Genomic DNA, 231568 nt, shown 5'->3' on the forward strand with positions numbered 1-231568 from the left:
AAAGGTGAAAAACATCAAGTATTGGGCTCACTTCTGTTCACTTCTCTTCTCCCTGTGATGACTCCTTAAGTTCTGGCTGCCTGAGCAATTGCAAACTCTAATGTTTGCTTTCCTAGCCCTACAGGATTGCCAAAACTTTCTGCTGGCTTCCCTGCCTCTCAGCAAGGGCCTTTTAGCAAGCATCTCAGCCTCTAGTCACAACCAAAGGTCAACAAAGCACCCAAAAGGAAAAGTGGTAGATATGTTGTCCTGCCCTCGATGATCCCTGTATTCTAAGCCCTTTCCCCTCAAGTCCTGGCTGCTTTCACAGCTTTATAATTCCTTCAAACAGATGCTTGGGGGGGGGGGTGGTTTTTATTTAGTTTTGTGTGGGTTTTCTATTTGTTTCTGTGGGTCCGTTGGTTTGATAAAAGCTGCTCCATCAAACACAGTGAAATCTCATTTTTATTTCAGCCTGGAATCCAGGTTCCAAACAACATGCAAAGCCCCCACTCTTCCTTCCAGTTTTATCTCCCAGCTTCTCCCTAAATGTGAAACATTCTGCTCTCCCTCTCAGCACTTGATGTTGCTGTGTTCCTTACCAGAAATTCTATCACTTGCCAATCCCACCTGTCAAAGTCTCGGTCATGTTCTGAGACTCATCAGAAATGTCACTTCCTCTGTGAATCCTGTCCTTATCCTACTGGCCGAAGGTTATCTTTTCCTTCTCTGGCCATCCATCCTGCCTTGTCTGTGGGACATTGAGCTCCTGCCCGAGAGTACAAGTTCCTTGAGGGAAGGACTGGGACTCATTCATTCACCTGCAGTCAGTGCTAAGCAGGAGACTTGGCCCATTCACCTAGGCTCAATAGCTACATTATCCCATTTAGGTCTCTGAATTGAGTTGAAGTTCGGTATCACTATAGTAGTCAAGAATTTTGTATCTAAGTGGCAGAAACACAAATCAAACTTGCTTTAAAATATATTTTTATATGTATATATATTATATAATTTATATTATATTGTATTACATTACATTATTTTACAACAAATGTGTGCTGAGAAGGCAGAAACCATGGCCTCCTGTTGAGGTGAGAGCCCAGAAAGAAATATATTGTCAAAGCAAGTTCATGAATTACTCCTGGGGACCCAACTACTCTCTAATGAAATGAAAAGAAAGAGTTTTTCAGCCAACCTACTGCTCACTTTCTTTTTTGTTTAATGTTTATTTATTTTTGAGAGACAGAGACAGAACACAAGCAGGGGAGGGGCAGAGAGAGAGGGAGACAGAGAATCCAAGGCAGGCTCCAGGCTCCCAGCTGTCAGCACAGAGCCCGACGCGGGACTCAAACTCACAAACTGTGAGATCATGACCTGAGCCAAAGTCGGATGCTTAACCGACTGAGCCACCCAGGTGCCCCGCCCCCCCCCCCCCCCCCCACTGCTCGCTTTCTAGGACTGGTATCCCATAGAATCCCACCCAGTGAAAACCCAACTGTAAACTGCCTGTAAAGCTTCTAGTACCTTCTATGATCCTAATTCCAGCCACAATGCTACTACAACCAGCTCTGTGCAACAGCCACTTCTTCTAGAAAGCTGCTGAATCTTATTACTCTATCTGGACTGAATCGCCATCGACAGATAAAGAATCTTGGCTGTCTGCCCTCCCCACCAAGGATTAGCTGTGGTTTGAGGAGGAGGTTGCAACTTCCTCCCCAGGGAGCTGTGGCTCCAGGGTCCTTTGGTCATTTTCTGTGTCTGCTCCTGGGGTGGGGGCTGGTAGCAGCCCTCACCTTTAGCCCTTCTTGCCAAGAATATGTTCCACATGACTACGACCAGGGCAGCAGATTTGTGTCAAAGCAATTTGCTTCTTTTACCAAGGAGAATGCTATTTTTAAGAGGAATAAATGGTAATGTCCACGTGCATAACCTTTGACTCAGTATCCCCGTCTCTAAGAATTTATCTTGAGGAAATTATAGTAGACATGGGCAAAGATGCACATGGAAGGACGTTCACTGAAGCATCATCCTTAATAGCAAAACAAAAAAAGCCTAAATTTTCATCAGGCGCTAAAAGACTACAAAATGGTGGTCTCAGTCGAGCAGTGGAAACCTTTGCAGCCACTAAAAGTCACATGCTGAAATATTTGCTGACTTGAGAAAACGTTTAAAGTAGGGTAAGAGAAAAGGGGCCAAAAAGTAATAAAGTCCAGTTTGCTTTTTGAAAGATTAATCTTTATGTATAAAACGCACATCAAGCAGGTCTGAAAAGACACACACCAAAACATCACTGGTGGTTATTGCTGGGAAGCATAACAGTGGTTGATTTGAGGGATTTGTATACAAAGAACCATCATTTCATTTCCTTCTTAGGAGACAGGGAAAATTTCTACACCCATCCAAGCAGCCAATGCCTCGTTCACATCAACACTGGACCACAAACACATCTGTTTTAAAGAATCTGCTTCTGTTAACTGGGCTCCTAAGGACAATTGTATTTTTTTAAAGCATTAATATTAGCCTTGAACTTGGTTTTATTGGCAGCAAAAGAAAAAAAAAATGTAGAGCTATAATGTTGGAAAGGGACCAACTTCCAAGACCAGAAGCAGGCTTTGAGGCCAAGAGTCCCAGCTTGGACATAAAAGCCAGAGGCAGGCCTCCCATCGGGCTAGTGTCTGAGACAGCTTGTCTTCAGCTGCTAGAGTGACAGGTGATGGCCCTACTGTTTTCCAAACTCTGAAACATGTAGGTCCGTTGTCTCTAGGACATTTCCAAAGGATAAAATATGTGACATGGGCTCCAAAGGTCCCTTCCAAGCCACAGTCGGCTCAGAGATGATGTAAACCCAATAGAAGTTCGGCCAGAAATCCAGAAGAAGTGAGGAGGGACCCGGAGTATCTAGACAGCCTTGTGCAGGAACCTGCAGGTGATGAAAGGCACCAGGCGGGAATTTTCTCCTCATTTAAATATGTGATTTTGACTCTCCCTGGATCCCTTTATTTGTTTTTCTTGCTTCTCGCTACGTCTTAAATTTCAGCATTATTTTAAGCAAAGTTGTTGTATGTTAATTTACTTTACCAAACACACACAGAGCTGTCTCAAGAGCTGGCATGATAGATGGTAACTGCACTGGCTATTGGCCCCAAAGGCGGTAATTTGTGTTTTGAAATTCCTTAATTATATATGTACACAGCAACTCTAATGGCCCCCATAGAGGCCCTGGGCCCGGCCAAAGTCCCTAAACACTATCGCAGGAACTGGAATAAAAACTTACAAAGGAAGAGCTTTAAATCAGTAATGGGGATAAATCGCATAAAAGAAAATCTGTAACGTAGTGTACAAGGCATTGTAACCACCACATCTATAATTACAAAGAAGAGTAAATCACTAAAAGAATTAAGTGTCCTTGATACGGTAAAGAAGAATTAACTTTTAACTCGGAGCTTCCCTCCTGATGTTGGATGACCGCCCCCCCTCCCCGCGCCAACCAGCTAACCCTTGGGAAATGTAAGGATGACAGCGGAAATCAAGTTTCAGAAGGGAGGAGCGTGCTAGTCGCTTCCATGGGGGTTCCTATCTCATTTTTTTACACAGCCAGACAAATAAATGAGCCGCTGAAAAGATCATGCGTATGAGAGTGTCTCTGTGTAAATACCCAAATGTTAAAAATAAAAAAGCAATTCCATTTTACGATGTACACAACGTGCATACAGTGTAGCACGTATGTCTCTTCACAACGCACAAAGCATTTTCACATGGAGCTATTGGTGTGGGCTCACCACAGCCCCGTGGGCCCAGCTGGGCAGACAGCATTGCGCCATTTGACAGAAGAGGAAACCAAGGCTGGATGTGTCGGTGCCTGGCATAGGGCCCCATGGTCAGGACGGATGGAGCCAGGGCCAGAAATCCAGAACCCCCTAGCTCTTCCCGACTGTGTAAGGGCCTTCAATGCAAAAAGCAGGAAAGACGTCATCTGTGCCACTGGCGCCTGGCGTAGGCAGGATGGCTGGCGGGGAAGCCGCCAAGGGCTTCAAAATTCAAGAGTTCAAAAACACCAGCCAGCCCCCATGGAGATCTCCCAGTGAGAAGAAGCAAGCCCCCACTCCTGCTACTGGTCCCGATTCTCCTCCAGGGAAGTGGGGACAGGTCCCAGTCTTGCCATCGTCCCCTAGGATACCAGAGGTGACACAGTTGACACTTCTCTAAACAACAGGTTGCCCTTCCTGGCAGGAGAGTCACTCACAAAATTGCTGCCCTACTAAACCCACAGATTGCTGTAATGATGATATGAGAAAATTCGCACCTAGCATGAAGGCCAGGAGGAAGTGTTGGTTCCATCGGAAGAGAGATGGCAGGTCCTGAATCAAGCACATGGAGGTGCTCGTGAACTGCAAAGTCTTCACACAGATGAGGGGCTGTTGTTATTATTTCGTCAACAAATAGCACTGAGGACACATCGCTTGCTCTGCACGGTGCTAGACCCTCTAGGGGATGCAAAGGATCAGGTGAGGTTCACTCCCCATCCTTGGGGAGCAAAGCTTCATGCAGGTAAACAAAAATGTCCTTAGCAAGAGCAAGCTGTTTGTCAGGGATGCGGGAACTGATCATGAGAAAGAGCTTTAGAGATGAGTGCAGGCTCGGGGATGAGGCAGTCCATCAGAGATCCTCCGAGCCCTCTTGACTCAAAGGCGGGCCAGCAACCAGCAACCTCTTCGTCTCCTGGGAGCTTGTCAGTGGGACTCTCGGGCCCAGCCTGGGACTCTCGGGCCCAGCCCCAGACGGAGGACCTGGGCTTCGAGAATGTGTTTTACAATATCTAAAGTGACTACAGCCAGATGCTACTTCACACCCGTTAGGACTGCTATTATGGAGGAAGGAGACGGAGAAGAGACCATTGGGACTGCTATTATGGACGAAGGAGAAGAGGAAGGGGAGAGGGAGGAAGATGAGGAGGAGGTGAAGGAAGAGGGAAAAGAAGAAGAGGAGGAGGAGAAGGAAGAAAACAAGTGTTGGCGAGGATGTGGAGAAATTGGAGCCCTCATGCACCAGCGGTGGGAATGCAACATGGCGCACCCGCGGTGGAAAACAGCATGGCGGTTCTGCAAAAGACAAACAGAGAATTATCACGTGATCCAGCAATTCCACTTCTGAGTGTATTCCCAAAAGAACTGAAAACAAGGTCTCAAACAGGGATTTGCACATCCACGTCCTTAGCAGCAGTATCCACAATGACCAAAAGGCGGAAACAACCCAAACGTCCGTTGACAGGTGAACAACGAACAAAATGTGACATCCACATGCGGTGGGATATTATTCAGCCTTAAAAAGGAATGAAGTTCCGGCACAGGCTGGAACACAGATGAACCCTGAGAACATTATGTGGAGTGAAATGAGGCCGTCACAGAAGGATGGATATTGTATGATTCCGCTTATACGAAGGGCCCTAGAATAGTCAGATTCAGAGAGACAGTAGGATGGTTCTGGCCAGGGGCGAGCTGTGGGGGGCACAGAGGGTTGTTGTTCAACAGATCCAGCGTTTCAGTGTTGCAAGAGGAGAGGAGTTCTGGAGATGGATGGCAGTGCTGGTGGTGGTGTCGCCACAATGTGAATGTCCTTAAGGCCATCAAAGCATACATTGGAAAGTGGTAAATTTTAGTTATGTATATTTTACCACCACCAACAGAAAGACACGAGCGCTATATAAACAAATACCTAGAAAGCTCCCCTGTGCCGCCAGTAAGGAGCTTGGGAGTTGCCACTCCACCCTCACAATGGGCCAAAACCTGAGCAAACTGAACAACCAACAACTCTTCTGAGATCTGTGAAGAGAAGTGAGGTCCCAGAGCAGCCCACTGCCCCCAAAGCTGGAGAGACAGACGGGGCGGATCCGGAAAATCCCAGCTGATGCAGCAGAAATCTCCACAAACCCTAGGGCCTTGGGAGGGAACCAGGAACTGTAACTGACAACCTGCTGGAGGCTCAGTGGGGACAAGTCCCAGAGTGGCCAGGTCGTAGGGAAGGTCCCACACTTCCATGGGTCTTACCTCCAGAAGCTCTATCAGGTTCTTGCAGTAAATAGCAGAGAAAAATCCCCTTGTGTTTCTGGTAGGAGGGGGAAATAGAGTTTTTTGAAATATGCCAGACCCCTCATAATAAGGCCTGCCTTTGGGAGAAACTAGTTAACCAGCACCTGCCCTGCTGGGGTTTTATCAGAGACTAACTGACCTACGGGAAGGGAAATACTCCACTCCAGTCCACTCGAGCCATCCTGTCCCACCTAAGCAGGGAGGAGAAAACAAGCAGAGAAACATTTGTGAAGTTCTCAGCCCCGAAGCACAGGCTCACTAAAAGCCCTCCCCCTCCCCCTTACACCACATTACCAAAGGCCTGTTTACAGCAACTCCTTTTACCCAGCCCATCACATCCTAATATCAGCTAAAAAATTATAAGGCATACTAAAAGACAAAAAACAGTTTGAGAGACAGAGCAAGCATTAAAACCAGACACGGCAGGGATTATCAGACCAGGAATTTAAAACAACTATGATTAATATGCCAAGGGCCCTAATGGATAAAGAAAACGGTATGCAAGAGCTGGTGGGTGATCTAAGCAGAGACGGAAATCCTAAAATGGACCGAAAGAAAGAAAGAAAGAAAGAAAGAAAGAAAGAAGAAGAAAGAAAAGGAAAGAAAAGAAAAAAAAAAAGAAAAAAAAGAAAAGAAAAGAAAAAAAAGGAAGGAAGAGATCAAAAACGCTGTGAGAGAAATGAAGAGTGCCTTTGATGGACTTAATGGATTTAACATGGCTGAGGAAAGAATCCCTGATCTCAAGGATGTGACAGTAGAAACTCCCAAAACTGAAAATCAAAGAGAAAAAGACTGAAAAAACACCAGAATGATCCAGAACTTGTAGGACAACTACAAAGGTGTAACACATGCACAATGGGAATACCAAAAGGACAAGAGAGAGAGAAAGAGCGAGAAAGGAAGAGAAGGGATACTAGAAACAGTAGTCACTGAGAACTTCCCCCAAGTTAACAACAGACACCAAACCACAGATGCAGGAAGCTCAGAGAACGCGGAGCAGGAAACATGCCAAAGAAACTATACCTAGGCATATCATTTTCAAATTCCAGAACATTCAGGATAGAGGAAAGATCCTGAAAGAAACTAGAAGAAAGAAAACCTTACCTATGGAGGAGAAAAGATGAGAATTTCAGTCAACGTCTCCTCAGAACCTTGCAAGCAAGAAGAGAATGGAGTGAAATATTTAAGTGTTGAGAGAGAAAAAACCTAGAATTCTGTACCCTGTAAAATTATCTTTCAAAAGTGGAGGAGAAATAAAACTTTCTCAGACAAACAAAAATTGAGGGAATTTGTTAACAGGAGACCTGCCTTGCAAGAAACGTTAAAAGAAGTTTTTTATGGGCACCTGGGTGGCTGAGTTGAGCATCCAACTCTTGATTTCTGCTCAGGTCATGATCCCAGGGTTGTGGGATCAAGCCCCAGTCAGGCTCCACACTGATTGTGGAGCCTGGTTAAGAGTCTCTCTCTTTCTCTCTGCCCCTCTCCCCAGCTCACACATGCTCTCTCTTTAAAATAAAATAAATAGATAAATAAAATAAAAAAGTTTGTGCAAAGGAAAATAATATCAGAAACTCAGAACTACATTAAGAAAGGAAGAGCATCAAAGAAGGAATAAGTGAAAGTATAATTAAAACATATTTTTTCTAAGTATAATTATTTTTGAGAGAGAGCAAGAGAGAAGCAGTGAGGGAGGGGCAAAGAGAGAGGGAGAGAGAGAGTCCCAAGCAGGCTCCACACTGTCATTGCAAAGCCCAATGTGAGGCTTGAACTCACAAACCATGAGATCATAACCTGAGCTGAGGTTGGATGCCTAACCAACTAAGCCACCCAGGTGCCCCTAACACATATTTTTTTTTATTCTTGATTGACCTAACAAATAGAAGTTTGTTGAAAATAATAATTGCAACAACGTATTCAATTATATATCCTTAATTATGTATCTAATATACCTATTAGCATATAACTTCTATACACTAACCAAAAGAAAGCTGAAGTAGCTATAGTAATTTCAGACAGAGAAGACTTCAAAGCAAGGAAAGTTATCAGGGATAACAAGGGCATTACATAACGAGAAAGGAGTCAAATCTCCAAGACATAACAATCCTTAACTTATATGCTCCTAAAAACAGAGCATCAAAATATGTGAGGCAAAAACAGGTAAGACTGCAAGAATAAATAGATTGATCCACAATTATAGGCAACATCCCTCTATCATAAATGGATAAATCCCTCAGGCAGAAACTTAGTAAAGACATAGTTGAACTCAGCAATGCCATCAACAATAAACGTCTGTTGACTATTCATTCAACAACAGCAGAATACATATTCTTCTCAAGCTTACATGGATCATTCACCAGGATAGATTGCATTCTGGGCCATGAAACACACCTTAACAAATTCAGATGTACAGAAATCATATAATATCTTTTCCCAGACCGCAATTGGATCAAACTAGAAATCAATAACAGAAAGATAATCCCAAAATATGTGGAGATTTAAAAACATACTTTGAGCACCAGGATAGCTCAGTTGGTTAAGCGTCCGACTTTGGCTAAGGACTTTGGCTAAGGACTCACAGTTCGTGAGTTTGAGCCCTGCGTTGGGCTCTGTGCTGACAGCTTGGAGCCTGGAGGCTGCTTCAGATTCTGTGTCTCCCTCTCTCTCTGGCCCTCCCCTGTTTGTGTTCTGTCTCTCTCTCAAAAATAAATAAATATATTTAAAAATTTTTTTAATTAAAAATTAAAAAAAAACCATACTTGTAAATAACACATGGGTCAAAAAAGAAATTTCAAGAGAAATTAAAAATATTTTTAACTAGGGTGCCTGGGTGGCTCAGTTGGTTAAGCATCTGACTCTTGATCTCAGCTCAGGTCATGATCTCACCATTTGTGGGATCGATTCCCACATTGAGCTCTGCACTGACAGGGTGGCACCTGCTTGGGATTCTCTCTCTCCCTCTCTCTGCCCCTCCCCCACTCACCCTCTCTCTTTCTCTCTTTCAAAATAAAGTAATACACATTAAAAAATATTTTTAACCAGAGAGAAATGAAAACACAACTAATCAAGATTTGTAGGATGCAGGGAAAGCAGTGCTTTGAGGGAAATTTATAGCATTGAATGCACATACTTAGACAAAAAGAAAGCTCTACAATCAGTTATCTAAGCTTCTGCCATAGGAAACTAGAAAAAAAGCAAATTAATCCCAAAATAAGTAGACGAAATAATAAAAATTAGAGCAGACATCAATGAAATTGAAAACAGGATATCAATAGAAAATATCCATGAGAACAAAAGCTGATTCTTTAAAAAGACCAATATAATTGATAAGCCTTTAGCCAAGCTAACCAAGAAAAAAAAAAAAAGACTAAGAACACAAATTACTAATATCAGAAATGAAAGAAGGGACATCACTACAAATTCCATGGACATTAAAAGGATAATAAAGAAATACTATAAACAATTCTGTGCCCACAAATTTGATAACCTAGATGAAATGGACCAATTTCTTGAAAGACCCAGTCTGCCAAAACTCACACGAGAAGAAATAAATAATCTGAATAGACCTGTATCTATTAAAGATAGTGAATCAATAATTAATAACTTTCAGAAACAGAAAGTACTAGGCATAGATGGGGTCAGTGGTGAATTCTATCAAACATTTAAGAAAGAAATTACACCCATACTCTACAGTCTCTTTCATAAGTTAGAAGTAGAGGGAATACTTTGTAGCTCATTCTGGGAGTCCAACATCACCCTAATACCAAATCAAAGACATATCAAAAAAAGAAAACTCCTCACCAATATCTCCCATGAATTTAAAAGCAAAAAAGTCCTCAAAATATATATTAGCAAATTAAATCCAATAACATAATAAAAAGATTTTTACACCACAACCAAGTGGTATTTGTAAGGCTGATCCAAAAACCAATCACTATAATCCATTACCTCAGCAGGTTAAAGAAGAAAAATCATGAGATCATGGTAGATGCAGAAATAAACATCTATTGACAAAACCCAATATCCATTCATGGTAAAAACTCTCAGTAAACTAGGAATAGAAGGGAACTTCTTCAACTTGACAAAAATATCTACAGGGCACCTGGGTGACTCAGTCAGTTGAGTGCCCAACTCTTGATTTTGGCACAGGTTGTGATCCCAGGGTTGTGGATTTGAGATTCCCTCTCCTCTCACCCACTTGCTCTCTCTCAAAAAAAAAAAAAAAAAAAAAAAAAAAAAAAAGTATATCTACAAAATACCTACAGCTAACACCATAATCAATGGTGAGGAACTTGGAGCTTTTCTACCAAGATTAGGAACATGGCAAGGATGTCCCTCTCACCACTCCTTTCCAATATCATTCTCAAAGTCCTAGATAATGCAGTAAAATGATAAAAGGAATAGAAGGTATACTTATTAGGGAGGAAGAAATAAAACTTTTGCAGATGACATGACTGCCTATGAAGAAAATCTGAAAAAAGATCAACAACAACAATAAAAAATCCTGAAACTAATAAACAATGATAGCAAGGCTACTGATACAAGATACAAAAGTCAACTGCTTTCCTATATACTAGCAATGAACAAGTGGAATTTGAAATTAAAAGCACAATACTATTTACATTAGCACCCCCAAAATGAAATACTGAGGTGTATACCTAACAAAATGTGTATAAGATCTATATGAGGAAAACCATAATACTTTGATGAATGAAATCAAAGAACTAAATAAATGGAAAGATATTCCATGTTCATGGGTAGGAAGACTAAGTCCTGACAAGATTTCAATTCTTCCCAACTTGATGTAGTGGTTCAGTGCAATCCCAAACAAAACCCCAAACAAAACCCCAAAATATGGAAAGGCCAAAGACCCAGAAGAGCAAACACCATACAGAGGAGGAAAAACAAAGTCAGGACTGACAATAACCTGACTTCAAGATTTAATATAAGACTACAATAACCCAAACAGTGTGGGATTGGTGAAATAATAGGAAAATAGATCAATGGAACTGAGTAGGAGAGAAAGAGACTCACATAAATATAGTCAACCGACCTTTAAGAAAGAAGCAAAGTTAATAAAATGGAGAAAAGGCCATCTTTTCAACAAATGGTGCTCGAACAATTGGACATCCTCATGGAAAAAAAAAATGAGTATAGACACCATTCTTACACTCTTCACAAAAACTGACTCAAAATGGATCGCTGACCTAAATGTGAGGTGCAAAACTATAAAACTCCTAGAAAATGACAGGAGAAAATCTAGATGACTTTCACCAACCCGTGGGTTTGGTGGTGCTTACTAGATATGACACCAAAGGCATAAAAGAACGAGGTGATAAGCAGAAGTTGATCAAAAGTAAAAATTTCTGCTCTGTGAAAGACACTGTTAAGAGGATGAACAGGGGCGCCTGGGGGGCTCAGTCGGTTAGGCGTCCGACTTCAGCTCAGGTCACGATCTCACAGTTCGTGGTTTCGAGCCCCGCGTCGGGCTCTGTGCTGACAGCTCAGAGCCTGGAGCTTGCTTCCGATTCTGTGTCTCCCTCTCTCTCTGCCCCCTGCCCTGCTCACACTCTGTCTCTGTCTTTCCAAAAGTGAATAAACGTTAAAAAAAAAAAAAAAAAACTTAAAAAAAAAAAAAGAGGATGAACAGACAAGCCACAGACTGGAAGAAAAGATTTGCAAAAGACACGTGTGGTAAAGGAGTGTTATCCAAGATATACAGAGAAACTTACAACTAAACAAGAAAACAGACAACCCAATTAAAAGATGGATCAAATCCTTAACACACACTTTACCAAAGAAGATATACAGTAGCAAAAAAGCATATGAAAAGATGCTCCACATCATATGTCATCAGGGAAATACAAATTAAAGCAATGAGACACCACCACACTCCTATCATAATGGACAAAATCCAAAACACTGACACCAAATGCTGGCGAGGATGTAGAGAAACTCGGATTCATTGCTGGTGGGCATGTAAAATGGTCCAGGCACTTTGGAAGCCAGTCTGGTGGTTTCTTACATAACTAAGCACACTTACCACATGATCCAGCAGTCAAGCTCCTTGATATTGACCCAAAGGAGATGAAAACTATGTCTACACCAAAGCCTGCACATGGATGTTTATAGCAGCTGTCTTCATAAAATGGGGATAAGAAAGTGCCCACCTGAAGGGGGCTATTGAAGAACCCACTGGGGTAATGCAGAATAGTGTCCCCAAATTCGTGGTTACTGCTGTCCACTGCACCCCACCCTGGCCCAGGAGGAAGCTGGTGCTAACCAACCCATACAGGCCCCGTAGGGCAGTTATCAGCTGAAGCTGAAGCCTGGGGACGAGAAGTGTGACAGGGGGCACGGAGAAGCCCAGATGACCAGACCAGGGCCAGCCGAGGTCAGGCGTCAGAGAAGAGGGACCAATGAGGAGGGTCTGGGGGGAGGCGGGGCCAAGGCAGACTCTGAGGGAGGCCCGCCAGCCACTGAGACCCTGCCGGTGCCCAGCGTCTGAAGGGTGCCGCTCGGACCTCCCCCCCAGAGCCCCTACCCTCAGGTTGGCAAAGCCAACCTGGGTTATGGTGGAGAAGGCAGTGGACCTGGCCTTAAGGACCGGGGTCTGCAGGCGGCTCTGGCTCGAGCCATCTTTGAGGCTGGAAACGTCAAGGCCAATGCCAAGGTCGCACTCGAGTCAGTGCCTGTTCCAAGATCTACTCCGGGCTGACTCCAGGACGGACACCTTCCCCCAGATTGCTCCACAGGCCAACCAGCTCTCTCGTGTGAGCTACCCGCTTGGGCTGTGGGGCTCGGGCCCACTCCCCTCAGTCTCCCTCAGACACAGCCCCAAGCCCACCGCTCCTGGTGCACAGAATACCCCCACCAAAGACTTGATAAACAGAGGCAGGATGACCTACGCCCGAACACAAGAATTCGGAGACAAGACGGAACGGGACCCAGCCGGCCACAGAAGTCGTCCAGTCCCCAGGCTCCATAAGCGCCCCAGGGGGCTCTTCTCCTTCCCACCAAAGCACCCAGGGGCCTGGCTCCTATCTGCCCCGAACCCCAAGACCCAGTGCCCCAGAAGACAGAAGGTGCCGATCAAAATCGCTATCACAGCACATTTAGTCTAATTGTGAGTCTTCGCAGAGAAGAGGGGGGCTGAGGAGGGCGCCAACGTGAACGGTAAATCATTTCTGCGGAAAGGGGAGAAGCTTCCCTTGGAAATTAAGGGACGGCTGTTGACAGGCCGGACCATCAGAACGCCAGCTGCCTAATGAAGCAATAAAGGCCTTTGTTCTCTCCACTTCTCGCTGCCCTGCTCTTACATGTACAATTATTACAAAAATCAAAGAGAGGAATGTTGCCTTGAGATATGATTTCCATATTGGTATGGATTTTATTATACAAGCCGTACAATACGCTCCATTATCATTTTGATTATATGCGCCTTTCATTTGCAGTATTGGACCATTATCTGTGGTACATTCATTACATTATAAGAAACTGGAACTCTGTCCTTAAGATGAATTGTAAAAAAGGATTTCTATTTTTGCAGATTGATATTTCAGGGGAGAACATTAAGCAGCAACCATTATTTGTAAAGTTTGGGGTTTTTTTTTTAACGTAAACTCTTAAAAGAAGGAAATAACCCTGATATTTCTAACAGACAGAAAAGCCCCAGGCTAGATGCAATAAATGATTGCAATTTAGAATGTGTGTACTATTAGGGACTCCTGATTAAATTGTAAGTTCCTTGAGAGAAAGGAAGTCAAACAGATGACGTTGGGGGTTCAGCCTGGTGCCCGGGTGAGAGCAGCTCTCAGACTTGGAGGACAGAAAGATTGTACCTTCAGCTCAGGCCCCCAGACCGGGGAGGTTAGGTTCCCAGAGAATGAGGGAAGTTTCAGGGTGGGGCGGGGCGACAGTTATCCCTGAGTCTGGGTGGGATGCTTAAGGTCACCAAGTTCATTTCTCCTGATGGAGACCCTCAGAAGAGGGGTCATCTGGCTGTGATGCAGGAGAGATGGCTGAGGTCTCTCGGAGGAGCCCACAGCCTGACACGCCTCCCAAGGTGCCCAGGGCATCGGCCAGAGAGGTACCAGCAGGGACACTGGGGAAGGGAAGGGCTAGGGAGGAAAAGAGGAAAAGAATCTTGTAAGGTTGGTGGCCACCCTACTCGTCCCCCCACATCCCACCAATCAGAAGTGACACAGAGTCCAGCCTGGTGTTTCTTTCTGCAGGGTCCCAAGGGGGGGCTGCAATCCAGGCAGACTCAAGCCCAGACTGGGTGCTGCTGAAGTCGAGGAGCTCTGTGTCCTTGGGCAAAATCCTTTACCTCTCTGACTCAGTTTCCCCATTGATAAAAAGCAGCTAATATCTAAGTTGGTCAAGGGTTTGCTAGGATGATCCAGTAAAGCTATCGGTAGAAAAGCCCCTTGGGGAGGAGAACGCTCTTTACTTCATTAATAATAATAATAATAATAATAATAATAATAATATAATGTATACACGATTACAAATACAATTGCTCTGTCCAACTCAGCCCATCTAAATTGCAAGCACCATCCATCGTTCAGGGCCCAGCAGGAATGCCACCTCCACCATGGGGCCCTCCCTGATCTCCCAGCCAGAAGCGACTCCCACGCGTAGCACTTTTCTTTCTCTTAAATCACTCTTCACTTCTGCCCTTGCATTAGAGCAGAATTTTCAAACTTCAGGTCACTGGGCATTAGTAGTGGGTCATGAAATCAATTTTGAGGCTAGCAACCAGCCCTTCCTCTTTTTCAACAGAATAGCCTAGAATAGAAAATAGAGCGCGTCACACAAAGTCCAAGTGACTGTCGCGTCATGAGGTTTTTTTCCCAGACGGTACTGCCTGTGCTGGGAATCCCTTGTGATACGGGTTTCTTCTGATGGGCGCGGTTCAAAAGTTTGAAGGCCGCCCCATCAGAGTCTGAGCTCCCCCGGGGGCAAAGCTCCCTCCTCGTGAGTTTTCCATCCATCGGGTGGCGCAGAACCGGCCCCTGACTCGGGGCATGAATGCCACCCATGTTCGTTGAATGACTCTTCGTTATTATAGTTTCTATATCACTGTGTCATCTACCAATTGGGCCCGGGAGGGGTCAGGGAGAGTGTTCAATTACTGTCGCAGCTGATGGGAAGGTCCGGCGTTTTATGATCTGTTCCTGCGGAGGCAATTAGAACTCTTTAGAAACAGTTTTTCCACGTGCACCAGGAATCGCCCAAATACTCCCGCCTCATTAGCTGCTAGCCAGAGAGGATTAAACACCCCCCCTCTTCTGTGGCTCACTGAAGCCCCGCTCGGGCCGCTCCAGCTCCGCCCCGGTGGATGGGGCCGAGTCGGATCTTTAGAAGATCCTTTTATACACTGTTATATTGATTTTTAAAACATTTTTCCTCAACACAATGAAAAGCTCAGCCAGGGGTCTTCCTTCAACTTTGAGTTGAAATCCATACCTTAACCCCTTCCTGCCCAGAACCCACCCTGCCCTAGAGTGACTGGGGGGGGGGGGCGGTGCGGGCTACAGCAGGACCAGACGTTCCCCGTGTGGTTCTCCAACCCCATTTAGGATAAATATATTGATTTTTGAATAAACATCTTCATTTCCCCGTTCTCTCCAGCCTCCTAAGTGCTCGACATGGAGCCTCATGGGGTGAGTCACACGTTGATCTTTACCTTATTTAAAAAAAGACGACAACAACAACGAGTGTTATTCTTAGAGCTCGTAGCTCTTTATTTATGTGAACCTATGTCTCAAGTACAAGTTCATCAATTACTTTAATTCCCAGTGAATGTGGGGCTGGGTTTCGAGTGGTGCTGGGAGGTTAATGCACCCTTTTAGCTTGCTTTCAATCTTGATGGGGGTTGGAAGTAAAGGTTCCCAACCATCGTCTGCTTTAGCCCGTTGCCAAGGGGAGGGCCCAAGCCGGCATGGCCCCCCTCTTCGTCAGGGAGGGCAGGCCGGCCTCAGGGGTGGTCAGGGAGAAGGCAGCCCTAGAGGCCCGCACCCTCTACATTGAGGGGTGCACACCATCTGCCCGGTTACTAGCCCTCTCCTGCTCTCCAGAGCCTACCTGACAACCTTCCCTGCCCCACCTGCACCTCCGTCCCCTAGGCTGAGACCCCCACCCCGTGCCAGGCTGCGGTGGGGCTGGAAGGCACGGTCCCTGCCTCAAGGGAGAGGGGATGGTCATGGAACCCCTGAGAGTAAGACCAGTGTTCAGGTCGAGGTAAATGCAGGGCTCCAATGTGGAGGTTCAGGGAGTCTCCTGGAGATGGTGACCCTGAGCTGCGGGTTGAAGGAGAGAAGAGGACGGCAGGGGGATGCATCAGAGGCCTTTTAGACACGAGCAGTGGGATGATGGGTTCAGACGGCAGGGCGCCATGTCTGAGGAGTCAGGGCTGGGGCAGTGCGATGCTCAGTAGACCAGCTGCCTCTCAGAAGAGATGGTCGGACCCTGGACCTGGGCTTCTCTGCTGGGAGGAGGTCCCCACAAGAGACTGAGCAGAGGGAGCCAGGAGAAGGATCCGGGGCAGAGGCATGAGGGGCCAACTCTAAAGGGCCAGCCTGGGAGGGGAGCCCGGGAAGGAAGGGGTAGCCAGGGAGACGGGCAGCCTGGGGGAGGGAGGGCAGAAGCCCAGGAGAAGGAACTCTGTAGAAGGCTGCACGCCTGAAACAGCACAGACGGGTCAAGGGAAGAGTCCCCTTGGGTGCAGCAGTGACGACGCAAGAGAGAACGTCATGGTCAAATCTCTCTCCCTTTCGGTAGGTTGTCTCTTCACTCCGTCGATTTCCTTCTCTGTGCAAAAGCTTTTTAGTTTAACGTAGTTACAGTTGTTGATTTTTGCTTCGGTTGCCCTTGCCTGAGGACACATCCATAAATACCTTGCTAAGACCCCTGTGCCAAAACTTACTGCCCATGTTTTCTTTCAGGAGCTTTATGGTTCCTGGTTTAGGTTTTTTATCCATTTTGGTTTTTAATCCTTTAGTCATTTAGGTTTTTTATCCATTTTGGTTTTATTTGTGTATCGGCTGAAAGAAAGTGGTCCAGTTTCATTCTTTTGCGTGTGGCTGTTCAGTTTTCCCAGCGCCATTCGTCGAAGAGACTTTTTCCCCATCGTATATCCTTGCCTCCTTTGTTGTAGATTAATTGACCACATAAACATGGGTTTATTTTAGGCTGTCTCTTCTGTCCCGTTGGTCTGTGTGTCTGTTTTTGTGCCAGCATCATACTGTTTTCATTACTACAGCTTTGTGGTATAGTTTGAAATCTGGGATTGTGATGCCCCCCGTTTTGTTCTTCTTTCTCAGGATTGCTTTGGCTCTTTGGAATCTCTTGTGGTTCCACACAAATGTTAGCATTATTTGTTCTCGTTGGGTGAAAAGGCTGTTGGTAAGTTGACAGGGATTGCCCTGAATCCATAGATCGCTTTCGGTAGTGTGGACATCTTAACAGTATTAATTCTTCCAGTCCATAAGCCATGGTACATTAACATCCAAAATCTACAAAGAACTCATACAGCTCAACAACAAAAAAAAGCAAACCATCCAATTTAAAATGGGCAGAGGACCAGAAGAGACATTCTTTCAAAGAAGACATACAGATGGCCAATAGACGCATGAAAAGATGCTCAACGTCATGAATCATCGGGGAAATGCAAATCAGAACCACAACGAGATATCACCTCACACCTGTCAGCATAGCGAGAATCAAAACGACAAAAAATATCAAGGGTGGTGAGGACGTGGAGAAAAGGGAACCCTCGTGCACTGTCGGTGGGCCTGCAAACTAGCACAGCCGCCGTGGAAAACAGTGTGGAGACTCCTCCAAAACTTAAAAATAGAACTACCATACGAGCCAGCACTTCCACGGCTGTGCATTTACCCTAAAGAAAATGAAAACACTGATTCAAGAAGATCCGTGCACGCCTTATATTTACCACAGGGTCTCAAGATGTGGAAGTGACCTAAGTGAGTGTTGACAGATAGATGAGTGGATAGAGACGCGGCGTATCTACGCAATGGAATATCACTCAGCCCCCAAGGAAGAGTGAAATCTTGCCAACACGGGTGGACCTAGAGGTATCGTGCTAAGTGCCGTAAGTCAGAGAGAGAGGGACAAATGGCGCATAATTTGACCTTCATGCGGAATTAGAAAAACAAAACAGATGAGCAAGTGGACACAAACTCATAAGTACGGAGAACAAACCAGTGGCTGCCGGAAGGGAGGTGGGGGGGGGGGTAAAAGAGCTGACGAGGAGTAAGAGGTGCACACTTCCAGAGGTGAAATCAACAAGTCACGGGGTGCAAAGCACAGCGTTACAGGAATACGGTCAACCACCCTGCAGTAACCTTGCATGGTGATGGATGGTGACTACCCTTTCATAGGGAGCGTTTCATAATGTATATAAGTGTCAAATCACCATGACCTACACCTGAAACTTATACAGTGCTGTATGTCAACCATACTCTAACTTCAAAAAAAAAATTAATTTCAAAAGGGAAGAGGCAATCGCGACCTTCGCCCGAGTTATTTGACCAAAACAAGGAGAGCGAAGGCCGTGTTGTTGTGCAAGAGGGAAGATGGAAGCAATTCACACCGTTTCTAAGGGCGGGGGGGGGGGGCGGTCATCCCACCAGCATCGAGGAAGCTGACCCTCAGACCGCCAGTCAGCGAACCACCACCCAAAGAAACTTGACCTATGGTTTGCCCGAAAGATTCGCTGCTGCTGCGGTCCCCTGGCCGGCCTGGGTCATCCTCGGCCTCAGAACTCCGCCTTCTTGCTTTCGTTCATTTGTTCGCTTAACAGATATTTGGTAGTTTCCGTCCATGTGCCGGACAGCAGGGGATGGGACAGAGACAATCATGCCTGAACAGAACCCACGGGCTATGGGGGCTGCCGCTGGGGACTAAGGCCAAGTCGACAGGACCATGGAGAGAGCCCAATGCGGTGACGGGGAGGCAGGCGATGGGATAACAGGGGGCACCCACCCCCAACCCAAGGGGCCCGGAGGAAGCTCCCAGAAGGCCAGGTGTGTGAGCGGAGACGAGGAGATTGCATGCTGGTCAGGGAGGGGACGGCCTGGGGGAGGACTCAGGCCTGAGAAACAGGAGCGTTTTGACATCCTGGGAGAGTCGGATAGAGAGGACAGCTGCGATGAGACCGGAGAGGGGAGCAAGGCCTGGACCCGCTAAGGCTTTGGATTTTGTCCTTAGAACATACAGACCCAGGGGTCAGCAAACTTGTTCTATGAAGGACCAGAGGGTAACCCTTTTAGGCTTTATGGGCCAAGAGGCAACATCACGGCTATCATACAAGAGAAGAAACAAATTTCCCCAAAACGGTTCATTGATGAATGTTTGGTATATCTTTGTGGCACAGGTCTACTAAGAAGAATGGGATTCTTTTGGGGAGGACAGCGCTTTGCTTAATTGCGGTTCAAAGCCGGTGTTCCCTATCATGTCGATTGCATATGTTCATCTGTAAAAACATTCTCAGCTCACACAAGAACAGGCAGTGGGCCCAGGGTTACAGCACGGACAGTGGAAGATGTGAGAAAGTCCTAGACCCTCTAAGGGAGAAGAAGCCTGCAATCCTAGGACAGCCAGAGTCAGCCCGAGGAGGTGTCCAGGAAGGCTTCTCGGAGGAGGCAAGATTCAAGCCGAGGTTCAAGATCAGTGAGGGCAGTGCAAGGTGCAGTCGGGGGCGTGGGGCAGAAGGGACAGTCTGCATCCAGGTGCAGAGTAAGTCGGGGGTTGCAGTCGGAGAGCCAGGGTGTCATGAAGAAGGGACTGGTTCTACAGAGTTCACAGAGCAGGACAGGGACCCAGGGTCCCCTTGAAGGCTGAAAAGCCTACCACCGTATTGTAAGCGGGGAAAAGGTCTGCTCAGACAGGCATCTTGGAAAGATCTCTGGGGCTCCAGGATTGAGAAGGAACCTGAGGGGGCCGGGCCGGGGTGCAGGAAAGGCCGTGCCCCACTCCAGGTGAGTGGCGAGAGCCTTGATGACGGCAGGGACCTCAGGGCCACAGAGGAGGTACGTGCACCCGAGGAAGAGGACGGCAGTCTCCAGTCTCTGGAGGAGGGACTGGGGCTCAGGAGACACCAGCTCAGGGGGGCCCGGGAGACACCCGGCCATGCAGGGTTGAACCTCAGAGGAGAGAACTGGACAAGAGACACGCGGCTGGGGGCCTTCAGCAGAGGGAAACCAGCGACCCCCCAGGAAAGGCACAGGGACCGAGGAAGCAGAGCTGGCCCTAGAGAACAGGAGAAATCAGGGAAGCGAGGTCCGGGAAAGAGAAGTTTGCCTGAGGAAGGAGCGGCAGCAGGGGGCCCAGGCCCCACAAACAAAGGAGGTGTCCATGGTGCCCAGCTCCCCGAAGCCCGTGCCAGAGGGTGGCCAGGGCTGTGTCCAGTCGGGGAGAGGACACAGAATCACAACAGGGGGCAGACAGCTATTTCCAGAAGCTTGCCTTTGAAAGGGGATTAAGATCCTGTTGGATGTGGAAGGGCGGGTGTGAACAGTGATGATAAGCCAGGAAAGAAGGAAGAAACACCGTGAAATGTGTACCACACTAGGACGTTAGACCCTCATCTTATACCAGAGGATGCCAGGGTGACCCACACCCTCAGCACGAGAAGATTGGTGTCTCCTCGCAAAGTAGTACGTCCGCCTTCCCCCCCCCCCCCCAACCTTTTCCTTGTTTGAGACGGAGTAAATCTTAACACATACAATGCTCTTCTTTTCGCTTTGGCCGCCAGGAAGCTCAGCGCTAAGTCCGTGGGCCAAAGTAACGGCTATATGGAAGAATGAGCCTTGCACATCAAATCTCTCCCCCTTAAACTGATCACGCCCTTCGCCTGTATTCTCTGTGGTCCCCAATTCCGTTGTGTATTTTTGATCTTGTGACCGCGTTCCATCGCTTTCTCCCAGCAGGCTAATGTGCCCGTGAGCGATTTTGTTCCCAACAGCACCCTTCCCCGGAAAACCCCGGGGGCTGGGGAGTGTGCCGAGACCCGAGCTTTGCAGGCCACTGCAAGGTGCACCGGGGACGGAGCTGTGTAATCCCCGCTGGCGTCCCCACGACCCTCCCGCTGTCCGAGCAGAGCTGCTGTGTCACCACCGCTTACACGTTGCTGAGCAAAAAGAGGGGGAAAGGCAGCGCGATTTCTAACTAATCTTCAATAAGTCAGATATAGGGTGTTTTTTTTTCCCCCACCTCTGGGAAGATTGTCAAGTGAAACAATGTGGCTTTGAGCTTCTGACAGATGCTAATGAATTGTTGTTTACATTTTTGATTTACTGCCTAAACAAAGATAAGACATGCTCTTGAAAACACATTGAATGCACAATCCAAACACATCCATTAAATCTGTCACAATAAACATGACAGCTTTCTTCTAACCTAACAACTGGCATGCCTCATTTGCATATTAATGAGAAAACTGGGCTCAGCCTGCACAAATTACTTATATCTCATGAAGGGGCTGCTCCTGATGACAGCAAAGCACTTGGGGTGTAAATACACCAAGTTAATACCTTTGCCGTTTTGATGCCTTTTCCAGCTCTACGCTTGGGCAGGCCTGCAGGCCCGGCTTGGTTACCTCTGCCGGCCCTCCGGTCCGGGGACCCGCGATGAGCGTCAGTGTGAACTCAGAAAGAGCTGGATCCACTTATAATTCTCTCAGCGCTCCACGGATACTTACTGAGCAACTACTATGGGCCGGTCAGTACGGTGAAACCTTGGTTTGCGAGCACAATTCATTCCGGAAACATGCTTGTGATCCAAAGCACCCGTATGTGCAAGCGCGTTTCAAGAACCATCGGCTCACTAGCGATCATGTGACGTTCAGCGTCGCGTCCTACTCGTGTTGCAAGACCTCGCTCGTTCGTCAAGTTAAAACGTATTAGAAATGTTTGCTTGTCTTGTGGACACTCGCAGAACGAGTCCCTCGCAGCCCAAGGTTTTGCTGTGTACTAGATATTTATTGAGCCTCGACTAGGTATGAGGAACTTTCACGTACATCAACACATTCACACCTCCGCTGGAAGCCTTCAAACAGGGTTGGCCAAAGCAAAGGTGTACGTGCCCCCCACTGCCCTTCCTCACCTGCAGCAGCCATGACTAATCAACACCAGACCCCTCCCGTGGACCCTGCGATAAAACTCACAGTCCTTCCAGCGCAAGAATCCAGGAGGCTGCCGCCATCCACAGCGGTCTACACAGGCAATGAAACCCTCTGGGACCAGCCTTAGATTAGCTACAATTGCTGCCTTTAGAGAAGTGAGGAGCGACTAACTCAGAGAGGTCCGGGGCCTGCCCAGGTCAACCAGTTGGTAAGAAAAGTCGAGATTCAAGCCTGGATCCTCTTGCTACCAGCCAGGTCCTCCCTTCCCTGATGTTTCTTGGCTCCCGGGAGCACCTCAGACTCCCGCTGTCCACACGGCTCCACCTGGCCCACGCTCTCGGGTAGAAATTCCGTTGGTAATGACTTATCGGCTACAAGGTAACTCAAATTTAAGCGGCCGGGAAAGGAAGTCCTTCTAGGAAGGGGAGTCCAGGTGCCAACATGACGCCCCAGGGACTTCTCCAGCGTCACCACTGCTGAAAATCTGCGGGGAGGTCTGCCCTCCATGCACACCTCAGACAAGACATCAGAATCGACGAACGACAAGATGGCAGGTTACAAGGTGGAGAGGACCAAAGGCATTTCATAAGAAAAGGGATTCTCTGGGACTGCTGCCCCTGGGCATTTTAGTCCAGATTATTCTATCCATCTCATTTCACCAAGGGAAAAAAAAATTGTATTCCAATTAAACTAAGATGCAAGTGGAAACATATCGGGTTCTGTTTCTCTTCCCCTTCATTAATTCTCCTTAGCCGCCGTTTCTTGAGGTTTGTGTGCTAGATGCCGGGCCGGGTGTAACACGTTCTAGTAGGAGGATCCCAAGACGGACCCCAGTGTCGCCGGCCTCCTGGTTTTCACACTTATTTAAAAAAAAAGTTTATTTGTTTTTGAGAGACAGAGCACAGAAAGGGGAGGGTCAGGGGGGCACAGAGGATCTGAAGCGGGGTCCACATTGACAGTGCAGAGCCCGACGCGGGGCTCGAACTCACGAACCGCGAGATCATGACCTGGGCCGAAGTCGGACGCTCGACCGACTGAGACGCCCAGGCGCCCCCCGGTTTTCACACTTTTTTAAAAAATTTTTTCAATGTTTATTTATTTTTGAGAGAGAGAGAGCATGAGTTGGGGAGGGTCAGAGAGAGGGAGACACAGAATCAGAAGCAGGCTCCGGGCTCTGGGCTGTCAGCGCAGAGCCCAACGCGGGGCTCGAACTCACAAACCAAGAGATCATGACCTGAGCCGAAGTCGGACGCTCAACCGATGGAGCCACCCAGGCACCCCCGGTTTTCACACTCTTATGTAATAATCCCCTCCCCTTGAGCATAGGCTAGGCTCGAAAGCTTGCTTCTAACAAATAGGATATGGCAGGGGAGATGAAACGTCACGTCCGATATTAGGTCTTAAAGACTGTGGCTTCCATGTTGGGTTCTCTCTCTCTCTCTCTCACTCTCAGTTGCTCGCTCTGGGGCAACCATGTCATGAGACAGCCCAGTGGAGAAGTCTACATCGTGGGGAACTCCCTCCAGGCAGCCTGGAGCCAACAACCAGCCAGGAATTGAGCCCTCGTTCCATCAGCTCCTACCAACGGCCATGGAGCGAGCCGACGTTGCAGCTGGGCCGTGCGTCCCCCTCGGGTGAGTCCTCAGATGAAATCACAGCCCTGGCAACAGCTCGGCTCAGCCACACCTGGGTCCCTGACTCACAGAAACAGTGAGATCATAAATGTTTGTTGTGCTCAGTTGCCAAATCGGGGGGTCGTTTATTCGGCAGTAATAACTAACTAATACATGTTAGGTGGAACCACATGAAATTGTGGCTTAGTGAGTTCAAAAAATAGTTAAATACCAACAGTTTTCTATAGGTCAAACTAAATGCTTTATTCTACCCATTGCATGTATCATCTTGCAAACTGCAAACGTGCTATTGAAACTCCAAAAAATGTGGAAATGGGCCCTGAGGGGCTAAGTGATTTCCCAGAAGTTACGGTCTGCCTGCGTTGGAGTCAGGACGCAAACCCACGACATCAAGGCCCATCCTCCTAAGTGCGGCGTGCCCCGTGTGCCAGGAATCGTGGTCGGCACCAGGGGACAAATGAAGGGGCCACCGCCATTGCCATCAAGGAGACAGAAGGGCTGCCCAACAGGCTTTAAACAAAGAGAAAGCCGGAACCACTGGGGCAGAGTTGATCTGGGGATCCCCACAACACCCCCACGGCAAAAGGGTAGGCATGAAACACACAGACGCCTGAATGCAATTATCTTGAAGCGATCAGACCTCTGGTATTTCTTCAAGGAGGCTGATCCTGCCTCAATCCCTCCGGTCTATCAGTCACTCTCTCACAATTATTTGCCTTTTCTAATCAGCAGGCAGGCTTCTGAAGCCCGTTCTTGAACACATTTATCATCTCCAATACTATGTGCAGGGAATCAATTTTATTTTCCCTCGCTGAGCCTACCAGCATCTCGTTTATAATTAGAGAAGTACGCGTGAGGAAAAGGATTTGTTGTTGCTAAATTAGGTCAAATGTGCTCTTCCTCGGAGTGTCTGGCATGTTTGCGATGTGCCCTGCGTTGCTGGCTGTGGGCGGGCTCAGGCTGCATCACCTTCCTTCCCTAAATCAATAGCCGTCATTATTTTTCCCATCGAAGTCACTTCCGGAATTGTCTCCACGGCCCCCAGCCTGTCTGAGGGATCCACCGATGGAGGGAGATTGTTCCCAGTCCACTAGGGCTAGATCTGACATTGATCTGGCCAAATCCTAGTAGAAACTCTGCTACTGGGGACAGTGCCACTTGTGATGCCCCACCTGTGTCCAAGTGGTCACTTCCTTGGGGACCACGAGGGCTCTTCTAATCACAGTTGGGAAGCAGAGAGGAAGTTTCATCGCCTTGAACCCTTGGTGGCATGAGAACTGTGCTTTGCCTTGAGAGGAACTTTCAAGAACTGGTCTGTTGGGGGGAGGGGTTGGCCCACAATGTGACCCAATCTGGGATCTCACTGCCCTCTTTCTCACCCTCTTACTTCCCCATACAGAGTAGACAGCTGGGCTCGGGAACCACACCTCTCATGGGCTCTTTATCTGGGGAGTTTGCCAGAAAGAGAAAATGGGAAACACGTCCTCAGACATCACAAGAGAGGATGATCCAGCAGTAGCACCCCCCCCCCCACAACCCCGTTTTCACATTAAAGGCATACCTGACAGCTTGCCCCACGGAGAAACCTCATAAAAATTAAGATATTCTAGATATTCTTAGGAAAATGATATATTGAAGAACGACTCCCCGAGCTGATAATGGTAGTGCATTTGAAAAATAGACCAGAGCACCGTGTTTAAAAGCCTAAAGTCATAAAAGGCATTATGAATGGATGGATTGGGAACCTCTACAAGCAGACTTCATTGATGTCACCGTAAACGATGAAATGCTGTCACTCTTTTTTATATATGACAAGAGGATATGCCGCCGCATCCAGATCTCATTGTAGAAACTGTCACACTCACTGAAATGGCATCACATAAGCTATTTATGACGATATGCGGGAAAATACGAGGTTAAGAGATCTTTATCTGCCGTCTATGGAAATGTGCTTCCACACTGAGGCGGGTACAGGAAATAACCTTCAGGATTAACCCACGCCATTGGGAGAACGGAAAAGGGAGATTAACCATCGGAGACACAGCTGCATCCAAATTACGTTTCGGGGCGTCCGGGTGGCTCACTCGGTTGAGCGTCCGACTCGATCTTAGCTCAGGTCTTGATCCCAGGGGCATGGGATCGAACCCCACCTCAGGCCCTGTGCTGACAGCACGGAGCCTGCTTGGAAGTCTCCCTCTCCCTCTCTCTCTCTCGGCCCCTCCCCCCCCTCAAAATAAATAAATAAACTTTAAAAAATAGATCATGTCTCTGCTCACTCTGATGCCTGGGCCTCGTGGACACAAACGTTCTTCTGGCGTTCTCTCTGCGCCAGCCTCTTGAAATTCCACAGCAGTGTCGGCATGACAGGCTCACAACAAAAAGTTCATCCTCCCCCTTACAGAAAGTGGAGAGGCTTCTGGAAACAGCTACCCAGTTGGGAGCCACATCTCCTGGCCACCCTCACCGCAGGCATGGCCACAGGACTGGCTGCCACCAGTGAGACTGGCTGCCACCAGTGAGACATGAGTGGAGGTGCGTGGGAGTCACTTCCAGGTCACAGTGTTCTAGAAGCAGCTGTGTTTCTCCCCCAGTCTCTCTGCCCTTTCGATGCCTGGAGGCAGAGGACTCCAGGCTCTAAAAGACAGTCAAGTCACAACATCAAGGAACTCTGAGCCCTGGATCAGGAGAAATGGAGAAATGGAGAAATGGCCCCATGGAGAAATGGCCCCAGCCAACCTTGGACCACCCACATCACACTTTACATAAATGGGAAATGAACTTGTATTTCGCTGCGAAGCCAAATGAAATGTAGAGGTCTGTTTGTGACGGCAGCTAGCGTTATCCTTACGAATACAATTTAGTAACAGTCTTATTCATCCATTCAATGCCTGGGGAGAGCTCTGGTGTAGCAGCCGCCAATCGGCATGGAGTTCAGACCTGCTTCTGCCAGTGACCGGTTTGGTAACATGAGGTACCTGGGGAAAATCGCTTACTTTCTCTCAGCCACCGTATAGTTTTTTTGTAAAGTGAAGATTTAAAAAACTCCTGACCCTTGGGGCGCCTGGGTGGCTCAGTGGGTTGAGCGTCCGACTTCAGCTCAGGTCGCGATCTCACGGCTCATGAGTTTGAACCCCGTATCAGGCTTGTTACTGTCAGAGCAGAACCCGCTTCAGATCCTCTGTCCCCCCTCTCTCTCTGTCCTTCCCCTGCTTGCACTCCCTCTCTCGTCCATCAACAGGCACATGGATAAATGAAACACGGTATCTTTTCATACAGTGGAATATTGTGCAGCCATAAAAAGGGAGGAAATTCTGAACCATACTACATCGCGAATAAACCTTGAGGACATCCGTGCTGAGTGAGATAAACCAGGTACAGGGGGACAAGAACTGTATGATTCCACTTCTACGAGGCCCCCCGAGGAGTCAGATTCATAGAGACAGAGAGCGGAATGGTGTTTGCCAGAGGCTGGGGACCGGAAACGCGGAGTTACTATTTAGGGAGTACGGAGCTTTTGTTTGGGGGGACAAAGAGAGTTCTGGAAATGGATGGTAGTGGTGGTTGACACAACAATGTGAATGTATTTAATGCCATTGAACTACCCGTGCTCAAAGAGGTTCCGAAATGTTACATTTTATGTGTATTTTAGCACAATTGTTTTTTACCTTGAACTTACGGGATGAATGGGAATACGAAATCAAAGACTATATGTAAAGTGCTTGCCATAAAGTGTGTGGCATAATTAATGCTCTTGATGGTGGTAATTATTGTATGCATTAAGTGCCTGCTGCCTGCCTGGCACTGTGCTAAATTCTGGGGCTACAACAGTGAAGGAGGCCAGTAAACAGAGCGATGAAAGAGACAAATACTGGTGAAGGACAGGAAGCACAGAGTAAGGTCCCCAACTCAGCCTGCCTGTCTGGGAAGTCTTCCTGCTGAAGCCTCCTCATGCATTGGCCTGGGAGCATTCGGGGGGGACAGCAAGAGGCTTGCCGAAGGGGCCCCAGTTTGGTTTCAGATGTGCACCTGGCACCCGTGGAGGCAGAGGCGCCCCAAGCATCCTTCTCCAGTTGTCGCCAGCCCCGGCCCAGCACCGAGGACACAGAGGGCTCTCTGAAGCGTTTATCTCAGTTCTCAGGTCCGAGGTATTCCTCAAAAGCAAGATTTCTATTTTGCAAGTTCTAGCCTTGGAAAGCCAGATAGGCAAAGACGCACGGCATCCATTGCAAACAACCTTCCTAATTCAGAACTCAGAATCCCCTGGGAGGAGAGGGAAGTGCCACTGGAAGGCCTGTCCCCCCCCCCCCCCCCCCGTCTGCCAGGCCCTCGTTGGCTCGCAGGGTGGGAGCAGCGATTAAAATTCCGTAGGAAAATGCTCCAATGGAAAGCTGGAGGGCACCCAGCCGGGTCTGGGTTGGACCGGGACCGAGAGGCAGGGAAGGCAGGCTCCCCTGGGGTCTGTGCCTGTCTGGCACCCTCACGTCGCCAGTGACCCCTGAGGATGCACCTGCCCGCGTCCCCAGGGCTCCTTGCGGGGGGGGAGGGGGGGGTAGGGACGCAGCAGTCCTACCGGGCCCAGGCCGAGAGGATGCAGAGGACCTCCTGCCACAGGGGGCTCTGTCCTCGCGGGAATGCGAGCCGCCCCCCACCCGCCCCCAGCTCACCCGAGACTCAGAGATGCTTCCACGGTGCGTTACCTGAGCCCGGGAGCTCTCCCGCTTGCCCACAGCTGCTTAGATCGTGTTTGCGTAACTTCCCAATCCTGTGTCTCCACCGCTGGGAACCAGCTCAGGGCGCATGGAGCTAGAAAGCATCGCAATGACTGTTAAATATTCTCATTTGTGGGCCAACCAGTCACCCGGCTCTTCCTGGGATTGAGCGGTTTCAGTGCTAAAGCCAGGCCAGCGCCGGGCAAACTGGGCCCGCGGGTCACCCTGGATGACGCCCACCTGCCGGGGCTTCTGGAAACCGGGGGAGTCTCTGGCCCCTCCCGCCATCCCTCAGGCTGCTGAGGGCACTCAATCCGCTGCCCCCGTCTGAGCCCCCTCCCTCCCAGGGACCCTCGAGGCCCAAGGCCTCTGCAAAACCAGAGCTTCCCGAGTGCCGGCTGGGGTGCTGGGGGACCTTTGCAGGTGGGATCATCCCTCAGCAGGACCGTTCAAATCCACAGCGGTGGGTGCTGCTTACTGACATTTGGGGGCACGCGCCACTGGCCTCTGCACAACCAGTGAGTGGTTTGGTTTTTTGTTTGTTTGTTCTTTTCCCTGGTGGTGCACTATTTGCAATTTGATAGCAAAACAGAAAAGGTTGTGGGCAGAAGCTTCTAGAAAAGAGGGTGCTTTCTGCCTTCGTGTCCTACCATCCCCCATTAGGTCCTGTTGGTTGTGCTGTAAGGGAAACCGTTCGTTTCGCGTTCTCTTCGGGGTTCTTAAAGAAGCCCCCCTAACCACAGCCCCAGTAACAACTGGCTGGGCCTCCATCCGCTGACCAGGGAGCCCGCCTCTCGGGACCGGGAGACAACCGGTTTCGAGGGCAGATGGAGTCGGCAAGGGACAGGAAATGAGTGTGGGTTCCCTGCTGGAAAGCTTCCTTCGCAGGCGAATAGAGCTACATTCCCCCACTTTCAACGATCTCTTTCCCTTGCTTTCTCTTTCTGTCAATACGCTATTATCTTCAGTGACTCCTGCCCTCCCGAGAAAAATGAGGCAGGAAATAGACAATATAATGGGAAATATGGCAAATGCACATTTCCTGTCAACAATATGCCTTACTAATAGATCGTCAGATGAGTATTTTATTAGAACAACGATTGTGACAGCTACAATATTTCCAGAGACACACTAGGGCGGGCCCGAGTCAAAGGAACGTGGAGGGGCTTTGCCAAGAAACAGCGTGGGCCGGGGGCTTCGCTGTGTATCTGGGAGCCAGAAACCTACCCCATTCAGTCTTAGATCTGGCTCTGATCGCTGTGTGGCCGTGAGCGTGGACGCAGGCACTCTGTCTCCTCCCTTTCTCCCTCTCCGGTCTGAGGTCGATGACCCTCCTGAGGCCTGACGTTGCAGGGGTGGGGGCGCTCGGGCAGGTGACCCTGGAGATGCTGAGGGGTCCAGAGGCAGCCGGGAGGGGTTGTCTCCTGCAGCCCAGCTGTTCTTTCTGGCTCTGACTGCTGGTCGCAGGGTGGCTGAGCTCCGCCTCAACCAGACAGGTCCCCTGCCACGGTCCCGCTGAGCCGGGGCTCCACGCCCAGAGCCATCTCAGCCTGCCCGCAGCCCACGCAGAGGGATCCCAGCCAGGAGCACAGATGTCTTCCAGTGTGGTGGGAGGGGGACATAAAGGGCAAAGACTCTATGAAAATGCCTCTGTTTGTGTGTGCTTCCTTTTCCATCCTTGGAGCACCCCGAGCGCCTAAGAAAAGCAGCTGGCCTTGTCCCCGTCCGACGAAGGAGACCGTAGAGGCACGATGTTGAGAGACCCACTCAGTCACAGAGCTCAATTTCGGGAACTGGGCCCTTGTGGAAGTACTTACCGCGGTTCAAAATATCACTCGTGTGGTTTCTCATGAATGCCCCACCCCCGTCACCCCTCGCGGGACCGTGCATTCCGTGAGGACAGGAGCCGGCTGTGTTTGTCACTTTTCCCAGCGCCGATGGCAGCACCTGGCACCTACTAAGTGCTCAATAAACATTTATTGAATGAATGAATGAATGAATGAATGAATGAACGAACGAACAAATGACCGAATCTATGAATCATCTAATTGAGCAACTACCCTGCTGTGGTTGCAGCTGAGAGCAGAGAGTCTCCTATCATCTCACTCACAGAAGGGACAGAAAGCTACCATGGGTCCCCAACCTTAACACTCGGTGCCATTTCCTTCCACCTCCCCAGAGGCAGAGCAGGCCTCTTTCTCCAGCTCGGGGGAGGATCATATACCCAGAAGTCAGTGATCTCTGTGTTTTCTTGCCTCTGGAATTAATGAGCTGGAAGGTCCTTTTCCCAGGGAGAGGTGGAAGACGGTGGGACAGAGCAGGGGCTCCCTTTCTGTAGGATTTCGAAGAATGGGCAAAGGAAAACGACCGTGCCCAGGATTCAGAACCGCGAATTGAAACGAAGACTTCGTCTCATGAGTCCAGAGCCAAGAGGAGAGCAAAGGGCAGAGAACTATTCGAGTCCGTGGGGATCTTAATTTTCCTAATAGCAAATTTATTTAAAAGGCTTCATCATAAAGTGAGGATTGCCTATGCATGTTCAATTTCAAACTTCATCAGATTCTGAGGCGATAAAGCCGTCTCCATCAGGTTAGCAGAAATATAAAAATGAAAGAGGGAAGGGGAGGGGGGAGACGGTTTGAGGGTTTAAAAAAAAAAGGCAGAAGTTTAATCTCCAGAGTGGTGTCTATAAATAGACCCCCAAAATCAGTGAGAAATAAAAATCGATAGTTAAGCAAAAACAAGAGTAAGTTCCTCAAGAACAAAAAGGTTGTGTGCCGCAATCAACTACTCAATTTATGGAACCATTTCCACGAGTAAATGGAATGACGAGAATTGAGTTCCTGCCAAGGGCTCCTTGCCCCTTACTGGCCACTCGTAAGGCAGCTCCTGTCCCATGCCCCCCCCCCAACCCACCCCTGTCTGCATCCTTCTCAGACATGGGGAGCCAAAGCCCTTAGGGCTGGTTTCAAAGAAAGCCAATCCAATGTCTTCAACTAGTTAACGAGGTCCTACGACATCCAAAGATGGACGAGGCATGTAGGGCCCCCAAAAGTGAGCTTAAAAAAAAAAGATAGTATATGTCCTTTAGGGGTTTACACTGATAAAAAAAAATGGACACAAGTACCCCCAAAACTGTAAATCATGACAGGAGAATCTCCCCATGAGAGATATACAAAGCTCTGTGCTTTCTTTTGACGTGAAAGCAGTGTAATCTTAATCATGAAGGCGATACACCTCCAAAGCCAGACAAACAGAGACCATAAAGAAGAAATTTTTAAATAATCTGTAAACTACCAACTAGAAATAACCACTGTGCACCTTTTAGCCTAGTTCCTTCCGGGCTTTGTGCCTATGTAAAAATATTTATGTTTTTTAAGTTGCCCGCGTTGTTCAGATATTACGCCCCAAGCCGGTTCCCATGCCGTTGGACGCTCTCTGCAAACGCGGTTGGTATGTGCTTGCGTGTTTCATCGCGGGAACGTGCTGTGATATATTGAGCCATGACACTGTTAACGAACACGATTCGAGATTCCAGACTGTTTCCGTTCAGGGAACACACGAGTAACACTGCGGCACATCTTCTTACGCAGGAGTCTCTGACGGCATTTCCGATGTTTTCCATAAAATAGACTCTTGCAAGTGGACTTACCGGGTTTGCCGAGAGAATTCTAAAATCTCCTGATGCATGTGCCGAACTGGATTCCTGAGTGATTGTATCACTTTAGACTGTACAGGCAAGAGATGGTCTGCTTGCTGCCCGCTGGCCGAGTTTGGGTGCCATCGCGATCTTAGAATCCTGTACCGTGAAAGTTTTAAAGTAGGAGAGGTTCTGCACGATTGGTTTGATCAGGAGTTTTCCTGGAGAAAGTAGGGTTTGAAGTAGGAGGGTACTGTGGTGGAGACGCGTGGTGTGGAAACGGCGACGTGGCTGGGAGACCCTCTGAGCAAAGGGTCAAGGGCGGCAATGATGCTCACGTTCAGAGAATGATGGGTGTCCTGTGGGGTGTGTGACAAAGGGGTACGAGATGGACAGGACAAACAAGAAGGGCCTTTAAAAAGGGCCGTGGTGGGGCGCCTGGGTGGCTCAGTTGAGCACCCAACTCTTGATTTCGGCTCAGGTCATGATCCCAGGATCGTGGGATCAAGCCCCTCGTCAGGCTCCACATTAAGCATAGAGCCTGCTTGGGATGCTCTCTCCCTCTCTCTCTCTCTCTCTCTCTCCTGCCCCTCTACCCGACTCGTGCGTTCTCTCTCTCTCTCTCTCTCTTAGATTAAAAAAAAAATTTTTTTAATATTCTTTTAAAAAAAAACCGGCCGTTGTAAGTGGGCAACTCTTTGTGGCTCACTCACAAATAATGGGGAGGCACGGAAGCTTGGCAGGGGCCACGCTGTGAGCGGTGCTTCATCCAGGAAGCTTCGTCCGGCCCGATGCGCTGGAAGGACCGGAGCGGAGGGGAGCCGACTGCATGGAGATCAGTCCTGAGCAGCTGAGTGGTCCAGGGAGGAGGCGATGACAACCTCGTCTTTGGGGACGGATAGAGACCAGGAGATTCAGTGTTCATGCGTGCGGACGTAGTGGTAGGTGGATGTGTGTGTGTGTTCTCTCTGTCACAAAGCTGTTAGCTCCCCAGGGTCAGGGACTGGGTCTCGCTCTGTTTTATAGAGTTCCTAGCACCGTGCACACAGGATGCGTTCGATACACCCTCACCGAATCGAACATGATGGCTCCATCTGGTTTCAATCACTCAAGAAACACACAAGAACCACCAGATGAGCAGACATGTACCTGGACCTCTGAGGACACAGACACGCCTCTGCCCCCAAGGAGCCTCCGGGGTGACACCTTGAGGCCGGTCAATCTGCTTCTGGCTCCTTCCACCGTGGGCTCCACAGGCACAGGCAAGAGCAGAGAATTGGGGGAGTGATTTGGCTGGCCGGCCCCTTGTAATGGTGACTGCGGTCATCAACCATCAGTACATTCTTTCTCTGGGTGAAAGCCATGGTCAGAGAGAGGCTATGACTCATGTGGAGGCTTTAGAGGAGAGGGGTGTTCGATATTTGTCGGCCAAAGGGGGCCACCAACTGTCCTAAACTTGCAGGCGACATGCGAAGGGCCCTGAATTGTGGGGGTGATGGCAGAAAATGGAGGGCGGCTGGCACAGAGGAGCAGGAGAAGGTCGGGGGAGGGCTCGAGCTACAAAGAAGCCAAGGAAAGAAGGGCAAGCAGTTCTCCGGTGGAGTCAGGTGCAGGGTGGACGTGGGGAGAATGTGCTGGAGACGCAGAGACTGGACTGGAGACAGGATAGCAGGTACATGAGGCATGAACCTGCACGGGGCAATACCGACGTCAACCTGGGGCTGAGGTCAGAGGTTCCTAGGGAAGCCAAGGGGACCCCAAGCACATCCCTCACTTGAATTGCTGGAGAAAATCACCGACCTTTGACCCCATGCTGCCAGCTGGGCCCTGCCCACGGAGGAGTCACACGGACTGCAGCTGTGACCCCCCTGCCTGGGCCGCACGTCTTCCAGAGGCTCTTGAGAGCTTAACACGAAAGCAGAGAGGTGGGAGCTCCTTCCTCCCCTGCTCTGGCTGGGTCCAAAGCAGTGACCTATTTCCGAATCCACCCCACCGGACCCTTTTCAAATCGCATCGTGGTCTCCCGTCGACACCACCTGTCTAGTCGACAAGTTGATCGTGTGCGTTATCTCGGCGAGGCCAGCATTGCTGGATCATTTCCCAGATTAGGAGACCAGGGCTCGGAGCGGAAGCAACTCGCCCACAGTCCCCCGAGGAGTAGGACAGGACCCGCACCCAGGCCCTCGGACCCCAGCCCCCCTGCTCTCTCCGTGCATCGCCCAGCCTGCTGGAACCCAGCCGAGACCTGGTGTCTGAAGGCGAAAGCTGCCTCAGCTCCAGTCTTCCCACGAGGGGACCTTGTGAGAGGTCGGAGGAGCAGCCCTGCTCCCGGGGGACCGGACTGGGACGGTGGGGGGTGGTGGCAAGAAGTCTTTGAAGAGAGAAAGGAAAACACGCTGAAGCCACGTTGTGAAGCTGATGGAAAACGAAGAACACGTCATCGACATGTGATCGAATTGACTTGGCGTCTCCAAATCCGAACACAGCAGCTCCCTCTGTCTTCCCCCGGGGGAGGGGGGGCCCGAGCATCTTCCTCGCTCCTTCCTGCCCCACCCGCACCTAATCCACCCTGGCCGTGACTCGTCCCTCCCCGTGAACGCCTGCCTGTGTGCTTCCCTCACCCCAGCCGGGTGCACATCCTCCTCATCTTCCCAGTCGCTACCACGAGCTCCCAGGCCAGGGGGCCTCTAATTCTAATGGGGGCCAGAATCACATAGCTCCCGCAAAAAGTTCAGACCTCTTTATGTCCACTAACTTGGCGGTAAATCGGGTATATATACCTCATATATATATAATATATATTATATATTTTTATATATACTATGTTTTATATTTTTTACATTTATATAAATATACATTTTATATTTATATGTATATATTTTATATATATTTTATACATATATTTATATACATTTATATGTTATAAATACATATACATATATATACAAATATGTGTATATATACACATATATAAATATATGTATAAAATATATACTATATATAAATATAAAATGTATATTTATATAAATGTAATATATATTTATATAAATGTAAAATATATATATTTATATAAATGTAAAATACATATATTTATATAAATGTAAAATATATATTTATATAAATGTAAAATATGTATTTATATAAATGTAATATATGTATTTATATAAATGTAAAATATATATTTATAAATGTAAAATACATATATTTATATAAATGTAATATATATATTTATATAAATGTACACAACTATACCTATTCTATACATAACGTGCACACCAATACATTATATTTATATAAATGTAAAATATATATTTATATAAATGTGAAAGATATATATTTATATAAATGTGAAAGATATATATTTATATAAATGTAAAATGTATATTATATACAAATATAAAAAATATATATTACATATAAATATAAATATATAAATATATAATACAAATATATATAAATAGATATAAATAGATATAAATATTAAATATATATTTATATAAATATAAATGTGAAATATATATTTATATAAATATAAATATAAAAGATATTGATATAAATATAAAATATATTCATATAAATATATATTTAATTTCTATTAAATTAATATTTATTAGATTATAAATATAATAATATTTATTTTTAATGTTGACCTCCCCTAGGCTTGAAGGAGAGAGGAGTAAGGGCCTCGGGCACCCACAGGGAGTGGTTCTATGCAAGAAACTTCTGGAGAGCAGCTTCGGTCTCTAGTGGGGTGGGAAGGGAGGGTGTGCAACCAGCATGCAGGGAGCTAAACTCCTTCCCCCCCTCTTCTCCCATGTCACCTCTGGGCAGTGCGTCCAATTGACTCAGGTTGACCAGAAGCCAGAGGGCTAGGGAGCCCATGGATGTGGACCAAACATACCAGTGCCCCAGGGCACAGAAGACAGCACGGGGGTGGGGCGATGGTGGGGGGCGGATCTGGAGAACCAGCTGGAAGTGCAGCACAATCCCACAGCCAGCGAGTGGCAGACAGAACCGGATTGGGACCCATATCCTTCATCACTGCCCTGCTCTGTCCTGGTGACTCCAGGAGAACTCAGTGCCTGGGATTCCGTAGGGTCTCCGTGCCCATCTGTCATCTGATTGAATGAATGAATGAATGAATGAATGAATTGCTAAGTGGAATGCATATGGGTATTGGAATCAGACCAGAGGATGAAGGTTCACCACTTAGGACTGTGTGACCTCACGTCTCTGTGCCTCAGTTTCCTCGTCTGTGATTTACGGGTAATCATGCCACCTGCCTTACAGCACTGATGTGAGATGCACGAAAGGTAGGGCATACAAAATACCAGGCACGAAGCACCAACAAATGCTGACAATCGTTATTATTGGCGATATAACACGTAATTGAATGCGGGTATTGTGTTTGGGTGATCTAGACTTAGCCTGGCCATTTGGTCTACTCATCTGATATTTGACAGAGGGGAGGTGGGGAGAGAGGTGGAGAGGGGCAGGCAGAAGGCTTCTCCCCATTGTCAAGGGCTGGCCGACCACCGTGTTTTGTTCTCTGTATGAAGAGCCCCCCCCAACTTCATTAGTCATAAGCACAGCATCAAGCAATAAGTTAATTTCTAACTGTGGCACTTGATAAATTTTCCATTTACCTCATTAGTTTTTACAGCCTGCAATATTGGTGAGAACACTTCCAATTAACCATATGGGAAGCTTCAGTATGGAATCACAACAATTTTTTTAAATGTGTTATTTAACCAAATAAGAATCACAGCCCCCAGAAATAAAGATGCTCGGTACCCGCACTGGAGTCCCAGGGAAGAGGTGTTTCCAGAAGGCCTGTCAGACGGGGAGTTGAGGGGCTCACCTGGAGGGGAGAGGTCTGAGCCGGCTGCTCCCCCCCCCACCCCATTCCCTAAGGGCCTTTGGGAAGGAACCAGCGAGGGAGCCCAGAAGCCTGGCATTGAGGCCAGATCGCGAAACTGGGTAGCGGGGGACCCCATTGCAAAACCTAACCTATAGCTGTAGACTTCCCTCCTTGGTTCAGTTAGTGAGCGGATCTCAACTCCTCATCTGACTTGATGATCACGGCAGTCTGTGCTACGAGAAGCGCCCTCCTCCTTTCATAGCTGGGGACACCAAGACCCAAAGAGATTCCAGGACTGCCAAGATCCCGCAGAAGTACACGGTCGAGCCCGGGCTCGGTCCAGGCCTCCCGAAGCTGACTCTCTCGCTGCATCAAGGAACCTAGGACAGGTGCAGGCTGGGGGACCTGCCTCACTCCTCCTGCTTTCCCAGGGGTCATGACTCTACTGCCTGCAAATTCTCTGGTATCCGCGCCCCAGGGCCCAGACGGAGTTTGTGGCAAAGGCTGGGCCATTGGGCAGCTCAGTCCCCGGGTGCCATGCGCGAGTGGTCCAAGCTGTGAGCGCAGGACCCAGGAGTCTTCGTGCTGGACTGAGAAGGAGACATCTGGAATCGCGTCCTTGGGCTAAACTGGAGAGATCAGCCTGGAGGCCACGGCAGCTCATTCTTGACCGTGAACAAGATTGCAGTCATATTTGACGTCCCTGAGGACAACCGCACCCCTGCCTGTTCCAGTTTCACCGGATGAGCCGGTAAGTCCCCCTTCTCCCCGTCGCACAGGCCACCTTGAGCAGGGTCTCTCTCTGCCGCCCGCAGCCAGCTAAGAGAGGACCTGGTCTCAGTTTCCTCGCCTCTGAGCGGACCTGGGGGGACTAAATCTTGTTTTCAAATCATGCTCCGCGGGGTACCGGGAAGTAGTCGGGGCCGTGGTACAGGATGAAGAAGGGGCCCTTGGGGCTCCCAACCCCACTTTGGGTTCACCAGCAAACTTGCGTGTGATGGTGAGTCTCGACAAAGCGGTGACGAGCAGTGAAAGCCACTGGTCCCCGGGGACCCATGCAGCCAATACCCCGGGAAAAACCTGGGGCTTAGCCTCAGGACACCCTCTATCAGTGGTTGGGGGCCACCACACTCTCTCCCCCTGCCTTTTGAGCTCTGCCCTGAGCTACTCAGAGCAAGTTTTCTTTTCGAGAACGTGGGGCGGGTGGCCCTGCCCACTCAAGACCAGAGTTCCGCTGTGACTGGCTCCCAGTCTCACTTTCTCTCCTCTGCCCAAGCTGCGGTCGCCTTCCCCGGCAAGCGAGCAACAGATTCGGCTTTCTGACCCCTGTCGTGGTCTTCCGCGGGTGGAGCGGCTGGTGCGACTCGAAGCTGAAAGGCAAGGCTTCTGGCTCCGATTCAGCTGCAACGCGGAGGCTGCTTTAGCCGCAACGACTGGATCTGCTCAAATCCAAGTGGCTTGAAGAATTCGGACCTCCCGTACCCCCAGTCCGAGAAATCCAGTAGGAGGTGAGGTGCAGACTGGTCCATGACGCAGAAGGCACAGAGCCTTTCCATCTTTCTGGCCTCACATCCTCGACGTGGTGATAGGGTCACTGCTGTCTGATCTGGGACCCGTTCCCTGGTCTGCTTGCGTTTCAGGGAACTGTAATTCCCAGGATGCTGGGGCGGTGTGGCCAACGGAGGACCCTGACGGAGGAGGATTGGAGGGCAGGTGGAGGGGTGAAGTCCGGGCATTTCTCTTCCAGCACATCCCTGGCAGTGACTGAATCTCTGTTGTGTTCAAGCCCCGCCCCAGATAACTCCTCCCTATCCCCCAGCTCCTTCCAGGACACTTTTGCCATAATTCTAGGTCCCGAGTCCAACTCCTGGGCTCTCATAACACCCCTTTCTCCTCTCTCCTTCCAGTCCTAGGAGTATCCTGCAATTGCTAACCTCTGGGGTAGGGATGGGGCAGGGGGTGGGGGAGCGCCTCATCACTGCCTTTGGCCTGTCAGCTGTTCCATCCACCTATATAAGCAATTCCTGCATTAATTTCCCCGGTTTTAAATACATAGAGTAGCTCATGTTCCCTGGCTACACCCCAGATAACACAACGGTCATCCTCAAGCTTTGCTTTCGTGATTACAAAGCAGCTGCTGCAGCTCCAGCCATCACATCCTTACCACAGCCACAGCAAAAGAAGAAAGATAATTTCTCCTGTTTGCTTCTTCTTTGCCAGGCAGGTAAACCATTCCCACAACTGGACAGAACTGAGTCAATGCCCATGCTCTCGCTGGAAGCGTGGTTGGGAAACTGAGTAATCTGGCATTTTTAACCCCTATAATGTGAGATGGGCTCTTCAAGCAAGAGACAGGGAGCTGGGCAATGGCTGCTGAGTGAGCAACCAACCATGTCTGCCACACCTACCTGGAGTGTGACTGTGGTCAAATCACTTCCTCTCTCTGGACCTCCATTTCCTCATCTGGAAAATGGGGGAGTTTGGTGAGATCAGTCGTCTCCATATTCTTCAAAGCCCTTGTGTTTCAAGGAGGTGCCCTAGGGCCCCTGTGGGGGACAGAGAATTGGGGTCTGAGCAGGTGGGACCCCAACCCCGCTTCAACAACAAAAAAACAACAGCCTCGATTGATCTTTGTGAAAATGAAAAAAAAAAAAAAATCTACTGGGTTCGCTGATTTCGAATGTCCCTTGCAGCTCTCTCAAGGACCAGGATTCAAAGTTATAGATCAATTTATAAAAACGAGAAAATAACCAGAATGATGTTCTTGCTAAGGATGATCCATTAGCTTGGGGGGGTCATTCATCATAAACTTTGGAGGTTGATTAAGCTCCTTGGCCTTTTGCCAACTATTAACCAGTCTGCACAAAACTGCAGACTTTGCCACAGAGCCGAAGACATCCTCCCTGAAATATTCTTATTTTTATGTAAAAAACCTTTTTTTTTTTACATTTATTTATTTTTGAGACACAGAGCACAAGTGGGGAGGGGCAGAGAGAGAGGGAGGGAGACACAGAATCCGAAGCAGCCTCCAGGCTCCGAGCCATCAGCACAGAGCCCGACGCGGGGCTCGAACCCCCGAACTGTGAGATCATGACCTGAGCTGAAGTCGGACGCTCAACCGACTGAGCCATCCAGGTGCCCCGCCCCTGAGATATTCTTGACTCCCTCTGTTCTCTTCCATTATGAGGAGGCAAACCCCTTCCATATATACAATTATTTTAAACTATTTATCTTGCACAGAGGAATTGATCTTTTCAGGTCCTTCTCACCAGCCTCGACACTGACGAATCGCCTCGGAGATGGTCTCAGAAAGGAAGTCGTGCCCCAAATAGATGGCTCTTCTCATCTTAATTTTCCCCTGGAGGGCCTTCTCCACCTGGAACCTTCCTCCTTGCCCCTTGTGGATTTAACTCCGTGCGCGCCAGGCCAGCGACAGCACTTAACGTTGCTTCTGTTGCCAGAGGCCTCTTGCGGATCAGAGGTTCAAAGGTACAGGCAGGGAAGACAGTGAAACCCTCAAAAACCTCCCTGCTCGTCTCAAGGCTTCATCCTCCACTGAGAACGACCAGCACTATCTGACAGCTATCTTCAAGGACTAGTTATTGAACTATTTCTCTGTAACCTGCATGATCAGAAAACAGTTCTTACCCCCTAAGTCTGTGCACCCTTTCACATTCTCTCTCTTACGTAGGTCTGTGGGCTCCCTGAGACTGTTCTAGTCCGTTAGCACCCACTTTACAGATGAAGAAACTGAGGCCCAAAGAGGCTGAATGGTTAAATGTCTCCCCCGAGGTCACACAGGTAACAAGTGGCAAGGTCAACACTTGAATTCAATGCTGAGTCAAATGGCTACACCAGGACAGACCCTAACACAGGGTCTGACACACGGGAGATGCTCAGTATATCCCGCCCTCTCTTCCTCCTCTCTTCTCCTCTCCCCATGGCTCCGGGTTGCCTCTGTGGATTCAACAGAGATGTAACAGGCAGGGCGGGGGCGGGGGGCAGCCTTCTTGCCGATCTCCCAGAATTTGCTGGCCTGAGCTGCACGCCAGCTTTTTGTGTGAAACAGAAATACAGTCTGTCTTAGTCCGCTCAGGCTGCTATAACGAAGTACCATAGACTGGGTGGCTTATGAACAACAGACATCTATTTCACTCTGTTCTGGAGGCTGGAAGTCCAAGATCAAGGTGCCAACGTGCTCAGGTTCAGGGAGGAGCCCTCAAGGGCGCAGACTGAGGACTTCTCGTCGTGTCCTCCCACGGCGGGAAGCCAAAAACCAGTGAAAATAAGCTCTGTTCGTTGGAGGGCGCTAATCCCATTCATGAGCCTTCCACCGTCACCATCCGATCACCTCCCAAAGGCCCCACCTCCTAACACCATCACATGGGTGGGGAGGGTTGGTTATTGTTCAACGCATGAATTTGGGGCAACACAACATGTAGCCCATAACACAGTCTCGTCATGAAATATTCAAACAACACAGATAAAATAATCCAAAGAATCACAATAACACGAATAAGGCAGCTCAAGTCCCCTCGAGGAACTTGCCTCTGATTCCAGGCTCCTCCCCAAAATAACCACTGGCATTTGCGTAGGGTGGGTCCTTCCAGATCTACTTCTGTGCCTTTATGAATCTATGCATATAAAAATATCGTGTAAAGAAATATGGAGTTGAGGTTTTTTAATCTGCTGGGATTTTATTATTTAAGTGGTATCATCCCATACACATCCCTCTGCAATTTGGTTTACAGAATGTTCCCAATCAGTATGTACATATTGGCCTCATTTGTCTTCTTCCTGTAGCTGGTAGTCATATAGTTAGTATGGATGTGCTGTGGTTTGTATAACTAGTCCCTTATTGATGGACATAAGGGGTTTTTCCAGCATCTCACTATTAATAACAGGGCCGCAACGGGCATCCTTGCCGTGGCTCCTTGCACATGAATGAGTATTTCTCTGGAGGAAAAAAGCGAGTATCACGGTAGGAAAAAATAAACCATAAACTAGGTGAAAAGAGAAGCCGATTGGGAGCGAGCATTTGCAACATATACGACACGATATTAGTAAGCCCATTATGTGAAGGAGAGCTTCCATTTAATAATGAAAAGACAAACGACCCAATAGAAAAGTGGGCGGAAAGTGCAAACATTCATAAAAGGCAATTCACAGAAGAAACACAAATGACCAATATTGCGTAAGGAAAGTGACTATACCTCACTAGTAGTCAGGAGATGTGCAAGTTAAAGCAAGAATGAGGTATCTTCCTTAACCCACCAGATGGGCCCAAGTCGGGTTGCTGTTGTTTTTAGAGACAGAGCATGAGCAGGGGAGGGGGGGAGGGGGAGGGAGAGGGAGAGAGAGTCTTAATTAAGCAGGCTCCGCCCTCCGCGCGGAGCCCAACGAGGGACTTGATCCCACAACCCTCGGATCATGACCGGCACTGGGATCAAGAGTCAGACGCTCAGCCAGCTGAGCCGCCCAGGCGCCTCGAGATTGGCGTGTTTAGCTGAGAAACTCCGGTCCTTGGCATGAGTTTGGGGAGATGGGTCCGTCACACTGTCAGAGTGCAAATTGGTGCTGCCCTTTCGGGGAGCGGTTGCAAAGCATCTTTTGCACTTTCGAATGCGCCGACCCCTCAGCCCAGCAATGCCACTTCCTGAGTGCCGGGTGCTGGCTTGTCCTGGTCACGAGAAAGCCTGCCGTCCAGGTCAACAGTGGGGCCACAGGGGCCTGGGACGGAGTTGGCAGGAGCTGCACGCTGGGTGGAACGGGCCAGGGGGACCATGATTCGAGGGCTCCCGTACCATCCGGGGCCACAGAGAGCCGAGCGGCGTTTTGCTACCCCGTGCTCGGTCCCAGGCCCTTGGCCAACTGCGCGTGGCTCCCCGTGGCGGCAGTGGTACGATGGGTGGATGGATGGATGGACGGATGGGAGGACTTGGGCCCACAAGACACGGGCTTCAGCTGGCTTTGCCACCAGGTCTCCTCCCTCGGCCTTCAGATCCTCCCCTGGCCAAGTCTCCGGAGGACGGCAGCCCAGCCCGGGGCCCGTGCAACAGAGTCTCACAAACCCAACCTTGGAAAAGCCATTTAGGGGCTTGGTTTATGAACTTGAAATAATTCAGCAGCAGTGACTCTGGGAGCAGAGGTAAGAGACAGACGGCCTCGCTATTTGTAAATGCCACAGGCCTTTCCAGTAGGACGGGCGAAGATAAAAGCCAGCTTCGGCCCTAAAGTCCATTTATTGGAGTGGAATGACAACCCATAAAGTCGAACATGAATAAACAGCCCGAAGCTTCGCAGGCTAGAGCTCTGCAGCGACGACGACCTCGGGGTGCAGAATGGAAAGACGCGGGACACAAGGAAAGTTCTTTCCTGGGTCCTGCTCCTTCCGATGTTTCCACGGCCCCCTCCCCGCCCACACACTCCCTTCCTCGGCCTTGATCGGGAAGCCGGAAATCCGGGCTTCGGATGTATCCTCACTGCCAATATTAGGTTCTCGGTGAAAATAGAGTGATCCGAAATGCCCCGGCAAATACTTCCTATTTTTAATAACACGGTATCAATTTGCAAACGGAGTAATGATCTCTGTTACTTTTCAGGAAATTATGTTTAATATACTTTACTAGAGCCGGGGAAGAACAATTTAATTGAAAGAGCTGCTTTTGAACCATATTTAACCTCAGATGTACTAAATGGAGTGTCTCAGAGATAACTTATGGTTTTTAATTTAACGTAAACTATTCAGTGCACGAGCGCTGTGTTTTTGCCACTCTAATAATGACCGGTTTGGGTGTACAAACTAGTGTTCCCGTCCTCTCTTTCCTCCCACAGACATTCTGGTGGACGTGAAACCGGGAGGTTTCCCCGCGTAGAATCCGAAATAAAGGGCCCACAGGCCAGGCAGCCTGCGCTGGCTGGGGACAGCGGCGCCCCCACTGCGACACCCCTCACGGCTGCAGAGAATCCCCTGGTTTTTGACAAGTGCCCACATTTCACTGCCCAGGCTGATCCGGGGCCTGGCTGGCTCCCTCGCCGCTCTGATTAATGGATTCCAGCCACCGTACCAGCACGTTAAATGAAGTTTCGTGCTCGCCAAGATTAATTGCCCAACGAAAAATATTGAAACTTTATTATTCACATAATTCATCCGAGGGGATGATCCCAGGAAAATGTAGTATGCCGTTGAAGTTCATCATTTGACAGTCATCGAAGGGAAGGAAGACAGAAGCACGTGGTGACATGTCACGGCCCTCGTGCCTATGTTGCTGGGGCCACTGGGGAGCCACGTGAACTGGCTCCAGTGTGTTTAAGGAAGCTGCTTGTGGGGCGCCTGGGTGGCTCCGTCGGTTAAGCATCCGACTTCGGCTCAGGTCGTGATCTCCCCGTTCGTGGGTTCGAGCCCCGCGTCAGGCCCTCTGTTGTCAGCACGCGGCCTGCTTTAAATCCCGTCCCCCTCTCTCTCTGCCCCCAGAGCTGGCTCTTGCCCTCAAAAATAAATAAAGATTAAAAAAATTGAAAGAAAGAAGAGAGGAAGAAAGAAAGAAATCTGCCTATTCAGACCATCACATGGTCGGTCAACGCTTGCTTCTTGGGTCCTTCCTTTTCCCAGCACGGGCTCTGGTGGCCAGCCTGCTGCCCTGTTTCATTTTATTCGTGTCGCTTCTCTCGTGCATCTGTGTCTGCTTGTCAGAGTGGGTCTCTGTGGTCTTCTGGCCAACTGGGCATCTATTGGGCAAGACGGCTCTGTGCTTGGGGGGGGGACTCCTTGGAGAGACGCTGTGAGCAGCTGTCAGCCAGTGGGACTGCGTCCTTCTGGCCACAGTGGTTTGTTTGGAAAGGACGCATGACCTCATCGGGGCCGAGGCCGGGCCTTGAATCTTTTCCCTGGAAGCTGGGCCGGAGGCTGAGCCTCTTCCTCTCCATGGTGAAAGTAGAGCTCGCGGGAGGCTAGAACCGCCAGCACAAGGGGGACGCAACCCAGCAGTGGGGGACCTGAGACATGGGAACGGGCCGAGCCCTGGCGACCTCATCTGGGCCTGAAGCTAGTTCTGCTTCTCAACGGTGGGCTTTGTAGTTTCGTGAGCCACATCGTCTGTTTTCGCTCGAGCCAGATTGAGTGAAGTCTTCTCTCAGGGACCTTGAGTCCTGAGCCAAATGACAACAGAGCAAAACAATGCCCTCAGTCAGAGGGCATTCATTCCAGTGGCTTCATGACGAGGTACGGGTTAGCAACTGTCCCCTACACACCCCACACTGCCCTGTTAGTGTCTGTGTCCGTTCCCAGACCTCCCTTCAGTAACGTAGGCTGCCTTGGGGTGCCTGGGTGGCTGTGTCGGTTGGGTGTCTGACTTCGGCTCAGGTCACGATCTCACGGGTGGGCTTGTGAGTTCAAGCCTGGCATCCGGGCTCCGTGCTGTCAGTGCAGAGCCTCTGTCCGCTCTCTCTCTCTCTCTCTGTCTCTCTTCTGCTCACACTCTCTCTCTGTCTCAAAAATAAATATAACGTTGAAACATAATAGTGATCATTTATGCTACCTGATGGCCTATCAAAAAAGTCGTTTTCCGCTTAAGTTAGGTGGGTACCAGCTTCTGTTGTTGCAACGAGAGGTGCCTGACGTGACACAGAGGTGGTCAAGGGGGGACAGTCCCCTGGCTCCAGGCCTCTTTCGTCCCAGCCTGCAGGTGCCCCGGGGCCTCCGTCACCTGGCCCATCGCAGACCAGCGTCTGCATGCGTCGCCGTGGACAGAGCTCAAAGCCAGCCAGCTGAGTGAAAAAAAAAATCACATTGCAGGATGATGTCATTGAGGAGCGTATCAAAAACACGCATGACACTGTAAATTGTTTACAGATGCACACGTGTAGTAAAGTCACTACAACCGAATGGGCAAGATGCACACCAAATTCATGTCGGGGGGAAAGCTCGGAGTCGGGGGTGGGGGGGTGGGCGGGATGCTTGGAAGATGCTTCTCTGCATTTTTGGTCTAATAAATCATCAAATCAAATGAGAGCCCTCCTAGTATTCAGGTGCAGGGAGTGGTTGGCTGAGATACAGGCTGGGACCCGGGGGGGGGGGGGCACCTGGTGGGATGCAGAGAGGGACCCTGGCCCCCGGCAGCTCACAGCGGAAGGACTGACGGTCAGGACAGGGCGAACCAGGAGGCAGAGAGCGTGTGCGTGTCACCCAGGACAGAGAAACTGGGGGAGCTGGGAGAAGAGATGACCGCTCGTCACCAGAAGGCAGACATGGCAAGGGACAGGAGCTAGGATGAGACTCTAGGACAGCATGGTGGTGGTCACCATGGACCAAGGACATCCCGTGTCTGGACATGCAGATCAGTTTGCAGGAGGAAACACAGAGGTGCCTGGGAGGATACACATTATTCTCTTGTGTTGTAACCTTGCGCATTTTAAAAATAAAAAAAAGTGAAATAAGACTTAAAGTGAATAAGACTGAAAAAAGACAGAAGACCACCCATAATTTCATCACGCAGATATAACTAACCACTTTGAACATCTTTAATGAGGCTCTTCCTGTCTTGGCTACAAAAAGTAGATATTCTGGGGCACCTGGCTGGCTCAGCTGATGGAGAGCGTGACTCTTGATCTCAGGGTTGTAGGTTCGAGCCCCCACACTGGGTGTAGAGATTACTCAAAAATGAAATCTTAAAAAATATATATATAAAGATATTCTCCTTGAGTCAGGTCGCAGCATAAACAAAGAGCGTTTTACATAAAGCTGGTGGGTTATCATTTGTGCAAGTGGTTTTTCCTTTGGAAACAGGTTTGTGTCCATGAAGGACCCAAAAGATATCAGAGCAGACCCTTGGTTGTGTTTCCTGTGGATAGGCACTGCTTTATTTTTTTTTAATTTTTTTTAATGTTTATTTTTGACACACACACACACAGAGTGTGAGCGGGGAGGGTCAGAGAGAGAGGGAGACACAGAATCCGAAGCGGCTCCAGGCTCTGAGCTGTCGGCACAGAGCCCGACGCGGGGCTCGAACCCACGAACCGCGAGATCACGACCTGAGCCGAAGCCAAAACCTTATCTGACTGAACCACCCAGGCACCCCCGGCACTGCTTTATACATGCTAATTCATTCAGTCCTCACAACCCCGTGAAGTGGGTTGCTAGTGTGAATTCCCATTTTACAGGTAAGGAAACCGAGGCCCAGAGAGCTTAAATGGCCCGTCGAAGGTCACACGGCTGATGTCTGTATCTGGGTTTCTAAACTGCTAAGTCTGGCTCCAGAGGACTTTCCCGTGATCACCCCTAGCATCGCCTCTCAGGGAAGCTGACGTCTGCGGAAAACCCACTTCCCGGAGGCCGGTCAGCGCTTGCTGGCCTGCTGTAGAGGTGAGGCTCGGAGAGGCGTGTGGGCTGGGCCAGGCCCGGACGACTTCAGACCCCAACCTTTCCCTCCGCCTGACCAAGGGGCCCTCCCGCTGTCCGCCCAATTCAGCGGGCTCTTTACTGTCACTTGAGGAATTTCCCACGCTGAGCCCGGCAGCCGGAGAACCCTTTCTTCCTTTGCACACGTCTCCTTGGCTGCAGTCTACACAGGGGGTGGCACGGCCCCCTTCGTTCCAGCCCTCCTTCCGCCGGCGAGTTCATCTGAGCACAACTTTGTGCATCCAACCAATGACTAATAAATTTAATAATTAAAGAATAATTAATTACACCTGAAACTTCTCACTTGGGGGTACAATTAGCCTCTGGCACCTTTAGAATGAGTTGCTAGTGACTAATTGTGCCCTCAAGGAGGCATTTGTAAGTACAATTAATTGTGTGCAAAATTGAGCCCGCAAATACTTCCCAAGTATTTATGTTCCCAACATAAAAATTATTCCCACAAAAAGGGTTTGTTCAAAATCCAGGCCCTTTTATTTATTTTATTTATTTATTTTTTTTATTTTTTGAGGGCCGTGGTGGGTTCCGCGGCAGAATCCAGATGTGCCGGGGTCTCCGTGGGAGGCCGTGCCTCCCCCTGCACGAGGGTCACCTGAGCTGCAGGCTTTGCTGCTGGGGGAACCCCCAGGCCGCCACACGGCAGCGGGCAGCATTGGCTAGTGACTCGGGCAGTTAACTATTTAGCACAAACCCGTGGAAATGGCAGAGCAGGAAGGAGAAAGCAGGAGTTAAGGGGCAAGCCTCCCTCCTTTGTCTCTTTCCAGCTGGTCCGTCGAAGCCCGCCCAGATTGGAGGACCGGCCACCGGTCTTCCTGGGCTTGCCGTCGCCTTCTGAGATGGCCTCTGTGGGGCAGCCCTCGGACGTGGGGGGTGGCGTTGGGTGTTGCGTGCCACCGCCTTACTCAGAGCTCAGGTGAGGCCTCCAGAGATGCCGTCCTGGTCCCTCGGGTGTTCCTCAAGGAGCAGACGAACTCGAAGACTCCCCATCGTCGTTCCCAAACCTCACACCGTCCCCTACCTCTCCCCTGACCCCAGAATGGCCTTTTGGCTGATCTCTGTTCCCATCCTATGGTTTCTCGTTATACGCTGCCCCTCTGCCTCCTATGCCCTCCCATTTACACACAGATACGCATACGTGTGTACGTGCACACGACATGCCCACACGCATATATAAACGCACGTTTGTACACATATGTACGTGCAAAGTCACCTATACACACATGCACATATACACAGACACAAACCCGTACGTGCTCTGCTCAGACACATACACTCACACATATAGGCACATATACCCCCCTACATCCACATACACCCACATTCACACACACATACGCATATGAAGACGCACACGCATGTTCGGACACACTCACGCACACATATTGCCACGCGTCCTCATGTTAACCATGATATTAGACCCTGCTCTCATGCCGTGTTGGCCACACTGCCTTTCCTGACCACCACCGCCCCCCTTCCTCCCTGAGTCGAGCTTGCTCCTCCTCTGCACGACACAGCTCTCAGGCCTTCCCTTCCTGTGACCAGCCCTGACTCCCCTCTGGCCTGGAAGCCCCTCAGGACAAGGCCGGTGACAGTCCCCGAGCCCCATCACAAAGCCCGACGTGGCACGCGTTCCGTACTCGGATGGCACACGAATGAATGAATAACAAGATGAACAAGGAAGGTCCTTGCCCTTGTGTGAGAGTGCATCTGGAACCCCCTTTGGAACACAGCCGGGGAGGACAAAGAGGCAGGGGGCGCTGCCTGAAGTTGGCCCAAGAGTGACAGAGTGACAGGAAAGACCAGTCAGAGGGCCTCTGGTTAACCCCTCCCGTCTGGGAAGGAGGTTCGCGGGCCTGCCTCTCGTGCCCCCAGCAAAGCGGAAGGCAGTGCCTTCGCCCCTGTGGAGCACTCATCCCAACTGGAGAGCTTCCTTCAAGCAACCAGACTCCCTTGAGCTCCCACCGCGCTGGGTGCCGAAGGGGCTACCGAGGTGACTGCCACAGAGTCCACGGTCTCAGCAGGGAGATAAGCAGGAAGAACCACAGGAGGTGTGCGTGGAGGAGGAGAGAGCCCCAGACAGGGGGCAGGCATGCGGGGCTGGGGGAAGGAAGAGATGACAGATGGGGCCGTGAGGAGCTGCACCGTGGATGGCCTTGAACGAGGAGTTTGCACTGGGCTTGGTAGCACTGGGGAGCCCCGGAAGACTCCAGAGGAGGAGACCCTTCAGTGCCAGCAGAGGGATTTGGACCGACCTCGATAGGAAGGGGCAGCAGACGCGTGACCTTCTCTCTGTGTTCTTATTCCTCCTTGTCACCCAGTGAGACACTATCAACCCTTCCAAATTCCACTCGGATGTCACGGCTCTTCAGAGGTGGGAGAGTTACCCCTCTGGGACTGTCTCTGAGCCTTTGGGTTACTGAAAGTGGCTCTCCCGTGTCTTCTCCTCCAGGCACTGACTCCTTGGGAGGGAGGAACCTCATCTTCGCTTTCTGTTCTCCGGGCCGGCCAGTGTTTGGTGAGACAGAGGTGGAAATTTCTGGTACCAAAGGTGGAAAAGAGAACACTCGAAGGAGGTAGCGTTCTCCTCCCTCCTAGCGACCACGCAGCATGGGAGGGACAGCCGACAAGAACAGCTTTACAAAGCCGAATGCTTCACCCTGGTTACTTTCGTAGTATTATTTCTGGAAGGCAGACCCCCTTTGAGGGCACGAGCATTTTGTCTCTGGTTAAAGAGATTTGCATTTCGTCATTAGATTTTCTTCTTGACGATCCATCAGGAGGTTGCTCCATTGCCTTCTGGTGCTAGTGTGGGGTCCCGTAGGCGACCAGTCGTCTAGAAGCCCCTGGAAACTAACCGCAGAGCAGAACCATCTGCCAGGGTTTTTGTGGTTGTTGCCGTTTCAGGCCGCTGGGAACTTTAATGAATCCTGGGTATGGGTTCGAACACAGAATGGGGCCAGCCTGCTTGCAAAAGCTTGACACTCCGTGACATCCTGCCACTCGCCAAACTCATGGGACACACCTGAGAGATGACAGACCCTGGACGGGGTGCTCCAGACCCAAAGATGGGTAAGACAGAATCTAATCCCCAGAGCCCCCAGGCTCGAGGTGGGGATCCCAAAGCAGTGGCAACAGAGCTATGGTGACAGTGGAAAGCCCCAGGCCCGCAACACCTGCCTCCGGCCAAGGGGGCGGGCAAACCTCCCAGCGGAGGTGTTCTCTGACGGAGTCCCGTCCGATGTGCAGAAGCTCAACAGAGGGAAAACGGGGGAGACCGGAGGCGAAGAGGGTGAGAAGTTAAGGGGAGGGAAGAGAGGGAGAGAGAGGGAAACGGCATTCCACATGCACAGACTGCCCTGGGAGGAGAAGCCGAGATCGGAGGCGTGGGACCTGGGCACGGGCCCACAGTGCTGGGCCCACTCAGCTGTTTCTCAGGCTCACAGCGGGCTCATCCGTTCATTCACGGGCTCTCCCTTCCCTCCTTCGACAGGCATTTGGTCAGCATGGACCTCAGGCCGGACTGCAGGGAAGCCACCTTGGAGCCCAGGGGGCCGGCCGCAGGCTGTGTGCCCAGTCACCGCCTCATGAGCCTCGCTGGGCTTTCCAGGCAGGGGCTGATCAGCCACCCACAGGATTCAGGCACCGACGACCCTAGAGTCCGTTCCACTTGCAGACGTCAGGATGGGAACCGGCCACCTCTGCTGAACACCTGTGCCTGGCTCTCTGCCACACTGTTTCCCGTTCCCGGCGCATCCCGTCCCCATGACAACCCCGTGGGTCGTGCGCGGTGATTCGCACAGAGCAGAGAGAGCAGGGCTCCGGGAGGAAGACGGCCCAGGGCCGGTGCTGGCTTGGGAACAAGGTCCTCCCATAGACGCCCGCGTACTGCATCAGGCAAGACACGGTGGGGTGTGTGTGTGTGTGTGCACGCGAGACAGTGTTTCCTCCTGCGCACGTCCCCTGCAGAAGAAGTAGGGTCAGAAAGTTCACAAAGCAAACCCAACCTTCCAGCCCTTGAAGGCACATGCTGGGAAGCCGTCACCGGAGCTCCCCAGCCCCCCTACGTCCCTCCCACTGCAGCCCCACGCTCCCCTCCCGGGGCAGCTCGGTCCCCTGAGGCAATGTAGACAGGTCTCACTTGGGGGGGGGGGGGTCGCCCCTGCCCCCAAATGCCAGTGACCGCAGGTGACCCGAGGCCCTCCCCCACCCGGCCCTGTACTTGGCCGCTACAGAGCTGTCAGCTGGGGTGCCCCCAATGTCCTTCTCTTCTCACAGGCGGAGCAAAGGACGTCGCGGGTGCTTCCCTGTCGCGGGCGCCCACCGTTTGTATGTGACACGCCCCCGGCCCGGGTGCACGACGCAGATCTGTGTGTCTCCCGATCTGACCCTCAACATCTCAGTTTCCAGTCTGTGTTGGAAGTCCTGTGTGATTACGGGGCTTCCTGCCTCTTGTGAGCCTGGCTTTCTGGGCAGAGTTCATCATCAGACTGTGAGACTCGCACTCTGTTAACTACAAGAACCGTGATTCTTAGACTGAGTTAATTAGACTATCTCTACGCAGGGTCCCCCCCCCCCCCAGATATTTCGCATCACAGTACCTAAACCCCCATCTGAATTCAGAGACGTGACCGTAGGTTTTGTAAATGTGTAATTATATTTCTGGAAAGCCACGGCCCTCCAGGGTCCCTTCTCTAACCCCCTCTCAACCTACTATTCAGGAGTAAGCCTGCTTCCGTGGTCGGTAAGCCACTGCGATTCTTTTCCCATTCTTTCAGAGGAAACTGTCTACATCTCTCAACTCACCGGTTAAGATGTCTGGCACTATTCTTTGCTAGAAACGTCTCAGTAAAAAATAGTAGAACATCGCAAATGGTTTTCACTGGGCATGAGAGGGATTGTCACACTCCGACAATGGAGTGGAGGTTATTAGGATAAGACATTTAGAAGGTCTTTGAATAATGGGAGGCAAAGCCTCAAAAATGCCCAAACTTGGATTCATGAAGCATAACTTGCTCCATACAGCGGTACGGTATGCAGCCCAGAAGATTTATATAGTTCTCTGTTAAATTGTGAGGAAGATGTCCATGATACGTTACGGGAAAATAAGTTAGAGGTGAACACGTATAGTTATACTATATATTCTATTATGTACGCACATAACGAAAGATCTAGAAGGAATGTCAACGGGAATTCTCTGCAATGGATTTGCCTGATAATTCCCACTTCCTCATATCTTTCTTTCTCTTTTACCTGAATCATTTACATTGAGTGGGTATTCATCATTAGGAAATGCCATTTCATCTTGAAAAAATATATATACATATATATATATATACACGCATGCGTGTATATATATATATGTATATATATGTGTAGACATGCGTGTATATATATATGTATATATATGTGTATATATATACACGCATGTGTATATATGTATATGTATACACACACACACACACACACACACAAGCAACACAAAATAGAATTTGACAAAACACACACACAAAAACACAGTGGAAATTGTGCATGCCTTCGACCTAGTGGCTTCACTTGTGGAATCAGTCCCAAGGGAATAATCTGATGCAAACAAAGCTTAATGGCACAAAAATATTAATTGCGGCCGCATTAATGTTAATAAAATTGCCAACAACTTCAATGGCAACCAAAGGGATAATTTATGGCACAGTCACATCATGGGGTCTTATATACCATTTTGGAGGTTTTTGAGGAGTTTGTGCTAACATGAAAAATAAACTTATGTCATAACAACAAATGAGAGGCAAGATAAATGTGCCCTAAGAATGGAGAACCACTTAGAAAATACAATATTAACTTGATGGAAGTAAATTAAACACCTCGACAAGTTGAAAACAGACCCCTCCCTGTCTCCAGTTTCCTTCAAGACGAGCCCAGCGTGTTTTGTCAGAGCCGAAATTGTACCAAGCCTGAAATTCCTGCGATGTCCTTCTGGGCTCACAACTGTTGGTTCCCTTACAGGGAAAGCCGGTGGCGACTCTGTGCAGCGAGCAGGCTTCTCCTTCAAGTATGTTGACTCTACGTTTGTTCGCGAGCATGAAATGCTTCTGCGCGCTTGGGCGGCTCTCCAAAACCCCAACACCTCCTTTGTCGAAAGAGAAACGTCGCCCTGCGTTCTTTGCTGCTCCGTGAAGTCTGGATTCTGAAAATGGGCAGCTGCACCCATGGGAGGAGGGAGCTCCCACTCGGTGCCCTCTTCCATCTAAGGCACGCAGCCCATTCGCGTGGGGGACCAGGTCCTCTCTCCGGGGCTCCCCCTGCCCCGAGCAGGCAGCTCACTAGCAGGCCTGGGTTTGTGGGGGACACACCAGCAGCCTGGAACGCACAGAGCCGGCAGTGCTAGTCACGGGGGCCTCTAGGCCTGCACCCTCAGCAGGTGCCTTTCACACTGACCCTCTTCTAAGCCGTGACTCTGAAAAGACATCTGGTGGGTTTGGAATGGAAGAGAAGTTAGTGGTCACTGCACTTGGCTTCGGCTTCATTCGGTCTTAATCGTTAAAGGGATGTGTACATACTTTCATACAGAAAAGCGTCGGGGCGCCTGGGTGGCTCAGTCGTGATCTCACGGTCCGTGGGTTCGAGCCCCGCGTCAGGCTCGGTGCTCACAGCTCAGAGCCTGGAGCCTGCTTTAGATCCTCTGTCTCCCTCTCTCTCTCTGCCCCTCCCCTGCTTGCACTCTCACTCTCCCTCTCTCAAAAAATAAACAAACAGGGGCGCCTGGGTGGCTCAGTCGGTTGGGCATCCGACTTCAGCTCAGGTCACGATCTCGCGGTCCGTGGGTTCGAGCCTCGTGTCGGGCCCTGGGCTGACGGCTCAGAGCCTGGAGCCTGCTTCAGATTCTGTGTCTCCCTCTCTCTCTGCCCCTCCCCCGTTCATGCTCTGTCTCTCTCTGTCTCAAAAATAAATAAACGTTAAAAAAAAATTTTTAAATAAATAAATAAATAAACATTAAAAAAAATTTTTTTTAAAGATAAGTGTAAAAATGACATAAAGGAGTCAGTGGAAGTAGAGTCTCCCCAGCATCACCTCCCAGAATGTGGCATAATCCTTTTGGAAATCCATTCTCCTTCTTCTTCTCCTTCTCCTTCTTAAAAATTGCTTATTTCTGGCACAACTGGGTGGCTCAGTTGGTTGAGCATCTGACTTCGGTTCAGGTCATGGTCTCGCAGTTTGTGAGGTCGAGCCCCACATCAGGCTCACCACTGTCAGCGCAGAACCCGCTTTGGATCCTCTGTATCCTCCCTCTCTCCCCCTCCCCCTCTTGTGCTCTCTCAAAAATAAATACAGATTTTTTTAAAAATTGCTTATTTCTGATCACAAAAATGGTGCACATTCATCTCGGGGAATAGAGACAAACACAACACTGTGACACAGAACATGTGCAGAAGACCTGAGAGCTTCTCAGGATACATTTCCAGACGTGGAGGTTCTTGGACAAAGGGTACAAACATTTGTGAGACTTTAAAACTTTTATTTCACTTAAAAAAATTATTTTTAATGTCTAGAGAGAGAGAGAGAGAGCGCCAGCAGGGGAGGGGCAGAGAGAGACGGAGACACAGAACCTGAAGTAGGATCCAGGCTCTAAGCTGTCGGCACAGAGCCCCATTCGAGGCTCCAACCCACAAACTGCGAGATCATGACTCAAGCCAAAGTCAGACGCTTAACCGACTGAGCCACTCAGGTGCCCCAAAACTTTTATTTTACTTTTAATGGTGCTTACAAACACCTACCGTTTAATTTAAATTAACCATTTGTAAGAGTACAGCTCAGCAATGTTAAGTGTATTTACATTGTTGTGCAACAGATCTCCAATACTTTTCAAGCTGGCGAAACCGAAAACCCTGTGCCCGTGAGACTGATTCGCCCTCCTCCCAGCCCTTGGCAACCCCTTTCTAACCTTAGTGTTGTTATGATTTTGACTATCTTATTTATCTCATTGGAGTGAGATCATACAGTATTTGTCCTCTTGTGTCTGCCTTATTTCCCTTCGCACGATGTCCTCAAGGTCCATCCGTGTTGTAGCATGGGTCGCGATTTCCTTCCGTTTTCAGGCTGGATAATATCCCATTGCACGGATGGACAACATTTTGTTTATCCATTCATCCATCAGTGGACAACTGGGTTGTTTCCACCCTTTGGCTATTGCGATAATGCTGCAATAAATACAAAAATACAAGGATGTAAATATCTCTTCAAGACCTTGCTTTCAATTCCAGAAGTGAAATTACTTGATCGTATGGTAGGCCTCTATTTAATTTTTCAGGGAACCTCCATACTGTTCGCCACAGAGGCCACAGACACCATTTTGCATCCCCACCAACAGTGCACAAGGATTCCAGATTCTCCGCATCCTCCACAACGCTTGTTTCTGTTCTGCCAAGAGTGGTCATCCTGATGGATGTGCGGCGATCACTCACTGTGGTTTGATTTGTATCTCGTTTTTTTTTTTTCTTTAATGTTTATTTTTGAGAGAGATAGAGAGACAGAGTGCAAGCTGGGGAGGAGCAGAGAGCGAGGGAGATACAGAATCCGAAGCGGGCTCCAGGCTCTGAGCTGTCAGCACTGAGCCTGACGTGGGGCTCGAACCCCCGGAACCACGAGATCGTGACCTGAGCCGCGCCGGATGCCTGACCGACTGAGCCATCCAGGCGCTCCTGATTTGTATTTCTTAATGTTTGCTGATGTTGAGCATCTTTCCATATGCTTGTTGGCCATTTTTTTTTTTTTTTTTTAGTCTTTTAGTACAAATTGCCAAAACTTCTTCCAGAAATGTTGTACCAGTTGAAACGCTCACCCAGGAAAGTGAGGGCATCTCTCCTTGCTTCCAGCCAACATCGTCTGGAACACTCCCCAAACAACGTAGCTGAAATATTAAGCAAGACATTTGCACTTGCCTTGTAAGGGTAGCAGCTCAATGCTATCTCGGAAGGTAACATTTCTGTGCGGCGGGGGGGGCAGCGCTGACCTGGATTTTCTTCTCCTACCAGGAATATGGAATATCCCAGCCTCTATTTTCTTGGGCTTTCAGTATCCCTTTCCTGTTCTAAACAGTTGCCCGGCTCCTGAGTTTTATCATTAAGATTTAAATTGCAATTAGATTTGGGGCATTTTGCGCATTCACATCAAAGATCTCTCCAGAAAGAAGCCCTCGGGTTTGAGTGACAGGCCCAAGAAAACCCTGCCTTGTTATTCGAGGTCCTCCACACGGCGGGCCCCATTGTCTCACTGCTCCGTTCGGCCAGCTCCTCCATAATACGGGAAAAATCAAAGCCTTAAGTAATAGGAGGTTATTTGCAAATGGTATTCTTTTTTTTTTTTTTTTTAAATAGAGCAGTTCCTTGTTAATAAATGAAATTTATTGAAAACTCTTTTGAGAATCCTCTCGAGTAGGCAGAGGCTGGACAGTCTGTTCCCAGCCACCAGTGGTGACAAGATAAAAGCCAGAAAATGGCTCTCTGTCGGCTACTAACATTCCTCCCAAGAAGCCCTCTTTTTAAAAGTAGGGTTTTGCACATTTCCCAAGTGTATCTTCATGTGAACTTTAAAGTTATGGCCACTTTTCAGTCTGGCCATTCACTGGGAGTTCTACCCACATTCACAGGAGCTAAGTGAATGCAGTTCCTTCCACAATGCAGCCAAGTGCCAGGCTTTCCCTGATGGGTAATTCCAGAAACAGGAGGGTTGGAGGGGGTAAGGTTCCTCCCCCCCCCCAAGAATTCCTGAAATCATTCAGTGATTTGGTAACATGCAACGGCTCTAAGGAAGGGCCACCCACCATGTTTCGTGTTCTCAGCAAACCTATCATGTATTCATTCTTTTTTTTTTTTAATTATATTTACTTGTTTTAGAGAGAGAAAGAAACAGAGCATGAGGGGGGTGTAGAGAGAGACAGCATCCGAAGCAGGTTCCAGGCTCTGAGCTGTTAGCACACAGCCCGAAGCAGGGCTCGAACTCGCGAACTGCGAGATCCTGACTGACCTGAGCTCAAGTCGACTCCCGACCAACTGAGCCACCCAGGTGCCCCTCATGTATTCACTTCTATCCCAATTCCTTATTAGAGAGTATGTGAACCCTATTATAGAAATTGATACAAAAAAGAAACAGTGTACAAGGAAGTTGGGTGTTAGCCAGGGTCCCAACAGGACAGAAAGACACAACTCCAAAAAGCATAATTTGAAGGAGGGTTTGATCATAAGAATGTAGGTCCAGGAAAGCCCTAGAGACAGTGCAGCGACCGGGGACTCGTCACAGCAGAGCCGTCACCACCTCTAGGTCCAAAGGGCAATGTAAGGAAGAAGCTACTAGAACCCAGAAAGGGAGGCGTGTGGAGGGTCACCAGGAAGGCTGAGAGAAAGGGTATGCTGGTACTTGCTACAGCGGCGGACGAGCCTTGAAAACATTGTGCAAAGCGAAAGAAGCCAGACAAAAGGCCATGTGGTGCCTGAGTCTACCTGTAGGAAACGTCCAGAACGGGCAAATCCACAGACACAGAAGGTGGATTTGTGGCTGCAGGGGCTGGGGTAGGGGCTATGAGGGACCGCTAACGGGCTCCAGGTTTCTTCTTGGGGTGACGAATGAATGTGTCCCAGGACTAGATAGGGGTGATTGTTGCAATACACTGTAAAACCTCTGAAATGGCGTATGTTACAACGTTGCAACTGATGATATGTGAACTGTATCTTTTAATAAATTTTAGAAAAGAACAGGGAGTATGACCTTTGCTAGAGAGACGGAGTCAGCCCAAGGCAACCTCACGACGCACCGAGGTAGGAGGAAGGAGGGGAGTCCAGGGGAATAAATACACTGGCCTCGCTTTCCTCCCTCCCTCGGGTTGGCTGTGGCTCCCCGTGGGTCAAACCCGACCGGAAGCCAGTGGGCGGGTGAACGCGGGTGCAATGCACATGGGTCAGCCTCTCAAGGCAGAGACCAGGGTAGAAAGGGACGCGGAGTGGATCGGGGGGGAAAGTGGAAGACATGTGGCACACCAGAATAAAAGGAAAATGAGAATGCGTAAATGAGTTGGAGCTAGAGGTAATGAGAGTGGATAAAACGCGTCCTGTGAGCTTCTCTCCGACTGCTGGAATCCGTTCAGATTTGGGGTATGAGCTTCCTAGCAACTAGCACAGAGAGGGGGAATCTACCAGAAAGGAAGTGTGTGGTGTCCATGGGGTAAAAGGGGTCTCCGGAGAAAGGCATGGCGCTGAAGGACGGACACACCGGCATGCTCTCGGTTTTAACACGTGGCAGTCACACGCGGGACAGACGCGAAAAGGAAAGCGGGCGAAGGATTTGCCTCTACTCTCTGCCAGCTCAAGACGCACACAGACTTCTCTCCCTACCCTCACCCGGCCGGCTGCCGCTCCCTTGAAGGGGTCTCCAAACACCGCACGCACAGAGGCGCCGGTGCAGGAAGGTGGTCCCGCACGCTTGCGAAGGACTTGGTCCTGGGATCAGACTGCTGGAGTCGAGACCCCGGCTCTAACTGCTAATTCTCTCTGACCTATGGAAATGGACTTAGTCACTCTGCGCCTCAGTTTCCCAGACTGCAAATGAGAATACTTAACACGCACACCTCATGAGGACGTGGTGAAGATTAATGACATAATACGCGGCAAGGACTCCGTGCTGCTCCTGGCACACAGTAAGTGCTTAATAAATGTCTATGTGGCCTCTGACACCAGAGTCGTCGAGCCCTGAACAATCATCTTACTTCATGTGCTCATTTTCACAGGGGAGGAGAAGGAGGCCCAGAGAGGGGCCTGATCTACCCCAAACCACATGGTTAGAAGAAAGGCAGAGGGAAGGAGAAGAATCCGGCTTCGGATCTCACTGAGCCACGGGGACTCTCAGCTGTGGCCCCAGTGTCTGTGTTTCGCCTGAGGACAATTCTCTGCATAGGGCGCATTGGAACAGACACGGGGAAAGCAAAGAATCTCACAGCCCAGTTCATGCTGTGCATACAGTAAGCGTTCAATAAGTGCTCGAGGCATGACTTGGTGAGTTTTCATCACCAGTGAGGGCACATGAAGAGCTCTCCAAGGCAGGGTCTGGTGCCCAGTTCTTTCCTGCTCTGACACAGGAGCCTGGCAGAAATAAGGTGCTGAGGAAGGAGCTTCTATGTATCGATCATCCACCTGCCGCTATGTATAAATAGCTACGTGGGAAAAGCCCGGGTGGGATTATGGCCTCTATCGGAAGTCAAACTCTTGGCCCACCTACAAAAGGCCGCGTCAAGGCCCGCTGTCATCCCCCCAGGAAATCTGCCTTCCACGCAGTGACATGAAAGTGAAAATGCCATTTAAGGTGACAAGTGACATGGTACCAGAAGAACAGATTATCCTTTGGCCTGAGCTTGCTTTGCTCTACCAGTTTATCCGAGGAAAAGCAAGCCCTGGACCCACACGTTTCGCATCTATTGCGTATCCATTCTGCTCTCCCCCCGTAACGGGCAACGTTGCGTCTTCTCAACCAATACGTCAAGTCCTGACCCCTGCCGCCTCTGAATGCAATCTTATGTGGGAATAAGTGTCTTTGCGGATATAACCAAGTTAAGACGAGGCCATCCTGGGGCGTTTGGGTGGCTCAGTCGGTTGAGCATCTGGCTTCGGCTCAGGTCACGATCTCGTGGTCTGTGAGTTCGAGCCCCGCGTCGGGCTCTGTGCTGACGGCTCGGAGCCTGGAGCCCGCTTCAGATTCTGTCTCTCTCTCTCTCTCTCTCTGCCCCTCCCCTGCTCACACTCTGTCTCACTCTCATAAATAAATAAATAAACATTAAAAAATTAAAAAAAAAAAAAAAGATGAGGTCATCCTGGATCAGGGTGGGCCCTCCCCCAAGGGCTGGCAGTGTCCTTATAAGAAGAGAAAGCAGAGGTACCGTTACAGACACAGGGAGACAGAGGCAGAGATTGGGGCAACACCGAGAATGGTCAGCAATGACCAGAAGCTGGAAGAGATAAGGAAGGAGCCTCCTCTCGAGCCTTCAGAGACAGCCTGGCCGTGCCAACACCTGGATTTCAGTCCTGGCCTCCAGGACTCAGAGAACAAATTCCGGGGGCTTTAAGCCCCCTCATTTGGGGTCCATCCCTGTCAATCTTACCTTTCCTGCCGATTTCTGCTGAAGGAGAAATCGGGTAGGTATGATAGGAACTATACCAACAGCCATCTACCGCTCGCTGAGCTCCTATTATATGCCAGGCTCCGAACCAGACGTGTCCAGAATTGATCTCATTGAGCCCTGTCAATAATCTTATGAGCCAAGCCTTCCCTTCTCTACGGACACGTAGTCCTGGAACTCTCACCACCCAAACTGTCTCAGCATGGGCTTCCCCAGAAGCAGGACCTCAGATGAGGTCTTGGGGGAAGGGGATTTATTTGGGAAGTGATCCCAGAAGCAGGAGTGAGGGCAGAGGGAGGGGGAACGGGTAGCCGGGGCTCGATCGTCCTGGAAATTCTGCAACGTATCCAGAACCCGTTGCAGAACTGTATGCCCAAAGAGCAGGGGCCCAGAGCATGTATTCATTGGCTCTTGTCCCCCTGATGGCAACTGCTTGTGGGAATCCCTCTTCACACACACACACACACACACACACACACGATCTCCCTTGAACTTCAAGGCTGTATCTAAGTGCAGGTGAATGTGATTCTTTCACACTGGAGAAGGCTCGAGGCAGAAGGCAGTCTGTGTGCAAGGCATGTGCTGTCAGTAGGGGGGAAGCCCGAGCTTGCACCTCACTATTCACCCCATCTACTGTTAAAATCAAAGGCGGATCGAATAGATTTGTGGGGAGGAAATTGGTCTGGCTGCGTGAACTGCAGGATGCGGGGCAAAATGGAAACAAAGGGTACCTTGATTAAAATTATTAGCAATTTCAAGATGGCAGCCGCAGAGCATCAAACCAGCACGGAGTCCTTCTAACTGCTCCAACTGCGACCAGGAAGCCGGCCTGTGGTGGGGACCCCGTGGCATCTGCTCTAAGTGCCTACTAGGCACCAGGCACCCTGTGAATACTTTACACATGCAGTAATAAATAGTAGTTACTTGTATCCTGCCTTATATCGATCACATCAAATATTCCTCTTCATTGGGAATAAATTTATTTAGTTATTTTCAATCTTTATTTATTTTTGAGAGAGAGAGAGAGAGAGTAGGAGAGGAACAGAGAAAGAAGGGACACAGAATCCGAAGCAGGCTCCAGGCTCCGAGCTGTCAGCACAGAGCCCGACGTGGGGCTCGAACCCACGAACCGTGAGATCACCACCTGAGCTGAAGTTGGATGCTTAACCGACTGAGCCACCAGGTGCCCCAGTGAGAATAAAATTTATTTATTTATTTGTTTTTTAATGTGAAATTTATTGTCAGATTGGTTTCCATACAACACCCAGCGCTCATCCCAACAGGTGCCCTCCTCAATGCCCATCACCCACCCTCCCCTCCCTCCCACCCCCCATCAACCCTCAGTTTATACTCAGTTTTTAAGAGTCTCTTATGGTTTGCCTCCTCCCCTCTCTGCAACTTTTTTTTCCCCCTTCCCCTCCCCCATGGTCTTCTGTTAAGTTTCTCAGGATCCACATAAGAATGAAAACATGTCTTTCTCTGTATGACTTATTTCATTTAGCATAACACTCTCCAGTTCCGTCCACATTGCTGCAAATCGCCAGATTTCATTCTTTCTCATTGCCAAGTAGTATTCCATATAAACCACAATTTCTTTATCCATTCATCAGTTGATGGACCTTTAGGCTCTTTCCATAATTTGGCTGTTGTTGCAAGTGCTGCTGTAAACATTGGGGTATGAGTGCCCCTATGCATCAGCACTCAGTGGGAATAAATTTAGATAAATGCATTTTACTTCCTAGCTGAGGACTCCCTAAATCCACACGAGGTATACCACTTACTGGCTGAGATCTACCTTGCGCCAAACCTGACAATTTTCAATGGTGTTTAGCCAAACCCTGAGTGCTGCATGACCACGTTGTTATGATTTTCCTGATTATCATCTATGACGTCAGAACATCACAAATTTCTTGTTAGGCTGATATTTACCACAAACACAGGTGACTCAGTAGAACTCTGCCCAAATGCCGCAGATATGGTAAATAATTTTTTCCTGTCATCAAAACACAGATTTGTCAGATTATTGGCCTTACATGTTTACAGCTTTATGCACAGTAATTTCTCCAGGCCCCAGAGAGCTCAGACCGTCCCTGAACCAGGCCCCCAGATATTGAAGTTACTGGCTTTAATCTGGGCAGACTCTCCAGGTCCAAAGAGGAGTAGGAAGATGGCCCCATGGCTCAGAAAACCTGCACAACCTCACGACAAGCAGATGGAGAGTGTAACCCTCAACCAGATCCTGGATCAAACACACACACACACACGAAAACAAAAACAAAAAACAAAAAACAAACCAAAAAACCTACAAAAGACATTTTGAGACAACTGAGGCAAATTTGAAAATTTCCCTGGGAATTAGGGCTTCTCAAACTATGTGGTGAAGAACCAGGGTTTTTGTCTTGTTTTGTTTTTCAGTGTGACTCAGACCGATGCTTTCAGAACATATAACAAAAGTGAATTTCTTAAAAAATAAAATTAAAGAAATATAAAATGTTAGCTCAGATTTTTTTGTTGTTGTTGTTGTTTTTGTTTTGTTTTGTTTTACACCCAACTGAACAGAACTGAAATCGCCCGGTCAAATCGCTATGCGCGTTTCTAAGAGTCTGCTCTCAATTATGTTATTAGGTTTGCTGCAGACTGGATACAAAAGGTCTGTGGGTTGGCCCCAGTGTGCTGACCACACACTGAACAACACTGAGAGCCCCGGTATTAAAAAGGTGTTTTTGGGGCTCCTGGGTGGCTCAGTCGGTTCAGCGTCCGACTTCGGCTCAGGTCATGATCTCACGGTTCGTGGGTTCAAGCCCCACGTCGGGCTCTGTGCTGACAATTCCGAGCCTGGAGCCCGCTTCCGATTCTGTGTCTCCCTCTCTCTCTGCTCCTCCCCTGCTCATGCTCTGTCTCTCTCTGTCTCTCCGTAATAAATAAACGTTAAAAAAAAATTTTTTTTTAAGGTGGTGTTAATTTCGATTGGATTTCAAAGTAGAAGATCTTTCTCCTTAGGACTTAGGTGCTGAAGTATTCACCTGAAGTATTCAGGGATGAACTATCCGATGTCTTTAACTGACTCTCACATGGTTCAAGAAAAAAAAAAGTGTCTATGAATACAGAGAGGAAACGGAGTCAAACAAATGTAACAAAATGTGAACAAATGATTCCGCTACGTAGTGGGCGGTGGGTGTTCGTTGTAGTATGAAATCAACTGTTCTGTAGATGTGAACGACCTGGAAATAAAAAGTTGGAGCGGGGGAGAGAAGCCAGCCAACCGCTGCCTCATTTCTCCCCTGGCACAAATTAAACGTGAGGGCAAGTCTCCAGACAGACATGGGCCGGGGGGGACACTCGCCTGTCCATCCCAGTGAGCACTGGGCAGGCCGCACGGCAGAGCAAAGGAGAGCCCGGGAGGCCCCCAGCCCTGCAGTTTCAACCGGGGCCCCCCAGCCCCCGGCTTGTCTCCAGCGAAGGAGGGGCAGAGAGAGAGAGAGGGAGACACAGAATCCGAAGCAGGCTCCAGGCTCTGAGCTGTCAGCACAGAGGCCAAAACGGGCCTCGAACCCACGAACCGGGAGATCACGACCTGAGCTGAAGACGGATGCTTAAGGGACTGAGCCACCCAGCCTCCCCCGAAATGATTTTTTTTTTAAGTACAGAGTTTCCCGGGGGGCCGACAGACTCTCACTTAAGCCAGTTCCATCATTCAGAGCATTTTGAGGGGTGATTGAACTGCGGCTATATCGAGAGCTTTAGACCCTAAAACCAGCCCTAGTTGGAGCTGAATAATTTCCTTTGATGCTGGAGCTCCTTTCCCTAGTGTGCAGAAATTCAAGAAGGCTGGCCATCCCCAGGCCCCGGCCCTCCTTGGCCATTCCCAGCAGTGGCCCCACCATGGGCCCAGCTCTACGGGCTGAGTCAACATCAGTGGCTGAGTGACTCTGGTGTTAGTCACGACAGCTCACACATCTGAAGGTCTGGGTGTCACGGGCCTGCCCTGCCGTTGGAAAATGAACATTCCAAGGGGATGGCTCAACGCTGCATGTGTGACGTCACAAGGCCCGGGACTTTTTAGACTCATGTTGGCTTCAGCTCGACGCCACTAAAAGAGAATTCGAAGTTTTCCGGCCTGGTGTTCCACGGCCCAGGAGCTGGGCCTGTTGATCCAGTATGTAAATTAGTTTCCCAAAGTGCTTGAAATGCAGTGAACTCTGAGGGTTTAAGAACCGTCCTGCACATTAGGTCTGCCTCTTGTTAGCTGAGGGACCTCAGGCCAGGTGCTGCATCAGGACTGGCCACATAATTTGGGGGCCCAGCGCAAAAGGAAGATGCAAAGCCCCTTGTCCCCAATTATGAAGAATTTCAAGATGGCAACAGGCAGAGCATTAAACCAAGCACGGGGCCCTTCGGTGTGGGGGGCTTGGGTGACTGCACGGGTCACAGCGCTCACAGCCCATAGATTCGGCCCCGTACCTGCTTCTCCGGGAGCCTCACCCTCGTCATAGATGGCTGTGGGGTCTAACCCCTACGTCGAATTACAGTTAGGATTTAATGAGATGATACTTGGGTCAACCAGTTTCCCTGTGATCCTCTGCGCTTGCACATAGCCACCAGCTCAGGTGAGTCTCGTACCCAGGGCCCAGCCCAGGCCAGGCGTGGAGCAGACCCTCCTTCGATGTTTGTTGAGTAGAAGTAGCTCAATATGTTTGTTTATTTCCTCCGTATGTTACACTACAGATCCACTCCTTTCGGTGGATCTGCGAGCTTGTTTTTGTTTTCCTAGGACTAGAGACACTGTTTTTTTCAAATAATTCAGGCAGTGTGTGTGTGTGTGTGTGTGTGTGTGTGTGATTTAATTAAAAAATGAAAGTGATGGGCTTAAACCCAAATACCAATTAAATCTTGAAACTGAGAGCTTCACCCACTCTGATCTGTACCCCTCGCCCATAGGGCATGAGCATAGAGTTTTAATGCACAGTTGAAAAGGGCCACAGCATCTGTAAAGCAATATGTACTCACTGATTAGATTAATTATGAATCACAAAGTGATTATATTATAGCCACAACGAACACAGCTATGTTACAAAACAGTGTGGCCAAATTCCCACCTCCATTCAGGACAGCAACTGAGAGCTTCAGATAATTGTGGTTCTGAAGTGAGCTGAACCCTGAGTAACGGAGCTAGGTGAGTGACAATACAGTGAAGTCCAATCCCCAGCCACTCTCTCCGCACAGACCCTTGAAATACTCAAGTGCACACAACTAGTCCATTTTATTGAACAAAACAGTTACAATAAAAGGACCCACTATTATCTAGGGCCACTATCTTTTTTTTCTACAACCGTTGGTTCCTGGAAATGGAACAGGAGAGAGATAGGAACTGAGAAATAAGGACGTCAGTTGAAGGTCTGTGATTATGGCAGAGGGAAGGCTCTCGCAGCCGGCCCGTCCCAGGGGCCTTTTACAGGCCCCCGGTTCCGGTTCCGAGAGACATCAAAGCCGCTCCTAGGGAGGCACAAAGCAGGGAAGGAATTAGGCCTTCCTGTTTAAAGGCTGCTACACGGGAGAAAATAAGTGACTTACAAACTCAACTCCTGACATCGGGGCTATGGATTTCATTTCTTTGAAAAAACCTTGTTATCCCGAAATAATTTGTAAATTCACAGGTCGGTTGTTAGAGCTCCCGTATACCCACCCCCTCCCAATTCACCGTTTTTTAACATTTTGCCACATTTGCTTCACGTGCATATTCTCTTTTCTGAACTATTTGCAAACATCATTTCTCTTTGCCCCTTTACCCTTTAAAGGTAGAATTTTAAATTATAAAAATAATATTGACAAAATAAAAATATAAAACCTTTCACGATAACCCCAAATCTTACTTAATACTAATAGGCCCAGTTAAAATTTGCTTTATTCTCTTGGCAGTCTGCATATATGACTTTAGTAAAACTCAGATGTCTTGAAATACACTCACTGAGTGATTCATCCATCCATCCATCCATCCATCCATCCAAGAAATACTTAACTAAGCACTTCCTATGGTCCAGACCCGTATAAAGCAGATCAAACCATCACATGACTTCATGATTATGAAATGTGGTAACTGCCATTGAGGGCAATTCTTGATCTTTCTATGACATCCCACCCCTAAAAGAAAGTCCCTTTCCCTAAACCAAGGATGTTGATACGGTTGGGGTGTTTATGGTATTTATTAATAACTCCCCCCCCCAACTTCCAAAAAAGTATTTTAGGTGGTTATAGTAAAAACATATATACAACCCTACAGTTAATCAGCAAGTCAAAATAAAAATCAGAAACTCCTTCCAACTGTCTCCCAGTCCAGTTTTCTCAAGGGCGGGAAGTGACCCTTGTGTTATCTGCATATCATCACCAAGCAAGAAGATTTTATTCTGCTTTATTTTCCGTAGTCTGTATTATCAGAACGATTAGTGTTTCATTTTCCAGATATAAAATTAAATGAAAATATTTAAAGATGCCCTTTCAAACAACACCCCTCTCCCACAGCAAGTTCAGAATGACTTTTCAAGGAGGAAGGAAGACGCTGTTTCCTGAAACACGACAATAGTCTCCTTGGCATCCTTGAGCATTACATTTGACTTTGAGCTTCCTATGAGCCAAGGCAACAAGGAATCATGATGATTTGCACTGTTGTAATTACCCTTTAAAAACAAACCATTAGTTCTTCAAGAGAGATGCACTTTATTTTCTTTACAGGAGTGGTGGAGCAGAGACGACAGCAACTCCAATGGGTTAAGGGAGAATCGGGGCTCGTTCTTGCTGCCTGCCTTCGGGGCCGGGGCGGGGGTGTGGGCAGGGTGGCCGAAGGAAGTGACTGGAGACTGATGGCCTGTGGCAGGATTGGAACCCACGGCTTCACGGAGGACACAGAAAGCACCTGAAAGTTAAGAGGTCCTCTGTATCCATGGGGAAAGAGCACCCAGAAAGGAAGAGAGACTCTCCAAACAGGGGAGATATCACTTTGATAAGGAGTTTGAACTTTATGCATCGAAAGAGAGCCGTGACCCCAGAGAGCTGGTTAACCCCGAAGAAAACAGAATCAAACCCGAAGACATCAAGGCACCCTTCCCTGTCCATACCAACTGGGGAGGGAGGGTCCCAGGCAAACGCCTTGAGTTCCCCAGAATAAAGAAAAGCCTCTTCTCTACTCACCAGCAAAGTGTGTCCATTTCAAACTCCTCCCACTCTTGAAGCTTGATTAACAAGGTCACCAGAACAAATGAAGCTTTCGGAGCAACTGGGTTTTCCTATTTACCTCAGACCAGCAGGAAAAAGTGATTCCGGCTCCTCTACGAGGAAAAAAAAAAAGTGTCAGATGTATGTAACCTTTTTGAACTCTTAAATTATGAAAGTACTATGTGGAAGCCTTTTTCTCAGTAACCAAGAGTTCATTTTCTACTTTCTAGATCACAGCTTTTTGTTGTTGTTCCGAAACGGATTCTCAGGGGCCTTAAAATCCATCCATCTTTGACTGTTTATTTCATAACTAATGTCTGACAACACATTTAATTGTGGGGCTCCCCCCCCAAGATTAGATTGCAGTCATGTTATTAAACAAAGAAGAAACTTTCGAATAAGATGCTAAAGGCATGTTTCAGAAGTAACGTCGCCTTTTCTGAATCCATGCTAATGAATATGCATGTACGTAAACAGAAGCCCTTCTTGAAATGGGGGAGGGGAAAGGTCAAAATAAGGCAGACGGGGGTCCAAGCCTACCTCCTCACTCACCAGCAGTATGACCTCAGGGAAGTCAATAAGTCTTTGAACCTCAGTTTCCTTCATCTGTAAAATGGGAATATGACTAGTATCTCTCCAAAGGGGCTGCTCTGAGGATTAATGATGCTTATCAACGGCTTAGCCCAGTGCCAGGCACTCTAGTGAGTCATGGAGAAACTTTCGTTGCTGTGATTGTTATTTTTATGACACTTTTTTGTGTCTGTCAACATCCATGTTGGGACACCAGAAGTTGAACCTGATGATTAAATAGGATCAGATGGGGGGCGCCTGGGTGGCTCAGTCGGTTGGGAGTCCGACTTTGGCTCAGGTCACCATCTCACGGTCCGTGAGTTCGAGCCCTGCTCTGGGCTGATGGCTCGGAGCCTGGAGCCTGCTTCCGATTCTGTGTCTCCCTCTCTCTCTGCCCCTCCCCCGTTCATGCTCTGTCTCTCTCTGTCTCAAAAATAAATAAACGTTAAAAAAAATTTAAAAAAATAAAATAAAATAAAAAATAAATAGGATCAGATGGGAAGAAATCACGGAGCGTATTGAAAAATTAGCATTTCAGGACGATGTTCTATAATGGTAACACAGAGTGATACCAATTGGTAAAAGGCATTTATTCCGTACATTTACTGGAATGTATTAAAACATACGTTCTCTGTATCTTAATGTTCTTTTTGTGTTGAAAAACACCGTTACATACAGTAATAAAAATAAACTGAGAGGTTTGTAAGACAAAAGCCAGTTTGCAACATTTAAAAAATATTGTGGTAAAATGTACATAACATAAAATTTACCATCTTATCCATTTTTCAAGTGTATTGTCCAGTGGCATTAAACACATTCACAGTGTTTCCTAACCCACCGGCGTCACCCATTTCCAGAACTTTTTCAGCACTTCGACCAGAAACTCTGTGTCCATTATACAATAGTTCCCTCCCCTGAGCCCTTCTAATTTCTATTCTATGGTGTCTGTGAGTTCGCCTATTCTAGATAGCTCATGTAAGTGGGATAATACAGTATTTATCCTTTGGGGTCCGGTTTATTTCACTTAGCATAATGTCATCAAGGTTCGTCCACATTACAGCAGGTGGTCAGAACTTCATTCCTTTTTAAGGCTGAATAATATTCCATGTCATGTATATAACCATGTATTTTTTTTATCCATTCATTCTTGGGGGGACATTCGGGTTATTCCCACCTTTTGGCTATTGTGAATAATTCAATGAACACTGGTGTACAAAAAATTTGGGGGGACCTTGCTTTTCATTCTTTTGTGTTTACACCTAGACCTGGAAAGTGATGGCTCAAATAGTAATTCGACACTACTTTTTGAGAAACTACCAAACTGTTTTCCACAGTGGCTGCACCAATTTGCATTCCCACTAGCAGTGCACGAGTTTTCTAATTTCTCCACATCTTTACTGACACTTGTTGTTATTTTTTATAACAGCCCTCCCAACAGACACGAAGTGGTATATACTGTGGTTTTGATTTGCATTTCCCTGATGATTAGTGACGCTGAGCATCTTTTCACGTGCTCATAGGTCATTTGCATGTCTTCCTTTCGAGAAATGGCAATTTCAGTTTTTGCCCATTTTTGAACTGGGCTGAGTTTTGGGGTTGTTTACGGAAGATTAAATCACAGTTGGAGTTTGAGGGGCACCTGGGTGGCTCAGTGGGTTGGAGCCACCGACTCTTGATTTCTGCTCAGGTCACGATCCCAGAATCGTGGGATTGAGCCCCCACGAGGGTCAGTTGAGTGTGGAGCCTGCTTTAAGATTCCTCCTCGCCGCCTCCCAACCCCACTCGCGGGCACACCCTCCCTCGCTCAAATTAAAAGAAACAGTCGGAGTTTGAGATAACTCACGTGTCGGGGGTAAATGGGTTTAATATTTTTAAATACAGGGTGTCAAATTGAAGTGAAAAATAATTTTTGGCTCTGATGCCTTCTTTTTATTTTATTTTATTTTTAATTTTTTTATCTTTATTTTTGAGAGAGGAAGAGAGTGCAAGTAGAGGAACAGAGAGAGAGAGAGAGACACAGAATCCGAAGCAGGCTCCAGGCTCTGAGCTGTCAGCACAGAGCCTGACGCGGGACTTGAACTCACGAACCCCGAGTTCATGACCTGAGCTGAAGTCAGACGCTTAACCGACTGAGCCACCCAGGCGCCCCTGATGCCTTCTTTTTAAACATTCTCAAAACAAGGAGAGTGAGGTCAAATTCCTAAATTAGGTCGAACTCCTGTTAAGACAATAAAGTTGAACAAGTGATACGAAAAACCAGCTTTTTGTGGTTTCTGGGTGAGAACAGAGGGCCACTCAGAACCAAGGATCATCTGTGAAATAAGCTAGCTGAAAATCTTTAGTTATGGTTCTTTACAGTTTATGCCTAAGAAACAAAATCACCTCCCGGCGGCCCAGGAGCCTGGCGGAGGGCTGGTCGGATGGTCAAGAACTCCGCTAGGCCCCATGACCTTGAGGCGAAGCCGCTGAGCCTCTAGAGGAAGGCCCCTACCGACCATGTTTGTGACGACCTGGGGTCGCCAGAAGATGGAGACAACCGGGAGTGCACGTCTGGGAGGTTTTTTTTTTTTTTTTTTTTTTTTTTTTTTTGCCTGAACTGCGGACTCAGGAGCCACGGTGGCTGGTCTGGGCGAGGCCTATTCGGGCCGTGTAATAAACGCGCATCGGACATCTTCGTTACCGAGCCAGCGGGTGTGAAAGGCCGGTTCCCCATCTGGGAGGTCTTTCACCGAGTTTTAAGACCTTATTGTTTGATGATGAAACAATCATCGAGAGTCAAGGCCCCCCCCCCCCCCGCACGGCCGGTGGCACAAGCCACATCTGGGTGCACTTTAGCAAACCAGCCGTGGGCACCCACCCCCTGCTGCGGGCCGAAGCAGGGGTTTTAAAAATGTGAATAGATGGACAGGCCTCGGGCAGCTCTCTCGGGGACGCGGAAAAGGTTTCTGCGGCGCCGTGGCCTGCTCCCGGCCTCCGGGCTTTACCTCGAGTTTCCTTCGCTTCGTGGGGTGTGGCGCTCTCCCGGGACGCCAGGGGCCAAACCGAAATGGCCTCGCCTGCGGCCTGCAAAGGCCCGACCTCACACCCCTCTCCTCCTGCCTTTCCTGCTCAACATCTCAATCCAGTTCGTAACATCTCAATATAGTTTTAAAACATCGACCCCGGGGCTCAATTCAGCCTCCACGGGGAGCTTCTTGGACGGCGCGCGGCGGCCTCCGGGAGGGAAGAGTCTGAGGGGCTCTGGGGCGCAGGGGGACGATCCGTTCCAACCCGAAGCCGCCGACCCCCTTCGCAAACCGGGTTCCAATCCCGCGGGTCACGGGCCTTGAATTTAATCTAGGTGCGGCCGGCGCGCGGCCTGATCCCCGGGTTCGGTGTCCAGAGTCTAACCTCGCGGCGTCGGGGCGTCTCGTGCGCCTCCTCCCCCCCCCCCCCCCAGGCCGCAGAGCGTCTCCGTCCTGCGAGGCCGGGAGCTCCCACCCAAAGCGAGGCTTTAAAAATAGCCCAGGCAAGATCCAGGCAACAGGAAGGAACATTTTTTTTTTTTTAATGTGTAAAAAATGTTTTGCTTCATGTAGGGAACACAACCGCTGCAAGTTCCAGCACACAGGGCCCCTCCCGCGCACCCACTGCCTCTCCGGCGAGGCGCGGGCACGGTCTCCCGGATCCGGATTTGGGGAGCGCAAGTGCCCCCTGTGGCCGGCCCGCGCCTGACCCCGCGGGCCTGAGGAGGCAGAAGCAGCCGGCGCGGGGCCCAGGAGGAAGTTGGAGCCGCGGGGCCGGGAAGGGGGCAGGTCGGCGCCGCGGGCCAGGCGGGGACCCGATGGGGCCAGGGCCACCCCGGGGCGCTGCGCCCAGGCCGGCCTGGGCTCGCGTCCCCCCACGTGGCCGGCCGCCCGGGGCCCCACGTGGAAGGGGCGGAGGAGGAAGGAGAGCAGAGGGGAGGGCCGGGCTCCCGGCCGCCGCGGCGGGACCCCCGCCCCCGCCGCCGAGGCCCCAGGGCTTCGCCAGGGCCTCCCGGGCGGGGCCGGGCCGGGGAGTGCCCGCCGCGCCCGGCCCCCTCGCCCTCCCGCCGCGCCTGTGTGCACTTTCGCGGAGCCACTAATCCCCCGAGAGAGCCGATTTGTAGTGAGGAGTATCTGTAGGGGGCGAGGCCGGCCCATGTGGGGTTGTGTCATTGGTTTGCAAAGAGAGACCCCGCCTTTGCCCAAAAAAAAAAAAAAAAAAAAAAAGAAAAAAAAAAAAAAAAGGAGCGAGGAGTGAGCGAGCGGCGACCCTCACCTCGCCTCCCGCCTCGCTCCTGCGCAGCCGGCGGGCACCGGGAGACGCGGCCGGCGCCGCTTCTTTCCCTTTCCCTTTCTCTCCGTTTTCCTCCTCCTTCCCGGGAGGAGAAAACAAATAAAGAAGAGCAAATAGCCGGGAGGCGCTCGGCATCCAGGACGCTCCCTCCCCCGATCCAAGTTGGAATTAGCATCCTCTTGGGGGTGAGCGCGGCGCGGGGCGAGCGCGGGCCGGGGACCCCCAGCGCAGCCCCCTCCCGGCGAGCGGGCGCGGGGCTGGGACTGGGGTGGGGAGCATCGGGAGCCGGGTGGGCGGAGGAAGGGGGTGGGGTGGGTGGGGAAGTAGGAAGAGGCTCGGCGGCGAGGGGAGGAGGAGGAAGGGAAGGGGAGGGGTAGGGTGGGGAGGGGAGGGGAGAGACAGGGAAGGGAGGGGAGGGAAGGGCGGGAGGGGGAGGGGCGGGGAGCTGGAGAGATTAAGTTTTTGTGTGTGTGTCCCTGTGTGCGTGTGTCATTTTAAGGTGGCCCGGGAGCGGCCCAGAGAAGCCGGCGGCGGCCCGAGGAGCGAGGGACCGAGCCGGGAGCCATGCCGCGCTGAGGGGGGGGCCGCACAGCCGCCGCCACCGCCACCGCCGCCGGGTGGGGTGGGAGGGGCGGGAGCCGCCGCCACCGCCGCCGCCGCCGCCTCCCGGGTGGGCGCCCTTCGCCGTGGACGCCGGCGGCCCGGGACGAGGTAAGCGGGGCCCCGGGGGAGGGCCGGGACCGCTGCCGCCCCCGCCTCACCTGCGGCCGCGGGCTGGGGGCGCCGCGCCCGCGCCTCACTGCGCCACTGGGGGGTGGGGGGGAGGAGGAGGAGGAGGGCGAAGGACACGGAGCCGGCATCCGAGGACATCTTTGGTCTGCGCCCCCGTGTCCCCGCTCGGCGCCCGGGGGTGGGAGCCGGCCTGGAGGTCCCTGCCTGCCGCCCCCCGCCGCCGATCGCGCCCGCCGGCTGCCGTTTGCGCCAGGATTTTTGTTGTTGTGATGAGAGTTGATGAATGCGAAGTAGGCGGTCACCTTCCTTCCCATCAGGATTGGAAAAAAAAAAAAAAAGAAAAAAGAAATCCCGAGCGCGGCGGCGTCCGGAGGGCAGCGGCGGCGGCGGCGGCGGCGTCTCGGCGACGGTTTCCTAGGCGCCCCCGGCTCCTGCTCCCCGAGGCCGGTGGGTGCGCGCGCGGGGGCCGCCCGCGACCCAGGCCGAGCGCGCGGCGCGCCGCGGGGACAATACGGCCGGATCCCCCGGGACCGGGAGTCCGAGCGCGCGGGGCCTTACGCTTTGCGGGGCGGGGGCGGGCGGTAGAGCGGGGGTCCGCGGGGAAACCGGGGCGCGCGCGGCTCGGGGCCCCCAGGGGAGCGGCCCCTGCTGGCCGGGGATCCCGCGCGGCGCCCCGGGAGCGCAAGTGAAAGAAGGGAAAGGAGGCGAAGTGGAACCCTTTTGTTTTGCCGGCCCCGCATTGTTGGCTCCTCCGGGCAGCCGGGCCACATCTGCCGCCGCCGCCGCCGCCGCCACTGCCGCGCCGGGCTCGGCCCGCCAAAGTCGCAGCGGGGCGGGGGCTCGGGGCTGGCCGGGCGGCGGGCGCGGGCGGGGGCCGAGCGGGCCGGGCATTTCCTCTGCCCGTCCGCGCTCCCGCGGGCACCACTTCCTCCTCGCCCGCCGCCGCCGCCGCCTGCTGCGAGCCCGGTCCGCCCGCCTCCCCCTCCCGGGCTGCACTTTTCGGGTGGGGCGAACCAAAAGGAAAAAGTTTCGCAGGAGGGGCTGGCGAGGGCGCGCCCCGGGCGGCGGGGACCGGGTGCTGCGCAGCGACTGCCGGGCCGCCGCGGTCGCCTCTTCCTCCTCGTCCTCGGCGGCGCAGGACTGACCCGCGCGGCCGAGGGGAAGCGCCTTTCTTTCTCTCCCTCCCGCTCTGCCCAGCGCTCCGGGGCAAGTTGGGCAGAGGCGCGCAGGAGCCGGGGCGCGCCTGGGCCTTTCTCCAGCGGGAGGCCGGGTGGCGTAGCTGGTTGCCCGCAGCCCACGCAGCGTCCTGGTGCTCGGAGGCCGCGGGCCCCGGAGCTCGGCTCGGTCACCGCCGGCCGCGGCGAGACGCACACGCGCGCACACACACCCTCCGGTGGCTCGGCCGCGGCGGATGGTCACGGACACGGAGTGTGCGTGTGCGCGCGAGTGTGTGGGGTGCCCCCCTCTCCCGACCCCGAGTACTTTTTCCGGAGGCAGCCCCAAGCGGCAGTTGGCTCCAGGGGTCCCCATGTTTAGTGTTTTGCAGGGGAAAGGAGGAATTTTTCGTAGAAATCCCCGCTCGCTCTGCGTCCTTGGGGTGGAGGCTGCTGGCAGTGGCCTACGTCGTCAGGCCGGGCTCACTTGCCCTCTCCAGGGTAAACAGATCTTTCTGGATTTTTTCCCACCTTTTTTCTTTAAAGATTGGAGATCAGGTTAAGTTCTTAGAGAGTCAGATGTGAGTGGCTTGAAGGGTAGACAAGAGAATTGTATTCTATAAATATGCATTGGGAATTTAAAATGCTAAGTGCCTTATTTGCAATTCTGTTGGATATTCTAGAGACTGGTATATTTTTATCTGACATGGATAATTTGGAGGGGACGTATATTTTGGTTAGTTTACAAAGTGATTCTGCCTCCCGACTTTGGCGAAATAGATTAGACTCTTACTACTCTTTCAAAGAAGATTCTCTACTAAGTGCTTGGGTTCAAAGACAAGTTTAAAAATTACCTCGTGTTCAGTCCCTAAGACTGCTGTTCTTTCTGCCTCTAGGGCTCCCAGAGTAGAACTAGTTAGTTTTCGTGTACTTCGGAGAATTCCTCTGTTTCGAAAAAATTTTTTTAAATATATCCTTTACATTTTGAAGTAATGGTACTTTAAAGGATCTCGTGTCTATAATCTGATTTCAGAGTACTTCTTACAGCAATTATAAAGTGATATTCAAAATGCTAATTAAACACTTTAAGTCAGAGCGGCTTTAATATTGAAACATTTTTTTCTTTCTTTTTCTTTTTTTTTTTTTTTTGTAACGGGGGACTATGTCCTAGAGTTGAAACACCAAAAATGCTTTTGTCTGCCATCAGATTCCTGAACTGCTGTGACACTCTCCTGTAAAAACAACAACAACAACAACAACAACAACAACAAAAAGCAAACAACAACAACAAAAAACCCTGGTGCCCTTTTTATTGCCCCCAAAAGAAAAGTTAATGAGGTGGTAGGTTTCAGGCAAAAAAGCAGGCCCTCTTTCTTGCAAAATATGCTTACAGTTGCCATTGAAGTTGTATGTTAGCCGTGAATGCACTTGCCTTTAATGAAGCCAGTTTAATCGTTCACACTTGATCAAGTATAACAGGACCAAACAAAGGAAATAAGCCAGCATATTTCTGTAGAGCGTTGAGGGGTTTAGTGTAAGTGTTGATGTCGGGTCACCCCCTCCCCCCACTCTGCCCCCAGTACGAGGGAGTGAGGGTTGAAGGCAAAGGGAATTTATGGCACTGATTGGTTTTCTGTGCCCCCGGGGTAGGGGACCCCAGTTTGTCCCTGTAGAAAGCAGTTATTAGAGGGAATTTTAAAATCTTGGCCTTGGAGCTTGTTTTGAACCTGACAAGGTGCTTTTTTGTTTAATCCCGTTTCCTGTTTGGGAAGATACAGCTAAGGGGGAGTACATCATCTCCCTGATTTCTAAGTGTACCTTAATAAGGCTGAGTGGAGGGTGGGTGGCTGTGTAGTTGAGCTCCAAGCCCTGTGTTATTTACGACTTCACTTGGGATCTTTTGAAATTGGCCCTTGAATGGGTGTTTTCCTGGGGGAGGGGCAGGGTGAATTACCTTTTCTCAACCGTGATTTTTAAAAATACCTCTTTGTCCCTAAAATGTATTTCTTTGCTAGGCACAAGTTGCAACTTATGTCTGGGACTTAGTCATCAACTCAAGGAAGAAATATTTGCCAAGTGTCTTCTTCAGGTTGGGAAAGTAAAAAAGTCCGGCTGCTTAAAAACACTGTGCTCGTTGTAAAAATACACCAGTGACATACTTTGTGAGATATTTTGGCCTTTTAAGACTCAGGGCACACCTGTTCCTGTCCCTGCAGAGTTTGCTTTCCTTGGCATTGTTAATCTGGTCGTGTACACAAGATGAAACAGGAAAACTTGGCTATCTGTATAATTATTAACCAGCCAATCAGTTGCCCTTTCAGGGAATAATCAATAACTTTACTCTTGACTTTTCAAACTCTGAAAAGAAACTGTATTTTTAAGTCTGAAAAGTGTTTTGAAGAGAGATGAAACCAACAGCCACCACCACAACAAACAAGCAAAACTACAAAATCAACCTGCAACTCTTTCAGTGTCCTGAGTAGCCAGCTACAAGGTCAATAAATGATGAGTAAAGAAAATAGGTACCGAACAAGCAGTGCTCTGGGTTGGAAAAGGATATTGTTGCCAACTGTTTAAATACTAAAGCAAAGGGAGCTCCGCATGGCTCACACCATTTGAAATCCTTGAGACTCACTGATTAAAAACAAAAAGAGCCTTCCCCTCGGGAACAGCCCCTCCTTGAGATCCAGCCCCCGAATGCCATTTGCTCACAGTCCTTTTCCGTCGCGAATCACCCCCCTTTGCATTTAATGCTTTTCCCTAAATGGAAAAAAGTTAAAGAGTTTATAGCAACGGTGGAATGGCCACCCCAGTTGTCATTTTTTTACCACTGTCATTTCAGTATAGTAGGACTGTCGTCATAACGTATGTGAGTGCCGCCTGGGTCCCTCTGCATAATCTTTGTGTCAGTGACAGGCAGTGGGCTAAGTGTCCCAAGTCCCTGGTACAGGCCACAAATGATAGATACAGGTATATATATTCATAAAATACACGATCAGAAAAGGAAATGTGTCTGTAGGGCAGGGCACGACCCAGGCACTGTTTCCACTGTCTGGCTGATCGTTCCATTACAGAGGCTGGAACCCATTTCTGTAGTAATTAAAACGTGGGAGTGCAGTTTGACCCTTGGAAGAGCGGTACGAGTGTTTAGTGACACCTTATAGTGAAATATGGGGGGGCCTTACTCCTTCAAGATCTTCCTGTGACGCTGAGGCATGCTCCTGTGGACTATGATGACTTCTAGTAGGCACATCGAAATGCTGGAATGGATACGCTCCGAGGCTGTGCTGCCTGGGCAGATATCAGTTTTCTCCCTTACAGCTGGTGAGCATGTCCTAATTCACACCGCTGAAGTTAAAGCCACAGCACCCCGGGAAAGGACGGAGGGTGCAAGCAAGGCTTCTCCCCACGTACAATCTTTGGAAGTTAATTTTTTTTTTCAAGTCTGTGTTTGATGGAATATATATCAAAGACGAATGAAAGGGTTGTGTGTGTGTGTGTGTGTGTGTGTGTGTGTGTGTGTGTGTATGTGTGTGTGTGTTTTAAATCCTATCTCTGGATTTGGAAAATTATACTTAATAATTGCTAAAACCTTCAGAGCCATGTTCAAGGTGTTCAGTGGTTTCTTTTGATCATGATTTAATGGATGGTATCCAGAAGCCATCAATGTGACTCGAATGATACTCACAAATTAATGTTTGGGCAGAATCTGTAGTTTGCTTTTAGCTATCATTATTGATGTTTAAAGCCTGAGTTTATGGCTGCACTTGGGCATTCAGGACTTCCCCAGTGAAAAGAAGGACTTTGCACATTGTGCAAAAAAAAGGGGGGGGGGATTCACAAATGAATACAGAATGTACAATAGGGAGAGAGCTAGGCCATTGTTCGTGTGGAATGTTGACCATGGAAGCCAAGGGGCACTTTGGGCCTTCATTCTTCCAACTGCCCGAGAATACAGAAACTTCAGGAGCGGCCAGCAGGATGGGAACCAGAGAGGCACAGTCATCTGTCTTTGCCTGGCATGGAAATCTGGGCCGCTGGTTTACTCCCTTTGCGGAGTTTTCTTAGAAGATGGTCTTTTCTGGACTGCTGGGGAACTTTGTGCTCTCTTCTCCGTGATCTTTGTGTGTGTGTGTCAAGATTGTAAAAGCAGATAGAAGCGTTCTTCAAAGCAGAGTGTGGAAAAACAAACTTTTTCTCCCTTGAGCGCAATTTTTGAGGAATCCTTTTCACCCCTTAACCAGAAATTGAGACATTGTAAGTGGCAGGAAGCTGTTGTGTTTATTTTTTTATTACTCCTCGCGCTGAAGTCGTTTTTACGCTATTTGCAGTGTTTGGAAAGTACAGCTAAAGTGAGTGAGTGTTGGGTCTGTGTGTTTGCCTGTACAGCTGCTGCCATTTCTGAGAACGCCCCTCTGTATTGTATCTTCCCTCCCCATTCACAAAGGTCTCTTGCTTCCATGTGGGAGCTGGGGTTGCAGAAGGGAGCCAAATCTGTAGTTGAAATGGCAGGCATTATCCTGTGCCCTTTCTCTGTGTCCCCTCCCGCACGGGGAATCCGTGTAGACATTGACCACCGCTGGGGGCTGATGCCTGTTCTGATTTTATCAAGGTATATATACTTGGTTAGAACTTAGGGGCCAGCTGACCTTCCCATGTGTATCTTAGCCTGTCCCTCCTTGAGTGAATGCTTGACAGATGATCTACCTGAACTTGTTTCGGTAACTGAATTTAACAGATGGTTGCCTCAAGTTGGCTTCATGTTCACCAAAATTCTGATACAACGGTTGGGTCCTTATTCATGGGGCAAGTGATGGCTTTTGACTTTATGGAGAACTGTGACTTCTATCCTAGATAGTAACAGAGCCATTATTTCTCCCGGTGGTGTTGAGAGGACGTTAATCCTCACTAGCTGCTGTTGTCTGAACTTGGTGGTCAGGTCTTTGGTGGTGGTTTTCTGGAGGTCCAGAGAAGTCTGGGGGTGGGGAGTGGAGGTGGGGGAGGGCAGTGCTCTTCATCCTTGTAGTTCTTAAAATCTTCCCCGTTTGTAAAATGCAAAAACAAACAAACAAAAAACCCAAACACACACACACACACACACCCTTCGTGTTGTTGCTTTAACTCCCTTCAAAAGCGATCTATTGACCAGCAGAAATGTGCTTTTTGCAGTAACACAAATCCTTACTTATGACTTGAAAGACAACTGTTACTGGCCTGAAGATTGATTGGAGATGGTGGCAGTATTTCTGTCCCTCATCCCAGCTTACGTTGTGGCAGGGTCTTGGAAGGGACTTTTTAGAAGATGTGGAACATAGATGGCGGGCCAGTGGATCTTCCTGCAGCGTGGGGGCTAGCCAAGGGGTTGTAAACTCGCTGCTGTGCTCCAGCCGTGCCTGAAGTCTGGCCTCCAGCAATCTGTCCGAGCCCAGGACAAACAAAAACTTCATTATGGAGTCAAGGAATCCCAGGAAGTTTCTTTGGAAGGAACCCTAGACCAAGACCACAGAGGTCAACTCCTCTGGCCTAGTGGGATTTCCCCCCACCAAGTACGGCAATTTAAAAATCCTACCTAATTGTTAAGGCCTAGCAAACAGCCAGTTGATTGGTGTCAATGACCCAAATCAACCTGGAAGTGGTAGTATTGTACCTGCCCCAGGATTGGGGGGGTGGGGGGGAGGGAGGAAGAGCCCGTGAAGTTCCTTGGCTGCAGGGGGCGTGAGGCCAGGAAAGGGTTTGTGCACCTTTCCTGTTGAATGAACTCTGCCTGGGACTTTATTCTTTTGCTGATGGATGGCTTTAGTGGGGGAGGCCTAGAAGCACAGACACAGTTCAATCACAGTCAGTGTGCGTTCAGGTGGGCCTTGGGGAGGGGGTAGGGGTAGTGCCCACATGCTCATTTGGATGGTGGGGAGCCCAGTGAGCCAGCAGGGAGGGTTTTGGGGGGGGGGGGTGGGTTCTTAACACCCTGGCCTGGAATGGTTGAGGGGACTGGGAGTGTTCTGCACGGTGGGGGTGCGGGTGGGGGGTGGGGAGGACAGCCTCCCTTGTTCACATGGGCTTGCTTTGCTGGGAGGGTTGGAGTCCTGGTGATGCTAGGGAAGCCTTGCCGCAGAAGCTGCCAGGCCCGGCGGGCTGCATGGGCCGAGCTTGGCTGACCACTGCGTGCAGTTTTGGGGATAGGTGGGGCAAAGCTTTCCAAGCACCGGAGACCACGAGGGCAGCCTTCACCTGGGGGGTACTTGCCCTAATGAACTGGGTGGGCTTGGGGAGGGATGCTGCATTTTCTTCCCGGTGGGGGTGACAAGTATTTGTCAAGTTTTCTTCTGTGCCTTCTCCAGACGTGGAACTGTGGTCTGCACCGCTGGTCGATTGCGCCATCCGCCCATCAGGGACTGGATGGAGCGGGAGGCCCAGCGTGGATGCCAAGTGGGAAGGACGTGTCTATCCAGGAGCACTCAGGGACGTACCTTCTCTTTCTCAGCGCTTTCTGGTTATGGGCCAGAAGTCACGCCAGGAGGGCAATGAATAAAGAGTGCGTTTTGCTGCACAGATATCAATATGCACATATAAGTGCCTACAAGTAGAATCTCAGAATGTTTTTGATCTTAAAAACATTTCACAGTCATTAATCTTCACGACGCTCCTGCGGGCCAGGTAAACAGAACCATTCCTATTTTTACGCGACGAAGGAACAGTGACTCGCCTCCCCCAACTCGTAAAGAGGCTGGCGTCGGTCTCTCGCCGTAGCGCGCGGGTTTGGGGGCCCCGGGAACCCCGACGATTCGTCCAGACTGACCGCCGGGCGACTTCCGGTCTCCTGCTTGACCTTCGGAGGCCGGGAGGGCGAAGTGGGGCCCCGGCCAAGGCCGGCCGCCGAACCTGGCCGCGCTCTACCTGGAGGGGGCGGGGCCTGGCGGCGCCTCCCCGCGGGCGCGCGGACGGCCGGGGTGCCCTGCCCTCCCGGCGTCTGCGGGTCCGGGGTGCCAGGACCTCCAGACCTGGGGCCCGCGGGCCTGCGGACTCCCGGCGGGGGGCACCTGAGGCTCCGCCCCCCCGCCGGCCCGCGTCGGTCCCTCCCCTCCCCCTCGGGGGGGGGGGGCTCGCATACCTGTCCTCTCCCCGCCCCCCCACCTTGACGCCGCCGGAAGCACCCCTCCCCAGGCGCTGGTCTTTTCACTTGTAAATGGTAGCCGTTTCCCGCTTGGGGGAAGTGATCCAGAGGTGCTAGAAATGGCCCCTGCCCCCCCCCCCCCCCCCCCGGTGCCCACTTCCTCCTTCCTCCCCCCAGCTCCCCGGCCATTGTGCGGGGCTCGACCCCGGGCGGCGGGGGTCCGGCACACCCGCCGGGTTGGCCGCGCCCCTCCAGGTCCCGGGGCTGGACGGGGAGAGAGCCACGAGACCCCGCGGGACCCGGAGGGGGGCCCCGAACCCGCGCCCGAGGCCCGGAGCTGAACCAGAAACCTCGCTGGACCCCGTGCCGGAGCCACCCCACCCCCCAGTGATCGCGGATGGAGCAGACGGTAAACGGCCGCATCCTCACGACGTGGCCGGCTTGGCCTCCCGTCCCCAGGGCGGTGCGGGGGCCGCCGCTTCCCTCGCCCCCGTCCACAGCCTGGGTGTTCTCGGGCTAGCGACGGCGCGGTCGTGGGTGCGCCTGGAAGCTGCGAGGGCTCCCCGGGCCTTCCTCACCGTCCACCTCCAGAACCGGCGACCTCGCGCCGATTCACTCTCCGCGGCTCTTCCCCAGCGCGGGCGGCCTGGCGGGCCGGCGAGCGTAGAGTCGTGACCATCGGGGGCTTTGCCGCGTTGCGCCCGTCTTCTCCTTGGCGGAGGAATTTCTGTGTGTTTTTCTCTCGCTGTCGTTGCGGGCTTAATTTGATACTCCGATCCACCCAGGCCTTTTAGGTAGTACTCGTGTTTTGGTTAAGGTAACAGAATAACTACCATTTTTTGAGCAATTACTTAGTATCTTTGCCAGCCCCTCCCTTGGTCCATGTTGCACTTCATTTTCACGGCGAGGTGGGGTGCTGGCGGGGCGAGGTCGGGTGGTGGCGGGTCCAGGAAGCGCTGGGGTGATTTGCCCACCCCCCTCCACCCCAAGTAGCAGAGCTGGGATTTGAACCAGTCCGTCGGCAGTGGGGTTCGAGCCGGATTCCCTGGCAGAGGAGGAACCCTGCCTACCGTTTGAGCCTCACGGGTCACCCTGAGAGCAGAGGGGAGGTGAAAATTCCAGGCTTACCCCAAAAATGTGGCATGTCCTCCCCGGGATTCAAATGGCTTCTCAGAAACCATCCTCTTTCTCCAGGGTTGACTTCCAGATCACATGGGGCTATGGAAAATCTGGCTTGTTTTCATTTCCGTCTTTGATCACTGATCTTTTGTTAGGATCTCACGATCTAATGCCAAGGAGGAATTTCTAGATGGTTTCCTGGACCAGGCCTGTTTTAAATTCCCTACACTCTTCTGGGTTAATGAACAGCATGGCTCCTGTTGAGAAGCCTCAGGCAGGCCCCAGCAGACAGGGGCTCCCGTTGGATGCGTGGGGAGAGGTCCGTCCCTCTGGATCACAGACTCTCTGCCCAGGCGGAGGACAGACCTCCGGAAGGACCTCAAGAGCCAGGCACACAGTTCTGCTCTAGCCACGTTCTTTCAGTTACCCTCATACCCTCTTCGAGGTAGCGGTGATGGTGGTCGCTGTCTTACCAGTGAAGAAACAGAGGGTCGGGAAGGTTAAGTAACTAAGGCAACCGGAAGTTTAGTTAGTTCCCAGTCCATCTAGAGCTAGCTGGTCTTTCTGATGGATTGAGACTTTCAGGTTTTGATTGGGATTTGGGTACAGGTGGGGATGGCTTTGCCACGCTAGCCAAATTAGACCCCTTCTGTGCTCTTGACCTCATTTTCCCCTTTGCTTCCATCTGAGTGTCTGATGTAACCACCCTCTCCCCCTCCAACACACACACACACACACACACACACACAGGGATTATGTGGGTAGCTTTCACAGTGCTCAGGGTTTGTGTGTGTGTGTGTGTGTGTGTGTGTGTGTGTGTGTGTGTGTGTGGTAACATTGGATTTGGTGGCCAGGTATCACTTTATCAGACTCAAATTTCCAAGTTTGTGGTCTAGGGTAGTGATCTTAGGTTTTTTTTTCTTTTTAAGACTGGCCCCTCTTCTTCCTGGTGTGTGCCCCTTTCTAAGGGAGGGGCTGGAGGTGGGTGGGATGCCCCCTTCCCTCACTCTGGCTACTGCTCTCTTCACCACGATTCATTATGCACTCCTTACAATAGGAGTTGATTCCTATGTTCGACACGGGGGAATCTGGGAAAAGAGACCGGGAATGTGGGGAGGATTTCACCTAATTGGAATGGGCTGTTTGCACCATTCCTGTAAAAACCGGCCAGAAACTTGATTCTGCTGGGTAAACCTCCTTTGGGTTGCTGCCCTGCGTTTGTGTTGGCCTTAGAAAGGAATTTGAATTCATCCTCCTGAACAAAAGGAGCAGCTTTCTTTTCAGAGAGTCGATCAGAGAATTGAAAGGGAAAGGCACAAGGCTGGGTGTGTCCCGAGATCTGGAGAGGAGCCTGCTTGGGTGATTAACTCACCTGAAAGGCACCCAGAGCAGGTGACGCGAGAGCCCTGACCTTGGCTTCCTTTAGGGAAAGGTCCCCACGAGGTGGAGATTTTCCTGAAAAACAGGCTTTCCTTTACTTACAAGATTCCCTTCCTGCCCTGCAGTGCTGCTGTTCCTTTCGTGAACACGTGTGTGCTTGGGAGTTCCCTGATGTCTTTGCTGGTGCCCCAAGGCCGCAGTGGGGCGTGCGGGTGGTCGGGGGGCTCGGCGTACATACACCCCCTCTCATTCGGCCTTTGGATGGCTGAGGGACGGGGGAAGGGGAGAGGGGTGAGCCCCGGTGTGCTGGCCCAGCTCCAGCCTAGGTAATGGTGTGTATTCTCTCTCTTTGAAGTCCCCTGTGCGGTTTGCAAACTGCAGATCTCCATCGTGCTGCCCTGCCTGCAGAAGCCTGGTGTGTGGTAGGCTCCTGTGGGGCAGGAGAAGAGAGAAGCTTCCTCCCGGCCCACGCTGCCCGGAGAGTGGAAGGGGCTGGGTGTTAAGGCATCTGTGCGCAGACACGCGGGGACGTCCCTCGGATCTGTCAGCCTTTGCTTGCAAGGTTTTTGATGGGAGCCGGGGGTCGCAGGTGGCCTCAGAACCGGCCTTTGGATCTGTGGTGTAGAAGCTCTGTGTCCCCTGTCCTGTTCTGCCAGGGATCCCTCGCTCTGCATAAAGGCCCCTGAGCAGGACACGAGGAGGGCGATCTGATGAGTGCCCCCCGCCTGCCCGTATTGGTGCCCTGGTGAGCACACCCCGAGTGTCTGAGACCCGATTTTTCTCTGCCTTGGCCTCTCCGCAGACTTCTGTTTATTGTTCTGTTCCTCCAAGATGCTCGTTGCTCCTCAGTCAGGGCTGCGGATTTTTATTTTTTTTAAACACACATCCTTTCTTCTCATTTCTCCACTAAGCCTGGGATTAAGAATGTGGCTTCAACTGACAAAAGCCAGGAGATTTCAGAGTTAAAGTTGGAATTCTATCTGTAATGATGTCTTCCTGAGTATTTAAGGAGGACTTTGAACCGTGGGTAATTTTTTTTTCCCTTCCTAAACTGGCCAGATGTGCTCCAAGGAGTGGGCAGAGAAAGCAGTTCCACAGGATGTGAGTTTTCTTTGTGATAATTGTGAGCTTTGCCTTATTTGAGGCCCCTGTGTCCCGGGGGCACGGAGGGAGAGGCTTGTGACTGGCCGTTGTTTGGGTCATGTTCTTAGTGTGTGTGTCGCACAGGCCTGAGATCTTCGAGGTCCCCCGCAACCCCTACCCCAGCTCAGCAAAACCACTTGAAACGCACTTTGCAAGTATAACTCTAGTTCTTGAAAATGTTTCTCCCCAAGGGAGATTAAAAAGTTGGGTTTTGTTTTGGTTTTTGTAATTCCTTTCATCATGTGGGGCCGGGGGTGTGCAGGCGGGCGGGGGAGGGGGGCGGGGGGTGGGCGGGCGGTGACTAGCCTTGTCTGGGTTAGTGGGGAAAGGGGTGGGGCCAGTGCAGGGACCACTTTTTGGCCCTTCCCCATGGCTGGGAGTTTTACATCCTGGTGATTATTGGGCGAGGCTCCAGGGTCAGATCCAAAAGCTTTGCCCTGGGCCATCCCAGCAGCCCACTTTGGAGCACTGGGTGACCTGTGTTCTCTGTGTGTTGACTTTGGCGAGGGAGAGGAGAGGTCCCCCGGAGAGACTGTGAATGTCTTCCTTCCCAGACTGACGAGGGGCCCAAGGAAGGCCGCCCTTGGCCTCACAGACCTTGCAAGAGGCAACCAGATAGATTCCTGCTCACAGATGGAGAAGAGGCATCGGACTGGACAGACTGTTCGAGAAAAGTGTGGCAAAGGAAGTTGGAAAAGTTGCTGGGCTGCATTTGGGATTTACTGAGGCCTTGGAGAGGGCTTCCTTTTCTGAATCTAAAATTCGGGTAAGAATTACAAAGTGCTTAGAACAGGCCTGACACATTGTAGGCATTTCTACAAAATAAGACAGATCAGCCACTTTGGCTCCCAGCGGGCATGTCCGCATTGGAACAGGTTTCCTTGTGCGTCCCTCACATCCATCTGGGTGGAGATCAGAGAATCTTGACCTCGGCAGTGGAAAGAGGGGTTCCCCTCGGGTGTTGGGGGACAGGAAGAGAAGGCTCCCTGGGCCTTGATCGCTTTGGGCATGCAGGGCGAGGGATGGGGCCCGTTCGTCCCACGTGGTGAGCCGAGTCCTAAGGGAATGGGCCCGGTGTGAACGGGAGGTTTTTTACCCTTTGCACGAAAAGGACGGATGGATGTTAGGGAGGCTGGTGACGGGACCAGGTGAGATTGGAGTGAATAGTGTTCGAGGGTGGGAGATGCGAATCCTGGTGCCGTCGGGAAATCTAGGGAGTACGCGGTGCACAGAGCAGGGGAGGGTGGGTGGCGGCTGGTCAGGTTAGGGAGCAGCCCGTCTGTGGGTTCCTGGGGCCAAAGGGATGACCCCAAAACCATTCAGATTGTCTTTAGACCTGAGTGTTATTCTGGATGCATTCACTCTGGGAAATGCCCCGGGAAACACTTGCTTTCTACGTGAGAGCTGATTTCTGTTACCAGAGAAGGAGAAAAGAGTAGTGGTTGGGTGCTGCCTACCTCTGCCTGAGGACGGGCCACACGGGGGCCACCGGCTCCAGCCGCCCTGGACGGGTGGGGCCCGCTGGAGAGGCCGCCCAGTGTTTCAGTTCATCACCACTGAACGCTCTGCACCCTCTCTGCTGAGTTAACAGCGCCGCGCCAGTGACTTGCCTGGCCACATTCCCGGGGGAGTCTGTGTAGAAGAAGTTACTAGCACTACACCTGCCCCTTCCCCGCAGGCATTTCTCTTCGCATGCTCCCATCTGAGCTCCAGGTCCTGAGCCGGCAGTAGAAGGGCTGGGGTCTCTCCCCGAGAATGGCTTGTTGGGTTTGCCTTTCCGGCACGTGGTGGACACTTGGTCAGTAGCCGCCCTGGGGACGGGCCCAGGTCCAGCCGGGTGGCCAGTTGGCTGCGTGTGTTCCCAGCCATCCCCCTGGAATAAGGACGGTTCTTGCTCGTCTCCGCCCAGGGCATTCATTCATTCACTCACTGGGGACTGACTGGGTGCCCGCTAGAGCCAGGCACGCTGTGGGTGTGGACATGTCCTCCCTAGGCGGGGTTGCCGCTCTGAGCTTCATGCTGGGCCACGGGCTCGACGGGGAGGGTCCCGTGAGTGTGAAGTGACGAGGGGGGGGGCCTGAGACGCTGTTGGGGACGACGTCCTTCCGGGGTCTGTCGAAGACACGGTTTGTTGCCTTCAGGGTGGGCTGGTTGTTTTACAGACTAGCAGTTTCTTTGGGTTCAATTCACGCTATTAAAAAAATCGCACTTGGAAAAAGCAAGATGATCCTTGATGGGGCACCTGGGTGGCTCAGTAGGTTAAGCATCTGACTTCAGCTCGAGGCATGATCTCAAGATTTGTGGGTTCGAGCCCCATGTTGGGCGCTGAGCGGACAGCTTGGAGCCTAGAGCCTGCTTCAGATTCTCTCTCTCTCTCTCTCTCTCTCTCTCTCTTTCTTTATCTCAAAAATAAATAAGTAAACATTAAAAAAGAGAGCAAGCAAGATGATCCTTGAAAATGCCCTTGGGAGGCATCTGCTGCTGGAATGTGAGGGCATCTCAGGGGTCAGGGACCAAAATGGCATATTTCCACATTTGCAGATCCTAGGGAGCGTGAACAGTAAATAGAGGCTGATGCACGTGAGAAGCGGTCAGTGGGAACAGTGCGGTCCCTGGGGTTGTGTGGTGTTAAAGGACGAGGAACTACTTTCCCTTCTGCCTCTGCCCCTTTCAAGCTACCCACCAGGTGTTTTCCCACATCCCTCTGGAACGGAACTTTGGAATTGGTGGATTTCCAGGAACCCGGAGAGGTCCTCCGTGCCCCGCACCCCTCGGCCCACCCCTCCCCCAGGCCCCGCCCCGCCAGCGGAGCCCGGGTAGGGCATTCCGAGCGTGTATGTCGCAGTAAGAAGCTGGCTGTGGGCTTGGTGGTTTTCACATGGGTGATTCTCGCGGTCCCCGGGGAGGGACTGTGCCCAGGTGGTTTGAGGGGGTGGCCTCTGGAGCAGGGCGGCTCTGGGGCACCCCTGGCCGGGAGTCAGTCTCCCGGAGCTCCACCCGGCATCCGGTTGGAGAAGCTCCAGGCGGGGCCAGAACATCTGTATTTTTAGCAAACTCCTCCAGGTGGTTCTTAACGCGGCCAGCCCAGAACCTGCCAACTGCACACAAACTGTCTTTCTTGAAAAACACACCACTCCCCAGCACACATCCCTACATTTGAATCCAGTTATTGAACATTTGGCACGACAAATGATGGAAAGATTTTAAATATCTTGAATAACCCCCTCCCCCTCGATCTGAATGAATAGATTTGAAAACGGAAATATGGATTTCTGCCCGACCTAGTCTCTCTCTCTCTCTCTCTCTGTCTCTCTCTCTCTTTTTTTTTAATGGTTTCGGAGGGATTCCCCACCCCCTAGAACAACGCTAGGCTTTCCTAGGGACACGAGGGAAATTTCGCACGGACCTGTGAACAGTGGAGCTGCTTCCGTATTCCGATGCACTTGACATGGAACTTTCTCTTTGGACCAGTCAGCAGGGTTCCCTGAGGGGGGCCGGGCCATGTCACAACATCCTGGCAACGGGAGAAATTGTTTTTGCAAATTAAATTTTTGTACACTGTCCGCCACTTAGGGAAGCCCCCTTTGGAAATCCGTGCCCCCGCGTCAGGGGCGGGTTCGGTGGAGTTGGTGATTTTCACACTGGCCTGTGCGAGCACGAACGAGGAGGTCGGCACCAGGCACATCCACCTTGTGCCGGTGAACAGACCATCCCCCGGGGGCTCCTGTGTGTGCCTCCAACATCCCCCTCATGGTGTTGCCACACACAGATTTGGGGACGACACCTTCTGTTTTGGAAACGCAAGGAAACCCATTCTGTGGCAAAGCCTTTTTATCTTGATCGGTGAATTTATTAATTGGCGGGGCTTCACGGAGGCCGATAGCTTCTGTGTCCGTCCGGCCTGGCAGCTTACCTTTATCCTGTTTATAAGAAACACTGTGTCACTAAAAAGTGACAACCCAGAAAGGAGGTCGTGAGGAGGCGTGACACTTCTCGCTTGTGGATGTGGAATCGGCAGAGGGGCCTCAGAGGGGCCACGTGGATGGGCTCGCAGTTCACAAGTTGGGGGGGGGGGGACCAGGTCTGGCCTGCCTCTGGATCGACACCTGTAGAGTGGCTGTGTATTCAGACAACCCAATTCTAAGGCTGAGGGTGTGTGTACGCATTTGAAGGCAGGGAGGGGGCGCGGGGAAGTTCACCCCGGTTGAAGAGTCTGGAGCCTTTGGTATCCTGTTGGAAGGTGAACCTCAGAGGGCGTGCGTGGTGTCCTTGGAGGAGTGATTGAAGGGGCCTCCTTTTATTTCTTGATCTGAGGTGGTTCACTGCGGTCTCGGGCAGAAAGGATTTGCCCTTTCTGCTCTGGGTAACTGCTTTCTGGGGGCAGTTTGGGATACCTTTTGAGTTGCATGCAGAGACATCGACTAGGAGAAAAAATTCCAGCCTTTCTCTTAACCGTTACCGGCCCAGTGGCCCACTTCTAGCTGTCCGGAGCTACATGGTAAGAGGAATTCTGATTCTGCTTAAATACAGGAAGCGAAAGCCTTTGGGTCCTAGCAGCTTCTTTTTGGGGGCTGCTTTTGGACTTGGGTTAGCCAAGAAATGACTTTATGATTTATGGTGTTTATGAAGACGAGCGTACCTATCTGTTTGCGTGTAGACATCTTAATAGAGATTAAATACAAAATAAAGGAGAATGTGTGAACGAAGATATTCCCATAAGCAATATCGTAGCGTTAGGCAGTGTAATTATGTTTTGTACACTTCCCAATTAAGCGGTTATGCATTACTGGAAAAACCACCTTTAAGAGATTTAGGAAAGCTTTCTAATTCTGTAGATCACATAAAAATAGATGTGTCATATATTACGCATAGGGTTTGAAATTTTTATGTTCTGTGATAAAGTAACTCCGTTTGGATTGACTTGTGGAAATTGATGCGGTGACGTTGAGATGAATTTGCTTTTTTCTGACAATTGTCTGTTCAACGAGAATCTGCTTCCTCAGCAACTAGAGCTCCTACTATGTGCCAGCCTCCAAGCCAGAGCAAGGAGGGTTTATCTTGAAGTTCAGCAAAGCCGTGGTGTCTGTGCGAGAGCCGGAGCAGGCGCCGGGTGGTTCCCGAGACCAAGGGTGGAGGGTGGGTCATTCCCAGGCTGAGGGGCCGGGGACGCCGACCTGCTGGAAGAACCCAGAAGACGTTGGCGGCGCTCTCCTGTGACCGAAGGCGGCACAACCTCATAACCTCCAGATGTGCGCTTCTGTTCCCAGGACACCCGCCTGCTCCCCTCCCCGGGAGCTCCTTGGAAAGCCACCCACCTCGTGGTGCCTGACTATCTTCGCAGTGACATGGTAGGTGCACAGGGTATCTGTGAGGATTAAGTGACTCAATATATGGCAAGCCTTGACCTATGCCTCGAGGAAGATCTTCAATGCGGGCATTATTATTACTGTTCTTTGTTGTTGTTGTAGAGGGAATGAGGGATGGGAGTGGGAAGGACTCTGGGTCTGAAGAGGCAAAGAGAGGGCCAGAGGGGTGCGGGGTAGCCCTGAGTTCAGATCCCCACTGCCGGACGCGGCATTTTAAGGCATGGGCTGTGGTGCGTCGGGGGACTGGACCCGCTGTGGCCTCCGTGGGCAGCGTGGGCTCGGGGGGCTGTTAGGGGAGTGCGTGGTGCCTAGACTGCCAGGACCAGGTGCCCGACGAGTGGTGGGGTGGGAAGGGCAGGGGGATAAGTCCAGTACACGGGCCACGTGGCAGGTCAGTCACTGGGGTCTGCTCAAGTACATGGGCCGCATGGTGGGTCAGTCATCCTTGTCACCCACTTACACCAGAGCTGGAGTGTCTGTTTCACTCTGAGCTCCGGGACATGTGCCTGCTGTGTCCCTCCACGGAGAAGCCCAGGTGCCGAGATAGGGCCGAATGGTATTTTGCCTGCGGTCGTAGGGTTTGGGCACCGCTGGGGTCTCAGCGCCTACTGCTGGGGACTTGTTTAGCTGGGTATGGCCTCAGGGGGCGTCACAGGGCTGCCGGCTTGCCCCTTGCACACAGGTCCCACGCTCCCCCAGGATGGCAGCGACAGCCTTTGGCAAGGGGAGGCCCAGCCCCACTGGCCATCTCCCTGCAGGGAGTGCGGAAGGGCCGCTGGGAGCTTGTCTGCTCCTGGCTTGAGTGTGGGGTTCAGTGAAGGGTCTGTGAGGAGTCTAAGTGGGATGGGAGGAGATGAGGACAGGAGCCATCAAGGAACCGTACTTGAGGGCAGCCTCATTTTTCATTTCCTGGCCACTGAACTGCTGAAGGTGACAAGGGTGTTTTCCCTGACCAGACTGTGAGAAGCGCAGCTGAATTTCAGGGACACCGGCCAGTGTGTGCGGTGGGGTCCTTCCTGCCGGTGTCAGTGATGGGGACGGGTGGCCTCCCGGGGGGAGCCGGAGACCGCTCTGGCTGCCGTGGAGCTGAGTTCACCCCACAGGGAGAGTCATGTTTTTATTATTTGTTTTGCCCTTTCGTGGGGGGACTCATTAACATTTTTACATAGGTGTCATTTACACACAGGAAAGCCCGCCCTTTCCACCTGCTGTTCCGCAGGTTTTGACAAAAGATTGTGTGAATAGCACCTGGGCTGAGGAAAGTTGACCTGTCCTGTCCTGTCCGCCCACCACTGATGCAGTTGCCCCTTTTTGTTGGTAGAAAGGCCAGCCTAGGACATTGGGGGTTTCACGTGGCCCAGGAGGACACTCCAGTCCCAGCAGATAGACGTGCTTGAGTGACACCGCCCGTGCCGTCCCCGGGATGTCTGTGACTTCAGGCATCGGGCCCAGGTCGGGCGAGCTGGAGCGAAGGTCAGTCTCTGTACTTGGCATCTTGTCCGCTCCACGGAACCCGGGGTCCCTGAAGGGCCCCTGTTCTCCTCCCCAGAGGGGGCGGTGCCAGGCTCCCATGTGCGGGCCTGGGGGCTTCTCAGGCCCTTGTCCCCAGGCTTCCCGAGGACACGCACACAACCCTGCCCACCGTCTCCACCCCGTGTCCTGCCTGCCCCTCCTGGCAGGTGCCCGGGGACGGGTGCTTCTCTGCCCACTCCGGCTGCTGGCTCCGGGTCCAGAGGGATTGGGAAGAGTGACCACCCCGTCACTGGCTGTTTCCTCCTTTCTCCTCCTTAGGGGAAGTAGCTGTGGAGCAAGCAGGCAGCGTACCTACTGTGTGCTGTGGCCGGTCCGTGTTCTGTGAGTCCCGGTGGCACGGGGCCGTGGGGTGACACTCAGGTCCCCATTGGCCAGCCACCTTGCTGTGGTCAACAGGGGTTGGTTTGGGGAAAGCCTGGAGGGACCAGAGGGCTTTTCTGTGGGAAGGTCAGCAGCTGCTGGAGCCAGCGGTGGGCCACCCAGTCAGCGTCCCTCTGTGCCAGATAGGGTCAGGGTCTCTCTGAGGATGGGTATTTAATGAGGCGGGACAGGACGTGCAGGAGAGCATTCCCTGTCACGCCGCACGGGGGCCGAAATCCACCGGCTTTCTCCGTAGTATTTAATAATTCTCCTATTTCCGTTCAGTTGGGGGGAGTTTTATGAAACGAGTCTGGGAATTTTGTAAATTGCTAGCTGGGGAACGCTGCATTTATTGATTTTCCGGTTGCTGCTGGAAACGTCTTCAGTGTTGGATCTTTGCTTCCCCACTCGGGCCCCAGCACTTAGGGCGGGTGAAAGCGTTCATCCTGCCGAGCGGCTTGTGTCTGTTAGGAAACCCTTTGATGCCTGTGAGCTCAGACTAAACCTGACCTTGGTCCTGGCCTGAAACTCATGTCTGAGTATGCTTGGCCTCTTGGGGGTGAGTGACGGAGACTGGGACACGCTCGCGTGTAGGACTTCGGGGGCCTTCCACTTGGGCAAGGAGCCTGGAGCCTGGGGTTAGCAGCAGAACGGTTGGCATCCCATGTCCCCGAAGGCTTCAGGACAAGGGCCGTTTGAGCTGGAGTCCTGGACCCTGGGCAGAAAAGTTGTATGTGGGTAGCCGTCAGTCCCGCTCGGGCGGTTCGGATTTTGGAGGAGTCCCCACCACCGCCAGAGGGAAGGCCCGAATTCTCCCGGCCTGACCTGCTGCCACGACAGCCTCATGACGCCAGTTCCCTGTGTGACCCTTCCAGGGGGAAGAAACTTGCTCAGAGGCTGGGGCTTCTTAACGGGAAGAGTTGTATGCATACACGTAAGAGAGAAAAGCGTTTTATGTCCGGAAGGGTGTGCCATCCACAGCCATAAAAGCTGCCCGTGGATGTTCACGGGGCTGTGTGGTGCACACTGGGAGCGCAGTAGGACCGCGGTTGCTAGCAGCCCACGGCCTGCTCGTGTCCTGCGCTCAGGGTGCCTTTCCAGTCCCCCCACCCGCCCGGCGGGCTCCGCCTGTCTCCGCAGGGCAAGTTCTAGGTGGGGAGCCGCTCCCGTGGGTGGATCCTCAAATTCTAGCTGACTTGGAGGGAAGTGAACGGGGGGGAGCCGGCCACTCTGCTGAGCCCGAGGGGTGAGCAGCTTGCTGTTGTCTGCCCAGGCCCGGCTGGAAAGTAAGGAGAACGCTCTTGAGGCGCGCACATCGTCAGATAGTCTGTTTCAAAGGGAGCCAGTTAAGAAAGGCCTTTGCCTTCGTTCGAGAATACTAGAAACGCGTCTCGTTTGGTAGGTAAATAATAATATCGCTGCTCTTTCATCGAGTACCAGGCATGTGTCAAGGGGGAGAATATAAAAATAAATGCGTTCGGTGCATCTGTAATAATAACCACTAAGTGTCTCTCCCGGGCTCAGGACAGCTCAGTAGCTTGCAGGGAGGGACACGGCTCTTTGGTGACAGCTGCTCACGGGAACCTCTGTGGGACTTGGGGCAAGAGCCCACTCCTTCGCAGAGCTAACCAACCAGGTGGGTCTGTCGGCCTGCACAGGTGCCTTTGGGGTTCCTGAGCTGTGCATCTCGCACCCAAGTATCACGGTCTTGCCGTCAAGGTTCGAGGCTCTGCAGGCCGACAGGCATTTCAAGAGCCTGGTGCTTTCTGAAGACCTGCGTCTTCATTTACACTTGGGTGGTGGTTCGCCCGTCTGATTTTTTTTATTTTCAACCTTTTGGCCTGGAGAAATTTTCCCTCTGGTTATGGTAATTTTCCTTTCCTGATATGTAAATTGATTACAGTCCCTCTTTCAAGTCTTGCACATTTGATTATCCGCGAGCCTCCTTCTGCCTCTTATTTAAACTTATTTTTAGCACAGTCCTTGAAACCTCAGTGTGAGACTGTCCCTCTTCTGCTGTTTTCTGAGCTGCCAAAGGTCGTTTTAATCAACCCCATCCAGCAGTTGCCTTGCAAGCCAAGCTAACGTGGGAACGGGCCTCCTGGGTGAGGCCTGGTCCGCTCTGAGAGCGAGCTTTCTTCCCCTTGGTCTGGACGGGGATGAGTGAACTTGGCCAGCAGCTCCGTCAGCACTGGGGTTCTAAGGGCGTGAGGCAAACACAGGCGTGGTCGTGGACATCAGCCTAGGCCAGGTGGGAGGACCCGGGCCAGCCTGTCCTCCACGAGAGCACGACCTGGTTTTTTCATAAGGTGTCTGTCTGCCTGTCCGGGGCTTTGCGGACGGTGTGCTCCAGATCAGACTAATGCCGAGTCCCTGGCTCCGTTTGTGAAGCCAGCCTGGGTTGGGTAAATCAGGGAGGGCAGTGTGGCCGCGTTTGGGGGGTGCAGAGGTGTCCCTCTGCCCGGTCCCCTGAAGCCCTCTCTGCCATCAGATTCTTCTCACGAGCCAATTAGTCCGCAGCCTGGTGGCTCCTGGGTATTTTCTGAGCCTTACTTCGATAAGAACAAAACCGTTTTTTGGTGCTTGATTGGATTTGTTTGCTAGAAGATTAGTACAAAAGCAGGAAGGAAAAAGAATGTGTGGTGGGGGTGATTGCTAGGGACTGGCAGAAGGTTATTTACGGATTTCTGCTGACAATCCATGTTTAAAGGACTTCCCTGTGAGATTTATGAAGCCTTTCCAATTTATTGTCTTTCCAAGTAAGGTAAGCAAATAAATAGGTAATTCTCTTTTATTATAAACCTAGCCAACGTTAGATTAAAAATAAGAGGAAACAGGGCTCCATTTTTTCCAGCCCAGTGTGTTTCTGGAATTTGGAAAGCATCTTGGAAAGGCTTTTTGTTTTGTTTTTGGCTCGGGCACACTGTGCATTTAAAAGATAAAGTCTGACCCTAGATACTGTGTGCGCGGTTCACCATCCTTGAAGAGAAGCGGCTGTTGCCCGGAGGGGGCAGGGGATACGGAGCTGGTGGGGACGAGGGGGGCTGGCTGTTGAGGGCCAGCCCACCATAGTCAGCAAGGGTTCCCGAGGCCCTGCTCTGGGTTTGGTCAGTGCAGATGCACCCAGAAAGGGGACCCCGTCTCCGTAGGCCCTTGTCAGACACAGGGCCCATTCTGATCGAACTGAGCTTTGCCTCCTAGACCTTTCTTCAATCATTTTGATCTCCCTGTCCCCCTTCTCTGAAATTGTTGGGGCTTTCGATGCTTTGGTGAAATGTGATTTGGGCAGCATTGTTTGTGAAGACCCAGAGGGAGAATTTAGATTTTTAGGTGAGCAGGAGCAGGAGACCTTGTAAAAAATAAACATCCCATATCCTGGTGGTGACGTCAGTGCTGAAGATTTGGGTGGGCAAAATTTGGTGACCTGGCCCCTTCTAATGCGGCCCCCGCCCCCTTGCCTGCCCAGAGCCCATTTGAAATGCTCTGGGCTCTTTCAAGGTCCCGGGCAGCACCACTGGTGAGACGGATGTCCTGTTACGATTTGGGAAGAATGTGTTGTATGTTTCTGTCCCTAGATGTTCTCGGTGCAGTGAAGCTATTTTCGAGGGATTAATGGTCCGCATTTTGGATGGTATCTTGTAACACGCTGTGGGGTCTGAGTTCCTCAGCCCCTGGCCTGTTGGTAGGTGCACAGCGTGTGAGTTCAGGAAATTAGTTCTCGGTAGGGGGTGGTTTCGCCAGTAAATCACACCTGAGTAGGGAGGCTCGGAAGGTGCCGAGAACATAATTCCCTAGAGAATGGGATCCATGGAGTTCATTTTCCTTCTTGCCTCTTCCTTCTCTGGGCGTGCCAGGGGGGTGTGGACCTTTCCCCATCTCAGGCAGGGCTAGTGGGCTGGAAGGGGCAAGGGTGGGCAGCACAGCAGTGTGGCCGATGCCCTGGGGGGTCTGGGACTGGCGGCCTGAACAAGCCTGGCCTGATCCTGCCTGCAAGGAGCAGACCCCACAACCGGAGGAGGGTGAGCGGCCAGCTGAGCCAGGCAGGGGGACGGGCATGGTAGTCCCCGCACTGGGAACTGGGCTCCCATCCACGGGAGGTCAGGGAAGGCCTCTGGGAGGCGGTGGGCTGGGATTTGCAGGTTGTGGTGGGGAGTGGGCTGCCCGAGTTCCCTCCGTCCAGCCTGGCCTCCCTGGAGGCTGCCCCACCCTCCACCCAGCTCCCTCCAGCCCCGTCTTTCTCATCCCTGTCTGGACCTGACGTCACCTGAGAGCTTTGGAAAAAGGTCCAAGCCCAGCCTCACCCTCAGAGGTTCTGGGGTGGGACCTGCCTTGGGTTAATTTTGAAAGCTCCCAGATGATTCTAATAGGCAGCCAGGTAGAGGGCCGCTGCCCGGCCCAGCAGCCCTCAGCTGAGGCCATTTTTTCTGCCTGTGGGCCAGAAGGCAGGGACGCCCGGAGAATCGAGCAAGTCCTGTCCCCTCCCCCACCCCCCAGATGGGGGACAGGGGGCAGATAGACCTCACCGGGAGCACAACTCTTCAAACACGTGTCCGACGGGACAGGTGCCCCAGTCCTGTGGGGCCAGATACCAGGTGACCCAGAGCCACTGACCACGGACTGTCCTAAGCAGGCGTCACGGGCCAGTTTCCCATCCGCAGGTGAGCGTCTTTGGGGCTGTGCCGTTTGCTCTGCAAGGCTCTCCTGGAGTGAAAGTGGGGTCAGCTTATTTAGCAGGACAGGTGCCTGTGAGCACGTGGGAGAGGGGTCCCATGTGCCTCGGGGCCCCTCCTGCTTATAAGTAAGGAAAGCTGTGGTTCCTGGCCCTTGAGCAGTAACTCCGGGAGTGCCGGACTCTTCCTGCCTCGGTCAGTGGTCAGTGGGAGGGAAAGCGGGCTGTTGCCTAGGAAACAGAGCTGGAGGGTGGGCTCCGGCCTGTGGACTTCTTGGGGGCTTCATGCCTGGGGGTGGGTGGGAGCCCCAGAAATGGCACCGGTCAAGGGGATGGCGTGGGGAGGGTCCTATGCGCACAGTGGGAAAAGAATGCAGCTCTCAACAGTGTTCACAGGAGTCTGAGCCTCCGTGTGGGATTCCTTGTCCGGCAAATTCGGGGTGGGGTGGGGTGGGGTGGGGGTGGGGAGAGTGTTCTGTTGGTTCTCTAGGACAGGAGGGAGAGGGGGAGCGAGGGGTGGGGTGGGTGCTGCAAGGTGAACAAAGGAAACCCTAGGACGTCTTGTTTACAGGTCACTGGACTTGGGTGAAGGCCCTGGGGTGGGGGTGGGGGAGCTGAGTGGTGCCGGTGCCCCCCATGGAGGAGGAAGTGAACGCCTGGTAACAATGCGATACCCGGACCAAGGAGAGGCTCTCCTGGCTGCGGGCGCCCCAGGCGACCTAACTGCTGTGTGTCTTCATTATGAAAGGGAAAGCGTTTGAGGTTTCTAAAAATCACAAATAAGATCCTGGGCCCCTGAGTGGGGTTGGGATGAAACCTTGGGGGTTAGTGGTGGGGCAGGTGTAGCGGACCAGCAGGCCAGGCTGAGAGGCCTCAGCTGGGGTGGGGGACATGTGGGCTGTGCCTGACTCGGCTTCCAGGTTGGGGAGAATACCGGGGGGGAAAGCCCGGAGGTTCAGATGGGACGAACCCACTCGTTGGGGCTGTTGGCTCATTCCCTTCCTTGAGCACCTGTGGACGCATAGGTGGCACCTGAGGATGTTGGGTGCTTCCCCTCCATCGGTTGGGACCTCCTTGCTGGGCGGAGCTGGGCGTCTGGGGCTGCCGTGGCAGGTGGCACAGGTTTCTAGGCGAGTCTTGTCCCCTTTCCCTTGGGAGCTTGGCCAGCTCCCCCCTATTGAGTCTCCGGTAGATGATGGGCCTTTAGGATCATGGGGTCTCACAGATTCCCCAGTCCCTGCCTGCGGTTCCTGGATGGGCCTTGAGCTCAGAGCTCAGAGCTGGGACCGTGTCATGACCCCCCGCCCAGCTGGGTGAAGGGGGCTTGGGGTGGCAGGAAGCAGAGGGTCCTGAATTCTCCATGGCGGTGGCGGGGAGGGGGGGTCTCTCTTGAAGCCTGATCCCATTTCACCTTATTCTTCCTGCCCCGGCCTTTGCCCAGCGGGTCACCAGGGGTCTTCCGCCGGGTGCTCGGGAGTTGGAGTCGACTGGGATCTCTGCTCCCTCGGCTGTGGACTCGGGCAGGGCATGAGGCTCAGAGCCTCCCGGCTTCACGAGTTGGAAGTGATAACAGTTACTTGATGGAGAGGCTGCTGGGCCAGAGTAGGTGTTGGATTTAAGAGTTCCAGCTGCGTGGGTCTGGCCACGGGGGTAACCGTGATCCTTGGACGCACAGCAAGTGGAAAATAACGTGCTTGTGGCTTTTGAATGCTTGTATCTGTTCCTGCTGATGGCATGCTTTTAAAAATCTGATCTCGTTTCTTGCTTAACATCATACCAGTGAAGTCTTAAATATTTTTATGTACCTTCCTTTTGGGATCCAAACTTCATTGCCCATGCAAAAAAAAAAAAAAAAAAAAAAAAGGCAAAACAACACTCCTGATCTTGGGGCCACGGCCAGGAAGGATCTGCCAGACACCCAGAATTCAGTTACTCATGTGTCGATTCCCACATGTTAGGCTCTAGGAGGAATGTGGTAAAGGGGCTGCACTTCCTTGTCCCCATAGAGCTCGGAGACGGGTGTACTTGTTTTTAAGAAAGCTATTAGACTTGGGGCGCCTGGGTGGCTCGGTCGGTTAAGCGTCAGACTTCGGCCCGGGTCATGATCTTGCGGTCTGTGAGTTTGAGCCCTGCGTCGGGCTCTGTGCTGCCAGCTCGGAGCCTGGAACCTGCTTCGGATTCCGTGTCTCCCTCTGTCTTTGTCCCTCCTTCACTCACACTCTGTTTCTCTCTGTCTCTCAAAAATAATACATCCTAAGAAAAAAACATGTTCTAATGACAGCCTGTCAAGGACAACCTCTGTGTTCAGATGGAAAAGATGGTGGGGGGAGGCGGGGGGGACGGGGGGTCTGATGAAGATTGCCCAGATGCCTCCCGGAAGAGATGACCCCCACCTGCATTCCTCCAGGGTTGTCCGTGTGTTTCCCTGTCTCACTGCTCACTGCCCTTCTTCAGTTGAACAAAGTACCAGTAAAAGTCACTGCGGAGATTTAACCTGGGTACCACTTTCAGAGGGACAGCAAGATTGAGACACAGATTGGGAGGCTGGTGGGCAAGGGAGCAGGAGGACTCTGGGCCTGTCTTGGCCTGGGTCCTATCGGCCTCCCCAGACACTTGGTGCACTTGATGGTGAGGGCCCTACTGAGATGGGTAAAGAGGCAGGAGCCTGCCCTGGGCAAGAATTTGACCAGAAAACGGCGTGTCGTCTTTTGTGACGGCTGACTTCCCTGCTGTGTGTATATTCGCACGTGCCAGACCACCTGGTAACAGCTTGTGCCCGCAGTTTGAGCAGGACCCAGGGGTCCAGACTGCCTCTCCTTCACTCACCGTCCAGGGAGCTTCATACGGGCAGCACGCCCGGGGCCAAGTTCAGACCCACCAGCCATAAGCGGACCCTTTGAACGGAGTCCTCCGTTTTGATTTTTCTCCTGTGGCATATCTGTCCCTTGCTGGAAAGAGTTCGCGTTCTGGGGCTGTCATTCAAAGCATCGTTTTGTACCATACCATTAGAATTTTCAGAGTGTTTGCTGATTTGCGTTTATTGAAACTAAATTCATTAGGATGATGTGAAAATAGCGCGCAACTGTTTACCAAATCGGATTCTTGTTTTTGATATTTCCGTACATCATCTGTTCTCACTTGAATGTTGTGGAATTTGTTGGTAAAGTGTTATGCAGATGAAAATCCATATTTTAGTGGAGGGTTTTTTAATTCAAATGAGTTCAGAAGAATATTCTATCCAAGGTGCTTGATTTGCCATTCGAAGCAGAGTCTGTATGGATGTTGGAGCCTGGCTTGCTCTGTGAGACTTTTCAGATGTGCTGGGATCTTGACACAGGTGCAGGCGCTCAGTCAGGCTGCTTGGAAACCCCCTCCCCAGCTGGGTCCCCTCTGGCAGGTCACCCAACCCAAGACCGAGGGTGGGACCCCCTGTCTGTGAGCTGGTGGTTCCTGTGTTTCTTACTGGGTTGTTGAGAGACTTCAAACAGAAACACCCTTATTTCGTTGGTTTTCACCGTTTTACGATCTCCAGGACTGAGTTGTCCCCAAATTGATCCTATGCCATAATTTAATTGACCACATTCTTTTTCTCTTTCCTAGTGGCTTATAAAATAACTCTGGGTGTAAGATTTGATGGTTTCTTAGACATGATGGACGTTAAAGTTTGCAAATATGCTCTCCAGTTTTAGGGCTGGTCCTTTTCCATTAAAAGGAGCTTTTCACTTTTTAAGTTGATCAGTGGAAGTCCCCTTGTGAGCAGACTTCCGCTGCAATGTCGCAGTTGTGTGGCAACAGGAAAATTAATAGATGGATTTCTAGATTTGGCATCTCTTGTGGGTTTGGTCCCGTGGTCAGGTAACCTTGGATTCTTGTGCTCAGAGCACACAGAGGCCTGCGTTGCTTCCAAAATGAGTCTTTCCTGAAACGGAGCTGGCAGGTGCGTGCGGTGGAGATGACCAGGTGTCCCACGCTCCCCTTCGCTGGTGGGGACTTCTGGCCGGAGTGGCTGACCCCGCCACCACGCGGGCATCTACCGGAAGCCCCAGGAGCGTTCTTGCCGATGGAACACTGGTCAGAAGAGATGTCCCTTCCTGGCAGAAGTAGTCAGGAAACCAGTGTGCTTTACTTTTTTTTTTTTTTTCCCCCACCTTGAGGGTCCAGCAGAAGATACTAGCCTCCCGGGTCCCTAAATCGCCCCGTGAAGAGTTGTCCATCATCAGGAACCCTGATCTTCTTGTGATACAGAAATAAGCTTGTATCGTGTTGCGCTGATACTCCATTTTGGATATGTTTGTTTGAAGCAGTGTTACTCTAACTAGTACACTAGCTTGGGTAATTGATTGACTTTGGTCAATCCAAGCCAACCCTGCCTCCCCCCTGCCTCCGGGAGAAGGTGGCCCCTTCTCCCAATTGCCAGTCTCCGCCTCCTGGTTTTTTTTGTTGTTTTTTTTTTTAAATATTTTTTTTCAACGTTTATTTTTATTTTTGGGACAGAGAGAGACAGAGCATGAACGGGGGAGGGGCAGAGAGAGAGGGAGACACAGAATCGGAAACAGGCTCCAGGCTCCGAGCCATCAGCCCAGAGCCTGACGCGGGGCTCGAACTCCCGGACCGCGAGATCGTGACCTGGCTGAAGTCGGACGCTTAACCGACTGCGCCACCCAGGCGCCCCTCCGCCTCCTGGTTTTCACTCCGACGTCCACTGATGCGTTTCGTCCTGGAGATCCCATCTCCCTCCCCCATCTTGTTTGCTCTTGGGGTAGAGGGTCGCTCCTCTTGGGCTGTGAGCTCCCTGAGGGTGGGCGTCCTTGCAAGGCTTTCCTGCCTCACGCCTGCCAAATGCTGTCCACCCCAATGCTTTGGGTGCAGCCAAGGTGGGTCCTGTAAGTTGATGGTCCATCTTCGGAGAAGTTCAGAATCAAGTCTCGGGTTATAAACCCGTAGCAGTGACCTGGTATGGGGTTGCGGCCGTGAAAAGGTGCCACTCTGGTATCCTCTGCTTCTGGTAATGGAATTGACTGGTGGCCCCAGCTGCTGCCTTTTGCATCTGGAGTTTAGCATGACACTCACAGCCTCGGCTCCCGCGGGCCGCCCCCAGCCGGCTACTGAGCACAGTGGAGATGCCAGGCCGTTCCTGGAAGACTCGGGTCTCCTTGTAGCAGCCAGCCCACCACGCCTGAACATTCCCCTCCGGACTCCTTCTTTCCCTGTCTCCTGCCCAAGGACGACCCGCCTCTCCCTCCGACTCCCTTCCCGTGTTCCCCACGAAGTCTCCTGCACGGCTCCTCTCCTCGTGTCTGGCACTGTGTGTTTGGAGAACCCAAACTCTAAACACGCATGGAACCTCGTAAAGTCAGAGGGATGGTACCCAGGAATTTCTTCCAGTTTGGGCAGTGAGCCATACCTCCTCTCCCGGCACAGGTGGCCCGCCTCCGACGTGCGAGGCCTGTGCTCGGCGATTTCCAGGAGCTGCCCGTGTCCGAGCGTGAGGGCTCCGTCAGGGTCGTGGCTCTGTTACACCTGCCATGCTGTTCCTGCCTCTCAGTGTGCTTGTATCGCAGTTTGCCCACCGTCTGGGCGAAGCATCAGGAATCAGAGTGGAGGGGGTGGCCTTTCAGAGGGTTCAACTTGCGTATGTCTTCTATACTTATTACTTTAAAAGCCTCTTGAGTGATACAAGGGCGGCCTGCGTGTGACCTGCGCTGGGGACACACCTTGAGACCGAGAAGTCCTGACCTCTACGGGCTACGATCCTTGACCATGACCGCTGTTCTGAAGTCCAGTGGTGTTTCACGATATGTTTCCAGATGGGCCCCCTGGCAGTAGTTTTGCTCTTGGGGAGCTATTTGTGGCCCGGAGGCTGTACCACCCCTGAGGAGGCTTGGAGAGGGAGGGTCCGAAACCCTGCTTGGCTGCTCTCGGGGTTGTCACCTGCCTCCGAGCACAGGAACCCGCGGAGTGCAGATGAGTCCCCTTGACGCTTTATTCAGACAGCGGTTCTTTTCCTGTGTGTGGGGGAAGGGGGCCTCCTGTCGTATCAGGACACAGTCCTAAACCTGTCCAGGCCTCCTTGGCTTCCTAAGTCTGCTCATGGCAAGAGTGGCTGTTAATTACTTGGATGCACGCCGTTCCCACACTTTGATTTTGAGTGGATAGTTTACCTGGGCCGCCGGGGTTTCTGCTCATGGTGGGGAAATGGCACCTGCCTCACGGGGGGCTCCTGCGGCCCTCCTTCCAGAGACAGGACTTGTGTGGATTGATAGGAGGACAGGCTCCCCACGCGGATGCCAGCCACCCCCCGCCTGACTGCTCACGCCCTCTCCTGCCCTCTGCCCGTCTTCCTACTTGGCCGCGTTTCTTGGCTCCCTTCATGAATCCCGCTCACCTTTACCCCTGAGCCCCTTAGCACGCGTGGTACCTGACATTGAGTCGTTTGTGGTTCCTCTTTGTTTTGCTTTCCTTTGAAGTAAAGCTTAGGGGGGGGGGGTGTTCAGGGAGTGGGGACACGCGGTGAAATGAAAGGCGTAGATCCTAAGAGCGCCAGTCACTTCGTTTTGCCAAAGGCGCACACCTGTGTACCCCAGCCCCTCTCAAGAGCTAGTTCATCCCATTGCCCCAGAAATTTCCCTCCTGGCCCTTTCCGGGAAGTCCCCGCTCCTGTCTCTGTGATTGCCACCAGCAACCCCAACCGTGCCCCCCCCCCCCACGATTACTTTTGCTTGCTGTTGATGAAAATACTATGTAATGTACATAGATACTTTTATGTTGCGCATTCACGTGTTACATATTATATACCACGTGTACCTTTTTGCCAAAGCCTTTTCTAATTCAACATGATGTTTTTGAGATACCTGAGTGTTTTAGCCTGGGTGGATCACCTGTTCCTTCCCCATGGCTGTATAGGATTCTATTCTAGGAGTCGGCTACCGCAGTTACCTGTTGATGGGCACTTGGGCTGTTTCCAGCTTTTGGCTGTCCTGAATAAAGCTGCTGTTTTTGCACGTGTCTTTTTTTTTTTTTTTTAACGTTTGTTTTGAGAGAGAGTGTGCATATGCACAAGTAGGGGAGGGAGGGAGAGAGAGAGAGAGAGAGAGAGAGAGAGAGGGAATCCCAAGCAGGCTCCATGCTGTTAGCATAGAGCAGACGTGGGGCTTTATCCCACATACTGTGAGATCATGACCTGAGCCGAAATCAAGAGTCGGATGCTTAACTGCCTGAGCCCCCCGGGCGCCCCTGGAGCTGTGTTTTAAACCGTGTAACAGAAGGCTGGCTTTCTGCTTGAGGGCTGGTGCAGTGGGTCAGAGGAGGGGTGGGGGGGGAGGCATGTCCTTTCCCTTTGCCCCTCTGCTAACAAGACCCGTGCAGATGGTTTTCTCTGCTGTCGGTGGGGCTGCGGAGCTCACTCACCCGGAGAGAGTAGCCTTGCCCTCTTTCTTCAGAGGGGGCCTGCCTCTCTTGGCTTTCCCTGGATGGTGAGAATGATCGCACCTCTCCCTTGCCCTGTGGTCCCCCCTCCCCACCAAATACCGAGTTTGTCAACGAAGCCTGCCCATCAAGGTCTTTAGTTCCTGGTTCTGAACATCTGTGCCGATCTGTTTGCCTTCGTGACTGCCGAGAGTTGATTTTGGGGGCCCACTGATAACAACTAGAAATGCCCGTGCTACTCTGTGATTCTCTTTTTTTTTTTTTTTCCCCCCGGTGTGAAGATGCTGGCTAAGTGGGTGTTCTGGACCCTCCAGAATCCCGGCAGTCTGGGTATGCTGGCTTCACTGGTCTTGGGGAAGCTTCTCCAAGTTTCTCTAGGGCCAGTGCTTTTGAAGACCTGGTTTACGGCGCGACCAATGTGTCCTTGAGTAGGTTTCATTCACTTCTCTATATCATCTTTCCAGAAAATACTTTTTTTGAGGAATCCAAAAAAAAAAAAAAAAAAAAGCTTCTGTAAGAGGAGATGAGATGGGGGAAGGGCCAGAGTTGATTTCAAAAAAAAAAAAAAATGCAAATACAGCAACCATAAATTTCAGGACTGGGAACAACTCTCTCTGAGTTTTGGGGAGACCGCGTGCGTCCTTGAGCTGATGATAAAGAGAAAGGCTCCGTTACAGGGAAGTGGCGTACCGAGGATAGAGAGTTCTGCCATCACCCGAGGTCTGGTAACAAATGTCAGGCTGCTGCTTGTGCCTGGGTCTGCCAGAAAAAGTCAGAAGCATCGTGTTGAGTGACAGTTTAGAGGAAGCCATTCTGTGAGGAGCTCTTCGAAGGGTATCCTTTGATTAGGGATGGAATTTAAAATACTTCAGGGATTAGGCTAGTTGATATTGACCAGTGGAATTGGACTGGGTCATTCTCCCTTCGGGGGGAAAAAAAAAAAAGGTATTAATTCTGCTGGGCTTTTAATAGGTGTTTTAGAGTTGATGATTTGGAGTTTTGCTTCCTGCCCAGGAATCGGTGTACAGGGATAATAACGTAGGGATCACCTGCCAGTCCCTCAGATGTAGAGGCGGGCAAAGGTAGAGGCTGACCTGGTCGGTTCCGGTAATACAAACATGAAGTCAGGGCAGAGTCTGGGTTTGATGTGGTTGGAAGCAGGAGCTTCCAAGTGGTGGGGTGACGATGTGGGTGAGTGGAGTTTGAGAGGCAGGCGGGACGTGCCCGTGGGGAGGAAGTGTCTAGAAGGCAGCTGTCAGGCGTACCTGGAGCTCCTGGTGGGGACTGGCAGGAAGAAACGGACTTGGGAGCACCTGAATGGGAGTTCTGAGGCCGAGTGCTGATCTCTCCTCCTTCCATGCCTGCTTCTCCAGCACTTGGCATTCTATTCCTGTTCCTTGTTGGACCTGCCTTGAAGACCAGGTTACGTTTCCTTTATCTCCAAATCTGCCTCTCTTAATAGTTGGTCCGGTATCAGAATCCTGGAATGGGGGTGTGTATATTTCGTGGAGGGGGGTTGTCCACCAGCTAAGAAGATAGATGGCGGCCGAGAAAGGGCTGTTGGTTTTGACCATCAGGAGTCTACACAGGCTCTTTTGGGTGCATGTGTTAAGATCTATGGAAACAAGTACATGTGCGTACGTATATAGATATGCAATATTGGCGGTGGGGGAGGTGATAGGAAGCAAAGCTTGACAGCAAGGCTCATGAAGCAGTGTTGGAGCCCCAGAGAGTGACTGGGGGGAACCTGGCTTATTCCGTCTGTGGGCAAGGCGTGGGAGATGGGAGGACGAGTGGTGATAACTAGAAGGTTCCCCTCTTAGGAGGAGGCTAGGGGTGTAGGAACCACGCAGAAGGGCCAGTGTGGCCAAACGGGAACAGAAGCCTCATTTTACTGAATGAAGAGCCTGGCTTCACTGTGCATTTCAGTTCGCCCATGTTTCCCGGCTTCCGGGTTGGTGCCACGGGTCAGGTGGTGGGGTCTGGCCTCAGGGGTAGGGTTTCCTGGTCCTTTTCATCTGTGCGGTGGGGCCCAGAGTTTGCTGCCCAATGAAGGGAATTACTGGAGTCCAAAGAAAAGAAGCGATCCCCTTTGCGATAACTCTTCCTTTTCCACACTCTTGATTTCTTTCAAGCCCTTGAGAATTGGCTTAAAGTTTCATGGTCGCCTATTTTACATTATTATTTTTGTTTTAACGTTCGTTTGTTATTGAGAGACAGAGCGTGAGCAGGGGAGGGGCAGGGAGAGGGGGAGACACAGAATCTGAAGCAGGCTCCGGGCTCTGAGCTGTCAGCACAGAGCCCAACGCGTGGCTCGAACTCACAAACTGCGAGATCATGACCTGAGCCGAAATCGGACGCTTAGCCAACTGAGCCACCCACGCGCCGCCATGATCGCCTATTTTAAATGGAATTAGAACTTGAGTTAGAGGGTCTCGGTGTCTGTGGGTGGCATTCCTCTCCTGTACCTGGGAGGAGAGGCTTTCCAAGGGGCGAGGTGACTTCCCTAAAGTCGCATGGTTGGGCAGAAAGGTACACCCAGGAAGGATTCCAAACTACAGCCCACGTTTGGGCTTTGGTTGTCCATTGTGTCCTGCTCACTCTGGTCCTCTCCCAGGCTGCCCACTGCATTGCGTTCTGTTTGGAAGGCTCCCCTGGCCTCTCATTTACCCTTCTCCCCATCCCACCCCATCCCTCACCTGCTCCAGAGCCGCTATCCTTTCCCAGGAAGAACCAGCAAGGAGGTACCTCTTGTGGTGTTGGCCGGGGCTGTCTTCTGTCTGGTGTTTCAAACCCTCTGCCTTGATGCTTCAGATGTTCTAAGGATCCTCCTCCAGCGATGGCTGTGGGGGAGCTGACTTCCTCATGCCTCCTCCTATTTGGGCGAGATACCAAGAGATCAACAGTGATAGCTCTCAATTTCTGCCCCTACCGTAGTCTTAGAACATTCTCCGAGAGCTCCCGGTTTCCTTTGTTGTCTTCCCTGCTAGCTGTGAGATCACTGGGTCAGTCCCTAGCGCCAGGGTTCAACACTTAGGGGGCCTTTGCGTCCCCTCTGGGCACTTGGTTTGTAGCGTGCTTGTTACCCACGCTTAACTGACTTGAAGTCATTGGATCCGTTTTCTTTCGGAGCACTTGCTATTTGCCAGGTACTGGGGAGGCAGGGGCGAACCAGGCTTCGTTTGTTGATGTACCAGCGGGAATGCTGCTCACGTGTACGTCTTACAAAAATGACACTTGCTACCTTCTCGTGAAAACGACGGAGACCCGGAGCACGCTTGTTCGCTTCAGAGTGCCACAGGATGTTGACGATGTTTATGTTCCTTAAGTCGAGGAGAGGAGGGCTGGAGTAGAAGACTTATCTGTATCACTAACGTTTCAGAAGAAAGATCTATCTGTGCTCTATGTTTAAATATAGCACGGTGTTTGCCACTGAGTTGGAGAATAAGCAATTGAATATGTAGGTCATTGACTTAGGAGAATGAGTTCGGAGTTTTCTTTGCATCTGATTAACACGGTCTTGACAATTGGGCCGTTGATGCTTTGCCAAAATTGGGTTATGCGGAGTTCAGCAAGATATCTGGGAGGGAAACCGTAAGGAATCCTAGGAAGGTACCTTTGCCCCCTTAAGGGGTGTGACTTGGTGCTGGGCCCTGTGGCTTGCCACCTGCTACCGGGGCCCTAGCCACGCCGGAAGAGCGTGGGGACCGGACGGGACAGGACAGGCGCTGCGCTCCTCTGAGCGGGTCCTTGAGAAGCAGGGGTGCGGAGGCTACCCCTCACCCGGGTAAATGCCAGCGGTGTGTTCTAATACATGCTCGATTCAGAGCGCACTGCCTTGGAATTGCATATTTAAAAGGAAGCTGCCATCCCCTTTTGAAGGTATGTGACATTTAAAAGATCTGTAGCAGAAGGTAGGTTTGACAGCTTCGAATTCTATTTGAAAGAGTTTTTCTTTCAAGAACGAAAATGATTGCTTCTATTTTAAATGTCATCGCAAAGACATAAACATGTTTAATCAAATTATATATTTAATTTATGTAGAATGTGATTTTTTTATTTCCATAAAAGAGTCGCTGGTTATTTCTTCAGCGGCTCCGAAGCCGGGCAGTGTTGGAGATCTGAGAAAACGTTCAGCTTTCTGAGTAAGGGGCTATTTGAGGGTGGAGAGAAGCTGAAAAAGTAGGGTTATTATTGGAAGACTTTTCTCCTGTACGCTGTATCTCCCCAAAATGGCACATTTCGGGGAGAGGGAGACGTGTTTGTGACTGTCTCCGGGAGACATTAAGGAGAAACTCCTGTCGAATGAAATCGAAAACCGTGTAACCCTGAAGACCATAAAAGCCGAAACGGCAGAGATGCTCCTGCAATTTTCTTCCTTGGGTTGAGTCAGCAGGGAGTTAGCAGCGAGGATGAGGGGGGTTGCCAGCTCCCCTCAACAGGGAGGCAACCGGGGATCTCGGAGGACGGACGGACAGCCACAGAAGACCTTTAGGTTGATACAGCGTGATTAGGTTTTGTCACGGAAAGCTGCTGTGCAGTTTCCAGGGCCACCCGCAAGGTCCCCAGCCTGCTGGAAAAGCAGGAATGTAGCTGTGGGTCCGTGCAAGGCAGGTGGGCCGCCTGACCCTGGTGATCTGCCAGGACACTTCGGCTCCAGAACGTTCTTTGAGCGAGCTGGGTGTTGGAAGGTGGCCAGGCCAGCGTACAACCGCGCTGTCAGCCGGGGACAGTCTTGGCCTGTTCCAGCCCGCTGCCTGTAGTTATGGTCTAGCCAGGCTGGGTCAGGGGAGCCTGGATGTCTTTCCCCGCCAGTGTGCCCACTCTCCCCAGCACAGACCAGCCCCGGGAGCTGCTTTTCTGTCTCTCGTCCTTTCCGGGACTGCTCTGCCAGGGAAGGCGCCCTCTTATCACCTGTGACCTGGGGAGCCCTGGGCGTCCAGCAGCAGCTGGGAGAGAGAAACCAGTCAGTCGTGCCCATTCCCGGGAAAGAACTTACATAGCAAGCATCTTTGTTGACTGCCGTGGAGAAGGTCAGGGTTCAGGAGCTCAGAGCTCTGGCTCTTGAGAGGCAGGCTGGGCTCCTGGGGGCCCCCCCCCCCCCCCCGCCACCCCGGCAGCCAGGGGAAGCGGATCCCAGCTCAGTGTGTCAATCTTGGCAGTGGGGTCGGCTCCACGTGGCTCCTTCTTGTAAACACCCCAATCCACAAAAATAAAGGAATGGCCCTATCTGTGGCCAACAGGAGCCCAACTAAACAAACCAAAAACAAAAACAAAAAAAAAAAAAAAAACAGGGCCAACCTAACTAAACTTATTTTGAAGTAGCCCTAGAATCACATGCGGTTGTAATAATACCCTTATCTGGTCTCCCCCAGTGGTCCTAGCTTGCAAAACGATAGTAACAATACTACAACCAGGAGATGGGTATTGATGTGCTCCCCAGACATCCTTGAGCTCTCCCCAGCGTCGATGTGGCTTTAGGTGTGTGTCTGCTTCTGTGTCGCAGTGTCCCCTGTGTCGTCCATTCCAGCATGTGCCACCCTGGTCAAGATCCAGAGCAGTTCCAGCGCCCGAGGAGCTCACGTGTCCCCCGCCTACAGCCACACCCTCTTCCGGTGGCCAAGACCATTCGCGGTCCACGTCCGTGGTCGTCTGCAGGGCTGCCCGGCCCCCAAGACCTAGCTTGTTCAGAGAATGTTCTAGAGTTGGAGCGTCCGGTCCCCATCCCCAAGAACCACTAATCTGTTTTCCCATCCCTGTAATTTTGTCCTGTAGAGGATGTGATGAACGTGGAGTCAGAGAACACATGGCCTTTTGGGGACTGACGTTTTTCGCAGCACCATCCCCTTGGAGGTGCGTTCAAGTTCTTGTGTGTGTCGATGAGGAATATTCCGTCCCAAAGATCTCTGCCCCAGGCTTAGACCAGCAGCGGGTGAGAAGAAACTCCCCACGAGAACCTGGGTGCTGAAAGCCGACCCCCTCCTCCCCCACCCCTCCTGCTTTGATGTCAGGAGGAACCGGGCACCGCCGGCCTCCCCTCCCCTCCCCTCTGCCGGCCCCACGTCTCCGTGACCCTCCGCCGGGTGATGTGTGGTGGGCTGTGCCACGCTGGCCCAGCTGGTTTGGGGAACCCACCAGAAGAGCAGCCTTCTCCTCGGGGGTTTGACTGTCTGTGTCGTGTGGTTTTGCGTCGCGCCCGTTGGCTGCGGTGTGTGAAGAAACGAAACTTGGGACCCTGCCTTTGGATGTCTCGTTCAGTAGCGGTCCTGCAGCCACAGAAGCACATGGGGCTCAGGCCTGATGCGCGAAGGAGGCAGAAAGGCAGGTGGCAGCACGGCCTCTCCAGGAGCGAGCACTGGCACCTGGGTGGCTCTGGCCGGCTTTCGCGGCCACCGTCAAGTGACGGGTGCTGGGAATCTGACTTCGGGGCGACCCGTTCGAGCCGTCGTTCCTTCGGGAAGCACACTGCACGGGTATGTGTGTGTCACACACCCGTCTTTCGAGGGGGGACGGCACTTAGGGGTCCCTGCCCCTGCCGCCGTCCGTGCTGAAAGGGTGTCTCTACTTCTGAAATCGATAACGCGGCTGAGTGGTTAGGTTGGCCTGGAAGTTAGTTCCGGCGTCCCGGTGTTATTTACCTGACCCGTACGAATCGATAGGTAATAATCCCACGCTCTTCGGGGGCTCCTCTGTTCCCTCTCCTAGATAAGACCGTCGGTGCTTGGGATGGGGGTCACGCAGCCGGGGGCAGGGCGCACGGGCTGGTCTGGCGTTGGGCTTTTCTCTCCTTGTCCTGGATTCTTCTGGGTAAGAGGGTCTGACGTCTGTATCCGGGATGGTGCACCTGGGTGGTCTGAGCCGGGGTCGGCTGTGCAGAGGCCGTCGGGCCGCTCGGGGACAGCTGGCACCGCTGAGTGTTGTGACGGCGTGCTGGGGTCGGGGAGGAGGAAGCCGAGCCGAGGTAGGTTTTGCCTTCGTCTCCGAGAGGCTGGGTGATCTGGGTCCTCGGTTTCTCTCCGAGCACGTCTCCTCTGGCTCTGTGATTAATTTCTTCTTAAAAAATAAAAGCCTGTTGCCACCAGAGGAAATACGTAACGTAAATTAATGCTCGGTGAGACCTTTGGGTGCCTCCCTCATTCATGTTTGTGTTTGCAGAGGTTCCCCGCGTGCTGTTCTCTGTAACATGCCCAGCCTTGTAAATTTTTTAAAAAGTAAAGTCGTTCCTCTGTTGCAGGTACCACAGCTGCTCCATTTGATGGCAGTGATGTGCTTCATTTTACACTCAAGGCTTCCCTGAACCTTGAGGTTGGGGTTTGAATACATTTCGTTTGAAATAAGACAGAAAACTAATTTCCCTTCAGGCTTCTCCCCCCCCCCCCCTTCTAGGACTCTGGATTCTTGGATGTACCTAGTCATGTCAGGAAAGACGGCATTTGTTAGATGAGCGTGCTGTTTGAGTGCGAACGGTGGTCCCTGCACCGAGCCCTGAGCACCTTAGTACCTGTGCTGTCACCTGAGTCCCACACATCCTGGGCTCACTGCAGGAAGGCATTCTGAGGCCCAGTAACTTTCCCAGGACCACACACAGTCTCCTTCCAAGGCCCTTAACCGTCGGTTGGGCTCTGAGTCCTGCGAGACAAAAATCGGACCACGTCCCTGCTGGCACGGAGCTGACCAGCTAAATCAGTCACGAAACAGGCCCAGCGCCAGTTGCCTTCTCCAGAGTACGAAGGGGTAGGGGTGAGGACACGGTGTGGGAGAGACCAGGAGTCTGAGGGGCTGTGAACCGTCCACACGGATTTCCCCCCAGCATCCCTGCCCCTCTCGGTCTCCCGCATGGAGCCTGCTGGTCCGTAGTGTTGACGTCGCGAGCTGATGAGGTCTTTCTGTAAGCAGTTTCCTAGGGGCTGAGGACTCCACTCTCTAACTGGCCAGTGCTTCTCTGTACTCATTCTCCTGCAGTCTGATCTGCAGCCAAGAACTTGGCGGAGCCCGCTGAGAAGTCTGCCCTGCTCTCCCCACTAGCGCTGCGGCTCACCGTTAGTCTCTAGCGGCTCGGGGGTGCGTGGCAGACAAGCTCCCCACCGGGGCCCGGGGATCCGCACCGTGTGTGGGTGCCTCCGCTCCCCTCCCCGGATCCTCCCCAGTTGCTTGGCCCCTGGAATTCAGGCTTTGCATCGGCGTCCCCAAGAGGGACACGCTGTTACAGGTTGAACTTGCCTGAGGAGTAGGGCGGATACCTTACTTCAAAACCCACCTAGGTAGTTGCAGCCACGACGTGGGGACCCCCGTTCTGCATTCCTAGCTTCAACCCCCCCCCCCATTCCTGACCTAAGACCCCACAGCCTCTTCACTGCACATTTTCCGGACTGTAGGAAATCTGCTCTTTGTAGGAAATGGAGAGTATAGAAAAGTCTGAAGACAGTTAAACGGTTTTTGTGATCTGAAAGACTTACATTTAAACCATCACCTTTGGGGCGCCTGGGTGGCGCAGTCGGTTAAGCGTCCGACTTCAGCCAGGTCACGATCTCGCGGTCCGTGAGTTCGAGCCCCGCGTCGGGCTCTGGGCTGATGGCTCGGAGCCTGGAGCCTGTTTCCGATTCTGTGTCTCCCTCTCTCTCTGCCCCTCCCCCGTTCATGCTCTGTCTCTCTCTGTCCCCAAAAAAATAAATAAACGTTGAAAAAAAAAATTTTAAACCATCACCTTTAATCTTCGCGTAGAGAAATAGCACTTTGGGTGTGTTTTCTGTACACTAAGTATCTACAAAAAAATGAAAATAACCCTCTAAAGAATACCTGAAAGTTCACTTAAGATTGGATTATTCTAGGGGCGCCTAGACTGGGTTGCTCAGTCAGTTAAGCATCTGACTCTTGATTTCTGGCTCAGGGCATGATCTCCCGGTTCGTGGGTTCGAGCCCCGTGTCGGGCTCTCCACTGAGTATGCGGGGCCTGCCTGCTTGGGATTCTGTCTCTCTCCCTCTCTCTCTTCGTGCATGGTCATTCTCTGTCTATAAATAAACAACTTCAGAGACTTTTGTGGGGGGGGGGGAAGGATAAGATCATTCTACGCGTTTTATATTTCTTTTCCCACTAACCTAGAAGTATTTCTCCTATGTTAAATATTTTTTAAGTTTTTAAAACTCCATAATCCAGGCACCTAATGCATGATGTGTAGGTACAGCTTGTATAGGTGTCCATCTGCTGTGTATCAGGAGAGACCGTCATCCAGCTATTGGGGTGGGGGGCGTTATCTTAGATGATTTGCTGTCTTTATGGAAATGCTCTCCTCCGACCGGTCCCTAGGGGTAGAAAGGGGTGAAGGCAGAAACCTAACTTTTGGGGAGAGGATCTCTCGTACTGTCTCCGCAGCTCGCCAGGGTAGTCTGTGGTTTGTCTCTGTGACCCTTCCGCGTCCTGCTCTCTCCTCAGTGGATCTTATTTTAAAGGCTGTCGGGGCGCCTGGGTGGCTCAGTCGGTTGAGCATCCGACTTCGGCTCAGGTCACGATCTCGCGGTCCGTGGGTTCGAGCCCCGCGTCAGGCTCCGTGCTGGCCGCTCAGAGCCTGGAGCCTGTTTCCGATCCTGTGTCTCCCTCTGTCTCTGCCCCTCCCCCAGTCTCACTTTGTCTCACTCTGTCTCTCAAAAATAACTATGAAAAAATTTTTTTTATTTTAAAGGCTGTCGTGCACCAGGAGCCGCCTCTGCTTTCTGCCCGCCCCTTCTGTCGCATGGTGGGGGGGGGGGGCGATGGGGGACCCCCCCGTGGGAAAGGAGCTTAGATAACCACCTCTTCCTCTTTGGGGCCCACCCCTCTAAGAAAACCCAGGCAGGCCTGCTTCCCAGATGCCCTGCCGGGTTAGCGGTTCTGCCAGCTGGGCTTTGACCCCAGGGAGCACATCTCTCCTTGCACTCCTGGCAGGTTCCAGAGCCTCTTACACAGGGGTGTGTGCCTCGGCCCGTAGCTTCCCTATTCAGTCGCTATTTGGAACTGTGCAAAGCCACCTACCTGCACACGCCCCGGATGGGTGATGTGGGTTTCTCCCTGTCCCTCCGTTGCTGGAGACGGGGTTCTGGTACGTTGAGCAGAGGCCTCCCTGGCAAGGATTCCTCCTCCCCCTGTGGTCTTTCCAGAGTTAACAAGGCAACTTCCTGGCCTGTGTGACTTTTCCTACAGGCTTCTACGAGCTGAGGGGTCAGACCGCTCAGGCCCAGCTGCCTTTCACTCCCTGGCCAGCTGGGCAGTTGGGGTGTGGGAACGCAGCTTGAATTCGCCCAATGACGTCACTGTGTGTGTGGGTTGCTGCTTATGGATCTACTCCCCCGCCCCCCCCACCCCGAAACCTTGGCCTGCACCAGGCCTGGTCAGCAGCACCCATTTTTACAGTCGTTTGCAAGCATTCCCCCCTCCCCCCGATCTGCCACTTAGGACGGAGCCCTTCCCCGGCACGTTGAAGCCCAGTTCATGCTCCAAGGCTGAACTGCTTCTGGTCACCTACTTCTGTCTCAAATCTGCGGGCTCCGTAGGCTCCGGCAGTAAAAAACCTGAAAACGGAGCAGAGAAAGGGACAAATTAATTGACTACATCTGAGACAACACGGAGAAAATATCCTATTTTGTTTTCCTTAAAAAAAATGGCAGCGTTCCAAGACTTCCCTACAGTTTTCCACTGGCTGCCCTTAGATTTAAAGACAAGAGTTCCAGAATCTTGGCTGTTGGGCCTTTACTTTCTGAAAACTTAAAACCAGCTGAACGCATTTAATATTACAAAATTTCCATAAACATTCTCCACAAAGACTGTGTATGTGAAGTTTTTGCCTGGCGGGCATTTTTCTTATTGAAGCTGAAACTCTGGGGCATCGGGGGATTATAATGAAGTGTTGATTTGACCTTAAGTGTTTCGATGCCAACGTGGGCTGTATAGGGACCTGGAAAGAATTAGCTTTCAGGGTTTGTTTTTTTTATTTTTTTATTTTTCTTCCTTTTTTTCCCCCCCTGAATAAAGGCTAATTGTTTCCAGGCTAATTAATATGGTTTATTTATTATTAGGCAATAGTAAGTGGAATTGAATCCTGGGGAAGAATAACCTGGCCACGCTGAGGTGATGGCAACTCAGATCACACCGTGTTAATTCGGTCTCGTCCGACGTGCAGGGAACAGTTTGCTCTTCGGCAGACGTTGTCCTTTCCTTGCCTTTTCCCACGTAACCGCTAAACCAGAATTCTGCCCTGCTTCGTGCCGGATGGGCTGGGCCTTTCTGGGGTGAGTTAACGACCGAAGGCTGGTCAGGCGCATAAACACGCACGTGGAGGGGTTGGGGCGCTATGCTGGGCTCCCCTGGCTTCGTGGACTACAGTGGCGGCCTTGACATTCTGGTTACAGGGCAGATCCCGCTGTGACCCAGCACGCTCAGAGGCGGGAGGCGGGAGACTGCAGACTGCAGCCCCCCACTGGGCACGTAGGGCGCCCGGTGCCACCCAGTCTGCTGGGGAGGCCCCGATGCCATCTCCTTAGTCTTGTTGGTGGCTTTTGCCCCACACATCCTCAAAGTGACCCTGGCGAGCGAGGGCCGACCGGAGGTGGAAGGTTAGGGAGAGACCAGCACAGGCGGCCAGGGTGTGAACCAGGGGCTGGTAAGTAGGACTGGGGGTGGAGACAGGAAACCAGGCACTCTTCCCCCGTCCTGTTGTGGGTGTGTGTCCGTCCGCCTGGCCAGAAGGGCATGTTACACAGGCCAGTTTTACAAGGAGGGCACTTGGTTTTTCTGTGGACGTCTAGGTTCCATGTCTGCCCGAGGCTTTTCCCTGTGTGTCGCCCTTGACCTTGACACGGTTAAGAGGATCCTCGGTGGATGTGTGGGAAAGCCCCTGGAGCCCCCTTTCAGTGCCCTCACATCCCGATTGTGGCCCGGTCACTAAGGCTTACTGTCCTCTCAGACTGCAGCCCCCAAAACAGTGGTGGGGCTAGGTCTGCTGCAGGAGGGGAGAAGAGCTTGAAACCGGTCTTGCGTGGACGGGGTGGACCGATGGGCCTTCACGTCCCCTCTGGGGATAACCATCCAAGGCCCTTGAGAGGTGGGGTGAGCCTTCTCTGGAGCTATGGCTTGAGTTTTGTTTGTGTGGGTCCCTCTTGCAGCAGCCCAGTGGGCCCATCTCTCCTGCGGGGCGGGCCGTCCTGCCCTGAGGCCCAGATGGGCAGCTGGACGCCACGAGGGTGGGGCCTTGCAGCTGTGGGACGTGGGCAGTTCGTGGAGTGCCAACCTGTCCTGTTTGCGCGGCTCAGTTGTAAATGTCCTAGCAGCGGGCGCCCTGTTGACCAGTCAGGGGCATCTGTGCCAAGAGAGCATTTAGGAGAGAGAAGGCTGAGGTTCTGGATGGTTCTTCAGCCAGTCTTTTTGTTTATTTTCTGAACACAGCCTTGCCACACGACTCTCACCCAGCTAGGCGACGGGCTGGATGGGAGGCATGTTGGTCTCAGTGACCCAGTTGGGAGTTCAGGTTTTATTTCTTTTGAGAGAGAGATCGAAGGGCAGAGAGAGACCATCCCAAGCAGGCTCCACGCTGTCAGCGCAGAGCCCAACACGGGGCTCGAACTCCCGAACCGTGAGATCATGACCTGAGCTGAAGTCAAGGTCGGACACTTAACCGCCTGGGCCTCCCAGGTGCCCCGAGGTGGGTTTGGTTTTTAGAAGGTGCTAATGATGACAGTCTGGTCCTGAGGTCTTGTGTCAGGATGGATGACGACTAGCCTTTTCTGAGTACTTGTGTGCGGCCCCGGGCCGGGCTTCCAGATCTCTTCGAAAGGGCCCTCTCGCCTGTGAAGCAGGTGCAGTCTCCGTCTTGGGGCAGAGTCCCAGGTCCTCTTCACCCATGGAGCCTGGGAGTGTGTGTGTGTGTGTGTGTGTGTGTGTGTGTGTGTGTGTGTGTGTGTGTCTGTGTGTGTGTGTGTGTGTCCAGCTAGCTCTCCGTGCCCTTCTCAGTGGCCCTCTATTGGGTAATTTCATGACTGCCTGAGGTATGATTATTGCAGACGACTCTTGGGTTTTCTAAGTAGTAGATGCTGATGGGGTCCCCTGGATCCGAGATGAGGCTGTGGATGCCAGGAGCAGGTTCCAGATGAGGCTGGTGCTCTCGGGGCACCTGGGCCACCTGCTCTGTCCACATCTGCCGCCTTGAGGGTCTTGGGCTGATTTATTACAAGGGCAAAGCTGAGCTGCCCTTCAGCTCCCTGGCCGCCTGGAGACGATGAGTAGGAGGGGCCCCACTGGAGAGCAGCAGGTAGAGCCGCCCCCACCACCTATGGCAGGACAGTGGGACAGGCATTTTCAAGCCTAGATGACCCAAACATGAGTAGCCGGAGCACAGAGAATCCAGGTGGGGTTCGGGCCAGGCCTCCGGTGATAACAAGAGCTGACCATCAGAACCTTAGATGCTAGAAGCAGCATTAGAAGGAATTCACACAGAGCAGGTGCAAGTCATTGGGTGTTTTGTCCCAGAGGGGATGCCTGCAGCAGGTGGGATGGTGGGGAGAACCCAGGCTGAGCGCCCGGGTACCCTCGCCTCACTGCAGCTTGGATGGTAGAGGGCCTTTGGTGCCCTGCAGGGCACGGGAGCTGTAAGGAAAGACGGCCGGAGTTCAGGTGAGAGCAGGATGGATCCTCCCCGAATGATCCAGAAGGCTGCCATCAGGCCTTCTTAGAGCTTGCTCCGGCTCTTCACAGATTTTCCAAGGTGCTCATCTCATCCCATTTCAGAAGAGTAGTCTCACTAACTAGATCCCTGACAGTAATTTTCCTAGCCTGACTTCAGGTAAGAAACTAAAAATCCAGGAGGAGAGGGATCCTTGTGGGCCATGTGCCCTGAATTGTCTGTTTCCTGTACATAGAACGCCCCAGGACACGGCCCGGCTGAGACTCCTCCAGGCTCTGCATGCTGCCGTTCTCCCCGGTCTTGTTACCCTCGGATGTGGGCGGAACACGTTTGCCAAGTGATGTTAAATAGGCTCACCCAGGTTGATGGTGCAAGCCAAAAATGGGAGCCCTTCTCCCTGGCCGGACGCGGGAGCTGACTGGTGTTCGTCCGCCGCGGCCGAGTCACCTGGTGGACTATCCCCCACTTGGGCTTCTGAGGTTGCTCGTGGAGGAGTCGTGGTGGTTTTAATCAGCCGAGTCATTTCTGTGCCTTGTTGTGTACTCCTGGAAGTTCTTACAAAAATCCCGGTGGGTGGGGCGCCCGGGTGGCTCAGTCGGTTAAGCGTCTTGTGATCCGGCGGTTTGTGGGTTCGAGCCCCGCGTCCCGCTCTGTGCCGACAGCTCGGAGCCCGGAGCCTGCTTCGGATTCTGTGTCTCCCTCTCTCTCTGCCCCTCCCCTGTGCTCACTCATGCTGTCTCAAAATAAGTAAAATAAACATTTAAAAAAAAAAGAAATCCTGGCGGGTCTGCAGGGTACTTTCTCTTGCACATTGGGCTGTGGTAACAAGGGTTTGTGGGTCGGTAGCTCCAGTTTTTTTAAAAGTACTTCTTTCCACCTTCAAGTAAGAGTGCGCGCTGACTTTAAAGATTTTGACCGTCTTCCAAGCCTTTTAACTTTCTTAATCTGCTGAATAAGCGGTCCCGGTTGGCTTGGGCAGTCTGCAGGCACTCCCGAATTTGTCACCTCCTCTGTGAAGCCTTCCAGCCAGGCAGAGTTGTCTGCTCCTTGTTTCATTAATTTTACTCTGAAGTGTCTCAAAGTAAGAATCTGTACCCACCGGTAAGATTAGGTAACTGTGAACGTGTTAGTGTGTTTCTCTTCAGAACTTTGTTTAAAAACAAGAAGTAACTGTACAGACAGTGCTCGATTTCACTTCACCAATAACGTTTCCTTCCCTCCCTGCTTTCCAAAAGGGACCTTTTCCAGGGCACCTGGGTGGCTCAGTCATTTAAGCATCTGACTCCGGCTCAGGTCATGATCTCACGGTTCGTGGGTTCGAGCCCCGCGTCGGGCTCTGTGCTGACCGCTCAGAGCCTGGAACCTGCTTCCGATTCTGTGTCTCCCTCTCTCTCTGCCCCTCCCCCACTCACGTTCTGTCTGTCTCTCAAAAATAAACATTAAAAAATTAAACAAAGGGACCATTTTCTGTTATACAGCTGGTCCGTGAATAACATAGGGTTAGGGGCATTGGACCCCGTCCCCACCCCCCCATGCTGTCGAAAATCTGCATAGAAGTTTTGACTCTCCCCAAATTTAACTACCAATAACCTATGATTGGCTAGAAGCCATAAATAACAATATAAACAGTCCATTGACACACATAGTCTGTTATATAGGCTGTATTGTTAAAATCGTAAGCGAAAATACCCTTCTAGGACCGTATTCTATTTTCTTGAAAAAATCCGCATGTTACGTTGACCCGCACAGTTCGCACTGATGTCATTCAAGGGTCAGCTGTAGATACAATTTCCTTATAGTTTTGGACATGCCTTGTTTACACATTTATGTGTCTGTAAACGTTTGAGGATATGTGGTTGTGCAGAGCGTTGGAAATGGAACGAAAGGGGAAGCCAGTGACCTACAAGGACAAACAATACTAGACCAAGGATGTAAGTTCTGTTCTGCAGTTAGTTACACATGTGATTTTCTGCTGTGTTCCAGACCTAGTGAGATCCAGAGAGGAATCAAATGTAATCAAGGCATTTAACATTCAGGAGACTCAGAGGGGTGATTGGGTGGCCCAGTCAGTTAAGCTTGATGTCATCTCAGGTCATGATCTCATGGTTCATGAGGTCAAGCCCCATGTCAGGCTCTGAGCTGAGTGTGGAGCCTGCTTGGGATTCTTTGTCTCCCCCTCCCTCCCTTCCCTCCCCCTCCCCCTTCGTCTCCCCCCCCCCCCCCCGCCCCTTCATCGTTACAGAAGGCGTTACAGAAGACCTCTAGGAGATGGGTTTTGAAGGGTGAACAGGAGTTTGCTAAGCAAGCCTCCTGAAAATCAAGATGGTTCCTCAATAGGGTAAATGCTTAGTTACTAAACATGAAACTTACTTGTGTCTTGGGTGTTCGCCACCACTGAATAGCCTGGCGGTCTCTGTCCCCTCCCTGTCACCCCTCCTTGGGTTGGAAAGTTTGTGGCCTAAGGTGGTGTGGAGGCACAGCTGGGAGTGAATTATTTCTTGACCTCACATGTGATAACCGTGACTGTAGAGGCCACCCTTTTTCTGAATACTCCGGCAGGGCCACACCTGCCCTTGGCCTCCGTTCTAGTTGGTGGTGTGGGAGCCGGCTGGTGCCCGCGCACTCAGATGCCCTGATTCCTTACATTGACGGGAGAACACACAAGTATGGGGTCCTTTTGAGGGGGGAGCGGATGGACCTGGGAGGTGCAGTGGTTCCTGTCTCTGACTTGCTGCATAATTAGGCAGGTTACGTCCCAGAATTGGATCCCAAGAGATGACCCCATTGTTTTAAAGGAGGAGACCGTGGATAAAGAAACTCCAGCTTCCTAAGATTCAAATGATTTGAAAAGTAGAGTGCGGTGGGAAGCTTGGTTTCTGTCATTTCATGCACTTCTTGAAATATTAATCAACCATTTGAATCCTGGTTGATTAGAATCTGGGCCCCCGGAAGGAATGGTCAGGTTTGACCGCGACAGTTCGCTTCCGGGATGCATACCTCCGCTGTCTCACAGGACGTGAGAAAAGACTGCCGTGAAACGTGGACGGTCCGGTTTGCATAACACCTGCAGTGTTGCAATCCTGTCTGTTCTTCGTGGGAAAGCCACCGAAAAGACACCTGGACCCGCTTGCCCGGGTGCCTTTGCCTTTTCAGGCAGCTAGAGGAGCCCCTTCCCACCTGCCCCTCTTACAACTCGGTGCGAATAGGAAGAGGTTCAGATAATGTGATGGCACCATAGATCTCCTCTTCATTCCTTGTATAGTAAAATAAATGTGAGTGCTGTTTAATGCATCACCTCATTTCATATTGCATTTGCCAAGAAAGTGCAATTTTATTGAACATTAGGATTGAATTCTTAACTGAGTAATCAATTTCAGCAGTAAGTTAAAATGCCTTCTATTAATGGTCAACTGCAACCGTTAATCAGAGTTACCGTGGATTAACAGTTGTCAGCATTTATGCTAATAGCACGTATAAACCATGGGCTTATGAATTGCACTTCATACTTCCATATTTCTCAAACAGTTGGTAATACTTTTTGCTTGAAGGTATTGATTGTTTTGTCCCTTTGCTTGCTACTTGAAGATGTAAAGGGATGTAAATGATATTTTCATGGTGATGACACAATATCACCTTCTGGTCTTGTGCGCTTGGCTTTGTGTCAGAATAGATGGAAAGGGTTCATTTGTTCTGGTGCTCTGCTGTTTAATTTGATCTGGTGTGTGACTAAAGCAAGACAAATAGTATTTTTAATGAAACCATTTAATAACCTCTGGTAGCTTAGAATCGAAGGCACGGGGAAAATGCAATTAAGCAATGGCTAGATGTAAACAACAACAGAAAAAAATCACTGCTTCGGTTCCACTGACCCAATTCATTGTGCTTTCAGAGTTTCGTCGCCTTAAATGGTTTTGAGCCAATGAAGCTGGATTCCCTTAAAAAGACGGACGGCCCATCGTGTGAACGGTAGTTTGTGGACAGATTTATATTGGTGAGTTATTGTAAAATATCTCCAGGTAAAAGTTCAGGTTTTCTAAGACCCCTCTGGAATGCGTTTTCAATTAGTTGATGACTATGGATCGCCAGCAGGCTCTGGATGTTTCACTGGGATGTCTAATAGCAGGATCATATTGATTGTCTTTCAATTAATTGCATCTGGTATTTTCATTTATCAGAAGCAAAATACATGTAATTAACTCTGAGGCAATATAGTTCAACGTAAAGTGATTGTTGCTGCTGCTGCTGCTACAGAGATAAGTCAACGGAAATTACACTACTAGGAAACTCAAGGCAGAATGGAAGTCGTGTTACGACTTCTCGACGTATTAATTGCAAAGAATAAAAATGAATTAGGGAAATCGTCTCATGCTGTCCCAGGAGGCTTGAGTAAAAAGGTAGATAGACGTCTAGAGAAAAGAAAGCAGCTTGCTGATGAAGGCACATCTCTAATGAGCTTAGATTCTTAGCGTTACCAACCTCGAGGATGTCTTGAACACCTAACGATTTTTTCTGGTGGACTTGATTGGGGATGTGGGTGTGCACAGAGGAGAGCGTTCAATTTTGCCTGCACTCATTTGGACTGTGGCTGAGAAAGTATCGATTGATGTCTTTCAGTCCTTACCCGTGGCGAGGTTTGGAGGTCCAGAGTCTAGTTGCCACATGCCGTTAGCCATTTTTCACAAAACCTGCATCTTACTCAAAGTCTCAAAATGGCAACTTCTCAGAAGTGATTGATTTTTATCCTGCTGGAAAAAAAAATGTTTTCTCCTCGAGCTAACAGCGTCGTTTAAAAGCAAGAAAAAGTGTGAGAGCAGATCTTCCGCGTGTCCTGTCACACCTCTGGGCACGTTCCCCAACGTGTTGGATCACACAGAGCCTCCGGTTCGGGAAAGGGCAGGTTCCGCCCTGCAGGCTTGGGCCCCGCTTTCTTCGGAGCCGGGGCCCGTGAGAGGCTTGCGGTGAAGTCGCCTGAACCCAGCAGGCCGCGTGGGTTGTGGCCCGGGGAGGGGTCTCACTGAGTGTCCCCGCGAGGTGGCAGGATCAGGTGGAGATCCTGATGTCACCACCTGGGCCTGCCAGGCGCCCGCCCCCCCCCCCCTCCCCCCCCGGCCAGCACTAGTCTCTTCCAGGCATTTGGAGGTTTTATTCGTGCATCAGTAATGGGGCAGTGATGGTCCCCCACCTGCCCTGCCTTCTAAGATGAAACTTGATCAAGAAACCCAGAAACCTCTCCCAGGCGTGACCCAGAGGGCTGGCCCGACCACAGGCCACAGCAGAGTGTGCAGACAGAGGAGACCCCTATCCTTGGAGTAGTTCTAAGACTCTTAGCCCTTGGGAGGACGAGAGACTAGAAATGTTGAACATTCGTTGGGGGGACGGCATTGAGCGTTGCCTATCAAGGCCAACATTTCTTTCTCTTCTGGCTTTCTCCCACTCTTCTAACAGAAACCTTTAGCTTAAGACCCCATGTGCTGGAGTCTAATCCAGGATTCTCAGGCAGAGATACTGTTGTTACAGAATCTTTGTGGGCCTGGGGTTGGTGGGATGTCGGTTTCCGTGTTGGGTGTTGAGGCCAAAGAGGTTTTCAGTGGCGTCACCACTGTGACGGCGATGGAGATTCATTGGACTCCCACGGGCGTCCAGTTCTGTGGCCAACTATTTTATAGACCTTGGAGAGTTGGAAAACTATGTCCTCTAAAGATAAGCCTATGGGAATTCATAGTATAGGGATGAAATGGACTTTTTATGTATCTATATATAGATCTATAGATGTGTAGACATAGATATGTAGATAGAGTGTATATATAGAGAGAGAAGATAGAGATCTATATAGATCGCAAACATGGTTGAGTAACCACATTTTCATTTGGCTCAACCTGATCATTGAACCACCGCGGGCTGCTGTTTATCGGTGGTCTCGATCCAGAGAGCTGAACGTTAACGTTGCATAAATGCATCTGTACCGGAATGAAATTGCAACACGGTCCCTATAACAATGTTTTCCCAAGAACTGAGCATGCTCAGATGCTGGCCGGATAGGCCGGTTCCCCCTGCTGTGTTTGGGGCATGCTTTTGGGTGACCCCTCGGAGGAGCTTGAGATGTGCGGTACCGCGTGGGAGCTGACCGTAGTCAGAGCATCGTTACTGTGCCAGGAGGGTGCCTCTCTGCCTCCAGTCGGCCCGGAGTCCCCAGCACTGGGCATCCCGCCATGGGGCTTTACCTTTGCCCCGACCACCCTCACAGATACAGAGGGGACCCCTACACGTCCTTAGAAGCGTGTGTTCGCTTCTGGACCTCTCCTCTGTGGCTCATCACTGTGACCAGTAAGTTGTAGCTCACTTTTTGGTGGCTGCCCATTCAGCCCCACCTGCAGTAGATGCACGGCGACAGAAGAGGGACCACGTGTTGATTTCACCGCGGTAACTCACCTGCTGAGGTCTCTGGTCTACACAGAGCTTGTTTAATGTGGGCAGAGGAGAAGGAAGTAGATGAAAAGCACAAAACTCAGGAAAACCACAGCCTCCAAGTGGCAAACCCGAGAGGCTCTGGAACCGTTTGTACGTCATTTTTGACCTTCGTGTTTTTGAGTATGTCCCCATTTAAAAGCATTCTGTGCCTGTTATTCTAGACTTCGTTAATTTGGTTTGTGGCCTCGTAAAAATAAACTGCAAATGACACATTTAAGTTTTCTCCCCGCAAAGAGGCTCATTTTCTCATTACGAATGAATAACGACATGTGACGTTTCCATCTTGCACTTCTGTTGTAGGTTTTTTGCTCTTCCTTCTGTATGTTGTTACTTGTTACAATGAAAACCCAGCATGCCTTTTGCTGGTTTGCTGATTCCCCACCCCCCCCTCCCCCACCGCGACCAGAGTTGCATTCTCCATCCGTGGGTCATTGTTGTCTTTGCACCGTTTTGTTATTGAGCGTCAGTGTTTGCGTCAGCACCCAGGTACCTTGTAATTGCCACAAAAGTGGCAGTGGGGGGAATAAAAGCACTTTTTGTTACATGCCTACACATAAGTGCAAATGCAAATCAAAGCTCTTCGCCTTCGTTCTGTACAGTGATGGGGGGCGGGTAGCAGTGGCTGTGGTTTGGCAAAGACACGGCAGCGTATCTAGCTGCTTGCGCACAGAGAGCTTGTGCATGGTGTTATTTTGACGGATCGGATAATGATGTGAATGCTGGACCTACTTCGCGCGCGCGCCCACACACACACATCACCGACGGCCGCAAGCTGAGATCCCCAGGGCGCTGGCGATGTTTGTGCCTGGTGGGTGTGGAGGGCCTCACCCGGTCTGCTGTGGGCACCAGGCTGTGCTGGCCATCTGCAGTGCGGCTTTAGTGGACCAGCAGGGCTCTGTGAAGCCCTCTGCCTGGTTGTTGGAGCCTCTGCCCTGTTTCTGCCAAGACAGATTTCGTTCCGCAAAAAGCAGAAGGGAAAGTATTGCCCTACTCCAGGAACGAATAGCTTACACCGTGGGGTCCGCTGGTCGTGGCACCGCGGCCCCCCAGGGTCCTCCGGAGCTCTTGGCCTGCACTAGGGACGAGCCATCCTGCTCCAGGTGTTCGGCCAGAGGCGAGGCTGCCAACATCGGAAACCACAAACCAGAGAAAGATATGCAGGGCCTTCTATCTGTGGGGGAACTCTCGAGATGAGAAACAGCCAGGAGGCTGAGCTGGGGGCCGGGGTGGGGCGGGGATGCTCCTGGAGCTTCAGCCATCTCTGCGGAAATGGGAGGAGGACCCCAGCTGGGCTCTGGGTTCTTCAGCCTTGTTGGGATTCTACTCCTGAGCCGCACATCCAAGCTCACATGGTAGCCGTTCTCTGGGAGGGGGTTGATTCAGCCCTTGTTCTTTCCTCCTGAGACCCTCAAAACCCTAGCCCGGCTCCTGGGCAGAACCACAGAGGTCATCCGTGCAGCCCCCTGGTTTCCGTTCTTGGGAGTTTATCCCTGTCCACGCTGCACGGGTCCAGCCTCCAGCTCCGCTGGTTCTAATCCCAGCCAGTTAACCAGCCAGGGAGGTGCGGAACCGGTCTTAATTTTCGCTCTGTCGTCCGTCTGTCCGGAATAAGCACGCCCGCCTGTATCTTCCTGGGGTTCCCAGCCGGGGTGGGTCTCTGCCTACTTGTGCTTCTGCTGGAGGGCCCAGCTTGGGAGGGGGTGGCTGCCCGTGGCCCTCTCCCCTGGTGGGGCAGGAGCTGTGACATTATGGAGCACGCCGTCCTTGTGTTCCGCTGGGAGACGTGGACATGCGGGCCACCTCCCTTTTCAAGATCCCCATTTTATCAGTGAGGAACTTGACGGTCCGATCTCTGTGCCAGCACCTGGGGCCTGTGAGAGAGAAGAGCTGGAGACACCGACCAGGGAGCCCCAGACTCCGGTTTCCCCTCGCCCCCGGCAGAAACCCTGCAGTGTCGTGACTTGCTTTACCGGCATCGCGGGACCCCTTGGTGGCTAGTGATGCCTCCTGGGGCCCGTGGCTGTTCTCAAGTGTAGGATGAGTCTGTCCCTACCCCAGGCACTTGGGTATGTGTGAAGGGGGGAGCGTGGGCCACTGCTTGTCCCCGCGGGTGCGGCTGTGGTGCAGGACTCGTGCACAGAGAAAGCCCCTTTCCTTCCTCTGGTCTCCCCAGTGGACAGCGGAACAGCACCCCAAGTTCCCGGCAACCAGAGGTGATTGTCAGCTGACCGAGGCTTGACACATGGGTGTTAGACGTGTTCGAAGGAGAGCAGGGAGGAGGAGGAGGTGACCTGCCAGGGTCAGGGCCCCACTGGTTGAAGGATACGATATTTTAAGTTAACGACAAGTTTCGTAATGGGGATTGTGGATGTGGTTGTGTGAGTGGGTGGGGAAGTGAACTTTCTCTTACCAAAAACATTAGGATCCTGGGGCGCCTGGGTGACTCAGTCTGGTTAAGCGTCCGACTTTGGCTCAGGTCATGATCTCACAGGCGTGAGTTCGAGCCCCGCGTCAGGCTCCGTGCTGACAGCTGGGAGCCTGGAGCCTGTGTCTCCCTCTCTCTCTGCTCCTCCCCTGCTTGTGCACTCTCTTTCTAAAAACCAAACAAATATTAAAAAGCAAAAAAAAGGGGTGCCTGGGTGGCTCAGTCGGTTAAGTGTCTGACTTCCGCTCAGGTCACGATCTCGCGGTCCGTGAGTTCGAGCCCCGCGTCTGGCTCTGGGCTGATGGCTCAGAGCCTGGAGCCTGCTTCCGATTCTGTGTCTCCCTCTCTCTCTGCCCCTGCCCTGTTCATGCTCTGTCTCTCTCTGCCTCAAAAATAAATAAACGTTAAAAAAAAATAAAAAGCAAAAAAAACCTATTGGGATCCCTAATCGGGCAGTCCAAGAGTGATTAACAGGAGAGGAAAAGGTTATTTTGCGTGTTTTATTTGGTGTGTGTGTTTGTGTCACCACTGTGACCACTACCTCGAGAATGCGTTAGACCGTGAACTTTTGTTTTTAACCTGGTGTGACTTTTAAGTAGTTTCTGTTGCGCCCCGCCCCCCCTCAAGGTTTTCATGGAGGGACGGACGCCGCGTCTCTGGGTTCAAGTGTAACCTGGCATCACTTTATCAATTTTGCCGCGTCTCCCCGTGCCACAGATGCTATAAGAAATATGCCACACGCGGCTCAGGAAGTGGCCCGTGTGACCCTGAAAGAGCTCCGGATTTTCAGAGCGTTTCGTCATCCGATTTCGGCGCCCTGATTTAAGCGTTTTCTGAAACGAGGCTTTGGGCAATGGCTGTGAGTCCGGTCGTCCCCGGAGTTGGTGTCCCCAGGTCTGTTGTCTGTGGCTCCTGTCTGACTCCCAGCAGAACACTCCTGCTTGCTTGATTGATCGACTCCTTTATTTTTGGCAAACTGGGTACCTCCCACCTGGCCCCATGCTGTTCGAAATCCAGTCTTCTCTGCTGAGTACATTCGCAATTAATGCTTTCCACGTAGCAATTAAGATAATTCCCCTAGACTTGTACCAGTTAAGGATATATAGGAGGTTTGAAGAGAAAATGCGGTGTAGTTCATTGGGTTTTTTTTTGGGGGGGGGGGTACGTGGGTGATACATGAGAGCGTGGGCCACGAGTGGACTCCTGTGCCAGGGGGGAAAAAATGGAGCATTTTCCTGTACTTAATCCTAAGAAGCAGCCTGAACGATGACATTTATACATATTTCATAATGTGGTTTCTTCAGGCACGGGGAGCAAACAAATCAGTTTCTCAGCAGTATACTATTTAAAAGACCCAGCAACAGCCTGTGGGGTAAGTTGGAGATGCTGTTAAAATTAATTATATATGGCAAAAAGATAGAACATTAGGGAAAAAAGTTAGTGTGTGGAGATTAAAAAAAACACGAACCGCGGACGAGGTGCAGTTCTGAGCATCCGATTCCAGAGTTTCATTTCCGTTCCTTCATAATTGGGCGCTGACAACAGTGACTCCCCACAGAGGACCCCGTTCCCCAAGTCCCCATCTTTCCCCAGGCGGGCAGGATCGGGCGTCCCCGAGAGCTTCTCATCGGATCCGTTCGGAGGGGGCCTTGATTTGTCAGACTGTGTTGTGCCGTCTTTTCATATAGGAGACGGGGCAGAAAATGAGTCTTGGTGGTAAAGCTATCTGATTCCAGTGCCTTGTAACCCAACACCTTTGCTGTGGTCGCCTTCCCTCCTTCCGGTTCAGCTATACATTGTTTAACTCAAAGGAAACCTTTGTTGGCCTGGACAGGTTGTAATCTACAACTCCTTGAAAAATTCAGCCGGATCGGGGCAGCGGGGCGATCGCTCTCCATCGGTTTCCATCGGGGGCGGGGTGGGGCGGGCTGGTGCTTTTGCTCATGAGCACCAGATCCTCGGACCTGGCCTCCCCGCTCTGGGGCAGCGTGGGATGTGGGCTTAGCAGTGTGTGGGTTTGCTGGAATGCCCCTTGGCCCCTCCGGCCGCGGCCGTCTCTGCAGACTGAACACCTGTGTCTCCTCCCACAGGTCGGCGGGACTGAAGTCGCCCTGTGGGATGCCATCTGGGGGGGGGGGGGCTCTGTGTCCTGGGAGGTCCAGACTCAAGCTGCCCTTGGCCTCAGCCGCATCTCTTAATCAATGTGATCATCTAGTGAGATTGGCTGGAGTCCTCGCATGGGTTGCCTGAGCAGAGGAGGTGGCCTGTGACCTGCCCTGAGCTCTTAGTCACTGATAGCACGGGTTTTAGCAGGGATTTTAGTCTCTGATGGTGCCGAGTCTTCTGACTCTTATCAGGGTGAAATGACACAATAAGGGTTAAGGAGCAGGGCTCCGGGGGCGCCTGGGTGGCTCAGTCGGTTGAACGTCCGACTTGGGCTCAGGTCATGATCTCACGGTTCGTGGGTTCGAGCCCCGCGTCGGGCTCTGTGCTGCCAGCTCGGAGCCTGGAGCCTGCTTCGGATTCTGTCTTCGTCTCTCTCTGCCCTCCCCCGGGCATGCACGTGCGCTCTCTTTCTCTCTCTCTCTCTCTCTCTCTCTCTCTCTCTCTCTCTCTCTCAAAAAATAAACATTAAAAAAATTAAAGAGTGGTGCTCTGTTGACATGGAACCTTCCAGAGTGATAACTGTAAGCTCCCGAGGAAGAAGCCACGGCCCCCTTCGTTTTCTGTACACGGTCCGCATGTTATGGACTACAATAAATGGTCCACAGACGACTTATTGAATGAGTGGATCCCAGGCTGCGGTGGGGCCAGGGAGGTGTGGACTGGGCTCCTGCTGGAACCATCCCAGCATCTGTCTGGAAGGGCAGGGTTGATTCTGCATTAGCTGGGGAGTGGATTCTGCAGACAGAAGGCAAACCAGCATGACCTACTACCTGTCGGGGAAGGGGGGGTGGGGGGAGCAGTATATGCGTTCCCGAAATAATAAAGCCATGTTCCCGAGCTTTCCGAGGCAGGAAGGCAAAGGCATGCCCCCGCCTCCCCTGTGTACAAGTTGGGTGGGGAGTTAGAATTCTCCGTGGCTTGCAGGTCCTCCGGGGTGCCGTGCTTGCGGGAGCCTTGCGGGCAAGGGGGCTTGGGGTTCAGCCGCCGGCACCACATCTGAGCAGGGATTATGAGGACAGAAAGAAGGTCCAACTGGCTCCCAGAGCCTCGTGGCTCCTTCAGGTCCCTTGGGACTGAAGGACAGATGGCCTGTGTATTAAATTCCTTCGTGAACCCCGGGCGTGAACTCAAGGGCAGCTTGTGTCTGGACCTCCCAGGCCTGCCTTGCCTGCCTTTGGAGGTTTGGAAGCCTGTTCCCCCCGCCTGTGGAGCTCACGGCCCCGGTCCCGCATTTGTTGCGAACCTTACCTTTTGAGAGTCCTGGCGTTTTCATAATTCAGTCGAAACTCACTGCTGCTTCCTAATTACAGCAGAAGATGACCTCTAAACCGCGACATGGGGTTGCAACTTCCTCTAGGAAGGAGGATTCGTATTGATTTGTACTCTGATCTCCCACGGGCTTAAGTGGCAGCACCACAGAGGCCTGTTTAGGGCCGGAAAGCCTTCTGCCTGTGTGTTTAAACAGAGCAGATTGATGCAGCGTTAGACTTGGCCGGGAAGCAGCCCAGCTCTTTAGCCTGGAACTGCATCCTCGCAGCCCCCCCCCCCCCCCCCCCCCCCCCCCGGGCAGCCCGATGGCTTTGGCACATCTCCCGCGTGTTTGCACAGGGCAGGTAAAGGAAGGGTCCAGTTGCAGAGGCAAAGACTTGGCCGTGGCCCTGGTGATCAGTGGGAGGGAAGGGTCCTGATGGCGGAGCCAGGAGATCCTTACAATGCCACCGGCCCCCTCTCTGATGCCACTGACCTTGGACAAACCGGAGCCTCCTGTGCTTCGTGCCTCAGGCTCCCCCTCTGTCAGATGGGCTTAATCTCCATTTGGGCGTTCAGTGAAATCCTCACTGGGGGTGCCTGGTCCACGGTAAGGGCTTCGCACTGGTGACTGCTGTTATCCTCATCATTAGCAGCGGCAGTAAATGAGATGGCCATGCCCTTGGCTGGGGGGCGGGGCGGTGGGTTAGCCCTGGTGACCTGCCCACGGCTGGAGGGCACGCCGTACAGGAGGCACCTGCAGTGTAGCTTACGCGAACGTTTTGATGAAAGGTGGCTAGAATTCTAGACTTCCTTCCTCATTACAGGTTGTGTTGTGGTTTCCTCCCGGAACTTTGGGAGTGGGGCACTCCCCCCGCCCTGTCCCTCACTGTGATGCTTGCAGTGACCTTTCTTCATCAAGAGATGAAGGGTTTAGGGTTCCCCAAAGGCTTTCTCACATATTGCACATTGGATCTGAGTTCTTATTGCTGTGAGGAGCTGATCTGAGCCACAGGGAGGGGGAGGCATTGGGAGTCCAGGTTCTGTGCCCGGATGTGACAGGCCTCCTGGATACCCATTTGGCAACGTGGCCTTGCACTGGGAACGGGTCATCCCTCTCCTGTCCGTGGCCCGGGTGTCTGCAGTTTGGCCGAATGTGAAGTGTGGCCCAACATGAAGCGTGAGGCCAGCAGCGAGGGGTCAGCCGTGGAGAGGTCCAGCATCCGGAGCGATGCCGGGAGAGGCCGGTTAGCGCGGCCACTTGCCAGGAAAGTCTGTTCGATTCAGGTCACCAGGTTTGGACTCCTGCGTTTTATGGCGAAGTCTGAAAATGCAGATTTGTAGCAACCAATGTTAATGAATTCAGACTGTTTGAATTTCACACTGAATAATGGCTGGAATTGTGAGAGCCAGGGGCTTATGAGATCCTTGGATCGTTGTAATCTTTTCTCAAGATTCAATTGATAGCATGATGTAATATCACATTACTTTTATTAACAGTCCCGGTCATAAAAGAAACACACCTATTAGGATAGGAGAATTGAGTAAAAATAGTGGTAATAACAAGACAATTTGGAATATGTAATATATTCAGTAAATTTCAAAATGCCGCATCTCATTTGAAATGCAATGTTGTGCCCGTGGATATTGAACGCAATACCTCTGTACCCTAGGGCATCCTCTTTTCTACATTAAAAAAAATATTCTATTTCAATGCAGATTTTGATTTGCAATCTAGGAAGAAAATTCCGGGAGTATGGGGTGAAGGACAACTCTGCATCTATTAAATCAATTTTGGTCTTATGCTATTCTTGCTCTCCCTGCACCCCTTTCTCCCCGACCCTCCTCTCCCCCAAAAAGGTAGATTCTGAACACACGAGTAAGGACGGTGCACAAAAGTTTTCAGAGGATAATGGTGTTGTCACACCTTTGTCTGTCTTAGAATTCTCTGCCACCTGCACCCTCCAAAAGCCAAGCTCAAACACAAAGGTCCCCAGATTTCTTCACAGGGGCAGAAGTCTGAGAGTTTCTCCCTTTATCCCGAGGTAATTGTCACAGGAGGGAATGAACACGTGTCCTAGGAGTCTGTTCATACGGGCCCACACTGGTGGCGTTGAAGCGGTCTTAATTTCAGAATTTATTGCAGCTACTTCTGCGTTTGTGTGTGCGTGTGTCTTTATTTCCGTCGCTTTTCCACATACGTTCCAAGGACCCTTAACCTGGAAAACCAGTGGAACAGCCCCGTTGCTGGATGCAAATGTCGGGAAGATGTTAGGGTTTCCCTTCCCAGCACAGAAGTGACTTTGATGTCGAGCTTCGGTTACCAGAGAAATGGATTTATAGCTTTTGACATTCTACTCTTAGAATTAATTAGGTGGCTAATCATTATAAATACCATTTTCTTTTCCTGTTGTCTCCATTTAATAGAGCATCTTCTGTTCTCCACACTTGTCAGTTTCAAACCGAGTGTTGTGTTTGGGCTTTTATGCTCTGCCAAGGGAAAATGAAAGTAAATTCTTTATAATATGCTAATTGATCTATTTGGGAATTTTTAGATATAGACAACATCTGTGCTTGCCAGTAACACAGCTAATAGCTTCCGTTCCTCAACGTATGAGAAGGTCTTCACGGTCTGTATGTGACCTTGCTGAGACATACTGTGTCATCCCCAGGGCTTGGCGGTGTGGAATGGAGGAGGGGGGGGGGGTCTTTTCCAGGTGCCTTGGACCTAGGCCTGCGTCCATGTAGAATCCTATTTTGAGGGTGTCTCTGGCCAGAGTGCACTGGGATTGGTTCTGGGAAGAATCCAAGATGGCTGGTCCTGGTCTTGGCCCCCTGTAAACCCACCTCCAGCCTAGACCAGACTGGCTGGAGTGACAGGTTCAGGGAAAATCACCTTGGGCCTAAGTAGTGCTCAGAATCATCTGTCCTCACAGGTGATGGCGTCTTTCCTGGTAGCAGGTGTACTCTTGCCCCCCTCCTTCCCCCCCCACCCCCCCCACCCCCCCAGGAAGTGGTTTATACAAACCTGTTGGTAGTTTGCAGAGCCAGGAAGGGTCATCCTTCCCTGCTGGAGAGAGGAGAGAGGAGGTGCAGCTGTCTGTGCTGTTGGCAGGAGAGGCTTCCGGTTGAGTTGGGAGAGGGAGGTTTCTTCAGTGAGCCTAAGTGATGGGGCTTGTGGCCTGTGTCACCGGCTTTCCCTCGCCACGGAAAGCAGAGTTGAAGGCGACTTTTTTATTTGGAGGGCCAGAGTGGCCGGGCACTGACGACCACTGAAAAGGAAGCCCTGTGAGCTGAGTGTTCTGAGCAAGCCCATCGCTCTCAAGCAGGTGCCACCCACCTGGTCCCATGTACTTGGCTGGTCCTGCGAGGGCTGGAGGGGAGGGGGCGTGGTGGATATCCTCATTTATTCTTAGGATTTTAATGGATAATAGAGGTTAATTGACTCTTCCTGGGTCTTGATGGGAGCAGATGTGGGATTTGAACCCGGGTCCAGGATTGATCTGCACACCTAGCATGCTCTGATCCATCACTGTCTCTCTCCCCAGACGGTTCAGACACAGGGTGTGAAAAGGTTTGATATTGGAAGTGCCTGAGCAGCTGTTAATTTGATAGCTGATCTATAATCTCTATACATCCCCAGGTTTGCTTACAAACAAACCATCTCAATGAAGGGGCGTCCCGCTGGGGTAGATGCCCCCCTTCCCTATCACGTGAGCTTGTTGCGTTTCACCCGGCCGGGGGGGGGGGGGGGCGGGGGGGTGTTGGCGCTCGGTTCCCCAGAGACTGAGCCCAGCTAGGGGGTTGGCCCCAGACCCAGGCAAGCCCTTTGGACTTGGCAGTAGCCGGGCAGGGCAGCTCAGACCCCAGAGTGTCTGTCTGTCTGTCTGCTCAGCAGAAGCAGACCCCCGGCTGGCTCACCGGCACCAGGAAGGAGCAGCTGGGGGTGGGGCCAAGTTGGGAGGATGAAGGGAGGCTCCTCTAGCCTCCTCTCCTGCCCACTCCCCCCCCCACCCCCCTGCCGAGTTAAGCACAAAGATTTCAACTCCGTGATGTGTTAAGGGCCAGCCACATCTACTCAGTGCTGTGTACTCTCCTGTCACCACTAATTCTCAACCACCGGTGATGGTGTGTCGAAGTGTCCTTACCAGCGCAGGTGAGGATCAGGCTCTGTGTGCACGTTTGACCTACTTCATCTCTGGCTGAACTTGAACAGGTGCACATACATCTACACACAGGTACACGTGGAGGTATGCACCCCACTTGTGGCGTGTGTGCCCCCGGGGTGGGGGGCGGGGGGGGGCACCCTCAGCTGGATCGGCTCAGGGATTTCTTGGGCCCCCGTCCTCATGGGTGCCTGCCCTCACGGCCTCTGGGGATTGGCCTCTTCTCAGCCTCCGTGGGCGGGAGCTGAGGTCTTAGACAAACAGCCATCCATCTTCACGGTTGGCTGAAATGTTTATAGAAACAGAGCCGGGGGATCGTTCCGTGGTGCTGCTGCCTTCTCCTTTCCCCCAGGTTGATGAGTGGGGGCAGTTTCATTTGAGACTAGTAAATTTTGTAATTGGATTTAAAAGAGGGAATCGCGTGGCCCTGGATTCCACGTTACCTTGACCACAGTGGCAGTGGGGGACGCTCTCATCAAGTATGGATCAGATTATTTTATTATGCCAACATTAATATTGGGAGCACACACATAATCTAGAGTCAGCAGGTTCACACACTACTATCTCATTAAATTTTCAGGCAAAAGCCGCAAAAATTAATTGGAGGCGTGTAATAGTTTAGAATGTGAGCCGGCTTATGGTAATATAAATTATACGAAGAGAAGACAGTTTTATATACTGAGAGAGAGAAAACTGGTTTACTTTAATGAGAAGAGGCAGAAATGTAGAGCTATTTTTTCATTACAGATGCACTCTAAAGTGTTTGGACTTAGTTGATGAATAGAGTTAATTCGCTGCTACAGTTCCTATAATTCATGTTGCACAGTTTAATGACTTCTAGATAAAAACAGGATTGAAATGTTAATTTCTCTGAAGAAATTGGGGCACTCTTGTATATCAGGCTTTCCCCCCTATTAAACCACTAGTTAATTTCACTAAACAAGTCTCTCGGAGATATTTCATGCTACACAGACTTTTGTATTTCTTACCTGACTTCGCTTCCTTTCTCTTTTTAAACCTAAATGTATAGGATTGTCTTACATGAGAGGAATTATCAGACAGAACTGTGTCTGATAACTTGACCCTAGTATAGGGTCTCTCCACATTTAGCTCCGTAAACAACCACATACCTTGATCTAATGGCTTCATCTGGCGGCTAATAACTTTCTTTCTTTGCTTTCTATTCGGTTTATGGGTTTGAGTGTGTGGGCCTGTTGTCCCTGCTGTTTGAGCTGGGAAGTAGGCAGTATTGATCAGTCACCGTTGCGTTCCCGAGGAATTTTTATTGTCACACAGGAATTTTTATTGTCATCACTCTGTTATTTTGCATTTTTGTTTTCTTTTCTACTTTTCATAACGCTGGCCTCCCCTGCCGTAGAGGAGATTCAAACCTGGGTTCACTGTTTCTTTCTCCTTAACCTGTCAGAAAATGAGCAGGAAATATTAACTGTTGTAACAAAAAGTTAATAGTGGTGCTGTGTAATTAAGGAATATTCAGATGTTCTTATTCCCAGATTTGTTACGATAACCATGTTGTGGGGGTTTTGTTTGTTTGTTTTTATAGTGGGGACAAAGAGCAAAGTCACAAGTGTTTCAGGGGGTGGAAAGAAGTGATCCCCACCGCCTTTCTCGGTTCTCCTGCTTCACCTCTGGATGTGGTGTTCATAGGGCTTCCAGGAAAAGACTCCAAGAGGGTCGGGGACATGAAAACCTGCAAGACTGACGTTTCACTTTTCACTTCCAGGGGTTTGCACGGACCCCTGCTCCCCCCACCCAGTTAGCGACCATTGGCCCAGATGAAACTACGTGCTGAGAGTTGGGACATTGGACTGGTGGATGCTGGTTACTGGTTTTAGGATCTTAGCTGTTGAACTTGACTCTCTGGGACCGTCCACATCCCTCTTTTTCCTTTGTCAGTTAGGGACCTTTTTAAATTTTTTTTAAATGTTGGTTTATTTTTGAGAGAGACAGAGCACAAGTTGGGGAGGGGCAGAGAGAGAGGGAGACACAGAATCAGAAGCAGGCTCCAGGCTCTGAGCTGTCAGCCCAGAGCCCAACGCGGGGCTCGAACCCACAAAAGGGACCTTCTTCCACGTCGAGGTTTGGTGCTTGTTCTGAGATTTGGGTGCAGCTTGTTCAGAGCATGATTGGGAAACGGAACGTAGACTCAGAGTATGTACAGAGATACCCTCCCCCCTCCCCCACTAAATGTCTACCCAGGCTGCTCTCCTCCTCAGGTCACAGACGATCTCTGGGAGCCTCTGCTTCTGTGTCCGTTGTACCCGACTGTGGGTCAGGCACTGGGTCAGATTGTCTCCTGGATACCGCGGTTACCGAGCTCCTCCTCTGGGGCAGGGGCCTTGATGCACTTAGTTGACTCCTTTGTTTTGTCTCCACCTGTCCCTTTCACATCGGTGAAGCCTCTTCTGTCCCATGTTGGTGACAGATTACATTACCTTGTGTGTAATTGACCCCAGCTGTTCTTAGCATTCCTGTTCCTTTGAACTTGGGAGGCTTTCGTTTAGGACTCCCTTAAGGGAGTTTCTCAACTTAGCACTGCTGATAACTGCAGACCAGATCACTCCCTGTCGTGAGGATGTCCCACGCATTGTACGGTCTTAGCAACCCTGGCCTCTGCCCACCCTCCCTCCCTGCCCCCGTGTGACAACCAAAGACGTGTCCAGACGTCACCAAATGTGCCTTGGGCAGAAAGCATCCCCTGCTTGAGATCCACTGCTTCAGAGGCACATCTTTGCCCGTTTTGTGCCTGAGTCACGCGGACTAACCCAGATCACTGTGGTGCTGAGCCCGGAGGGACCCCGAACTCACCTGACAGCCCTGCCCTGGGTGGGTTCTGCGGCTTTCTCTCCGGAGGCGTGTGCCCTCCACCCCTGAGCTCGCTCCCTTCTATCCCGTTCGGAGAGGCGGGGCCCTGTGCACAGGTGGCTTCAGCAGACAGAGGTGGGCTCCTGCCTCAGGCTCCCCCCCCATCAGACTCACCTTGGGTGTTCACCACTGTGCGTCTGACAGACGGATTTATTTGTCACCTTGTCACGGCGGCAGGTGGGGGTGGCTCGCGTGCCGTTGATGCTGGGCTGTCTGAAATGGGGACGAAGCATCCTTCGGTCTCCACGAAGGAGCCTTCTCGGCACCAGGCATAACTTACCGCCTGCTTTTCCCTGTTTCTTTAACTTTTAATTGAAACCATTTAGTCACCACCCCTGCTGCTAGGAATCTGGGGACAATTAGGAAAGTCCCATCTGTCCTTTGAACCACATTCTATTGCTTTTTTTTTTCCTCGCGATCTCGAGAAGACGGCGGGGTTTGAACGGCACCGTCTTCGCTTCCCACTGGATGGCTGTTACCTCAATGAGTTACGGCAACTCTTTAATTCAATTATTTTCTCCAGTGCAGGCTTTGAGATGATTTAGATGAATCAGAGGCCCGGGTTTTCCAATGCGGAGCGGTGACTCCACGCGGGCTGTGGGTGGATTGCAAAGTTTTCACGGAGAGCAGGGAGCCCGTCCCACGCTGCCCCCCACCCCCCCGAGCTTCCTGGCACAGGCCCCTGTTCACCATTTCAAAACCTAGATTGGAAATGGCAGATGCCATGGGCTTTGCCAGTCTTTCCCCCAGGCAAGGAATTATCTGTCCGGTGCTATTAGGTCAGTGAATTCCTACCCAGCTGTGTCTGAGCAGGGGCAGGGGGGCAGGGGGGCAGGGGGGTGGGGGTGCAGGGCGGCCCGGGTGCCGGTCAGGAAGGCCATTTATAAATCTATAAATGTGCTGCACAGCACACTCTCCCGCTTTGCTATTTGACTTTGAATTAAACAAAGTGTCACGGGTAGGAGGTGTATCTTACAATGATTTTAACCAATTTGCCTTCTAATGTGGAAAACCTGCCTAAAATAGGACCTGCTGAAGTGCTCCTCCCATAAACGGAGGGGCGGTCGAAGTGGCCTCGGCGTGCGGGGTGAGGCGGGGCGTCCCGGGCTCGCATCTCTCTGCCGGCAGCTGGGGTACTGAGTCTGTCTTCTGTTTTCCTTGTGGGCCCCGGGGTTCCTGGGGATGGTCTTCCCCACGCCCCCACCCCCAGATCGCAGAACACGGGTAGTGCAGACTCGTTTTCCCCAAACACTGGGGTGTTTTTGACCCGATCAGAAGTACACAGGTAATTTCTGAGCCAGCAGACAAGGGGGTGGCTGTGGCCGGAGCGGTCCTTCCAGGCGCACGAGGAGCCCAGAAGAGACGGGAGCAGAGACACGGAGGTACCCGGGCCTGGCGGTGCCTGGGTGACCCGTGTGTGCTGTGCCACCAGATCCTGGGTGCCATGCGCTGCCCCCAGGTGAGCCCCACCACCACCACCACCACCGCTGCTGCCCCTGGTGTAAGGGTCGCTTTCACCTAAAGGTGGGTGTTTTGGGGGTGGCTCCCGGGTGGTTAAGCGTCCCGACTCTTGATTTTGGCTCAGGTCATGATCCCAGGGTCATGGGATCGAGTTCCGCATCGGGCTCCATGCTGATCGTGGAACCTGCTTGAGATTCCCTCTCTCTCCCCTCCTCTCCCCTCCTCTCCCACTTGCGCTTTCTCTCTCTCTCCCTCCCTCTCTCTGTTTCTCTAAAAATAAATAAAACGAAAAAAAAAAGTCTGGGGAAAAAAAAAGGTGTTTTTCAAGTGCTCTGGCTCCTAAACCAAGGCCACCGCTTTGATCTGGCGCTTGTAGGATAAACAGCAGTCTGTCCCATTGCGCGCTGACCCGGAGGCTGGGCACCTGCCACTGGAGATGTCACCACCTCTGCCTACTCCATGGCCACCCAGGGGCCCGGCTCTGCTTTAGAACCAGACCCAGTAGACCGAGACTCTGCTGTGTGTGTGTGTGTGTGTGTGTGTGTGCGCGCGCGCGCGTTTGTGTGTCCGTGGGAGGATGGTTAATACGACTGTGTCAAAGGCTGTCACTCTGAACTAATCAGAATCTTCAGACCTGGGAACCAGTGTCGGCCTTCCAAAATAGCACACATGCCCTTTGACCCAGTAATCTCCCTTCCCCACCTGGTGCCCCAAAAAAGCTTCACTACATCAAGATGTTTCGTCACGGTGTCATTTGATGGCAAAAAGATGCCTCAGGCACCTAACAGTGGGGGGAAAATAGCCACTTCTTTTTTAAAAAAACGATGCCTTCACAGTTTGAAAGAACATAAATAGAAGGCTTATCTCAAAGTGGAAAGATTTAATATTGAATGTACATTTACAAATTAAAACCATAGAAAATACTCCTGGGAAATCTCATGAATATTTTATAGTGGTTATCTTCAATTGGTAGAATTTGGGTGATTTTTTCCCCCCGTTCCCCATCCCAGTGTTCGATAATGGATATATGTTGATTTTTTTTTTTTTTTTTCTTGGGTAGGGAAAAAAGTGCCGGTCATCTCTGTTTCCAGAAGGATCGTATGCTTATTACAGAGTGGGCAGTGCAGTGCAAGATTTATAAAGGCAGATCTGACTATCCTGTGTCCCTGACCCAAGACTCTGTCCGTGTTCTTTCTCCTTGTTTTTCTTAGCATATGTAAGCATGTCGGAACTTACAGAGGGGGTCTTGTGTTAGGTTTACCAAAAAGACTCCTGTCTTCCTTTAGTAACATTTGGTACGACCAGTAGTGCACAGACATGTCTACAGATAGGAGCCCTGTCCATTATGTTCTTTTGATTGTTTAGGGCATGTGTGCAGATACAGGATTTTATGTCAGTGGGGGTCTACGTACCTGCTATATTTTAGGTTTTGTAATTTCCCTCCCTCTCCCCCCCCCCAACACACACCCCTTTTTAAATTGTCTTTTGTGGCGGAACTGTGTATGCCAGTGTCCAGATGCCATTTGGTAGCTAGCTGTGCGGTCTTGGGAGAATGTCTGGACCTCTCTGTGCCTCAGTTTTCTCCTGAAACACGGGGGCAGCGGTCCTGTTTCATAGGCTTCTTAAGGACTGAGTTAACGGTCGTACGGTGGGTAGACCAGCACCTGGAGACCCTGCTTCTTAAGTTTGGTGGTTTTATTCACATCTTCCTGGTCTTGGTAACCTCCAGTGTCCGTCCCCTTGACTCTGTGCAAAGATGTAGCTCAGGCAGGAGTGTTCACGGGGGCTGACTCGGGGGGCAGGGGGGCGGGGAGGGGGGCTTGTGCAGAGCAGGCCGGCAGGCCAGTATAATTATCCTCCTCCAACTCAGTCTCACCCAAGATGGGCTTCCCCTGAGCAGCCTACATTGCAAGGAGTGGTTTCTTTTCTTGAGAAGGCATTTATGAAGCGCCTGCTGTATGTCAGGGGTGGACCTAGAACTCTGTGCCGGTCAGTCCCGGGGGCTGCCAGGCCCCAACCTGCATTCAGCCAATTGCTTCCCTGCTCCCCTGTCCTGAGGTTCTTGCCGTTTCCATCCGCTCCCTCTGGGCATGGTGGACCCACATCGGGGTGTGCCTGGTGTCCACCTTTAGCCTAGATTAGGAAAAGGGAGGCAGCAGAAGCAGTGGCCCGGACGATTTTCTGGAAGTCTGTTGGTGGATGACGGGCTCTCCGTTGGCAAAACTGCCCTTTAATAAACTCCGCTAAACCTGTAGTCGCCCGGGGTCAGGTCACTGCACCTCCCGTTCCCCTGTCCTCCAGTCGGGTCAGCCTCGACGGAGTAATTTCACCGATTCCATTGGCGTTCTTGTTACCCTGACTGAAAGAATTTTTTGCGTCAACCTCTGATTTGTCAGAAACTCCCAACGTTTCAAAACAGAAATCCCATTAGTACTGTTTGTTTTCCTTCTCAACGCTTTTGTGAAGAAGCAGTTTTTATTCTGGTCTGACGTTTGTTGTCGAGAGCAAATATTTTAAAGTTAAAAAAAATGTTTTGCTGTTTGTTTCAGGCTCAGATGTACTCTGTGTGGGTCTCTGCTTCTTTGAGGCTTACATGATGAGTACACTTTGTGGGAGCTCTTCTGATTCCGTCGAACGTTTGGGGAAGGTATTAGAACACCGCTTTCCGGTCTCCGATACCCAGTTTTAATATGTCAGCAACCAAACTGTTGAATCCCAGCCTAGAGTAAAAGGCATATTTGCTGGGGTCTGAACTAAAATGGCTGCTTTGGTATTTTATCCCGTCTGGATCATTTTGCTTCGGTGGAGGTGATCACCGGACTCCAGAGTAGGGTGGGAAAGCTGAGTCTGAGGTTTACCTCATTTCTAGCTGGGGCTCCTTATTTGGGGCATTTCCCCTAATTTTGTGTGTATTTTAAAGAAACTCCGGGGTCACCCGGCTGGTGGGTTGGGCATCCAACTTCAGCTCAGTCCGTGAGTTCGAACCCCGCGTCAGGCTCTGTGCTGACGGCCCAGAGCCTGGAGCCTGCTTCGGATTCTGTGTCTCCCTCTGCCCCTCCCTCACTCACACTCTCTATCTCAAAAATAAGTAATCGTTAAAAAATAATAAGTAAATAAATAAAAGGGGATGCAAGGCTCCTGGTGGCAGGCTAATGGAATTACAAAGCTAATTGACTTGGGATTCTTTAGCAGACAGACTGACCCTTTAGGGCCCCGGCAGGATGTCCCCTGTCATGAATCCATCCCTAGGATTTTCTTCTTTCTTTTCACCTGTGTTGCAGAGGGCCCGGTGACCCTCACAGATGCTTCTGTCCTTAACAAGGGGCTGCCCAGGCCCATCTTTTCAGGGTTGAGTTTAGGGCTGGCCTACTCTTGCTCGCAGCGGATTCAGTCCGTTCATTCGTTCCAAACGTGTGTGTGTGTGCGCACGCACATGTACACCCATATGCCCACCGGGGATTGTCCTGGGCTCTGTGAGTGCGGTGGACAAGCTCTCACTGGCTTATATTTCAGAGGAGGGAGTCCGTCCGTCATGGATCGTTTTCTTGGGACGCGTGTATGAGTAACCACTTGGGTGGGAGCATCGAAAGCAGGTCTCTGAGACGGAAGGGAAGTTGCCAGGGCAGGAGATGACCAGCCATGAGGTGTGGGCAGAGGGACAGCTCCTGCAAAGCCCTCAGGGCGACACCATTGTGGCCCTGGCTGCGTGACCGGGGACAGCCGTTCGCTACAAGCCATTGGCCATCCTACCGCGTCCTGATTTTAACCACCAAGGCAATGGGAGCCATGTGGAGAGGTTCAGGGACAATGTGATGTGATTAGATTTAAGGGTTCCCCCCCCCCCTTAAGTTTATTTTACTTATTGGGAGGGGGGGCAGGCAGAGAGCGAGAATCCTAAGTGCAGAGACTGACAGGGAGCTCAAACTCACGAACCATGAGATCGTGAGCTGAACCAAAAACCAGGAGTCGGACGCCAAACTGAGCCCTCCGGGTGCCCCGAGATTTAAGTTTTGGGGAAAGAGCCGAACCCTAGGTGTCTCTGGAAAATGGTTTGGAAAAGAGCAGGACTAGAAACCAGGAGACGATTCGGAATACCTGTGAGGGCCTCGGCCCTGGTTTCCCAAGGAAAGCTTCCGGCTCCTTCTAGACTCTTGAGATGGAAATGATCCCTGGTTAATGGGATCCTTAAAACAGCTACATCCTCCACCAAGCACTTTCTGTCACCGCCGGTGCACGTCGGGATAACCCCCTCGCCACATGTCCCCAAAGCCTCTGTCATTGTCATTGGAGAGAGTCAGGCGCAAATAGAAAGAGCCGGGATCCTGCTGTAATGACTTGGTCCACCATCTTTCTAGCAGCTGAAATTGCTCTCGGGGCAGCACAGGAATCTTAGAGGAGGGGGCTTTCCCTGATGTAATTACACGGTTAGTAAAAATGTTGGCGCCTTTTCTCCCCTTTCCCCGCCTTAGCCGCTAAAATAAAACTTTATCTTGGAGCTCGGCAACTGTTTGCAGTCTCCCTCGTGTCCTCTCCTGATACATGGGTGGCGCGGCCTGGGCGGCAGTGGGGATGGAGGGATTGAAGGTAATTTCTGCCATGGTCCTGGGGGTCCTGGGCAGAGACCCGGAATGCTGGAGCAGCTCCAGGCTGGGTCGTCTTTGGATTTTGCCCAGCGAGCGGTTGCTAAGGAGAGGGCTTTTGTTTGCATAGAGCCGGGGGAATGTTCCAGGGGAAGTGCACTTTGGCAAAGATTTGCTGACGTGGCGAAGGCGGAACTCTCCAGGCTTGTGTGTCAAGCCCCGGCGGTAACAGGTGGAGAAGTCGGCACCTGTAGGGGCACACCGAGGGCAACCGCGGGGAAATGTCACGGGGGATCGCGAGGCGCGTTGGCGGGAAGGAGCCCTGGTCCCACGACAGGGCAAGGCGGAAGGAAGGGAGGAGGTAATGGAGGACCAGGATGGGTCTGCCTCTCGGGTGGGGCCTGGGCCTGCCCCGCGTTTGCTAGGCCCACCCTCTGCCAGAGCACAAAGAAAGGAAGGCGGGGACACTTCCAAGAACCTCACTGGCCGGGGATATTCCGCGTGGGCTGGGGCTGCTATCAGGGACCTGGGGACTGAACTAATGCAGGCCTTGGGGCTGGGGAGCTGGCTTGTGACACCACTTTGGCAGCCTCCGTTCCCAGGGAGCAGAGGCTGAGGGGTGGGCCGTCGGGTGCTGGGGTGGGTGCCAACAGGACCTGAGGAACTCCAGCAAGGAGGTGGCCCTCCTGGGGCGGGCGGTGGCCTCCAGAGCGCCTCCCTCTCTGCCAGGCGCTTACTCTTGAGCCCCTTTCCTCGTGGCTGCTCCAAATAGAAGGATGGCTGGACTGGCCTCCCCCGAAGTGCCCTGTGCCGCTGGCCCCTGCATTCTGGGCTAGGGGACCCGCTGGGAATGGATATGCTCAGAAGGAGCCGCTGGTGTGGCCGGGCTCCTTGTTCCGTGCAGGACAGGGAGCAGAGGACTTGGGATGCCCTGTCGTCTTCTGTCCACCTGAGCGGCGGTTCCGTTAGGGTGGTCTCCGTAAAGCGATAACCTTTTCCTTTTCTTGTGCACGTGGGGAAACTGAGCCTCAGAGTTGGGTCCTCGAGGGTCGGAACTCGTGTCCATCCCAGGGGCGGCCCCGAGGCTTCGTGCTGTGTCACGGGTACGTCGGGGAGACCCATTTGGTCCAGCAGCCACGTCGAGAGCTTGTTCAGAGTGACTTGGCTTGCCTCGTTCGGTCTGGGAGAGTATGTCGCGAACGTGCACCGACTGCCGTGGTCTTATGCGTATGGATTTGCCATCGGGCGGAAACCTTCACTCTCGGGGCAAATAACCGTCGAGCCATCCGAGCGCTTCCTTTAGCTGACCTTCACCTAACCGCGTTGAGCTTCAGCTGCTGGGATGCGGAGATGACGGAGGTGTCCCTACTCTCTGGTCCGTCTCTACAGGCAGGTGGGGAACGGCCACCAGCAGGGAGAGATGTGCCCTCCCCTGTGTCCCAAGCAGACGCCGCCCCGTGCGGCTCCGAGAAAGGGGCCCTCACGTCTGACTGGCTGGGCTCCAGGCAGCCCTGTCCCAGAGAAGTAGCTTCTGAGCCAGACTTTCTAGCAGCCTTTGAGGAGTAGCAGCTAAAGGGGAAGCCTTTGTCCTTTGAGAACCGGTGAAGAAGGATCATAGAGTGCCCCACCTGCCCGGGCCAGCCACCGCAATCTGGTCACAAGGGGAGAGGCAAAATCAGCTCAAAACGTTACCGGAGGCAAGAGGTACATTAAATTTTTATAAGGATCAATTGGATAATGGAAAGTTGAGGTTAATTACAGAAAAGGCTTTTTGGGGGGAAACTCCTGACAGTTTTCTGTCTTCTCCAGGGAGACCAGTCAGGCTGCATTTAAATGGGGGGAAGGGGGAGGGATGTCTGTTGCCTGGGAAGAGCTTGGGGTTTTTAAAAGGGGTCATTGCCCAGGGAGGGAGGGAAGGAGGGGAGATGGTCCTCCAGGCTGCGGCCTCCACCTGGGCCTGGCCTTGCCCCTAGGCCGCCAGGGAGGGCCTGCCCCGCTTTGGGACCCGGTTCTGGCTTTCACTGTGGCCCCGTAGAATTGTCAGTGCAAAGTGGTGTATGAGTGGAGGGCTGGCGAATTTTCGAACACGCCCACTTCGATGTGCACCCTCTTATTCCGGCACCCCGAAGGCCACAGCCTCACAGGCCACCTGTGGCTGATGTGAGACCTGCGGCCAAGGCTTCAACTGTTCCTCGATCTGGGTGGGGAGGTGGGCCAACTCCCCAGCTCCTACAGAAGGCAGCCGCTCAGGAGATGATAGCCCTTTCTGGTGGATCGCTTCAGGACTTTCTCAGAACAGTCTTCAGATGGCCGAGTGGGGAGGCCTTTCCTGGCTTTGTGTCAGCTCATCCCCCAAAACCGGCGTCCTTATTCTCTCCGATTCTCCCCCCCGCCCCCTGTCTTTCCACCTAAAGCCCCAGATGCGCTGGGAATCCTTCTTTATTTTTGATAGTTGACCTTTGAGAGTGATAAAAACACAATCGTAATAATTTAGGTCCTGTGGGGGGAAACATTAACCTAAACTGTTTTTTTGGTGTACTCTCGGGCTTGCAGAAAAGTCATAAGAAATAGGTGTCGGAGAATTTCTAATTACCCTTCAACCTGGGCACCCCTGAGTGATACTATATCACGTCTGCTTTGTTCTCTCACGCAAACACAGCGGCGCTGCATTTTTGTTTTTTCCTGAACCCTCTGAGGATGACTGGCAGATATGCAACGTAGAAGTATTTAGGGATAAAGAAGTTTTGCCCAAATACCAGCAGAGTCTCTTACACACAACACAGGTGTCCACATCAGGAGACGGACGGTCGTCGTTAGACCTTCTATACGTTTCGCCAGTTTTGTCCCAGTGGCCCTCCTTTACAGCGAATGGAAGTTTAATTGCCCCGCCTCCTTGGTCCTCTCTGATCTGGGGCCGCTCCTTGTCTGCCTTTGTCCCGTGACCCTCCATGTTTTGGAGGGAACAGACCGGTCATTTTGTAGACTGCCCTTCTGTCTGAGCTCGTTTCAGGTTTTGTCCTGATTGGGTTCGAGTTAGGCACTCCTGGCGGGGATTCCTCAGACGGGAGCACGTGTCCTCGGTGCTTCCTGTTGGGAGGCCCGTGGTGATGCCAGTTGAGAGTCTTTGCCGGTGAGGTGAACTTGACTCAGTTTGGCCGGTGTCTCTGGTTTCCTTACTGTAATTAACAGTAAGCGTGCTGTGTGGGGAGCTGCTTGCGACCATGTAAGTTACGTATGTGGTTGTTCTTCAAACTCTTCCACCTTTGGTCTCGACCTCCACTGGTAACCCTGGTCTGAATCCGTTATTTCGATGGCTGCCGGATGGTAGTTCCGTGACTCGATCATGTCTTCTGCCTCCATTTATCCGTGTGCTTTCCACGTTAACAAGCAGCTTCCCTTTTCCCTTTGCATATTCCATAGGGGTCTTGGTGAAGATTCCTGGACCCGTACATCCTGTTACTGCCATCGGGCACGTCGATGCCTGGAATGCTTCCTATTTGGCCAGCAGGCGCCTCTTCGGGCGCCCGCTCTTTCTTGCGTCTCTCAGACATGTCTTTCTCGTCGAACGTTTCCCTCCTTTCTGACCCAGTCTCCTTTTCTTTCCCCTAAGTCATCCTGTACGTGATTTTTACGTATCTTCCCTTGATATGCCACAGCTGGTGTATGGACTCGGGCATAAGCAGTGTTGAGGATTGCTTATTCGTTGCTGGGATACATTGGTGATTGCATCTGAACGCAGAAGTGTGCTCGTGTGTCCACGAATACGGAGGCTGCTGCCTGTGGCCTCTCTCTGGCCGGCGGAGCATCCCCAGGGTCGACCTTCGGGGCACAACTTGAGACCCAAGTCTGGCCCTTCCAGATGGGCCGTGGCTAAGGTTCCCTCAATTTAGTAAATTATTTATGACTTCAGCTGCTGTGGTCATGGGTTTCTTCTTTTTTTTTTTTACTTTTTTTTTTTTTCTTCCCCCCCCTCGTGTGCATCTGGAGACCTTTTTGGCACCGGAGCACAGAGTTCATTTTAGGAAGGAGCCGTAGGAGATCATGTTTCTAATGATGACAATTAACATGGCGCAGGTGTCCGCCCCTGTGGTATTAGCAGTCTTCTCAAGTCAACAGTGGTCAATCCCCATCCTTCCAGAGAGGTCAGGGGAGCAGTGACCGAGGGCAGGGAGGAGGCCGGTCACTAACCCGCTCCTGTCGTGGCTCATCCTTCGTTAGAAAGGGGAGGCAGCCGACAGAGGTGGATTTCTTGGTTGAGGGTGTCGATGTGTGGGTCTGAAGCCAAGGAGCCTTGGAGTTGGTGGGGTGGGGAGGTATTTCTCTTTAGAAGCTTGACTGCTGTTCCCCTAAGTTAGAGTTGTGTAGAAGCTTGATTTATCTGCTCCAAAAAATACGGGTTCCTTAGAGAAGTTAAGCAGAGTATAAAATGCCTTCATGGTAGTTAAATTTACGCTCTGTTAAAATGATTTGTGCACTTTGCAGTAAGCTGTGATATTAAATGCGTAAATATACAGCGGAGTTAACTTGTAAGAACATTTTATTTGACATGATCACTCAAACGCTCAGGTACGGTATTGGAACCATTTAGCCGCGGTTATAGGAATTTTAAAATTCTGCCTAAAACATTCAAAATCCAAGGGAAGGAATAAAGAATGTAAGTAAGTACTTCTCCACAGAGTGCTTAATGCTGGAAGTGGTTTTCATCACAGGAGAAGGGCTTGTGGTTTCTAAATCCGGCTCCTTGCTCTCATCTGAGAAAATGCCTGGTCAAGAAACTTCACCATTGAAGTAGTTGTCCTAATTTTGGAACTGATTCTATTCAAATTAACAACCATTATAAATATTTTGGTCTTCTTTTGTCATGAGAATAAGCTTTCCTCTGGGAATAGGCCATTGGCTTCTTATTGGGACATTACAGGAGAATTAATAATTAATGTCATTGTTGCCAGCCGGTCCACCCTTCTGTTTGGAGCCAGGACTTGATTTCATTTTCGAAATATAATGGGCTGTTTCAAAATGGTCTTTCCCCATTGTTTCTTCACATCTTACTGCAACCAGCCCCCTGTTTTGTTGATCTCCATCTGTGGGAGGGGGGTCTGAAGGGCACCGTGTCCACAAGACTGAAGGGCTGCGCCCCACGTTTGGAAGGAGGTCCAGCAGGCACGAGTTGATCCGTTAAGAATATTCTGCAGCATTCCTTCTTCCACGCTTCCCTGGGAGGAATGCCGTGCACTGCTGGAGAAGGACAGCCGACGTCTGACTTGGTGGCCACTGTGGGAGGTGTTCGTGTCCCGACCCTCCACTGACTAGGGAGCAGGGGACCCAGCAAACCCCACTCGTAGCTTTCAGGCTCCCTGTGGAGGGTGAAGAAACGCAAACCCCCGAGGGGCTGGAGCATGGGATGCTTCTCCTCCAATTTTTTGACTGGCTTAGAAGGCATATTCTGGCCAGGATCCACGCCGGGAAAACACAGCTCGAGAAAGACAGGACACTGTCATCGGTAGTGGTCAAATTAAGTTGTGACAGAGACAGACACCTGGTTCCCCAAGGTATCTAAAGAGATGCCCGTGGGTTCTCCCTCAAGACCTAACACTGGCTCTGACTCCAGATGTGCCCCCAGTAAAAACATGCTGCCTCTGTCTCCCACCAGACAACAGTCTGGCCCGCCCGTGCCTTCGGGTCTCCTCAGCACTTTCCCCGGGTACTTGGAATTGAGTCTGGTAGAGCTTGTCAGGACCTGGCCGGGGCAGGGTTAAAATAACTGTGGAAGTGGAAAAACCTCAGGGTGGTTACAGAACATCTAGTTCTTGGGGAACATAACAGGGTTCAGCCACAAATAATTGATACAACTGATAATAAGACCTTGCCTTATTAAAGTCTTGGGCAGTACTGGGGCCCTATCGTCACTGCCGTGGGAAATCCTTGCTCAGAGCCTCTTCGATGATCGATCTTCATACCCAAGCCCACGTGTGACCTGCGAGGAAGCTTCTTCTGGTCTTGCGCGAGTTGCGACGAGGTCAGAGCGAGTTTTCCTGTGGGCTGGGGGATGTATGGTGGCCACCCCTCCCCCAACACCACTTCCAAGGATGGCACCTGTGCCCCCGCTCAGACTCGGCCCTTGAAAGCAGTAACCCGGGAAAACGTTGACACCGACCGTTGAGGTCACAGAAGAGGCTCCAGGTGGTGGCCCCACGCACACTGAGTGCCGTAGGGGTGACACGAGGCTGAGACGCAGGGTGTGGAGGAATGGAAGATGGATGGTCTTATGGTTGAGTTGGGCATGGCTGTTTCTTGGGTGAGGGCTGCAGCTGGTCTGGGTCCCCTTCCTTCCAAGGAGGCTCCCATTTGTCCCCCAGAGAGCCCTTTTTGCGGGAAATCCCAAGCACAGAACTTGCCACAGCGTGTCGCCGGACCCCACTTTATTCTCCGATCCCTTCAGGAAATAAAAATGCCCGTCCGCGTTGGCTGCTGGGCCTTGTGAAAGGAACTAGGAACAGTCCTCTGGGCCCTTGGAGCTCAGACCCGACCCCCGCCCAGGTGGTTCTTCCTTCCCCATCTCCACGCTTCCGCCTGTCACTCTTGCAGTCACCCGTGGGAGACGCTCTCCTTCCCCACGTGTGCCCACGACAGCACAGGTGCCTCAGTGTGCCCGCGGATGTCACGGACCACAGATCCCACCTCTTCCCAGCTCACACAGGCTGGAAACACTGGATGTACTTTGTGCCCCACATCTCATTACGTGCGTCTCGAAAATGTGCCTTTTCTTTATGCACATAAACCTACATTCACAGCTTTACACAATCGGCGGCTTGTTTTCCCCATACAATAGCCACATTTTGGTGGCTGCAGTGCCTGACACACTTTATTTTTATTTAACTTATAAAACCTTTGGGGTGAGTGCCTCTGTAAACATAAACGCTCTCAGGGAGCACAGCAGCCGTCGGGTTTTTTTTGTTATTTTTTTTTTTTTTTTCTTTCCAAAATGGAGGCGTGACGCAGCTGGCCCCTGAGCAGTTGGGCCGACCTGTTCCTTCACTACAGGAAGTAAAAGTTTGGATGACATCACCGCAGGGTTATTTCTTGTTATTGTAATTAACGGAGCAGCAGGAAGCAGCAAGCCAGATGATTCTTGGCAGAAATGGCAACTTAAAGGGGAAAGGATGAAGGAGAGGGTCTGGGAAGGAAGAAACCTTTCTGGACGTCCTAACTCTCCTGGGAAGAAATCTGGAAATCCGTAGGCCGGTCCTGAGAAACGAGCCGCCTCTGGCCAGCGTGGATCTCAAACTCGTAACCCCTGCCACGGCTCCCTTTCCGTTTTCCTCTCACCGGCTCAGGGCCGGGCCCACCTGGCTGGCATTTATTTTTTTTGTGAGGTTCCTTGGTGCCAGATGTGTCCCTTACGTCCGGTGGGTGGGAGGGCTCGGACAGGTGAGCTGGTGCTTTGTGGAGAGGCTCTGCCTCGGGTCCGTGCGTTTTCTCTCGCTTGAGGGGTCGGGGGAGCTGGAAGGAAGGCAGGGCCCCTTGGCACATTCCCAGGAAAGGAGCACAGCGATGGTGACCTTGCTCAGGACTGAGCCTTCCAGACCGGGAAGAGAGGCTGATTCTCCGTCCGGGTTAAGCTGCTCGTGTTGACCGGGGTGGGATGTATACTGCGCGGGAGTGCTCTGAGAACAGACGGTCACAGGAGGACGGAAATTCGGACCACGCTGGGGTTTGTGTCACAGCATACTCTTGGCTGGCTACGCTTTGTCAGTATCCGAAGGGCCACGCTCACCTTGGGCTTTATGGCCGCCCGATGGGTCATTGCTGACGAGACCCCACATCATCTGTGGCTGATACGGAAGCCCTTATCTCCTCAAGCTGTGCCTTCGCGTTCCTCATGGCGGGCGCCATATCTGTGGTGAAGCCATCGGCCCCGCTGGCCTGTCCTTTGCGTGTGTGCCACCAGGGACTTCGGCTTGTGAGGATTACAGCCTAAAACCCGCCCCCCTCCCCACCCTCCACCCCCCAAACCAATGGACTGGGGTCTGAGTCCTAGAGTATTATCTCAAGAAATTGTCTGGAAAACAGGGAATGGCGCTTTAAGCTTGTTCTTCCAGCTGCTGATGTGTTCCTCTCGCTCAGAATTATGACGTGGTACTCAGGCGTAGCAGGTCACCGCCTATGAGGTTGGAAGGAAGCTTCTGGAAGTCCCTGGTTGCCCTCCTTGTTTTCTAGTTGAGAAAACTGAGGCCCAAGGTGTGGCTTATTTCCAGGGGTGGAAAAGCACCTACATCTTGAGGTATGTGGCTTTCATCTTGAGGTACGTGGCCCTTTTCCTTAAGATCCTTAGAGAGTCGTTGGGAGGGGAAGTGTTTGAGGGAATGGTGATCTTCACGTCTGGGGGAACGGTTACCTTCCTAACTCCCTTTGAGGGGGGTGGGGAGTAGAAAGGGGGACTTGAGAATAGCTGGCCAGTGTGAATTGAGGCTCATTCTCCCGTATGGTGGACCCGGCCTCAAGATCATACCCCCGACGCCGGCCCCAGCTCCTTCTTTCTTGCCCACTGTCCCACGGTAGTGAGTCACGCAGGCCGATCCCGTGATGCTTACAGGCCCCGGAATCTTCCCCAGAGACCGGCCTTTTCCTCAGTCCGGGGCCATGGCAGGGTTTCGAGACTCTACCCTCAGTCCCGCGCACAGTGCTGAGCTTGTTTTCAAAGGTAGTTGTGTCGGAAAGAAAGAGCATCATCGCGTCTCCAAGAAGCTTGGCGGAGCAGTAGATGTCACCAGAACATCGACGTTAAAAACACACGTGTGGATTTTTATGTAATGCTTTTTAAGGACAAACAGCCATCGGGCCAGAATTGTCTTGAGTCTAAAAACAGCGATAACTAGAAGTTCCCTTATTTCTAGCCAGATGCCATCCTGGCTCGGCATTCCCGCCAATCCTGTGCCAAGGGCCTGTGGTTGTCGGAGCTTCTGCGTCTGTGGTGCTGAGAGGCTCTCAGACCGGTGCGGGGAGGAGGGGGTGGGGAGGCTCATCCCACCTTGTCCCGAGAGGTCCTCGCTGGAAGGATTAGACTAGACTTCTGCTTGGTGGGAAAGTTTTGTCCCTCTGGCTACACAGAGATGTCGCATGTGAACCGCACCTCGGGCTCCGGTCTTGTTGTCTGCTGACCACTGTCCTGTGCCCTGGTGGCGAGGACCAGTGCCAGGGTCACCAGGCAGCTCTCCACCCCAGATTTTGCACACCCCCTCCCCCAAGGGACTTGTGCAATGCCTGGGGGGGCATTTTTTGTTTATATCTGGGGTGAGGGATGCTGCTGGCATGGCGGCCAGGGATGCTCTCAGGCAGCACAGAACAGCCCCCACGATAAAGAATCCCCTGGCCAGATGTCAGCACCCACGCTGAGGAAGCCCCTGTGGTGCTCAGCATCCTGGGGGGTTGCACAAGTATGAGGATTAGGGTCCAGGAGACGTAGGCTGAAATCCCAGCCCCTTGGGCAGGTCCCTGAACCCTCTCTGAGTCTGTTCCCACATGTAAACTGTGTGTGTGTGTGTGTGTGTGTGTGTGTGTGTGTGTGTGACAGAGAGTGAGAGAGAGAGAGAGAGAGCGCCTCTTGTTCTGGAGGCTGTGGTGAACATGAACTTCTCAGCCTCCAGCCCAGCGCCCAGCCTGCCTGCGGTGAGTGTCGCCTCCGTTCACCTGTATGTCGCTGCGACCACACGTGGACCCACTCAGCCACGGCAGCGAGCCCGGCTACCGGCCCTTGTCCACGTATGTTCAGTCCTAACGAACCTGTGTTCTAACAGAAATTTTACCTTCTTCCAAGAAGATACGTTTTAGCCGTAATGTCGCGTTATCGAGTGGATGAATCAAGGCAGCTGATTTGCCCCTAACATCGTTTGTCACGTACCAAGTCGGTTGCCGATCCCGTTAATACGTTCATTTGATGTAAGGAGCCGATTCGAAAGGGATGTGGGAGCCGTTGGAGAAATCAGATGCCTTTGAGCTTCGGAGGGAGCACCGCCAACACTGGGATCGAGAGGAAGAAAACTTCGCAGAACTTGACACAGCGGTCCCTGAAATTGCAACACCGGGCAGGAGTCGTCAGGATGATTTATCAGACAGGGTTTCGGCATGAGCCCCGGGCCAGCGCGTCTGGAGCCGCTAGGGCTGTGTTCTTTTTCTGACACAGTGTTCTTGGGCTCTGGAGGTGGGCTGTCAGCTGCTTACCATTCTGTCGTCTATTTATTGCATCCCACAGTTTAAGTAGTGGCTTCAGTAACGATTGCCAAAACTGTAATCCGTGCTTTTGTTAATGATTTGGGGCCTTGCATGTGAGATCATTAGCCCCGAAGCCTGTATCGAGAGGAATCTACCAAATCTCTGAGACTGTTGTTTGTTTGTTTGTTTGTTTGTTACCGATTTGGGTTTTCGGGCCCCACGAGGCCAGGTGGGAGAGTCACCTGTCGCCCCATGTCTGCTCGTGTGTCCCTCCAGAGACTTCCAGACGGTCACTTGGGGCATCAGCGGCTCCATTGACAGCTGGGGGTGTAGGTGGTGTTGGGGGCCCGCTCTCCCCACGCACCACGAGGCGTGGAAGGCAGGCGTGGAGAGGATCCAGAAATTGGCAGCTAGTACTTCTGGCCCCCCTCACCCGTTGGCCTTTGCTTGCAGGGCAAACAAGGGTCTGCACCCGGGTTCTGTTCTGGTGTTCAGTATCTGGCCACGCAAACCCTGTGCCCAAGCCCTGGGGAGGTTGTGCGTCCCGCGGACGTCCCAGCCCCCGGCCAGCCACCCTCGGAGTGCGGAGGGGAGGTGCCTGTCCTGACCGCTCCCCTTCCACCCGATGCTCTCACTTGGGCATCTGTGTGCAGCCGACTGTTTTGGCTCATCCTCCCCGGTAAATATCGCCAGGCTCCGCTTCCTGCTCTCTTTCTCTGCTTCTGAAGGCTGCAGCATTTGGTAGACATCTTTGCAAAGGTGTGGTGTCTGTTTGGGAAGCACTTGGCAGTGTGGCATAGGTTTCTGGGCATCTCAGAAGTAGATTTCTGCTGATGGCTTTGTTCTTGAGAGAAAAGTTACTGGAAAAGTATTGGACCGTGAGCTCTGGTTTCGGAGATTTATCGTCTAATCGGTCGTGGGTTTTATTTTGCCATTATTTCCCCCATGGCTCTCGTGAGCCTTGCCTCTCTAAAGAGCTCTTTAAAACCCGGCTGATGGGCCGGTCCTGGGGTTCCTTGGCCAGCAGTCCTCACCATTAGCTCTGTTTTAATTTGAGTCTCGTAAGTTTTTACTGCCGTGTTTCTGGTCTTACTTCACTTTGGGGGTGGGTCCCCCCCCCCCCGCCTTGTTCCAAGAATCGGAATGCGAGTCTTCAGCATGTTGGATTAATTTCCTGTTCCACATCAGCTCAAGCTAACTACACAAACGACCGATTTGTTAGCGGGCTTTACCACTTCCTCCGTCGGTGGCTTTCTGCATTTATTTCCTCGTTTTCCATTCATCCCCCATCCCCCCCCAAGCTTTGGTTGGCCCTCTAGTCTGGTGCCAAGGACTGTCGGCCTTCAGCCGGTGGGTTTATGGACCCCCCCTCCACTATGGGTGTCCCCCCCCCCCACTATGTGGGTCCCCCATCACCTGGGCTCTGTGAGCCTGCCCGCCACTGCCTTACCTGTTTACCCCTCGGCGGAGGTGAGTGCGGTCCTGTGAGCGTGCCGTTGCTGTCCTGGCCCACAGAAGCATCTAGATGCTGAGAGAATATTGCTCGAACACACACAGAACAAGGAGTGGGGGCAGGTACTCCCTGCCAACAGGGGATTTACTCTTTATAGGAATGCAGTGTCGGGGACAGCGGGTAACTTTCTCCCTGGGATTTAAGCTTTTTTCTCCCCAGTATATTTTACAGTTACATATTAGAACAGTTTTAGATTTACAGGAAAATTGGGACGATAATACAAAGATTCCCATATGCCCTGCACCCAATTTTCTTTCTCATTAATATCCTGCATTTGTTGTAGTAGTCAATAAGCCGATATTGATCCATTATCAACTAAAGTCCGTAGTTTTAGAGAGGGTAACTTCTTTCTTTCTGTATTATTCAGTTCCTGAAGGTGTGCGTGTGCACACTGCGGTAAAGGAAATGATCGCACATCCTTGTTTTATTTTGTTATTTTGTAAAATAAATTTTTATTTATAAAAATAAAATTTTTATAAAATTTTTTTTATTTATAAAAATAAAAATTTTTATTCGTTCTGGGAGGGGAGGTGTGAGAGGGCAAGGGGCAGAGACAGAGAGAGAGAGGATCTGAAGCAGGGTCTGACCCGAAGTTGGCTGTTTAACCAACTGAGCCACCCAGGCGCCCCTCCACATCTTCGCTTTATATTCAGCTTCGGGGTGGCGGGGGTCAAGAGCAGGCAGTTGACAAAAGATTCTCCAGGAGAACCTCCAGTACAAAGGGGGTTTAGCCCGCCGAGTCTCCATTTCCTGATTAAATAGCAAAACAAACAGAAGTGACCATGTCCTAGCTTAGGAATTTAATCCTGGAAACTAGAACTGTCTAAACGGAAACTCTGAGCAAGTACGCGCTGGGTGAAGCTCACTGTTCAGGATGTTTTATAGATTAGACTTACCGATCCCGATCTGGGGATCTAAAACCTCCCAGAACCACGGAGCTGTCGCTGTGCCACGTGGGCGTTGCCGTCGGCAGAAGGGCCTCGGCGGTTGGGAGCTGGCGGGTGGGCGTGGGGCGCAGTCAGGCTGGGGGTGCCCGACCCCGCGGCTCTTGGTCGGGAGGATGGTGCTGCCTGGTCTGCCCAGACCCTTCGCGGCCATCACTCCGTTTCATTCTGGGGGCTTGTCTCCCTGATGGGGAGCTGGGGCATCAGACAGACGAAATGAGTCGTCAGAAGAGAACGTAAGCCTCGGGCAGAGGGAGAAGGGGCCTGGTGTGTTTGCCGGAGAGGGCCCGGGGGGGTCTCAGAGACAGCAAAGCGGCCCACGCCCTTGTCCTCCCCTGCTGGGCCCCGTGCGGCTGGCCTCCAAGTTCCAAGGGAGTCGGTGGAGCCGCCGACACCTCCCAAATCCTCCAGTCCTGTATCTCCTCCTCTCCGGGGCCTGGCACCTGGGGCCCGAGAGCAGTGGCTCAGAAACCCCTCCGTGTGGCAGCTGCTGGTTGGTAATCCAGCGCAGCCTCTGGGTGCAAGAATCCCAGACCGGCCACTGGAGCTCTCGGAGCCCGACCCCCTCCTTCCAGGATTGCTGGGCGCCTCCAGCTCTGTCTGCAGACCAATTCCTGGCCTTCTGATGCTTGCTGCTTCCTGTGTGCTGCCTGCTCTGTGCTCCTCGGAAACACTCTTCTTTTCATCAGTCGCTAAACCTTCGTTATCCAAAACGCAAATGACACTCTTCTTTGCATCTTTTACAGCTTACCTTTTGGAAGGAAAAGGGATACGGATTTATAAAAAGCACAGGGTAACTTTTCCTTCGGTTTACGTTACTGTCTCTGTACATACATAGCTTGTGTTCTTTTAATGCAGGTGAAGTTTCAGATTCCTGAATGTGGGGACAGCCCTTCTGTGGGGCTTATCTGAATCCAGCAGGGAGGGACTTGGTGAACATTCGTGGACAGGACCGATCTGTCCTCTGCACACCAGGAAGGTCACTGGGGCAGGACCCCGCCTCTGCCGTGAAGCATCCCAGATCTCCCGCAGCCAGGGCAACTGCCGCATGGCTGGGTTGACCTCGAGGCTGTCATTTTTTTCCTCACTTTGTTTTCTGGCTTCTTGTTGGACACGCCTGTTTACTCTCAGTGTTGCATCCTGAGTCGGTGGGCAGTGAGGCCCACGAAGGAGTCTGGAGGGCCTGGCCGGGCACCTGTGCCTACGCTTATGGGGCCTGTAGCTCAGTGGCTCCTTGGGGCTGACCCTGCCCTTGATGGCTGCAGGGGTGGGGACCCGGTGACCCCAACCAGGGAAGGCAAGCTGATGCTTAGGACGTGAGGACACGTACACCGTGTTTTGGCAGCTAGAATGGGCTGGATGTCGAAGTGGTAAGAAGTTTGCGAAATGGCACTCATACAAGCAATTACTTTCCTTTTTAAATAGACGTTCTTTTTTGGAACACTTTTAGATTCACAGGTAAGTTGAGAAAAGTACAATAGAGTTCCTGTTTACAGCACCCTCGGTTTCCCTATTACTAACATTTTCCATTAGTGTGGTACATTTGTTGGAATTAATGGACCAGTATCCCTACGTTATTAACTTCAGTTCCCCTTTTATCCAGATCACCTAACGTCTTTTTTGTGTTGTGGGATTCCCTCCAGATAGCACGTTACAGGTAGTCACGTCTCCTTCAGGCCTTCTTGGCTTTGATGGTTTTGAGGCGTATACTTGTGTATTTTGTGGAGGGATCCCTCTATTGTGGTTTGTCTGATGGTTTTCTCACAATTACACCAGGTTCTATTACGCGGAAGCCATTTTTGTGTGCTTTTTAAGCGAAGAATGCGTTAAAGGTAAAATCTGGCCAGCCCATAATGACTTGCCCCATTTCGTTGGTGAACGTAGGGTATGAGCTGCCCTCCCTGGGACCTTGGTGTGGACTGCCGCTCTGCTGGGTCTGGGGGCTTCCAGGAATCCGTGGCCTTGCTCGTGTTTGGTTCACTGCAGACTTTTCTGCGGGAGCTGGAAAGACTGTAGAGGCAAACCACTGCCTGTCGACCACAGATGCCGTCCACAGGTGCACACCGACCTCCGGGAGTTGTGCAGTCTCCTTGCGTCACCCTGAGTAGCCCGTGAGGCATCACTAGGGGCTAATGTATGCTAGACCCCTCCTCTTAGATTTTTAAAATCCTGGTAGTTCCGGGGTGCCTGGGTGGCTCAGTCGTGCAGCATCCGACTCTTGATTTCAGCTCAGGTCTTGATCTCACAGTTTGTGGGATCCAGCCCTGCATCAGGCTCTGAGCTTGACAGGGCGGAGCCTGCTTGGGATTCTCTCTCCCCCTCTCTCTTTGTCCCTCCCCTGCTCACTTGCTCCCTCTCTGTCTCAAAGTAAATATAGAAAAAAAATAGTAAAACTAGGATCCCAGTAGTTCCTCTTACGGATCAGGAACCGGTTGTGGAGGGCTGAGGGTCACAGGGCCCGCCACTTAATTGGAGGAGCTAGAATCTAAGCTCCGCATGTGTGCTCTGTCCTGCCTGTTCGGTCCCTGAGTCGTGGGACAGAAGAGCTGCAGCCTGAGATTGGCTGCATCTCTGGGCCACTTTCTGGTGCATCTACAAGAAGGAAATGAACATCACTGTCTTCAGATGGAGGCTGAATGAATATTAATTTGGTCTTTGGCCTTGGTAGGATTCCATTTCCCCTGGGACTGCCCTGCCCCAGCATGTGTGGGTGCCGTGGGCTCCTCCTCTAACGGGACTTGCCACTTTCTCGGGGGGCCCCCACTTGGTTCCCAGCTCAGAGACCCACAGAAGCAAAACACTGGGCGAGGGGGGGCTGGTGGCTCAGGGGTGTGGATTTGCCATTTCACTGGTCCCACGTCCTTTAACTGGATCCAGCCACTCCCCTCTCCAGCCGCCCCTGCCCCAGATCTTCCAGCCCCTAGGGGCATCAGGGGGACAGCTTGGTGAGATCAGTGGCCTCCTGGCTGGATTTTGCTGGAGTTTCCTTGATAGCCGGGCATAAGTTGAATTTAACTGTTGACCCTCCCCTGCGTTGTTGGGGAACTTTTTTTTAAAAGTGTTCTTACGGCCACGGAGAAGCATATAAGCCCTGCGTGCACAGCACAGTGAGTTGTCATGCCAACAGGGCCTTGTTGGGTTTTGAGCCCCAGCAGAGTCTCACAGTCGCGGGCCCGCCATCTGGGTTCTGATGATGGCTTAGCCTTCCTGGGAGGGTCGGATCCCCCGAGTCAAAGAACATTCCGGATCCTAGTTCATGGCAGAGAGAGTGGTTTTGCATGTGAATTTTGTTTGGGTTAAGAGGAGCCCTGTCCCTCTCCACCCCCCACCCCGCCCCACCCCCGGCCCCCACCCCCTGCTGAATTGGTGAGCTGTCTGGCGTGCCGGGAAGCAGCCTCCTGATTGATCCACCGTTTAGAGACAGCGGGTTCACATCCCGGCAGTGGGGACAGCTGGACATATGGGTGTCTGGTGCTGCCCAGCATTTCCTTGCCAGCTCAGCCTGCTTCCCCGTTCTCCATGACACCGTTGTGGTTCAGATGATCATTAGAGAATAGTGTCTGCTCATTAGGTAGTAAAACCAGCGAGGGAGGGACACTTGTGAAACTAAAACCCTAAATATGCAAACACTTGGCCAAAAAAGAAGTAAAGAACAAAACCGGCTTTGAGCTAAGTAACCAAACCAGAAAGGTTTCATTCTTGTTCCGTCTTCCTGCGACCTTGACCACAGACCTCAGGCTGCACCCCTACTTCCTCACTCCCCTGGGCAGGGAGGGGTCCAGGGTGACAAAAGCCATACTGGGAGCGGCCGCAAATGGGGAAAATCAGCCCGCTGGAGGTACCAACGCCCTTTCTGATGTTTCGAGAAGCTAACCTCTGATTTTTGTTTCAGGTTCTTCTTAAGAATCCGATTCTAAAACGGATTCTGAGCATCCACCCTGGATACAAACGGGCGGAAAGGGAAGCAGACCTACACAGTGGATCGTGACACTGATGTTTTAAACATAACTGAGATTCTTGAATTTAGGTTGGGGTGATCCTCCCTCGACAGCCTGGGCTCCCACCCTTTGAAGTAGGATCGGTGACCCTCCAGTGCTTGCTTTGAGCATCGGGGGACCGCCGCTCTCCCAGGCATGCCCCCAAGGTGTTGGTTTCCCCGCCAAAAGCCTGAGTTTGGGGCGTTTGGAAGAAGTGTTTGCCTATTCCACTGATGGGGACACTGGAAGGAAACGTACCCGTTTGTGCCCAGCCCAGTTCAAATTAAAAAAAAAAAAAAAAAAAACATTAACCCACCGCTGTCCAACCGCATGGGATTAGGGTGAGGGAACCCCCCGAACAGCCCACAGAGTGGTGGGGATACCCAGACTCCCAGGCAAAGGCTCCCGCTAGCACAAAGGTATTGTCCGCCCTTGAAAGCCCGGCGTCGCCTGCCCCTTGTCGCTAGCACATGGTTTTCACAGAGTCGCGCTCTATCTATTTGTTTGCCACACTCTACAGGCTATTTATAAATTCATTGCCTTGGATGAAAATAAAGCAATCAGCAGTGATTTTTTTTTTTTTTCCCCTAACGTGTTTTAAATAACCTCATTCCTACGGGAAGGCAGAGTTGCATAATTCGAGCAGAGTTGGATAATTCAACTGCCGTGGGCTTTAAAGTTTGGGGTGCCCGAGGGCAGCACCCCTGGCTTGTACCCTACCTGTTCACTGCAGTGTTGCTGTGGCCCGGGAACCGGGGAGTGTGATTCGGCTGCAGGTGGGCATCCCGGGGAACCCCGCCCCGGGCCCGTGCTGGGAAAACTTTGTCCCTGCAGACGGCTGCCTGGCCTTGAGAATTGGTGCGACCCAGCCGCAGGGGAGCTCTGTGTCTGCTCAACGCTCCTTGTTGACTTTGGAAGTTTGTCCTGCAGGAACGAATTTGCAAAACTTTCATTCCCAGCAAAGCTGTCACTGATACAAAACACAGCAATAACTCAGGTGATGTGGCTAAGCCACCACTGAGCTTGCGCCATCCGGGAGTTGATAAATCGTAGAGCTCCATTTGGTAGGAATCAGCAGTTTCACGCGGCAAATCATTGTTAACTCCTGGCGGGGAGCCAGAGGCCTAGAATTCTACCGCGGTTTTGTGTCTGCCGAGAGAGGAGCGTGGTAGGTTCAGGCCTGCGAGGGAATCGGCGGGTTTGGGTGGTGGCACATCGCATCCCGGCCCTCGCTCGCTGCTTCCTCCCGTGGCCGAAGCCGGGCTGGGAGCAGACACGCGAAGGGCCTCGTGATGCGTGTGTGCCGCGGGCACTCGCGCGTCGCGGTGGTGGATTCACAAATTCTCCGAGTTTTCTAAGTACGACGTGCCCCCCGCTGGTGCCGTCCACCACGCGGGTTCCACGTCAGAAGTGAAGATGCGCTCGGGGTGACACGTCGTTAGCTTTCCAGATCGCTTTGTAAGGAGAAGGATGATGTGATAACTTGTCCGTTGCTCTTTCTTGCTGCAACCTCCGTTTGCCCGGTGACAGCGACGGTCCGGTGGTGGCTGGGCTGGTGGGCCCGGGGCTGCTGTGGGAGGTGGCTCGAAGGATCCTCCTAGCAGGGCCCCGCCGTCTGTGCCGAACCCCAGAACCTTCACCTGAGCACAGCTGCGTTCGCTCCGCCGCCCTTAAGAGCACCGGGAGGAGGCAAGGCTTTCAGTGCTCCCTGTGACTAACAGCATCGCCGTCCGCAGGGACCTGGCTGTTCCGAGCCTCGCCGTGTGCCAGGAGTCAGCCTCCGGCCGCGGCGGATGACCCCGTCCCCGTGTCACAGAAGGGGAGCTTAAAGGAAAAACGCAGAAATTTTCAAATCCACAAAAGCAGAGAAAGTTGTGTCCTGGGCACCCTCATCCCCACCCACCAGCCTGGGCAGCCCGCAGCCCACGGCCGGCCTCGTCGCATGTGCTCCCCCCCACATCCCACAGACGGGCATCCTGCAAGTGCACCCTGGCTGTCATTTTCATAGCACAGGTGAACGTTTCTGTTGAGAAATAGGGCGATAGTAGCGTTGCCGAAAGAAAATTCAACAAGTTGTGACTTTTACAAGGCACCTCTGTGCCCACCCCCTCCTTTCTTGTTCTGGGTGACCTTTCTGACAATCTAGACGTGAGGGGTCTAGACTCCAGGCCTCCGCTGCCCCCTCACCCGCCCCCGTTGTCTTTTTCAGACCCAGTTGCAAAGTCACTCGGTTCTGTGCCCCTGGTCCGGCCCTTTGAATACGCTGATGACAGGCGCATCAGGGGGCAGAGGAGGACGGGAACCAGGAGGCACTGCCTCAGTTCTGGATCCAGCTGTGTCGCCTTGAGCAAGTTTTGCTTTGCTCTGGGCCTCAACTTTGTCATTTTTAATGATGCTAATTACGTACCTGTTTCCTAAGGCTGTTGGGGAGGAGAGTGAGTAGGTCCCGGCAAGGATGGTTCCCGGGATTCTTTGACTTGCCTGTCACAGTGCACGTGATCCTGCCAGTCGTTGTCGTGGCCACCAGGAGCCAATGACCTTGAGGCGGTGGGTGCAGGAACCCAGGCGTGTTGGCCTCTGCTCCCCGCCCTGCAATACCCGCTCACCCTTGCCCCTGGCTTGGGGGGCTGGACTCTCACTGCTTTGCTCTCGTGGCCCTGTTCTCTCCCATGCACCGTGTCACCTGGTGGCTGAGTCCCGCGTCCCTCCAGTAAGGACGGGGTGTGTCCTCTCCAGCAGAGCTGGAGAGAATTGCTGGTTGGTTTCAGACAGCGTGGGGAGTGGGGGGAAGTGGGGAGGAGAGGGAACCCCCGCTTTCACTCCTTCCTGAAGCAGAAGCCACCCCCCGGAGGACGTGGGGACGCCCCACATGCCGGCGTCCAGAGTGAGAGCTTTTTCCCCCCCGGACACGGTGTCTGGTGCAGAGGGGGCAGTTCTATTGCAAGTCCTGGAGGGAAATGTTTTTACAGAGCTTGGCTGGCCTAGCAGACAAAAATAAGATGTTTGCTTTAGCGATGTGCTTAGTCCTGAAAACATTCCTAGACAATGCCAGGGCCTTAGTTGAAAATAGTATGCTCAGCTTGTTGGGATGGTCCCAGGAAGGATGTTTTGAGTGAAAATAAAATGATACATACCACGGCTGTTCGCCTCCGCGGGAATCCCGGAAGAGTTCAGGATTATAAGGGCCATGGGGAACCTGGATCCAACAGGGGGCTGGCTGCCGGTCCCCTTGGGCACGCCTCTGGGACAGGCCAGAAGATTCTAGAACGGAGAAAAAAAAAAAAACATCTGCAGGTGGGAGGCCGCATGTCCTTCCCCCATCCCCTTTGACCTTGGTGCCCGCTCCTCCCTCTGGGGACGGCCCTGGACCACACTGCCAAGTCCTAGGTCAGGGGTACGGAGCATCTCTCCAGGGGGCCCCAGTTCACACCCTGGGGTCAGCCGTTTCTTGACTGTGAGGGACTTCTTTATGCATCTGAAATCTCCTTTTGGCTTGCTCCCCTCCTCTGTCATGGTTCCACCCACACAGGATACACTCAAGCCTCCTTCTGCATGACTGCCCTGCACATGATCACAGGCCAGGATCGGCTCCAGAACTTTCCCTCCCAGGGCAGAAGCATCGCCACTTCCTTCCACAGCACAGTTGCAAGTTGGTTCCTTGCTCAGAACCAGGGTTGCAGGTGAGCTGTGACGCATGCGCGCACACGCACACACACACACACACACGCACACTGGCACACAACAGGGTGGGGAACCTCCCAGCAAGTAAAGGTGACTAGGAAAATTGCATTTCCATTTAAAAGCCACTTGTGAGGCTTTTTTAAAAACAAAGGACTCAGAATCATTTCAAACGACTTCTGTTAGGCCCTTTGCTTCTCAGTCCAGGTTAAGCAAACCGCATGCCGTGACCGTGTGTTCGTAAAAACACGAGTCCCAAATAGAGCGGCCACAGAGGACTTGTTTTTCTTTGTGGATTCCCTTGGCAGTGTTTTGGTGGTGCATAAAAATAGCACACGATGCCTTAAAAATAAGTGGCTGCGTGGAGTGCTTGTACGCATCAGCTGTATGCTGTCACATGTGTTCGCGTTCTTCATGTCCTTCCGTCTTCAGAAGAAGGACTTTGGTACGTGGTTTGCAGCGGCCGCCATGGCACACAGCTCTTTGATGTGCTTGAGACCTTGGTGCCTTTGGTCCTGCTAATAACCAAGGACCCGAGGCTGGGGCTGGAGAGGATGTGCAGAGGGGGCGACGGCCCTGGGTAAGCCCACTTCACCTGCAGCCAAAGCCAGACCCCTCGAAGGGTTCCCAGACCTGGCTCTCCAGCCCTCCGACTCCCGATGAGCCCAGACAGAGGCCGGCGTCTTCTCCGACCCCTGGCAGCCCCACCAGGTGGTAGGCAGGAAATCGGAGAGGAAGACCGCCGGCAGGGCTCCCTCCGGCGTGGGTGCCCCTGGAATATTGCTCCCAAGGGCCACGTTATAAAGGATGTGAAACACTCTGGTGCACGGTCAGCTGGAACAGCATGTTGGCTTTAGGCTGCGGCCCTTCTCCAGGGTCCAGAATGCCTGAGAAAAATCAGGGTGGGTCAATGGTGGCGAGTCTTGGGTCCAAACTAAACTTCATCCAAATCCTGTTACTTTTTTGGAGTTACGTCTTCTGTGTCGGCCCCCCGCCCCCCGTTTTTTACTACAGTTATGCACCTAGCTGAAACTGAAGTTTAAATTCTCACTCCTTAGATCACGCCTGCCCTTCACTCTTTACGTAGCAGTGCTGATTTTTCACCTCTGTAAACCAAAACCCACCAGAATCCTGAAACAACTTAGCATTTCTAGCTAAGCCTGGACTTCTAAAATTTTTTTTAATTCCCCTTTGGATCAGCAACTGCGTAGAAAAGTTACTTAACATAGTTCACGGTTTTCAGGCCAGACTCTAATGTGCAGGAACCTTCTTCTGCCCTCCCTGGCGGGGAGGAAACTTGGAAGGGTCCTAGAAGACCCAACAGACCTGGGCCAGTGGAGTTTGGCGATGATGATGTCTGTAAGAATTCGGCTGACTTGAGCGTCTGATCTCTCCACGTGCATTGTGTGGTTTCGTGTTTGAACAAGGGGATAATTGTGATACACGCTCACGCCCTGCTGGGCCAACACATCCATCCTTGTGCTTGGTGGTTAAGAAGCAGAGGCAAAAATTGCTGGGGAAAGGGCAGCTTCACGCACGGGGATGGCTTTCTCTGCCGTTGGAAGAACTTTCTGTATCATTTCCTTGGGAGTTTCCGTGTGCCTGTATTCTTGAAAGTTGGATACCTTTGGGAAGAATGGAAATAGTAAACTCCTGGCTTCCTTCCCGCCTCGTCTTAAGTAAGAAAGAAAGAGGCTCGTTCTTCCAGACATGGATAAAGCTGGGCACCCTGCTTTGCCCGCTGCCCAAGGGTTAAGTTCAGGTAGTCGTAGCCCAGAGTGTTGGCTCCCCGGCCAGGACTTCTGTAAAGCTCTGTAACTGTCCACAAGGAACAAACATCATTAATTCCAGAAGGCCTCCGAGTTTTACGTGATTCCGAAGAGAAAGCCTGAAACGGGCCCCCGGGTTTATGAAAAGCACCAGGCCTGCCTCCCGCCGCGGGCTGTGCTGGGGCTGGCTTCTCCTGACACTTGTACTCCGGGGCTTGTGGACAGGAAGCGGCCTGGCCAGCCAGCTCTGTGACCTGTGTCAGAGCAATAACAAAGACCAGGCCAGCCTGCCGCCTGAGGGAACGGGATGGGTTCCTCCAACAGGGATTAAAAGGTAAATTGGATCCTGGACAAATCAGGCCAACAGGCTTTGGAGGCTGAGGTTTTGTCGACAAATGAACTTGGCTCTATTTTAAGCCATGTTATGTACCAAGACTTCCTGTTTTTCCAAAGAAACCTCTTGTTTTGGTTTTTGTAACGATGGATTTATTGAAACGTTCGCTATTCAAGGGACCCACGTTGTTTTCCAACCAAAACAACAAAACTGGAGATTTTGTGGCCCCAAGAGGCAACAGAGAGAGACACGCAGCAAGAACATCATTCCCCAAAGACTGCTCATTCAGGAGTATTTTAGCCTCGGTGGCTGATCAGTGAATGAACAAAGAGCTAATTGCCAGTCAGGGTCCTAGACGGATTTCGTAGCTCAGAGTTTGGCCTCTTGTTTAGAGAGCGGCGGGGGCCAGTCAGAGGACAATTGAAAGGGGTTTTTTGTTTCTCCGGGCTGAGTTAAGCCATGTGTGTGTCTCTTTCTAGGAGTATTGGTCTGGCCAATCAGGGCCGTGTAAATCCCACTCACTTCCTGCCGACCTTTCGACACTGACAGATGTTTTTTCTTGTAAGTGTTGTTAGGGCTGTCTCTACTCGCTGACCTCGCCATATTTTAGGGAAGCCATTTTCCTAAGTTTTGTTTCTCAAATTCCGTTTACCCCGTCCTGAGCTCCTCTCCGAGAATAAGATCACCCCGCCTCCTGTTTCTGTCACTTCCTGTTGTCCCTCTTGGACCTGGGAGGGGGAGCCCAGCCCACCCTTGGGTACCAGGGAGCTGGGCAGAGCCACCGCTCTCAAGAGCACGTGGATCTTGAGCTGGGGGAAGCCGTGACTTGAAGAAAAGGTCTGATGGAGACTCACAAGCCAGGAGTGTAACAGAGGACCCAATGTGTCCCTGTGAGAGAAACTTCCAGAATCTACAGGCATCGCATGCAGATGTGTGCCATGACTGTAGCTCATCAGACACTGGGAGTTCCCCGGGTGTGACCGGGAGGTGGGTCCCTCGCAGGTGACATCATGGCAGCCCGTGTGACCTGGACAAGTCACTGCCTGGGGCAGGCGGTTGGGAGTGATCATGTCAGAGGTCCTAAATCCACCAAAGTGTCGCTCACATCCCTACTCCGAGAGCACAGACGCGGGATCTGTTCTGGAGGCAGGGAGAACGTGTTGGTATTTTAGCCTTGATCTGAAAGTAACCACGAGCTCGGCTAGGAGACCAACCAGCAAGTTCCTGGAGGGGAGGGAGTTTTGAGCCGCCGTTACTGATCCCTCAGGCCCTGATCTGAGCCTCCTCTGGGCTCACTCCTCTGAGAGTGTCTGGGCTGGGGCTGTACCCCTGTCCTGGGATCACCTGGGGTGTCGGAGACTTGCCCAAAGCCACCCCAGAGCAGGTTTGACAACTGAGGTGGTGCTGGGTGTGTTGTTTGCAGCGTAGACTGCACAATCGTGTATTGAATTTAGCAGAGTGGAGCGTGCTGGCCAGCTACTCCTGTGCGTGTTGGGTGACTTCACGCTCGAAAGCGTCCACAACAGTGTCTGTCACACATGAAGCACTCTGCAAGCGTTCGCTGTTGCTAAAAGTAACAAACACCCCAGCCATTCGGGTCTATACCGGGGGGAGCTGCCCGCTCTGGAAACTGGGCGTGTTTTTGTACCTGGACTTTGTTTTCCTGATGAGTTTACAAACCAGTTCGTCTTTGTTTCGCTGATCTCTTGGCTTACTTATGCGGGTAATTCCCTCTTGGGTCTGGGGAGCTCCGCCTTTTGGGGGGGGGGGGTGCGGGCAGTGTTAATTGTGGTTCGTACAGCTAAATGAGACGTAACTGCCACGTTTTCGGCCTGGCCCAAAGTGGCTCCTGGGTTTCCAGATTCTTGCACTAGCCATGCCTCTGCAAAGCCGCTTGGGTGGGAAGTGACGTGGGGGCCCCTCGGGGATGAGCAGAAACCTGAGCGGGGAGTGACCCAGGGTGGTTGACTCACATTGTCACACCTGTGAAGGCGGCAGCAGTTTGGAGTCGGTCACTTCTCCAGCCTCAGAATGTTCCAGAAAAGCTGTGGTTCCAAGAAAACGTCAGGGCCCACACGTGCGTGCGCGTGTGTGTTCGTTCATGCAGTACCGCTGCTCTCCTTTTCTGCCCTTTGGGCTCTGGGTGGGGCTTGCTGACATCTCGGGACTGCCATCTGTCATTCCTGTTGCAGGAATGGGCTATGTTTATGCTCGGAAACTGCAGGCCGCATTCACGTTACCTGCATTCTTTTATCTCTGATTAGGAGCGCTCGACTTTAATAGTAGCTGCAGTTCAAGGACCACTTCTAAGAATAGGAAAGCGAGAGGGCCTGTTAATCCAGTGGATTGCTGTGCCGAGGGTGGCCTGGAAGGCTGCATCCTTAATGTGGGGCCCGGCCCCTGACAGATCTTTTTAATGTCCCCAGACGGATGGGTGTGCGTGAGTCAGAGCGGAGACCCCAGCGTGCCTTAGTTAACTCCGTGCATGTTGAACGCACCTGGGAGTTCACTGGAAGCACCTGTGAAGTTCAAGGAGGACTTTGTGTTCTCCGGGCCCGTGGGCATTGCTGACATGTGGCCAGCACAGCCTATCCCAGAGTTCACAGAACCGGGTGTATCGCGGGCCTCCTGTCAGCGTGGGCAGCTGGGGATGTAGAGCGTTTTGGTGGCTTTCTGTGAGCGTTCTCTGTCCTGTAGGTAGCGTAACCTGGTGCCAGTGTAGTTCGAGGGTATCATTGTGTTTTCGTCTCTTGTGTCGTATCAGCGACCATAGTGTGTTTGAAACAGCGAATTCTCAGATTTGGGGAGCAGAACACAGTTGAAGGGAACGGTGAGGACCTTTTTTCTCTTGGCGTCTCTCCCTGAAAACACCGGTCCCCATCTTCGAGGAGGCGACCGCTCATGTTGCAGGAGTTTGGTGGCTGGGCTGGCAGCTCCTGGGTGTGCCTGTGTGTGCTGAGTTTTCGGGGACCACGGCCAGACTCGGGTGGGTCGGCACTGGTGTTGTGTGATAAAGCCAGGATTCTCGACACGTCACGCCCTGTGGGGGCCACCCCTCCACCCCAGCCGGGACCCCTGCGAGGGTGATCTGAGCTTCCCGAAGCATCACTGGTGCGAGATCCCAGACGATGTCTTGGGGCGGCCGTCCCCAGTATCATCAGCAGGCGTGAATCAGCCTCGTAGGGCCGCTGTAACCGAGTACCGCCCACCGGGTGGCCGAAAGCACAGAAATGCATTGTCACACGGTTCTGGGGGCCAGGAGTCTGAGCAGGGTGCCTACGGGGTTAGTTTCTTGTGCACACTAGGAAGGAAGGACCTCTTCTTGGCTTGTAGATGATCATCCCCTCCCTGTGTCCTCACATATCGTCCCTCTGTCCATAGCCCAGTGTCCCAATTTCCCCTTCTCATAAGGACCCCCAGTCCTGTGGGACTAGGACCCACCCTGACGATGACGTGATTACCTCCACAAAGACCTTGTCTCCCTCCATAAAGACCATGTCTCCCAATAAGGTCACATTCCGAGGCACTGGGGCGTCCGACTTGAATGTAATTTGGGGAGGCTGGGGGGACACGATTCAGTCCGTGTAACAGCGCACTCACCCTTGCTGTGACCGTGGGCAGTCTGCTGAAAACGTGTGTGAATCCCTTTTGGGTGTTCTGATACGGACAAGCAGACCATAATACGCAGTCGAGGCTGCAAGGGTGGGCTTTCGGGAACCTGTCTTGCCGTAGAATGACATCTTGTGCCATTTGCACATGCTGTCCGGTCCGGGACATAAACATAGTGTCCGGTCATATCCCACCTTCTCTGAGCCTCCCTTCCTCTGTCTGTTCTTTGTCTGGAGGGGGCTCCAGGGTATACAGCATCCCCATAAATTAGTTCAGAGTAGATTTTTTTTTTGAATTTTTTTTTTTAACATGTATTCATTTTTCAGAGAGAGAGAGGGATGGAGCGTGAGTGGGGGAGGGGCAGAGAGCGAGGGAGACACAGGCTCCGGGCTCTGAGCTGTCCGTACAGAGCCCGATGTGGGGCTTGAACTCTCGAACCAAGAGGTCATGACCTGAGCCGAAGTCAGACACTCAACTGACTTAGCCGCCCAGGTGCCCCACTTAGAGCAGAGTTTTAAATGGCCATCACCTTGTCAGGAGTTCTTGAATAGGATTTCGCATAAAATCAGTATAGTTCGGCATCGGCACGTGGTGAGCTGTGATTATCTAAACAGGTGGTTGTATTCATGTGAACCATCCGATGTTTGCCCTGTTTGTGAAGAACACTTCGCCGTGACAAAGATTCACACCTCTGGAAAATTCCCATGGGGGGCCGCCCCCTCTCCCCTGTTCCAGCATCCTCTCCACACCAAGGGATATTTTAGCCACAGTTCAGAATATTCTGGGCTACGATAAACTTAAAAACAATATCGTTTACCCACCAAAGACTTGGAGAAACAGAACCGGGGGCTCCTGTGACTCGGGGGAAATAATTCAAGAAGACCATTTAACTCCAGGAATAATACCCCGAACCAGAAAGACAAAAGGAGCTATGGAGTGGCTCCCTTCTCGAATTCGATCGGCAAAAATGAATCTGTGTGACCTAGAAGTGTCACCCGATTCTCCTCCCCCATCTGACTGCCAGCTGGCCAGGCTCCTTCAGTTGCAGTCATGGATACAAAGCCCGCCTCCCCCCTCCCGGGTTTCCGCCACACCCCCCCATCCTCCACATTAAAACTGTGCTCAGCAAAATAAATAGCTGCAAGCTGTTGCATTTCATTTTGTTAAGTAGCTACACGTAAGATTAAGATTTTCCTTTTTGTGGCTCGGGTTGAAAAGACCAGGTCTGGGAAGAACTTTTCAATCGAGACTTTGTGGGGGCACCTGGGTGTCTCCGTCGGTTAAGCATCCGACTTCGGCTCAGGTCATGATTGCACAGTTTGTGGGTTCGAGCCCCATGTTGGGCTCTGTGCTGACCGCTCAGAACCTGGAGCCTGCTTCGGGTTCTGTGTCTCCCTCCCTTCCCCACCCCCCTCTGAAAAATAAACTTAAAAAAAAAAGAGAGAAACTTTGTGGACTTAGGGATGTTTGATTCCATCGTCTCATTTCCTTAAAACTGTCACCTGAGACAGTGCCGCGTGGGCTTACAGAGGCCTCCACGACTACAGCCTGGTGACTTCTCTTGTAGAGAAATGTTAGGGCGAGATTTGGGTATTTGTAAAGATCCGGATGTAGAACATCCGTTGTCATAAAACAAACTTACTACTCTGTTCCCGAGGTCTGAGTTGAATTTCCTGCGTATCTGCTTTTGTGTAAGCATCGATCGCCTCCTTTGGAATAAAAGAGGGGCCACCCCTCTGCACTGGGGACACTCCTGTCCCATGGCGTGCCTGCTGCTCGTGCCCTGAAGCGTTGGCTCCTGAGACGGGAGAAGCGATAAGCCGAGTTGTGTCATGGGGCGTCTCTCGGGGCACCGGTCGCTTTCTCCCCTGGCCGGGCTGGGCCGTAGGTTTGAGCAGAGCTGCTCAGGATTCTATTCGGTTTGGTCCTCGACCGGCTTCTGTGACCCAGCCAGCACCACACTTGGGAGGCTGAGCCTCCCTGCTCCTTTGGGCAGGCAAGCGGGTTCAGAGTGAGCTCTTCGCTCTTCCTAGTGTTAGAGATCATCTTTCCAGACACTTTGTTTTTGGAAATGAACAAAGGGTCCCAGCCGGCCAGCATTTCACATGGCTGACTTCATCTCCAGCAGAACACCTCAAATGCCCCTCTCCCGCCGGCCTCTGACCTGGTCGGGCCATGCCTGTCAGCCTCTTCCGGTTTCTCCTCGGCCACCAGGTGGCCCGCACACCTCGCTGGGTTGTCTACCCCCAAGTGGGCGCTACGGAGGAGCCTTCTCCAAATCGATGTGTTCGGGTACGTGATGGGGAGGGCATTGTGTCAGGTGCTGAGAGAAAAGGGGAGGAGAGAGTCCCAGGACACTTCCTGGAGAAGGCTGAATTGGGGGTCAGGTGGGACAGCCAGGCCAAGAGTCAGCTGTGCTGCCCAGGGGCGTCCGTTGCCATGGCAACCCTGGCTTCGAAGCGGTGCTCAGAGAGGATGCTGAGGAGATCCGACGAGGCATCGGCATCACCCTTGCTTTCAGCGTCGATGGACGAAACCAGCCCCTCACCCTCCACCCTGAACCGGGCAGGGGAGCCAAGGCACTGCCTCAGTGTGTTGGCTGCTTACAACGTGCTGATCAGAGAAGCCCCGAGAGTTCAGCTGCCCCTCTGCTGTGGTCACTTAAGGGGCCCAGGAAGAAGGCCCCGCCTCCAGCCCCGTGCCTGCCGCTCAGAATCTCCATTCCGGAATATGGTGGGAGACGTTCGCTTTTTTCACCTCCCTCTCCAAGTTAGTGCCTCCTGAGAAGGTTGTGTATTCCGAGGTCATCGGTGTTTCACAACGCACCATGCTGGGGGTCCAGGAGAATTGCACAATCAGTTCGGCAGGTGTACGTAGTCTTGAGCTTTGTGGTGGAAACCCTGACGCGCCTTTGCCCCGTTCCGTCTCTGCTTTCCTCTCCTTAGACGTTACGTCCCTGCCACGTTGTTTTCGTTTTCCTCACTATGGCTCATTCCTCACTGATGTGTCTTTAAACAAGAAGCAAGGGCGTAATAGAAAGTCAACCTTCAGGGTGGCCGTGCCCTTCCTGCATCAGGGAGCCTCCACTGCCGAGCCCAGGCCCTAGATGACAGGGCGGCCTGCCTGGGTTCCCTCTTCCCTGGCCGATCATGTGCCTAAATCTAAACTTCTGTTGTTTTAAGGGTGAGTGGGAGGTGCGGGTTCTTTTTGCATCCGGAGATGGAGGGAAAGTGCAGTGTGCCATCCTGAAATCAGCTCAGACCTTTCCTTCTGGAGGTGTCGAGCCTCATTGCCTCTACGTTCTTGTAGAGCCCAACTGGGGGTTGAAATCCGTCAACCGGGCGAGTCCCTCAGCACAGCGACTCAGGGCTCTGGGGCCCGGGAAGGCCACGCAGGGTGTGCAGTGCCCTCTGCCGGCCGAAGGGCCCCATCACTGGGCGCCAGTCCTGCTCCTGGGAAGGACTGGACCAGGAGAAGGTCCGCCCCACACCTGTGGTTTCCCTTAGCTTTGCCAGCGAGCCAAGACCGCAGACGGCACGACCTCACGCGTGGATTCCGGAGTGCACAGCGTCCAGAGACCAGGCTGGAATCCTCAGGGGCAGCAGAGCAGTTGTGTCCCCTAAGGAAGTCCCCTCCTCTGGGCTGGCAGCCAAGGATTCAGGGCCTCCCAGTGGCAAGAAATCAAGAGGCAGAGGTCTTCAAAATCTAACGTGAAGATTTTTCAAAATTCAAGACCTTATTGCAGTTCACTTAAAAAAAAATTTTTTTTTTTAACATTTATTCATTTTTGAGAGAGAGACAGAGAGGAAGACACAGTATCTGAAGCAGGCTCCAGGCTCCGAGCTGCCAGCACAGAGCCCGACAGGGGCGGGCTCGAACTCACAAACCGCGAGATCATGACCTGAGCTGAAGCCAGACGCTTAGCCGCCCGAGCCACCCAGGCGCCCCTGCAGTTCATTTATTTGTTAACCAATTCCTATAAAATTGTCCTTATCAGACATTTCGATTCAAGTGCAATCCATCTGTGTTGGAAGAAACCAAACAATCCAAACCGCCTTAAAAGTGTTACATGTTCTCTACTCTCCACCCTCCTGCCCTCCCCACCCTCCATTCCATAGGCTGTTTTCAAATTAATTTATCTTTAACTATACCCAGCGTGGGACTCAAACTCACAACCCCAAGATCAAGAGTCACATGCTCTTTGAACGGAGCCAGCCATAGGCTAACGTGTAGCACACTGTCCACTAACACAGGTAGCTGTCCCCTGGTGATGCCTGCCTTGGTTGACCCCGAGGGTCCAAGCCCTTACTGGCCGTTAGTTATCCCTGCTTTTGCTCTGCCCTGGACCACAGCAAGCATACACAGGGCTTCTCACAGGCTGCGGACAGTACCCTCGGGTTACCTTGGGGGCATCGGAGAGGCCACCCCAAAAGCCTCAACCACGGCCAAGGCCCCTCTGCAGGCCTTTCATGAGAACTTACGGACGTTCCGGATGCTTCTTGTGTAGGATGCTGACTTTTCCTCACTCGGATGCAACATCCTGTAATGGTTTCTTACGTTCGGTACGGAGCGGGAGATGAGCTGTCTGGTCACCGCCGAACTTCCTCTGTTCACAGAGAACTTGAGGCCTACGCCCTTCATCCTGTCCACGCAGACTTCCCCGCTACCGGTCAAGATTGTCATGCCAAAGGAGGGCAGGGTCAGAAAATTAGGAAAGGAACAATTAACCCGTGTGTCTACAGTGCCTCGGTCTCAATACCGTGGGAGTAAAAGTTGGTGTTCTGCATTTCTTAATGTAAATGAAAATGTGTTTCCTCGCCTTTTCTTGTTTTGTTTGCTTTTGTTCCTAAAGGCTATTTTATTACGAAAATGAATATATTAATTTTGAAGCATACTTGTAAGTCAAGGGCTTTAAAAATGTGTGAAAATCCTGAACGCGGTGCATCTCATTTTCCTTCAGCTTGGGTAGACCAACACTTAGTTTTCATTATAACACAAAACAACCAATTAAGAAAATCATGAATCGGTTCTGTTCTTGGTGATAGTTGTTAGCACGTGGAAATCTTGAGAATTTTTGAGTTTTACATTTAACACCAGGAAACGAATTTCCACGTGCTAACAACCCAAGCTGAAGGACACGCTCGGCATCCTTGGCCAGGGAGCTGGTCTGAGCAGAAGAGTGCCTTTGACATCTGCTCCCTCCTGGTGGCAGCCTCTAGCCTCACGGGCCTCGCCCATGGGCAGTGGGGTTCTTCATGCTGGAAGACTGCTTTCTAGGTTTGTGACCTTCCCAGCTCTTTGGGCTACATGGTCTTTGCCCTTCACCTCTGTCTCCTTCAGAGCCCCAGAGAATATTTTGCTGGGGGTTGGATGGAAAGAATAAAATTCCAGGCCCACAATTCCTGAGCCTCGCATCCAAATTGTAAAAAGCTTTCAAAACTTTTTCTTCCCTAAATATTTTTGAGAGAGAAAGAGAATGAATGAATGCATGAATCCGAAGCAGGCTCCAGGCCCCCAGCTGTCAGCACAGAGCCCGACTCGGGGCTCGAACTAACGAACCGTTATATCATGACCTGAGCGGAAGTGGGACCCTTAACCAATGAGCCACCTAGGCACCCTTCAAAACTTTCTTTTCTTTCTTTTGTAATCCATTTGGCAGCAGATTTTGACCCGGCCTGAAGTGTTGAAGATAATTTTTGCATCCTGTATGGTGGAAATCTTAATGGTTGATTTGGGGGTTCACAGTAATATGGTGTGAGCTCTGTATTGCCTTTTAAAAACCGAAATGCATCTGACTTCTGAAGCTTGCCAGGCCCCTGGGTGTTGGAAAAGCATGGCGGACCTGTGCTAATCAAGCTGTCTGTGCACCTTCTGTCTGAAGATGTGTGGATGGGACCCTTGGAACAGACTGAGGGCATGTGACCAGGGTGTGACCTTGTCACCCTAGGCTTGGCTCCTGGGAGTTACCTGGGGAAAGATGAACGGCCTTGCCAAACAATGTACAGGTCTGGCTTCGGGAACCAGAGTGAACCTTCAGTGTATATCAGAAGGTCCTGCTGGTTACCTCTGGGGCACGGGGAGGGGGCTCTCCGAGTCACCTCTGCCCCTTGTTATATGCCACGTGATGTCTGAGCCATGGGTTTCCCCTTTCAAAATTGTTTTTATTATTTATTAGAGAGAGAGAAAGAGAGAACGAGAACACGAGGGAGGGGCAGAGAGAGAGGGAGGCACAGAATCCGAAGCATGTTCCAGGCTCTGAGCTGTCAGCATAGAGCCCGATGTGGGGCTCAAACCCATGAACCATGAGATCATGACCTGAGCCGATAACCGACTGAGCCCCCCAGGCACCCGGGTTTCCCCTTTCACAAAAACCTAAATATGCCCCAAAGCTACTGAACAAAAACAATCAAGGAGCAGTAGTAGCTTTGAGACACTTACAAAATTGACTTCAGTAAGCTGATTTCCCACAAGTTGATCATCCCCCCCAAAACTTCATTTTCTTCCTTAAAATGCAGTTCGAATGCTTCTGTTAATTGTGGTGTTATGTCAGCCATTTGACCACAGGCTAGGCCAGTGTTTTTCCTGCTGTCCCCTGACCCCTGTAGAACATTTGTCTTGTCTCGATTTCAGTTGGCTCTCCAGATAAGAGTCTACTAAACAAAAGCCAGATCCCCTGATCAGAGGACTCTCTCCAGCTCTCTTCCCCAGAACGGAATCTGTTGTTCCCGTTTGGCCTCCAAAGATGGTGGAACAGGTCCTTTTGCGATAGCCTGAAGATCAGCGACTTTACTGGGTCTCCATGAAGAGCCAGAGAGGGCTTTCTGGGCAGTTGTCATTGTTGGGCCAGCATCGTCAAGGCTCTCGTAAAACGTGCTGACCTTGCCCCGCAACGTGCTGGATCCACGCCACACACAGGGTCCTTGCCTGTGCCAGCAGGTGGGGTGTGCTGCCCTAGCCTGATGGGTACCGCCCTCCCGGGTCACTCACAGGCTGGTGGAGCCTTGTAGGATGGGGTGAAGGAAACCTGAGGAGTGCTGCTGTTCCTTTAGGGACCCCAGGCTGGGGAAGGTGGGAGCCTTCGCTGCCGGGACTGCAGGGGGCCGTCTCTCCTTACCTTGGATGATGCCAGCCTCTCGGCCCCTTGGCAGAAATAACAGTGCAACATACTTGGAGGGCTCCAAGGGTCCACTCAGGATTTGGCAGCTCTTGCTTGACTGTGATAATAGTGATTCGTTAGCATATCCTGAAACTTGGTCTGCCTTTATGAACATAATGTCTAAGTAGGTTTCATGAAAAGAGTTGAAGGCAATCACCACGGTTTTAGGTGAATTTTCATTGTGAAAGACATCAATTACTTTGTGTAAATTTCTTCGTCTGCCTAGTGTTTATGGAGACTAGGAATCGGAATAAAGAAACAGAGGGCATCTTAAAAACTTGTGATTTTAAGAAGGTAAATGAGTTGGGGTGCCCGGGTGGCTCAGTCAGTTGAGTCCCAACTCTTGATTTCAGCTCAGGTCATGATCTCACAGTTGGTGGGTTCAAGCCCCGAGTTGGGCTCTTCACTGACAGCAGGGAGCGTACTTGTGATTCATTCATTCATTCTCTCTCTCTCTCTCTCTCTCTCTCTCTCTCTCCCCCCCCCCCTTCCTCCCTCTCTCTCCCTCTCTGCCCCTTCCCCGCTTGTACCTGCTTTCTTTCAAAATAAATAAACATCAAAAAAAAATGTAAATGAGCAAGGACTAGGTTGTAGTGTTTTGGGTCCCGGCAGGTGGGTTGCTAATGGTCATGTTTGATGAAATCAATCTGCCCGTATTTTAGACCTCATTGGGTGGGGGAAACATCCATTTCTCTTGTACTCGGTTTTGGGTGTTTGTTTTGTGTTTGATGTGCAAGCAGGTGGTTATACAATGAAGTGTTCTTCTTCCTGTTCGTCCCCCCCTTTGAATTCTCGAGTTTCTCTTGGAAATCCACGTGGAGTAAACCTCCCATCCTCACTGCTCCTTTCTGACAGCAACGAGAATCTAAGTACCTTTCTCATGCAAGCATCTTTCCTCTTCTGAAGTGAGCCAGATTCACTGACACCAAACCTTTCAGCCCTAGATCATCTCTCCTCTCAAGCTAAGATAAAAGGTCAAGTAGACCTTCCTGTGGTTTACCCTGCAATTTTAGGATCTCCCTTTCTGGGGCAGAATGCAGTGGTTTTCTCGTAAGGTTTGGCAGTGGGATCCTACTTCTACAAACACCTGACTTCCCTTCTGACGTTTCTTTAGTTCCACTGAGGTGTCCCTCCCAGCCTCAGCTGGAGGGAGTGGTATCAATGGCTGGCTCCCGCATGCCAGGGGCTGGCTCACCAAAGGAGGAAGGCCACGCGCGGCCCTCTGAAGCCCGCTGCTTTGCACTGAATATTTTCACACGCATTCCGCTCCCCTTGGGAACGTAAAAACATCCCTTTTTCACGAATGCAGATCCCGCTCACGCAACGGTCATTCCACATACTTGTGGTTCTAGAATATTCTAGAATGCTACTTCCATCCACGACAGACACCACGGCCATAGTCTGAGCAAAAGAGGGACCCATCCCCCTCTCCTTTTTCTCCCCTCCGTGCACCCTGATTTGTTGTGAAGCATTGATGAGATAGTGTCAGCTGCCGATTGTGGTGATAAATTCAGGGGCCGAAAGGGGCCTGATCTGTGAGCAGAGACATAGAAATGAAGACAGAGCTCGGCTGTCAGAGCGGGCACTGCCCGGGGAGCCCGGGGCCGGCATGCAGGGGGCACGGGGTGCTGGTGGTCTCCATGGACCCCAGCCGGAGACCCTAGCTCGCAGCTCTGCCCTGAAGAAGGCCTGTCCCTGCCGTCGGGAAGGAGGGTTGTGTTAATTAAGTCTTCATAAGTAGCTTGCTCCTCGGGAGAGCCGAGGAGGAAAATGTCACATTTCGTACATTCTTGCTTCAAAGAGATACCGAGGGGAAAGAACGAGGCTCCGCACATCAGCGGTCACTGCCGCGAGATCCTGACCAGACTCCGCCTGGTGGCTGTGCGACTCTGAATTCGCTGTCCACATGGGTGGGTGCCACAGCTGGAGGGGCCCCCACGGAAGGGGCAGCCCCCAGCCCGAAAAATATCCAGACAGGAGTCCTTTGCCCCTTTCCTTCTTTTTTTCTTTTGGTAAATAATAGGACCCAGGCTATTTGTGTAAGCGGATGTCTGATCTTTCCTTTGATTGCATAATCGAGATCCTACTTATCAATTTTTCAGGACGCCATCTAATTATACAAATTAAAATTCAAAGGAAAGCAAAAAGAATGATTACGCCTCACTTGGGCGTAATGGAAGGAGGAGGGTGTGAAACCCGGCTTGCCTCGGATGATAATGCTGTCATTTTTCATCTCCAAGGCACTTCACAAATATTAACTAATTAATTCTCTCACCCCTTGGCTAACACGAGGTTCTGTCTTCATGCCAGCGTCGAGGACAGGGGCCGCACTGCAGCTCGGTGATCAGAACGCTGGCAAGTGAAAATTGCCGGCCGAGCTCTGGGGCTCGAGGCCACCTTTCCCTCTGCCTGGGACTCCCTTCTCCCATTGGTTTGAGTTAGGAACCACTTCCCCTTCCCTGCCTTGCGCTGTTGCCTCTCCTAAAGCCCAAGAAAAGTGAATTTTTATAACATGACCGCCACACCTGTCTCACCTGCTTTGGGACCACCTTTGTCTCCCTAGCCCAGTATGGCCGGTTCAGGTTTGGGGAACTCTCCGGGTTTGAAGTTCAGGTTTGGGGAACTCTCCGGGTTTGAAGTTCAGGTTTGGGGAACTCCCCGGGTTTGAAAAGGGCTTAGTATCTCTGGGATGTTACGTTAATTATTTATGTCATTAGAAACTGTGCTTCTTTCCTAGCTCTTTAAAAAAAAAAACCAAAAAAAAAACGTGTAATTATTGCCATAAATCTTTGAGGTGCGCCTCATTGCTGGGAAATTAGCCATTAACTACCAGGAAGTCTGCTTTCTCATAGTCAGACCCATATTCTGACCTTTGATAAAGTAACTCCCAGCGTTTTGCATAATTGATGACCATACATAATAATCCTCATTATTAACCCTGGAGCCTCACTCTTGTCTCCTGTCCCCCCTCATTTGCTGGGTAACTGAGGACAACTTTCTCTGACCGTGTTGATAAAGTAAGACCACCGCAGTGAGTCGAGAGTTCGGACGTTGCGGGGTGCAGATCGTGATCTGCGGCCTCAACTGGTACGTCGGATGAGGAGGAAATGAGGGTCCGGTCCCCCCCAAGACACACACCCTCCACAGACAAGCTGGCCATCAGCTTCCCATTCTTCAGGTGGCTCGTGGCTTTCCCTCTGGAGAGCCCCACAGACCCCAACCCACACGGGAGACCCTCCTCTGCTGCCTCGTTTCTGCCAGAAACACCGGGCACGCCTGGACAGGTGCGGGTGCGGTCTCCGTTCCCCAGTGTCGCGGCCGGCAGCCTGGACCCTCCCATCGCCGATACCGTCTGTGGCCTGGACGCCCCTGGCCCAGGCGGTTAGGTGGCCTGTGACTTCCTGCCCCGTTCTCGTGCGGTGGGGTCGGGGGCTTGTGTTGTGCTGAGCGGCGGCCTCGACTGCTGACCCCAAAGGGCAGTTTGGGGAAGCTTTGTAAACTGCCTGGCAGAAGGCGTGGACAGAGGCTGTCCCGTAGCCACGGCTGGGTGTCTGTCTTAGTGCAGGTGGGCCTGGGACCCCCTCGCCGGTCCAGGTGGGTCTGGAGTCGGCCCCTCTGCGTTCACAGAAGTACAGGGCAAGGCCCAGCTGGCTGTAGCGTGGTCTCTGGCCTCGGAGCACAAATAACTACCATTCACGTTGTCAGCGATTGGTGTTTACAGCCCGAAGTTAAAAGCTAGGGTTCTGGATGCTGCCGTTTACTGCTTTCAGAGACCAATAATAATGCTCCCTTCCTGTCCAAGTCCGAGGGCAGGAGAGCAAGCGCTGGTGGCAGGTCCCCTTATAGAAAGTGGCAGTAAAGCCCTGAATGACTGTTGTCCTGTGCCCCCAGGGTGTCCAGAGAGTAAGGATTCTTTTCTCCTTGTTTCAGGGTTCATAGTGGCGTAATGCCCACAGACTCCTGCACGTTCCCCTAAGTTCTTAGAGGACCGCTTTGCCTTTTGAATCAGAGAGTTGCAAAGTTCGATAAAGAATGGCCCTTGTGGATAAGCACAAAGTCAAGCGACAGCGATTGGACAGAATTTGTGAAGGTAAGAGCCAGCGTGATTGGCGGTTTGTAACCAAAGGCGCGTAGTCCCGCCCTCGAACCCTCGCCCCGCTCACCGCTGACCAGTGGGGGAACGGTTCCCTGTTGAGACTGCGCCCCCCCCCCCCCCCCCCCCCCCAGCCAGAGATCCCCCTGCCCGTGTCCCGAGCTGTGGTCAGTAGACCTGACCTTCGAGCAGGGGTGCCCAGCTCCCAGGGTGTAGGGGTGGGGTTAGGAGAGCTGGGGAGGGAGCGGCCCTAGGTCTGTTTCTGGCACACCCCTCAGGTCATCCTGCGTATGACAGACGCTGCGTAACAAACAGGGTCATCTTTTTTCACTTTCTGAGGTTTCCGGACTCTTATCTGTTTCGGATTAAGGTATTTACGGTGATGAATTCCAAGATATTACTGAAGAGTCCGTGCATTGTCTCTCATTACGTGTTCACATCCCTGGTATCTTTGAAAATGTCTGGAAGTGTTTTATTCATGAAAGGAAAAATAAACATAATTAAAATCTAATGGAAACCTGGGGACAGACCTCTGCGATGTTGATTAAACACCATCCCTCCCTAATGAGGGAGCGGTAAGAAATCCAGAGCGCGTGGCCCTGGGCTTGGAGTTGAGTGCTCCTCGCCAGCCTCGTCCCGGCTGCCGACTGGGCTGGCTCGGCCTGGTTACCGGTGACTTGGCTGCGACGTGTGTCACACAGGTCACGGAAGGGAGCCCCCCCCGGGCAGGATGGGCTCAGCAGCACCCCCTGGGCTCGCACACCGGTTGGCCCACCAGCTGCCCCGTATGGAACGGTTTGTCCTGAAAGCAGAGGTGACTCCAGCCACGTGGGGTGAAAGCATCAAAGACGTGTTGTGTGACCGTATGCCCGGCAAGAGCTCTGTGACACGAGAGGGTAGTGGTGCTGACTGTCCCCCACACCCCTGAGGTTCTGCTGCTGTGCAGGGGGTTGGAGATTTAAAGGTTTGGTTTTGTTTTTTAATAAACATGCCAAAACGTTCAAACCTCCAGAGACGTCGGTAGGGTAGTAGAACGGATGCTGATAGTCCCTTCAACCGCATTTGCCAGTTGATGAGATTGGCCATCGTTTGCTTTCTTTTTATAGCTGTACAGATAGAGATACATTCGTGTATGAATGGATGGCTGGGCTTTGCAGAACCATGTAGAAGAAAGTTGCAGGTGCAGCGGTTCGCTCCCAAATACCTGCGTGGCCTGTGTGCCCTTTTAGGACGTCTCCTGATGTAAACACAGCACCGTAATCACGCCCAGGGGACCGGACCACACCGCAGTGTCCTGATAACAGACGGCGCACTCACGCTGCCCCCGTGCACGTGATTCGTGCGGGTGCTTGTTCGCGCAGGAACTCCTCAGGGGTCGCACCCTCCATCTAGTGGTCTTGTCCTTGGTCTCCTTAGCCTACGTAATTTTTTGAAAGCCTGTTTGACTTTCAGAAGCATGACTAGTCATGGAAGAGCCCAGACCGACTGGTTGGTCGTGTCCCAGACTCTGGCTTCCACCCGATCGCGTGGGGATTTAGTCAGTTTACTTTTTGACCTCTGGCGGAAAGGTGCTTCGTTTGAGGTTACTGGGTCTCCTGTTCTAAAAAGCCTTTAGTGGATCAACTTTCCAGCGTTCGTGTCCTTGATGCCTGTGGTGCAGATTCCACCCGTTCTACGGTATTTATCGAGACGTACCGCATCGGAGACGAGAATGGGATTGGAGAGCCAGTGGCCTGTCCCCTCTGCGTTTTCAGGGCTGTTGGCAAGGGCAGACCATGATGGTTTTTTCAGACCCTCTCTTCCCAGCGTGGTTCACCCACCTGCCGCCCACTTTTTATAACCGAAACTTCAGCGTCTCCTTCACCTGTGAACGGCATTCCCAAGATAAGTTAAAGCTACAATTTTTGAAATTTCTCAATAGGCACCATCAAGACAGACATTTGAAATCCAGTTACTCGGGTGTTACTTGCAACCCATGATCCCAAACGCTCGTTTGCTGTCCTGTTAAATACAACAGGTGTTCCAAGGTGCTCCTTTGGTGACCCTTGCATTTGTACACCGAGTTAACATTTTTCCAGGCCGGGTCAGGTGCTCATGGCCCAGCTGCTACCAGTGAGGCACAGAGGAGGCGGTATGTGTGCCCCTTATTTGACCTTTCCCTCAAATCAGTTCTGTGGATCCAGTCATTTCCCCCTGTGTCTCCATCCCTGGCTTTGGATTGTCTCCAGTGTCTGTTCTAGAAACCCGGTCTACCTGCTCTTGAACATTCTATTTGGAAATCCAGAGAGCCCAGCAGACAGTCTTCTCCTCCTACCTGCCAGTGCCCCACCCCCAGGACCACGTCTGTCTGTCTGTGTGTGTGTCTGTCTGTCTCTCTCTCTCTCTCTCTCTCTCTCTCTCTCGTTGTTTCTGATTGTTAGGTTAAAAGCATGAAGTTGTTTCTGTGTTGTAGCCACTCTGAGCTCATAGGGGCTTTGTCTTTGGTTTCTTTGGTCTCTGGGAACAAACCTCCTTCAGGTTTCGGTCCTCTCTCCTGTCACCAGACCCCCGTGCAATCCCCAGCTGCAGGATCCCTTTCCAGACAGGCCCTCCTGGGTCCGCCTCCAGCCCCCTCTGTCTCTTCAATGAACACCTTTGCTCCAGCCTAGCCTGTCTGGTGCAATCTGAGCCTCACCCCTGCACAGAACCCCTACCTGCCTTCCCAGGCCCAGCCCGTTCCTCCTGGAAACCTGAGGGACTCTGTCCTCCTGAACTTCAATGTCCTGTGGCCACTCCTAGCCACTCTGCCCTCTGGGGTTCCGAGTTGAAGCCAAGGGAAGACAGGGTGGAAGGCAGAATCTGACTCAGGCCGCGTCTTCCCATCACCCCCACCCCCGCCACGGGATGTTTGTTCGAGATGGAAGCACCGTGCAGAGTATGGCTTTGCTTCTCACCAGCCAGTCTTTGGGACTCCATCCAAATCAGTTGGAATAATGGCCTTTCAAGCTGACTTAGAAGCCAGATTTTAATTTTTCTTTTTAAAGGAACCGTTCTATTTTGATATTGATAATTTGTTCTCCGCTCTTGCCGATGCCTGGTCTCAATCCCAGAGTGCTGTTGTGTCAGGGTTAGTATGGAGTAGGGTCTGATAACAGGGACTGGTCAGAGCTGGGCTGCAGCTGCAGTCCATCTTTTCTGATGGACAGTTCCGGTCTTGGTTTCCCCCTCCGTTAAGTTTGCTGGCATAACTGATACATCGCATTTGTGAATTGGACCGTCGGAGTTTCAGTATGTTACATCTAGACACAGCTGGTGTGATTTTCCCCAGATATTTGTTGGTCAGAGAAGAGGGCTTACTATCTCTCGGCATCACCAGAGTAACCCAGGAAAGCGTTTTGCGGAAAGCATTTTCTGGGTTTGTAGAAGTGTAATATACCAGAATGGCTCTGCCGATGACATTTTGTCGGAACATCTTATTGTGGGTTATGGTAGAATAAATCACCAAACGCCATCCTCCCCTGTGGCTATGGAGAATGTCATTTGGCAAAAGTAGATGTTTCATTTTATTTTGTTCAAATGTCTTACGCACGTGGAAAAATGGTCCTAATGATCGCATCCGTCGAGCTGTGATTAGTGCCCTCCTCATACCATAACTCAGGAGTGGACTTTCCCCCTTCCTCTGCATGTCAAGAAGAAATGACGTGAACCTCCCTTTGAATAAACAGCCCTGTTTGACATTGCTTACCTCTAGGATGTCCTCACGAGCAGAGGTAAAAAGTGAGAAGGTAGGTTCGTTGAATGGATACTGGGAAAATAGAGACTAACTGATATCTGTTAAATACAGGAGTAGTTACAAATTCTGGTAATGTTTTAATTAAAAAAAATTTTTTTAATGTTTATTTTTCATGTCTTTTGCCCATTTCTTCACGGATTATTTGGGTTTTGGGTGTGGAGTTTAAAAAAATTTTTTTTTACATTTATTTATTTATTTATTTAATTTTTTTTTTAATTTTTTTTTTTTTCAGCGTTTATTTTATTTTTGGGACAGAGAGAGACAGAGCATGAATGGGGGAGGGGCAGAGAGAGAGGGAGACACAGAATCGGAAACAGGCTCCAGGCTCTGAGCCATCAGCCCAGAGCCTGACGCGGGGCTCGAACTCACGGACCGCGAGATCGTGACCTGGCTGAAGTCGGACGCTTAACCGACTGCGCCACCCAGGCGCCCCTTATTTATTTTTGAGAGGCAGAGCACAAGCGGGGGATGGGCAGAGAGAAGGAGACAGAATCCAAAGCAGGCTCCAGGCTCTGAGCTGTCAGCGCAGAGCCCGACATGGGGCTCGAACTCACGAACCGTGAGATCATGACCTGCACCAAAGTCAGACGCTTAACTGACTGAGCCACCCAGGCGCCCCTACCTTTTTCGGTCTTTAAAGCGTATGTAGCACTTTCTACAGAAACAGCATCGAAGCTGGCCATCTCTAGGTAGACCACAATCATTTCTAATAAATACCCGTAAACAACCCCAAAATGTGGATTTTAAAAGGGGGATTTATAATGTTGCTGTACATTATAATTGTATGTTTGGATTGGGCAATTACGCATGTTTCCAGTAATTATGTGATTAGCGATAATTACGTTAGCTGTGTAAATATACAATAGTCAACTAGACTCGACTTTAAACTCCAAAAGCATAAATGAACGTGTTACTGCCATGTGCTCATGTAAAGGAAGGGAGCGAGGTCAAGTTGAAGCTTTATGGAAGTTATTTGCAAGGGATAAAAATCCACATTTCCCCTTTATCTGGTGTGGTTTTTAGATAAACTCCTCCCCCGGGGTGCGTCTTGTCAACTAGGGGCTGGGTTCATAGAATTGCCCACACTCAGGCCCTCGCTTTCTGCAGGTGGGAATCGGGTTAAACGTTGTATTTCTCTGTTCTCATCTGTAAGATACAGGCATCGGCTTCTCTCTGAACTTGTCTGTGTGCGGAAGGGGCTCTGACTGCAGCTGGCAGATGTCCTTTAACTCCCTGTGTTTCTAACAGCAGCGTGTCCGGTCCGCTCGTATCCACCTGTGCTTTGGGGGTGTGGCGTATTTGGCCGGTGGCTGGTGTTTTAGCGGCCGCCCCACCCCAGTGGATTTTTGCTCTTGCTCCAGACAGACCCCTGTCTGTGTCCCTGTTGATGGTCAAACCTCCTAAGTGCCCTGGAGCCACCTGGCTTATCTTCCCAACCTGCTTGGATTTGAGTGCCTTTCCTTGGGTCACCGCACCTTTAGGAAAGGCTGTCTGCTTTCAGGCTCAGTAAACCCCTCCCAGGAACCAGGCTTCCGAGGGACCCAGGCCCAGTCTCCTTCCAACAGAGTAGGTCCCAGGACAGCAGAACAGTCCTGGCTGTGAAGAAGCGGAGAGCCCAGCCCACAGTGCCCCCCACAAATCCGGAGGATGTCCCTGGGCCTGGGTAGGTCCCAACACCGCTCAGTGTCCTTACAGGCATTTGGGGGGACGATGGCACCGGAACCCCAGAATATACTTTGGTGCCAGCTTTTTGTGCTGTGACTTCTTTTTCAGGACCTACAGGTGATATGCTGTGAGATGAGACCCTTGTTTCTGATCAACTCATACTCAGTTCACCAAACCACGATGTTAGGAGTATCCTGACGTTAATGGGACTCTTGCTCTAACAAAGCTCAGGGTTTGGGGCATTCTGTCTGCCTCCAGAGAGGCCTCCGGATGCCCCTCTGGGTCCAGGCAAGAACTTGGCTCAGCACCACCAGCCGAGCTGTGAGGTACCGGGAGGGGATGTCTTCCGGGAACCGATGTGCGTGCACTGGTCACAGTGGTCTCCCTCTTTTGTCTTGTTACTTGCTCCTCGGGGGGCTGGGCCATCCATGGGCTTGTTTCCCGTGTCCTGCTGGGAGAGATGTGTGTGCCAAGAGAATCCTTCCCATTCACACCCCGGAATGGGTGAAACAGCTTCTCAAAGCGGGGTGGACCGTCGGTCTTTACACCTGCAAGGTCTTGGCAGCCCATCTTCCGACTGCCCCCGGGCACAGCCGGCTGAGCCAATGCAGAGTGTTGCCAGGCAGCGTCAGATAGCGGGCGGCAGGTCCTCTGCGCTCTTAGCTTGGTGCCTCCGCGCGCAGACCATTGCAGGTGAGCGCCTATGCTTTGGCCTGGGCGTGGGTTCAGAGGTCCTCCCGGTGACCCCATACGCCTGTCAGCTTTCCCCATTGCACAGGACGTGCCTTGAGGGCAAGGACTGGCTGTCCATGGAGTCCTGTTGTCCTGTACAGTCACACCCATCTGGTCCCTTCACAGCCTGTGTGTTGAAGGAACAGGCACATGGTGGAGAAAAGGACATGTCGGAGGGACAGGGCTCCATCACCTTGAGTGAGAAAACCAAGGGCTGTCTCTGCCAATTGATGCATCCCCTGGATTGCTTTGGTAGTGTACTCCCCTTATAGGGTAGATTTCCTTGGATTTGGAGACCAAGAGACCTCGAGTGAACCGAAGAAGTTTCCTGGAGGTGTGGGTTACTTGAGCTGGACCCTGGTGGATGGACGTGACTGGGGCATCTCAAAGCCAAGAGGAAGGAATTCTGGAATATTGGGAACCCAATACAGATTAAGTCACATAAAATACAGAGTGTGATGGAGTGAGGGGTGGCACCGTTGAGGTGGGTTAGGGGGTTACCTGAGATGCTAAGATTTTGTGGGATTTTTGCTCTTATCGGAGGTTTTTACAGAGAGGAAAGAAGAAAGTGGTTTTTGTTCTAGCACCTGCTGAAGGCAAATCCTGTGCGGGTCAGCTTTCCTGGTAGATTTTTGTCCTGTGGCTTGCCCAGGCCTGCATCCCAGCCCAGGGCTCCAGCTCATACTTATTTTCAAAACCTGTCCTAAAAGAGGAATGGACTTTTACCCCCATCACAAGAGGCAGCCAAAGCTAATTTTCATAATACAGCTGTTAGTAAGTTTCATAATCTAGGGACACCCGAGTGGCTCAGTCGGTTGAGAGTCCGACTCTTGATTTTAGCTCAGGTCATGATCTCACCGTTTGTGGGTTCAAGCCCAGCCTGCTTGAGATTCTCTCTCTGCCTCCCCCTCCCTCCCTCAAATACACTTTTTTTTTTTTAAGAGTTTTATAGGCTAGTTAAGAAATCAAGTCCTGAGCAATGTGCAAGCCTTTGTTTTCATTTAAAATGGCTAAGTCTTGGGACACCTGGGTGGCTCAGTTGGTTGAGTGTCCGACTTCCGCTCAGGTCACAATCTTGAGGTTTGAGAGCTTGAGCCCCGCGTCGGGCTCTGTGCTGACAGCTCAGAGCCTGGAGCCTGCTTCGGATTCTGTGTCTCCCTCTCCTTGCCCCTCGCCTGCTCTAGCCCTTTCCGTCTCTGTCTCTCTCTCTCTCTCAAATAAAACATTTTAAAAAATTAAACAATGATAAACGGCTAAGTCTAGAGTTCCTTGAAGGCTGGGACTGTTTACATGGCAGCTCATCTTGGAAGGGTAGGTTTGGTTACACAGCCCCGTTTCAGGTCTGGGGTTTTCTTCCGAGGGCATTCAGTGCTGTGTCAATCCCCTGATGACTGAAATGCTGTCTGGCCATTCTCGTTTTCTCTTTGCATTCATGAGAACGTACATACAGGCTGCCTTGAAACCCTATTTCCTATTTCACCAGTGCACTTGGGTCCCCCGCCCCCTGCGATTGAGATCAGCCAAGGAAGTTATTTTGGTAGGGGCCCTGCGGGAACAGAAGGGACAGAAAACTTTTCTAAAGGCAGGAAGCTGTTTTTAAACATAAATCCTAAAACACTTGACAGAAACAAACAACCAACACAGCCTGTACACATTTAAAAGTAGGAAGCAGGATGTCCTAAGCCCATCTTTGGCCCTGTTTCTGCGGGAAAATAGTGCGTAACCCACCGACCTCTGCCGTGTCCCCCAGGAGATGCCGCCCGTGGAAGGCAGAGGCGTGGGCACTGCCGTGGCTTCCGTCCTGGGACCCAGCAGGCACAGGGGAGCATCTCTGGGGGCTCCGGTTTCTACCTTCGCTTGTGGAGCTGCCGTGATCTTGGGGGCCCAAGGGCTGGAGGAGGACCAAGAGATGGAAGGCTGGCCAGAAATGCTCCACAGCTCGGCCTGGCTGCCTCCTGAGAAGGAGCAAGCATTTATTGCCACCAGGCGGGACACAGCACAGCTGTCTGTGGACCGGCAGTCAGACCCAGTGCCCTTCATGTGAGTCTAAACGTTAGATTGGGTGACTCCGCCTCATGCTTGAGAAACGTGTAATTTATTTGTGAATGAATGTGGGGCTTAGACCCCAGAGCCGTACTTTCCTTGTCTTTTCAAGCAGTTTTCTAGGTCATGGTAGCGGTTGGAACACGGGGTGCTTATTGGTGATTTGCCCAAGGGCGAGCTGGCTGGTTGTGCCCTCCTTGATTTTCCTCCCTGTCCTTCTGGAACCTTCTAGATCATCTCTGAGCATCTTCTGGTCTGTCACACAGGGAAAATGAACAATTGGCTTTGGGGGAGGGTGTTGGCATCTAACCCCCCCCAGGGCTGCCGTTCGGGTTATTCTACGACGTCCGCTCTGGCTTGGGTTCATTTTGTCTGCAAGAGAATTTGGGTTGTCTCTTAACTTTCAGAAGATGGCTTTTCCCTCAGTGCAATTTTCCGTAGCGAAACTCTGCAGGATTGAAGGGTTAAGTCTGGGGGACTCCTTATCCTCTCAGAAATTGGGCCCATCTCGCTTTATTTCGTAAACACGAGCTTTGCAGAAAAGCGGCTCTCTCGAAGAGGCTGCAGCGCACTTGAGAAAAATCTGCCAGAGCGTTTGGGAAAGCGTGAGTCAAGTTACAGGTGTTTTCACCTAACACAGGAAAACATCTGTCCTAATATTTGGCGGCTTGTGGAGCCGGGGCTGCGTGAGTTTGAGTGGCTTCCAAGTGGGATGAGTTGGACGAGGATGGAAAGGAGACCCGGGCCTCCTCATTCCCGTGTGGAGGGGGGAGGCGCCCACCCTGGAGCCTCCCCCCTACCCCCCGACCCCCCCAACCCTGCCTCTGGCATTGCACTTTGCCCTCCTTCTCAGAAATCTGTTACTGGTTTCATAGGAGCTGTCGGGTGCACATTCTTCTAGACGGTCCTGCTTCAGTCAGAGAACTTGAACCTTAAACGAGGTATTTGTAAGCCGGGTGAGCAGGTGCGCTCCAGGGGTGACGCGCTCACCTCTGAAGCGATGTGTCCGTACCAGGAGCGGAGCCTTTCAGGCCAGCACCACACACTGTTAACGTTTTCTTCGTGACAAGATGGGAAGGAAAGGAAATGGCACGATGGACTGACTAATCCTGAGGCTTGAGGTGGTTTTATACCTTCCACGAACAGAGCGGGGGGCCCAGTGCTCCCCACGCTGAGGGGCGGGAACAGCCCAAGTTCAGGAAGTTCCTTTCTGATACTCTAGCACTTAATTTTGTAGGTGACCTCTTCAGTACCTGGGGGTTCTGGAAAATCGTAAGCAAAATGACAGAATTACTGTGCTAACGAGGTTTCCTGTTTCGGGCAGCAGCGGGGCAGAGTGACCCAAGGTCAGCGCAGGGAATTCTGGAAAGCGGAGCGTTTGCTCTGCCGTGTGATCCGCGTCCCACGCCCTGTACCCCGCCCCCCCCCCCCCCCCCCCGGACAGGGCCCCCGGCTCCATCCCCAGTGACTGGGGTGTGACATAATCATAGCTGCTTCTAGAGTCACTTGGGGCCAGAGCACCTGGAACGGGGCCTGGTGCAGACATTGACCAACGTGGACGTCCTCTAAGAAGGAAACGGTAGGAGGAACGTGACGCCAGAGAGGCCTTGTTTCTGGTCACCTCTGCTCTTCCCGTCTTGCCCGGCCAGCCGGTGGAAGTGTTGACGATGGGGCAGAGTCCCCACCCCTCCCCCTTTTGGCCACAAAACCCAAGACCGGAAGGGGAAGGTGACGAGGTAGACGTGGGCCGGGGCTTCTCGGGGGTGTCTGGCCCGTGTCCTCCGTCAGGCTGAGGTGTGACCTACCTGATAGACGTGCCTAGCTTGTGTCCTGTGCTCCGTCTGAGAAGGGTCCCGGGTGTCGCGCCCCAGCCTCCACAGCCCTGAGCTGTGAGAACCTGCCCACGGTGGGCCTGCCCAGCTTGCCAGCCCAGCCGTGCCGGGAAGTGATCTGCTGTAACCAGATAGCCCTGTTTCCATTTGGTTGTGGGCTCCAGACCGCCCTCCCGTCCGTTTGGACGTGTCTTCTAAGCGGACACATCCCGGGGCTGCTGGGGAGGCGTATAAATACTGTGTTGCGTGCGGCCAGGCCTGTTTCCTCGTTGCCTGCCCAGCCAGGCCTTTCAGCCCACGGGCACCAACGTGCCAGCAGAGGAATGACCGACCTTGGCACCAGCAGGCTGCTTTTATACGCGGAAACCCTACGTTCGGCAATGTGGCTTGCTAATTTTTTTTTTTGTTCCCCCACGCGTCGAGGGGATCGCGGGGGAAGATTTGGGTCTCCTCCTGCCAGCATATGTTTCCAGATACCTTGAGGCTTTGTTGGTGTTTTGGGGGGTCAGAAGTGGTAACAGACTGGGTTCCTGGGCTTCATCCTTGGCGCGGATTCTCAACAGTCCGCGGGTGGCTACAGAGCTCTGGGGGAACAGCGCTGTTGTAAACAGCCGGTCCCCACGTTTGGTATGCCCGTGTGCACCGGGACACAAGGAGATGGGATAGAGCCCTGCTCCCTTAAACTGTCTCGCGTTGCCACGCACCCCCAGTTCAAAGTAGGATTTGCACCTACTTTCCCCTCTCGCGGTAAATTTTCGGTATTTCTCGTTCCAAAAAAAATTTTTTTTTTTTTTTAAACCGGTGTTTTTCGTAAGTGAAAAATCGAATCTGACGTAGACGTGGGTGAAGACAGCAGTCCGGTTTAACGGCTGCAGACGCGCACAGTGTCTCGTCTGTAAAGGTTCTCAACGGCACGCCGCCTTTGCAGCATCATGATCACGAGCTTTTGTTTTTGTGGTGGGTTCGGTGTCATGGGCTCCCGTGGTCGGAGGAGGGGAACCTGTAGCTTGGCTCTGTGTTGTTTCTCTGGGACCCTTCTCTCTCTTTAAAGAAATGGTTGAATGCTCAGAGGTGGGCCGTTCCTTATCGAAATTAAGTAACTGTTGTCCTTTGTGTTATTGCGCCTGAAGTCCCTCTGAGCCATGGAAGGATCTTAATCCGTGGGACTATGGAGAAGCCTCCCCAACATTGAAGCTCGCCGAGCCTACTGGAAGGACGCTTTGCCTGCGAACAGATATGAAGGAAGGCACACCTAAGTTGCAGAAGCTTCCCGGTTTTGCTTCCTAACGTCAGGGCTTAGTCGTTGACCTCTGTTGCGGTCTTAAGTTTTCTTTTCTTAATGTTTGTTTATTTTTGAGAGAGACAGAGCATGAGCAGGGGAGGGGCAGAGAGCGAGGGAGACTCCAGGCTCCAGGCTGTCAGCACAGAGCCTGGCGCGGGGCTCAAACTCAAGAACCGTGAGATCACAACCTGAGCCAAAGTCAGAGGCTTAACTGACTGAGCCACCCAGGTGCCCTTCTGTTGTAGTCCTTAAGATGGTAAATTCTAGATCACACACCGCAGGTGTTTGTTTGTTTGTTTGTTTGTCCCTGGCAGGATGGAGGGTTTGGTGTTTTATGATAATAAGGCAAAGAATGCATTTGGACTTGAGCAGCAGAACTCATGTGATTGGTAACCCCGGAGTCCTCTCAGAGCCAGATTTCACTATCGGCGGGGCATCGGGCTGCAGGCCTGGCCCATTTCTCAGGGTACCTCGTGTTCTAGAATTGTGCATGAGATTGTTTTTTTCCCCTTTTTATCCTGCCTGCCTGTTCACATTTAATTTGTTCTTAGCCGTGTGCAATGGATTAACATTTCATCAGGTTGGATTAAGATTGAATTGACATTAAAGCAGTCTTTTCCTATTTTCCTTCTGTCACTTTTAGGCGATCCGAGGCGGGGGGTGTGGGGGTGCTCATCCCAAAAGTGCCCTGGTGAGGACGAAGGAGATAAGCCAGGGCTTCAGTGTGAAAATAATTCCCAGTCGTGGGTCGGGAGGCCTGGCTGGAGCCCTCAGCCCTCCTCCTCCGTCTAACGAGATGTCACATGGAACAAAAGCTTTAGGGGTTTTATTTAGCTCCTAATCCCCACGCTGAGAGAGCCGAGGTCCATGTGAGCTCGCCCGCCGGGAGGAAGGGGGGCCGGCGAGCTGGGCGCAGCCTCGTCCCCGGGACTCTGGTGCTGCAGCTGGGGAGTGAGGCGAAGTTACCGTGAGTGTTGTGTTTTGCCTACTAAGGTTTCGGAGGATTAATAATTTAGGCCGTACTTTGAAACAGAAAACCCCCAGTTGGTCTTTCCTGCCGTCCGGGAAGGGTTCGGATGCAGCAGGCCCGCCGTGATGTGTGTCACTGAAGATTCGTAGAGACCGGCCGCCTCCCCCGCCTCGGCCGCCGCCGTCCCTCCTTCCCGATGCCGGTCCCCAGCCGGCAGGTCCCCATCGGCCGATCCCAGAGCTGGGATGCTGCCGGGTGGTACGAGGGCCCCTGGGAGGTGGCCGAGGCCCCGGCGAGGAGCAGCTCCGTGGCGGACGGCGGCACGGCGGGACCGTGGTACGAGCCCCAGGGCGCAGGCGAGCCCTTCCTCTACCGGGAGGCCTTCTTCAACTCTGTGGCTGGCAGCAAGAGCCCCGTCGCCGACTTCGCCTTTTACGACAGCAGACAGGCGCTGATGTCTGGCCGGGGCGCCCTGCTGCCGCGGGATTACTACGGCGACGCGGCCGCCCGGGTGCCCAAGGAGGCTCGCCACCCGCGGGACCCGGGACTCAGCCGGTCGCTGCCTGGTTACGGCGTGACCGGCGGCAGGCTGACATGGGATCAGGTGCAAGGCCGGGTCCCCGCCCTGCAGGATGCCGGGCACCTGTACCGGGACCCCGCGGGTAAAGGCGTGGCTCAGGGGCAGCGGACGCAGAGCCGGGCCCCGTCGCCCACGCACTGTGCGGGGGAACTGCTCGATGGCAGGTTCTCGGCCCAGGCCCCCGCCTACCCCGCCAGCCAGATCTACAACGACGTCGCCGAGAGGCCTGTGGATTCCGCCCTCTCCAGGCAGGCGGCCCCCACCTGCCTGGTCGTGGACCCCAGCACGGCCGCGGCGCCGGACGGCGGCCCGGGGGTGGCCCCGGGAGCCCTGAACCGAGGCTACGGGCCTGCCCGGGAAAGCGTCTCCGGGCTGGTTTACGAGAACTGCGAGGCGGTCCTGCCATCCTTCCAGGGCCCCAGCGGCAGGAGGAGCGCGCTCCCTGAGTTCCTGGCCCTCCTGCGGGCCGAGGGGGTGGCGGAGGCCACCCTGGTGGCCCTGCTGCAGCAGGGCTTTGACTCTCCGGCCGTCCTGGCCACCATGGAGGACGCGGACATCAAGTGCGTCGCGCCCAACCTGGGCCAGGCCCGCGTGCTGAGCCGCCTGGCCGCCGGCTGCAGGACCGAGATGCACCTGCGGAGGCAGGGCCGGGTGGGCCCCCTCCCCCGGGTGCGCTCCAGCAGCTTCAGCCACCGAAGCGAGCTCCACGGGGACTTGTCTTCTCTGGGCGCCGCGGCCTCGCAGCCCCAGCCCGTGGGTCCCCTGCAGGCGGCATCTCCCCGAGCAGGAGACCCGGCCCGCCGCCCCTCCAGCGCGCCATCATCCCAGCACCTCCTGGAGACGGCGGCCACCTACTCTGCCCCCGGGGTGGGCGCCCAAGCGCCCCCCTTCCCCTCCAACTCTGGGTACGGCTCACCCACCCCCTGCGCCCTGACAGCACGGCCGGGCCCCACGTGCCCCCCACAGGCCGGGGTGGCCTTAACTTACCCGGGCCCGGCCCCTCCCCTTCACCCAGGCCCCAGAACGGCCTACTCCACGGCATACACGGTGCCCATGGAGCTGCTCAAGAGGGAACGCACTGGGGCCGCGTCTCCCCTGCCCACCCCCCATGGCAGCCCCCAGCTCTTGCGGAAGCCCGGTGTCCCCGTGGAACCGTCCACCCTGCCGCCAGCCGGCCAGAGCCTCCACACGCCTCACTCGCCCTACCAGAAGGTGGCCCGGCGGACGGGCGCCCCCATCATCGTCTCCACCATGCTCGCTCCAGAACCAAGTAATGAACCCACCCCTGCCCTTCCTCGTGGGACGGTGAGGGGATGGTGCGGGCAGAGGTTGAGCACAGGACGGTGGGGCCTCACGCTCTTACTGCTCTCTTGCCACGCCTGGAGAGACCAGCCCCTGCGCCCTCGTGCCCGCACACACTCCCGGGCGAGGCAGCTGGCCACAGCTAGCCAGTTGACACAGGTTCGCTTGGGTGACGCGGGTTTGCCTTCAGGCGGACCCCCTGGGACAGCACCCTCCTGTGTCTCTAGTTCAGCTCAGGTTGCTTAGGGAACTTGCCTTTATGGTGATGACCCACAATGGTGTATCTGGGAGAAACCCAGGCTTCATTCAGGACAGAATGAAACCGTTGGCCCGTGGGAGGGGGGGTGCGTGTGACGTTTTCTCCAGTTCACCTTCGGTGGCTTTGGAGAAGGCAGGGGTGTTTATCCGGTGCCTCCTGTAAATCGTTGATCATTCATTTGCCATTAGAAGTATGTTCTAGCATGGAACCCCGCCCCCCCAGCCCTGACGTGTCTCTATACAGCGTCAGAGGTGGGACTGTCACCCACCATAGAGCTGAAATCTGGTGTGCTGCCAGACTTGTGTGTTAAAGCGAGATGACGAACGAAATCCCTGAGAACTCCCTGTTTCAAAAACAGACTTAATCTCATTGGAATACAGTTGGTTGGGAATTCTGTTGACTTGTAGGGAACAATATATTTTCAAGTTGAGGAATGAGAGAACCATCCTAGGTGGTTGTCTTCAAAGCAGGAGACAGGTATAATTTATTACATGTGTTTCCTTGGGCATTGTGGGTAAGATTCCGGGTGGACGTCCCCCGAACAACGCTTTACTGTGAACTGTAAAATCCTTGCTGCTAATTCAAGCTGTACATCCGTTTTCTTTCTTCCTTCTTGCCTCCCCAGTTTAGAAAACTAAACCCCTTTTAAACGAATTTTTGTTTTCTGAATAACTAGAATGCTTGGGTGGAGGGACTTGTGTGAAAATAGGATGTGCCTTTTTGGAAATAACCCCTTCGAGAGCTGTGGGAGCCTGATCTTGAAACCCTGAGGTAGCTCATCTATCTTGTGCGCGGAGCTGGTGACCTAGTGGCTACCAGGGGACTGAAATGGCTACTTTGCTTTTCCGGATCCACCCGCATTCGCAGTGTCTTTCTTCTTTCCGAAAGGGGACTGAGCAATTGGAGTTTTCTGTTGTCTCGCACCGTAGATTCTGGTTTTGTCTCGTGTGTGGGGTTTTTTTTTGTTTGTTTGTTTTTTTTAAGTTTGATCATACAATGTATTTGACTTACAGTTTGTTTTTTTTTTTTAAGATCAATGTACAACGGGAGGGAAGTCAGATGCACACAGCAAGAGCGTGTGCACCTCCTCCTTCCCAAACATTCTTTCTTTGCAACCAACTAATTTGCATGGCGATGACATTTGTTGCTCCAGTAATTCCATCTGATAATGGCCGGGCTTGCAAAGCGGATCTGAAAACATATTCCTTAATTATGTGTTGCTAAGCAACGAGAGGGTTTGGTCATAATCACAGAAAGATTATCTCCTCATTGAAGTCCTGGAAAGGTTTTGCTGAAGGAGGACCTGTAAAATTGCCTTATTTTCTCCTTTTTTTTTTTCCCCTGTTTGTTTTGCACCGCCTTCTCACAAAAACATTCCCCATTATTTGGGTCCGGGGTAAGGGATATTATTTAAGTTGTTTGGAGTCTGATTGTTAACACACGGCTTTGCAGACCAAAGGATATTGATTTCTGTTTCATTTGCGTGGCAGTGAGCCAGTGCCAAGGAAGCCTGAAGTAGGAAGTCTGCCAGCAAATAAATTTCTCTGTCGGATGATCTAGCCCGTAGCAGCCGTCTTCCTCCGCGTCCCTTCTCGTACATGCAGTGTGTCTTTATAACCCTCCCCTGAAAGCGGCGTGTCGGGGACCCGGGGGTAGGAGCTCGCAGCCTGCAGAAGTGGCATTTGGGGTGGCAGGCTTCATAGAATCGACAGCCGGCTTTCGATCGGTTGGAACCTACAGTCGAGCTCCTGGCAGCCCTTTCCCCCCCTCCGCGAGGGGAACGTTTACGTTGAAGGGAAGCAGCACAGACCTCAAGTCTGGAAACCCGCGGTCCCCGCTTGCCTGCTGAGCTGGGCGATGACCATCTTCAAATCTAGCCCTGGCCGCCGTGGTCACTTGTGACACGGCCAGCAGGAGTAGTAAATCTTCTTCGTCTTGGTCTTCACCGGACTCCGAAGGTTTCCGGGTGATCTGGAGGAGCAGGGAAGGCCAGGAAGGGGGACTGTCTTCTCTCTCTTTGGAGAGGGAATCTGTAGGTTTCCAGTGGGTTGCGTGTTAGGGCTTCAGTGCCTGGTTTCCTTTTTATGGGCTTTGGATGTGGGGACACCTACTTGCTTTTCTTAGTCCACGAACTACCTGCTTCATCTCGGCCGGCTTTGTGGGTATAAATACCAGGCTGCTTGCTAGTCCGTGGCAGTTCAGGGTGACCGGACGAGGAGGGACCCCCGTGCGGCCCGCCATTCCCACGTGACCCGGGATTAGGGGGCTTGCACATCAGACTTGCGTGAGCGTCGGCCCCCGGTGCACCTGCTGTGGCTCACGCGCTGACCTGGTTGACTGTGTGGCACAAGCTGCGGAACCTTCCGGCAGTGGCTGCAACCCGGCGGTGCCCCCTCCCCCACATCACGTGGTGTCGACTGAGCCCTTTCTGTGACAGTGCAGCAGGGCGCCTCCTGTAAACAGCGGCACTGCAGCCATCTTCGGAATCTGTCTTCCCCGGACACGACAGAGCACACAGCCTGCGGAGGGCTCGCCCAGAGCACGCCCAGCGCTCGTGGCTGCAGATGAGAAATGCAGCAGGGCTCGCTCTTTCTGGGGCTTGTCTGTTTCCTTCCAGGCTTTTTTCTGCATGCAGCTGGATTCATTAAGCGTTGTGACCCCCAGCTGGTAGCGGGGGCCACTGCCCCGAGGACCTTTCAGGACCCATCCAAGGTCCGTTTCCACCGGGGTTGTGGGGAGATGGGGGGTTGTCCCCACGTTCTCCGCCATCAGAGCTGGTCACGCGTGTGGCGGGGTTGGATGTGGCACTGACGTGTGTGCACCTGGCCTGCTGGGTAGGAAGCTGGGACCCCCCCCCCCCCCAGTCTCAACAGAATCAGAGGATTGGGCCGTGCACACCTGGTGATTCCTTCCCGGTCCTTGGTTTTTGTGGAGGGGCCCTGGGCATATGAAGGTCTGTGCTGACAGGTGGGTAGGGAGGCGATTCCCTGGTCTTGAGGGTGAGGACTCTCAAACCATCGGGCTGGAGGGAGGTCACCGTGAGGCCCCAGAGGCACCCAGTGCCAGCCATTCGCACCATTCCCTACCCCAGGTTAGAGCCAGCCTGGGAGGGGTGGGATGGGGATCTGGGGACTGTGACCCTGAGCTGACCCGGCAGGACACCAGGTTGACACCATCCCTTCTGCTGAATAGCATTACTTTGGCGAGATCTTGCCGTTTGACTAAAGAGATGAGTGAGGGAAGCAGGGAGACCCTTAAAACTCCTGAACACAGACCGTGGACCAAGTGAGGCAGGTTGTGAGCTTTGCACTTGGGCACGATTCTTCAGCACTGACCGTGCCCCTGCTGTGTGCTGAGTCCCAAGTCAGATGTTTTGACCCTCACAATCGTGTAAGACCCAAGCGTGGTCCTCAGATGCTCCACAGCCTGGGGTGTTGTCAGGGGTGGGGCGTGCTGCCATGTGAAACCAGGGGGCCACGCGGGGGCCTTCTGGGAGCCCGATGTGGTTGGGAACACTTGTCTATGGACATGGTGTGCAGTGGAGGGAAAGGCTGAGGGCACAGTACAAACCCTAGGACAGCCATCAAATGCAGACCTTGTGGGGAGGTCGAGGGAGAGCACGTGACTCGAGCCAGCGTGAGGGAGCAAAGACCTGTGTGCAGGAGTCACAGCCTGCAAGGGCTCTTAGAGTCCGGGCTGTCGTTTTGTGACCCCCCCCCCCCCTCGAGGCAACTCTGGGACTTGTTTTCTTACAGAGTGGTCTGTACCTCGGTGGCCAAGAAATTTCTAGCAGGAAGGAGACTTGTGTGAGGCCACTCAGCCAGTTCTCGTCTCTCTTTCTGGCCAGGACCCTCTTTTCTACAGTTGCCTCCCTTACAAATCAAGCTCGGGAAGGAGCCGTGCACTTCAGAGGTGCTGACAGCTCAGCCTTCCCAAGCGAGGAAAACCCCTAAAATGCGTTCCCAGTGCCCATAAAAGTGGCAGCTTTTGTCCCGTCTTTCAGGCTGGCCCCTGTGCACATTTAGGAGTCAAATGTGGCTCTTCGGTTCATTGTTCTCCAAATTCAAGGTGCCCCCTCCCTCTGTGGTCACCTGCTCCTTCCTGGCCTCTGCATTCGAGGCCTAGATGCAGCCGTTCCCTCTTGGAGACCCCACCATTCCCACCCCTGTTGGAGCTCACCTGGACTGATGGGTCATTCCCAGTCATCACTGTTGACTGTTTGCCCAGAGTGGGAATGATCATCTGTCAGCGCCCAGAAGAATCTGGATCTCGGTCATTTTCTCCTTTTCGGACTAAACTCAGAACCTGAACTCCATACCACCTTTTGTTCCTATAGGTTCCTATAGGTTCCAGATCTTACTGGGCAGAGTCTGAATTTCTCAGTTCTTTTTTTTTTTTTTTAATTTTTTTTTTTTTTAACGTTTATTTATTTTGAGGCAGAGAGAGACAGAGCATGAACGGGGGAGGGGCAGAGAGAGAGGGAGACACAGAATCGCAAGCAGGCTCCAGGCTCTGAGCCATCAGCCCGGAGCCCGACGCGGGGCTCAAAGTCACAGACCGCAAGATCGTGACCTGAGCTGAAGTCGGACGCTTAACCGACTGAGCCACCCAGGCGCCCCTGAATTTCTCAGTTCTTATTGAGCTCCTAGAAAACCCATGTACCCTGCAGCCCAGGAACATAGCAAGGTGGTTGAATGCATGGCTGGGACGTCTATAGCGTGCTGTGTGTCTTTTGGTAAGTGTATGGAGTTCTCGGTTTCTTCGTCCGTGTCTGCCACATGAGGGTAGGAACCGAACCTGCCTTGTGGGTGTATGTGCGTGCAGCGGGCATAGGAAGAAGTAACTTGAGCGTTGAGGTCCTCAAACCTGTGTGTGGCCTTGGCCAGAGACCGGGCCTGCTTCGGGAATGGTGCCTTTCTCGTCATTATGTCCTGGTCACTTCTGAGGCTGGAGGCAGGACTCTGGGCTGAGGGGCACTGGGGGCTCAGAGGCCAGGCTAGAGTCGTTAGAGCTTAACGGGCCTTTCCCAAATCTGGGTGTCTGGGAATTTCTATGAACTTAATTCTTACGCAGCTCACCCTCCAACGTTGTGTTGCTAACTGCATCCCCCTCTGCACAGGTGCGTGTCGGCGATCATACAGGGAGTGTGGCCTGGGTACTTGGGTTTGAACTCCAGTCCTCTGCCTAACGGCAAGGAAGTCCCCACCCCTCTGTGTAACGGGGGCTTCTGGCCCTCTTGGAGGGCTACAGGGTCCCCACAGGGCTTTTGCCTAATGTGTGGGACACACAGGGGGTGGTTAATGAGGTTAGTCTTTGCTGTGTTTTCCTCCAAGTTAGTCTGAAGAGCTGAGCCGTGTTCTCATGGGAGGAGCTGGTGCCTGGACCTCCCCGGGACACTGGCCACCTCTGCCTGAGCTCCTGTCACCACACCCTCTCCGGCGTGACCCGAGCGGGCCCGAAGTCTCCCGGCACAGGTTGGCTGTGCCTTATCTCTAGATGGCCATTCTGTCTTCCTGTTTTAGAAAGAGTGGGGCCTCCTCCGCCCTCACGAGCCCTGCCTTCGAGGAGTAAGCTGGCAGACTCCATCCACTTCGGCTTCCAAAGAATAGTTTTGTGTCTCAGTATCTCTTCCTATCTTCAGACTCCTCCAGGGGTGACTACCTCTCAAATCTGTCAAAGAGGCAGCGGTCCCAACCACACAGCCAAATTTCCCTGAAGATTTGCAGAGTTAGGGACACAAGGGGTTGAGCCAGATCGACAGTCGGGGTGAGTATTGGTGCAATTATCTGCCCAAGGAAAGGAGAAGCTGATTGAGCCCTTCACCATGCTACTTGCTTTCTTCCCCCGCCCCCCCTTAAAGTTTATTTATTTTGAGAGAGACAGAATGCGAGCAGGGGAGGGGCAGAGAGAGAGAGAATGAGAATCCCAAGCAGGCTCCACGCTGTCAGCACAGAGCTCAGTGTAGGGCTTGAGCTCACGAATCCATGAGATCATGACCTGAGCCAAAATCAAGAGTTGGACACAACCGACTGAGCCACCCAGGCTCCCCGACCATCAGCTTTCTCACATGACCTTTTCTTTATTTTCTTAACTGCATATATATGACGGACGGACGTGTTATGTTGTGCAAGTTTAAGGTGTTACTTTGATACGTTTATGTATGGCAATATGATTGCTGATATAGTGGTATTATGATACAGTGTCGTCTAAATTCATCGTACTGTGCGTTAGATCTCTATGGCTTACACTTTTTGCAAGTTTGCGTGTGAAACGCTATCACTCTTGTCCCTATGCTCTGGCCACCCCATGGTGGCCACCATTGTACCTTCTGGGTTTTTCAGGTTTAACCTTCCTAGATTCCACTTATATCTGAGGTTACACATACTTGCCTTCCTCTGTCTCACTTCTCCGGCGTAGTATCACGTGCTCAGGGGCCACCCGTGTTGTCGCAAATGGGAGAATATTCCCCCTTTCTCGTGGCTGAGTAATATTGTGCACACGGAGCACATCTTTTTTTATCCATTCATCTGTGGAGGAGCATTTAGGTTGTTTCCGCATCTTGACCGTTGAGAATAATGCTTTGATAAACACGAGAGCGCATACATCTGAAAATTCTGTTTTCCTGCCCTTTGCACATATACCCCAAAGTGGAATGGTTGGATCATATAACGGATCTATTTTTAATTTTTTGAAGAACGTCCATACTGGTTTCCACGGTGGTCGGACCAGTTTACATTCCCACTAACGGCGAACCTGGTTTCCTTTTTACCACCCCGTCACCAGCACCCTTTGTCTCTTGTCTCCTTGTTGGTAGCCATTCCACCAGGTGTGAATTGACATCTTGTGATTTGGGGTTGCAACTCCCCAATGATTAGTGATGTGGAGCATCTTTTCATGTGTCTGTTTGCCATTTTGGTCTCCCACGTGATCTGTGCTTTACCCTGGGGCTCTCCAGGTTCCATTTGACCTCATTGACCCCAGGGCTTGACATGGGTCTTCCCATGGACCCGGGGCCCAGGAAGCAGATGGGAAGTCCTCACTGGCTTTTGGTATCAGATTTGTGCCTTGCGAATATTTTCTGCCTTTCTATGGCTGTCTTTTCATGTTCTCGATACTGACCTTGAAACACAAATGTTTTTCCATTTGATGAAGTCCAGTTTGTTTCCTTTGCTTGCTTTGTGCTTTGGTATTAATCCAAGGTCATGAAGATTTATGTCTATATTTTCTGTCTAAGGGTTTGACAGCATTACTTCTTCCATCCAGAAGAGCCAAGTTTGAACCATTTTGAGTGCAAATGTGTGCGCGCGTGTGAAGTAGGGGTCCAGCCACCTTCATTCTACCGCCTGTGGGTATCTAGGTGTTCAGTTCTGTTTGCATTTGCTTTCAGAGGAGCAGAGCTACCTGAGGGGGCCCAGGGCCAGGGCAGCAGGGGAACCACACCCTAGATGTATTGCATTTGGTGATTAATCTTCCAAAGAAGATTGACTTTTTTTTTTTTAATGTTTATTTATTATTGAGAGACAGAGCATGAGCATGGGAGGGACAGAGAGAGGGCGAGACACAGAATTCGAAACGGGCTCCAGGCTCCAAGCTGTCAGCACAGAGCCCGACGCGCGGCTCGAACTCACGGACCGCGAGATCATGACCTGAGCCGAAGTCAGACGCTTAACCGACTGAGCCACCCAGGCGCCCCAGTTGACATTTTTTTAAAAAGAGAAAACCGGCACATGTTGGAAGATTTTCAGGCATTTGGAACCAATTTCTTGTCGCCAAGATTATACGAGTCAAGAATTCTAAAGCTCTTTCACAGGAGCCTTGCTAGTACATAGGAGCTTGGGGTTTGGTTTTGTTTTTTAGGTTTATGAAAAAGAAATAATGCTTGGAGCCCATAACTAACTAGCCCATGTTGGCGATACGGAGCCTGAATGTGATTAAACATGCTGCTGTTGGGTGTTTTCCCCACTCAGAGGCTGGCTGACACAAAGAACTTTCTAGTTGTTTTTCATGTAAAGGGAAAAAACAGTCTGTTCACTTGTACTTACCCCCTCCACCGCTCAAGGAACAGGAAGGTACACGGCAGTTAAATTTAGCCAAATAGCGAGCAGTACGCAGCGTATGAATAAAACAACTTTTTGCCAAATTGTTAGGAGAGCATAAAATCAAACCTGTAAATGCCCATCCCCGCTGAGAAGGTGGGCGGCTCTGGGGACATGTTCTCCTGAGAGCCGTTGAGAATTGGTCCCAGGAAGGTTTTGCCAAATGTGAGCGGAACAACTTGTTGTTTAAACAAGATCGCTGCGGGAGGAAGCATCCCGGTGTGCTGAGTTTGTACGAAGCGATGAGGGCTCTGGGCAGGAACTCTGACTTTGGGGTCCCCATCCCAGGTAGCCGAGGTGCCGGTGGGGCCGAGGGGGAGTGAGTGCTCCCAACACGGACCACGTGAAAGCAGGGTAGGGGTGAATCAGCCCAGGAAATGGTGGGAATGGTCACCATTCTGGAACATTTGACAAGGATTATCCCATCTGAAGTCCTGAGAAACTGGGTGATTCCCCGTGAAGATGACGAATCTTGAAGCTCAGGGAGTTCGTGCTTTCGCCCAGGTCACACCGCAGGGCTGGGACGTGAAGCCAACCTGTCTGACTCCAAGCCTGTGACTGGTCTCTGTGCCACGACGAGCCACCAAGCTCAGTGCGACAGTCAAGTGGCATAAAGCCGGGAAGGAGAAACCAGCCTAGGCTGGAGGCTGAGGTCTAGGTTAGCGAGAAGAACAGGGTCAAGGGCGTGACTCTGGAGGAGTCCCATGGTGCTCTGAGGCTCATTTCCTCAAATATGACATGGGGGTGATGGGCTCCCCTCGTCCCCAGAGACCTGAGGACTATGTCACACCACACGCTGGCCCAGGCTTTGCTCATGGCCAAGCTTGGTGCACGTACAGCTCCCTGGGTGCCTTCTGGGTACATTCCTGTCCCCAGCTGGGGCCCTGCAAGCTGCACGGGGGCCCTGCCGCTGTGCCCCAGAGCCAAGAGCCTTCCCTCTGTGCTGTGCTGCCTTTGGGAGCACCAAGGAAATTAACTCTTCTGTGTGCTCCAGCGGAGGGCACACGCCCCTTTGTCCTAAGAGGGTGTAAGCCTAGCAAAGGGGAGGGCTCTAACACACGAGGGAAGAATCGAGTAGGTGGTGGAAAAAGAAAACACAGAAGAAAAAAAATGAAACTGGATGATGAGGCCAGAACGCAGAGAGCTTTCCCTGCGGTCTTGTGCCCAAAGACAGGTGGGAATTTCACTCCAGGCTTCCTAGTAACCCTAGTAAAGAGGGAAATGAGATCCCTTAAAAATCCACACCGTGCACAGGAGGGAACCACTGAGCCCCATCGCTCAGAAGCAGCTTTCTCTGAGCGATCCCAAGGCGTCTCCTGCCCTTGACCACCCGTCCAAAGAATCTGCACGAGCCAGGTTTGCAGTTTGCCTCCGTGTGTTACTTCCCCATGATGGCCCAACCTTCCCCGCTCCGTTCAGGGGCTCCCTGACCTCTGACCACTTCCTGCGGTGCTGTCTTCTAATTTTTATAAAACGTTGGTTAAGATTTTCACTGGACCTCCTCCAGGCGCGATTGCTAAACCCACCACGTGCAGGTTTGGGGTCTGGGTGAGCTGTTCCTGCAGCTGGCGTCTGATTTCCTCTCCAGGGTGTCTGCCTCTTCCTCCGGCCAGCCCTTCAGGAGGCATCGCCGAGGCCCAAGGGAAGTAGCGATTTTCCTCCGTTGTCGAAGGGGGCTGTGCCTTGGAGAGGCGAACGCTGTCCCCAGGCGCACGGCATGGGCCCGGCCACCCCCCTCCTTCTACGGTGCTTAAAGCTGACCTCTCAACCTGCCCCACTTCCCCACTGGGGATTTCTCTATGAGCTGCTTTTCATTTGATGGAATAAATATGACTTTGTGATGGGTTCTAGTGTTTTCCTGTGAACTGGGCTTCGAGCCTGGAACACTTTGGGAGTCATTAGATTTTAAGAAAAAAAGTTACAGAGGAGAAGAGCAGGGAGGGGACATCACACCAGCTGCCGTGCTTGGGAAAATCAGCTTCCCGGCCACTCTGGGGCCCGAGGGCAGCCCGTTTGGCTGCTGGCCCACCGGATAGCAAGCCTGTTAAAGGGTCTTTAGAATCTCTTTCCTCTTTGGTTTTAGGGATACATGAAAAAACCGAGTTAGCTGAAAGCCTTGGGCTTCTTCCCTCTCCCGTCCCGGCCTTGGTGGCTGTTGTAACTAAGAAACAGGGCACTATTTTGTTTTTGCGGGCACTGGGCCTGGGCGGTATATGGGCAGAAGAATAAGCCTGGGTCTCCCGGGCTCTTCCAGGGGCCTTCAGGAAGAAAGCATGTTGTCTGTTCCCTGGGTGGGGGGAGAGGGGGCACCAAAGGAGTCAGTCCATCTTATTCCAGGAGAGGACCCAGTGGCTGATGTGGTGACCAGGAAAGACCAGGGTGCCGGGCATGCACGGGCAGCCCGAGGACCTTGGTGAGACAAGCCTGTAGGGGCAGGGTCGTTCGCAGCTGCTCCCGGGTCACAGGTCACCTGAGCACCTGGCTTGCTGTCCTTTGGAAGGAAAGGGCCTTCCGGGCCCCAAAGAGAGTGGGGGTCTGTCCTCAGCCTGGTCGGTCATCCCCCCCTCCCCCTCCAGGGGCTTCCTTGACCTTGCTGTGTCCCCTAGACTGCCACAGCCCCCTTCTGAGTGCGAGGGCCCTCAAGTGCTCCCGTGGAGAGAGGTTGGGGTAGGCGAGTCCCTGCGGTCGGTGGGTTGACTGCGGCCCCCTGGGGCTCCCGCAGAGTCCTGTCAGCCCTACATGAGCCAGAGACACTCCAGCAGCACACAGGCCGCAAGTGGGCGTGCAAAGCCTGCCCCTTCTTCTCTCATCTTTATTTCATTTTATTTTTCTCAAACATCTCCTTCTGTTGTTGCCATGGGCACATTTTTAGCACTTGAGACATACTCCGACGGAACAGCCCAGTGGCCTCTGCTGGTGGCCCCCCCCCACCCCCACTGTGGGCAGGTAGAGCCTTTCTGGAAGTCCCGGAGGGACAGCCCATCCCTCCGCAGCCGTGGGCCAGGGGGAGACCAGGGTCTGCGCCCCCGTTCCCCGCTCCCCAGGGCTGGAGCGGGGTGCACAGACGAGGCCTGGGAGCCAGGCCTGCGTCCCACGGCCCCGTAGCACGGTGTCCGCGCGTTCCGGGCAGACAGGTGCACGGTTTTGAGCGTCCGGCCACTCGGGAAAGGCCCTACGGTGGCGACGAGCCGTCGTCATCCTTGCTCGGAGCCCTTGGGGTTCCCGCGGATGTTTGCTCCCTGACAAACACCGGCAGCTGCTCTCCCGTGTGGGACGCGGCTCTCACGGTGGCGAAGCGCAGTCCCTGGGGAAGCGGTGACCTTGGCAGTGTGTTGGTCAGACACCTGCGTGGATGGTTTCCCACGTGGCTGGCGTGTTACGTCCGGCACCGTCTACGAGCTAAACGATAAATGGACTCCAGCCCAGTAACAGGAGGGGAGTAAGGTTTTCTCCGGGGCAGCACCTCAGGGCCGTGAACAGGCCTCGTTCGCTTGCCCAGAGCTTCTGTCGAAGGCTGTGGAACACGTTTCTTCCCCCACCCCCACCCCCACCCCCACCCCAGGCTAATTGAAAGCCCAAGGAAACAGACATATGGTAACTGGTAAATACCCTACACACTCTGAGTATTTTCTAGGAAAGAATACTTGGTGTGGGGAGCTCTGGGTGGCGAATTCTCACTTTTCTTACCTCTGTCCTCTTTCCACGAGGCCTGGTGGCTCGACCATTTCTCCAGTTAACGTTTAGAAGGGACTGAACTGTGTCATGCTCCCCCCGCTCCCCCACCAGCACTGGTCGAAGCTCAGTCCTCTGAGCTCATCCCTTCCCCGAGGCCCCGGGGAACTATTTCCTCCTTCCAAGCCTGCACATCCCGAACCCCAGAGCCTCCCCTGGAGCCTCAGCGAGCCCGCCTGACCAGGGGCCGCCATCAGGTTGCTTCCTGTAAGCACGGTCTGGCAAAGCGTCGGTCCGTGGCGTCCTTGGGTTAATGCTTTCGGGGGCAGAGGTCGAGAGCCAAGCCGGCGTTTGCCAGACCGGGTTTCTTATCAGCCGGGCCCATGGGTGCCTGTTGGTTCTTAGGGCACTTCGAGGAATGACCTCGTGTCCCTGAGAGTGGCTTGGGGAATGGGACCACCCGCTCTTCAGTTTGCTCAACATTCTGTGCTGTTCTGGGACTTGGTCTGGATGGATACATCTTTTCAGTCTCCGTCGTTTTCGGGGCTCCAGGGGCCACCAGCAGACCAGAGGGACTTGGTGGGCCCTGGGCGAGGTCCCAGCTTGGAGGGTACCACAGAGGGAGGGGTTGACTTCTTTTGGTGCCTCAAGATCACGTTGGATGACAATTAACCACCCTGCGATTCGTCTCTTGGGCCCCAAATCCAGAGCAACCCCACAGGGAACGGTCCATCCCTGCCGTGAGAAACCCCAGGATTCTTGATTGACAGGTAGCCAGTGCTGCCCGGGAGAGGGGAACCTGAAGGCCCACCTTCTCCCCTAAGCTGTTGGGATCACCTGTCATCAGGCGAGTTGGGTCCCAGGCCCAAGGCATGCTGGGAAACTGGAAGGTGAATTGTGACCTCGCCTAGATGGGAAGCCAGTGGGTCCTTGAACCTGGGGGTCGGTTGGTCCTGAGCCGAGTGTCTGCTGCCCTTGGACCCAGATTACATCCCTCCAGCCCGTCCTCCCTCCTTCCGCGCTCCAGGACCACCCACGTGAGACTGGCCTTTGGGGAAATCCAGAACATGAATCACGTTTTACCACAAATAGAAGCAGAACCTTGCATCCTTGTCTGTGGAAATGTGCCCCGCACCCGCGTGCTTGGTTTTCTGTCTTGTCCCCGTGGCCCTGAGCTGGTCGAAGCTCATCCCCCCCTGCCTCAGGAGCTCCTTCAGGGCAGAGGGATTCACCTGAAACCTGGGACCCCCTGGCGACTGGTGAGGGTGACACGGCTCACACCCTCAAAGCCAGGAGCCACTCTGGAAAGGATGCATCGAGCGCGGCAGGGCTGGGGGGCACCTGCGCGTGTGAGTGTCCACGGGAATGATTTCAAGCAAGCAATAAATGGCTCTTGGTTTTGTTCTTAAGCTCTGTGGGAAAAAGGAAAAGTTGCTGTCACTTTTCTCTGTTCAAGGTCCCCGGTGTGGTGTGGACATTCTGTACGGTTCAGGCGGCTGGGACAGTTTCCCTGGGTTGCTCTAAGGAACCAGTTAAAGCGACAACAAATGCTTGTCTTTCTGGAGGTACAGAAGTTCTACGTTGTTTTTTGGTTTTTTGGGGTTTTTTACTGGATGATGTGGTTCCCGCAAATATAGACACCTGCTTCTTTATTCTGGCAGTCCCCACACACAGGAGCACACACGCACACTGGGCTAATAACTGCAGTCGCCCCGCAAGCCTGGGGTGGGGAGGGGGCGGTGGCTTGGGCTCCTGGGAACCTGAGAGCCGCCCGCGTGGCTGGCTTTCTGTCCACCTGTTACCTGAGCCACAAAAGGAGGTGGCCTGCAGGCACCTCCCTGGGAGGGCCGTGACTCATTAAGATCCATGTTTTATTTAAGAAGCTAATCTCCTTATCCTGTGGCCATCTGAACCTCCAGCTGACTGCGGACAACATTAAAATCAGAGCTGAGGAGTGGCTTAAAACCAGGCGCCCCCGTGGGACACAGCCAGCCCTCTGGGGAGTCAGTCCCCTTCTGCGAGTTACCGCCGACAGTCCGGCCCCTGGGTGCTCGGAGGGCCTGGCGAGGCCAGGTTTTCCCACCCTTGTGTTATTTTCCTAACAGCTTCACTGAGAGAGCACTCAGGCCTATACCCGTCACCTGGTAACGTGCGAGGCAGTGGTTTTTAGTAGGTCCACAGCTCAGGGGAAGAACGTGGCCTTGGGGAGACCCAGCTGCCTCTAAGTCGCTGGTGCTCCCAGGCCAAGGAGAGCGTGGGCTGCGTGCGAGGTGTCCGTGCTGAGCCTTCCTCTTGCCTGGTTGTGTCGCGCATCCCTGGAGAGAGTTGGGCCAACGGCCAGAGTGGCTGAGGGTCCACACAGGGATGGATGGCGTGGCCCTTGCCGCTCTCTTAGCTTGCAAAGGACTTCGCTCCTTTCCGGCCCCCTGCGCCAGATCTGAGCCAGGCTGGTTCTGTCTTGCTCTTTACTCCTGCTGTCTTTCCGGCACCTGGCCTGGGGCTAGCCCTTCCTCAGGGTCGAGTTGAATAAATTTCTGCCGGGCCAGGCTCTCGATGCTGGCCCCTCGCGGTGACGTCACAGAGCTCAGGGTCGCCGTGTTGGGCTCTGCCCTCAGGCCACTGCTCGCCCATCAGTCACCGCGTGGACCCTGTCGCTGTCCCGGGTCTCGGTGCTGGTGGAGGAAAGGGTTGAACTCCATTCCAGACAGGAAGAGCGACCTCTGACACGAGGCTCCTAAGGCCCCGACCGTAAGGCTTAGCATCAGGTAGGAGTTCTAGGATGTTCCAAGTAAGAAGTCCAAGAGCTGGGGGCTCATCCAGAAAGTGGGAAGACGGGAAAGTGGTTTCAAAAGGCCACACACCAGGGTCTCAGCCTCCCGCGGCCAGGCCCTCACACAGGGACGCCGGTGACTGTGAATCCCATGACTGAGCCGTCCACACCTCACTGTGATTGGGGCGCCCCCCCCTGCACAAACCCAGCCCCCAGGGGAGCTCTTGCCTCTGGGTTTGAAAAGAACCCAGACTTGATCTGTCTTGGCGAGGCCTGGGGACAAGCTTCCAGGGCTTTCTGCAGCATGGGCATGGGTCATACCATGGGCTCCGACCCCACAGCCACCCCCCACCCCCCAGGCCTTGCCTTCCTGAGTGCATTGGCCCGCTATGCCACTTAGCAGATGACTCCGGGCCCCGTCAGTGGGGCCAACGGGGCCTTGCACTTAGCAGTCCTTCCTCCCAGGTGCCTCGCACCATGGGGGGCGCACATTCCCGTGTGAATGTGGAAGGCACCACGCCCACCCTGTGGGGACTCGCCTCGGAAGTGATGCCACATCACTCCTGCCACCCGATGTTGTTCAGAGCAAAGCACGAGGCCAGCCCATTTCCGGGGGTGAGGAGGTGCACTCCCCCCTCGGGGGCTGAGGTGCGGTGCAGCAGCCAAGTCTCATTGGGAAGGGGTTTTGCTCACCACAGGAGGCAGGTGTCCCAAGCGGTCGATGACCCATGCCAGGCGCAGCTGACACTCTTCGCCGTGAGGGACGTGGATGCAGACCAAGGCACCCACCATGGAGCCCAGCGGGTCACAGGCCTGGCGGGGGCGGCACCCGGGGTCTGATCCTGGGTGGGCCTTTGCTTCCTTCTCCTGGAGCCTCCCTGCTCCCTTCTTACGCTCGCAGTGTTCGCGTATCGTGGGAAACCTCGACCTTCACCTTCCTTCGCCGGTTTCAAGAGGGGATTGGGCTCCACGCGGCAGGCAGATGGCAGCTAGCCTTACAGGGTGGCTCCGTGGGGCGGCGTGCTCGACAGGGACTTGCAGGCTACGAGTGCCGAGCTCGATTAGTGATGCCTGCCCTGAGCGCAGAAAACGAGCTTGTGTGTTTGCTTTCCTCAGCTGGTTCGCTTTCCTTTCTCCTCTTCCGTTCTCGCCGTCCCAAGGTGTGCAGAATGGCCACTGTGGTCCAGCCGGAGCTGAATTTGGGGGTGTTCTGATTTAACTTGTGTGCTTAGAAAAGTTGCCTTCCATGCTTGGCCCTAAACTCCCTTCGTGTTCCTGGTTTTGAAACCCCCCAGGGATCGCCGTCTCTTCCAGATTGCCTGTGCGTTTGGAGCTCCCAGAGGGAGGTGGTTCCTCTGTGGGTCCCTAGAGCCAGGCCGGGGCCACGTGTCAGAGCCTGAAGAAAGCACGCAGTTGGGAAGGCGTGAGGACAGACCCAGCTCCGAGGGGCCGAGCTGTCGGCCGGTGCTGGTTTCACCAAACTGGCTTTACTTCTGCCTCCGCTGGGAAGTGTGCTGCCTGCCCGACGTGAAGCCAGAAACTGCTGTAGATCCTCAGCCCCCAGATTGTACGTGCCCGTTCATTCCCCCCCCCCCCCCCCCCCGCCGTGATCCCCTCTGCCCAGAGGCCTCCCCCAGCAGGACAACCTGAGAAAAATCAGGTACTCCGCTGGGGGGGATGGGGACTGGGACACAGGCCTGGACTGTGTCCCCAGACGGCCCCGGGGGCATGGGAAGGACGCAGACACAGCTGGCTCGGCCTGGGAGAGCTGCCTGGGGACACCACCTCACAAAGCAAGTTTGCCAGATGAAAAGGCAGGGACGTGGAAACAAAGATGAGATTTCTAACGCTAACCGCAGGTTTTCTGGTTTTGGGTTTTTTTTTTTAACTTTAAAATAGTGCCACACTAGGGGTGCCTGGGTGGCCCAGTCAGTTGAGCGTCCAACTTCGGCTCAGGTCATGATCTCACGGTTCATGGGTTCCAGCCCTGCATTGGGCTCTGTGCTGACAGCTCAGAGCCTGGAGCCTGCTTCCGATTCTGTGTCTCCCTCTCTCTCTCTCCCCTCCCCTGCTCATGCTCTGTCTCTCTCTCTCTCTCTCTCTCTCTCTGTCTCAAAAATAAACATTAAAAATTTTTTTTAAGAAACTATTATAATTTTATGATGTGATTAACAGTGTGATATCTATGCCCTTAAAAAAGTCCTCTTCTCGGGGTGCCTAGGTGGCTCAGGTGGTTAAGTATCCAACTTCGGCTCAGGTCATGATCTCACAGTTCGTGAGTTTGAGCCCCGTGTGGGGCTCTGTGCCGACAGCTCAGAGCCTGGAGCCTGCTTCCGATCCTGTGTCTCCCTCTCTCTCTGCCCCTCCCCCCGCTCATGCGCGCGCGCGCGCGCTCTCTCTCTCTCTCTCTCTGTCAAAATAAATACACATAAAAATTTTTTTTTTTTTTTTTTTTTTTTTTTAAATAGAATAGTGCCACACTAAACACACATTTTACTACGCTCGCTGCCTTGAGGTCTCTCGGCCTCGTCTTCTCCCACGTCACTTCTCGTGAAGGGCAAAAGTAGCTGCCGTGTGCGCGGGGCCTTCCCTGGGCCTCCGGGGACGGTCACTGTGCCTTTGCTGGCTCTCCAGATCCGCTTTCTGAGCAAACTGCAGCCAACCACGGGACACTTGTCGAGATCCCGTGTCTGACAGTTTCGAGCGGTTTTTATTCCACGAGTAAACGTGTTTACAAGCAAGGAGACCTCGCACCGAGACCCAAGATGCCACAACCTCCATCACCAGGCCAGGTTCTAAAACACTGAGCACCACAGTAGATGGATGGACCCACCCCCACCCCCAGCACAGCCATGTCTGCAAGTTTTTTGTTTGTTTGTTTGTTTGTTTGTTTGTGAGAGAGACAGACACAGAGTGTGGGTTAGGGGCAGCGAGACAGGGAGACACAGAATCCGAAGCAGGCTCCAGGCTCCAAGCTGTCGGCACAGAGCCCGTCGCGGGGCTCGAACTCCCGAGTCGTGAGATCCTGACCCGAGCCGAAGTCGGACGCTCAACCGACTGAGCCCCCCAGGTGCCGCATCCTGTCTGCAAGTTTAATGCCGAGTTTCAGATGCAGGTTCATTTGTGACCCGGAGTCAGCATCTGGTCCCCAGCTGGGCCCCGGTCATGAGTTTGAGCTCTAGATTGTAGAAATGCAAGCCTGTGAAATATGCTCCTTATCAGACCCGAGATCGGATTCTGTGTCTGGCCTTCTAGAAGCCGGGACTGCTGAGCCCAGCCAATGAGGGCTGGTTTGTGCAAGGTGGCAGGAAGTGGCTTTTTAATTGGGGGGCACCCGCACTTAAGGGGATGCTGTTCTTGGGGTGGTGGGCAACGTGGTCACATGGTCAGACCCTAGTGAAGTGGTCCGGGCTGCAGAGGCTGCAAGTCCAGATCTGAGTGCCCTCTCCCGCCCACGGCGGGCCTCTGGGACTTTGTGAGGCCGCGTCTCCTCTCCCCACCTTCCAGACCACCTTGCGGTAGGAACTGACAACCCCTTTATTCGATTGGCTCCAGGGCCTCTGGCTAGGCGTGCAGGGCAGGGGTGCTTTGGCAAAATCCGGTCGGTTGTAAAAAGAGGCCTCTGCCTGCCGGACGAAACGTGTTCATTGTGGCCTCTTTGCTTTGGGGTAAAACTGCGTTCCATGTGGCGGGTCCCATTAGTCCGACTGCAACCCTGTCAGCCTGTGTCACCCGTAGAAGCAGCAGCTCCTTAGAAGAAATCGGGTGCTATTCCGGTCGGGTGGCCAGAGAGCTGCCAGTGTCCTGCCTGGGGACCTCCCTCTCCTCCTCCTGAATCCATGAGGCCGGTGGACTTGTCTTTCCCGAGACGATCAGCATTGCGCCCTGGCATCGTCGTTGTTTTCCGCTGAATGGCTAATTTCACCATTTTTTGTGTGCAGCTCCTGCTGTAAGTAATACCAGGCCCGAGGACGGCCTTTGGAGCTGGCCTCGAGCTGGGGCACTGCGTCCCTGATGATGAACACGTTCCTGCTTGTGCAGAGGCGAGCCTGAAACCAGCAAGTAATTGACAGCAGGGGAGCCAGCCTTGCAAAGTTAATGCTGGACAAGTTGTTGAAAGGAGTGTGGTGATATATTTTTTGCGATGTGTCCAACTGCAGCCGGAATTGTCCTGAGATAGATAAGGCAAGCTTGTAGAAAGGGAGTAGTCGTGTTGACTAGAGGGCCACCAGGACCCTCAGATCCTCCTCAGCAGGTGTTTCCTCAGGCTCTGTTGGGTCTCTGGGACTGTGTGAGGGGCTCTCTCCTTGTTTCTGTGTTGTTCCTTGGTGCGGGATGTGGTCGTACTTGGCTCTGCCCTGGCCGTGACATGGGAATAAGAGTGACATTGTGAGCTTCTGAATGTCACCTTTGGGGTTTGAGCAGTGTCTGCTTATCGGTACCCTAGCTTCTGGTCACAGACCTCGGTTTTTAGTCGATTTTCCTTAAACGTTCATTGTGCCTTGGCTTTCTCCCCTCCAAATCCCCTGGCTGTAGAGGAAATGGGGCACTCCCTCCAGGCCTAGGGTTCGCCCTTGCCCCTGGGTACCCCCTTTCCCCTAGTCCCTTAATGGGTTATTTGCAACAACCCGTCCATTACATCCTAATACTAAAAATTACTCAAAATGTCAGAAGCAATGAAGAGTACCTTGGTTAATATGAGGCAACATGGCAAGTCTATTTGCAGCTTCCCTTCGCTGGCATTTTCTGGGGTCTTCTGGGAACCTCTACCCCAACTTCAGCAACACTGTAGGGACAGCAGGTGCTGGGCAGCAGGGTGGCTTGAATTAAACTGGATTCTCTGGTGAGTGGGTCGACGAGTCCCTGCTGTGACTGAGGGAACATGTATGGCATGGTCCCTTCCTCATTGGAAGTGAATCTCGGCAGTGGCCTGGCTCAGCTCTCTCTCCTCCTCGGCAGTGGGGTTTCCCGCGGCCCCCACGCTTCACACAGGACACGTGTGGGTCTCACCCATACCCGCCTCCCATGCAGCTGCCCCCCACCCCCCACCTCAGCATCCGTTCCCAGCACAACCCCCTGCGCCTTGCCCTTTCCTGCTTCCCCATACGGCCTTGCAGCCCGTATCTGAGCCCGGGGCCTCCGCTGGGAGCCCCTGGGTCTCCTGCACAAGCCTCAGCTGCATTCTGCATGCCCAACCTGAACGAGGGCAAAGGGTGGGTTTCGCCAAAGAGGAGGCGACCCAAGCCAGGGAGGGGGGCGATCGCTAGGCAACCTGGAGCGTGTTGCCCAGGTAACGGGATCCATGCGCTGATGCTGTGGATGGACATCTTGTGATGAGGGCCCTCAGCCTCTACAGATGTCTTGGATAGCTCTAGATGCCTGCCTTGTGCCTGCCCGGCGTCTTCCTCTGTGGTTGCTTTTTAATTAACAACTTGGGTTTCTGACTATGATCTTGAACTCTGCAAACATCGTCTGATTAACACGTTTGCCAGCTCCTTCGGAGGCAAGTCAGGGTGTTCTGCACCCTGTAGGGGGGACAGCTTGGGACAGGTGGGCCAATCTGACCACACAGTGGAAGACCCCCAGTCCATGGGAGTCCGCCCCTGGGATTGGTAGCAGGTAGGGAGAGGGGCAGAAGAATCTGGTGGAAGAAGGATGGGTCAAAGTCTCACCCTTTCGTTGGCCAAAAGGATGGGCAGAGGTAAGAGCTTTTTAGTGAGCACGTCGAGCCCCCCCACCCCCTTTCCAGGGGCCGCTTTCCACTCTGTGCCTCAGTGTTCTCATCTGTTAAAGGGGACGGTGCTGCCATCTCAGGGATGAAATGAGAGGGTGTAGGCCGCCGTGTGAATTACTGTCCATCACTTCCTTCTGCAGAGTTGGGGTAAAGGGCAGGGCCCGCGGGGCTGGTCTCAAGATGGCACCCTCGGTCTCTGGGGCATCCTTCTTCCCATTTGCACACACTCCTCTTGACCTCTTGTGGGGCTTAGCTGCCAGTTGAGCCAAGAAGAACGCCAGCAGAGGGCTCACCAACCCCTCCCTGCCCACAAACCGCCTCGGCACCCTGATCCCCACCTGCCATGCGGGGTAAGGTCTGATGGAGTCGTGGGGTGGGGGGGTCCCTGTTTTCCTGCCTGGCACCGAGGCTGTTGGGCTCGATTCACTTGACCGCCCTGCGCTGGGGAGCCACGTCGTGCGTTAGGCAGGAGTGTTGTTGGCCCTCGCAGACTGGGAGGGACTGGATCACTGGGTGCATCCCGGCCCAGGATGGAGAAAGCGCTGCCCGGAGGAATCCTGCGCCCTGGCCCCTTCTGAGGCCAGGACAAAAGCCTTTTCTCTGCTCCTCGTTCAATGAGGTGATTGTCCCGGGAGGCCGCAGCTGTGGCGTGGGAGTGCTCTCCCGGGGCAGAGAGGCCACTGCGGCGGTCATGTGGGCACCACGGGGACACCCTCCCCACCTCCACGTGCTGGTGGGAACGTGGACACGGCTCCAGGTGGGGATTTCGCTTTCAGCTTCTGACATAAGCATGTCGCGCTGTGTGATGAGCCCTCTCTGGTCACGCAGGGGCTTCGCGTGTCTGGGGCCCCGGCCGGCACCCCCAGCGGCCTTTGCAGGGCTGGCTGGAGAGGAACCTTTCGGGAGACCACGCAGCTGAGCGCAGCCTGTGCGAGCCTCTGCCGGAGCCTTCACCCCATGCCCCGTGGTCACACAAAGGCCACCAGGGCCGGAACGTCACATGCTCCTGGCAGGGGCTACAGGAGCCCAGCCGTGCCCAGCAGGCCCCGTGAGCCGGCACAAGTACATTCTGTGCAAGAAGGAAACGAGACAGACTGAGCCCGGCCTTGACACGCCGGTCACTGTCCAAGCCTGTCCCGACATCTGAAAGCGGAAGATGTGCGGGAAGCTTTCTCCTTTTTACTTGTAGCCTGTGACAGCCCACACGTGATGTGTCGAGAAAGCGGGAGTCATTCCACCTTGGCCGTCTGGGTCCCGGGGTCCCGCAGGGGGGTGGGGGTGGCGGGGCGGGAGGGCACGAGGTCCAAGACTTGCCAGCACGTGGATTTGAAGGGAATGGTTTTGTTGGAGAAAATGCTGCTCCCGCATCACCGGGGAGGACGTGCCAGGGCTCACGCGCAGCCTCGGGCGCCTACCTCAGGCTTCCGCTCCTCTCTCGATTGGGTTGGGGGTGTCGCTCTGCCCCGTTGAGCCAGCCGGTCGGCCTGGAGCAGGGGGACAGTCCGCACTTCGGCAGCGTGTAGGGAGAACTGGCCCCCACCCCCCAAGCTGTGGGGACAGGTGTCCCTGGTCTGACGGCAGCAGGACACGTGACCTCTCTGACATGCTGGTACCCGGCCGAGGAGAGGCTGCTCGCTTTGCTGTCCTCGGAGAAATTCTCTGCTCTCCCGAGTCCCCAGAGAGCTGTGCGCCCTCATGCACGACTCCCGCCACCTGGCCCAGGTGAAGAGGGGTCATGAGCTGAGCCCAGGGTGCCTGTTTCTACCAGGGATTTCCTCGGGAGCCATGATGTGTCCCTCTTGTTTGTTTGGAAGGACAGTGGGGACAGGTGGGGGCAGGGAAGCAGAGGGGAGCACCCCCCCCCCCGCCGAGGGCCCTGGCAGGTGCAGGGGGCAATTGTGTCTTGTTGGCCTGATTCCACGTGGCGGTGGAATTAGGAACCACGGTGGTTCATGTGCACAGCATTGGAGATGGCTCACCGAGACCTGGGTCCCCCTCGGACCCCCACCCGGACAGACCCGGCAGACAGATGTTCTCTCTGGGTCTCCTTGGCTCATCCCGGAATCTTCCCCAGTGACTCCCAAGTAGTCCGCGGTCTTTGAACCCCGGGGGCCCAGGGAGTAGGGAGGGAGCTGTGGGGTCCCCCCGCGCCTGATGGGGGTGGGTAGGGGTGGAGCCGACAGGTGTGAGTGGGGGCGGAGCAGAGCCACCAGTGGAGGCCAGGCCACCCTGCCCACCTGCCGCATCACCCTGCCGTCCTCACAGGCATCCGCCCCCAGATCATGAACGGCCCCCTGCACCCCCGCCCCCTGGTGGCGCTGCTCGACGGGAGAGACTGCACCGTGGAGATGCCCATCCTGAAGGACCTGGCCACCGTGGCCTTCTGTGATGCACAGTCCACTCAGGAGATCCACGAGAAGGTGGGCGCCCCCCATCCCCCCCCCCCCCCCCGGTTGTCACCAGCAGAGTCCCGGCACAACCACGGGCCACTCAGCCGGTCGCTTCCCCGCTGAAATCCTCGGCTGCAGGCTCGAGGGCGATGGGGGACACGGGGCGAGGCTCCAGCCTGCGTTCTGCTTCCCCCGTCACAGGTATTAAACGAAGCTGTTGGCGCCATGATGTACCATACCATCACCCTCACCAGGGAGGACCTGGAGAAGTTCAAGGCCCTGAGGGTGATCGTGCGGATAGGCAGCGGCTACGACAACGTTGACATCAAGGCTGCCGGTGAGCTCGGTGAGTGCCCGGGGCTGGGTCGCACGCCTGCCGCTCTGGCCGCAGGGAGGTGCCCTTGCCAGGCGGCCCCGCCTAGTGGCTGTGCTCGCCTCGGCCTTCGCAAGTGAGGGACCTGAAGCCAGACGAACTGGGAGCCCTTCGCCGCAGAGGGGACCGTGTGTGTGTGTGGCCACATGTCCGCGTTGGCCAGCGCGGACCCGTCATCCTGAAATACCAGTGCCGGGAGCGCGGCTCGGGGAGTGGGGGGCCGTAGGTCTCCTCCGGTCCTGGCACGGAGCCCCCCCCCCCCCTCCTCCTCCCAGGGGCTGCTGTCCACACAGACGCCGGCACCTCCTGTCCAGCCCTGTCGCTGGGGGTTACCACAGAAGGGCAGAGGCGGGAGGTGGGCGCCCCGGGGTAGGCCCGTGGCACCGTGGCCTCCCTGTCCCAGCACCTGGTGTGGACTCCGTATGCGTCGGGTGTTTGCAGAGCATTGATAGTAAGCATCCCCGGGCTGTCCTGCTCTCTTTGGGAGGCTCCAAGGTCCCTCTACATCAGCTCCCTGGTCACTGTCCTTGCTGTGTGTTTGACATACGCCGGATCTGCTCCTGGGTGCGAGGGCCGGTGCTGTGCCTGGTGAGGAGCAGGGTGCCCCGAGGCCACAAGGCTGCTAATCTAGGAACCCAGGCCCTTCCAGTCCCCCAGCCCTTGGCTGTGCTGAGGCCCTGGTGGGCCGTCTACGGGCCAGGGGTCCGTCTTCCTCCCCACCCCCACCCAAGTCAGCCTCTCAGCGCCCTCTGAGCACCCTGTGGGCCCCAGGGACGTGCCGGCACGTGCAGCAGGCGTCCCGCAGCCCTGGCTTCGGCTCAGGTGCCCACCTGCTGCCTTTTCAGCCCTGGGAACCCCAGCGGGCCCCAGCCTCCTCTCCCAAGGTCCCAGCCCGGACCTCTGAGTGAAGGTCCCGGGTTTCTCTGAATGGTTAGCTCTCTCCCCTGAACTGGGGGAGCACCCCGATCCCTGAGCCGCAGGGTGAGCTGGGGAGAGGGAGCCTGGCCATGGCGGAGCCTGTCTGGTGCTGAGCCTGCCGTGCCGCTACGTAGTGGTTCCGGGTGCTCTGGGAACGTGCGTGTGGCAGGTGGGGTTGCCCCGCAGGTGAACCCGAGAGGAGCAGGCGAGAGGTGGTCATTCCCCAACACCTGCCTCCTTCCCCTGCCCCCTTCTGGAAGTGGGGGCGGGGTGGCAGGTGGCTTGGGAGATGACGCTGGCTTTCCTGGGTCCCCGCTCCTCTCAGCACCCCTCTGGAAGGGGTGACCTCACGTTCCAGACTCGTTTTGTGCTCTTGGTAGAGCTGAAATCCCAAGTTCAAACAGCGACGGAGAATGTGGTTTAATGGGCTGGGGGGGTCCTCAGATGCGCGTACCTGTGCACGCCTTCCCATTTCTTCAGCGTTTCTGCCCACCCCCGCCAACCGCTCCCGGCAGCCACAGCCTCCTGGGTTCGAGGGAAATGTTCGTGTTGCGTTTCCTCGACGGGAACCAGCCACTTCTCTCCAGCGAGATACAGGAAGTTCTCCTGAGCAAAACTTGCCACCCCTCCCCTTGGCAAATGCCACCGCGCAGCCGGGCAGGGCCTGGAGGGGACCCTCATCTCCCTAAAACCAGAGGTGCTCACCTCACCCGGCCACACGTCCGCACTGGCCCCGGGAGGTGGTGTTCCCAGGGGCCTGCGGTTTTGAACAACGTTAAAGGATGTCGGCCCTGGTGTTTTCATTGGTCCTGATGCGGTCTGATGCGGGGGCTGCCCGGGACGCCTCTGGGCCTCTGTCCTGTCTGCAGGTTGCACTTCCCAGATCGTTCTGTACCCAGACCTTCTGCAGGTGAGGACAGAATGGCCCGTGGCCGCGGGTTGTCCTGGGTCGGGCCTGCGGTGCGGCATTGCTGGGCGGGCGCTCCCTTCCCGGGGCACACTGGAGCCGTCTGGGGACCAGACCGCCACACTGGAGGCCCTGAGATGGGTGGTCTGGGTTGAGAGCAGGGCGATGCTCAGGAAACAAAGGTGGCACCTGCCTGGGCCTGGACTGGGGGAGGTGGGAGGTTGCCGGAGGCCCCAGGGCATGGAGCCCGCAGGCTCTCACCTGGTGTGCCTTTCTAGCAAACTCCTTTATCTCTGGTTCTGGAGGGGTGACCGTGGAGAGTGAAAACATGGACTGAAAAAGCAGCTCAGCTCTTGGGGTCAGGCAGCTGCCACTCCTGCCCTGTGGGCGTTAGAAGCTTGTCCTAAAAGCCTTTGGAGAATTGCCCTGACTCGACCACGCCCACCGACCTGCCGAGGGTTTAGAAAGAGTCGGCACCTCTAGAGGGCTGGCGAGGCTTTAGAGTTTTTGGAGGAAGGTGCCGTTGCCGTCAGGGCTGGACAGTCCTTTGTCTCTTGGGGACCCCTCTCTGGGACATCCCCTCCCAGGGTACAGCCATTCTCGGGGCTCAGGCGGGGGAGGGGGGTGGAGGGTCCGCGCTCAGCTCTTGTCCTGCTGGGCTTTGGCCGGAACACTTCAGGTTCCTCAGAGGAATGAAAACCAGCCCAAATGCCGGAAGGTTCCCGTAAATCCTGGCATCTGCCTCCATCTGTCCAGACTGATAAACCATGGCTTCCAGCGCTGCCCGGATTCTAGGCCCGGCTATTTCAAGTGAAGTGTAGGCCACACCGTGGCTGTTCCACAAGACGACTGACCTCCAGCTTGGGGAAGGTTGGTCAGCCAGGATGTCAGACGCTTTGTCCCCCGGCAGGTGGCCGTGACCAGATGGGCCAGGTAGAATGATGTGCTCGTGGGTGCTTTCATCCTCTGAGCGGTCTTCCTGAGGGCGTCGCTGAGACCCTGGCCCTCTGGGCAGCCCTCATGGGGTGGAAACACAGCTGCTAGAATGGGGGTGCTCGTTACGGATGGTCCTGGGTCCTGTTTCCCAGCGCTTCCTGCCCAAGACTTCGGGTGGTTCCTTCAGGCTCTCGGCCACAGAGCCTGTGGGCCCGCCCTCACCAGCTGCCCACTGCTTGCTTCCCAGAAACACGGGGTCTAGAAGCAAAGGGTGGGCCGGACGCGGGACGGGTAGGGGACCTGGGGGTGAGCCAAGCCTGGAGGCTGAAGGCCCCTGAGCGTCAGAGCCGGGGGGGGGGTTGGTCAGCGTCCCCGAGGCGACAGGCAGGCCTCGGAGACCCGGCCCTGCCTGGGGTCACGGTCTGCGGCCGGACAGGCCGGCTCTGCCTGCCGCCCCCGCCCCTCAGCCGGGTGCCCCGGAGTCCCGGAGCCTCCCCACAGAACCGGGCCCGGCCCTGTCCTCCCCAGGGATCGCCGTGTGCAACATCCCGTCCGCGGCGGTGGAAGAGACGGCCGACTCGACCATCTGCCACATCCTCAACCTGTACCGGAGGAACACGTGGCTGTACCAGGCGCTGCGGGAAGGCACGCGGGTCCAGAGCGTCGAGCAGATCCGGGAGGTGGCCTCGGGAGCAGCCCGCATCCGCGGGGAGACGCTGGGCCTCATAGGCTTCGGTACGTGGCGCTGCCCAGCCCTGTCCCCGCCCACCGTGGCCGGTCCCCTGGGAGCTGGAGGAGCCGAGGCGGGTGGGGGGGCGAGACCGATGAGGGAGCTCCCCCGTCTGGGCGGCTGTGTCCGCCGTGGCTGGGTGGGCGGCAGGAGGGGCTGAGCCAAGTCTGAACCAAGTGGACGAGTTCCCGCGCACCAGGCCGGGGTGACAGCAGGGCGTCACTGAAGGATCTCGACCCAGACGGTGGCATGGGTGGCATGGTCAGGACACCAGCTTAGAAAGCTCACCTGGGGTCGGGGGGCAGGAAGAGGTCTTCCTGGCCACAGCCGGTGGCCCAGGGCGTATTTGGGGCAGGTTATCAAGGACCAGGTGGGCTGTGACAGGAAGCAGCCCGATGATGCAGCGTCAGCAACCCAGGGGCTCGGGTGGGTCCCACACTGCGCACGGCGGGGGGGCGGGGGTGCTTGCTTGTGTTTGCTGAGTCTCCTCCCCACCACTTGGCCACTCCATGGTTGAGGAGATTAACCGACCTCCCTGCCTCAGTGTCCCAGTCTGTACATCGGGAAGGAAGCGATACACAGGGCTGCCTCTTAGGACGCAAAGAAGGCATGAGAAGCGCGGCCCGGGTAGTAAGTGCTGGGCTGGCTTCCAGAGGGCTCCCCAAACCGTCACTCATCCTTAGCTCAGGGCTCTGCTTCCGGAAGACCGAGGGTCAGGACTGCTGGGACGGCCCGGGTGCCAGCTTGAACAAGGCAGGAGGAGCTGGGCTTCTTCAGGGGGCGCACGTCTTTCTAACTCCCGGGGTCTAAGAACCCAGGTGTCGGGGGTGATCACACTCACGCAGGAATTCTAAAACTATGTACGACGGAGGCTGGCGTACTTTCCTACAAAGGACCGTAGGAGACGCACATGCGGAGTGTGAGGCCCGCAGCGCCCTCTGCTGGTGCCCGGAGGCCTCCCGTTCTGCCAAGTGGCTCTTGGACGTGGTTCATACTTAGAACATTGGGCATTCTTCTGGTTTTTTTCTAAGTTTATTTATTTATTTTGAGAGAGAGAGAGAGAGAGAGAGAGGGATGTGCAAGTGGGGGAGGGGCAGAGAAGGAGAGAGAGAATCCCAAGCAGGCCCCGCACTGTCTGCCCAGAGCCCGACGCGGAGCTCAAACTCATGAACCACGGGATCGTGACCTGAGCCAAGATCAAGAGTCAGATCAACCGACGGAGCCCCCCAGGCGCCCCCGTCACACATCCTTCACCCCCGCAGCGGCCCAGCCCCGTGGTAGCCGCCACAGGCCCCAAGCCCTTCCTGGGGTCGTTTCTTTGGCCGAGCCCTTCGAAGGCCGCCCATCCTCTGAAGACCCTTTCAGTATCTCGAGTCCCATGGTTTGAGCCCCGTGTGCCCCAGACTATAATCCAGCACCTGCCACATTCTGCACGCACTCTGATTGTGACGTCTCCTTGCCGCCTTCCAGAACTGCGGCTTCGGGAGGGGGTGGGAGGGGGCGCAGAGGTAGGCGGCCTGACTGCCACGGCTGCCTCGGGGGCCGAAAGCCTTCGCCTGCCCGGGGCTCGGCTGAGAAGCCGCAGCAGAACCTGGAGCGTGCGGCGGGCAGGTCCCCAGCGTGGCCCCAGCCCGGGCTGGCGGTGGGACGGTGCTCGAGGACGGCCACCAAGTCGGGAAGTTGCACAAAAACTGGAAGGGCCAGCCAGCCAGCCAATGGTGACATCTGTATGCTTTCTGAAGGCCGAGGCCGTTGGCCCTTCCTCCTGCAGGGCTCCGTCTTGACCAAGTCAGGAACGGAGTGAAGTCCTCCAGTCTTGTAGAGACTTCACGACACCTCACGGCCTAGGTAGAAGCCCGGGAAAAGGTGAGGGTCAGGGAAGTCACGCACAGGTAGCAGCGCCCCTGGTGAAATCTGGGCGGGCTGCTCTCCGGCCCCCAGAGCCGCAGCCGGGAAACCCCATCTGAAGCAAAGTGTGTCAGGACGTGGAAGTAAAGCAGGGGGCTGGGGGCCCGTGAGGTGGGGGAAGGGTGGGGGCCTCACTGTTGGGTGTGAGCCCCCAGCCGCCCTGCGTGGGGGCCCGTGGTCCCGTATTTCAGGTGCATCGGGGGTCTTGTAGGCCACTGCCACACCCGCCTCCAGTGTGTCACCTCAGGTCACCTGCCTCCCCTGGGGGGGGTGTGGCTGGGGTTCGTGCTTTGCCGCATCCAAGCGGGGACATGGAAGGAGGGGGCCAGGAGGGACGGCCAGCTGCCGATCACCCTGCGGCCGTCCTGCAGAATGACCTCCTGAAACCTCCGCCACCAAGTCGCCCCCACGCGGGCTTCCTCGTTTGGAAAGGGACACCTTCCTTGTCCCCCCCTCCCCCCTCCCCCCTCCCCCCTCACCTGCACAGTTGAGCAGTGGTTTTAGATAAAGATGGGCTGTGCCCACTTCCCTCACGAGCCCGTGCAAGCATCACTCACACCACTGCGTTTTCAAGCTGAAAACCGCTCTGGAAAGCAGGATTCGCTCGCCGCCCCTGGGGTTCGGGGGGTTTGTGCCAATGACCGCCGCGTGGGAGTCAGGGAGGCCTCCGTGTCCCGGTAGGTGGTACGGGGTTCTGACCTGCTTAGAGAGGGGCGTGGGGCCTCCCCCGCAGGTCGGGGCACCCCCGCACACCTGAGAATTAGCCCGACAGGGACGTGCCTCCACCCCCCACCCCCCACCCCCCGTCAAAGCGGTTCCCCTCACCAGTTTGTGTCCAGGCCGCTCTCCCCTGGTTCGTGTTGATCGCTTTGCCCCTTCCGGGAGCAAACCCAGTGCTAATTGGCAAGAGAACGTTCCCGGCTCCTGCCCTCGATGTCTAGAGAAAGCAAGGCCGGGTTAGGAAGCCTGCTGTGCCCACGGAAACAGAGGGGAGGGGTGATTCGTGACCTCGAGGATATCGTTGATGGCTGGGGTAGGTGGAGTTCACTAGAACACTCTTTCTGGGTTTAAAATGTATGTAATAGGAAGTTAAAAAAAAAAAAAAGTACCCCAATGCAAGCAATAAGCCCTTTCCTCTTCATCCAGGAAGGTGGCCACCCCTGCAGCCCCTCTAAGCTAAACAGCGCAAGCCTGCAGCGTCCCCAAGCATTGGGCACAGGGCTGGGTCCAGGTGCCGGCTCCGGCCCCCAGAAATAGCGGAGGCAGCAACGCTGGGGCCCACGCAAGGCCTGGCACCCGGAGCGCCGTGCACTCGCTCACTCAGACTCTCTCTCTCTGCACAGGTCGCACGGGGCAGGCGGTTGCTGTTCGAGCCAAGGCCTTCGGATTCAGCGTCCTATTTTATGACCCCTACTTGCAGGATGGGATAGAGCGGTCCCTGGGCGTACAGAGGGTCTACACCCTGCAGGACTTACTGTACCAGAGCGACTGTGTCTCCTTGCACTGTAATCTCAACGAACATAACCACCACCTCATCAATGACTTTACTATAAAGCAGGTAACGGGACCTAGATCCCCTCAGCCCCCGGAAACGTCCATCAGAACCAAAAGGGGGACGGGAAACGGTCCGTGGACACACTGGCCAAAAAGGAAGACAGTCCCCTAAGACATGAGTGAGAAGCCAGGTGAGGCCCCTCGGCAGGATGGGCCAGGTGGAGCTGGGACTGGCAGGACCTACCCAGCAGGGACCTGCCTTAATGAGGTTTGGCCTCCAGGCAGCGACAGGCAGGTGACCGGTCACAGCTCCAACCGGCCTGCCCTCCGGCCCTCTCTCGGGATCGGCAGAAACTGACCCAGCTGCCTCCAGCTGTCGCTGAGACACCACACTGCCTTCCTCCCGAGCGCTGCACACGCGTTCAGTAGCCAGGTGGACAGAACTCATCTGGGCCGTGGCTGGCGTCTCGAAACCGCAGTACAGGTGCCTTCCGGCGTGGTGGCATCTAACGGCTCTTCCTTCCTCCCACAGATGAGGCAAGGAGCTTTCCTAGTGAACGCGGCCCGCGGCGGGCTGGTGGACGAGAAGGCCTTAGCGCAAGCCCTCAAGGAAGGCAGGATACGAGGGGCAGCCCTCGACGTGCACGAATCGGAGCCTTTCAGGTGAGCCTTGGCGGGCTGCTGGCACGCGTGTTACCCCAGCTCCCGGCCTCACGCCAGGAACTCCCAGGGCCCACTTCTATACCTGGCTGCCCCCGCCCCCACCGTGAACTTGGGGCATTTCCCAGAGAAGCAGCTCCTTGGGCAGGAAAGGAGAGACATTCTCCGGCCTCTGTCCTGAGGGCTATGCTGTACTTGAAGCGAGCGTGGGAGGGCCAGGGGGCCCCCGGGGGGGGGGGGGGGGGGCAGAAGTCTTCTGAAAGGAAGAAGAATGGTGTGTTGGTCGGCCGAGGCTTCATCTGTCCCCTGGGCCATTGATTCTTAGAGACCGGCCTGCGTAGATGGTTCCTCCTCCGTTCTGAGTCCCTGATTACTCCTGACACCCCTTGTAAGAGTCTTGATACGTTCTTAAACTCCCAGCCTTTAGGAGACATACTACCAAACGGTCCTCTCCACAAGCCAAAGAGCCCATCCTCCACCCGGGCGGGAGCTCCCTTTTGACGAATAGGACAGGGGTTGATATTCACGTTTTCTCATTTGCTGCGTTTTTGTACATTTGTCCAGCTTTGCTCAGGGTCCCTTGAAAGATGCACCGAATCTCATTTGTACGCCCCACACAGCTTGGTATAGTGAGCAAGCCTCACTGGAGATGCGGGAGGCAGCCGCCACCGAGATCCGCCGGGCCATCACAGGTGAGCCCTCCCTCTGCACCCCTTGCAGCCGGTGCCTGGCGTGAGCCCCGCGGTTCAGGTGCTCCTGGTACCGGTAACACACACACACACACACACACACACACACACACACACACACACACACACAGGAGGGGTGACGGAGGCTTGCGACGGGCAGAGAGAGTTTAGGGATCAAGTTGATTCCATTTTGAACGAATTGACGCAGTTTATTCGAGCCCTGAACTGAATTTCAGACAAAACCGATTTCCTCTCTCGTTGGCCATCATAAGCGTGCAAACTGCAGAGGGACCCCGAGCTCCTTTGTGCTCTGGCTGAGGTCTGGGGCGAAGAGTTTGGTGTGTGGGCCCCGGAACACGGCACATTTTCTGAAACTCGAAGGGTCGGTCCTCTTATTATAAAGAGACTTTACAGTCAGACTACCGTCAGTTCAAACATTGTAGGTGGTTGTCGCCAGTACCAGCTACGAAGTAGAATATTTAACTCACTCCTTACAAAACACATAGGATTCTGGGACGCCTGAGTGGCTCAGTCGGTTGAGCACCCAACTTTGGCTCAGGTCATGATCTCACGGCTTGTGGGTTCGAGCCCTGCGTCAGGCTCTGTGCTGACAGCTCGGAGCCCTGGAGCCTGATTCGGGTTCTGTGTCTCCCTCTCTCTCTGCCCCAACCCACTCGCATTCTGTCTCTGTCTCTCTCAAAAATAAACATTAAAAAAAAAATTTTTTTAAACACGTAGGATTCATTTTAATCATCGTGTTCCAGGTCGCATCCCCGAAAGCTTAAGAAACTGTGTGAACAAGGAATTCTTTGTCACAACAGCTCCCTGGTCAGTAATAGATCAGCAAGCCATTCATCCGGAGCTCAACGGCGCCACATACAGGTGAGGAGCGGGATGGCATTGGCCGAGGCTGGTGTGCCGCTCAGGGGAGATGGGAGGAGAGTGGCGTCAGCTACCCGACCTGAGTGCTCCCGGCATGATCTCTACAGTCCTTCGTTCCGATGCCCAATTTCTATGGAGCAAACACAACTCTCGGATGCAGCCTCGAGTCCGGGCTCCTATTTATAAAGGGAGCAGGAGTGGGTCTGATCACTGTAAGAACCCCCACTGCATTCCAGGCCACTGCAAAACCAGAGGGCTTCTAGGTGAAAAGGTACCGGAAAGATTTTCAAGTGAAAGGGCATGTTGGTGACTCTTTCTGGTTTGAATGCTCTGGCCCAGAGCCTGGTGCTTTCGACTGGGGAGAGTGCCCGCAACACACGGGTTCTCAGTGACGAGAAAGCTTGGCCCGGGGCATGTGTGATGGAGGCAGTGCAGGGGCATCTGCTCCGGGGACACGAGCCACAGCCCCTTAGAAGGGAGCGGAATTTCACTGGTGGTCATTTCCCCTGGCTCTCTTTTCCCCGGCATGCTGGGCTCACAGAATCACTGTTCCTGCTTCATAAAGGAGCCGCAGCCTTGAGCACTCCAGAAGGAAGTCTTTGTCTTGTTTACTGGAACGCACAGTTGCCCCGTCCCTGGCAATATTCACATAGGCCAGATCATTCTCTCCTGGGAACCTGTCCCGTGCATCGTGGGGCGTGCAGCAGAGGCCCTGCCCTCCACCAGTGCCTCGCACTTCCAACCGGAATAACCGGAAATGGCTCTAGCTGTCGCCTAACATCCCCTGTTGCAAACCACCGCTCTGACCACCGGGGCCGGGGACGTAGAAACACAGCTCGTGTGGTGGGACCCACACACGCAGGCCCGGACTCGGGGGAAGTTATGCTGCTTTCTTCGCGGTCTCCTGGCGTCCCCATCAGTGCCGGACCCTGGTTCCCGCTCCGCACCGTTGTCCTTTAGAGGCCACAGCGTTGATTCTTGCTTTGGCCAGACCAGACCCCGTGGCCCCTCGGAATGCTTGTGCTTGAGGGGCTGTCGCGCTCACAGGATTCTTGAGCGCTAAACAGTTGTGACAGGCTAGAGGAGGGAGCCAGGAGTAAAGGGCTTGATACCTTTGAGGAGGAGGAGTCTTGGAATTCTAAAGCACCTGCCCCCTCAGTATGTTTCATCCTAGGGATGTTTAAATACACTGACTCACATTTGCCTAAGAACCGTATGTTCTGCAGGCGGCTTAATGCCACGTGTCCTTGCACACGCAGCGACTTGTGTGCCCGCGACGTCAGATGGCCCACCACCAGCTCCCCTCTCCCCCTGCCGCTGTGTCCAGGCCACGACAGCACGGAGCTAGCTCGCCTAGGAGGCCACACTTAACTATCAAAGAGGACTTCATACTGCCTGTTGGCAAGTCATTAAAAGCATCGATGTGTCTTTTTTGTGCAAAGTATTTCCCAAATGTAGTACGGGTCCTGTCGTGTGACAGGAAGCTTCCAGATTGAACTAAACAGACTTCATTGCGAGTTAAACGTCCGCGCTTTAGATTTTTCACATAGAGGTCTCCTTGCGTTGGGGGTAAGGGGTGACAAAGTAACTCCTAAAAAACCAACCCGAAGCAGGCAGAGCCAAGAGCTTGGCCACTTCCAGCCCGGGACTCACTGGCCCTTTCTGTGTGTGCTCCTCAGATACCCGCCAGGCATCGTGGGCGTGGCTCCCGGAGGACTTCCTGCGGCCATGGAAGGGATCATCCCCGGAGGCATCCCGGTGACTCACAATCTCCCCACCGTGGCACACCCTTCCCAAGCTCCCTCTCCCAACCAGCCTACAAAACACGGGGACAATAGAGAGCACCCCAATGAGCAATAGCAGAGAGTGACGAACGGTCATCCTTCAGATAAACCTGGGACCAAGAGACAGTGACAAATAGATGAACTAAGGAAAAGGAATCCGACCGTCTTTTTAACCGATTCCGGACACACGCCTCACTGATGTCGCAGTGTTACGTACGAGCTAGACGCCGAGACGCGGAGAAGCAGAAGCAGAAGCTGTCGTCTGGTTACGGAGGCGCTGAAAAGACTAGGACGCGATTTATTAACGACCAACTTCTGTTATTGTGTGTTACGTTCTTCATCTGTGCATCAAATCACAAAGAATAAATAGATCTTTTTCCTTTATCAGCCCCTTGGGCACAGCAGGTCCTCAACACCTTGCTCTAGAATGTTGCATCTGAAGTTCCAAACGTCAAAATAAAAAATGCTAAGAGGAAGTCCCCCTCCTATGACTCTAGTCCCTTCGGTCCGTGGGGGCTGGTGACCTCTTTTGCTAGTAGGAAGATTCAGTTACTACAAGATGGGGAGGAGACTGTTGGCCTGTGTCACACAACCACAAGCACAGGATCGAGGACCATACAGCCTCCTGTACAGAAGCCTCTCTCCCATCTGAACTGCATACTGAGTGGGCGAGTTGGTTGTGAAGTCAGTAATACCCTCTGATGATGCAAAAAAAAAAAAAAAAAAAAAAAAAAAAAGAAAAAAAAAGAAAAAAAAGTATTAAGTTTCCCAAACTGTTTGTACTCAAATATATTTTCTCAGTTTCAGATCCTCAGCTATTTTATTGAGTGGAAAGTCTTGAGCTAAAAGAGTTCAAGAAAAATAATGTTGCATTTCCTTATGTCTCAGGAAACACTTTTTATGGTAACTTGTCAGATTGTCTATGAACAAACCCACTTTTTTAGACATTGATAAAGTCTTCTTTTCTTCACGTGATATTTTATACAAGAACACTTCAGGTGTGTTATTAGATGTGACTGATTTTAACAAATCCTATTAGATTTGTATCAACTAGTTACATGTTATATTCATAGTCTTTTGTGAATCATCGCCTTTTTGTTTAAAAGATGGCCTATTTTGAGCCTTTGTATAGGTACATTCCTGTTTTTGTGACAAAAAGAAAAAAAAAAAAAAAAAAACCTTTAAAACTGTCCCAAACAGAAAAATAATGGCTATCGGAACTGTTTTGTTTTCGTGTGAGTCACCGTTCCTGTATTTGTTTATTGTAAAGGTGGACATATAGCGTTCAGTGCAGTTTTCAATAAAAAGTAATAAAAATTTGTTAAGTTCTGAAATTCAAGTACATCTCACACATGTAAAAGTTCTCTACTTGAGATGTTTTAAAAGCAAATACATTTTCGATCAGCCAGTTTCCAATTCCTGTTACTTCAGGCAGGGTTCAAAGATGAACAGTTGCCTTCTCTACCTATTCACAACCAGACTCAAGAATGCTGACGATCACCCGGGAAGAGTCAAAACCTCAACGTTACGAAGCCCATCGCTATCAGATGATGCCATCCTTCAGATGGAACTAAGTCGATTCAAGAAACAAAACTGGTCAAGTTAGAGAGTTCTGCTTTTAATTTGCCCAAAAGCAAAATTACCTGGCTCAAGCATTAATGCAGGAAGGGAAGTGAATCTCAAAATTCTTTTAAATGATATTTACAAAGAAATGTTGCAAAATGGTAACATCAGTCATTTCCATGTGTTAAGAACTTAGATGTAAAGGATTTTCCTTCTTGACTAGCATTAAACCCCTCTGTACTTGTGGCCTGTGCAAGTACTAGTCGACCACTCCAGTCCAATTCCAGGTACCAAACTCCCTCTCGCTCCCTTCCCGTTAAGAAAAGGGCGTCTTCAAAGCATCAACCTCCCTCCCTGGGGTGAAGGTGGTGGTCCCATCTCAGCCCTCCCAGAAAAATCACATTAAAACAGCCTCCTCTGGACAGGCAGGAGCACGTGGTAACTCACCCACCACCCCAGGAAACCCAATGGGAGCTGAACATCCTCGTCACAACCAGGATGTTGGCAACGAGGGCGTGACACGTGCACACGAGATTCCCCACCTGCCTAAAGAGAGCAGTGCTCCCTTAACACAGACGAAGTCTGGGACACGGTGAGCCTAGAGTCGGAA

At 52.8% G+C, this 231568-nt stretch overlaps 1 protein-coding gene across 5 annotated transcripts; it reads left to right on the forward strand.

The window, feature by feature from the left end:
* Positions 1-73346: 73346 nt before the first annotated feature.
* On the forward strand, positions 73347-230132 carry CTBP2 (C-terminal binding protein 2). 5 transcript variants are annotated; one of them, XM_030334407.1, is made up of 12 exons: positions 73347-73406; positions 122223-122324; positions 180853-181012; positions 182122-183146; positions 217990-218144; positions 218316-218460; positions 221777-221983; positions 225230-225444; positions 225913-226043; positions 226605-226732; positions 227494-227611; positions 229291-230132. In XM_030334407.1, exons 4-12 carry the CDS (start codon positions 183110-183112, stop codon positions 229469-229471), a joined length of 1317 nt encoding a protein of 438 aa, XP_030190267.1. In that variant the 5' UTR covers positions 73347-73406; positions 122223-122324; positions 180853-181012; positions 182122-183109; the 3' UTR covers positions 229472-230132. The 5 variants fall into 5 exon arrangements, with proteins under 5 accessions (XP_030190267.1, XP_030190266.1, XP_030190270.1 ...); XM_030334406.1 differs by lacking the exon at positions 182122-183146; XM_030334410.1 differs by lacking the exons at positions 73347-73406; positions 122223-122324; positions 180853-181012; positions 182122-183146 and adding an exon at positions 192551-195161.
* The last annotated feature ends 1436 nt before the right edge of the window (positions 230133-231568 follow it).

Source organism: Lynx canadensis, chromosome D2 (assembly GCF_007474595.2).
Source record: "Lynx canadensis isolate LIC74 chromosome D2, mLynCan4.pri.v2, whole genome shotgun sequence".
Classification (NCBI taxonomy): Eukaryota; Metazoa; Chordata; class Mammalia; order Carnivora; family Felidae; genus Lynx; species Lynx canadensis.

Excerpts from the sequence above, each read along its gene's own strand:
- CTBP2 (XM_030334410.1), top strand. The coding sequence starts at position 193,508 with ATGCCGGTCCCCAGCCGGCAGGTCCCCATCGGCCGATCCCAGAGCTGG. Across the intron at positions 218,461-221,776 it reads CAAGGCTGCCGGTGAGCTCG|GGATCGCCGTGTGCAACATC; the intron begins GTGAGTGCCCGG and ends TGTCCTCCCCAG. Across the intron at positions 226,044-226,604 it reads CACGAATCGGAGCCTTTCAG|CTTTGCTCAGGGTCCCTTGA; the intron begins GTGAGCCTTGGC and ends ACATTTGTCCAG.